The sequence below is a fragment of the Larus michahellis genome, chromosome 1 (genome assembly GCF_964199755.1).
Source record: "Larus michahellis chromosome 1, bLarMic1.1, whole genome shotgun sequence".
NCBI classification, from domain to species: domain Eukaryota; kingdom Metazoa; phylum Chordata; class Aves; order Charadriiformes; family Laridae; genus Larus; species Larus michahellis.
The window spans coordinates 107,117,489-107,384,957 of NC_133896.1; the positions used below are offsets into that span (position 1 = coordinate 107,117,489).

Sequence of the window (267,469 nt, forward strand, 5' to 3'; positions counted from 1 at the left end):
CACTTCAAGATGTTTGGGAGACAAGTAAACAAATCAGAAAATGTTTTACCAGTGGCCTGTGGAATTAGAATAGTTGCTGCAAAATGGCATTTTATTTTTCCCCCCCTCCAGCAAGTGGAATAACCTATCTGCCCAAGGAACGTAGCCCATCCCACATTATGAGCTCCTTAAAGGATTGTGTCATGGAAAAAAAAACATGGGTTTGATTAGATCGAGAGCGAGACCTCAAGACCCCTATGCCACCACTGCTGCCTGCCTCCTCGGCACCTGAGCCTGAGGGGACAGGATGGGGCTCCCTGGGGATCTGGGAGAAAACGTGGCAGCCTTTCTCTTTGGGGATGGTGTGTCTGCCTGCCCTCATCCCCACGGGGCTGGTGGGACCCCTCTGCCACTCTGGATCTGCCTCAGTGTTGTCCCGGCTCCCCATGGGGTCAGTGGCTGCTGGGAGGGGGCACAAGCTGGCCGCTGGTGGGGGGCTAGGGTATAGACAAGGTGAGAGAGCGGGGAAGGCATGGGAAAGGAGAACCATGGGTCTGAAGATGAAAATAAATAAAAAGGACAGGGAGAATGGAAAAGATGCCTTCTCGTACCCATCCCGAGGTGCTGAGGGAGCCAAGCTAACAGACGACAGGAGAGGGTGTGTGCCATCCAGGAGAATTTGTGTGCCATTAGCACTGTCACGCAGGCAACTTAAAACGAGCTTTCTGTTGGGAAGAAAGAGTTAAAACAATTTTGAGCCTTGCAAGACTCTCAATCTCAAACCGTAGCTGTTGAAGACCAGCAGCTGAGGATTATAAAGATAAGAGCAAGGGAAACACGCAAGAAGGAGCTGGTGGAGGGTCAGACCATGGAGTAATAACGACAGCTCCTCCCAGGGTGAAAAAGTAGGAGATAATCCCTAAGCCAAGGAGCATGGAAATCACTCAGAGCCTTTGCTCGGTCAGAGAGCATCATCAGTCTCCTTGCCACCCTGGAGCTATGAGTGTTAGCTGTTGGGATGACACTGGAGCTGGAAGAAGCCCCTTTGGAGCTGCCCTTGAAGGGCTCAGCATGGGGGTGGCAGTGGAGTCCCTGGCTCCACTGGCATTGGGCAAGAGCTCTCCACCGGTATCCCACGGCATGGTGTCTGCCTGCAGTGCCGGCAGCTGGGAGCTGGCAGCCTCTCACGCCCACACGTGCTCCTCCGCTGCTCCCAGTCAGAGCTGTCTCCTCTCGTTTCGGCTGCTTCACTGCACATCGGGCGCGCTGAAGGGCCAGGAAACGAGGGGGTAATCCAGGTTCACCTACTGGCTTCCTACCTCAGATGGTCTCACCAGGTCCTCTTCGGTGAGTGCTCTGCCACATCCCTGACGCTTGTCTGCCCTGGAGCTGCCCAACGGGTCATGATGGCGAGTAGGTCCTCCAAGTGGGCGGTGAAGAGCTGAGGGCACAGGTCAGGTCTGTGTTTGTAAGCAGGAGGTGATTACAAAAAGTGGAGCCCCGGACTTGGTTGTTCCAGGGCAAAGCAACCTTCATGTTCATGCTGGCTTCATACGAAAGTGCCAGCACCGCAGGTGTGTCACTACAGCCTTTCCAGCTCATTTTCCAGTCCTTCAGTTGGACCCTATCTTCACCTTTTCATGGCAGTTTTTGACTCTGTAGGCAACCTGATCTCACTGCAAGGATTTCTGCAAGGAGTCCTGTGGGGTAAACAGGGCTGCGAAATGACTGGCTGCATTTCTCCAGTGTATTTCAGGATCTGATTTCTGCTGTTAAAAGCTAAGGGGTTGCATGGACTTTCACATGGCCCAGCGAGAGAAACCTGTCAGGCTTCTCTCAGGATCTGGACTGACTTTCCGGCACCTCTCAGACACAGCGTTAAAGACTCTATTGCAGAAAGCTCGGAAGATGGCTCTGAGCAAAGGCAAATCTGCAGGTCTAACTAACCTGGCCACCTCCCATGGCTGCAGTAAGGTGGAGTCGCTTCCCATTTCCCCAGGATCTGACAGATTTGTGACTTTGATAGCACCTGGAAAGTAAAGGAAAGCCAAAGCCAGGCCTGTGCTCACAGGCAAAGAAAGAAACCGCCAGAGCTGAGTTTTAGGCAGTTCAAGGACGGAGCAGAAGGGATGAGTGGAATAAGCTGCCCTCTGCTGCAGGCTGGCATGCTCACACATGCTATTCCCTCTCCAAACTTGGCCCCCTTGCTCTCTCACGAGGAGAGACAAGCCCAAAGGGAGTGAGGCTTGCTTGGATGCAAAACGTGGGTTGTGCTGGTGGACCTGTCCTGCTGACTGTGGAGACTTCTGAGATGTGCCAAGTGGCCAGGAAGAGCTCAGGTACCCCAGCAAGAGGGTGCTTCATCCCTGCAAAGTACACCAGGAACATTGTGGGATTTGTGCTCTAGCCCTGGAGCCTCCGAGGTCTGGAGCTTTCAACAAAGCTGACAGTAACAGGCATTTGCCCCTCTGTTGCCTACTAGGTACTAGTGCAGATAGAATATGTCAAAATCATGGGGCAATCCCCTGGATTTCTGACTCCATCGCTTCTTGTTGGGAGCATTTTTTTTGCTCTAGTGACGAGTCAGGCTACATCCAGAAATGCATGTCGTGTAGGTGAGTCAGGGGCATGGTAAATCCTGGAAGGGGCAATGTGGCTGTGTTTGGGAAAAGCTGGAAAGGCCAGAACTGTGGACATAGCTGGGATGCTTTGATCCAGGTGCTTAGTGGAACAGCCCTCAGGGGCCATCACACAAAACAGCACAGAGCACGGATGCATATCAAGAGCCTTTTCCAGCAATCCCTTTGTGGAAAGGCTAAAACCATAAAATACTTCCCCGTGACTGTTACCTTGCAGCAAGCATTTGCTCTACACCACTTCCCTTTTGCAATGTGCTTTTTTTGTCTTCACAAAAGGCTTCTTTGGCAAAAGGGAGCTGCCAGCTGGCCAGATCTGGCCAAGGGGCTAACGGAAGTATTCAGCTCTACGCAGTTGCACCAGCAAAAATGTCTATTCAAAGAAAAGTCATAGTTTTGACTCTGGTTTTTCATCAGGGCTTATTACTCTAGGACCACTGCCAATATAATTTTTTTTTTAAGCTAAAATGAAAAAAAATCCTAGTGTGTTCAAGTCATATATTTTGAAAGCATCCCTTGTCCTGGCTGGTATCACTGCTGATTCCCCTCCCTTCACTCTTTTTGGTCCAAGTGGTCACCATCATCTCAGTGTCACTTTCCTCCTGTCATCCCAGGAGCGGAAAGAAATGGTGACCTACCCATTTCATTGATTTCTTATTTTTAAATGATGAAAGCATTTTAATTCCTTATGGCTTTAATACTATCCCTGCCTCCTTCCTCTTTCCTTTTTTAAACCACCTCTAAACCTTGGGGATGGAACTGGCTGACAGGATTCCTTTAATTATCCTCGCTCCCAACACTCATCTCTTCCATGGTGCCTTCAAGGGACACCACTATGAAAGGTGCTATACACACAAACAGTACGCCCAAATTGAAGCAGAGAACAAAAACAAAATGTCAAAAAATCCACCCTTAAAGAAATTAATAACAAATACAACCAGGCGCATTTCCTACGCCCCATTAGTCAGTAGTGCTCAGATACCATGGTGATGAGCCTCCTATAAATATTTCCACAGCAGCAAAACTGTCTTAAAGGGACCACACGGCAGCTCACATGCACCTGGACTGAGCGAGTCTCCAGAGGCATCTCTTGTCCTGTCCAGACTGCATGGCTGGCACCGGAGCCACGCGCCTAAGGAAGAAGCCAGCACCATCTGCTTTTCTTTTGCCTGTCACAAGCACCGAGAGCAGCACAGCCCTGGCGTTATGCCCGTAATTCTGCGGTTTGACCCCAACACATTCCTGGGGGACAAGGGCAGTCCACGCCTTACTGTTCAACAACAGCCTCTCAACGCCAAGGAGCCGGGCGAATGCCGCGTCCTCAGCATCACCCAACCTGAGCCTTCACACAGCACAACCGCAGACAGCAGCTTGAAGATATGGCTCGTGTGGAGCCAGACATACGCTTGTTTATCTTCCCAGAGGCAAACGTTTGTGGAGCAGAATAGCACCTGATCAGGTCATTAGGCATTTGGGAGCTCCTGTTCACAGATCCTCCTGAATAAAAAGGAACCGAGCAAAAGGGGAGGGGAAAGAAACACACGCTCAGATGTTTAGGTTGCAGCAGCCAACTTCTGCCCACGCTGCAGGAGAGCTTTGAGTTTCTTGCCCTTGATGTAACCACCACCAGAAGTTTGTTTTCACAAACACTTCTTGTCTTGAAAGCTACAACTCACACCTCAGTACCCCATCCGAGAAGACATGCATAACCCTGTTATTAAGCTGTGGGCAGCATCACCTGGAGGGTGATTCTTCACACACCTGCCGCTGTTCAGAAATAGATGGGTAACTTCATATTGCAAAATAATTTTCAAAGGACAGCAGCTCTGATGGAATATGGGGCCTGAAAACGGTAAGAAATGATCCTGTGAAAAAAAGCTGACCTAGCCTTGATCCCGGGGGGCCAAGGCATGGTTGCCCTGAGTGCCTGTATAAAGGAGCTGGAAATCACTTGGAGCTGCTACCTTACAAACGTCCCCAGCAGAAAGGCTAGAGATAGGAAGAAAAAAATGCTATTTCTTGCCTATTTTTAGTGCACCCCTTACAGCAAGGATTGGAAAGGGGTGGGACTCTGAGTTGATTGGCCTTGTACCCTCTTTGTGTGCCCTCCCACAACAGCTGTAGCTACTCACAAGATAAGGCAAAGAAGGGGAATGCAAAGGGTATGTATATGTGCCTTGGTGCCTATGGTGAGTTAGTTTCTGGTATTGTCCTACAGGAGCACTTGGGGTGAAGCTCTTTTGGTGAAAGCATGGCAGTAGCTAGTTGGACTGGCTGTAGGATGGGTGGAGATGAAGAGACCTTCAGCCCTAATCAACCGATTGGGGCTAATCAACAGTGAACTGCTGCTCACTGCCTCCATTGCTGCAGGCAAGTCTTCTCCCTCCCCTCCTGTCTCTCCCACAGTGTCCTGTGCTCTGCCAGGCTTTCTAGCCTGGTGTTGGTTTGTACGGTAGCTCCTGAAGGTGTCCCAGGTGTATTTTGTTTCCCTTAATTACACTTTTTAAATGATATCTTGAGGTCCTCGATAAATGGTGGCTGTCTGGGTGCGCAAGCAGTATGGAAACATAGTGCTAACCCCCAGGTGCCGGGGTATGTTGATAAGTTACTTGTCTGCCCTATTTACATGGAGGCTAATCAGCTCTCGGTGGAGTTTCTTTTTGATCCTTTGGCCTATCTCAGGGGAAGCACAGCACTAACTGACAAAATATGTATATTTTGGCTTTCAAAAACTATTACACTTTGCAACTGTCACCCAGACCTTGAGCTTTTTGGTTGCCAGGGAAACATCACGGGAGATAACCTGATCGCAGCTGCAAACTGCATCCCTTGCTCTTCTGATGCTAAACCTGCACTTCCAGAAATGCCCGCTTTTAGCTTGGGGTATTTCATCTTTAGAAAGCAGGGGCTTGAAAAATAAGGCTGTTTACAGACCGGAAGATATTTCCTATTGAAATTAAACTATCCGGGAAGTCTTGCTCTATGGGTTCGAAGCAAGTGTGAGGCAGAGGGTTTTGTTGTGCTCCGATAATATCAGTGGCTGCTGGACTGGCCATGACCCTATCCAGATAATGTGGGATGGAGTCAATGGGGGTTTTGTACAGTGTCCACTCTGGGTTTGAAATACTTGGGCTCTCTGGAGCCATCAGCTCGGAGGATCACGAGCTTAAGTCAGTGCTGTACACTCCAGATAAGATAGATGGAGCCTCCTCTCTAAGACCCACCATAAAAATGGGTGTGCTGAGTTGTCCCAGAGGGCTGTGGGGGATTGCGTGCCTCTTCTCACTGTGAGAGAAACTTGTGCTGATGTTCTCATCGTAAGAGAACCTCGTGCCGCTGTTCCCATCAGAAACGTTTCTTATTCTCCCCTTACACACTATGCGATGTGAGGCGGAGGTGAGATGTCGGAGACTCTCACTCTGATTTCCCCTCTGTGCCAGCCAGGGCCAAGCTCAGGCAGAAGCTCATGCCACATTGTAAGCGATAATAGCACCAAGCACCCCCTGCCTGCTTCTCCATCCCTTGAAGAGGTGCAGTGCCCCTGGGCGGAGCTGGGGGTGAGCTTTCGGATGGGGTTGGAGCAAGGAGAAACCGAGCAGCAGAGGGGCTGCGGGGGACACAGGCCATGGGTCTGCCACGTACGCTGGCAGCAGCTCCGGTGAGGGAGAAGGGGGGACGGGCACGTGGCCCCAGGGAAGCTGGGTATGTGTCTTCCCCTTCTGGTGTGGCAGAACGGCACTTTAAAGACATGAGATGCAGCTCTCTTCCCTGACACTCAAAGAACAGGTTGACAAGCTGCTGTCAGGGAAATGCTGTCTAACTCCCTTTCCCCCAATAATTTCCCTAGTAAAACTGCAGTGCGGTGGAATCAAATGGTGACGGAAACCAAGGGGGAATAGATATGTTTTCCATTTTCTTTTTTTTTTTTTTTTTTTTCCAAGTGTGCATCTGTATTTGGAGCCATGTGCACACCGGTAAATCTCGCCAGTTCAAAGAAATGTTTTTACCGTTCAAATTCAACCTTTAGTGCTCCCCCCTCTGCTTAAGAAACAACAAAGCCTTGAAGATGCTCCCAGTCTGCGTGGTATGAAAAAGACATCTTGGATGAAGTGGAAAATAGCATCTCATGTTTTCCTTTGGGTTACATGTGCAGAAAGCCCCTTCTTCTACTCTTTTAGGTGGTGCCGTGAAAAGTCCTCTCTGCTGAGGAAAGGTAAACTGTAGGTGGAGGGGATGGGGGGGGAAGCAGGAGGGAGAAGAGAACTAGGATTATAAAACCACCTCACAGGCAGGCAGCTCATGTCCTGAATAATGCCAAAATAACCGGGAGCAAACCTGGGAGTGGGACTGGCAATGATGGAGAGCTGCTGCGCACTTGGGCGTGAGCAGGAAGTCTGGCCCTCGATGTTCGTGTTACCATTGAAACCTCCTGGGAAGTTGTTTGCCCCCAGTCATTTTCCTTAGGTGGTTGACTGAGGTTCATTGATGGTTCCTCACCTCCATAAACAGGAGAGGATTTCCTGGGTGCGCAGGGAGAGGGAAGGGGCAAGAAGGCCGCAGCATCCCATCAGCTCTGCGCTGTGCGGCTGGTGCCTCTCCTCATCACCCGCTGCTGGGAATGGTCGTGTGGCCGCGTGGCTCTTCCCCCTCATACTTGCACTGCCATTCCTCTCTAGGGAAAGTTGTCACGGTTTGATTTTTGTTTGAAACTTTTACTCTAAGAGCCCATGTTTGCCATCCTGACTCCTGCCAGGCTCCAGTGAGGGTCCCAGTAAGGGTTTTTAGATGGGACTTTCCCCACTTCTTCGTCTTTAGTCTAAGCCCAGCAGAGCAGAGGAAGAGCTACTCGCATCCCTCAGAGCTGTGGCCACGCCAGGCTGGTCAGCCCTTTGTTAACATCCAAAGCAGAGTGTTCTACTGTTAGGATGGATGTAAATTGCTTTAAGGCAAATCCTTGGGGTTTCATTTTGCTTTCCAAAATGTAACAGCTGCTCAGGCTACATTTTCTCAAGAGCTGGAAGCCCTGCAAGGGTTTGTCCGTGAGTTCTGGCTTGGGTCATTAGGATTAATCTAAGAAATTGCCTCGCCCTTTACTTCAAAGGGCTTAGGTCCATTTGACTCGGAGATAAATTTGGCCCCAAAATTTATGTATCTACAGGTCTGATATTCTTTTGTACTTCCCATCCTTAAAAGAAATAATCAGATGTCCTTTGGTAGAAGGGCACCAGACTTTCTGCACAGAGGAAATAAGGTAAAGGGACTTAAAATACATGAAATGCAGCTTTTTTCTTTTTCTTTTTTCTTTTTTTTTTTTTTTTTTTTAAATAAGCTACAAACAAATTCCTTATCACTCAGTCCTTAGGATCTGCCTTAGCACAGTGGAAGAATTGATTGCGTAAATGCCAGCTGTAACTCTCTTATTTTTGGTAACAAGGCATTACTAAAGGCAGATTAATTCAGTGCCACGCTCCAATGAGACCAGTGTCCTTTTGTCTGGGACTGGCTTAGGAACCCTCTGCTGCCTAGTGTTTGTTTTCAGTCATGTACGTGGCGAGTCTAGTAGTGGTTCAGAACGCACACCTGTATTGCAGCAAGAAGTCATGAAGGGTGTGCACATATAGGTTAATTGTCAAGGGACACCGACTTCAAGTGCCGTCAGACTGTTTTCAAATGTAATCATGACATCTAAGAGGATGATCTTTGAGAGATCAGAGAGAGGAAATTATTCTCTTGCTTTGCACATCTGAGTGCAGTTTGGCTACAGTCAAATTAGCTGTTTCAGCCTACACTGTCAGTTTGCTCTTATCTCTCTTTCCTCTTGTTGTATTATTAATAATAATAAAAAAACTTAAAGGTGGTGGTAAAGACCTATCTGCGTGGGGCAGGTCTGGAGCCACCGACTGCCTATAGTAATTGTGGATGGTGACCGGCGTTTGAGTGTTCCTCAAAGGGAGGTGACGGCCCCGGGGATGGCAGGAAGCTCTTTGCCACGCTGCCTGGGGGTGTTTGAAAGGCACGGCTGCTGGATTTGAGCTAACTCATTTGCTTCATCTTCCCTGCCTGCCTGCCTGCCTTCCCTCTCTCCCCTTGCACAGCTGCATTTAGTAATGAAGCTGGCAGCAGGAGAAAATCACTAGAAGTAACCCAGCTGCCTCCGTCAGTTCACGGGGAGAACGACTTTGTAGCTGCTCTCAGTCAGTCCATTAATTGCACATAATAAGGCATTTAGTGACAGAAGGATGGCTGATGAGCCTTAGCTGAAATAACAAGGGCCTGCCAAGAGCCGCGTTTCCTTTGTCAGAGGGGAGCGTGGAGGGTCCTAGCGCTGAAGCGTGGAGTTGGAGTCATGCAGGGGCAAGACCAGTGGCCCCCTGATCTGGAGGGCACATGGGTGGCACCGCACTGAGCAGGGAAGCGCAGCCCTGAATGCCGAAGCAGTAGCATGGCTGACCCACGCCGGGGAGAGCGGGTCCCTGCGTTTCCAGCAGTGCTCGCCTGGTGACAGCCATGGGGATATGCCCCTCTGCCAGGGGGGCAACTGGTGGCTGCTGGCTGTCTGGCTGCCTGCGTGGGTCTCGCTTGAGCAAAGTGTCGCCTCCATCCTCACACCGCCAAGTACCTGGTGAAGGAAAAGTCGTTCAGAAAGCGCTGGAAGTGGGACCTCCACTCCTATGTGAAGGAGCAGGGCTGGGTGTATAGAAACCCAGTGGTGGACTGGGAAACTTGGGTTCTCTAATCACCATGCTGGTCCTGTTAGGTTTGATGTGAAAATGAGTAATGGGTTGGAGTGGTCAGTGCTGTCCCCAGCTGTCAGACAGATGGTAGTCCAGAGAGGAGGAGGAGGAGGAGGCAGGGGGATGAACTTGGCGGCTGTTTCTGCAGGGAGGAGGGTGAGGGGTGCCCTTGAGATGCAGGCAGGCTTGAGCGGGGCAGCTCAGCTCCCTCATTAATAAAGCAGCTGTTCCCACAGCAGGAAGCCATCTCACCAACCTCGGCCCCTGGCGTTATGGGGCTCCCAACACCTCATTGCCAGCCCAGCTCTATGGGGAAGCAGGTCAAAGAGCTGTCATGCCAGAGCCACGTGTCTCCTGTAGGTCTCAGTAGGGAAACAGTGACAGCAACCATGCTGGGAGAAACTGGCCTGTGGAGGCAATGAGGAGCCCGGGGCGATCCCCCACAGCTGGGGAGTGGGCAGTGCGTGTCTGAGCACACAGGCTGCTGCCGCAGCGCCTGCCTTGCCCGCGGTGGGGGTCACCCTGCCAGGGAAGGTGTGCGCCTCCTGAAAATAGCCATCCAGACTTGGCGGTGGGCGTGTGCAGGTGGTCCCCGGAGGCCCACAGCTGGAGCATCTGCCTCAGTTTGGGTCCGTGCAGCCAGCCAAGTGGTTGGCATGTCCCTCACCTGTGAGAAGGTCTGTGCTAACAGTTGGCAGGAGGTGTTTCTTTGTCTGAATGAGCACTCAGGAATGTCAACATTTCTCCAGGCTAGTTTACTGTTCTCCTTACCTATTTGTTTTAACGTCTCAGTCCCGAGCAGCCCTACTTCTTCTAGAAGGTCTGGATGTTTCACAAAGGGATGTGAATATTACCCCTGCACAGCGAAACAGAGGTACAGCACAAACGGTCGGTTCGAGCACAGGTTTTCCAGCCCCAAACTCTCGCTCCATCATGCAAGGTCCAGAAGGAGCAGGAGGCAGGTCTGGCACAGAAACCTACCTGCCTCTGGGAGGGAGGGCAGCATGCAGCTGTACAGCAGCGAGGGAAGAGGGGGAACAACAGTTTTCTGGGTCAGGCTACAGAGGTGGATTTTAGCTTGTGTGAAAGGTCCTGGGAAATGCAGAGGATTGGCAGCTCTGCTGGCCGTGAGAGCTGCATGGGTATTTCACACACCCCTTTGCAGCGGTTGAAGAAGGAGAGCTTACCTGTCCCTCTGCCCAGAAGGGTGCATCCTGGGTGGATTGGGGCAGCTGCCCCACAAGCTGAGTGATGCCATCTGCTCTGAGGAGTGGATGTTACTGATGCCAACTTTATTACTATTTTTAATCGTCACCCTCTCATGACTTGGCAACCGTGCAACCTGCACTATGCCTCAGGGCACCTGGCCGAGAGCTGGCTCCCTTCTTTCACAGGGCATCCCTCCCAGGACTTGGAGGCAAACTGCTCCTCCATGCCACACTACCAAAGCACACTGTTAAGAAGCTGCTCCTGCCCGTGCTCGGCTCTGGTGCTGACCTTGTCCCTTCCTGTGTCACTCCACGGAGAGCCTGGGCACAGCTGGCAAGTCACGCTTGTGCTGATGCTTTGGTGGGGAGGAGTGGGGCAGCCTTGCTTTGCTGGTGCGCCTTGCTTGTAAAACTGAAGTGAAGGGGGAGGACATGGGCTGGTGTCAGGTCCTGATCACCTACCTACAGCTTTTATTTTTTGCTTTGCTTGTCTCCATTTGGGAGGAGAGCTGGAAAGGTCTCCCTCTTTCTCTCTCTCTCCTCCTAAAGGCTCCAGCTTCTCTCTTCTACTCATCTAGTCTAGACAGCCTTGTTCTTAGAGGATTTTTGAGGTTTTGCCTTAAGCTTGTCAAAACCTGGAGACCTGAGGCATACACTGCTCATAAGAGTGAGAAGCTCTGTGGCTAGACCCCATGAATTTTGCTTCCTTTCCCGCAGGGAAAACTGCCTGCAAATCACCTCACAGCAGAAGTCTTGAGTAGACCTTAGCAGATCTGTGGTGGGATGCAGGGAAAAGGAATGTTTTTATTCACAGAAAAATGCAACTTCAGCTGACAAATTATTTTGGTTCCTTCCAAAACAAAGTGTTGCATTTGTTTTGGGGTTATTTGTTGTTTTGGCTTTTTTTTAAAGTTTGAGTGAAAGAGGGAGATTTGTCACGCTTCTGCAGGCTACATTTAGAGGGAAAGGTCTTGGCCCCACTTCCAATAGAGGGGGGAGTGGAAAAGAAGCATGAGGGCTGGCTCCTCTTGTTCTCACACCTGACCCCTTTGATGTCCTGCTCTGGCTGGATGCAGCATGTGTAGAGAGACCAGTTGCACTGCACCCATGTGTCTGGAGGCTTTGTGTCAGGAGGTAGCAATCCAACTGGGTTTCTGGGTATGTACTGCCATCCTGGCTTTCCCACCTCTGCTGGGTAGAGGCGGAGCTCCCCCAAACACAGCAGTGGCCGAGTGAAGCTCTCGATCTCTGAGCTTTTACCATGTTCCTCCCAAATGGGAGACCAGACACAACTGCATCGCAGCTACATGGATATAATTACAATAAAAAAAAAAAAAAAAGGCAGTATCCTGCCTTGGAAACTACTCCAAAAGGGCTCTGCCATTCCTGCCCCCAGCAGCACAGACTGATGAGCAAATGGCTGCCCCGGGGCACGCACAAGTAACCTCCTGGCTCTTCCTTGCCGCTCCACCTCCTGCAGCCCAGGAGGCAGGAGATGTGAGCACTGTGCCCCGGGGCTGCCGCAGCTGTACGCAGCATCCTTGTCCCCAGCGTACCGGGGCAACGTGCTCTCCACGCTGCTTTGCACTGCTGTAAAGTCTGAGTTAAAAAAAAGTGAAGAACAACACTCAACGCTCTGGCAATTCAGATCCTAATGCCTGTATTTGGAGCCCAGAGATTCCTGGTGGGAGGCCCCTCGCCGTAGGACAGGCCCATTATGGAGAGCTAGCTCTTGGACAGGGATCGCCGGAGAGAACTCCTCCAGGAAACAGCCTTAATCCAATAAGTAGCTCTTACCTCCCGATCAATGCCGGACCTCTGCCCCCTCGCAGTGTTGCTGGAAATGCCATTATTCGAGCAGAAGGCAACACCGACGCTCTGACAGCTCCAGTCTCAGCCAAGGGGCATGAAAGGGTGAGCGAGCCTCTGGGCTCACAGCAGCCGCACGGCCCCGGTGGCACCGGGCCAGTCTCTGGGCAGGTCTGGGGGTGCCCCCATCAACGTTGGAGGCAGAGACTGCTGACCGAGGCCTTCCTCTCAGTTGCTCGTAGTATTGCTAGACCCGGAGTGTTGCAGCCGAGTATTTCTATGCCAAATGTCTGCCCCAGGCTATTTCATTATTATTTTTTTTCCCTTTAAACAGGAGCTTCAGCAAAATTGGTTCAGTTGTTTCTCCAAGTGAGACTACGGAAAAATATGTTCATAAGATGTCTTGCTATGCTTGAGAAATGCAAGTGCCTCCAGCCCTGGAGGAGACCTGCAGTCAGCCCTGCACCTGCTTCCCACACGGAGTTGTGAAGTGATGCCCAGCCAGCCACCTCTGCTGCGTGCACTGCATGCTCCTCGTGTTTTGGATACTGCGAGATGCTGTGGTCTCCTTCAGAGGAGTATGGAGCTGTCTGAGCGTATCGAGTGTTAGGTAACAAAACTCGTTACCTCGGCATTTTGTATTAGCAGCACTAGTAGATATCTCTGTGTCTTAGTCTCGCCCCTCTCTCCCTCTGCTCTGTTTTACAGGGCTGCAGTGAAAATCAACTCGTTAATATATGATGTAAAGGCAGATGCTGGAAGCATGATCTCAAGAGAATAGCGCACGAAGAGATCATTGAGTCTTTGGGGACACCATTGGGCGGCGTACAGAAGGCAAGGGATATGGCCTCACTCTGTGAACAGCGAGGTTAAACCGATGTTTTATACCTGTGCTTGTCAGGCAGTCCCACCCAGCCCAGCACTAAGTCAGGTAGGAAACCAGTGGGTTTTTTTCCCCCTCCAGTTTCAGTTGCTATTCCTCTAGCGAGTGAGAGGAATTCCACCTATTTGTTCCTGGCTGCCAGACCTTAGCTTCTGGGCTGTTGTTTCTTTTTTGTTTTTAGTTGCCAGGCTCCTCCCCTTTGTCACCAAAGTATTGCATTAGCGTACCCCTGGCTTTCCCGTGCCAAGGTTGTTTAAAAAACACGAAACAAGAAAACCAGCAGACTGAAAGGCGTTTCATCCTGTCCTCCTTCCAACGCTGCCCGCTACCAGCTCCTTTCTAGTTGGGTTGCTACTCATCTTCCAGTGTTTGCACTAATCCTCAGCTTTGCTGGCTTAACTGTTAATTTTCCACTAGCAGACGTTTTCTGTGAAGTCCAGATAGATGAGATCTACTGCCGTGTCTTTGTCTAGGGAAGTATTTCACCAGAGCAGTACCGTCCATGCAGAATAGATTTACCTGCTGTAAAATCCATCTTGCCTCTGATTTTTATTTACCTTTGTCTTCCATCTCGGCCTTCCTTTCACACGAGGTATGCAAGGCTTTAGTGCTTATGGGCTGCCTGTCTGCCCATGTCTGTGTATCCATCACACGTTGCTCTTCAGTCTTCTAGTACCATATGCCTTCCTCCTCCCCTACTTGCTGGATCCTTTAGAAACCTCTGCTACCAGCTCTTTGGTTTATCCTGGCAGCATGCTCTGAATGTTGGTCTGGAACTTCTTTGTCTGTCTCCTTCACCCAGCTGAGCACATCAGCCTTTTGCTGGAAATGTCCACTTCCAGGTTGCCATCCCTTTGCACCTTTCTTCTTTTGCTCCCCATCCTCCTCCTCCTCACTGAGAACTCAACCTGGCATTTGCTTCCCTTGAGGTTAACTCTCAATTTTGTTTTTGAGAAACAAAATATATTCAGTCCTTTACGTGTCTGCTGGAAAGGTTTGTTTTGTTTTATTTTGTTTTCCCCTGGAGCACTGAGGTCATTTGGCTCCTCCTATACCCGATTCTTCCAGCGATTTTATTTTATTTTTTTTTTTTTTTTTTCAGGGTGGTGTCACCGCAGTAGAGGCAGTGAGCTGGGATTCATCTTGCTAACGTGCATCAAGGGTGTATATGACTCGCTTACTCATTATTCCCAGAGCGTACATCCATTGTCACCCTCTTGCCACAGCTTTGTACTGTTAGTTCGTATTCTGTCATGATCGCCAAAATCCTTCGCGGAGCCTCTGCTTTCCAGACATAGCACCCTAGGAGTCTGCCTGGCATTCCTTATTCTGGGAACAACTTTTTGCAGTAAAACGTTGTTTGTTTACGTGGGCTTTGCTCATTGAGCTGTAGAGATTGCTTTGCATGGTTGCCCTGTGCTCCTCATTATTCATCACTTTGAATCTCTTTGTCATTTATGCACTGTAACAGCACTGAGATTTGCATTTTCTTCCCAGTGATGAAAATGCTGGAAAGTGTCAGGCCTCAAGCAGCTCCCCGAAGAACCCTGCTAGAAACACTCCCATCTGAAGATGATTCACCACTCACAATTTCTTGTTGAGATCTGTCAGCCAGTGCTTAATCCAGTTAACGTGTGGTTTATTGATATTATATACTGCTAATTTTTTAATCAGAATGTTGTACAGTCAAATGTCAAATGCCTTACAACAGTCCTCCCTAAAGTTGACTTGGAGTCAGCCTTGGAGTCAAGTGGTAGGTGTGATATGTGTCAAGTAAATGTGTCATCTCATCAGAGAAGGCCCACAAAACTCGCAGTTAAATATATTCCTATCCTCTGATTTGCCATCATTTGAGACCCACTGTGAAACTCTCAGGAACTTCATTCTGGTCTCGCTGGGCTTGTCGCTGCCTCAGCGTGTGCCCCCATGTCTTTCAGTGCAGAAAGAGCTTTGCTGCCCTCTGAATGACGCCGTCCCTTTCTGCAGCTTTCCTCCACGCAGCATTAGCATATGGCCATCTTCAGTCAGGGAGCATACCTGATACGCAAGCCTGAGCAGTCCCTGGGGAAAGCTAGAATAGAATCATAGACTCATAAAATGGTTTGGGTTGGAAGGGACCTTAAAGATCACCTAGTTCCAACCTCCCTGCCATGGCCAGGGACACCTCCCTCTAGACCAGGTTGCTCAAAGCCCCATCCAGCCCGGTCTTGAACACTTCCAGGGAAAGGGCATCCACAATTTCTCTGGGCAACCTGTTCCACAGCGCCTGTGGTCCTCAATATCCTCTGTCTCTAAAGGCAGTTGAATGTGTAGTCATTCAGCAGCAGCATCCCCCTGCTCCTTTTGGTGTGTGCAAGGGGGAAACCTGGGCTCTGGGGCAGCAGAGAGGACACTGAAGAGCACTCAGCCCCACAGGAGATGTTCAGTAATCCCCAGGCTAAACTGATCGTTTCCTCTCTGAACAGACCAGCGATGCCATGTGCTTCTCTGGCCCATGGTGGAGCCTGGAGAGACCTCATGCTGGGGGACTCTGGGAGCGCACAGGCGGGCAAGGGACAGGTGATGCTCTGTGGTCCTGTCCCCTCCTCTCTGCATTGCCACCGACCTCGTCATAGCTACAATGCACTTGGCTTAAGTCAGCTGGTAATAGCATATGGTGGTAAATAGTAAGAGACAGGAGTTCGTCACAAACAAATGAGCCTCAACTAACCTCATTTCCTTTTTTGACAGGATAACAAGCTTAGAGGATAAATTCTCCCCTGCCAGAATTTGCTTCTCTGCTGCCAGCCACCTCAGCAATTAGCAAAACCCCATCCTTCCTCTTTGCTAACATCCAGGCTGCTTAAAGCAAAGGCAGGTTCAGACCATCCTCCTCAAGTTTTGGTTTCAGTCCCACAAACTTTTTCCCTGCAGGTTGGTGAAAGTTGTTCCCTATCCTCCCACCCTCTCCTCTGGAGATGCTCCAGCCTCCCCACCACCCACAGCTGCCAGCAGTGCTGGGCTCCTGTACCCATCCTGTACCCGACAGGTATGTCGGGCTGTCTTGGGCTTGTTACTGGGCTGGCTGGGCGAACTCCAAGGCGGTTTTTGCTAGGCCAGGAGCAGGCAGTTGAATGGTACAGGGCTCCAGGGTCATGTTTCCACTCCTGGCAGCATCTCGCAGGGAGAGCAAGCACAGGGAAGCCCCTCACCACCACGCTAAAACTGAGAAACACTGCCTTAGCAAGCAAAGCTGTTTGGGTTTCAATGGGGAGCCCGGGAGGGCACTGGGGCAACACCAGGGCAGGACAATGTGGGGGCCATGTTTGCCTGAGACCCCATGGCAGAACCGCTGCCTGCTGTGGTGGGGACAGCCAGCTGGATACATCAGCAGCAAGGAGGCTTTGTCTTACGGACACTTGCAAGGTGCCTGAAGAGACTGATCCTGGGGAGCTCAGCAGCACTGTTAAGTAAATCAGCAAGAGAATGATGTTGCTTGGGGTCTTCATGCATCCCTTGGACGTTGTTTGGTTTTGAGCCAGCTTGTTGGTGTTGGACACTGGAGGTGTCTCCTACTCCTCTGGAAGCCACGAAGGCTCTCAGTTGCGTGCTGTGCCTCTAGCTAAAGGAGCTTTCTCTCAGAAGAACTTGGGAGGCTAACAGAAGTTCAAAAATGCCCAGAAATATTTAATGTACTTAGCAAGGGAGGCCAGGTTTGCAGAAAACCGGGAAGACCCCTCAGTGACTAAGGGATCTGGGATACTCTGCCTGCGACTCAGAGAGGTTTTGGAGCACTCTGGCTATCGGGCACCTGTAAAAAATCTGTCTGCAAGGGGCAGAGCAGCAGGTAGGCCAGTGTAACGCTCCAGTGACATGCTGTTTAGCAATAGACCAAAAGGACTGTCTCCTCCAAGCTTCAGGTGCTGGGCATGATGCTCGTCTTCTCTGGTGGCCCTTTTCGCAGTACCTTTGTGCAAGTAGGAGCTTGGACCCTTACCTCCTCTTAGGTGAAAGCACCATGTAAGAGGATGTATTTAAATAATTAAAGAGTGCTTTTCTGCATTTGTTTTCATTGCATAGTGTCCTTGCTGAGCACAGTTACGTGTGAAGCACTAAAGGGAGCCCTTTGCCAATTTCTCCCAGTTGGTCAAGGGCTTGAAGAGTGAAATCAGCAGCATTCGAAATGCAGCAAAACTCTGCCAGCGTTAGGTTTTGTTACAAAGTCAAATTTGCCCATGGTTTATTTGGAGGATTTGTTAAGGTGCGCAACCTGGGCCCAGATCGAAGCGGTGCTGGCAGGACTGAAATCCTCCCTGTGCCACAGAGGCATACATTTCTGGGGCACCATTTGCAATGTGGTGGTCCCTCTGTGTCAGGAAAATAGCTGGCCGTCCCAACGTAGGCTGACCCACGGCCTGCTTAGAGACTTACACGGCCTGCCTGTCCTTCTCCAGAAGTGCTGAGCACGTATGATTCCCGCTGACTCCTTTGTGGGCAAGCTACGGTTTTGACAGCTTAGATCCACAGTTCGGGGGATTTTTTTATCACGGTTAGCGACATCTGAAAAACGGCAGATTAAAATACAGTTCGATCTTAACCCTGTCTGCAGATTAGCATTTTAACCAAGTTCCCGCCGTGCTGGATGAACGGCATCGGAGTGCCTTTCCTTATAAGAAACTACCGCTTGAGTGCAACTCTGATGCAAGAGCAGATCAATCTGCCCCTTTAGATTGCAGTTGCTCTGAAGTTTTGGACTTGTCCTGAATACAGAATTCAAAACAAAGCTTGAGAGCCCGAAAACCTGCGCGGACTGAGAATAAGATTTGTGCAAAAACCCCTGCCAAGCGATAAGGCAGCTCCCCCTGGCTCTGAGAACTGAACTTTTCTCCCCAGCGATGCTCAGATGGTGCCTGTGTGAAAACGTTCGGTCCTGCATCTCTGGGTTAAGCGGAGGCTCTCGCAAAGTGCTGGGCTGAGTGTCTTTCACCTGTGGTTTTCCAGTGGGAGGGGAGGCAAATCAACAATTTGCTCAAGAAAATGTCTTTACAATTCAGCACATTGGTTATCAAGTGCGTAACTAAAAGTCCACTACTTGGCGGGTATCTGGGTTTTGCGTATCTTGGTTTGGATTCTGGCTCCACAGACACAATCTGCTTTTCCCAAAGCTTCTTCCTGCTGTGTGTTTGCCTTGGGCTTAGATGGGTCACTAGGGCTTCAGATTGCAAAAATCAGATCGGATGCTCCTATCTTTTGTTTTCAACAACAGGGACAAACTTTGCCCTTTGCAGTGCCTGCAGGGCAGCAAGTAATGAATGTTTATGGGAATATCGGCTATCTCTGATAATAACCTGCCCAACCTTGCTGGGGAGAGTCCCTTCTGCCCTTGCAAGACAGACTTGAGTCTCCATCTCTGTAGCTGTGAGCCACTTGCCTTCAAGGTCCTTCGCAGCAGAGGGTATGGGAGATGGTGCAGGTGGGGGGAGGCTCTTCCCTGCCTGCCTGCTCCGAGGGCATGGAGATGCAAGCTCTGGCAGATGTGCTTGCTGCTCACAAACTGCTATGAGTATAGGCATGGAAGTCCACAGCCTGGTAGCTACGCAAATGTTTACCTTAAACCAGGTAAATTTCCCTGGACAGCTGGGAAGAAGTTGTGCTCTGCCCTGCTCTACTGCTACCCGAGCTGCCTGCTTTCAAGCATGCTCCTAGCTGGTGCCTGTGTTGTTGCTCCTCCTGCTCCCCTGCTCAGCATAATGCTGCCCCTCTCTTGGCTCCGGCGGTGCAGTCCCTCCAGCAGTGAACAGCCTCTTGTCGTCCCTGCAAATGGGGAACTTGAGGGCCTCAGCCTCTGGGTGCAGGCTCTCCACCGTGGGTCTGAGGGACTGGGGACAGCCCGGCTCCTGCCTCCGTATTCACTGGCATGCTGAGGGCTTTTTCCGCAGGAGGAGCGGAAAAAGCCATAGGTGACTGGCAAAGGTGCTCAGGCCTTCCCAGCATTGGAAGGAGCAGAGCACTTGCTGGGAGAAGAGAAATCTAGCGTGTGCTTCCTATTCTGCTCTCAAGGCAGGGCAGCCATCCCACCACCTCTGCTACCTCTCTGCCTCTTCCATCTTCTGCGTTGAACAATGCCTTTACATTCACAGGATGGGTCCTTCAGAGGCTCTCCACACCTCCAGGGGCTCCCGGAAGGTTTCCATGGAACGAGAGGGGTTTGCACCTGCAGCCCAGTTTCTTGTTCTGAGCTGCTCAAGGTCATCCCATTCACAGGGAAGCCAGGAACTGGTTTCATAGACTGCATGTATTAATTTCCCACTAGTGCCTAGGATTTAATTTTAAGATTCTCTTCAGGTGCCTTGCTTTCCCTGCCCATCTCCACAGGCCAATGCCACTCTGCACCAGTAGCTAAGGCAAGACCTGTGACAACAGGCAACAACAGAGCTGGTGACCTCTCTTGCAGAGTCCCAGCCACTGGGCTATCACAAAGAAGTTAATCAGATAATCAGAGCTGGCACATGAACAAAATATTACCCTCCAAAAATCCTTCCCCTGTCATCTTCCTGCATGTCTTGGTGCTCTTTGTGGTTTTCTGCCATCGAGCACTGCTTGTGCGCAGCTTCTGGTATGGTTTGTCCTCCTCTATTCCTCTTGCTTAGCCTTCCTTTATTGAATCTGATTGACTCTGAGGCCATTGATTATAAATAAGGTCTAGGGGGAAGGTCTGACGGGTTTTGCTCTGTTTTTATGCGGGAGGCTTTGAGTTCTGGTTGGGAGCCATCGAGCATTGCTGCTATATTAAATGACGGTCAGCGATAGGAATGAAGTCACTGCTTAATACCCCAAATTGCTGCTTTTAAGTGGGCAGGCTTTGGCTTTTGGCCAGATCTCCGTGCTCCTGGCAAAATGATTCATTACCTTGTTCTGGCAAATGTATTTTCATCTGCTAGTTTAAATCTGATTTCTAGTACTCTGTGTGGTTCTCACAGCTGAGGAATTTCCTGCCCTTTATCCGCCTGTTTTCTTCCAATCTAGGCTAAAATCAATACACTTAAATAAATAAAGCCATTGGGCTTGCGAGTGCCTCCTGCTGTGTCAGCGGCAGGAGTTAAGCTGAGTGACCAAAGATTAGTTAAGCCATTTTCTTCTTCTTTAAGTAAATTTACTGTTGTTGAGGCACACCAGACATGCCTGGGAGATGGCATTTCTCTGCTTGACCACAGCAGGGAGAGTTTACCGGCTGGCAGATCTGAGAGCATGCCTCGGCTTCCCGTTGGTGACAGCTGCCTCCGTGGGAAAAGGTCCCTGTCCTGGTCTGCTGCCACCCCTGCCCCTTAGGGTTTGTTTTGGGCATGGTTTTCTTGCGTGGGTGCTTTGTGATGGGGATGTTCTGCCACTGAGTTTGAGAGGAGGGAGGCCACAGGGAGCAGACCCTTCCTTAAAGCACTTCCCAGGCGATGCTTTCACTGCTGCTCTTCCCTGGCAGACGCACTTTTCAGGTCTGCTTCTTCTGAGAGGGTTATACAGTGTGTGGCAGAGACTCCTTCCCACAGCTCATGTCTGTCCTGCAGAGGGGGATGCTGGCAGGAGCATCCTTCACCAGCATTCATGCATCCCTTTCTTCTGGGACCAGAAGAAAAGGTGAGGGTGGCATGAAATGAGGTCTTCTCTTTCCTTCCTAATGACAGGAGTTACCCTCCTGAAGTACTTAGTTCAAGAAGCAAGCAACAGATTTGCGATTTCTAGACCAAGACTTAGGGTTTCTGCAGCCCTGCTCTTGTGCATGGGATGTGGAGAAATGGAGAAACTGGGGTCTTGTTGGTGAGCAATGGGGTATATTCCCTGCCCTGGACTCAGTGCACTGCCATGCCCCAGGCAGGGAAGACCTCAGTGTAGAGGAAGATGGATGCTCTCCTGCCTTTCTGGGCAGAGCCCCCAGTTCTCCACAGTGCCCAGTAACTCAGCTTTGCGTTCATATGAAGGAGAGCAGTGGTGCTCTTGGGCCTCTGTCTGGTACCAGCTTCCAAATCACAGTGTAAACTCTGGTCCAAAGGTCACCCCTTGAGTTGGCAGAATTGTTCAGAGATATCTCTATACAGTGTGATAACACATTTAGGGAGGGAAGGAAACTTCTTCTCTACAACTTTTTTGTTCATACTGGGTTTGGGGGGAGTTTGTTGTTTGGAAGAAAGAAAAATTATCTTGAACTAAATTGAAAATGTTAGTGAAAAACATCAATTTTTTTTATTCCTTCCCCCACCATTTGCTGCTTAGTTTTGTGAGGAAAAACTGTTTCATAAAAACACATCCCACCTTTTCTTCCCTTATCGTCTACCCAGCTCTGGTAGCAACTCCCTCCATGGGATCAAGTAGGATATGTTATGACCCAGTGGTTCAGCACAGGCTGTGGAATGAAAGTGCAATGCCTTCCCTCCCTCCTTGCCGATAATTGCAGGGCCTGGAGACGAAAGCGACATCGGGCTCTTGGCACAGAGGCAAGCGGGATGCCACACCGCAGCTGCCATCTCGCAATTCCCTGCCGCGATGGCGGGTGTGACTTCCAGAGCCTGCTGTCCCTCGGTCTCGTTGGGCTGGGCTGGGCTGGGATGCCCTCAGATGCCCGGAGCGGTGAGGGCAGGGTGCAGGGAGGGAGTCGTGCTGTCTTTGGAATGGCTGTCCCGGGAGTTCCTCTGAAGGTGAGTACGGGTATCGCAAGCTGTGCCCCGAGCTGCAGAGACGCAACCGAGTGGAAAGGAGACGGGCTCTGTTTACACACCACAGATACCTGTGCAGCCAGCAGCGTTAGCGAGAGAAAACAGAAAAGGACATGACAGTTACACTGGGTTTTCATTAAATATTAAATGGAGTGAAGTTTTCCAGAGTGTGCCTGGGCTGTTTTCAATTGTCAGTCTGACAGCAAGGGAGAGAAGCCAGGTGGGGTAGCCCTGGGTCTGGAGGCGCAGGGCTTCCCACTCAGGAGCCGTGACGACAGGCATCGTTGTACGCTGGGCTGCCCACATAGCTCTTGTCCCACCTAGAGCAGCAAGCATCTCCACAAGCTGTCCCGCCGCTGGTACGGCCCAAAGGGAAGAGTTAACTCTTGTAGGCATCTCCAGTGAGACATCAGGGGAGGAAGACACCTGAGGTCCTAGGGCCAGAGCATCACTGGCCCAGGCTGGAGCGGCAATTGCAAGCAGTAGACACCTCCCTGGCTGCCAGCTGGGGAATCAGCCGCTCCTGTACCCCTTTCTGCCAGGTTTAAAGCGGAGGAAATTTTTCCTGTGCATAGGAAATACTAAACAAGAGCTGTTGTCCCTTCTGTGTGCTTCCTTTCCTCTGCTTTGCCCCTGCCGCAGGAGCTGTGCCGCTGGGACCCAGCATGGGCACGATCCTCCCTTCCCTCCCCATCCTCACCGCTCCCCCCATGTAGCCTCGTGCTTCCTTGTGCAGGAGCTTAGCGGGGCGGCAAGAGGAATTCTCCTTAACTTGGATTGGGTTAATAAGTTAAAATGCAGAGCCTTAATCCCTGCTGCTAAACCGGAATGTAATTCAGCTTATAACCACAGCCCAATCCATGTGAATTACAATCACTTTAAATACAGCCAGGGCTAGCCGGGATTTAACGTCTTCCCAAGAGACCCTGAAAATGGAAACTGGGACAAAGTGCCGCTCTGGATGAGCCTGCCATCAGAGGGAGACAAGGCAGCGGGGCAGAGGGGTTTTGTTACCTGCCAGCCCCCCTGGAGAGGGGCACCCTTGGGTGCAACCCTCGGTCAGGGCGCACAGCAGCAGAAGGATGCGTGTGTGACTCGGGCAAGAGCTTATCCCCAGGGAGGGGGACGGAGGCCGCCGGCAAACCCACAGCGCTTTTATCTTTAATTTAGGATGTTTATCTCAAGAGATTCTTCGAGCTTTAAAACAAATGTAAGGAGATCTTTGCTTGCCTGGCAGCATCTGGCCTCTGAAAGCAGGCACGTACGGTCCCGGCAGCAGGGCTGGTGTGGCGAGGGCTTGTTCTCTGCATCCTTCTTCCCAACTCTAACCTCTGTCGGGATAAACCTTGCTCTTCCTCTGCCTGCTCCAAGAAAACACTAGAGAAAACGGGTCTTCCCACAGCTTGAAGCAACACTGGGCACCTGACAAGCGGTCCTGTAGGTGCTTAGGAAGATAACTTACTGCAACTAGCTTTTGCAGTTACGTTATGCAGTCCTGGCTTCCGCAGCTTTGTTATTCAGTCCCCATGGGGAAGGAACAAATGTTCCTTGTCTTCTTGTGCCGCCCCAGCCTGGGAAAGCAGAGGTTTGGGAGCCTGCATGGGAGCAGCTGAGTCCTCCTGCCGCCAGTGACCCACAAGCCTTCCCGGGGAGCCTCGGGCAGCGTCTGGGAGCGTGCAGATTCAAAGGCTCCACAGAAATTGAGGGTCTTGATGGATGCTTTTCCAAGCATTGAACTGGAAAGTCCCTGTGGCAACAAGGCATTACTCTTGTGGGCTGCCAGGCACAGATACAGAGTTCAAGGAGTCCCAGTTACTACATTGGTGGGGAGAGGTTAGAAAACAAGATCTTCTTCCCAGACTGTTGCCCATGTTTGGACTTTTTCAGGAAGATTCTGATGTGGTTTTTTCGCGTCACACTTTTGTTTGTGGTTTCATTCTATTTCCTCTTTTTCCAATGGAGAAAGGCTAGTGCTGCTGTGCTAATACCTAGCCAAAATGAGAATTGACGGTAATTTCTCGAAGCCTGGCATGTAAAGTGCCTGGTGTACTGGGCTGGACAGCTCGTGAGTTTTCTGTGGGTGTGATGAGGGAATGGAAACGATCTGAGTTCTTGGGTGCTTTCCCAAACCCAAGCTAGCCAGTTTTCTATGTTTAGATATGGTTTACTTAGCAGCACGGGTAGAGCGGAGAGGAGGGCAGAGAGTTTGCAGGCACTGGCAGAGCGCAGCCCGAGCGTTGTGGGCTGGGATAGGTCAGCAGTGGTACAGCAAGGACCTCGGGGCCTCCTCCCTGGATGGCCGCAGGGGCTTGCTGAGAGGTGAAAGCAGGGATGGAAAAAGCTTTGAATGGCCGCAGGGGGTGCAGCCCTTCCTCCCTAAAGGGAACCAGCATACCCTGAGGACACTGGGAGTCCCCCAGGCCTTTCTTTCAAAGCTCCCAGTGGAAAGCTCCTGAAGACTTTCTTCCATGCCATAAAGGAGGGCAGCCTGCCAGGGGTGACCTGGGCACGGCAGGAGAAAACGCAGAAGTGCTGAGATACCAGGGCAGCTGTATAGACGCCAGAGAGAGGAGTCGTGGGGATCTGGATGATGGAGCAGAGATGAACCTTAGTTCACCTGACCTTCCCAAACAAGCAGTGGTGGGACAGGGACCATAGCACGGGGGTGGCTGGAGCAAAGTGCAGAGCAGGGCAGGTGTGAAGGGCTGCAGTGCCCACCCTCTGGAAAGCATCGTCTCCCAGCAGGAGTTGTCTGCAGCTGCTTGTTGTCTAACTATGCCGTAGCACAGACCCATCCTACACAGGGAAATGTGGATCTAAGGCAAGCTTCCTCCCACGCACTGAGATTTTGGGGTCTTAGGCCACTGATGCTGGAGTAGCCCGAGACTCCTCCCGCCCCAGCTGGGGCTGGAGCAGCCCTAGGGTCCTGGGCTAGAAGAGGGTGAACTTCCCAGCTCCTCAGGCGAGCCACGTGTATGGCTCCCATCTGCACTGCTCTCGGCTGCTAACAGAAATATGTGATCAGCTGATGAATCTCTTGCCAGGCAGCTGGGCTGGCTTGGTCCCACAGCCGTTTTTCTGACATCCTCCCTGCATCCACCAAGATGTCCACGCGCATCACAGCCGTTGCCCCTCTCAGCAGCAGACTTGGAGGTAAGGACTTTTATCTAGCTAAAGCCGTCACAATATTTTGAATTTGTGCAGGGTTTACAAACACATTGTTAGCTTTGCCAGAGCTTTCTGAGAGTGCTGTGAGCAATGCTGCCCCTTCTTTTGCTGGTCTAACTGCAAAAGGAAGAGAGATGCTCATCCAAGCAAGGCCAGGATGGCGCTGCCTTCATTTCCAAGGTGGGGAAATCACACCACTTGCCACCAGCGCTGCCCATCCATGTGCAGTGCATGTCTGTAAGGAAGATCTCATCTTTCTAAGGGTGAACCACCAAATATGCTTTGAAAGGGGGGTGGCCCCAGGACCTCGTGCGGCATGAAGAGGTTAAGCTGACCCTGAAACTGGATATGTTTCTTGGCTTTGGCCCCTGGTGCTCCCTTTTTTACACCGGTCCCATTAGCAGGGATCTGTCTGCGGCAGACAGGGCAGGGAGGTATGACAAAGTCCCAGATGGCAGGCTGATCCCTGCAGCCATCTGCCATCATCGCTCCATGTGACGGCTCGGGGCAGAGGGATGCGCTCTCTGTGCTGGTGCCGGAGCAGGCACTGGGTAGCTTGAACCGACCACGCACACACCCTGCATGCAAGCCATCTGCTGGGCTGGGTGCCCACAGTAATTGGGGTAAAGCATCTCCCCACCTCGGACAAGAGAGGTGTCCTCCCCTGTCCCACCCCAGCATGTGATGTCCCCACAGCCCAGACAAGAAGCGTAGCTGTTTCTACCTTCCAGGGCAGGATGAGAGAGGGCATGCTCAGTCCTCCCAGGGGACTGTGGTATCTCACCTCAATCAAAACATTTGCTTTTAATGGGCACGCTGCCCTGGCTGAAGGTTCACGCTTCCTGGGGAACTCCGCCATACAGGCCCTGGCAATTATTTCCTTATGAGATTGCTGCTTCTATGCATGCCCAAAGACGCCTGGCTGGAGAACCGCCTACAGCAGCCAAAGGGCAGCTTTGGTGGTGTTTGTTGGCTTTTTGTTTTGTTTTGGTTTGGTTTTAATAGGCTGCTTTGCTAGGTTGATCACTTTAAAGTCTCTTCTTATTAGGTTTTCTCTCTGAGTGAATGTTGAAGGGTGCTTTTTCCATCTTGAGGCTGCCCAGCCCCACCAGCAGCAGAACTGGCAGGCTGGCAGTGGGCAGGCTAGCTGTAGAGAGGGCATGGTACAGCATCCCTAGCACACAGTGTGAAATTATCCCTTACCCCACGTGCTGCCATACACAAGTGTGTAATGACAAAATAAGGCTTACAAGTGATTCTAACAGGGAATTACAACATCTATTCCATCCTTCACGCAGGCTGCAATACTGGGAGGACTAAGCAATTTAATGTGAGAGGCTGGCCCCAGCTGCAGTTTCTCCTGTGCTGGCAGAGCATAAAAGGCCACCACAAAGGCTCCAGGCAGATCATCCTAAAAGAGGAGGAGGTTGGAGATAGCAGGACCACTGTGAGCTCATCCCCTCTCCCTACAGTGGAGGGACTGGAGCAGAGTGTAATGCCAGGACAGACTGAACTCCTGCTCTTGCCTTCCCCACAGACCGCCTCAGGACGAGGGCTCTTTCATCAGCAATCACACTCGTCCCTGCTGATGCCAAGTAGGTCCAAGACTGGCACAGGGCTGGCTTTGCCCTCCTCTGCTCTGGATGTACCTCTCAGCTCTGTCACCACTCAGCACTGAGATGCCGTTTGAGAATAACAAATAACCAAAATGCTTTGTCAGCCTGGAAGCCCATCACGCCAGCAGAGGCTGCGTTTGAAATACAGAGGCAGCGCAGTTTTTGCTGAGGAACTCCCCCAGAGACAAGCAGCTCCTGCATTATTAACAACGGTGCTGATGAATCCCCGTTAATGAGACACGCTCGCTCAGCCAGCCAGCCAGCAAAGTGGCCACGGCCCCGCTGCTCTCAGCCCCGCGCTGCAGCGCATGCTTTTGAGAGTGAGAGATGACTGCTCTGGGGAGCAATTGGCAATGCTGTGCTGTAAGATTTGGCTACTTTCCCTAAAATTTGCTCACGTCCTGCCAGACTTGAGCTAGGTAGACGTGGAAATCCAGCATCGGTTCTCTGGTGGCTGTAAAAGGCGAAATAAAGGCTGCCTTCCCAATGATACGGGCTTGTGACTACAGAAAAGATGTGTTCCTTGGCATGGTCCTCGCTGCTCCAGAGAGCAAGGTGGGCTGTGTCCTCTGGTCTGCTCTTAAAAGGCTCAACCAGGGGAGTTCCTTCTTTTATGGCTCAACAGATTTTGCTGTTAGGAAAATCTTTATCCATTTTTTTTTAAACTCAAGTTCATCTTGCTCCACTTATCAGTTCTCCTTTTGGTTTCTGGATGCAATTACTTTCCCACTGTGGACCTACGATACTGTGGTCAGGGTACCTTCTCGGAAACTTGTAGAATAGGATCTTACGCACTCTTAGCTGACATCTGGCCAGGAAAGGCATCTTAAACTCTTTCGGTTTTTGCTCAGTCAAACCTCCTCTGAGCTTTCCTAGCAGTATAATACTTTTCTGACAGTATAGCACATCGGATGGTATTTAGCAGCCTGTGTGGATGCAGAAAGACCGGTCATCCTCCAGTGCATCATATAATGCCTCCACAGCCTGGCATGTCACCACCCGTTGAGCTAACGCGTTGCAAGCAGTGTAATTCCCCCAGTATTACTGCCAAGCTACTTTGCTCTGCACTGCAGACACTCTGATGCTTTCCAGATGTCACAGATGATGTCAAACTTCTGATATCATTGCCTTATGCAGCATGAATCTGATAACCTAACGTGTTCATGCTACAAATTTCCCTCTGTTGGTGGGTTTCCCTAATGTGCCCACCTCCATTGTTTGCCTGTGCAAGCAGAGGGCAAAGCAAACCCTGCAGGAGCTAAGAGGGCTGGTTAAGATTGCATAGGAGTAATTGGAGTAGCTCTTTTTTGTTTGTTTGTTTTTAAAGCAGAACTTCTTGCAAATCTTCTGAGCAGTCTGTGGAGTAAAAAACATAGTCAGGGCAATGAAATGAGAGCAGGAATGCTGGGAGGGCACAAAAGCTCCTGGCAAGGAATTTGCTCCCCCCAAATGACTGGCAAAACACAAAGATTAGAGTTACCTCTGCTATACTTTCAGTTTTTAGGGATGTGATGAGAAGGGATGCTGAGGTAGCCTTTAGGCCCTAGTTTTGTCAGCAGAGTTTTGCAAATGTCCCTCTGAGCTCACATAAAGACCAAGAAACCCTGACAAAACATTGGAGCAGATCCTGGAGATGCCTGCAGTACTAGGGATCAAACCCAGAGGTGTTTAGGACTGAAAGAGTGGAAGGTGAGAGGGTTTGGTTTGGCATCAAGGAAGGCAGAGCTGAACTTTTGGAAGGGATCACACAAGGAGAAATACACAGACCCGGGCTATCTGCCACCTTAGAGGCAAACTCTTATCTGCATGTGAAGTGGTGGGGCCTCAGGTAAAACATTACTAGCGTAGGAGTTGAATAGATCAGAACTTAATGCAGAAATGGTGTTGCTACTGCTCAGACTGCAAGAACAGTGCTGCACAGACCCTCCGATGCTCATCCCCACCATGCTGCGTGTCTCCCAAGCAGCGGTGACTGCATCCTCAGAGCTGCCTTTGGCCAGGCAGGGACAGTCTCCTCACATCACAGGGGGAACAGGGTGTGAAAAGGAGCCGGGAAGTCCCTGAGTATGGAGTGTGGAGATGGGGGGAAGCAGTCTCCACGAGCAGGAGACCAGGTTTCCTCATTGCTTGCAGATGTATGTGTAATGATAGTCCATGCTACAGGTTGAGAATCCTCTGCAGAATGGAAATACCTTGCTAATTGGTGGCAGCAGGTTACGTTATCTAAATTTTGCAAGCCTACTGATTACACATTAATCATCCTAAAAAGGAACGGGTTAAATTAAGATGAGACCTATCACTGATCCCTGTAGCACCCCACCAGGCACCTCCTCCAGTACCCCATCTCTGTAATTACCATCCCACTTCTGCTGTAGTCATCTTGCCAGCTTTTTGTCAGTGTAGGAAAAGTGTCTTGAAAAGCTCCACTAAATTCCTTTTAAAAGAAGTGCCATTTCACCAGAAGGAGCGTGAGCATGGGGCCACGCTCAGGAGAGCTGGGCTCTATTCCCAGCTCGGCTGCTGACCACCTGGGTAACCCCAGGCACGGCCTTCACCTCTGTAATTTAGATATCGGTGCCCACAGCCTTGTGCATCTTGTGCAGTGTCACTGTCCCTCCATCGTCTTCCCCTTATTGTGGCCTTATTCCCCGGGCTTTGCGCTATGATGACCTCCCCATTGGGCTAGGTCATGTTGTGGGCAAGCAACCCTGGTCCCCAGCTTATCATCCCCGAAGGATGCTGTGAGGCCGCCTGGGCAGCAAGGAGGTTTTGGAGCCCATGAGCCCTGCCGGTGCCGGTGCAGCTCTCCGGCGCCTTGCCGGCGAGGACCGCACGCCTGCCGAAGCAAACCTTGAAGTGACAGTGCGGAGCCCCTGTTTTCAATTAGCGTTGCTATTTCGTAAGGGAATATCTGCGGCGCAGAGGTAACCCATGGCAACCATCTGCTGAACCTCCGTTCCCGCTGCCGGGGCTGGTCGGGGAGGGGGAGTGTGGGTGAGATGGGGGCCGGGGGCGATGCGGGGGGGAACCTCGCACGTATTGGGAAGGCAACATCTCCTCCCTTCGGGTTCCTCTCCGGCTGCCACCGGCGCAGGAGCGGCAGGCGGTGTCCGTGAGCCCCTCCGCATCCCACGCAGCTGGATAATTTATGGGCGGCAGCAGCAGCTCACCGTCGCTTTGTTTGCAATTTGCCTCTAAATATAGCTGTGCTTTAAATGAGGAAGGCGAGCTCCCGCCTGCCCGTCTGCCCGCGTCTCCTGCTCGCTAATGAGGGGTCTCTCCTTGCAGAGGAAAGAAGGGGCTGCGCAGACTGTGCCGGCATGGTGGTGCCCACGTGGCACCTTCCCTGTCCCTTGTCCCCAACACGCCCTTCCTTGCTGGAGAAGGGCGGTGATGAGACCCAAGCCTCTCTGGCTGGTGGTTAAACCCCAGCCCAGCCTGATGACAGTCCTGCCCGGGGAGGCTGGTGGCTTGCCTGGGTGTGCTGAGCTCAACCCCTTCCCAGAGAACCAGCTTTTGTGGGAGGATTTTTTTACCCCTCTTTTCTTTTTTCTTTTTTTTTTTTGGCAAAAATTGCACTAATTGCATTAGTCCTCACAGAGGTATAACACCGAAACTGGTGTAAAAGATCGCCTGTGTTCATCACTTCAGCTAGTTAACATGCCAAAGAAAATAAATTGCTCTTGTTTATCCCCCCGCCGCAGATGCCAGCCTTGGCAGGGTGCGCAGCGTGGCCCGGGCCACCCTCTGCGGGCAGGGATACAGGCAGTGGAACATCCCGATGGGGACAACTGGGTGGGCACCTCCCAGCCCTGGGACGGGGCGCCCTGCAGCAGCCATGGGGCCAGGTAAGAAAGCCCAGCCAGGAACCCCTCACCTGCACTCGTGCAGGTAAATGCAGGGCTCACCTTTATGGATTACGAGTTACCCCAGCCCTTGCATTACAGGTGCAGGTGTTGCAAGCCACAATTTTGACCAGGGCTAACACATCTAGGGTTGAACCCAACTCGGAGGCTGATGGGAAAGGAGAGACAGTGAAGTGCTGACGAGGCATTATAATAAGTAGCGAGCAGAAATAAGAACCTACTTATGTTTTAAACATAACATTAATTAATAAAGAAAAGGGTACACTGTAGATACTAAAAGCCTTCAGATACTGAGGAGAAAAAAATCTCTTTTTCTCTTATAATTTAGAAACTGCCAGAACAGTTTCTCTATCCCTAGACCTGGATAAGAGCAGCTGCATGTCACATCTGGGGAGAAGACCCCTCTGCAGTGGCACGCAGACCAGCTCTGCCCCACAGAAGAGGAGCTTTCAGAAAATAGTGTGAGGATAAAAGGAAAAGGTCATTTTCAGACGGCGCCACTCCATCACATCAACATTAATTCATGTTGGTCCGTTACTTGGGATGTAACCGAATGCAATGAAAAATGACTCTGGCCCAATCTGGCAGTACACTTCAGCAAACATATCTAATAGGTTTATTATAGTTTATTGAGCAAGTGCTAGCCCAGAGTAGATCAGAAGAACCGCCAAAATGCTAAATGGCTTCAGGAATGATGGCATTTTGGGAAGAATTATTGTGGCAGGATGGGTAACTCAGTGTCTAGGGCCCCATGCTACCTCCATCCCTGTCAGAAGAAAAAATGGCCAAATTTCCTTCTGAGCCTCATGGCCCATTGGACTAATATATAGGGGCCAGCCTGTCCAGCACACACAGTACCTTCAGCTCCCCCAGCCTGGAGGATCCTTTACAGTCACTTTTTACGAGCATGTTATTCTCAGCATCAGAAACCATGCTCCTGCCAGTCCTGCTACACACGCCAAACGAAATTCCCTTCTCCTGGTGTAGCAATGAATGTTACTGAGCCTAACCCTTGCAGAAAGACGTAAAACTTGTGTCCCAGCTCTTGGGAATGCCACAATTAGCTCTGGCTGAGAAAGACTTGGACGACACTTCACTCTTTCTGAAAAAATATCTCTAAGCCCTGTAAAAAAAAAAATAAAAAGGGACTTGCAAATCTGCATTGTAGAGAGACCACATTTTATTACGAGACAGAGTTAATAGCAAGGTTAGTTTTCTATCCCAAAAGAAGTTAAACATCCAATTACTATCTCTGGAAACAAGGTTAGGGAGAGAGAAAAGAGCAGAAGGCTCCACCAACATCTGCCTGCAATCTTAACTCCATCCTGTCCACTAGATCTAGATTTCTTTCATTCAGTGCCCAAACTGACGGTTTATTCTTGCAACGCTCTCACTGGCAGAGGGAAGTTTCAAGAAGCCACCTCTCCTTGCTTTACAGTCCATTATTTATGTTCCTATCTTTTCAGGAGAGTCGTAGAGTGAAAATAGAGTGCTGAAGGCTATCACTGGGGATTTTACAGGGACTCATGATGTTTCAGTGCAGGCCTCCAGAATCCCCTTATTTTATGCTAATTTAGGGTCTCTCTCTACAGAGCGACATTGCTTCAGTCATCCAGCATTTGTGAGACTACTGATGGAGTACTTGCAAGCTTATTTGAAAACAGGCGGCCCTGCTGAGAAGAGGGACTCTGCGCTCCTGATTCTTCAGCCTCTGCTTCCATCTCTTATCCAAGTCAGTCAGTTGAAGGGTACTCATAAACTTCAATTGCACCCTTCTCCAAATTACTCAGTATATGAGTTCTTCAGCATCCTACAGCAGTCTCTCTTTTGGATCCTCTGTTCCTCAGCAGAATGACGTGCAACATGCTCTCTTAAGTGATTTCATAATAACCTGCAGAAAAACACTGTACTTTTTTACTGATTTCAACCCCTCCCCCCATAATTAATGCACTATTTCTGAGACCCACAACCTGAGTTACCCTACGTCACTCCCACAGAGACCACGCCAGACTTATTAATGATGCCTCTGACTGATTCAGCCCCTGGCATAGGACCATCTCCCCCTGTTGTCAGGTTATAAGGAACAGATGTTTCCCTGACATTGTGTTGACGGACCAGCTGTCAGCATCAGCCTGGAGCAAGCTTTAAACTCACAGTCCACTTCCGCAGCTTCCTCCCTTTCATGAAAGCTCTCTCTAGCATCGTCCCACCTTTCCCCCTCCCCTCAGGGTCTCCTCTTTCTCACAGCCTTTTCACAACTCACAGCCACGCTCCAAGTCCTCTCTGGCAGATCCCAGCATTCAGTTTTCTGAAATCTAGCTGTCATACCCTTCTCCATGCCCCCAACCCAGGGGGCATGAACGCAGCCCCTTTCTACAGCATGCATTGAAACACTGCTGCTCTGCATCACACCCTCCGTTGCATCCCACGGGCTGATACAAAGGTGGCCCCTAACAACGTGCAAATCCACCATGATGCCAAATAGGACCATGTAACATTCACCTTCAACAGGAGACTGGCGTGTGCTGGTCCAGAGGACGGAGACAACGTTGGCACAACAGTGATCTGGATCTTTCACCAACTGAACGCTTGTGCATTTGGGAAATTTCTCCCTGACTCTCCCAGTAGCAGGGACATGGTGTGCATGTGCTACCCAGGAGGATATCTCTCTGCCTCGAGAAGTTTCCACTTGAAATACACCAAGATCAGACATAGATGTGCATTAGAAGAAATGCAGAGGATGGTAGCAGCATATACACAGCCCCACAAAAATCCCAGGTAACGAACTGGCAGGTCAAACTCAAATGAGATTTGTGCTCAATGATGTTTTAAAGGGGCGCTGCTTCTGCTGTTTGCAGAACTGGGTGTGCCAACGAGGGGTGTAACTGAAGTAGAAGTCTCTGCTTGGTGTGCCAGATCTTGGTGAGTTATTCCAGGGAAGCAAGGGAGAGGGAAGAAGGCCAGAAAATGTCAAACGTGACCATACTTTTTCCATATATGAGCATAATCATTAATGCTACTTGAGTGATCTGTTGATAGCACTGGGTCTGATGACTTCTGGTCCAACTTTGCGTTAACAATTAAATTAAAGACCTTCCAGCCTTTTCTCGTTATCCCTCATGTTAGCAGCTAAGGTCCTCCTTCCCCTCATCCCCATTTTTTTTTTCCTCTGGGTAAGCAGAGGAATTGCCTTTTTACCCTGTTTTAATTACAGGAGCCACGTGACCCTTTCTGGAGCAGCTGTCAGAGGCCATACAACTGGAATATCATCAGGCTCACAGAAAATATGTAAGTAGGTTACATGGGGGTGGGGGAGACCATTAAACACAGCAGGACCCACTTAACAGAGCACCTGTTAGAGGAACAGAAAGTGGTAAGAGGATGAATCGGGTGGAGAGAGCAATAACCGTGCGACTTTACTCTTTCTAACAAACCCTGGCTAGGCTCAAAGAGGAGTGCACGAAGCTGGGCGGTGAGTGAGGTGGGGAGAGAAGGAGCCGAGGGTGTTTTGAAGCTTGCTGAGGCTAGCGCTGCTAATGACTGCTTACCAAATAAATAAATCAGAGAGCTCAAATATGCTCCTACAGTCATTGCTCTGGTCTGGCTGGTTGGAGGGCTCACACAGCTAATGCCTTTTCTACTGTCTGGTGGAAAGCCTTCGGTCTGCTCCAGGAGAGCGTGGAGCAGCTTGCTCCTGACCCTGTCTCTTCTGTGTGCAGAGAGGTGCTGTGCCTAGCTGTCTCTCATACCCCCAAGGATGCTGGGGTGGAGGAACCCTGCCTGCACATCCTGCTTCTGCAGATACAGGGTGGCGGTGGGTGTTGGTCCACATGGCCCATCCATTCCTGGCTGGACCTGGTCCTTGCAGCCCTGACCACCCGCTGTGCTCTGCACTGTCTCAGTGTTTCCATTGCTGTGGCCAAACCAACCCATTTCTTCAAACCGGCCCGCCTGTGCACTGTGTCCAGGAACACCGCCTACTCTGTCCCTCACTGCAGACATGGCAGGGGCCAGGGTTACATATCCACCAGCCCTCCTCCCCCAAAGCCCACCAAGAGCACCCCTCCAGGCAGAGGTTTTCCTGGTGGCCAAACAAGCCTCATGCTGCTGCCAAAACCCACCTGACTTTCATCTGACCTGCTTAGGGCTTTAATCTAGCAGATAAAGATCCCTCAAAAAGCAAGTGGACGTGTTCCTGGGGATTTCTTGTAGTGAAACAGAATCAAGGTCAGCTCAAGGCAGGAGCCAAAGATGTGCTCCTGCCAGGCAGGCTTGGGGGACCTGGACGTGCAACACGCAGGGGGGCTTGGGCTGTTGCATGTGTGTATGCCAGGAACTGCAGCTGCTGCTGGTGGCACGCGGGTGACAACAGATTCGGGTTTTATCCATGTCGTTGTGCCCACTTGGAGGAGAGTGTCCCCAGGGCAGGGGACAGTGGCAGCGAGGGAGGAACAAAACACTGGTTTTAGATGTAGTCTCCTTTGCGAAGGCTTTCGCAGAGCTCAGGCGGATTTAATCTTGCCTCACAAAATATATTTAAATTCTAAGTTCTTATGGGTGGTGTTTTGACATTGCCCTAAATAGATTAAGGATTGTCTAATCTTTGGAGAGAGATCCCTCTGGCCACCTGGAGAGCATCTCTGGCATTTTACTAGATGGGCAACATTTTCCTTTTCTTGACCAGGGGTAAAACTGCACTTGGTTATATTTTAGTATGACGATTTTTTCAGCAAACCTTGTATTTATATAATCTGTCTGCTGACAGATATACCCAAATCAAACATCTAATTAGGATTAATGCAGGCAGCTTATTATTGGCTCTCAAGGAGGACCAGGAATTACAGTTATCAACCATAACAATGAAGTTAGGGTGCCTGACCCCTACAACTTATCCTTAAAAAATACTACACAAATAGCTTCTGAACCAGTGAAAAGTCATTTCATATTCACTGAATAATAGAGAAAAGCTCAAACTAAAATAGCCAGATCTGAATATCAGAATGTATTTTGGGTTTTTTCTTGGTAACAGGAGGATGAACGAAACCGTAAGTGAAATAAGTGCCGAGCCATATTTAACCCTCTCAGCAGTCCAGCAAGACCAAACATAACCGTTTCAAGGTTTACAAACATAAAAAAAAATGCCTCACCACAGAAGACAGTCCACTCTACATCCCCTATTGCAAGAGAAATATTCAGTGGCGTCTCCTGCCCTTGGATGGGATTTACATGCAAAGCACAGTGAAACCTGTGCACAAGCTGCCTGGATGCCTCCTCTTTCCAAAGAGGCAGGTGGGGTGGCGTGTCAGGACTCTCCAGATCAGGCTTGTGGCTGGATGTGATGGCCCTGTACAATTTTATTCCAGGGAACGCAGTGCACAAGGGCATGGTAATGGATATACATTGTTCCACTCCAGATGGCTAATTCACCTTAATCCTATGGAGGCAGTGACTGAAAGTACAGTTTTTACCTCCTGGTGGTTACCAGCAGCCTGTTTGAACAGTGTTGATGAGTCCCAGTGGTGTTCTTGATGGGCAGTGTCTCCAGCTTTTAAAATCATCCTTACAGACAGGTGATTAGTTCCCTTATTGGCACTTTCACCTACGGAAATGAGAACTGAATGGGCTAGAGGATCATTTTGCACAGTAATTTATGCACATATTCCAATATAGCTCACATTGAGGATCTATTCCTCTCTGATAATTGGGGCAAATTCCATCTCTAGAAGCTCTTCTTCCAAGAGAGGATGAATTATCTAAGCCGTCACCTGTCTAACACCATTCAGCTGCTATTTATTTCTGACATGTTCATGTCAGTAGAAGGCTTTCCAACCTTGCAGAGATATTGGGAGATTTCATTTATACAATACTGTGAGATTGTCTGATCAAAGGCATACAAGTGGAAATCATTACTGTTATTTTCAGACATGTCTTTAATCACAGACTCTCCCTATTCATCGCAATCATCGCAATTGTTAATCAGAAGTGGGCTCCCTCACCACCTGGCCACTTGGTGCTCTTCTAATCTCTGCCTGTTGCCTGTACAGTGAGATTTCTCCTGCGTCTCCCCTCCACCTCGCCGTGACGCAAACATGTTCACTAAAATTTGCTATGATAGCTTCACTTTATGTGGATTTGTTTCTGCAAACAGAGATGATATTGAACTTTCTGAATCTCTCCCGCTAAGAAATGAGGAAAATACTTGGAGCTGTCAATGCAGGGACCATTCATGGTGCCTGACAACCTTGCTGAAATGACTGAATTATATTCCTATCAATCAGCAGAAAGTATGAAATGAGTTACAGCTATTTAAACAAGGCAATAGAGGAATTTGCACTTCTAACTACAGGGAGGACTAAGCTTGTTAATGCTCTATCTTCTTCACAATGTACATCCTTTTTGTCTGATCATGCACTGGGTCCCACTGCTGCAGTATCTTCAGGTCAGAAGAACTGAGGTGTCTGCTTTCTGTTTCTACAGGATTTGGGCACCTGATATCATAGAATCATAGAATCACAGGGTTGGAAGGGACCTCTGGAGATCATCTAGTCCAACCCCCCTGCCAGAGCAGGGTCACCTAGAGCAGGTTGCACAGGAACGCGTCCAGGCGGGTTTTGAATGTCTCCAGAGTTGGAGACTCCACCACCTCTCTGGGCAGCCTGTGCCAGTGCTCTGCCACCCTCAAAGTAAAGAAGTTCCTCCTCATGTTTAGGTGGAACTTCCTATGCTCAAGTTTGTGCCCATTACCTCTTGTCCTGTTGCTGGGCACCACTGAGAAGATCCTGTCCCCATCCTCCTGCCACCCACCCTTTAAGTATTTATGTGTTGATAAGATCCCCCCTCAGCTGTCTTTTTTCCAGACTGAAGAGACCCAAATCCCTCAGCCTTTCTTCATAAGAGAGATGTTCCAGTCCCCTAATCATCTTGGTAGCCCTTTGCTGCACCCTCTCCAGCAGTTCCCTGTCCCTCTTGATCTGGGGAGCCCAGAACTGGACACAGTACTCCAGGTGCGGCCTCACCAAGGCAGAGTAGAGGGGGAGGATGACCTCCCTTGACCTGCTGGCCACGCTCTTCTTGATGCACCCCAGGATGCCATTGCCCTTTTTGACCAAAAAGGGCTGGCTCATGGTCATCCTGTTGTCCACCAGGACGCCCAGGTCTCTTTCAGCTGAGCTGCTCTCCAGCAGGTCAGCCCCCAACCTGTGCTGGTGCATGGGGTTATTCCTCCCCAGGTGCAGCACCCTACACTTGCCGTCATTTAATTTCATAAGGTTCCTCTTTGCCCAGATCTCCAACCTGTCCAGGTCTCTCTGTATGGTGGCACAGCCTTCCAGTGTGTCAGCCACCCCCCCAGCTTTGCGTCATCAGCAAACTTGCTGAGGATGACATGACAGAGCCGGTCTATAGTTTCTCCCAAAACTAATGCACGTGCACTTCTTTTTTCTCCCATCTCTCTTTCATCTGTAAAGATTTGGGGAAATGTGGTGGGTGAGGGTGGAGCACCCGCAGAAAGGCCTATGTGAAGGAGGCCCACTAGATTAGTTTGAGATCTCTGCTGGAATCCTAGATCCACTAGCACCAAGGAAGCACATCCACTGCGCTCCTGGGTCTTGTTTCAGAGGATGGATCTTTTATTCCCAAAAGGTTACAAGCACACAGGATGGGGTGGCTCTGCCCAGTAGTTCAGGTCAATCCAGCTTGAAAATGGCAATGGAAATCTGGTTTGGTTTAGAGCTTAGTGATTTGGGGTGCTGGAAACCATGAGAGTGCCGAGAAGATGTTGACAACTGCCTCAAGTGACAGCAAGTCTCATACACTCCGACCAAGGAAATGCCTTCATTCCAGCAGCTCCAGGTATTGACTCTGTTTCTACAAGTTTGTCCCATTTGGCTTAAATCCCCTGTGTAGTAGCTGTTGCTGCTTTTATAAAGGCTAAGGTGTTTCCCAGTTCCCATGCTGGGGGATCAGTAGCTCGGGAGGACAGGAATAGGAGGTGGAGCCTTCCCATCTGAAATCACAAATTCTAGTCTGAGCCCAGGTCATCTGAAAGTTGCCATCACCTAGAATTTCAATCTACTTATATTTGCCCTGCATGATTAAATATTCATGCCAGGATATTCTGCCATGCACGATGAGAATATTCAATGTAACCTCACTGGGAAGTCTGCGTTGCAGATGTATTCAATGTCTTTCTGAAACAAATTCTGCATTTGTCTTCCAGCTTCCCTCTGATGGACATCAGACTAGTCCCAGATGCCCACATGATCATCTCATTCCCAGAGAACGATTTTTACACACACACACACACACACACACACACACAAAGCCATTCTGATAAGGCAAAGGGCGTAACATGGTAAATAGCCTTCTCACTCCAAGAGGTGGGTGATCCATCTGAGAACCAAGAGACTGCTGGGGAGCAAATGCTTTGCTAAGGATCACAGCAGACCAGCTTCTAGTGCAACAGGCTGCTGGCTAATTTGCTTGGGGCTGGCAGCCTGGTGCTTTCAACTGCCTGAACTTCGCTTAAAAAAATTATAGTGATTAAGTAAACACAGCTATAATGGAAATCTTTACTCTGCATATTACAAACCAAAATGGCCATGAAGGGAGCAATTATGAAATCTCAGGACTGTGGTGAGGGGAGGAATCATTTGAGCTGTGCTGTTGTTTGTTTTTGTTCATCATTTATTTCCCTGGGGAAGCTTGGCTCTGAAGCAGTCTCTGCTGCATTGAGAGATTCTTTACATTTTTGTTAACCCAGTATTCCATCCAGTCTTGCACAAGATGGGAGGAAATATAAGGGTTTTACATAAAGTCACAAGACATGATAGACTGTCTTGGGGAAGAATTCCTAGATCCAGTTTCCGATTCCCATTATAAGCCCACAACACAAGTTGCGCATCGATTACTCTCTCTCTGTTAGTCTTCAGTGACATGACTGATTTTACAAAGACTTGAGAGAGTGCTGAAGGTAATGCAGGAGTGGCAATGTTAAAGCTGTACTAAAGCTGCACTAAAGGGAACTACAGTGGTGGTTCAGAGACAGTGGTCTTCCTCCCTTTCTGGAGATATACGATTGGTCCTAGTGGGTCTTTCAGACTTGCCTGATTCAGGAAAATTATAGTGTAAAGCAGCACCAGGCTTTCAGCTTCAGCTGATTTTTGCTGATGCTTGTTCAAGACCAGAGGGAAATTAACTGGTAGACTAGTCAGCTGTTAGCAGAAAATTGACTGAGAAATGGAGAACACAGCAGAGAAACAGTTGGTGAATGATGGGATGAGTGGTAATTCCTAGGTAGCAAAAAGACTGATGGAATCCAAGAACCCAATATACTTCCCAAATGTATATAATAATGCAAGCTCAGGAACTGTTTCAAGGGCAGAAACCAACTTGGAGACCTTTTCCTTGACTGAACAGGATTAACCAAAGAAAGAGGGTCTAGCTTTTCCTTTTGAGGCCAGCTAAAGTTGCAGATCTATCAGCACAGGTGCCCAATGCTAGAGCCAAGTGATGTACAGACACGATAGCTAAGCGAAGCGACTGGCTACCAAATGATGATTGTGCAAGATCTCCATATGAGGACAAACATTTCTGTCGATTGCTTAGCGTGTTTCAGGGATGGAGAGCAACCCACATAGACTTGAAAGAAGAGAACGGAAATGTTTGGCAATTCCTATCATATGGCTGTATGTCAGCTAAGGAAGAAAACTGCCCTGGCAACTACCCAGACTTTCCCCTGGTGCCACGGTGCGCACACCCCAGAGAGATGTTGTGTGATAGAGAGGATAAAGTTTCTCCTTCCCAGGCAAAACACGCTCAGTTCAGGTACAAGGCCTCGGAGCCAAGCTAGCTGGGTGGTGTCTAGGGAAGAAGGGACCAAGTTTGGAGGAAGAGACACTGAGGGCTGAAAGAAAGGACTGCGTTTGGAAGGACAGGAATAAGTACGGCAGGGTTTTGACAGCAGGCTACAGCTATTGCCTCGGCAAGCCAACCGAAGCAAGGGAACCTCAGCACACACACACAAAAGGAATCGTTACTATTGCTCCTATTCCCAGGTGATAATCAAACACATACCTGCAGGTTGGTCTGAAACCACCTCCCCTGTTCATCCTCAGTTCTTCCAGAAGCCAATTAAGTCCTTCCCAAAGAGATGCTACATGGAACAGAGGCTTTCTGAGATTGGTAATGGCTGTCACCCCAGCAATAATCATAATGAATCACATTCGGGCTCCTGTTGAGCTCATATTTTCAAAGAGTTGTTGGTTCTCAATCCATTCATTAATATTAATTAGCATGGAGTCACGTTTCATTTCCCACTTGTGTGTCCAACCTGCAGCATCCTTGTGTGTCCTGTGCTAACGAACCAGATGCCATTTATGCCTGGCACAAAATAATTAGCTAATAGTTGAGGAATATGTATCTCAAGTTAGTTAAATATTTATGCCAGACTTTTTCCATTTTGGCTCCCAGCCCTTGTCTGGGGGTTGCAGTGCAATTTAGGGAGGATATGAGAAAGTTTTCACAGTTGTATGCAGCAAGCTTTAATTATACATTCTCCGTATGGATGCAAATGTTTGATGTTATACAGATGTTGACAACGAATTGACCATCAGGTACCAGAGTAGAAATAGCAAACTTCAGCAAGCAGATCAAAATTTAATTCCCTTGTTGTGACTGGATGCTGCATAATCCAACAGTCACTCTTTTGCTTCTGATTCAGCCTCTTTTGCTCAGTCAGAGACCTCTGCTGCAAAATACTTCCAGGCAAATGAATTGAAAAATGGCTAGGGCTGCAGAGAGGGCACAAGTGGCTTGGAAGTAACTGCAAGTCACATCCTGTGTCTTCCCTAGGGCTGATTTCTGGCAGTGGGAGAGGTGTCTGCCTTTCTGAGTCTTCAGATTTTGTTTATAACGTCCCCAGATCCCCAGGGGTCCCCAGATCTTTTACTTTGTCTCCTGGGAGCCCTCTCACACAGCTCCGTACTGTAACACGCAGGAGCCAGGAATATGAGCCAGGACCATGTTATGAAAAGCAGGATAGCCATGCTGTGGGATGAGATGGTAACTCTGAGCTGTTGCGTGGTGTGTTTCTGCCAAGCAGCTCCCGTCCGGTAGCTGTTTGGTACTGTGCTGCATGAAGCTGCTGGGCAGAGAAGCATGCGGCACTGAAAATTATCTCCAGCAGAGGCATTCACCACCCTGCTCCTGCTGGCCGCCGAAGGAGGCTGGGACCACAGAGGTGCTATCACAAAGAGCGAGGACATCCGGCGTTCCTCTGAGTGGTACGGGAGCTGGGACTCCTGGTGCTGCGCGAAATCGAGGAGCACTTCTGACTCCCGGTGTCGTGCTGAGATGTATTATTGTGTGTAATCCCAGCGAAGGAGCAGAGAATGAAGGCGGCAGGCAGTGACGGCGCAGCGCTGTTAGCTGGATTTCTCCTTGAGGATATGCACAGAACATCTCCTCTATTTACTACGGTATACGTGACTGACATTGATGTATGAGGTTCCGCTGAAGGCTGGGTTTTGCTTAACTAACCTACCTCTCCCGTGTCCTGACCTTCCACTCTTACCAGTGTAGAGAGGGTTTGCTTTTGCCTGCTCAGAAGCTCAGAACCCCCAAATTATCTGTAATGTCTTGAGCACATAATTATATTGAGCTAATCATTGTGATAACTAGGCACTTTCACCTTAGTGTGCTCCCAGTCAGGTGCAGTCCCTGAACCAGCACCAGTGAGGATACAGTTCTGCTGAAGCTTTCATATTCTGGAGCAGGTTTGGGCAGGGAAATGGTTGGGGGGGAAGGGGTAGTATTGGCTAACGCCTATGTTAGAAATAATACCAGGAAAAAAAAAGTGCTTGTGATCAGTTCTCACATGAGTATCACGCCCTCTAATCAGGAAAGATGAGATGGCTGCCTTGTGAGCTGCATCTGGGTCATGCGAAGGAGCAGCAACCCACACCTTTTCTATTTCACCTGCAACCCTCATGCTCCTGCCTTTGAGCTTGCCCAGCTTCAAGAGTAAGCAGAAATGGGCTTACTCACTAGGTAGATGAAAAGGCTTCTAAGAAATATGTGGGTGCTATAGTAGATAGTGTTGTACTTCACTAAACAGAGCCCTTCCCTTTGAGTCAGCCCTTGCTTTGGCGATCCAGTCCTTACAGGCAGGTTTTTTTTTCTTTGGGCTAAATTATGAAAACCGTGAAGGATTTCTCAAGGTTCCAGTTAAATTGCAGTTTTCGCCATTCCAATCTGCTGTTCCATCTCTGCAGGCAAAAACAACTGCATTTTCCCTGCCACTCCTTCTGTGCTGTGAAATAGCTGTCATGCTCTACCCAGAGTTAGCTGCATTGTTGCGGGGGAAGAAATGTTTTTTCTGTCCATGCACAAAAGTGAATAGATAAATCTCTTGAGATGAAGAGGCAGTTATTTTGTCCTAAAGAGTGGGAAGTGGATGGAGGAAAGAGAAGTCTGCGGTGAGCTACAGCTTAAGAATGAGTGCAAGATATTTATTCCTTGCAGAGGCAAAAGAGAGCAGTCCCACCATTTTTCTTCTTCTAGGTCAGGAACACAGGAGTGACACCACAGTAACTCACTTCTTCCCTCTTGAGAGATGGCTGTAAAAGCAGCGGTTTTAACTTATTGTATTTAATAAGGAGGTGAGAGACAATAAAGCAACAAAATGAAACTTCTGCCCACAACATAGCAAGAAGGCGAAAGAGGTTAGACAGAAGTCCAAATGCCAAGTCTGAAAAGTGGAAAGCAGGAGTGTACTGGTTACAAAGCACTTATTCCACAGAGCTGGTCCTGAACACGGCGGATGGACTCTCTCTTTGGTTACCTACAGCTAACATCTCTCCCACTAAAGTTTTATGTCATGGCAAAAGAGCTTTGCTCTTGGCATTGCAATGTAGAACTGCTGTCACTGGGCAGGAGGAAACCAAAGTAGCCTTGGCTCGGGGGTGAGATTGCCCTGCAGGGTTTAGTTCTTCAGGACCTGGTTTGTATACTTTAACATGTCCATCAGTAATTTGCAGGGCCGTGCTCGAAAGGATGCTTGTGCTGGAGCACTCACCAGGGCAGGGAAGCGATGCACAGGAAGGGCTCCTTGAGCCTCAAGAGCTATTCTCTGGATAAGGAGGTAGTTAAAGAGCAGGGAGTGGAAAAAACTAGGAATGCTGATAAGGCAGCTACTTGCTTTTCCATTGATCTATAAACTTCGGTAAAGGTGCAATATAGGTGTTAGCCACACTGCTCATGGCATAAGGGGCCGGGTTCTCATTTGCGCTGAGGTTGAGTGGAGGCCTGTGCATGTTTCTGCTATCAATGCTCTGCGCTCAAGGGCAGAATAGCTGATCCGCAGTCCCAGGATGCTAACGAACAGCTAGGAGGAGGGTTTCAGTGGGGTATGTGCTTTCCCTTCTCTTCTGGAGAGTGTTTCCTCTGTTCTTTGTTAAGTTGGAAAGAAGAAAGCACGGAGGGCCAAAAAAAGGAGGTGAGCAAGCAGCTCTGTAGCTAAAGTTCCTAAGCAAAGGAAAAATCCTCTCTCACAGTCTGGTGAGAATAACACACGGTGCTCTAGTTACTGGGGGCACGGGTGAAGGGAGCTAGTGAGGATGCCAGAAAAAGAGTGCAGCAGGCGTCATTGCATGGTGGTGATCTACTTTTAAGTGATACCAGAAAAACCTATTAAATATATAACCTCAGCGCCCAGAAAAATGTGTTAAGAGGTTTATTCGTGTAGGAAAAGCTTCATCTTATAAATATAGATAAGGGCTTCTTTTTTTCCTCCTTCTTCTTTTGGATTTCCTATACAGAAAACATATTTTGGACTGTAATTTCCCTTCTGGGAAGCTATACCTAGTTACGCTGCTTTCTGCCTGGCAGAACTGTGAGGTTTGTGCTGCAAATGGGATAGCTCAGTGTGATGAGCCCTTCCTAACACGTATCCCACTACATCCTGTTCCAAGCCCCATCCTGCAAAACTTTATGCATGTGCTGCCCTGCAAGAGGGCTGGTGGTTTCACCGAGCAGATGTAGGACCGCTGTGTGCTGAAGGTGAAGGATAGCTGTTGTTCTTTTCAGGATGTACCTGCTGCGGAACTGCAAGGGAGGGAAAGATACACAAAATATGGAGCCACGGATCCCATTCTTTTAGTTTTTCCTTCTCTCTCTCAACATAGGCACTTTCATTTCAAGACCTGCAAAGCACCTCAGTGTTGAGACTAAGCAAATCTGCTATCCTTCAGGTTGCCACCTTTCTTCCTCAATGACTCTCTTGCCTCTTTGAGAGGGTAGAACAGGACCTGTCTCAGCTCCCCAGCCTCATCTACCAACAAAAGTCCAGCCACTGCCTTTATGCTGAACACAAGTCAACTTGTGTCTCATGTTTACATCCATCTTCTTCAGTCAAAATTAAAATTTAATTCTGTTTCTTTGTTGTTTCTTTATGGATGGCTGTTAAAAGCTCAAGCTCAGCAATGCTAACACCAGCCTGTTCTTGCCCACAGTCCTCCCCACTGATGCTTTCATGTTCTCCCCACACGACATGGCCTGCACTCAGGGCCACCAGGCACCTGATCCCTCCACCCTGGCTGCCTTGCTGTCTTCCCATCCACACAGCCTTGTCTTGCATTATGTTGTTGATGTACAGTCTTCCCTAGCCATTTGCATGCTGAACCACTCATCCAGACTTGACATGTCATAACGGCCAGTGCCCTTTCCTCTGGCCTCATCTGGAAAGCTCTGAAGACACCCCTCGGAATGATGCTGCACTGGGTCATCCCCCTCGTGCTTGGCTTTTTGGCTCCCCCCTCACTTGCTTTGACTTCCCATGCCTTCACAGTTCTTCCGCTGTTCCGGGGCTGCCCTTTTCCAAATGACTTGGGAGGCATTAAGGTCTGTGCCGGTCTTCCCTTCACAGTTCTTCACACAAATATTGTTGGGTTGTACCTGTATGACCATTCTTGCTGGGGAGGAGACTTCTGTGGACATCCACAATAGTCTGTTGTCATCCCTTTTCACATCTCCTCTAAGTTCCTGGTGTGTGTGTCTGCAAACAAGTAAACTAAATAACTGCAAATGTAGACACTCTTGTGGCTTAATCACGATGACTAACGTTGTCTCATGGCTTCTTTATGCTCCTCTATCCACATCCATCTGCTGTTGCTCTGCTTACCAATCGATAGCTGTGAATCAGGGCATTTCTTCTTCCCTTCTCCACCCCGCCAGCATGGGGGCCCCAAGTCTATGCCTGTTGCTCCCGGGGGCTATTACAGCTTCCAAAATCACCCTATTCCCCAGAGACAGGGTGACTCATGTCCCAGTGGTACAAGGAAGCTTCCTCTTATGAATGTTAAGGACCTTCCCATCCGTGCGAATTGTGAAATAACATGATGACAGTATGCTTGTGCTATAATGCTGTTGTATGTGACTGCTGAGGTGAAAGTGGAGCTAGCTTCTAACCAGGTTGCAAAACTCCTGCTTTGCTCCTTCTCGGGCGCTGTCGCCGGTCTGTGACACACTTGCAAAAATCCCATCATGCTGTATTTCTACCGGAGTGCTTTAGGTATTTTTTCTCATTGGTGTTGATCTTGGGAGTATGATGACATCAAATCTGGTCTTTCTCGGCTTTGTCGAGACCTCTCAGGTGAGATCTGTCTCTGTATCCATGCACGTCTGTGTGTCCTAGCCTGGTCTAAGTGCTAGGGCAGGTACTGGCAGCTCTTCCTCTTGTGGCTGGGGCACTTGCCAGAAAATTCTTGAAACACTGCAGCGAGCATTACTTTTTCCTCCTGGGGTGGAAACCAAGGCAAAGAGGGGTGCAGCAGCCAGCTGATTATCCTAAAGCAAGCCCCGAGGAAAGACGAGGTTACAGCCCCGGGGTTGGGCTCTGTTCCCTGCTGCTGGGGCTGGCTGCTGCCATTCCTGTTGTCCCCCCTGGGGTGGGGGCTGGTGGTGGTGGACAGGCAGCAGATGACACTCCTTTCTCAGCTCTGGCGGCCCATTGCAGCTCCAGCTTGGAACGTGTGTCTGCAGAGGAATTCAAACAGTACTTGAAAGAAAACAAAGAGCCAACGGCTCTTCTTGAAAAGCAGCTGGTGAACTCCACTGCCTGGAGCCAGATGCCTTTTTAGGGCAAGTGACGGTTCCCCTTTTCCACTGCAGAAGAAGGCTCTGCTACAGCTTATCTGTCACGGGAGGTTAGCAAAGGAACCTGGCATATGTTTTACCAGACCAACGTTTCAAATTTTCAGTTTGCAGCCCTGCTCTAAATCACATTTCCACATGGGCGGGATGATGTGGATGCCTTCAGCGCTGCAGACGAAAACCTGTCCACACTGGCTGGCCAAGGTGATTTGGCCGACAGCCTGTCCAAGCCAACATCCCTTGGGTGTTAGTGAGGGGACCACGACTGGGTCCTGCCTCAGGGGACTCCATGACCTCAGCTTGCTCCCGCTCTCTCCCTTGAGCTGTCTTTTCCGTTGGGGTAAAGTGGGAGTAAGATAATATCCCTAGGATTTGGTAACCATCTGTATCAGGGCCAGCTTTAGTCACAGCAGTTGCTTTCAAACAGCAAATTGCTGAGGACAGCAAATCAGCCTGGCAATAAGCATCCTGCAGACCTTTTGCCTCTTCTCCCAGCTTTGCCCTGTGCCTGCTTTGTCTCCAGCAATGCTGCTGGGGCAGGTGGCAGAGCACGGTGAGGGCAGCAGCAGAAGGCTGCCTGGGCTCCCTCCTCCCCACTGCCAGGGCCTCTGAAGAAGTGACAGGATACGGGGGGGGGGGGGGGGGGGAGTGACACCAAGCAAGCTTTTGGGAAGTTATTTCTTCCTTATTCTTGAGCAGCAAATATCACATCACCCGTGTGGTGGAGGAGCTCTTCTCAGCATGCCAGCGAATGGCATTGGGAAGGGAAGAATCAGCACGAAACCGATTCAGCCGGCTGTAGATGATTCAATGGCACGTTGCCAGCAGGCTCAGCCAAGGGGGCTGAGGAAGCCCTGGAGCAGGATGGTCCCTTCGCCTCCGCCCAGCATGATGCCTCTAGGGATGCAAGATATTGTCAGGTGGGCAAGACGGAAAGTGGTGAACCAAGGTCACCCCTGCTCCATACTGAAACCTGTAGCTTTGTCCCCAACACAGTTTCTCATTTGCACAGAATTTAAGGGGGTGATGCTAAAGAGGAGGGGGAAAGAGGTATTCCAGGTTCTCCGGAAAGGACTTTTGACTCCATTTTGTTCTGGGGGTGTAGGTTTGGTTTCCATCTGCAGGCCTGCCTGCTCTATTGTTGTAAGGGCGGTGCAGGGATGCTTGGGCAAGCTCCTACCCATAGATCACCGCAAGGAGAAGGGGCAGTATTTGCTCTGCCAGTGCACTAATGCAAAATACCTGGCTGCAGCGCTAATGCACAAAACCTGTTGCCTCCCTCGGGAGACTCTGGGAGCTGAAAAGTCGGAGGTGATGAGTCATTTGCAGTGTAGTAGAGAAGCCATTCATTGCCTGCTTGTGTTGTAGGCAGGTATCTGGCTGCCTGTACTGTGTGCTTTCAGTGCGGGTTGGAAGTGAGATAGCAAAGCCTGCAGTGTTTGGGAATGGTGATCCCATGGAATTGTGCTCCTCAGAGTGAGAGATGAAATGCTGAGGGAGAAAGAGAACAAGCTGGTGGAGGGGATGAACAGGGGAGCGAGTCTCATAATGTAACATTCAGGAACCTCAGTAGAAGGTGAGACTCCTGGGCTTTCATTCCTGCTGTCATGAATATTTTAGGGTTTATATAATGATTCTTAAATGTAAAATGCAAAACAATCCTGGGAGTAAAGGCATGGTGTCCTAGACTTCTCCCTCCCAGATGAGTCCCAAATCATTTAGTTATTACATAAAGGTGACCAACGCCCACAGCAAAACGCAAGCAGAATTGCTGTTATCATCCAATATCAGCTGCTATCTTGCTATCACGCCAATGTTGAGAGAGGTATGAACCGGCTTCAACCAGAGAAATTAAGGTGTGGACTCTGGAACCTAATGATTACATATTTCTTCCAGAGTAACAATCAAAGTGCTTATCGTAGCTAACTGGATGAAAGAAATGTTTTAAGATAAATGACAGCTGAGAGACTGCTTTTCTTTTCCTTTTGTTGTACAGTTGCCCAGGACTGTTTAGAAAGAATTCAGACACACCCAGAGAGTCTCACATTGTTAGATCAGCCCAGCAAATAGATTTTCTTTCCTCAAAATGATTCTGTGGAAAAATGTGAAGTGCAACCAGGAGCTGAAAGTCTTGTGGGATGGGAGGCTAAAAGTGTATTTGGCAAAGATGATTTTTTTTTTCTTTTTACTGATGAAACACCCATTTTTTTGCTGGTTGCAATGGAAAAAAGTCGATTATGGAAAACTCCATTTGCCCGTTTTTCTATGTCACTTTTCTTATCATAGAATCATGGAATGGTTTGGGCTGAAGGGGACCTTAAAGATCATCTAGTTCCAACCCCCCTGCCATGGCCAGGGACACCTCCCACTAGACCAGGCTGCTCAAATCCCCATCCAGCCCGGCCTTGAACACTTCCAGGGATGGGGCATCCACAACTTCTCTGGGCAACCTGTTCCAGTGTCTCACCACCCTCACAGTAAAGAAATTCTTCCTAATATCTAATCTAAATCTCCCCTCTTTCAGTTTAAAAACATTACCCCTTGTCCTATCATTACTCTCCCTGATAAAGAGTCCCTCCCCATCTCTCCTGTAGGCCCCTTTAAGTACTGGAAGGATGCTGTAAGGTCTCCCTGGAGCCTTCTCTTCTCCAGGCTGAACCCGGAGCTGGATGCAGTACTCCAGGTGGGGTCTCACCAGAGGGGAGTAGAGGGGCAGAATCACCTCCCTTGCCCTGCTGGCCATGCTGCTTTTGATGCCGCCCAGGATATGGTTGGCTTTCTGGGCTGCGAGTGCACATTGCCAGCTGATGTTGAGCTTCTCATCAGCCAACACCCCCAAGTCCTTCTCCTCAGGGCTGTTCTCAATCTATCCCCTCTCAGCCTGTGCTTGTGCTTGGGATTGCCCCAACCCATGTACAGGACCTTGCACTTGGCCTTGCTGAACTTCATGAGGTTCGCACGGGCCCACCTCTCAAGCTTGTCCGGGTTCCTCTGGATGGCATCTCTTCCCTCCAGTGTGTCAACCGCACCACACAGCTTGGTATTGCTGGCAAGCTTGCTGAGGGTGCACTCAATCCCACTGTCCATTAACAAAGATGTTAAACAGCACTGATCTGAATACCAACCCCTGAGGGACGCCACTCATCACTGGTCTCCACTTGGACATTGAGTCGTTGACCACATGTCTTTGAGAGTGGCCATACAGACAATTACTTATCCACTGAGTGGTCCATCAGTCAAATCCATGTCTCTCCAATTTAAAGGATGTTGTGTGGGAAAGTGTCAAATGTTTTGCACAGGTCCCGGTAGATGATGTCAGTTGCTCTTCCCTTATCCACCAAAACTGTAGCGCCGTCGTTAGAAGGCCAACAAATTTGTGAGGCCTTAGTGAAGCCATGTTGGCTGTCACCAATCATCTTTTAATTTTCCATGTGCCTTAGCAGAGTTTCCAGGAGGATCTGCTCCATGATCTGGGCAGGCACAGAGGTGAGACTGACTGGCTTGTAGTTCCCCAGTCTTCCTTTTTTCCCTTTTTAAAAATGGGGGTTATGTTTCCCCTTTTCCGGTCAGTGGGAACTTCGCTGGACTGCCACCTCTTCTCAAATACGATGGACAGTGGCTTGGCAACTTCAGCTGCCAGTTCCCTTAGGACCCGTGAATGGATCTCATCAAGTGCCATGGACTTGTGCACCTTCAGGTTCCTTAGATGGTCTCACACCTGACCTTCTTCCACAGTAGGTGGTTCTTCATTCTCCCAGTCCCTGCCTTTGCCTTCTGCGTCTTGGGTGGTGTGGATAGAGTGCTTGCCCGGGAAGACTGAAGCAAAAACGTCATTGAGTATCTCAGCCTTCTCCATATCCTGGGTAACCAGGTCTCCCATTTCCTTCCCAGTAAGGAAAGAAAACAAAGATAAACTGCTGCTCCATCAGTAATCCTGAGGCTTGGAGTCAACCTTTTACTTACTTGCCTTATTTTGGCACATGTTCAAAGTGTGGGGAGGTCTGAATTAACTACCAAAACATCACAAAACTGGGACTTGAGCTTGATTTTGGAAGGTAGGATTAGAAAGCAGAAACACAATGTGTTCATTCCTGCGTGTACTTCAGACAGAGCCTACAGAAGCTTGGAAGGTCCCAGCACCAGCTGCAGGTCTGGCTGGCCACAGAGCAGAGCCTACAACAGCTTGCCAAGGAGTACCTGGGGCCTTGACTGTGTCATCCGTGCTTAATGAGCCCAGTCTTCCTGGCACCAAAGGGCTCTCTGCCCCTGTAATTTATGCGTGCCCGTGTCAGGACCAAGCCATTTTACTACTGCAGTATAGAAGAATAGTCTTATGGACTGCTTTCTGCCTGCCCTTAGCCAATGAACGATGCAACTGCTGAACTCCACAAAACACAGCGTGTGAGAACTAAATTGGGAACAAGTGAAGCTTTGCATTATTGTACCTCTTTGCCCTTGCAGAACCTGAAGTGCACACCAAGTTGCACTGCTGTTCCAGCTGTGTCTGGAGGGGTTGTACGGGAGGACTTCTGCACGCTCTCCAGCAGGGGTTTGAAGCCACAGCTGACCAGCAGCCCAGCCCAGCAGCACTAGCCCTCTCCCGTCCACCGGCTTTGCCCAACCCAGAAGCCAGCTGGTAGCCATCATCAGGGGTGTCAGAGAAGGTGGGAGCACTGCGGTAGCTGTGCTGGTCGGTAGCTGCCTCGCCTCTGGCCTTCTTCAACGTCTTTTGGTCTTGCACACACTCCAAAGCTTGAAGCTGCTGCATGTTTCTCAGCGAGATGTTTCCCGAATGTCATTTCCCAAACTGGTAGTGTAATGTTTTTCCTCACAGATAGATCATAACCTCAGGCGGAGCACAATTTCAGACATGGGGACGTTTATGAAAAAATTAGCATACTCTTCTGTCAAGCAACAGTTAAAAGAAAATCTGCAAAGGGATTAGCTGCCATACACTCTGGGCTTGCTGGCAGATGTCCTGAAAATCTGGAAATGTGTCGATCTATCTTTACACAGGGGTTTTTTTTGTTCTATTTCCTTCTCCCTCTCGTTATCCCTCTGCCCAGGGCTCACAAACGGGGATTCCTTCACATCCACAGGGCTGCCTGGGAACTGCCTTGGTGCCACCCATGGACCAGCATACTGGTCCTGGGGTGCAATCTAGGCTGAGCTAGCCCCAAAACCTCAGCCAAGTTACAGATGCCAGCTTCCCTGCAATGGCAGCGCTGCTGCTTTGGGGCAGAGCAGTTAGGATTTTCTCTCTGTTCCAACTGCAACCTCTCAGCTCATTTTTAAAGGAGCTTAAATGTTGGCCATTAAATATAAATATCTTCTTTTTCCTCTGGGTGAAACTGATGTTCAAAACTTCGCAGTGTAAATAAGGTCTGGAGAAAATGTTTTAGGCAATGTTTCAGTCAAACTAAATTGCTCTGGCCATTCCTCCCCGCTTTAGCCCCGAGCTCTAGGTGTGTCTCCTCTCCCTTTCACCATGTGGCAGAGGAGCTTTGACCTGATTGTGACTTTCCCCAAAGCACATCTTCAGACCCTGAGTTCTGTGGATTGTATTGCGTGATCTTGGGCAAATCACATAGGACAAGTTTTTTTAAAAAGTGCTTTCTCTTTCTGGATGGTTTGATTTCTGATTGCTCAATTTGAAACACTCAGGTGGCCTCTGAGAGGAGGGAGATGCGAATGCACACACCCCCTCTCCAAGCGATACAGCCTTTTTAAACTATTCTCCAGCTCTGGACGGAGTTGCTGCCCTCGGGGAGGGAGTCACTCCTGCAACTGCAGTTAAATCCCCCCCCCTCCTCTTTTTCCCCCATATCTATTTTCCTCCAGTACAAGAAGGAAATCACTCCTCCTGACTTGTGGAGGAGTCAGGACTCTCCTGCCTTGCTGAAAACAAGACAGGGGCTTGCCTTGCTTGGTTGAGCCCAGTCCCTTTCTGCGGTACCACTAGCCAGGCAAGTTACTGCCTGCTCCAAAATCTAAAGGCTGCAAATCTGTCTTGTGACTTGTTCCCTCCCCTGCCTGCTGATCCAAGGAGTGGGGTAAACACCCACTGGGTCCACTACTTGAGGGTGTGCAGTGTTTTGTCATGAAGAGGGACCGGCATTCTTATTTCATAATGTAAATATGTTGCATTTCTGCCAAAATGCTTTTCTCTGAGGGCTGGACAATAGTCTAACACCACTCTTCATCTGTGGGTCACAGGAAGCCCATGCACATCGGGTGAGCAGCGTGTTCGGAGCCTGGATGTTGACGTCACTTTGCTTCCCTGGGGCAAAGGATGCAGCTCTCGGTCACAGCTGTTGCATTACAGCAGCCTCTGGCAGCCCAGAGGTTTGGGAGACATCTACTCTGATGGCCCTTGGCCACAGGGCAGCCGCCCAGTCTCACCTCTCTCCCAGGCTGCAGGCACCCTTGGTTGTGTCTCTCCCACTAGAAAAGGCAGGGCCGACGGAAAGCGCCTGTGACTGGGTATGAGCACGGAGCAGCTCAGCAAAAGGCAGCATGCAGAACTGTTTCCCTTTCGTCCCAAGCGCGAGCTGCCGCTGCCCGGTCTCTACCCCTGCCTGCCGAGGCGAGGAAAGGGGAAGCAAGCCCGAGCAGACTGCTGGCAATGACCGAGCAACAAGAAAGACAGCGGTGTGGGTTGCGACCTAATGTATATATCATCAGCATCGCTTGAGTCACGCCCGTCTGCCTCCAGCTATTACATGGAGCCCGCTGCCAAAGAGCAACCGCGTGGCCCGACCAAAATGATCCGGCTGCTGCTGAGGACGGCGCTCCTGAATGACTCAGTTGTGCTGGGAGTACAAGGCAGCCCAGATCTGTCTTCCTGGAAAGCTGCTTCGCAGTAACCTTGTGCTTGAAATGGTTTTGTTTTTTGAGGTGACTGTGGCGTTCGTTGCCATTCAGCCATGTGAATAAACCGCACGGATGGACAGACGTCCACAGGGAGTCAGAGCCCAGCCGCGGGAGCTCAAAAAGCCGGAGCCAAGCCCGAGGGAAGGCTGGCTGCCTCCCTAGGTTTGAGAAAGCTGTCCTGCCTGAGCCTCAGTTTCCCCACGGATGCAGGAGCGAGGCCGATGTTTTCCTCAAAAGCCCAGAGAGTGTTTGTGAAGTCCTCTGAAGAAGGGCGCTCTCGCGAACGCCAACCTATTTTTATTATTGGGGTCAGGGAGGAGAACACGCGCAAAGGTGATGAAGCTTTTGAAACACAGGTTCCCATTAACAGTCTTTAGCACACACAGTTCTTATTATAATCTAATTTGACTGGAATTGGATTAATCTTATAATGCTATAATGTCATTTCCATGGTCTTTTTACATTTTTATTGTTACTATACATTTATGCAATACCCTGCAAGAGCTCCGAGAAGAGGATGTGAATGTTTAGTGAATTTCTGATAACATTTTTGCAGGGCATTTTTATGCTCTTGTTAGGCTTGTACACTGTAAAGTCACGCAGTGCCTGGAAATAGCAAGGGTGCACCCAAATTAGTTTTGAATTATCTTGAGACAGGCTCCACTGGTGAAAGCAACGTATTCAGAGCCAAGAAACCAGGGGTCTGCTCCCAGATTGTCCCTGACCTGTGCCAGGAGCTCACTTGAATCATGCCAGTGTTTTCCTCCATGTCTCTTCAGCTGGAGATGGAAATAATTTGTCCCTATAGGAGTGTAGTGAGTCCATGGTCCATCCCCCTTGCCATCTAGGAAAGCTTTCTTGTATCACCAAGCTTTAATGCTTCCTTTTCATCGAGTTTATCCTGACAAAAAATTGCTTTTTCCTGCCTGTGCCCTGTATGTCATAATCTGCCTTTTTGTCTTCTTTTACGATTATTTATTTCTCTAGTTATACATCTTCTGAAGAGTAAACGATCTTTATCCTGCATCCATTTAAAGATACTGGAAGTTTACTTCAAAGTAGCCCCACAGTGCTCGCTCTAAATACTCATGGGCTTGTCTGTGAGGACTTACAATAGGAGACTGCACGTGAAAAATATTGAGCAAGCTGAGCGATATTACACTGGATGACGTTTCAGCCCTCACATCACCTAAGAGAAAAAGGCAAATAGACTGGTATTTTCTATAAACTCTTATCATCACCTCTGTTCCTTTTCCAAGTCTCACTTGAAGGCAGTCTTGATGTAATTAAAGCTTAAGGGCCAAAGCGTGAGTTTCATTTTCAGTGCAAATACAACGCTAACCATTTCTCTCCCGCATGTCTCTGGTTATTCTCTTCTTCAGCTCCTCCGTTCAGAGAGCAATGACAAAGCCGCAAATGAAACCTCCCACTCTGAAAATGGCACAGCTTAACATTAGCCTGCAGAAACAGAATTTGCTGGGTCGCTAGGGGCTGGCTACCAATGCATCTGCCATGACAGCCACGTTGGGCAGTGAAGTCCATATGGCTATACAGACAGCTTCTGACTTCTGCTGGGTACAGTTTCGAAGGACTTGGCATCTTCTGTTAGATGGCTTGGGGTTGTGCTGGTTTCTGCCTTTCTGGACAGAAGGGTTGGGATCCTGCATTGGTGTCCCCACGACTTCACTGGGGACTCTGCACGTAGGCAGAAGGTTCTCCTGCAAAGGGGCCTTGCAGGATTGGAGCGCTAGGAGGGTACCTCACTCTGCTATTGCTGTCACTCCTGGCCTCTTTTCTTGTTTTTGTGAGCAAACAAGCAACTGAGGGTTTTGTTTGCAAGGACATTTGAACATCTGCACCCTTGAGAAGGGCTTTCTCATCCATCTTTTATTTACAAACAACATCAAACCCAGCCCCAAGTGTTGCCATATTTATGCATTTCAGTGTTTCCTGGATGTACTTTTGATGCATTTCTGGCGTTGACACATTGTAGTGTTGATTGCCTGGGCAGCATCCCAAGTGCAGCAGTGCCTGCACATGGGGAGCGCTCACATCTGGCAACCTGGCATTAATACCAGCCCTGGATTCAGGTCTCGGTAACGGCACATCGCAGCGGGACGGTCATGAGTTGGACGAAACTTAGAAAGCCCGGCTGTTATTTTTGGTTTGCCCGGGGACAAAAGGGAGCATTTATGCCACTTCCCAAGAAGCCGGCATTCCGAACAGCGCCCGAGGACTGTATTTTCCCGTAAAACAAAGGAACCCGGTTTATCCCCGCGCTCTTTTACGACCCCGGCTTCACCCCCCGGCCTCCTAACCCCGCGCCACAACCTTACAAAACCCAGGCTCCGGGCCCCCCTCCCCGACTCCCCCCCTGCCCGCCGCCCCGAGAGCTGCCCGCGTCCCTCGCCCGCCGCCGCCGGGGGAGAGCGGGGGGTGGCGGCGGGGGGCGGTAGCGACGGGGCGGGCCGGGGGAGGAGTTTGGCGGCGCGGAGGAAGCGCCGGGCACCCCACGGCGGCGGCGGCAGCGCCGAGCGGGCGGGCAGGTGAGGGCGGCGGGCCCGAGCGGGGCAAGCCGGCGGGGTGTGCGGCGCCCCGCTTATTTTAATAACTTTTTGGGGTGGGGTCTTTTTGTTGTTGCTTCGTGCCCCACCCCCCTGTATTTTTGTTATTTATTTATTTTTTAATTCCGCGCCTTGGACCAGCAGATTTCTCCATCGCCTCCTGCCTGTCCCCAAGGAGCCGTCGGCTCGGAGCGGGGGCGGCGGGGAGCGGAGCGGCGCGGCGGGGAGGGGAGGCGCGGCGGCCGCCCCGCTGCGGGGGCGATGCCCCCGCCTGCCTTGGCGCCTCCCCGTGCCGGCCCCGCCGCCTTCCCTTTGTGCCGCCGGGCCCGGCGCGACGCCTGCCCCGGCAGCCGGTTGCCCGCGGCCACCCGCGGCGGGAGGTAAGGGCGGCCGCCGCCCCGCGCCCCGGCAGCCATGCGGACCCTGCGGCCGCAGCTGGCCTCCCTCCTCCTCCTCGGTAAGTGCCGGCGGGGGCGGGACGGGACGGGACGGGGGTCTCCCGGGCGGGGAGGGACGGGACGGGACCCTCCGGTGGGTCTCCTCCCTGGCAGGGCTGCCGGGAGGGTCAGCCCTGCTGAAAATACCCAGCGCCTTCCCCCAGGAGTTGTCACTGCCCGCGCGGTTCCTGCGGTCGAAGGGGGGGGAAAAAAATTAAAAAACAATTAAAAAAATATAAATGAATCATGGTTTCATCTCCGCCTGCAATACTTCGGTGACCATCCTCGCCGAACCCCGCGTCGCGGGGTCCGGCCGGGGTGTGGGAGCTATAGGAGCGGAGGGGACGGGCACCGGCACCTCCTTCTCCTCCTCCTCCTCCTCTTCCTCCTCCTCTTCGTCCGCGCCGGGCTCCGGCATCAAGTTGGGAAGGCGAGCGGCCGGCCGGGGGCTGCTCCTTGCCGGGGTCGGGGGGTGGAGTCTGGGAGGGGAAGGGAGTTACAGGTCGGTGTCCAGCCTGCACAAAGACGGTAGGGATCTAAGATGCCTGGGGTAAGGTGGGCTGCAGAAACAAAGTCCTCTGCTTGGCTCTGGGAGGGCGAGGTTGAAATGAAGGAAGGCAGTCCCTGCTGTCGTAAAAACGCAATTTGATTGCTTTGTGCTGTCTCTCCAGACTCCTCCTGTAGTCCCTTTTCCCCTGCCTGCGTTTTCTGCCCCGGGAACCGTTAAACGTGTGTTTTTGTCCCATCCCACAAGTGCCTGCCCAGGGGATGAACTGTAGGCAGTTCTGTCAAGTCCTTTGGGACCCCGCTGCTGTGTAGCTGTAGCTGTGCAAGGTCCCTCCCTACAAATTTGGGAAAAGCAGAATACCTGACAATTAAAATGCCCCTTAACGTTTTTTTGAGGCAGCCCCTGTGCCTGGCTCTGAGTACTGATGAGTTGGTAGGAGCATTTGTGGAAAATACCGTACGGCACCCTCACGCTGCTTTCTGCCTGTGTATGTACCGAGCAACCTCGGCGTTGTTTTGATTTGCCTTTTCACTGGTAAGATTTTCTGCTGGCGTTAATGCCATTGAGGGATGAAGCAGCAAGGCTGGCGATTTTACTGTCTTGAGAGTTGTCACATACCTGCTGTGCCAATTTGGAAACAACAGCTTTACTTGAATTGCAGTCGTGCTTCCATGTCTCTAATTTGCGTGTGTGTGTGGTTTTTCATGCTGCCTGTCTGTGTTTAGAAAGAGAAAGAGAGATAACTCTTTGAAATGGTTTTGGCGAAGATTCAAACTTTCCTTAACCAGTAGCTTGCTTCCTTGGATTCCCTGAAAAAAGCCATCTCAAAGCTAGGTTTATCGAGGGTGACTTTGCTCCGCGAGCACAGGCAGTCTGTCGTAGCCCGCAAGATGGGTGTAGCCGAACGGCAATCCCTTGGCTTCGCAGGCTCAGATCTCCCCGGTTGAAGAACAATAACACCATTCTGGATTAAGTCTTCCTAATATGGAGCGAGTGAGCAAGCGAGCAGTGGGTTGCCGGCACGCCGCTCCGAAGCGCGCCCGGCTGATGCGGCGATGTAGCAGCAGAGGGCATCCTCCTTCCGAAGGCTTCCCACGGTGGTACAGAAGTGGGACCCACTATCCCATGCTGTACACCCCGCGTCAGGGCAAACCCGGTGCCTGGCTGGCTGCCGAGGCCACCCTGATTCCTTGCTTGCAGGAACCGGCTTTCTGGGTTTGACCTAAAACTGGCTGTAACCTGCCTGCACCCTCCCCCGGGGACGAGCTGCGAGGTGCCTTCCATCGCCTGGAGAATCAATCGGTTGCTTTTCAGAGGTCCCCAAATCCCATGGACATAACTCGCTTGTAAAAACATTGTATTGGCCTCCTTGCATTAAACGTTGAGGCTGTTTTTAACAGTAGGAAGGCTGCCACGTGCGTGCTTGGAGTTAGTTTTCTCTTGGTGTTTTTCACCTGGATTTCTTTAGACAGTTAATCTGCATTTGCCCAGCTGCTGGTTTTAACAAAGCTGGGGATGTGTGACCGTGCCTCAAAGCCTGGAATTGCAACAGAAGTGCTTTAGGTTGCTGTTTATAAAACTGAGATGTGATTTGATTTAGCGGGGAAGAGGCTGGATTAAAAAGCCTTATTTTGTAACATAAATCTCTGCCTGGCTAGTAAAAGACTCTTGCTTTCCAAACAAGTAATGTTAATGCTCAAATATATGGATAAGGTACTGTGGGTTGAGTATGCAGAAAAAGAAATGCAACTCAGTTTTTCCTGATCCTTTTGCAAACTCATTAGAATTGCTGAAGGAGGAATCGTGGCTATGGAAAGAGCTGGTGGATGATTTAATGTAATATATCAAGCGTTAACTAGCTACCAGAATCCAAATAACTGCAAAAACAGGGTTTGAAAACCCACATCTGGCATGTGGGTGTAACATTTGTACATCTCTGCTGTTTTTTCCCCTCTTGCTGCAGTGTTTGTTACAGGGTTCTTTAAACAAGTGGCACTTCATCACAGCAAGTACAAAATGGGAAAATAGAGCAAGTGCTGTAAATAATCCTCATGCAGCGATGAGACCATTAATACTTGTGCCAGCCAGTGCTAATCCTATGTGTAGTTGCAAGACTTACCTTCTTTTTTTGCAGGGATGCAAAGTCTGATACTCCTCATATTTACAGTGTAATATATAGGAAACACAATAGGCTTCTGGGGAATGCTGAATTCATTCATGTCAGTGACTGGTTTATGAATAGTTCTGCTTTTGAGTCTCCTGCAGTCTCCAGAATACCACCTGTGAATGCAATTTACAGCTCTTTGTGTTCAAACATTGCATATGTATATATGTACATAGACTCATTACCCTCTTCCTCTCTCTATTCATGCATAGTAATTGGTGATTTATTTGCGATTCCTAGTGGGGAGTAGAGCCTTCGTAAGGTCTTGGAACAGCAGCTCACTTGTAAGTGGTATGTTGGAGTGAAATAACAATGCAGAGGTGACTGTTGGAGAAAGAAGGGATGATCTTGAAGGCCCGTCTGCCAGCGGGGAAGGGGTGCCGGCTGGGGAGCAGCAGTGTGCCCTTGAGTTGCTGCTCAAATGCTCTGCTGTCACGTCCTCCTGCTCTTCTGACGCCTGCCTGGGCGCAGGGCTTGAGGGGGGTCAGTGGCTGGAACGCGAGCCTGGATGCAATAGAGCTGAAGGCTGCTTGGCTGGAGGGGAACAGGCGGAGGAAACGGCGGAGTGGGTGTTTGTACACACATGGGGTTTGGGGTTGTTTTTGTTTACCGAAGCTAGCGGCCCAGGGATGTTGCTGGCGCCTCATCTGCTCCTCGATGCATTGTTAGCAGCGGTGGCCAAGATCGTGCTTTCTCCATCTGTGTCTGCCCAGAGTGCTCTGCCGCGAGCTTCGTTTTGCAAGAGGATTGTGCCGCCGTCGCTCCTCTCTTTGCTGCCTCTAGATTACTGCCGTGTGCGGTGCCGGACCTGGACCCATCCCCTGGGCCAGGGTGGGCTGTGTTTGGGGAACGTGTGGGACGGGGGCTCTGCAGGTGGCCCTGGCTGTCACCTCCTTTCTGAGTGAAGTTCAGCTGGCTCTCTGGGTTGCCTGAGTGTGATGGGAGGCTGCCTCGCCATGCCCTGCCAGTGCTGGGCTGGCAGGCTCCACTCTTGCGCATCCCCAAATGTAATTCTTCAGAGGAAGACTCTCTCCCTGCAGTCTTGGCCAGACTGCCCGACATCCTGAGGCTCCTGCAAATCCTGTTTATTTACACAGGAGGTTTTGGTTTATGTGAATTGTCATCTTTTAGTTGACCTTCCGTCAAGTTAGATGTCTTTATTAAAGCAGTTTTTATTGTAAATCGAATGTGTACTTGGAACACTTTTACCAGACCCATTATATAAAGTGAAAGGTAGAATAAACAGCCCTGCAGACCACGGAGAGGGGGGCAGGAGAGACAGGTCATAGAGAGCTTGGGAAGGAAAGCGTCGCTTCTGTCTTGAGAGGCTTATTGAATTTTTTGGACCAGGAAACTGCTGCTTTTTTTTTTTTTTAAATTCTTTTGAAGTTCTTCCTTTTGGTCTCTCTGGGCTTCTTTCTTAGCCCTACAAAATCAATCATGGATTCAGCCATTGTCCTAAAGGTTATACAGTCTAGTATGAAGCCAGAGGTGTTGGTTTAACTCAAATGAATCAGTGTGCTATAACCTGAAAGAGTGCTTTTTGCTGTCTGATAGTTAGCAATCTGCAGACCCTGCCCAGAAACTTAACAGCACCAGGAAAATTGCCTGAAAAGAAGGGGGAAGCTTTTTCGAGCACAGTTGGGTTTTCTTCTTGTGGCTAGGGATCTTCTGCTCGTGATTTGACTTGTCTGCTGGTATCAAGGACGTTTAGGCCCTCCAGCCACTGTCTGGAAAACTGGAGTATTGTGATTTGCCTCTGGCTTTTAAGTTGCTAAATACTCCTTAATGATAACCTGCTAAATTGGTTTCGACTCCGTTCTTATATTGGCATCTCTTTCCTAGTGGTATAAAATCCTCTTAAGGAATAGTTCTCTGGTTAAATGTTAGGAGACGTTTAGCATCTGTTTCTTATCAGCTATGAAGAGGCTAGAATGCAGCCATTCTCGGCAAAGTGGGGTTTGATCAAATTGCAAGACAAAGAAATTAAGTCTGCAGCTACCTTTGGCGGGTCTAGGATGTCTGTGGGCGTCTATGTCACTTCCAGCTCTAAGCCTGTTGCTCACCCTGTCTCCATCAGCGTACTAAGAACATGTTTCCAATGATGCATTTTAGTAAGCTTTTTGTCGTTAGGAGGTTTAATTAGCAAATGGCAATGAGACAAGAGGAAATCTTGCCTTTCTAGCTGCTGCTGAAGTCACATTTCAGTAAGTAATTGAACATGAGCGCAAAAACAAACCATCTCAGCTAAGTGATGGGGAGCTTTTCTTGAAAAGGGAGAGGCTTTGCCGCTCTGGACTTGTAGTGTTGCTGCACAGTACTCGCACAAATGCTAAAAAGCAGCGCTGCTCCTGAAATGAGTTGTTCCAGGCTGGTTTCTGCCCAGCATGGGGAGGGAAGGGTGCAGGCCAGGGGGCTCACGTGAGGAACTGGTTGGAGGGACTTGCTCGTACTGAAAACTATCTCAGCAAAACCAGTAAATACAGAGAGGATTGGGCAGCTTGTGTGAGTTCAAAGTAGATCTGTTTTTCATACGGTGCCGCAGATGTTTATGGGGGGGCCCAAGGCAAGGGGTGTTGCTGGGGAGGCAGGTGGCCGGGGAGCATGCTGGGTTCATTTGGCTGGGCTACCCCAGTTTGCTGTTCATGCACCAGGGCCTCGGTACCGTGGGTCTGGGGTGTGTGGCCAGTAACTCAGCCCTGCCGAACGGGAGAGGTGAGACCAGTGTCTGACTGTAGTTGTTCTCTTGGCTGTTGCCAGCTCCTGGCAGAGGCTGCCTGCACTGCCCTGCGTAGTGTTTAATCTGCAGTGTCTGGCTGAAGCCACTGCCTGTACCCTTCCCATGGCTCCTTCTTTCTGATTTTATTCTGTTGCTGGTGGTTCCTTGGTGTCTCCAGGTTCGTTTCTCTCGCTTGTTGGGTGAGAAGTCCACAGGGAAGGAAGAGGTGGCCCACTGTTAAGTGGAGGAGGGGGAAAAAGATGAGCTGAGGGAAAGCACTAGTAGGAGAAGGAAGGTGAAGAACCTGACTGATAAGAAAGATAGACGAGAACAGGCTCTGTCGGATGGGTCTTTCCAGACGTTGGGGCCTTCAACCACCACACCCATAGCTTTTAGAGTGTCAAAGAAACAGAGATAGTGGGGATTCATCCATATTTGTTCTCTTGTGCCTACCACCCCTCTTGGCTGACTTCTCCTTTCCTACCAAGCTATTGATTCCATTTGGGACTCGAAAAACCATCTAGTGCTTCTCTTGTCTCTTCTGATCTTGGCAGCTGTAAGACTTTGCTAGTCAGGAAGGACTGAGGCTGCTGCTGAAGTGCAGGAATAAGGAGATTCCTGTGCAGTTTCTGGCAACAAAGTTGGCCCCATCGGGATAGCAGAAGCCATCCGGATCCACAGCATATGCCACAAAGCAACTGCATGGCCATTAGCACCGTTGAGCGTTACTCTAATGACGGTTGTTTGGTTTGCTGTTCCGGGTTTTGTTTTTCTGGCCCTTGCAAAACAGCTCATCAGGGTCTGACATGGTTGGAGGTGATTTTGATGTACAGCTGTTGCGGCGTTGCTAAGTTTTGTTTTGTTTTCACTAGTGGCACGAGTGTGGAACTGGTATCGTTCACCCAGTGTTTCCTACTCGGCACACAAAAGCAGATAGCTTTGCTTCCTGGTGAGTGTGTTCCCCTCAGGAGTTGTGATTACAGGGAAATAGAAGGGAATGGGTGATGCATCTGGGTTTTTTGGTGTTTGGTTTTTTTTTGTTTGTTTGTTTGCTTTCTTGGTGGCTGTTTTCCGCCCCCGCTGTGCCCCCGGTCTCTCTGCCTGAGGCACACTGTCACTCCTATTGCTTCTGGGCTTTGTATGGCAGTTGATAAGCTCGTTAAAGGGAGCTGGGAGCATGGGGTGAGGTAGATGCATTTTTCTGGGGACTCCATAGTGCTAAATGTCTGTTCTGTGTTTGAAAGGAGCTCAGTGCTGACCCAGGCTGCTGTGTGAAATGGATGATTTCTGAGACCTTTAGAGAAATGGAGGCTTGAGATACTGAGCCCCAAAAAAGTAAATAGGTTTCTGTTTGCCTCTTGGGGAAGGAAGGGCTCTGCTCTCTTATCACAGTGTGGCTATCAAGATTTGGTTGCTTAGATAAACTGAGATTTTGACTTCTTGGATGAATCTTCCTGTCTCCGTTTAGCAGCATCACCAGGGACATAGGAGCACACGTTCCTCCACATCTCACTGAAAGTGGAGCTGTACCTTGAGTAAGAGCCACAGGAGAGGGCAGGTGCTTGTTGCTAGAAGTCATCCATAAGCTCCTTACGCCGGAAAACCGTACTGCTGGAATCTGGCACTTATTAACTCAAGTTACCCAGTACCTAGGATCTAGCCAAAGGGTTGTGGCTGGCTGCCAGGCTGAAATTACCAACCTGGGTGTCAGGCCTTGTTGGTTCCTTCTTGCTACCTTGAAATAGGAGCTCCCAATGAGTGTGTGTGCCAGCCCTTCTTCTAGTCATGTTTCTTCTTACAGCTTTGTAAAGCGTTCAAGGTAATTATAGTACTTACTAATATTTATTCCCTTCTAAGCAATTATCTGAATGCGTTTATCTCTGGTGTGCTTTCAAAGTACTCTGCCCCTTCTCACCATATCATTTCATCTTCCCGGCTCAGTGCTTTCTGCTCCCTCCCTTCTCATACAGTCCTTGGTCCTCAGCTTCCTCCGCCTCCTGAATAAGCTGTCAAGCTGTGCTTTCCTCTCCTGGAGGTTCCCATACCCTGTCTTCTTACTCTCCTGTCTAATCCTGTTACGGAGGAGGGATGTTTGCTCCGTCTTGCAGGGGATGATGGTTTAACTACCCCACCAGGTGCTAAGGCGCTTTGCAATGAAGGGCATGGATACCGAGAGAAACTGAGCTGGCGCCGTGCCATCTCCCAGCTTTCTGCTGACTGCCTGTGGCCTGCAGACAATATCTTAAGAGCTCCTGCTGAAGGGTCTGACCTTTATGCCTGCAGTGTTATCCGGCGCCTACAGCAGGAGTCACAGCATGAAAATTCCAGTGCTTTCTTCTGACTTGTGATATAATTGTAGGCAAGTCGCTCTGTCTTGGCTCCTTGAAGTAGAGAGAGTGGCTTAAAAGGTGTCATGGGATTTTTTTGGAGGAAAAGTGCAGTGTTAGGGCTGAGGTTTTGCTTACTGTTGTTAAGCAAGTGGGCTGCTTTTTTTTCTTGTACGTGTTGGGAGCATAGCGTGGAACAGATTGTTATGCCCTGATTGATTTCACTCTTGGTGTTAGGAAAAGAAGAAAATTGATTTTTACTTTGAGCTCTATGGTGTTACTTACCTGCACAAGCTCTCTCACTTACCCTACGTGAATGGGACCAGCCTCTCCTCGCCACCCCGTTATGCTCGTGGGGCATAGCCCACGTGACTGTAACTTGGAGCTGCTGTGATTCATTCTAGTTATCAGTGTTACAGCAGCACAGTTAATCTATGGGTCACTGGCATGTAAGGAGCTGTTACATCTAATCAGTCCCATGCCATGAGCTAGTCAGCAGTTAAATCTAATCCAGAATGTGTAGCTGCCAAATGCTTTGAGTCACCACGCACTTGCTCCTTTCTGCTGTAAATAAGGCAGACTTGAACAAGATCAGCTTCAGGTGCCCTGCCTGTGAGCAGGGATCAGAGTTCAGCCTGGGATGCCTGTGCTGCAGAGGCGCAGAGGTTGCCCAGAGTCTGAACGGCTGCAAGGTGGGTGTTAATCTACCTGCTCGTCTTCATATGTAGATATCAAAACACCTTCCCATTTCTCATCTCAAATTGCTCTTTCTCCCACCCCCTTCCGCTTCTCTAGGTGTAAGGAGAGGCATGTGTTCAGAGGTGGCCTCTCATGTACTGCTGTTGTCATTAGAGTACGGAGGGACCCTGTCCCTCTTGGATGTTCTTGGATGTGTTTAAGTCTTGCTTAAGATGCCTAGTTTTGTTTTATTCTTTCCTTGTTTCCACTGCTCTTACACCCCATCCACTCCTCTTGAATTTTCCACTTGTGCCTGCAGGGTCCTTCTGCAGCCCCGGGTTGACTCCGTTCCCCTCCATAGTGAGAGCTCTCCCATGATATGCTTGGAAGTACACCTCCTTCCGCTGCTGAAGAGGGGAGAAGTGAGGCTAAAAAATTGCTTCCACTGCAGATTCCTCTGCCTTTGTGGGGCAAGTCATGGGAGACCATCCCATTTATCTTTTAAATAGAGTAACTTTGCAAAAGTAAAGGATGAAGACTGGCAGTTGCTATGCACACGGTTCTGCCCTCGGTTTGCTTTAGCTTGGGTGCTTCCAGGGAGCTTGACAGGGGACCCTTGCTGCCCTGTGACCACCGCATGAAGGAAGGGCAGCGCTTACTGCAGCAGTTATTTGGATTTGTGCCTGACCCAGGTGCTCAGGCTGACATTTTTTCAGCCCATGCAGGGGAGAAGGTGTCAGTGAATGTGTGGTGGGAAGGAGATTGGTTTCCTCCTGGAGTGGGGAGTTACTGTGTGGCCATGCCATCTGAGACTGCCCTGAGCTGCGTGGGGTGGCGTAGGGCAGGCAAGGGGTCAGGGAGCCATGCCTTGGAGAGGTCTGTCACCTCTTCTCGGAGGCCTGCCTGTGTGGGGCTGGTGCCACCCTGCTTCTCCTGGCTCTCATCTGGATCGCAAAGCTGTGTAGTTTAATCTGTCCCTGTCTTTTGGCTGGCTTGTTTTGGGGGAGGATGTAGGGTTGAGAGGGGTGAGTGTGAGGGAAGATTTACTGTGCGTCCAATACCTAATAGCTGGTCTAGCAGATCCACTGGGATACGTTACTAAAAGCATCCTAATGATCTTGACGTAATGGGTTTAAGCCTCGGAAACCCGCTTGCTGGGAAGGGCAGCCCAGGACTTTGTGCTGAGTTCCTGCAGGAGCAGGGCTGGGCTCCCAGCAGGGTTGGGGCAAGCAGCACAAGCTGGCTTTTCAGGGTGCCAGCAGGTATCCATCCCTCCATGAGAAGGACCCGGAGAGGAGCTGTACGCAGGGCTTTGGCATGGCAGAAGAATGACTTGGGAGGCTTGGCCAAGCACCAACTACCGCTGTTACCTCGGAAATGTAGATTACCAGTGATTGCAGCTGTGTGGAGGCCAACTAAGTCCCTAAAGAGATTTAATCTGAGGAAAGGGTAATTTTCTTTATGGAGACATCTGGGTGTTGGTGGAAGAGAGGGAGATGGCAGAGCAGCATGGCCGCAGCCGAGGCCAGCTGCCCCTAAACCTGGCTGCTGGCAGCTCATGTGGGAGGAGGGGGAGGTGCTGGGGGACACAACTCGCAACTCCCACCCCAGCTGTGGGAGCTGTGCCCAGCTCTGCTGCTCCTACTTCTTCTAACCACTGCTGTTTCCAAGGTGGCAACTCGGGAGCCTCCTCCTCCAGGCACTGGCAGTGGCCTGGAAAAGAGAGATGGGCCGTTTCTTGTCTGCGAAAATGCTGGAAGCAAGAGTTGTGTGAGAAGGGGGGGTTCATCAGTCCTGGAAGTTGCCAGTGGAGCCATGAAGACTCCTGAAATGGGTAGGGGTGATGAGGAAGGGGTAGAAATGACAGTTGGAGACAGCAGGAATCTGGTTTTCTGGTATGTGATCCTAGAAGTGGTGTGGTAGAGCTTCTTTGTAGTTACTGGGGTGATCAGCATCAGTTTCTAAATAGTTCTCCGTATGTGGATGCGAGTCTTGAGTGTGGGTAGGGTGAAGCAAGGCTTCTGGGGAAATATGCTAGCAGGAGGCCAAAAATAAATTATCAAAAGAAAGAATTGAGAAATTAACAAAGCTAAACGGATGTATGCAGCTCTAAGAAAAGGGTGTCATATTTGAAAGTGTATTTTTGAAAATCCATTTGCTTAGTCATCTTACAGATAACTTCGCTATTTTTACCTTCTTGCTCTGATGACACTTTGCTGTCTATATAATGGGTTTAGCATCTGCATTCTTTTCTAGTGTACAGGCAAAACGGATTTGCTAATTTTGAGCTGGCTTTGTAGAATTTCTATACCTCTTGGCTGTGAAATAAGTAAAATAATTAAAACTATTTTAAAGGAGCATTGCTGGCATTATTTCCCTTCTAACCCCTCTTTTTTTAACCCGTCTCCCATGTCTGCAATCAAATTTGAATAGAGAATATATTCTCTTGCTGTTCTAAATGCAATAAAGACCATGCCCTCAGCTCCCCAAAACACAGAAGTAGTAATGTCTGGGTTAAGCATGGTACTCTACTGGGGAATGAATGCAAGATCAAGGGCATTTGCAGATTTTTATTTCTGTGTGTTTGCAGGGACTGTGGCATTGCTAGCAGGTTGCTCACAAATGGTAGCTTAGATTACCTCTCTTGCAGGCAGCAAGATTTGCATCTTGCCATTCCTGTTTGATCTGCAAGTGGTGATGAGAGCTGTATACTTGAATTCAGATTTTCTGAGTAGCAGACTGCAGTCATTAGGGCAGTGCTTAGACCCCAGAGGCTTTTTCTGTGTTTTCATCCTGTTTCAGTAACTGTGTCTCTTGTTATCTTGTTCCTGAATATTTTCTCTTGTAAGAGGAGACTGTTTGTTGCAGCTGTTAAACCTCAAATGTCTTGAATCTCCCTTAGGGAAGAGGAGGAAGAGTTCCTGAGGCTTCTACGTAAGTAGACTATAGAAATACCTACGTGTCTTTCCCAAGTATACAGCCAGAAGGTATTCTTGGTGCTGTCCTAACCAGCTGATGAATTCTGGCTGATTCTGCCCGCGATTCCTCCCTTCTGCTCACTCGCTGTGTTGAAGAGGTTTAGTAAGGGAGCTGGAGTTGTTTTTTCTCTTTGGCATGTGATGGTACTGGATGCCTCTGGTTGCTTTTGTCAGAGCAGTGTAGCTAGGAGGTGTCAGAGGAAATTATGGATGTTTGTTTGGTCTCCTGGCTGGATATAAGGATGCAAGTTTTAGTGAAATGTGCATTGAATAAACATTGGGTAAATCTCCTAGGATAAGAGCTGCCTGGAAGCTGGTGTGAGGAGCCGTGCTTATCTTCATGGCAGGATTTTAAAACAACGTTTGTATGAGAAGAGTTTTGCACCCTGTGTTTGGTTCCCATCGGTTCAGTGCTTTGTAATGTTCCCGCTTATGTTCCCTTTAAAGTCAGCTGGCCAGCCTTAGAAGAGGATTATCACAGTAACATTGTCCAAAGCCTGTATTGCCATCAGGGCTCCTTCTTTCCCCCATTTCCATGGTGCCCGTGGCTAAATCAGGCCCAGGTGTGACCCGTTGCTGTACTAACATGCTGGGGTTGTCCTCCCACCTTGCTGGAGCTCCTTGGTCCCCTTTCCCACAAGGGAAAGGGCTTGTGTCTGATTCACAGCTCTTCAGCAGCTCCGTGGGGCTGGAGCAGCCGCAGCCTGGTCTCCTCTGCACCATTGCTGCTTTGGGTGGTCACTGCTGAAATTTTCTCCTTTTTGGCTCCTGGAAAGCGCTCGTTGGAGGATGCGTTGTAGTGGTATGGGAAACACTCATTTTTAAAAAGAAACCCCAAGCATGCAGCCCCCACCTCCGCGGCAGCAGCAGTCTCAGTGGCTCTGTTTCGTATCATCCTGTGACATGTGTCCTGGTTTGAGCAACACAGGATTAATTTCTCTTTAGTAATTTTACTTTTCAGTAAGGTCTCTTCTATCGCTTGGGAAAACCACATTTTTAGAAGACTCTAGCGCCTGAATTTGTGAAAATATTTACTTTATAGCCAGCTATGGTATATGGGTTTCAAGGTCTCAGTGTTTTTGAGCTAGCCAGGTGCCGGGATGAGGAGGAGTGAGACCCAGGCACTTGACCCAGGCTGGCCAACAGGATTATTTCATACCGTGAACGTCACGCTCAATACAAATTAGAAAGTTTGTTGAGGAGTTCTCTCTCCCCCTTGATGGCTGCGATCCTGAGAACTCCTTGCCCTGCTGCCAAACCCCTGAGCCCTTCCCTTCCTCCCAAAGCCGTAGCGTTCGCAGCGTCCGACATTTGCTGTCCGCTGCTGGGAGTGCACAGCTTCCTGCTGGTATGATTGGCTGAGTATAATCCTGGTGTATTTTATATTGGTATTGGGATCAATACTGGTTCTTTAGTATTATTAATGTTAATTATTTAGTCTTATTCTATTAATTGTGTTTATATTTCAAGCCTCGGGTTTTCTTGTTGGTTTTTTTTTTCCTGATTCCCCTTCCTGGCTGGGGAGGGGTCATCGCGTGATAGAACAATTGTGCAAACGACAATAAATGGTTGTGGGCTCTTTGAACTGTAACAGCCATGCTAGCCCGCTGTGTTCCCAGCAGCCATGCCTGCTTGGACGGACCCTCGCAGGGAGGCTGCCATCTCACAGAGGCACAGATGGGCCTCCAAGGGGCTTCCCACCCTGCTGGATGGCAGCCGCAGCAGCGCAGCCGCCGGCATGTGGCACAGGGCCATGGCCGACCAGGCCGTCATGCCCCATACATTGGGGGGCCCGGCTCACCCTTTCAGCCTGGGCACAGCAGAGCAGACATCTGACTTCATTACGCCATCATGGCTGCAAAATGCGGGCTGCAAAACTTCTTTCAGTGCTGCCATCTCTGGCTGTAAATCACCCCCGCGGCGCCCAGAGGCATTTGGGGAAGGCAGCCCTCGGCACAGGGCAGGGTCTGAGGGAAGGGGCTGTCACTGGCGCGGGGCGCGTGCACGGCTACCCTGCTATGGCTGTGGCCCCCGTCCCGCTTAGATGTGGGCGGTGGTGGCATGCTGTGCCATGTCCCCTCCTGGGCCCAGCCCCTCACCGCAGAAAGGGTAGGAGATGTGTCAGGGCCTCCAGCCCCCCTTACCCTCATGGCGGTAGTGGAGAAAACTGGGTGCCTTCCCCCCATGGCCTGGCCTGAGACAGAAATCTGGGGTGACCTGCGCCATGGTTCCTTCACACCTGCTGCCCCCTTGGGTCGTCCTCCCTCCTCACTGGGAGACCTGGGGGATGTGGTGGTGGCAGGAGGTCCCAGGGGCACCTCCACAGCCTGGGGTGGCTGTAGATTGGGGTGCCAGGGGTAGCTTTCACATGCTTTGGGACATTTACCGGGAGCAGCCACACACCAGCGATGCCCTAGCCTTGCCTCGCGAGCTTGTGCGGGCCATTTAATTATTCCTCTGTGTCTGAAGGTGTCTTTTTTTTTTTTTTTCATAGCTGCCACGGGCAGGCACTCACGAAGCTGTGCTAGTGGGTGCTTAAATATAACCAGTGGCAACCCTCACCACTTGCAGCCTGCTGCAGTAAACTGGGGAGGGTGGATGGCACCAGCAGCTCCTTTGGTCTTGCTCTTCTCTGCTTCCTGGCCCTGTCTCCCGCTCCCTCCTGCCCTTTTCCCCATCTTTGCACTGGTTTCCTTCAGCTCTGTCAGTCCCCGAGAGGTCTGAAGCGTGTGTGGTGTTTTGGTGCGGTTCTGTTCTGTTCAGCTTGTATCAGTTGCTGTTAAGGCTTATAATCAGTGTAAAATCTCTGGGGTGCAGCTATTTACAGAAAAAAAAAAAAACCAAAACACCAAAAAAAACCACCCCACCCTTCCAGACTTGCATCAAACAGGAGTTTTATTCTCATTAATTTAATTCCTCTAGAGTCTGATAACTTGGGCATGTTGAAATCAGATAAATAAAAAGCCTCCCTCCCTGGTAGCTATGTAAGCCTTTCCTTAACTCCCTGATCAGAGGGGACTAGGCTCTGCTAAGTAAGTAGCTGAAGATCAAAACTTCTGCGTATGTCTGCTCATCAGGGAGTGTAGGCAGGAGGATGCTCGGTGTGGTGTATCAGCAGAGGAATGGTTTGTCTCTCCCACACCCCCCTCTTCTCAGTTGATGGGGAAAGATTTTTTTGTTTAATGACAAATGCTGTTTAGTCACCCCCAGACATGTATTCTGTGTCTAGAAACTGGGACTGTGCTTTCTTCCAGACCTTCAGATAAACCTGCAGCCCTACGAAGGGGCAAGTCTGCTCTTGCTGAAGTTGGGGTGTATCGCCTTTGGAGCATCTCTCGGGCTGTGCTGTCCCGTCTCGTCACGTGTGTGCTGAGACGTGTTGCTCTGGGAGGCAGGAGGGTGTTTGGACTGGTGCCAGAGGTGTGGTGTTGCTGAGCTGATGCTGTAATCCTGAAAAAATCCAACTTGCCGCTTTTTCCAGACTCCATACATCAAGCGAGACTTGCGGTCATTAAGGGCACGTCCCTTTCTCCGTCGCATCGCTCATGTGTAGCTCTTGTCGTGCTGCTGGAGGATGAGGCTCCTCTTGTTCAGCAAGTGCTGTTGTTTAGTCCAGGGTCTTTCTTCCCTGTGCCTAGGTCACCCGTGCTGTAACGAGTTACCTGGCTAGCCAGCCAGGCTTTTGCTTGTCTTGATTGTCAGCCAACACCACTCGACCCTTTTGGGGTCCTTCTGTTTTCCTCTCCCCTGATGCCAGCTTTCTACTTGTGCCCTGGACTTGGATTTCCCCCCAGTTCTCTTCTTTTGACAGTGTTTGTGTCCCATAGCTGTTTACACCACCAACGCAGTGGCATCTGCCCCCACCCCCTAGGGCACTTTTTCCACCCTCTCTCCTGGCTCCACCATCTGCTGTGTCTGCTCCTGCTGTCGTGCAGTGGCATGAAGTCGGCATGAGTCCCCTGACCGCACTGACCTCCCTGTCTCAGCACTCAGCTCCTTCCCTCTGCCTTGTTCCTCACAAATGCTTTAACTTCTCCTGCTTTACTGAATGCTGCTAATGATACTTCCCTTCCCCCCCCCCCCCCCCCCCCCGATAGCCCCCTCTCTGCCTTCAGATTTGCTCCTCAAACCTTAGTGACCTTACAAAGAGGACTGGCATACAAATAAGGGCCTGCCTTTACCTGAGGGTTTGCCCTGCACTCCTTTCCTTCTCCATGCTTTTCACAAAAGCATATTTTTCTAACCCTTTTGCATTCCTTAAGGGTCCCAGCTCATTTTTCCCTTGTCTCTGTGGTTTGTTTTGCTACTCATAGCCTCTCTCCCTCAATGCAAAGCTGCTTTATCCCCTCCTCCTTCAGCAGCTTCTCTGTCCTCTGCAAGCCCCATGGGATGCTCTGTCTGGAGCTCTTGCCTCCCAGCTCTCTGCCAGTTTAGTCTGTCTCTGTCTCTGTGATTTACTTTGCAAGGGTTTTCTTAATAGCCCCCACTGCTCTATATCTCAGTTGTGATCCAGTGTTACCTTCCTTGACTTCGCAGTTGCCCTTGCAATAACCAGTTTTGGTCTCTTTGTGGAATGGTTTCCTCCAAGTCCTGTTGTCTTTACCTTCTCCTGCCTGTCTGACAGAGCTTTTCTTACGTCCTCATGAGTATACCCTGTCCAGCTTCAGGGTCTGGTTTTTTTGTGGTTATAAGGGGCTTATTCTGTGACACTGTTCAATTCTTCCTGCAGCCGCTGCCTCTTGGAAATTTTATACACTAATAAAAATTGGACTGGCCTCTCTCTGCTGATGTTACAAGTTCATATTTCTGTTCAAATTAAAATCTTGACCTCTGTCTCTGGTACTTATATGCATGGACGTGCACCTGAGTCTTTCTGCTAAAGAAGCGTAAGCTGCAACACTTCCTGTCCATCTCTGCCTCCGAAATTTGTTCAGGTTTTTTCCTGTCTGCTCCTTCCCCTGAACTCTCAAATTAGTTCCTCCTTCTCTGCCCTGCCAAATAGAAGATGCTTGTCTTCCCTTTAAGAGCCCTTTTTAGCCTTGTTCTACCGTGTCTTTTCTGGTGCTTCTGCCCTCTGCGTGGTTTTTGATTCCCAGCCTCTGCCTCTCGTTGGATTTCCTCAGGCTGGGTTCTCAGAGAAAGATGGCTTATCTGATTGTGCTGCCTCGTCTGCCGCCCCTCCTGGATAACCTGGCAGCCCTTTGGCCAATTTCACACAAATTTGACAGGAGTAGAGAGGTTGGAGATAAACGAGTTCCTGCAAGTCTTGTGAAGAGTAGGTAGCTGTGTGGGGGACTGAAGGAGACCTTTTTCTTCAAGGGCTCTAGTAGTCCCTCCAAATGACTGTGCCAGCTGTACGAGAAGCTCCAGCTGAAGCTTGCAGTCGAATCATTAGTCTCGTAGACAGCCTTATTCCTGAAGGCACAGGAAGCTTGGCTTCATTAAGTCCCCTGCACTTAGGGTTGTATGCTAAAAATGGTGGCTTGGAGCCCTTTTATTCTGTGTGATTGAGAGTAACCTGCAGCAAGCACCTGCAGCACTGCTTCACCTGGTGCCTTGCCACAAGGCCTGTTAGAGACCCATCATCAGGGTCTTCCAGTGGAGAGAGACCATGGTACTCCCTCACGTGCTGCCTCGCTCCCTCCTGCACTTGACCCATCCGCTGCCTGTCTGAAGGTCCCGTTCCACAGCATGGCTGAGCTGGGGGAATATCCCGGCTACTAATGAAAAGGGTTCTTTGCTCCCGTCCCCAAACACCAAAGAAAAAAATGTTCTTGCTGTCTTAGTGAAAACAAATAACTCTTTTCTTGGATCATTTTTCTTACAGCTCGCTATGGGAGTCAAGCACGGGGAGAGTGTGTATGTTGCTAGGAATAAAGCGAGTGAGAAAGCAAGACTGCCTTTTTTTTTTTTTTTCTTTTTCCCATGGCAGCTGGTCCCTAGATCAGCTTAAACTACACTGTGAAACCACATTTCTAAACTGAATTTCCTGGGATGAGGGTGTTTTCTGCTGCTGTTTTTTTCTGTAGGGGAGCTGGCACAGTGAGGCTGCTCTGAGTAGGTGCTGAGTTAAGGTATATAAGAGCATACAGCAGCGGCAAGTGCAATCCTGTTGGAGCGTCCTTCACAGAATGGCTGAAGTTAGAAGGGGCCTCTGGAAGTCATCTGGTCCAAGCACCCTGCTCAAGCAGGGTCACCTGGAGCAGGTTGCTCAGGATCATGTCCAGATGGCTTTTGAATGTCTCCAGGGATAGAGACTCCACAGCCTCTTTGGGCAACCTGTGCCAGTGCTCTGTCATGCTTCACAGTTTATTTAAAAAAAAAAAAAAAAAAAAAAAAAAAAGGTGTTTTGCTTCCCGGCTTGTCAGTCCCCCATGGTGCATGGGGTTGTTCCTCCCCAGAGAGGAGAATTGCATCCAATTGTCCTTTTCACTTGTTGGTAATAGTATTGTGTTATGAATCTGTGTAGGGGGAATGATTGTACCTTTCTCCCTCCCAGACTGAAAGCAATAGTAAATGCTAGTAGTAGTAAATGCTTCTCCATCCTTCTTTTTCTTTTTTTTTTTATTTTTTTTTCTTTACTCCTTTCCAAATACCAGAAAGCACCTGTCCTCCCATTTGAAATGGGAGCCTTGGTAATTTGGTGACAACTGCTGATAGTCTTTGTAGCATGTCAAACTAATAAATTACAGTGTAAGGAGATGAAGAGTTCTGACATCTTAATTAGCACTGAGGCAGCAGGTATCTGGAGAATCTCCCCGGATCTGTGCCTCTTTTTCAGGGACGGTGTCTAACTGAATCACAGAGGTTTTGAGAGGCAGCGTCTTGCTGGTGCTTAGTAAACAGAGAAGAAACCAGAAGAACTGGGGGAGGGTTGGAAATGGAATCTGTCTGTAGTTGTGCGGCTACGCTTTGTATTCTTGTGATCCTTTATGGTGGGGTGGAAAAATTGTTTTGGAGAAATGCAGGCTTTTAGCCAATACACTTGACTTTGGGGACAACTTAATTTGCTGTTTACCTGAAAGCTTTTTCTGCTGAAGATGATGTACAAGATGTCAGCTTTCTTTGCCTTGCAAATTGGATGTTCTCACGTGCTAACGGCCGTGGCTGAGGGGCATAAATGTTGCTTTAGCATGCTGGAAGGAAGCAGGAGAGATTGCTCGTGGCTGCATTCATTTCCAGATATTACACTTCATAACTTTTTGCAATGGCAATTCTACAGAACTGTGTGCTCAAAAGGAGGTGGGGAGCAGGTGGGGAGCCGGTGCCTAGGGATACAGCTGGTGTGCTGGAGGAGCAGTGTGCTTGGGGAGGGAGGGGTGCGCAGCAGTGCAGTTAGTCATCAGTTCTTCAGACCTGTCCATATCTAAACCTGTCCTCTTAAAAAGCAAACGATTTGGGGTTGAACAATTCATAAATGGCTAATTGAGGGGGCCGATTTGGAGTTTGGAAAGGAGATGCTCTGGCCCTAGCCCAGAAGAACAAGTGTACAAGTAAGGGTCCTAGGGAAAGTCAGGGTGCTGAACTCCTAAACGTCATCCTTACCAAAGTACGGGAGAACCTAGAGTCACTCAGAGCAACGGGAGGGGAAGGAAGCCAAATAAGCAACTTCCAGGAGTATGGAAAGATTGACCAAAACACTGGAGTTTCTCTTTGGAGGTCAAGGGAGGCACCTGTGTGTGCTCCCTCCCTCCATTTGTTTCAAATGAAAAGAGCAAGTTGTTTTGCTTTTCTTCAGGAAAAACAAGTTTGAAGGAAGATAAGGCACCAGGCTCTCCATGGATCAGAAGTATTTTGAGAGACCTCTTCATGAAAGAGAGGGAATTTCTTTAATGAAAGACCGGGTAGTAAATGCTATTTCCTTTTGGCAAGGGTAATGGCAAGGTGAGATTTGGAACTCCACACTCTTCTTTCCTCGGAGAGTATTTTAAGCATCTGGGATGTTACGAAGTAAATTAAAGCAATAATAGGAGCATTCAGTTGTTCAATATTGGGAGGGATTGCAGACCATGCAGGAAAATGAAAAAAGAAGTGACATTAAAACATTATTGACTGTGAAACAGAATGAAGTTTCTTATTGTCTGAGAGTGAGTGATTGTGCAGAGAATAATGTTTGACAATTCTAAGAGTGACCCTGGCTGTTGAACATGTAGGACCTGAAGACTAAAGAAGGATAATAAAAAGAAATACAGAGGCTGCAGGGCATAATGAACTATGTCAGAAATTTCCTGCCTAGCTTTGTCGCTCGAACAATTTCCTTTCCACCCCCCTCCCTCTTGATAGGTTGGGAACACATACCAGCTAAGAGTTCAGCAACCTGAAATGTGTGTTGACGCTTCATAGCTTTGGTACTAGCACGACAATGCTGAATCTTTTAGAGGTCTGGGAGCAGTACTAGAGACACCAGGGTAAATGGTGTGTCCTTACATGTATTTTAAGAGCTAAAAGAATAGAAGAAAAAACACACATAGGAACCTTGGGAGACTTCACTTTTTGTGTAGGTCTATACTAAATCTTACAGTGGAGTACCTGTGGTTACAGCTTCAAAGCTCAGGCTGGGAAGGCGGTAATGAAGCCATCGCTGCATTTCATTGGAAAATATAAAAGTAGGCATTGCCTTGGGCATTCCGGCAGGCCACTGTAAATGCTGCTGTGTATTGTGCTTAACCAGACCTGGAACCAGCAGTAGTGATATAAGTCACTAGGACATGTCGTCAGCGGGCTGTAGGAAAGAAGAAACTCCTGCGGATAAGACACACGGAGCAGTGCAAGTCAGAAGTAGTGCGTGGGCAAACCAACACTTCCTGCCTGCATATTCCCAATATAAGCATAATCTGCCAGGGAGCTTCTGCTTGCGTATTTTCCCTGTAATGATAAGGGTAATGATGGCATGGTATATGAAGAACGTGCTGATCTGAGAGTTGGAGTAAGGCTCGGAAGGTTCTGTTCTGACCTTGGAGGAAGAGAAATAAGTTGATTAAACAGATTCACGGAACGAGCTCTACCTTACGTGCAGAAAAGAGCTTATAGTGCTTCAGGAGCTCTCTGCCGTTCTGTGGGGTTAGTCAAAACTGGTATCTCCTTTGGTGAGTACAAGGACTGCAGATTAGAAGGGACTCTTTCTCAGCATTTTTGAAGGAAAATAGTCAAACTATAATAAGCAATAGGTGTCTTGCACAAGGATATTTGAGCCCCCAATGGTTGTTTGCCGTTACGAATCTGAACCAGCAGGACAGTCAGCTCAGTCTTTCCCTTGTACATCAGCATGTATTGTTGTTCACCTTTTACATGAGGTACACCTTGGTCCACCAGCTTCTTCAAAGCCCGTGTGAAGTAAGGAGGCTGAGCATCACAAGCTGCTGAGCTCAGGGACATGTGTGTGGAAAGGCTGCCCTGCCGTCCTCCTTCCTTTTGTTAATATGGGGCATCGCTCTTTTCTCTGACCACAGGCGTGGCTGCCTGGCTTCTGGACGCTTGGCTCTGTCACTTTTCAGAGCTATACTAGATTAAAGAGTAGTTTCAGACTTTAGTGCAGCCAGGTAACTTTAAATGTACATTTTAATGGGATGGTCAAGAATGATAGGACTGTAAAAGCAGGGAGATCTTGTGTTGTGCATCCCCCGGGGCTGGTTCACCTCCACCTGTGGTATTCCTGAAGAAGGTACATGTCTGTCAGACGGAGCTGTAGTGTAAAAGACTTCAGTCTCACATAGCAGTCTCTCTGGTACCTCACTTTTCTTGCTGCTGGGAAGTTAAAAATATACGTAGCCCCATGTCCAACCTGAATCTCTACTGTTTGAGTCTATTGTTGCTTGTCTTCTCGGTGTCCAGCATGGATAATGAATTATTCCTTCCTCCTTCCAGCATTTTTTAGAAGTTCAAAGATTGCAGTAATAGAGATGATCTGTGGCTCAAGAATATGCCATTCTGAGGTGGTGTTAAAACTAGCTTATTTTAACTGGCCTAATTGTAGACGCAGAGAAGGAGCAGTTAAAGGAATGTGACATCCATGTAGTATGAGCTTTGCTTAAAAAAAGGAAAAAATCAGAAGGGCAGATCACATTTAACACTGTGCAGCTGTAGAATACCAATGCTGTACTGGGGAAAGTAAGGAAGTCGTCTGTCAATATAAGGACCAGATCTGAGAAGAACCAAAGGATGAAAAATGGCTCTGATCTTGGCAAGGGGGTTGGATGTCTGACTGGATGCATAATTATAGCAGAGGTACAAGACCTCTTTTGCAGTCAAAACTTGGGAAGCTAGTCACAGGCCAGAACAATCTATGGTGATTAAAAGAAATGTCACCTCTTTCATATTTATTGAAAACATTTTTCTTAAAAGACAGTAAACATATGCTGTGGAAGTGAGCGGCTGTGAGACGGAGCAGCTAGCAGGGATGAGTGAAAAGCAGTTGTGTTGGAAGAACAAAGAGCTTCATTGGCGGCTCCTGTCTCGTTTGCCCGTGCTTTGATATTTCCCCACTGATTGTGATATTTCCATACCAATTATTGTATAAATTGTTCCTGGCTGACCTCCCTACTTAGCCATCCTTAGTTGGCTCAGCAGTGGGAGGAATTTGAATGAGGAATGAATAGCTTTTTGAGTCAGTTTGGGAAGGACGGTCCGCGTGCTGGGAGTGGTGGGATGGTGGCAGGAGTGGAGGAGGAGGATAGAGGATCAGGCACCCTTGGTAGCATGATTTAAACATCAAAGCAAAAGGGTGGAGGATAGGGACAGAGTTGTTCTGCAGGTGGCTCCAGCCAGCCTTTCGGTACAGTGAACTCTCTTGGCATGACAAAAAATACATCAAGCAAAATACAGTATTTTCCCAGAATGAGGCTTTACAGTAATAAGGGGGGGGGGGGGAGATACCACATGTTTTCTTCTGATAGCATTGTTTTTTTCCATCTGGCAGCAGGTTGCAGTGTACAGAGATTGCCCCTGCTGTGACTCATTTATGCAAAAATTAAGCTTGAACCTTATTTTTATTTGTGTGCCGTTAACAGGAGACTTCACAGAATAGCAGGTGTGTGTTACTAGAAGATTGTCTCTGTTTTCGTGTTGCCTGTTGGGGCAGAGTCTCCCTTAGAGATTACATTAGTCTTCAGCCGACGAAAAATAAGACAGCCGCTTGGGGAAGTGTTCTTGGTGGCTTGACAATGGTGAGTTTGGAAGAGTCTTCTTGAAACATAACACCGTTTTATGGATATCAGTCCCTGCTTTTTCTCTGGACTCCACAGCAGGGCTAAGAGGCTGGTCTTGGCAAGAGCCGTCTGCGTCCTCCCCAGGGGACAGAAGGGAGAGAGAAAGGGCCGTCCCCTGGGAAGCATCGTGCCTAAGGGAGACTGAAAAATTAATCTGAATTAAGACGGAATGTGAGCTTGGAGGTTGTTAACTGTCCCTGAGCAACCCACTGGAAGCAAAGGCCTGTGCACGGTACGACGTTCCTGTTTTGGGGTAGGGGAATGGAAACCCTGGGGATGAGTAAGGTGCAGGGGAGCCCTGCTTGCTGGGCTACAATTAACCGTGTGCGCCCTGTTACTTTGTGAAAGTGGCCAACGCACAAACTGCTGCAGCCTGAAGGCTGTTTCTGCCGGCCCAGCTCTTCCCTGTGGCCTGCTGCCCGTGAGCTGCAGGCTGTGGCATCGCCCCGCAGTGCTGCCATCCTTGTTTGGGGTGGGCTGCCAGCGTATGGGAGGCAGGGGGCAAGCAACAAATGAACAACGCCGGCTAATAAACCAACAGCGCCCTTGGACTGGATGAAGATGCTGTTTCCTTGTTGTGGGCATGGCATCCTTTCCTCGCCCTGGGGTTGGAGTGGGGTGCAGCTATGCCTGCTGCCTCCTGTGGCGTTGGGCCAGGGCTGAAGGCGCTGGAGAAAGAGTCTGCTGGCACTTGCCTGGTCTCAAACCATGCCATGCCCCTTGGAGAGCGAGGGCCAGGCGGGTGGCCAGCCTGGTCTCCTGAGCTGCTCTCGCCTGAGCTAGCCCCAGACCTGTGGGAGGGCAGCAGTTGCCACAGCCTGTGATGCTCTTGGCGCTGGCACCTGCTCTTGGGGTTGTGCGTGCCCAGAGCATCTCTCAAGCTAGGAAGCAGGCGCTTGAGCATAACTGCTCTTTAGCACTTGTGCTTGAATTGTCTTCATTACGGAGGACTTTCTGCCAGGTCCTGTGGTCTGCTGCAGATGCTGATTTGTCATAGCCAAATAGGATTTATGCACGCTCCCCTTCCCTTCCCTGCACATGGGCACAGGCTCCTGCTTTAATTCTGAGGGTGCTTTGAGGGAACCAGTTCAGTTGGCCATGTTCAGAGCGGAGATAGACACGCTTCTGGAGGAAAAAGCTAAACTGGTCCCTTTTTTAGCTTCTGTTGTACTATAGCCAAAGTATATTCTGCAGACCAGATGTGACCTGTATGGCTGAAGAGTATAGCCTGCAGTGACACAGGTGGTGAAGGGGCACAAGGACAACAGTACTGGTTCAGACTAAGGGTCCTCCCACCTAGCTCTGTATCACATCTCAAAAAGATGTAGGCAGACAGCTGTGCAGTTGTAGCTTGTTTTGGGAGTCCCCTGAACCTGATATGATCTACCTATTTAGTAGTCCCCTTTCAAGTACTTGTCCCAGCCACATTTCGACCTATGTAAACTTTCCATATCCACAGCTTCCCTCAGCAAGGATGTCCCCAGGTCTGCTATGTGGAGCTGCAAGAACTGCCCCACTTGTTATAAAACTGAATCTGACCAGTTTCGGTTGACAGACCTTGTTTTTTTAAAGTGGAAGAGATGGTAAATGGTGAATTCTAGACTATCCTCTCCGTGGCATGCATATTGGTATAGACCTTTCCTCTTAAAGTCATCTTTTTTTCCAGGCCGGAGTCCTTGCCCGCTCCATTATTTCTTATGTAGAAGCCATTCCCTAGTGTTTATCGTTGTTGTTGCTCTTCTCTTACTTTCTCAGGAGCACCTATAAATTGAACAAACAATATCAGCGACAAAAATCCACAAATGTGCACTGTGTATTTATGCAAGGAACGGGGAGAAGGGATCTCTTTGGAAAAGTTTTCTGCCTAATAACTGTAGTCAAAGGCATAAAGTAATTTTTAAAGGAAATTTAGGATTAGTATTACCAGTTATTGACAAATACTGCTTTAGAGCTTCTAAGTGAAGGAAAACTGCTGTAAAGCTGCAGGGGTAGAAACATCCACTCAAGCTACGTAATCCATTTGGTGTTCAGCACTGTCAGCCCTATGCTTCTGGAAGATATAGAAAAATAGAAAGACTTTTTTTCATTGCTCTCTAATGATTAGAGACCCAGGATAATACTCCTTCTCAGAGCTCAAGTTTCTCTTTTAGATTAAAGGTCTGCTGGCAGTGATTATTGATACCTAAGATACCTTGATGCAACTGGCTGCGGTGCCTTTGGGTGTGGTGCAGGCATAACCCATGCTCTCAGAGATGGCGAGAGTGTTTGTGCAAGAGACTTCTCATCGTTCTGTCCCTAATTTTTATTTATTTTGGTGTGTCAATGCTGTGGTAGAGTTTCTGTGTGCACAGCCATCCTTTCATTCATTATACTCGCCTAACCCTTGCGATAAGCCTTGAATCAATGTTCTCAGATGCAATTTTGCACACCTGTTCTTCTGAAAGGGACCTGAAGGTCCACCTCCTTACCAAAGAGTAAGTGTTTGCCACCTTCTGAAGTGGGGCATCTTCAAAGTTTTTCAAATCAGGCACCTGAAATGACCAGTCGTGTCTGGAAAACCTGAGTTCTGTATGTCTTCCCGTGAAAAGGTCAGATCTTGCCATTGTCAGCTGACATTGCAAAATCTGCGCCTTCCCAGCAAAGACAAAGTGTACTCGGGAGCTGAGCTGCAGCACTTCTGGGTGAGATGCCTGGCTGGCAGGGATGCTCGACGTTCTTTCTTGCCTGTAGATTGAATGGAGGCGTTGAAGTCCTGGCTGTGCTATGACAAGGGACACGGGAATGGCCAAGTGAATCTGAAGTTACGTTTCTCCTTTACCTTATACCTGTGTTTCAGAGCTCTTTCATGTGACATTGGCCGTGGCCCTGGAGCCTGCTGGGCAGGCTGGCGTAGGGGAGGTGCAGGGACTGGGCACCTGCTGGTGCCGGGGTCCCACACAGTCCCCTTGCTGCATGACCTTGAGTCTGATCAACCGGCTGCACCATCCCCTCTTGCCGCTGCCGCCTCCTCTTTCCCCCACGCACCTCCTGTCTCCCAAACAGGGCTGGGAGATGGGTAAGCCAGCGGAAGTCTCGAGAGCTGCCTGGCTGTTGTTTGCCTTGCTTTTAGCTCAAAACGCTGGTGACAATAGCCCTCATCTGTAGGGGATGAGGATCAGGGAACGCTTCCTCCTTATCGTGGGGGATTTGCTGCCTTTTGGAAAAAAACAGATGCACAAACCTATCATTTCTTATTAATTTTAAAGTAGCTCTTGGCTCCCTACCTCCTCCATATCAGCTCTTGCATTGTCAGTAAATTATATTGGATTTGCAATTAAAAGCCAGCTGTGCCAGTGAAGTACCAGCCAAATGCCACCATAACTGTCTCCTGGGCATCCTAGGGGAGGTGTGGAGCACGCAGCTCCTCCTCCAGTGAGCTCTTCTCTCACTTCGAGAGGGAAAGATAAGAGTTTAAAATGGGATCTCGGGCGCATTATTTTTGTTAATCAGAGCACTTGCTCGCTCAGAAATGCAGTTCTTTTCTTGATACTGCGTGTTCATGGATATAGCAATTCCCAGAGCTTGAAAACTGCCAAACACCCTTCACCATGTGAAAAGTTAACTGTTTTTAGGGGAAAATTTGTAGTGGTGGATGTCTGTCTCAGGCTGGCTGTTTTTCTCCTTCCCTTTCTCAGTTAAAATGATTTATTGGAGAAGTATCTCTGCTTTTGCCGTGTGGGGTTTTTTTCAAGTGTTGAAAAGCATTTGTGCCCATCTATGTTTGAGCAGGAGTTTGTGGCCAGGCAGGGGGATGAGCACTGTGGATATGCTGCTCCCTGCCCCTCTGGAGATCCACCCTGTTCAACCCTCTGCTGAGCCTTTGTGTCTTGCCTCTCAGAGGCTGAATGGCAGCTTGCTGCAAGTTGTAGCAGAACCCCAACTGTTTTATCTTCCTTCCACGCTGGAGCTGGGCAGGGCTTTTTCTGCACCGGCTTCTTCTGTCCCTCAGCTGCTTGGGCTCCTGGAGCCAGAATGAGAAGCAAGGAGCTCTTCAGCTCTTACCTCCCTCACTTCTGGCTGAATCACAAAGGTGCAGCAAGCCGGTGAAAGAGGGAATAGGAGAGGAGGAATGTAGAAATTGGGTCTCTTCCAGACCTGGAGCAGGACTCCAAGTTGTAGTGTTACAGGCAAGGTCCCAAAAACCCCTGGCAACAGAAGAAGGAAGCCCACATTGGCGCTGGCCATGAGGGCAGTGGGATTTGAGATCTACCAAAAGACTGCGTGCATCAGGGTGCAGAGATCTGCACCGTGGGTCACCGAGGTTGGGATCTTGCCAGCGAGCTTTGGAAGGGCTGATATGTGCATCTGATAAAGTGATGGTTTTCAACTGGATAGTTGGAAAACTCCTCAAATAATTGTTATGTAAAAAAACCAAAACCACAAACCAGCACAGCACTAAAAACCTGCAAAACAAGGTTGTGCGCTAAGCTGAAAGATATCTGCATGAGTGTTCTGTGTGCAATTTTTAATTCCTACAGCTGCATGTTTGCCTTGTGGTACGATTTTAATTCTGTCATTGCATGCAGGGTATCTGTGTGCTGTAGCAAGGCTACGATGTGCATACAAAAAAATGGTATTATGAGCTGTCTTTAGGTGCGCAATAAAGATCTTACCCTTCCTGCTGCTTTAAAAACAGTTCACTTCAAAGGCTGCAGTATTTGCTTTGTCCTTTGGCCTTTACGGGGTGACAGAAGAGGCTGTCTGCACCTTAGATGTGTTAGTTGTCTCTAGCAGTATCTTTCCCCAGGATGAAGAGATTGGTACAGCAAACAGTGGGGGAGTGTTTGCCTCTGTTGTTCCTCTCCCCATTTGTTTCGAAAGTGCCAGCTTTCCCCATCCTCCCCTTAAATCACATTATTTCATAAAGGGAAAAAGAAACATAATTTGGAGCAGCAGCGAGCTGAGCCCAAGTTAATAGTTTGAATTGCACTCCATCTGTTCAGCTGCATGGCCTGGTGGATGTGCTGAACCTATTTTTCACAATTTGTTTTAAGCTGGTAAAAACCATCTCTCCTGGCACTGGTCCAGGCTGACTGTGGCAAAAAACTTCGTCTCTGGACATCCATGTCCAGAGGGTAGGATTGAGTCAGTAATCCCCGGATGCCGGGCTACCTCTTCCACCTGTGCGTTGCTAGTATTTTGAAAGGTTAAATTCCTCTCTGGACTTGAGCATTGCTGTTGAAAATTAGAGAGGGGGTGGGGAAAAAAACACCAATGTGTATGTGCACACAGAGGATGAAATTTGCAAACGTGATTATGCGGGACTCGCTTTAAATCGGCTTATTGCTGTTTTATGATGGCAAGCAAGCAGTCACAGGAGCCAGGGTGATTGGCCTCGCCATGTGCGCATGCTGCTGGTAACTCAATAACCGATGAACACCCACCGTGGTCTCCAGACCTCCAGCCTTTGATGTAGCAACAAACAAGATAGATTGCTGTAATTTATCTGGCCCCTGGAGGGCTGTGCTGGTAATGTGCCATGAGCCCAAGGGCCAGCCATCCATAATCTGTGTAAAAATACAGCAGATCGCAGTCGCCGTGCTGCGGGATTGTCTTTGTTCCGTGCCGCAAGAGTTTGTGTGTGTACAATGCACAGTACTGGGTCTCGATTTCCAGCAGCCAGGGGCGGTAAGTCTTAGTGTAATATGCCCACTCCCTCCATTAACTTTAATTGTTTTTGTTATGTACTAAATATACTCCTTTCAAATAGACTCGGGAAGACAGTGCCGGAAACGTGGTATTTCCCCATATGCTTTTACAAGCGTAACAGAGAGACTGGAGAAAGCGTGCTGGTTTTGGGAAGGAAAAAGAATAGGATTTTGTACCAGCCAAAGGCTCCGGTGGGTTTGCTGATGGAGGTCAAGTGCTTGTGCCGTTGCTGTTGGGTGGCCTGGAGATGAAAGGCGAGGGACCGTAGCCTCCTGGCTTGCACGTGGGCCCCTCTCCTGGTGGAAGACGGTCCTGGTTGGGCTGTGCCAGGAGAAGAGGGAGTTGCTGCCAAACTGGGAAGTCCCACTAGCGGTACCGGGGTGCTGCAGAGCAGCTGCGTGCCACCTCCTAGTGCCCTCTGTTAGCAACCCGTGCCTGGGTTTACAGGATACTGGGTTTGGAAAATAAGAGTAGTACTGAAAACAAAGCCCTGTCACCTTGAGTTTCTGGTTTGTTGCCATGCGGTGCAGTACCTTTTAGTGCCCGGATTCTTATCACTACCAAAGAAAGCTTTTATGTTATCTCAACACCACTTTTTTTTTCATGGGGCGTTCTAAAAAACACTTCACTTGGGTCAGCAAGAAAGCTTCAGCGTGGCTGGGGGGGTGCTGTGCCAGAGCCCAGCGTGCTTGTTGTACAATGGGGTGCAAGGGCTTGCCTTGCCGAGCCTGGCCATGGAAGGGTTAGGACTGGTACATCTCGGGGGACGCACGGCGGCTGCCTGCCAAGAAGTAACGTTGGGCTCCTCTCTTCCCACAGGCATGGCCTTGGCCCAGCGGCAAGTGGCGGTGCAGGAAGGGCCCCTCTACCGCACGGAGGGCTCCCATGTCACGCTGTGGTGCAAGGTGAGCGGCTACCAGGACCCAGTGGAGCAGAACTTCCAGTGGTCCATCTACCTGCCCTCGGCCCCCGAGCGGGAGGTGCAGATCGTCAGCACCGTCGACCCCTCCTTCCCCTACGCCATCTACACCCAGCGTGTGCGCAGCCGGGGGATCTACGTGGAGCGGGTGCAGGGGGATGCCGTCCTGCTGCACATCACCGAGCTGCAGGACCGGGATGCTGGGGAGTACGAGTGCCACACACCCAACACCGACAAGACGTACTTTGGAAGTTACAGCGCCAAGATGAACCTCGTGGGTAAGCTGTCCTGCTAACGGCATAGCTGGGGGCAATGGGGCATCTCCCAGCCAGCGTGTGGCAGAAACCCATGAACCCCACCATGTGCAATGTAGTCCACATAAGGCATGACAAAAAACACCAGTGAGGAAAACAGGAGCAGAAAGCAAGCAGCATGGTGGTGTGAATTGCAGGAAATCACGGTATAGAGACGAAGGAGAAATCGAGCTTTCTCTAGTAATAAGACCCTTATAAAGAAGAGAAACCAGGCAGTGTAGCCGGAGAGAGGAACGTGTGAAGCTGTGGCTGAAAGCAAGAGGGATGTAGAACTGATTTACGTAGGGAGAGAGGGATAGGGGAGGCTGCTCCAGATGGCACAAGCTGCAGAGGAGAGAGCTGTGTGCCAAAGGTGGTGAAATAGCGGAACGGGGAAGAGAGGAGTGATAATGAACAGCACATAAAGGGAACGGGAGAGACGGTTGTCTTCAGGCTCTGTACAGAGGGCAGTGCTGAATGCGTCCTGAAACCAGCACACCAGTCAAATTGAGCTGTCCGTAGATGAATGTGGGGAAGCTGGTTTGGGTTGTGTATTTTTTTGTCTGTGTTAGAAAAATCAAAAACATGTTCTTTAAAATCTGGAGTATTTCCACAGCACCTCTCTGACTAGCTGATTTGACCTTTTCAAGCTTCAGCTTGCTTTCTGTATCTCAAAATGTGGTTGGGTTTGAAGTCTGTAACTCTGCTAATAGTGGTCAAATAGCTTCCATCAAACTCTTTGGCTGAAAGGACTCCTAAAAGAGCTCCTCTGCAGCAGAGACAGCCCTTTAGCAAATTGAAGCCCACAGACAGCAGGCTTGCTTTCCTTATTCCCTTCGGAGATGCCTGTGAGCCTGCAGGTCTCCGGTTTGGAAACCACTTTGGCATTATCCAGAAGTGCTAGCCCGTCAGGGTGTTGGCGGCTCAGGCAGTGTTGACACAGGAAACCCATTGTGAAAGGAGTGGAGGTGTTTAAATCACAATAGCCCTCCTTCCGGCCGTGCTCCTTGTCTCCCGCTTGTGTGCACGGTGGCTCCTTTCCTTCCAGGGTGCCTGCCCAGCTGCTCTCCCACGCAAAGCCCCATGGCCTGGGTACAGATGCTTACTTAGATGCGAGCTTTCCTATCTGATGTCCACAAGAAGTTGGGAAGTAGACGTCTGAATACTCTTTTCTAAATTTTTTTGGTTTTGTAGTTCTGTGATTTGCTTTAGGTGTCCAGGTTTGCAGTTCCCCCTTTAGTTTAAATAAGTCTGAGTCAGCGCTGCCACTGTAAAGTCACTTCAGGGAGTGAAACCCGTTGAAAACCAACGGTGAAAAAAAAGTGCCTGGAGGCAGGGTGGGGTTGCAGCAGTCTGGGTTTGCAACTGGGTTCCTCTGCCAAGAAGCTGCACCCAGTGGAAACCAGCACAAAGTGGAAACCTTGGGTCCTTACAGGAGAGCTGTTAGAGCAAGTGGGGAGTACCTGCCTTAGCCACTGGCGTAGGGCACAGTGTGGGATGGGGATGTGGGTGATGGCTGGGCAGTGGGGAGCTCCTCTGCTGCTCTCCCTGGGGGCTGGGGAGCCATTGCCCTCCAGGTTTTAACTAGCTCAGCAGCTTCTTCAGTGGGCTTGCTAGGTGAGATGCTTTTTCTCTGTCCCACCCCTTGCCACTGGTACAAGGCACGTAAGATTTGAAACTCCATAGACACCCGTGAATAGTGCTTTGAGGACATTGTCTTTGGGGCTTACCTGTGTCCGGGATGCTCAAGAAAATTGATCTAAGGTAACTTTTAGTGGATTAGTTAAATCGCTTTATTCTGCTTCATGGATGCTTGTGCTCAGAATTTGGGGCCCTAATTTGGTTTAGCTTAATTCATTTCTGAAAATTCACTTCAGAAGTGACTTAGGGTCACTTGCATTTTGAATGTGTATATCTGCATAGGTGTTTTCTGTGGTTTAACCAAACTCTGACAGAAATTGTATTTTCCAGAGTGCCCCCTGTGATGACCTATAGACAGCTGGCCCTTATGGAGGGCCTCCCCTCTGGGTCCCGTTCACATGAACCAGGGCTGACTTCAGCCCCGTTGGACCCTGAAGGAAACGGGCTCCTCTCTGCAGAGCTGGGCAGAGCATGCAGCCTTTTCTTTTTTCCTGTCATTTTAGCTCTCAGCTACAGGTCATGGGTTTTCAGGCTGGCATTGTTTCTGCAGACAGTACACAAGAAGGGGTACACGAGAGCTAAATGAGAGTTATTGTTCTCATTTTCTCAGAAACAGAACAAAACTTTTTTTTTTCTTTCATCTAGTTATGAATTTTTAATTGACTCATTAGATTGAATGGCTCTTTTTTGGCAGCAGCAAAGCCTGGAGGGAGACAGGTTTGTTAGCATCTCTATTCTCTCTGTTTATGTGTGAAATGGATGGCTTTGAAGCAGTGTTGATTTTAGACTTGCTGCTCTGGGACCTTTGAGGAGTTGTGTCCCATGGTTTGAGGGAAGAGCTGAAGGAAAAGTTTCTCCCTTTTTCACCTGGGCAGTACAGCCCTGTGATGGGCGAGCTGGATGGGACACTGGTGCAGCAGCACATGGGGCTGCTGGTTGCACCAGGACATCTCAGCTTGCAGAAGAGCAGCTAGGATGTGTCTTTGCTCCTGCCATCTGAGCAGCGTTGAGGGCTATGTATCTAGAGCTCTGCAGCTGCTAAAAAATAGTCTTGTCAACTTCAGAGATGTGCCAGTGAGACTTGAAAGTGCACTTCTGTCCACTTCACGAAGAGCAAGCATTGTTGGTTGTCCCTCTGCCATTTTTGGTACCTCCACTTGAGGTTCCTTTTCATTCATTGAGATCTTGGCCAGGATCTAGTACCACTCTGAGGACTTAAAATCTTTGATGGCCTGAAGTAAAAAGTGCTCCCCAGGTACTTTGTGGGACTCTTATCTGAATTTAGGCATGCAATGCAAGTGCTAATCTCCCTGAAGCTAGGAATGAAGCCAGTAATGTGGTTCAGGGGCCTTCTGCTCTGGAGAAATGTGTATGAAGGCTTAACCCTTTTCACCAGTCTTCAGTTTACATTAGTTGCTTCAAAAATAAGTCTTTCGTGTCTTGCTACCTCTCTTCTCATGTCCTTCTGAGCTATATCATTGGAAAGAAGAAATTATACCTGGGTTGTGAGATGTGTTAGGAGGAAGAATTTAGGACATCTCAGACTGAGCTGCAGGGGCTGAGGGAGGTGGCAAAAAAAATATATGGGTGCAGCTCTTCAGGATGTTGTGGAACCGTAGCCTTGTGATTGATTTATGAGAAAGGACTATCCCACGTACAAAGTCTGCAACTCCGTTGTTTGCCTTCAGAGTTCAGTTCCCTGAGGCTGACATGAAATTGCTGAGGCTAGTTCACGCTCTCTTACTCAGGGGCTGGGGGGGAAGAATTTTTAGAAGATCGCATGAGTGGCCTCCCACTCATCTAACACCAGGCATGTTGCCTAAGATAGATGTTGAGGCAATATCTGCTATCAGAGGACAGAGAAGGACAAATCTGGAGAGCAACCCATCTTTGCTTAAATTAAATGCATCTTTCTCTAAGTTTACTAAAGAGAGAGCCTAAATGCTAGACTTGAAGTGAATTCTTCCAGTAGTGGCTGAAGACTTGGCTGCTTTTGGAAACTCACCCCACAGGGTTCCTAAGGAACTGATGGAAATTTTGGCTTTGTGGTTGAATTGGGAAGACACTTGGGCATACTGAAGAGGGGAGCTACAAAACTGGATTGATTAAATGGGGGACCTGGGGACCACGCACACCTGACCGGCAATTGTATCAGGGTCCTGGCCTGCTTGTTGCTGGCTGTGGGAAGTACGTGGGCTGCTCCTTCACTTTTTGGAGAAGTTAAGGACAGCAAAGAATTTTCAGGTGAAGAAAAGCAGTGTCCCACAGCCACCACTGGCAGGACAGCAGTGTTTTCCAGATTGTCATTGGAATTATGCCTTGTCTTAATAACTCTGGAAGTGTGGGCAGAAGAGGTTTCTGTGCAGTAATTCAGGTGGTAAAGCTCCAGGGGTGCTGTGCAATCTGAGATGCTGATTTGTGCTCTCAGCTCGTGCTGATGGGTAAATAAACTTGTGTTTTGCTGCGGGGTGGAAGTGAGCACATGGCAGTTACTTCGGAGTGCGTGAGTCACTGCAAATTTGTACTCCACTATATCTCTGCAACGAGTTGTTTGTGTGCCTGTACCCTTACTTAGATAACAGCGAACAGGCCCAGGTCTAACCTCTTCAGAAGCTTCAGACTTTTATCTCAGTGTTTTTTTTAATCTTTGCTCCCAAAAACGTTGAGCTCTTTTTCGGAGTTAGTGATTTGAGGGAAGAAATCAAGCTTTGAGGTTTTTCTTAAACAGGTGGTGACAGAGCAGGAGAAAGGATTTCAAAGCACTTGAGGGGGTTGCAGCTCTTGTACTTTATATTTTGTGGGAAGCAGCTGTACAGCATCAATCCTAAATGAGTTAAAGCAAAAAAATGAAAGGGGTTTGGACGGGAGGAGAGACCACAACCTCCACGGTACCGCAGAGCGGGAAGGAGCAATTCTGGTTCAGACTTGAGAAACAAGCAGTACTCAGACACAGCTGTCTTGGCAGTGGGCATGAGCTGTTGTGGAGCTGGCAGTGCCTGTGGGGATAGTCACCGGTGTCTCCTTCCTGCCAGGTGTAGGTGGAAAGGGGGACAGAGAGGATTCATGCAACCTAGGTGCTATTCAGTGGCTCCCCTGTCCACCCTCTCAGCCCAGCCACGCTTCTGCTCTCTGCTGTTTCTCTCTAGTCTCACCCTGCCGGGTAGGCTCGTGCCTTGATATCTGACCCATTCCGCTGGGTCCTGCCTGGCTGTGGTGGCTCCCAGGGGCTGTGTATGGTTTGTTTTGGGTTGTTGTTTTTTTTGGCTGGCGACTCCATTGTGGTGAAGTTTCAGCATCGTGCCAGGCTTGGGAGTGGTGGTGGGCAAGGGCACTGGTGGGATGAAGTGCCAGTTATCGCTCTGCCTGAGGTCAGTGCTGGCTGCGGCTGTGCTTGGTGGGGTCTCATCTCCAAATGCTGAGCTTCCCGAGTCGCCTGCAGCTCTCTGCAGACCAGAACTCAATCCACGGCTACTTTGACCATGCCTTTGGTAGTGTGCCTTGTAGGGATTCTCTGTACCCTTGAACTGTGGCATGTGACTGTGTGGCCAGCTGCAAGCCCATGGCTGGGATGGGAGGGATAGGTGTAGGGTGTATTAGAGAGGCTTTGGTGGCCTGGGAGGCAGAAGAAAGATTTATGCAGGCTGGACACTTGGCACTGGACAGGAAGGAGCTGCATGTGTCTCAGACAAGTGTTCAAGAGAAGAAAGCAAGTCTCTTCTGCTGAATTTGAAATCAAAAAACTCCAGAATTTCTCTGTGGAGAGCTAATGGGCATATAGCAGGCAAAAACGAAAAAAATGAACTTTTATTAGTATGTGCCAGCTGCTGCTGCTTGTTGCCAGCAGCTTCCCCTCTTCTTCATCAGATGCTGCCATACGTGATCTGTCTGCATGCAGAGCAGAGGGAGAAAGTCATGTTGCAGGTTTGCTGTGTTTGGGGGAGCACCATCTGCTCCCGGGAACCTGGGGGGGACTTAGTGTGAGAGCAGTTGCTTCTGCTCACGTGGGGTGCGTGGACCTTGGTGGCTGCTAGTTTATTCCAGCCATGAACTGGGCTGAAGGTGACTTAGCTTGAAGGAGGTGTCGAAGAAAGAGATGACAGTCTTGTAGACAAGGACCTACTGGTTTTGATAGAAGTCTTTGGGGCTCTTTCTATGCTGCCTTTTTCTTCTGCTGAGAGACAGGGGAAAGTGTTTGTCACTGTACACGTCCTGGGGACTCCAGGCTTTTTGCAGATGAGCAACAACAGGCGAAAATCGAAACAAGAGCAGCTCAGACTGCCACGAGAGGTTGCACAGGCTCCGTCTCCGGAGGGTTTCAAGACCTGACAGGATCAAGCCCTGAGCAGCCTGGTCTGACCTCAGAGCTGACCCTGCTTGACCCTGTAGTCACGCTACAGACCCCCTGAGGTCCCTTCCACCCTGAATTGTCCTGTGATCCTGTGATGAACGGCTTGTCTGCTGTGCAGTAGAAGCCACTGTTAGGCAGCAGTTTGAAGGGAGGGTGTTTAAGGAGACGTGTGAAATGATATGTAGTGGTGATGTCAGTGCTAAATAAGGGCATAACATTGGTGATCTCAACCAGGTGAGAACAGCAAGGACCTATTGAACATCCCCAAATTCTTTTTTCTGGCATATTTTTTGTTTCATATGTTTCTTATTACTTTAGAGAGGTTGCAGGAGTTTGTCTCTATTGCTGTGCTGTGGCGTATGAAGGTAGAATTTGGAGACTCTAAGCTGAGATGTCCTAATCTCTCTGAGGCCATCTCGACGGCTTTGCTACCTCTGTAAGCACGTGCATGTTTTATTTGGCCAAGCTGTCAGTTAACTGAAGTGAGTTCTAGGATTGGTGGTGTTGAAATTCCTCCTTTGTGAGTTACATTCATCTTTGCCTGTTTGGGCTGTGCTTTGCAGTAATTAGCTCCCCAGAGGAGTAAAATGTCCTTCACTTTCAAATTCCCCTTTAGCTGACATTAAAAAAAAAAAAAAAAAAAAAAAAAATCAAATACCTTCTCCTAGGTGGTCCTCTGCAGCTAGACACAGGGTATTTTGTTCTTACTGTCCTCCTTTACATGCCTAAATCTCTCTGTAGAAGCCTTGAAAAAAAATTTGACCTGTGCTGCTCTGCTGCTTCTTTCTGTACCTGCAATGATGGAAAGGGAGCATTTGCCTGTTAACAAGGGAGGGATGTGGAGGGATAAATATATTTACCTCTGGCAGTTCCTATGGGCACAGCCTGGGGACTTGCACCGACACACCACACTGCCTAGTTTCTGATGATGCGGAGCAGTGGGGGGCTGGAGGCATCAGGTCCTATCCTGCATCATGCTGCCAGCACCCTGCGTGTCCCTGGGTACGGCACTGTCTGTCTCCCTCACCATTTTCCAGCTGGTAAAATTAGGGATAATAGCATACAAGCCTTTCACAAAGTCTAAGCTAAATAACTGTGAAGTGCTTTGAGCTCCTCGGATAGCAGGAGTTAGAAACAAAGGCTTGTATTTCAGCTGTGCCTGGTAATGGTGCTGAATAGGATTCAGCTCCAGTCCTGCTTAGTCATTTCTGATGTCTTGAAAGTATAGCTGGTTAAGCTCACCCAATTTTGCCCTTGCAGAAGCTGTGAGGCTAATAGGCGTTGCCAGACTGAGGGGGCCGGTGGTCTGTGGTGCCAGGGAGCCCGGAGCAGGCAACACCACAGCCGGCGGCTCTGGACCTGGCAGGAGGGGCTGCTTCTGTACAGCCCCCTGCAGCGCGGGTGTGCGTGAAGCCAGTCCAGAGGCCTCTGGACTGCCCCTTCCAGATTTAAAACTCCTGCTGGCAGGAGGAAGGTACTAAGACCAGTTTAAATTTCTAGTCTTTTTCTTTTTTTAATCTTGTCTTAGTCATATACATTCTGGCAATGAATTGCATGGACTAGTTCTTCCTTGTGCTTTTTAAAACACGTTTTTGTAGGTACCGTTCAGGTTATAACTGAAAGCTTATAATAGAAATCTCTGTACGTGTCTGTACATTGCTAGATATGGTTCACTCATTATTTTGTGTATCTTTATCTCATCCCCTGTTGTTATAGTTTCCTGCTAAACACTTCCAATTACTCCTGTTTTGTTGCAGTACACCGTCTCCTATTCTTTCCCATTGGAATTGCTTGCCTGATTTTTACTTTTTTATTGTTGTATTGTGTGACATCGCTTCTCCACCTCTATCTGCTCAGGAGAAATGGAACTACTTTTAGGCAGAGCATACCTGAAAAAAATGGATAATCCATTGTATCCACTCTCCCTTATTAACTGTTGGTGGGTTTCCTCCATCGCCTTCCTGCCCTGTCCCTCAAAACTGCAGGCACCTTGGTGGTGTGACATGCTTTGCAGAGGGGGCTCTCAGTTGTGGAACTAATTCTTTTTTTCCCTGTCCACCTACCTGTTTCTCAAAAAAACTAGCATTAGACACATTTGGGGCACATCACTATATTCCATATGTTTTTCCTACATTGTCCCTTTTGAGGTAGAGGTACTTCTTTAAATTTAGCTAGCATGTGGAGAAGGTTTACAATAAGAACGTGTGTCCTTTTTTATGTGTATCTGTACACTTGTACCTATGCATTGTATGAAAAAAACGCATTCTAAAATGCATTTCTAAAAATGTAAATGAATACAGCCTCAGGCAATTGCGCAGCCCTCTGCTCCCAAATCTAGGCTGGTCTTTAAAATGAGCCCTCTTGCTTCCAGACTGTCTCTTACTTGTCAGGAAGGGAGGCGCAGAAGCCCAAATGCCGACTTGCCTTCAGACTGTAAAGAGCTCTAGTGTTTTGCTTGGGTAGGTTTCTGTGCAGCATTGTGAATGGTAAAATCAGACCAGTCAGTTAAAGTGATCTTTGAAAGCTGAAGCAGTTTTTCCTGCAAAAGCCTCCTTTCTGAAGGCTCAGAGTCTTGCCGTCTAGTCTGCTCTCTCACTGGCTCCAGCTGTGCTTGGCTCCACTCAGGCGTCTCTCGGGTTGATGGGACCATGGCACTCGCTCAACTCGGGTGTCTCTGAGGTTGATGGGACCATGGTGCTCGCTCTTCCCCTGAGCCCTGTGCCTCTTCAGTGTCAGTGAGGCCACAAGGCGCGGGGTCCTCTGCTGCCCTGAAAGGAATTGCTGCAAAAGCAACACTGCTCAGCCCACATGCCCCTTCTGCTTGTCCTGACGACTCTTCCCATATGCTTTGCCAGTTCCTGGTAAAATGAGGTATTTTTTAATCCTAAATGTCTTACTGATTTATAGAATGCCTCTCAGTCTGTCCCTCTGAGAAGAGCGATTGGTGGTATAGGGTGTTTGTGTAGATTGCCGTAATGGCGGGTTGTTAAGTACCAATAGGAGGTAAAGGATGCAAAGGTTTTTTAACTAGGATAGAAGAATCTTTAGCCAGAGATCCTGGTGCATTTTCAGGCCAGCTCTACCACAGGTGGATTACTCAGGACCCTGGGTTCAAAGCTTGGGCTCTCCATCCTTTCCAAGAAAGTGAACTTGGCACGCGAGGTAGCTCTTTCAGGTCAGGCTCTTCTTGCTAATCATGGGAAGCAAAAGGTCATCTGGTGTTAGAAATAGTCTGGTACCACCTTCCATCCTGAATTTAACCTTTCTTCCCAACGTGCTCTGGGCAGCCCCCAACCCCACCGCCCCCTGCAAATAATTACTTTTTTACTATATGCACAACTGAGGGAAGCTCTGAAGGATGAAAAAAAAAATTAAGAGGAGAGCCAGAAGGAGCTGGGCTGGGTCAGGCGAGCAGGTGGTGGAGTCAGCGGGCTGTAATGTGGGATGGGCAGAGCCTGGTACCTGCCTTCTACCCCCTGTGCACTCGACCACTTTCCAGGTACTGCCTCCGGCTGTATCGACCACCTCGCTGGAGGGTGGCTGAGGGACACCCATCTCTGTGCCTCCCCGCTTGTGATGGGTACTGGTGGGGCTGAGCAGCCATCACAGCCTGGTGGCTCCCTGGCATGGGGACCTGCTCCCGGACTCACTGGCAGAGCCTGTTGGCATTTCTGGCAGCTTTGCCAGAATACCGGGTGGCGGGGGAGAGGCATGAAGTGGGCAGGTTTCTCTGCTTCTGTGCGTCCAAACAGTCTCTCAGCGTTAAATGGGGAAAGCGATAACTGTGAGCGCAGCTGGTAACATATGGCACCCATCCCCTGCCTTAGCAATTGCTCAGTGAACTCTGAAAGTGGAATACAGTCCCCGTGGCTCCAGCCAGCTGCAACGCTGAGAAATCCTGCGATGGAGCAGCCCGTTATTCGATTACCAGTGAAAATTTCATGTTCCATGTTGCCTATTTTTCATGCTGCCTCCCTGGGGAGGTTTTTGCTATGCTTACTCCTTCCTCCCACTCCTTTTTTTTGTAGCTTTTCTGGGGATTTTTTGTGTTTTAATTTGTTTCCCCTGGAGGACTGCTTTATTTGTTCTCTAGTTCCAGCCCCTTAGACTTTGTTGCTCTACGTTTCTGTGGGTATGCTGCCATGAGAGGCAGGGGCAGCTGTTTCTACTGTTGACACCAATGCCTTTCTCAGGTAGTCTTGGAGAACAAGTAGGTCTGGTGGTGAATGATCGTGTCCCCGTGTAGCAGAAGGGAAGTGCAGTGCCCGTTGCTGAGCCAGTCTGCTTCTGTGCCACAAAGCTGCATGTTCATTGTGGTGTGGATGCCCATCTTTTTGTTGAAGAATTACAAAACAAACAAAGTAAAATCAAACTGGGGACCGGTGCTCAGGCAAAACACAGAGCAGCAACAAACCCAAAAGCCCCTAGCAGCATTACCGATCACCACATCCTTTTTGTCCTATCAGATAGGATAGCACAAAAGTTGAAAGCCTACTGCTTCCATCCTGCCCCCCGGGAGGGCTCAGAAATGTTAAGTGTGGCCACTCTGGTTTGGGCTCCTTATCTGCTAATTTAGAAATGTTGCTGTTGAGCATCCTGTGGGCAAGAGTTCTTCTGGTTTAAAGAGAGAAAAAACTTCTTTACGGTGAGGGTTACAGAGCACTGGAACAGGCTGCCCAGGGAGGTTGTGGAGTCGCCTTCTCCGGAGACTTTCAAGGCCCGCCGGGATGCAGTCCTGAGTGATGTGCTCTAGGCAACCCTGCTTTAGCAGGGGAGTTGGACTAGATCATCTCTAGAGGTCCCTTCCAACTCTGAAGTTCTGTGATTCCGTGAAAGCATCAGGGGGTCTGCCCTGCTTCTGCTGCCTGCAGAGGTGGGGTGGGAAGGGGACAGCAACACTTTGGTGCTCCAGAGGGAGGCTTTGGGTCCCAAGGCCTCCTGCCTCCTCCTTCAGCCTGAAGCCCCAGTAGGACTGGCCTTTCCCACTCCCTCTGGCTCCTGCCCGGCAGTGCAGGGTCCCACGCTGTTGAGCTCCGCAGCACAAGTATTCTGTTTCATGTGTTGAGAAAGAAGCCTGTCACGAACTGGGACAGAGCTGCCCCTCGGTAGGGAGAAGCTGGGAGGAGAAATTTTCCATCTTGATTCTGTGGCTGCCCTGGCAGTTTAGCCCTATAACAGTTTTACAATCTTTATCTGATATAGGTTTAAGAGGATTTCCCTGGGCGCAGTGGGATTATTATAAGTCAGAGAGCAGTCTCCAGCTGATATTCCTTCGGCAAGTATTTATTTTAAGTGGGTTTAACAGTATTTAATTTTTTTTTTGCATGGGTTATAAGTAAATTGTTTACATTATCAGAGAAGTGGAGCCTGGATAAAATGAAGGAATGTAATATTGCTTTCCAGGCTGGGGGTAATGGAAGGAAAGCAGCAGCTGGAGGTGGGAAAGAAAGAAGATAAAATAGTGATGCTGAGGCAAATGTAACATTACTCCATGTGGCACTGATTAGTAATACTGCCAAACAGCTGTTTATAAATAGGAGATGTAACGGAAAGGAGAGCTGCAAGGAACGTGAGAGTGCTGCAGGCAGCACTGGCTCATCATTTGAGGAGAGCGCAGCTTCTGTCAACCCCACAGGGGTACCAGAGGCTGTGCTGCTGCATGTGTGGTGCCCCATGTCCCCTCTCCAGCCCTTGTGGGATGGCACTCAGTCAGGTTTATACTAATATGTTTCCCCCAACTTAAGGTTTTCATGCTGCCTTCAGAAAAGAAGAGCAGTGGTGACCCTTGGCATTGGGAAAGCTGTGCCTGCAGGAGAAGAGTCTCCTTTTGAGCCACGTGTGGACTGTTTCTTTATCCTCTCCCTCCCTCCAGCAGGCTTTGTTGACGGTGGATGGCTCCGGGGCTGGATGTGTGTGCACACATCCAGAAGTCCTGCTGGCTTAGCGAGAGCCGCCTTCTGGCCGCCTGCGCCCAGACACCATCCACAGTCCTTGGAGTATTTCAGAGGATGCTAATGGGATGGGATTAGCCGCCCCACTTGCCCTTGCCATCAACAAGAGACGTTTCTAGAGAGCCTACAAAGAAGAGCAAAGCTAGAGCTAACAGGGTGAACCTGAACAAAGGCGCATTTGAATGCAGAGAGAAGCGTGATTTTACCCTCTGGCCCTACGAGGTGAGAGGTGGGGCTGCTCCATTCCCCCATTTAAATTCTGAATGAGCCTCTGCCCTAAGGGATACGTTGTTTGCTGTGTTGGTACTAATGGGCTGGATGCCCTTCAGTGTCCCTGCTCTGTCCTGCTCTGGTTCCCTGACACTGTGTCTCAACATATTGCACCCTTTAGGCCTTTATTACTTACTGTGTACTAGTTAAAATGGTAACTTAGGGCTCTGCAAAGAAATATTGTAGCTAGGGATGCCTGCCTTGGGGAAGTGTGTCACAGCAAGCAGGGTTTTCTGGACAGGGATGCCTCTGTCCTAGCCACGGTGTGCTCTGAGCGCTTAATTTTCTCAGATTCTGTCCTTCATTTTTAGCTGCCTATTCAAGGGAGCAAGATTTTTATAAAGCCATTCCTTACCAAATGCATTTCATGACTGTAACTTGTAATGCTAAACTTACTGAGGGTGAGAAGATTTAGACAGACCGATTTTTTTTTTTTTTTTTTTTTTTTTTTTTTTTTACGGCATCACGCTGCTGCATGGAAATGAAGAGAAGATCACGAAGCAGCAGGTTACTTATCAGAGGGTTAATGTGAGTTTCTTGAGCCTTGTCTGCTGAAGAATTGCATCAGCATGCCACATGACCACAGGCGCTCTGGCAGTCTGTTGTCCCCTTTTGAGCTCTCTCAGGTGTAGTGATGCCACCTGTCCGCAGATAGGAAACCTTGCAAAACCACAGGTGACGGTCTTGCACGATGGATGGCCCACCTGGCTGGAAGGTGGGAGCGCTGGCCCAGCGATGGTAGCCTACAGGGAATGGTGGAGAGTTGGGGTTGCCAGAGGTATGAGCTGTTCATTTGGAGAGACTCTGTGCTTCAGAGGAGCTCCCTGGCTGTGGGTGCTGGCCAGAAAGGCTGCCTTGAGAGGGACAACCATTCTGTGACAGCGTGGAGATACACTACGGCCACAGGGATGCTTCCAGCCTCTTCCCTTCTGCAGTGATATCCTGGGCCAATGTGTCACCAGCAGGGGATACTGCTCAGGCCACACCTGTAGTACTGTGCCACTACAGGCTTACAAGCACTGCCCATCATCCAAAAAGCCCCACTCAAGCTGTGCAGCAGCCGAAACCACATGAGTGTATGACCCTATCTGGAGGACACAGTGGCTGGTACACGTGGCCCTGGCAGACAAGTGTCCCTTTGCATGAGGGGCTTCTGCCTCCAAGCTGGGTCCTGGGGTACAGGGTAAGCTGAGCCAAAGATGGAGCCCTTTGGCTGCAGCGTGGTCAGGGGGGAATTGAGGGGCTCCTGCCCATGATGGGAAATAGGAAGGTTGTGGTCATCCCAGTGCTGGACTGTGCAACGCGAAGGGGAGCAAACGGAGGTATGCAAGGCAGAGAGGGAGCTGGTTGAGAGAGACTGGAAGTGAGGGAGTTAAAACCAAACAAAAGGTAGGGAGAAAAAAGAGAGCTGAAAAGGGAGCAGGAAGGAAAGCAGGAACAGCCGCACTGGGAAGACAAGAGGGGGAGGGAGTGTGGAAGTGGCAGGTGGGGAGACCTTGGATAGGAAGGACATTTTGTGTCGTGAGGAGCAGCAGGGCGTGTAGGAGGGTGACATCCCAGAGATGCTGGAGCAGGGAGGGGGATGACTGCTGCACGTGGGGATGACTGCTGAGGGACTATGGCTGGGGTGGAAGGAGTGTCCTTGCTTCCTCCTGCAATGGAAGGAAGCCCTGAAGGTGCCAGAGTCGTGGGCCCTGGTCTCCTTCTGTGGGTGCTTCGTGGGGGCTCTTCCCCCACCCTTTCCACACATACTTTGGGTGCCCTCGTTGTTGTTTCAGGCTCTTGACCCCAGAGCAGGTTATGGGGGTTTCAGTGCTGTCTTCCGTCAGGGCTGTTGGGATGTAGTAATTACCTTTGCGCTGCTGCCTCCTACTCTTTCTTCCTCTCTCCTTGCAACTGTGAAGTCGGAGGCAGCGACAGCATGCTTTGAGGAGCTCCTTTTGAAGTGACTTTGTGAGTCACAGGGACTGGCGAGCACTGGGGAATGAGGTGCAGGCGCCTGTCGCTCTCAGATCACTTCTGCTCCCTTGTGTCTGTGGCCAGAGCAATGCGTGCTGTGTGCCTGTCCTCGGAGACACTGGGCAAGTCAGATCTCATCCTCTTTGAGAGGCTCCTGCTGAGGGTCTGATGTCGATGGGGGGAAGGGGAGAGGAGGTACAGGGACACCAGAGACGTGCTGGGCTGGGAGGCAGTGCAGTGGCTTTGGGTCACATCCGTGGGTCGGGCTTAGCCAGAGCCTGTTGCTGTGGATAAGTGCAGTAGGGTGCTGCAATGCCCCATGGCAGCAATGGGATGAGTTTCTGCAGGCAGCCCTGTCACAGACCCTCTGTATAGAAAGATGGACTTGTCATCTTCTGTGGTGTGTTCGGGTCACAGACTTCTCTGATAGGGCCAAGTCAAGCTGGATAACTATGGACAGTTTGCGCTAATAAGATGTTTTAGATGACATGTGTGCCCCAGGAGCCACTCCAGAATACTCTGCTCCTTGGACCCCTCCCCGAAAGGCTAGAAGGTGCTTTCTGTTCTTGCTAAAGTGTAATGGATTTAAGCCAGTCACTGGAGTCACTGTCCTATTACTGGTCCACTGAGCTGGTGCCCAAAGGGCCACCTGAACTATCCCTTGTTATCTACTGGTTGAAGTTGTCAAGACCAAAATGCCGATCCTCCTGTTGACTGCCAGGATGCAGAGCTGCTGTTGAGCGTTCAGGGCCGCTGTCTGGAGCAGGAGTACAGCCAGCCTGACGGTGAAACCCCTGTACACCAGCCAGAGCAGAGCCTGATTAAGCTTATGAAACCTGACAAGATCACAGCCCAAGGTGGTATTGCTGGAGGCTGCTCGACTGGGAACCGTGTTGCTGCCGCAGCAGCACGAGCATTAGGGATGTGTCACTTGAAGCCTGTCATGGCACACATCTAGCCCTTGAGTAGGGAGCACGTGAAAGTCTCTCGTAGTTGTTAGCCTGTCAGCGGCGTGCAGGGAGAGCCTCCTCCCAAAAGAGGCACGGGCTGCATCTGCCTGCAAATGAGGAGCAGCCTTTCCTTCTGCGCCGGGTGATGCCCCATCTCAGCTTTGAATGAGTGGTCCCCTGAAAAAACGAATGCTGACCAGGACACACCTTCTCCACCTCTGCAGGTACAGTATCCTCTCCAGTTTGGCTGGTGTGTGTGTCCCCCCCCAAAGTAATTGGGCTCTGTGACCTGGAAAGGACATCCTCGTAGCCCTGCTGTTCTGTCGGTAGCCTGTATTGCTTTGACCCCCAGCGAGGAGCCATTGCCCATTTGTCAGAGCATGGCAGTTGGTTCCCGAGGATGCTGCGTGCTGTCGGTCTGGCAGCTGGGGCTGGTGCATGGGGCCCTGTGGCTTGCTCACCATCAGCTAAAATAAACTCTGAAGCACCGCATACTATGGTGCGACCTGGGTAGGAGCCTACCTGGCTCACCGCTTCTGCTGTAATAGCTATTGCAGGGATCTTAGTGCTGCTTCTTGAGGAGCTGCATACAATCTGAGGCTTATATTTTCTAGCAATCAGTATTGCTCACGCAGGCGCTGCCCCTTGTTCCTGCTGGTCAGATTTCTGTTCGTCTGGGAGAAGCAGCAGCAGCAGCTTCTTAAACAGACCAGCTCTTATGCCTTTGTTTCCTTCAGTCCCGCAGGGTTAATCTCCTTCTTGGCACCTGATTATTTGCCGCTGCGGGGAATGCACATGGGTTTGCCGGATGCATGTTTGAAATTCTCGTTTTGCTGGCTTTAATCCCCATCTGGGAGCTGTGGCCGGGTCCTGGGGGCGGGTTAGTTAATACCTGAGCCCTCCCGAGAACCTGCTCTTGAGCAGCTCTGTTGCCTCTGCCTCTCCCCGCAGCAGGTGGCTCTCAGGTATCTCCAAGGGAGGTATTGTAGTGAATGGACAACTTCTCCTACACAGTTATTAAGCATTTCATGTTCCCTGCGAGGCCAGTGAGCGTTGGTATTGCTGGCTTAGCAGCAGGGATGGGGGCTCGCAGGACTGCACAATCAGGCGAGGGACAGAGCTCCCCTTCTCCTGCTCCTGCCATGAGCTCCTCTCCTCCACCTCTGAAACGTGCCCCCTGTTGACACAGCTGGCACAAACATTGCTGTACCCCTACAAACCACTGGCTCCTCTCTCCCTTCTGCAGCTCCAGCTTTTCCCAGCGCATCTGCAAGAAACAGTCCCCAAAACTTTCCAGGCCAGTTCTCCATGTTTCTGCCGTCCCCTTCTGCCAGGACCCCTGGCGATGCCCGCAATTGCTTTTTCAGAATTCCTCTGCCACCCCATTGCATTGCTGCCTGGGCAGGGCTGTCACACCGTACCCCTTCGGCTCTTCCAGCACCCTCAGCACACTGTGGGACAAGACCATTCTGGGTGGAGCTCAGGGTGCTCTCTGTCCCCTACCGTGCATTATCCTTTCTCTCCCAGCCCTGTGGGAAGCAGGTCTGGCCTCCCTAGCTCTTGGCCACCCGGTAAGTTATCCATTGTTTGGTTTGTTTTTTTTGTTTTTTTTAGGATGCTCGGTTTCCTCTCTTTTTTATATTTCTCCCCTCCGGGTGCTTTTGTCGGTGTGTAATTAGCTGGCGCGGCACTGAGGCGTCGATCCCCGGAGTGCTCTCTCGCTGACATTAGCAGCAGACGGTGACTAAAACAAAGAGACAGCTCAGCGCGCGCCGCACGCTCGCTTTGTACGACTCGTACTCCTTACTGCTGTTGGGAGCTCAAAAGGGATCGCAGATGTGGAATAAACGGGAGCGCTTTGAACAAGTGGCACCGTAATCCCTCCCTGCCCCCACCCCTCTACCTCCCTTTTTGCAGACATTAGTTTGATTAAAATTGCATGAGCCCGCACACGGGTGTATTTTATTTTATTTATTTATTTCCGCCCAGTGAGAGACTGGTTTGAGGTCTGCCCTGTGGGAAAGCAGCCAGGGGGATGCTGGGGAATTTGGGGTGTTTTCAAAAACTTTCCCTCTGTAGAGCTTCCAGTCAGCTGCTGTGGGGCTGGTTGTACTGGCGAGACCTGCTTTTCCTGCAGGACGTTAAATGTGAGCAACTTTGTGCATGGATGTGTGGTGGGCAGGCGGGGGCCCCTTCCAGCACTGGGGCAACATCATCTGTAGGGGTGTGGTAGGCTTGCTCTAGCAAATCTTCACCCAAGGCTGTCTGGGTTACTGAGGGCATCTCCATGGCTGGGAGCAGGCCAATTTGAAACCTAGGTGAACAGGAATTCAGTCAAGGTGTTGATAAAACAAAAAAAGAAACATTCTGTTTTCTTTTTCAGCCAGGCTTGTGCACCCAGGTTGGTGAGAAGTGAAGTCTTCGCTACCATTTGCAGCAGCCTTCTGTCTCCTCTAGAAATGGGGAGATGGCATGGAGAGTTAGGAGTTGACTTCATAGTCCAGTCCCATTCTTCTTTGCAAACACAGTATTTTTGCTGGTGCTGTGGCAGTGCTATGTCAAAACTTGTCATGCTCCATGGTGGGCATTTATAGTATGTGTTCTGTCTCACTGCTTCACCCAGAGGGCACGTACGATTCAGTTTTTGCACGTTTTTCCCCCATTTTGGGAAAAGGCAGATGCTATTTTCTTCCCTTCAGGAAGACTTGCCTTTAGTGAAATGTTTGCAAAGTGCAGTATGACTCTCCAGCAAGGGCTCTGTTATATGCCAAGTGTGGTTTCCTTGTCTGCATCCTCGCTGTGTGCCAGGCTGGCATGGGCCATGCTTTGTTCTCCTTGTGCCTCTGCATTTTTGGCCAGGAGGAGCAGTGAAAGGGGCTGGCGGCTCCTGCATGTGCTTATCTCCAGGCACAGCGAGCTGGCTGTGGGTTTAGTCTTTCTTCGAATCATAGACTCATTTTGGTTGGAAGAGACCTTTAAGATCATCAAGTCCAATCTTTAACCTAGCACTTCCAAGTTACCACTTAAACCATATCCCTCAGCACCACATCTGCCCTTCTTTTAAATACCTACAGGGATGGTGCCTCAACCGCTTCCCTGGGCAGCCTGTTCCAGTGCTTGATAACCCTTTCAGTGAAGAAATTTTTCCTACTATCCAATCTAATAATTCTTCTCAGGCGACAGCTTGTGACACAGGGCTCTGGGGCGTTGGGCCAGGGGGAGCTGGCATCCCGGGTGCCAGCTGGTGGCTCTGCCCTGAGCTCCTCCAGTTCGGTGGCTCTTCAGGCTGTCAGGTGCAGCTCGCAAGCCCCTGTGCTTTTTGGAGGGTGGAAATCTGGTGGGAGCTGTGCCTTGCCAGCAGGAGATGGCCTCCTGTCCTCCCTCGAGGGTGAAATGGTTGTTCACGCTGTTTGGAGGAAAGCGAGGTGGTGCGCAATAAAGGTGCGAGACCCTGGTGAGTGCTCTGTGCAGGGATTCAAAACCCCAGTGGGTCCCTCCCTAAGGCAAGAGGAGCCCCCCGTGGCCCTTCTCATCAGCTGGTGCACGGTGTGACCATCACCTGATGTCCCCTGGCACTGAGGCTAACCTTTAGTGACACCCCTGTATCTACCTCTCTTTAGGAGGGGTGGCCCCTTGCTCGGCGATGGGACAGGGATGTGCCCTGCAAGAGGCTGCGCTGGTGCCTTCTCCGGCAGGTCTTGCTGCAAGGCGCAGTTCCCCGGGTTTGATGGAAGTGCGGCTGCTTGCCTCCGCCATGGACTGGAAATTTTAGGCCAGCCAGAAGAGGTTAGCATAACAAAGCGGCAGGTGAGAGGCAGGCATTGAATTTCAATAAACCAGCGACTGGGGAATGAAATCTCCTCGCTTATAATTCAAGCCTCCCGGCTCAGGTATCCCTCTCGCTTACCTTGGAGCAAATCTGCAGTAATGCATAGGAAACAGCTCAGCAGCTGCAGTCCTGGCTGCCATCGAGGCGGAGGCTGAGGTTTATTAAAGACCTGCAGAGCTCTGTAAAAAAAAAAAAAAAAAAAAAAATTTATGATCTTCTTGGACTTAATCATTACAAGTCAATATTTGAATAGGTAGGGGCAAGCGTTTTGCTGAAATTGGATGATCCCTTTCATATTTATGCTTGGTTACGCTTGCTCCACGTGTATTTGGATGCTTGGCTGGGGGTGAGAGGGAGGTGAGGGATGAAAGGGACTTAGTATAGAGGGGGGGAAAACGGGAGCAGGGAGAGATTAGAACGGAGAAGAAAGCAAAGGAAACTGCTGAAGGTTAAAAATAATAACAATTAGGCTGGAGGGACCGAGAAGAGGGAGAAAATAAAGCAGGGCCTTTGAAGAAAAAGGGGATAGACAGTGAAGCTTCTTATTAAAATTTAAATGGCCGAGTCTGAAGATAAATGAGGAGCCTGCAAAGAAGCAATGAAAATATTAATAAAAAAAAAAAGAAAAAGTGGAAGGAGGGAAATAATTAAAAGGAAAATGAGAGGTTTTTGCAGGTGTATGCTGTTGAGCATGTCAGCAGAGATGCTCCGTAATCTTCTCTAATAATATGATGGTTACTGGGGGCTTTGTAAAAACAAACAAAGCCCAAACCTTGCAATTATTTTTTCAGTCAGGTGAAGTTTCCTGAGCGTGTAAAGCTGACGGTGTCTTCCTTTTGCAGGTCTCCCCAGCTGCAGGTTACAATCTAGCCTTTCCTTCCCAGGGGACTATATGCCAGGAGCTGCTGCTGCCGATAATAAGCACAGCCTCTCCTGGGGCACCGATGGCTTTCACTCCAGATGCAGGGAGACTGAAGAGGCGAACCCAAGTGGTTCAGTGCTTGCTCGGGGTTGCACAGCCAGCAAGGCCCTCCCCGCCAGGCAGCGAAAGAAAGGAACTTTGATCTTATCTTGGGAAAATGCCACTATTCTCCACCCGAAAGTGTTGGGCTGCGGGGTGCTGTTTGTCATGGTTTGGTCTGTTTTGCTGTGTCCCGATGGAGGTGGTTGGGGGGATTTTGGGAAAGAGGGGATGTGGCACTCTGCTTGCTAAGGAGCCAACCTCCCATTGGGCTACTGGGAGGATTTGTAAGATGGTCACTTCTTCTGTCCCTCGCTAGGTCCTTGGCACTGTAAGGAATTTCTTGGCTTCTTTTGCGGCTCTGATAGATGAAGAAGTCAGACTGCTCTGGGGAGGTGTGATATTGCTTGCACTTGTGGCTGGCCGGGTCTAACCCGTAGGCAGGCAAGTAGAAGAGTGTGGTTGCTCCAAGCCGGCCTTGTGTCTTCAGCACCGACCAACTCCATGAGTAGCTGTGCACAGCAAAATGGGGAAAGACTGAGTTCACTGACCTTGGCTTTCCTCTTCTCCTGAGGGAGGAGTGTCTCTGTGGTGCGCCTGACTCCCACCAGGGACAGTCTTGCTGACATCCATGCTGTGGTGTGTGGATGGGGCTGTGTGTGTCTGTTCCTCCACAGAGAGAACATTTTCAGGAGGAAGCTGGTGCTGCGTGGTTTACTGGAAAGTTCTATTTCAAAACCTACGTGAACAGCGTATTAGTCAATGCCCAGGGTAAGACCACAGCAGTCATGAATTCTAGAGGTGGAAAGCAGATGTATGACTCTCTTCCTTAAAGGAAAAACATTGAGTCACAGTGACCTAATTGACCATAGCTTAAAAAGGAAGTAGGAGACTGGTGGAGGTGCAACTTAGCAAGCCAGTAATTGCTGTTAGCCCCTGTTAGGCTGCACATCCATTGCCCCCAGCTCCGCTGCTGCGCTCAGGGTGAATGTGGTGTGTTGGTAGGGGACGTGGCTGCCTCTTCCTCGCTCTCAGCCTGTGTTTCTGTTGTGGTTTAACCCTGGCCAGCAGCTAGGACCATGGAGCTGCTCACACTGTTCTCCCCCTTCCCCTAGAAAGGCAGGGAGAAAAGGAGGGAAAAGGGAAGAAACTCATGGATTGAGATAAAGACAGTTTAAGAGAACAATAACAGAAAATGAAAATAATAACAATAATAATGATGATGATGATGACACAAGTCACTCCCACCACTCAGTGAATTGGTACCTTCCCGAGCAGCAGTCATGAGTACTCGCCCCCTGGCTAACCCCACTTATATACCGAGCGTGACATCTACGGTACGGAATATTCCATTGGCCATTCCGTTGTTCTGTGGGAAGCTGAAAAAAAGTCCTTGAAAAAAATATAAACATCACCTGGCAACAATTTAAACAATATGCATTATTGACATTCCTTTCATACCAAATCTGAACCACTAGAAACAGAAATTAACTCTGTCCCAGCTGAAACCAGGACTGTTTCTAGGGTACAGATGTCTTGTGGGCCATGGGAAAGGGTTCCTGCGTCAGACTTAACTGAAGCTGATGGGAGGCTACACTCTCAATGTTTTCACACGTGGTGATGTGCACCTCAGAAGCTCTACGCGTAGAGGGGGGGAGCATTTGTCAGCCTCCTAGGAATTTAATCTTCACATTTTTCTCATATTGTTTTTGGGTGCTCTTGGGGATTGAATTTGCCTTGGTGGCATGAAAGGAATTGGCTTTTCACTTGCAAATAGGAGTTTTGCTTTTGGCCTGCGTGTCTTTTCCACAAACTTATTTATACCCCAATATGTGGACACCCTTAAATTCCTTAAAATATCAAAGTAAACTGCATGGATTGAAGTCTGCTGCAAAACCATTTTAACAGACAAGTATAAGAGGCTGCATTAGTTTAACTGAAATCACTTTGCATAGATTTTTCTGGCATAAACCAGTCCTTACTAGATCCAGAATGTCTGAGGATGATCGAGTACTCAAATAAACTTGCAATGAATTTTAAGGGGAAATAGCATTCTGTCTCCTTTATGTTAGTGTTTTTTTTTTTCAGTGATGGGTGGAAGAATGAACATTTTTCTTAAACAAGGTTGTTTGTTTTTTTCTTTTTTTAAACCCCTTCCCTGCTTGTTTATTTTGGGGGAGTAGTGTGCAGTGTTGCTGTGTAATTCATTTTGCTATAGAGTGGTGGCATTTGGAAGAGTGTGCCTGGGAGGGCTGTTTGGAGCCTCAGGTGTGTGCTGGGAGTCTTCTCCCATCTCTGCCAATGGGCTGCAGGTAGCAAGCCTTTTCCAAGGCAATTTTCTCCCAAGTGTGCGTGTTAATAGAACCAGGCTGGGATCTGGGAGCTGTAAGAGTCGGACTGAAGCTCCCTTCCCTTATTGATTTCCCCACTCTCCTTTCTGTGCTGTCGTGACTCCACTAGTTCTTCAGTCACCCTTAAGTCTGCCAGGACACAAGAGACCTGAATACCTAATATGCTCAAGCAAGGGTTTTGGAAAAAAAACAGAATAATTAAGGGGGGGGAAAAAAAAAATCTTTCTTACCATTTTAATGTAACAGAAAAAGGAACAGGTTAAAGATCTTTTCTTCTTCCTTTTTTGAAGGCTGTGTTTACAGGAATTTTGCTGTGATCTGAAATACGATAGCCTTTAAAACTGTCCTATTTTGTATGTCTAGGTTACAGGGATCAAAACACTGATAGGCAAGGAGGGAGGATGTGCCACAAAAAAAGGCTCTTGAGTCTACCTTTGGTGGGTTTTTTTGTTTGAGTGGATGAGTGGGTCCCCTGTTTTAGACTGGATAGCGTGCTGATTCCAGTGCTGAGTTTGGAGAAGTTTTCTTTTATAAAGGAAGAAGAATAAATGTGAGCAGAGGAACTAGTGAAGTTTGGTTTCCTGTGGGTTTTGCTTCATGGCTGAATTCCTAGGTATCTAATAAAGTTCAATCATTGCTTTTTTTCTTGATTGGGGTATCCGCATGGTTGTCTTCCAGGTGGCTACTTCGGTGTCTAAGGGCTGACCAAACATTGCATTGATCCCCATAGAGAAATACTAATATGTGGTGGGTATCTCCTCTGCTTCTCCAGCTATTTCATAAAATCTGTGAAACAACTTCTGAGACCGCTATCCATCTCTCAGTATTTGTTTGAGGGCTTTAGCCACTCTTGAAGTGCTAGCCACTAGCTAAGGTTAGATGGGAGGCAGGCGCACGCACACTCGCACTGTAATTGCGGAGTCTCGTTTCGTTGGTGGGGACAGGCACTGTATCCTGCTCTTCATTCAGCTAAGGCAGAAGGGTACCGCTTCTGCAGAGCGTGCAGCATGAACAGCGAGCCTCATGGCCTGGGTACCAAGCTGTGCACAGGGACTGTGTTACAGCAGACTCCCAGTCCCCACAGTGGTGCTAAGAGGGGATCAGCCAGGCTCCCACACAGGCTCTCTTTTCGTGTGGCAGGAGAAAAGCCATTAAATGGGTTGTGGGTCCATGCACCTGCCGTGAGTTAAATAATTAATCTGCTCTGACCGTTTGCCATTGGTGTGCTCTGCTTTTAGTAATGTGATGATTGCTCACATTGACTAATTGGTCGTAATTCTGCAAATTGACCCATCTTGATTCCCAGTTCTACTTGCTTGTTAAAAAAAGCCACTTGGGCCAGATAGTTATGAGAAGCTTGTTCCCCTCACAGATGGTACAGAGCGAAGGTGATGCAAGAATAAATATCTTATCAGGATCCCAATATGTTCTTAATTTGCGTACCATAGCTCATCTGCATGAGAGATCTCGGGCTTTCAGACTTTACAGATACTTGTGAGACAAGCCATTACGTTTGTGCAGAAGAAGGTGAAACAGGCCCTGAGCAGATTGAGTCTGAGGCGCAGATCAAGCAGAGCTGGTGGCACTTCTGGATGTGAAACACAGGTGTCTGAAGCTATGCAGGAAAATCATTCCTGTTGTTGTCTCCCCTTGAAGCCTAAGTATCTGTAGGAAGAGGTTAACCTGAGGATGCCTGCCAGCCAGAGGCTGATACGAAGGAGGGAGATGCAATAAGATAGTGTCCAAAAATACTTCGGTGATGAGAACCCCATCCTGCAGTCTCCTGTCTTTCAGCAGTGTAGAAGCACTATCTTTGGGTCTTGCTCCCTTATTTTTCATTCATAGGAGTCCAGGACATATAGAGATCCCCTTTTCTTGTTAACTGCTGAGAAGAGCTTCCCTCACTCTCCTCCTGCTCAACAGACTCTTCAGGCTGATGTGAGCTGGCGATATTTCCATTACGCTGTGCGTTCCTCAATCTGCTGAGCAGACAGCGACCAGCAGAGTATCTGCTGCTGTTTGCGGGCATGCCTCTCTTGGTGTCTCAGCCAGTTAAACTCCAGCGCCTACCTCCGCTGAGGGCATTCCCAAAAAGCAGCAGCGCAAGTGAAATGCTTTGTGCTGGTCACTTTGCCGTTTGCCTACAGGGTAGTGAATAGCAGCTGGGAAGCTGGCAGCTTGCAGAGCCTTTTGCATTCAGATGCAACGGTGAAACGAGTACTGACTGGGGAACCTGGAGCTGCCTGGAGACCAGGGGACAGCAGTGTGGCAGCTGTGCTTGGCTCTCACTCAGAGGCTTCACAGGTAGAAGGCTGGAAGTGCTATAAATAAAATCCTGGATTCTGCTGGAGTCGGTGATATTGATCCTGCACTGTAGACATCATGGAAACTTCCTATTTACTAGTTTTTGTGACTTATTTTCTTTACTGTTTTGAGTGGGTTTATTAATGCAGTGCTTTGACACGGTGTGTGCCTTTGAGTTAATGATAGGTGCACCAAAAGCATCTTCTCCTTCTTTTAATGTGAGATTAATTTCCTGAATGCTTATTTTAAAATGCCCACTGGCTCCTGCAGAGGATTTGGGGTATCCTGGAAAACTGTGCCCCAGAAGACTGTGGTGGGTTGACCCTGGCTGGATGCCAGGTCCCCACCAAAGCTGCTCTATCACTCTCCTCCTCATCTGGGCAGGAGACAGAAAAATATAATGAAAGGCTCGTGGGTCTTGATAAAGACAGGGAGCTCACTCAGTAATTACTGTCACAGGCAAAACAGACTTGACTCAGGGAAATTAGTTTAATTTATTGCCAATTAGAAGTCAGAGTAGGGTACTGAGAAACAAAACCTAAATCTTAAAACAGTTCCCCCCCGCCCCCCTTCTTTCCGGGTTCAACTTTACTCACAATTTCTCTACCTCCTCCCCCCGAAGCTGCGTAGGGGGATGGGAAATGAGGGCTGCAGTCAGTTCATCACACGTCTCAGCTGCTCCTTCTTCCTCAGGGAGAGGACTCCTTACAGTCTTCCCCTGCTCCAGTGTGGGGGTCCCTCCCATAGGAGACAGTCCTCCATGAACTTACAATGTAAGTCCTTCCCACAGGCTGCAGTTCTTCACGAGCCACTCCAGTGTGGGTCCCTTCCATGGGGTGCAGTCCTTCAGGAACAGATTGTTCCAGCACGAGTCCCCCACGAGGTCACAAGTCCTCCTAGCAAACCTGCTCCAGCGTGGGATCCTCACTCCGTGGGGCCACAGGTCCTGCCAGGAGCCTGCTCCAGCATGGGTTTCCCACAAGATCACAGCCTCCTTCTGGCATCCACCTGCTCTGGCATGGGGTCCTCCATGAGCTGCAGGTGGATATCTGCTCCACCGTTAACCTCCTTGGGCTGCCCAGGGACAGCCTGCCTCACCATGGTCTTCACCATGTGCTGCAGAGGAATCTCTGCTCCAGTGCCTGGAGCACCTCCTCCCCCTCCTTCTTCACTGACCTTGGTGTCTGCAGAGTTGTCTCACTCTCTCCTGGTTGCTGTTGTGCAGATTTTTTTCCCCTTCTTAAATATGTTATCATAGAGGCTCTACCACCATCACTGATGGGCTTGGCCTTGGCCAGTGGCGAGTCCCTCTTGGAGCCAGCTGGCATTGGCTCTATTGGGGGTGGGGGAAGCTTCTATCACGTTCTCACGGAAGCCACCCCTGTAGAGCCCTCGTACCAAAACCTTGCCACAGAAACCCAATACAAAGACCTATCTGTATTTTGCAAGACTCGGACCTTTCCCTTCTTGACTGTAACTGTCGGGGGGGGTGTATCTGTACTGCTAGCTCTCAGCAGGACATCTTCCTATGGGGCTGCTCACACTGTGGGTGTCACTTGGTGAGCAGAACAAGCAACCAGTGTCTGTAAAGCTGGAGAAAGTGTCCATCTCTTTCCAAAATTACTCTGCCATTCAGCATTTAGCACGTGTCGTGGAAGACCACCTCATGGTTTCGCTGTGGCCAACTCTGCTGTCAGAGGTTGCATGGATCGCTCACTGCTGGGTAGAGCAAAGCTTCCCCTGGGTAGTCATTGTGCCCCCTCCACATAAGAAGAGTCTGAGGGCCATTCCAAAAGCATTTGGAATACAATTTGTATGGCAGGAACTAATTACTGAGGGAATCCTTCCTGCCTGTCTGTCTGGTTTAGGAGCTGCTGCCTTAGGGGTGGTGAACATCAAGGGTTTCTTCACACACCTTGCCAAGGCAGTGCAGAGCTTCGTGATGGAGAGTTGTCATTATTTCCGTCAACTGATCCTTGCTCAGAGCTCTTCCTACTGCCTCAAGAAGCTCTGTCGTCTTCCTCATCTCCTTCAAATATAGCACAATTTGTAGAGAAAAGCGATGGCCCCTTCCGTAGCTGCGTGTGGGGATGCTGCTCAAGGCTTGCAGACAGTGACCTTTTGCAGGGAGAGCGACTTGATGGTGGCCATCTGTCATTGGAGCGATAACCAGACAGGTTCACAGAAATCTGAGAGAAGGTGGAATGGGAGAAGGCGGGGGAAAGGAAGGGCACTGTCTGCTTGAAATGGCCAGATCAATGAATATAAAAATACATTTATTAAAAGATCTCAATGTAAAGATGCCAAGCACTTCCATGCAGAAAGTCAACTGGTTTTGTGCCAGACTAGCTTTTGCAGACTAGCTGATTGCTACACTGGAGCAAGAGAACACGTTTTTGCACAGTCTCAAAAGCCCTTCTAAGTGCAGCATTTCACCTTCCCTCTTCATATTCTCTGTCACCACCACCTTAACTAGAAGAAGCTTGAAGCATGATGAGCTTAAAGACAGATGACTGTAGCCGTGTGCATAAGAGACAAAATTGCAGAAGTACAGTAGAAAAAAACCGCATTAGATCTGCAGAAGTGGATGTTACCTGGTTTTATCTATGATACCTTGATCAGATGGTATAAGTCTGTTGACTGTTTGGCTGTATTTGTATTAATCATCTTAGTTCTGCTTTTCACAGTCTTTAGTGCAGGAGGAGAGCAGGTGGTTGTCGTGGTTGGGGAACTTGGACTCTATCCTGCAAGACTCAGACCATGCCTTTCATTCATCATGGGAGTGCCAGCTTTAGAAAAACTGTTCTGAGCTGCCAAATGCTTGTTGGAGAAAAGTAGCTTGGAAATATCCAAAAGAACCAGGTGGTCAAGAAGGCCAACAGCATCCTGGCCTGTATCAGGAGTAGTGTGGCCAGCAGGACTAGGGAAGTGATTGGCCCCCTGTGCTTGGCACTGGTGAGGCTGGACCTTGAATACTGTGTTCAGGTTTGGGCCTCTCACTACAAGAAAGACATTGAGATTCTGGAGCGAGTCCAGAGAAGGGCAACGAAGCTGGTGAGGGGTCTGGAGAACAGGTCTTATCAGGAGCAGCTGAGGGAGCAGGAACGGAGGCTCACACTGACCTCGTGGCTCAGTAGGTGGTTTTTGTCTGGTGAAGATGTATGTTTGTATAACACACTATGAACAGTTTCCCTGCTTTACACAGGACTGTTAAAGAAAGAAAAGATTTCCACTGTCTTAGTTTGTAAGGGGGATTTTTTTGTTGTTAGATTTCAGAACTTTTTCTCATCTACTTATTAGCCACTCTATGTCTCTCAGTAATCTGCATGTGAAGAAGACGCAATTCTGGTATCTCCTTCCCTGTCCATGTGTCAGGACACCAGCATTTTCACTTTGTCTTCCTGTGGGAACTTAAGACCCAGACCTGGGCTGAACAGAAATTTGTGCTGTAATAGAGAATAAAGGCTAATTCTGTGCTTCCTTCGGTGCTTTGCTTGTGAGGGCTGAAGTATGCTTTTCTTGTGTGTTCAGCAAGAAGGTTGGTTTTGGAGGGGATGGACCCAGGTTCTCCATTTGGGATCCTCTAGAGTTTTTAATTTAAAAGATGCTGCTCGTAAAAATCGTCTCCCAGGCGTGTCTTGGTCTGTGCCATTTTGCCCCAGAGGCAAAAGCAAATTGCTGCTGCTGAGCTTAAGGAGTGACTGGCCAGAAGTTGTTGGAAACTCTGGTGCCAGGCTTTGCAGCTCTCAGGACAGGTCAGGTCCCAGAAGGCAGATGGGAAAAAGGCACTTCCAAGGTCTCAAAACTTTGATTATTGCATAAATGAAGGAAACACACCTCTCATGTACATGCCTTGACCTCCTGTGTGATCTCTACTGAGCTCTTGAAGCAGGGGCACTAATCTCTGAAAGCAGCTCTGCACTCTTATCTCCAGTGCTGCTCCTGCTCTTCCTTGTATAGTTGAAGTAGAGGAGAATCCTCCTTGAAAATTGATTTTTGAGCAGGGCGACTCACCTGACTATAAAGCACCACAAACATTATTATAGTCCAGGGGGAATATGGCCTGAGATGTGTTTTGATTGTTTTGAAACGATCCTACTCTACTCTCTCCCTGTTCGGCTGTTTGTGTTGCCTGCCTGCCTAAGTGCGCTAGGTTGAATGAAATAAGGCTTTTAAAAAATTGCAGAAGAGAGGATTTTGTATACTTCCCATTTCCATAATTCCTTAACTTCAGCTTCGGAAGTGCAAAACACCAAGACGGCGTTGCATGCACAGCTTCAGAGGGGCCCAGGCTGCCTCAGCTCCTCGGCTCCATGTTTGCTGGGTGGTTGGGTTTTGTTTTTTTTTTTGCTTTCCCTGTGGGCTCTGAGAGGCTGTGGCTTAGCAGGTTGCCCTGCGCCGGCTTAAGCCACAGCAAATTCCCACGTCCCTGCTCTTAGCTCACAAGTGCTGTTAAGTAAAACACATCAGCTTAACCCTGGGTGGAAGAGGTACGTGCTGATGGGCTCTGCCCTCGTGTTTGCAGTGGCTTAGGCTTGCGTTAAGCTGCGGTCGCTCGCTGGTGGCGCTCGGGATCAGCTGGAGAGCTAAACCCTCCTAAAGGTGAGATTGTAGAAGAGGGAGGGAGATGGAGAAGGAGAGATCTGTGAGCTGACTCACCTTGGCTCGCTGCCAGAGGTTATTGCCGCTGCCCGTGAGCGGTCAATGCGGAGTGTGGCGGTCTACAGCCCGCTGCTGCCCTCCCCAGCTGTCTCCCCCAGGCTGTGTTTTGGAGGGAGTTGGTGAGGGTGCTCGGCGGTGCCATGCTGCCCGGCTGGGTGCCACCAGTGCTGTGGATGGGGCAGGGGGAGATCCTGTGGCCAGGGACACGCCAGGCAGAGGCCAGCGTGCAAGTGTCACCCTCGCCAGAGCTGCTGGAGCAGAGCAGTGCCGCAGTGTGCCTGAATCTCGTCCAGGTCTGCCTGGGGTGCCTTGCGACCACAGAGCCCAAATACAGAGCCCACCAAGGAACCGCATCACTCATGTCAGGTGCAGGGACATCCAGACTGTCACAAAGCATGAGTTTCCCCGTTGCAGGGAAGTGAAAACCCCTCTCCTTTGGGTTCTCATCTCACCACCTTGTGCCTTTTTTTTTCTCCTTGCAGGCTGGTTTGCACCCTCCTTCTTAACAGAGGGCATCTACCTCGCAGAGCAGGATTGCAAAAAAAGCGTGCATGTGAGAGGGAGTAAAGGTTTTCCTCCCTGCTGTGGCTGGGAGATGAAGGCAGACGTGAGGCCTGTGCTCTCTGTCCCTGCCACACACCTGGCTCGTCATGCTCACCTCTCCGTCCACGCAGTCTCTGCCCCTCGGGCCGCCTGTTGTCAGGGTTTGCTTCACCGATGCTCCAGCTAATTTTTGCTTAATGAACAAATGATGACTCTCCCTGCTGGGTGCTGCCTTGTCCTTTCACACCCCCACCCTTTCTAGTTTCTCTTTTTTTTTTTTTTTTTCCCCTTTTAATGAGGTCGCTTGAACTTCTCCACCTAAATTAGATGTCCTAATAACCAGATGCTCCTTGGGGTGTTTTTGGACGGAGTGGGTGGAGAGACAAGAAAGGAGCTTGTTAGCGAGAGCCTGCCTTCCCCTGCTCCCCAAAGCTGGTTCAGCTGAGAGCAGGGTGGTGATGTGGGACAGCAAAACAGACCATAGGCGTGAACCTGCGTCTGGCATCCGCCACACTGCGTCAGAAACAGTCGAGAGAAGGGGACCAGCAATTTTGGAAGAGCATCCACCACTCCCCGGTGGGACGAGGCTTGAAGACTGCTCTGAACAGCACTGTGCTGGTGGGGCTGGAGCCCCAGAGTAAAGCCTGGAGGGAAAGGGGAGGGCGGATGTCCTTTGTCCTGGAGCTGAAGCTCTCAGGAATCTGCAAGCAGCTGGGAATGCTATAGCTCCTCTGGGTCCATCAAGGACAAGCTGGAGCTGGGGCTGTGCACATCTGTTCCCCTTGCACGCACACAGAGAAGGCGTTGCTGGGGGGGCCAGGGGGTGCCTGCTGCCAACCCCTGTGGGTTCGTGTGGGGTTTGGGAAGCTGCGGGAGAGCATCGCTTTCCCGTATGCCCGGGGTGGGTGCACGGGCTTGCGACTGCACCATCCGTCTTGGGGGTCCCGTGCAGCTCGGGTGCATGGCTTTGGCTGGGAAGCTGCTCTTGCAAGGCACGTCGTGGAGCGGGAGCAGGTTGTGCCATGGGATCCTCTGCTGCGGGCTGGGAAGGAGCACAGTGACAGCCTGGAAGGGGTGCAGGGCAGGCTGGGTGTGCGATTAACAGAGCCCGCGGCAAGCAAGGAGAAGTTCAGGCCCCAAGTCGGAAAGCTGACCTAATTTCCAGTTCTCAGGTCTTTTCTCTGATTCTCTTTTCCCCTTTCTTCCACATTATTTACTTTTTTTTTTCCTGCACCCTTTCCCACTGGCTGCTTGAACTTACCCAGTGGCTTTGGGACATGCATTTCTGTTGGCACAATCGTTCCAGCTAGTCGTTAATGTACAAACAAGGATACTATTGTAATCGGAGGATTTATTACTACTGCTGTGAAACAACTGCCATGCCGTCTTACTTAACTCTTCGGCTGCCCTCTTGTCTTCTGCCAGCAGCTGAATCAGTAACAAACTACCCTTTTAAAAAGCTGCAAGCATGCAAACTGGGGATGCATTATTTTATTTTATTTTATTTTATTTTATTTTATTTTATTTTATTTTATTTTATTTTATTTTATTTTATTTTATTTTATTTTATTTTCCTGCTCTTACCACAGAATGTTGCAGTGATACAATTGGAGTTGACTGAAGTGCTTCACCCTATATTTCTTGATTGTGCAGCAGCTGAAAGTGACTTCCTAGTCCAACTTCTCATTTAAAATAAGGTTTAGATGTTTGCACTAGGATCAAAAGTATGTTCTAACTGCTTTTCTTTAGCCTTAGCCCACAGTGCAAATTCTGCTCAGCCCTTCAGGAGCTTGAAGTGAATTCCTTGACTAATTCAGAAAAGTGTATGACTTCTTACTTAATTTAGTTAAACAATTAGTAGCTGCCTTTCATTTAAACCTCTCTTAAACCATCCTTATTTCTTAATGCAGGTGGGGCGTTACTAAAGCAACGTAATCCCCAGACCAACCAGATTATTAACACTTGCTTTAGGTTTTCCCCGTGGTACCAGGAACCTGTTGCTATGTGTTGGTGGGCGAGGAAGAGAAACCGGAAGGTTTTGCATGGAGACCCCACACACTCAGTCACAGCAAAATTACATCTTGGGGTGGTCGGTTTGCCTTCTCAAATTCGGGTCCCAGGTAGGACCTTGGGCGGTGGGGAAAACTTAAAAGCAGCAATAACAGGAACACAGCTCTGCCTGCCCCAGGCCACCTGCGAGTTTTTAGTTGGGACTTAAAAATAAGGGTAGTGAAGGACACCACCTATTTGCTCAGTTTTGTCCACTTGCAAAGGCGACATTTGAGGGTCTTCATCAGTTTTGCAGCATAACACAGCATGTGTTTTCCTCCATCCTGAAGACATTACATGAGCTTTTGATTGACGAGGAACAGCAGTGTCTGGTGTGCTGCAGCAGGTATGGATCGGCATGTACAGCTAATTGCCAGGCATGAGGGTTTGAGGGGATTACATTGCTAATCTAGATATCTTTCCTGCCTTATCACCACCCCTTCCTCCTGCCACACGCATGCACACGTATTTGCATCCTGTAAGGAAGGGAAATCAATAGTGGTGTGGGGGAGGGATATAAGGAGCGTGGCTCCGTGAGCGCTTGCAGTGGCTGGGAGAGGAGAGGTCTCTTCCAGCTGTTTCTGTGGCATTGTGGTGGCTCTGGTAGCAGACCCTCCTTCCCTGGGATGGCACGGGTGGTTGCAGGAGGGTTAGCAGACTGGTGAGGATAATAACAAAATGCTGCATCCCCAGGCTGCGGTGATGCTGTTCACGGTGCCATTTGGTGCCTGCCAGCGCTCACCTCTGGACCGGTGGCGCTGGCATTGCGGTTCCTCTTGAGCAGCTTGTTTCTGTCTTGCGTGCACAGCCAGAGAGGCTGGGGAAGGAGGTTCATGGTGCTGAGCTGGGACCCCTGTGGGGCAACAAGATGTCGCAGGGCAGATGGGAACATAACTCTTGCTCTAATTCCCTGTAAAATCCAGAGCGCTATTTCTCAGCCAGAAGCAGCTCCCTAGGAGTAGGGAGAACATGTATTTGCTCTTCCTGAGTAGTTCACACGACACTTGGCAAGCTTAGTTCTGCCCAGGTAGTATGAAGTGGGCAGCTGGGAACACAGGGTAGCACCATAGGGTGCCTCTAAAATGTATCAGTGGGTAAAAGCTGTAATGAAATCCAAGGGAAGAAGAGGCTGGTGGGTTTTGCTTGTCCTGCAGTGGCCCTGAGATGGTCCTGCTGTGCTGGGTAGCCTGTGTAAGTTGTTACACTCCTGAAGAGCCTACAGTGTAAGGCTACTGTGGCACTGAGTGATTTTCACAGCATTGTTTTACCAGCTCGAGCTAAGAAGCCTCTGGCTTCCAGCCTGACGCTCCTCCTGCATTGCTTAACAAGGAAACGGCATCTCAGGCAGGTTTGCTGCCTTGCCTGGGAGTAGATGAAATGTTGGTAGCTCTCTGGTTTGTGCCTGGCACGTAAGAGCCACCCCTTGGGGGTGGTTGGGGTTTTGGATACCCAAGGATGAACCAGAGCCAGCCTGGGGAAAAGAGAGATGCCTGTGTTGCCTTTGTCTGCCTGAGGCAGAGTTCAGCATGGCACTGGGAGCTGCTGGAAACGGGGCTGGTCCTGGCCCTCGGAGGAGAGCGCATTGGAGAATTTGAGGTGCTTGCTGAGGCCAGACCTGGGAACTCCAGTCTCTGCTCCCTGCTTTTTTTCTGGGAGACTGTAAGCCAGCTTCTTATCCTAAAGTAAGTGGCCTTAGTTCCCGATCTGTAAATGCTTTGTGTAGCTCATCAAGTGCTCATTGCTTGAAGTGTGTGCGTTTGAGGTAGGCTTGACTGGAGCTGTATGTGCAGGCTTCTTGAGGAGGGATGCCCATAGGCACCACCCTGGGGGAAAGAGGAGTATCTCCAGGCTCCCCCCTCCCCCTCCTCCTTGTCCTGGCAGCAGGGCCCTGGGACTCTCCCTCGCTGTGTCCCTGACACCCTCTAGTGGCAATATTTACATTTACTATTTCAGGAGCTCTCAAAAGCTGGGGATGCTTTTGAGCACCCTTTGCTTAGCAGCCCACTCACTGCTGAGTAGCTATTCCAGTGCCCTCTGCAGTAACCTGCAGCTTGGGAACTAATAGGAAGTGCTGTATTTCTCGCCCTTTTTTTCGGTGCTGTAAGTACAAGCTCAGTGCTGTCAGCTGTGGCCAGGGGAGACTGGCCTGAGGATGGCTGTCGTGCAACAGGTTTGCTCCTGCCAACTGCTTTTCAGCTGCTCATCTCCCTACCCAGGCACTCACTGCCAAAAGTAACCTTGATGTCGGAGAGAGGAGAGCTCTGCTGGCACCTCCAGGGGTCAGAACAGTGGCAGGGGTGCACTTGTGTTGGGGGACAAGGAGGAGGCAAGGCTGGACGCTGGGGGAAGTGCAAGGCAGGCTGCCTGGATGGCATGTTGAAAAGAGGGGAGAAACAGGCAGGAGCTGGGTGAGAAAGAGCAGGCGAGAGGATGTGTCCTGCAGTGCCCACCTCGGCTCTGATTCAGGTGGGGCCCCGCTGCCCATCACACAGCGATGACTCTCATCTAAGCTTACCCTTGCTTGCAGGTGGAGCTCGGCTTGCAGAGTGCCCCCGGAAACCCCGGTGCTTCCCATGGTGGGCAGCTGCAGGATGAATGCGGGCAGCTCGGCAGCGTGATGGCTGCCAGCAGAGCCAGGGCTCCTGGGTGGACACCATGCAAAGAGTTACTCATGTCCTGATACGCAGACTGATGTTCTTGAAGCCTGAGCAGGGTGACTGGCTTGGGAGGAACTTTCCTTCTGATAACACACCTCCCCACGTTCAGTGTCATGTCCTGGCGAGTGCCTTTGTGGCGTTCCCTGCTTGCATTTCTCTCCGTGACTTCCAGGCCTGATCTGCTCCAGCCTGATGGGTTAAGCCATGCCTGTATAGCCCCCTTGTTGGTGCAGGCCAGTGGGGTCTGTGCCTTGGGATGGTGCTTGAGCCCCTGCAGACCTGCAGCCCCGCTGCGGGAGTCCCCGGTGCTCCGCAGCACTCAGAACGAAATGCTCGTTGGGCTTCTGAAATGAGCTGTGGCCCGCTGCCTCTTGAGAACGGCGTTTTCCCCTTTCTCTTACCCGCTTCCCCCCTCCCCAAACCTGGTACCCGAGGCGCATCTCGCCGTGTAAGTGAAACAGTCATTTGTGCATCGCTGGCCAAGCGCGAGAGCGGTGGTGCGGAGCACAGAGCCTTCCCACTGGCCTGGCCAGCTCAGGGTTCTTGTCTGTCCCTCCTGACGTCTGATGCTTCAGAAGCTGGGCTTTCATTTAGCAAGCAGGTCTTCAGTCCTCCTGGTTAGGAAGGTGACACTGACTGAATGTACGTCCATGCCAGGCTGATTTAAGAGAATGGCCTCAAAGCTGCATGCAACCCAAAAGGTCTTACCGATTCCTCTAACTGGGAGGATCTTGGTTGGCCTTTTTAGCCAAAAGAGCAGGAGGAATGCAGCACAGCGTATCAGGTGTTACCACAGTTAAATTACAGCCTTTAACAGCACGCTGCTGCCTCCTGATTTTTCTCCAGGAAGGCATTTTGCAATAGCCTGCCCATGTGGTGTAAAAGATGCTAATCCTCCAGCCAGGTTATGACCTGGAAATATGAAATCACGGTTCCAGCTGGCGTAATGGTGCCTGTGCCAGCCTCTAACCTGCTCAGGGAACGGCGTGGCAAATGCTTGCTTGAGGCCCAGCCTTCGGACAGGCTTCCGGGCGTTACTCCTGGGGAGCGGGCAGCTCCGCGTCTGGCAAGCCAAGCGCCTGTCCCCTACTCGAGCGTGACCCAGCTTGTCCCACAGAGGGGGGAGCAGCTCTCTGCAGCAGGAGCAGCAGGCTCCTGGGGTGAGCAGCTCTCTGCTCGCTGCCTTGTGCTTAGCCAGGGAGGGGCTGCGTTGCTGAGCAGGGCTGGGCGGGGGGGTACACAGGCAACCAGTGGGGTGCGCTGGGCTCTCAAATTGGGGGAAGGAGGACAGGGCACACTTTATTCACAGATACCCGCTTTCACCCCATAAGCTGTCCTGGGGTGGCTGGTGTAGCAGGGAGCTCTGCCTTCAAAGCAGCTCAGCGGGAAAGTAACTCCAGCGAAATGATGATCAGGTTTAATTTATTTAAATAATGTAAGAAAAGTTATAAGAGCCCGTGGCTGCAGGGCAAAGAGAAAGGAGCTGCACAGCTCTGGAAATTATTCAGAAAGGTCTGAAATGAGAAATTTAAATCTTATCGTGCAGGCGGCATGAACTGGCAAGGTTAGTTGCTGCTGTCACTGCTGCTTTGCTGGGAGTCGGAGGGAAGGAGGAAAGGCGAAGCGAGGTGGGCTCCCGACTGCAGTCTGCTGGAGGCTATGGCCAGTGGGCAGGGGACGCACCTTGGGTCCCCAGCGAGGAAGGTGACGAGGAAGATGACGGGAAGGGAGGAAGAAGGAGGTGCGGCTGCAGGGACAGGGGCAATGGCCTGCCATGTAAATGGCCTTACCAGGTACTTTCCATGCCAGGGGCAGTAAATTCCCTGGGTAGTCAATGCGTGGTAAAAGTGAATGCTCCCATCCAGGCTGGAAAATGGGAAGATTTCCCTCTTGTTTACTCCATCTCATGGCTTTTTTTCTTTCCCCTCGTCTGCTTTTGACTTTTCTGCCATAAGTAATCCCAGCGGTTGTCTTCACTGCAGCTCACCGCTTTCTGTAGCCCTGCCTGAATGAAACAGATGCAGCTCAGCTAATTTCATCAAACCTTCCAGTGCTGTCAATGAAACTGAACTGAGATATGTTAATTATCTCAGTATATCACCAGTATATGGTGAAACTGTGGGCATTAGCAGGCTTGCTAACGCTGCCTTGTCTGCAGAGCTGAGGAGAAGGCTTACATTCTTCTTTCCATGTGATGTTTCTTGAGACAATAAAGTCTAGAAAGACTTAGGAAAGCCTTATCTTCTGGTGGTAGAACCTCTTGCTAAAATCAAGATGCTTGCGAAAAGTAAGCAAGGCTAGGGGGCTGCAGTTTCTTTTTCATCCTGATTTTAGCGGCTGTACTTCCTTCCCTCCAGTTAATCAACTGGAAAAGTATCCAGCAGTTTTATTACCAAGTGCCTTGACATGGCTGCGTCCCAGGAGCTGGCGCTGGGTGGGCTGCAATTGCACTACTGCCCTCCGCATGCAGAAACGCCTTCATTTGGCCTGAGGGGGTCTTTAAAATGTGAAATGATATAAACAAAGGAGAGGGGAATTGGATCTCCTGACTTTTTAAGAGGGACGATTAAAGGAACTAAATAAGTTTAGCTTGGCCCCACCGGTAACTGAGGAGTGAAGACCATGCCAGGTCTAAGGAATGGCTGAAGGATGTGGGCAGGAGGGAAGTCACAAAGCATGCTGGGGGGCACACATGAAGAGGAAGCCACCTGTGACAAAATGCCTCGATGGGATGCGGGTGTATTAAACTGTGCTGCACTGCAGCATGATGGAAAACCCAGTGTGGTCACTGGGACCATTGAGGAGGAATTTAAGCACAGCACTGGAGTATGTGCTGCAGGTCACAGTCTTTCCCAGCCAAGGGAAATTCTTTTTGGGGCATAGATGTGAGCCAACAGGGCTTTGCTAGTGATTAATTACAACTGTTAAAAGAAAGCTCTTCTCCCTTTAATGCCTCTGGGCTTTAGAGTCGGCATGTAGGTGTTGCTAACTCTTGGGCTGTGTTTCCCCGTACCCCTTTGCTGCAGTGATCCCGGACTCACTGCGAGTGACGGCAGTCCCGCAGACGCTGAACAAAGTGGAGCATGACTCCCTGGAGCTGAAGTGCGAGGTGTCCAAGAGCACGGCCCAGCACAGCCACGTCTCCATCGCCTGGTACCGGCAGCGAGGCAGCGAGGCGCCCGTGGAGGTCATCTCCCTCAGCCGTGACTTTGTATTGCGGGCCGGTAGTGCCTATGCCCAGCGGCAGGCCACAGGGGACGTTCGCTTGGACAAAGTTGGGGAAACCACCTCGAAGCTCACCATCTACAACCTCCACCCATCGGATCAAGGCGAGTTTTACTGTGAGGCGGCGGAGTGGATCCAGGATCCGGACAAGTCTTGGTATGCCATGACCCGCAAGCGTTCCCAGGGTGCCATCGTCAATGTGCAAGCCACTGGTCAGTGTCTCTTTTGCCTTTTCTTGCTCGGCTGGGTGGTGGGAGGAGGTGGAAAATGGGGCTGCGCCTTGTTAGGCAGCTGGGGCTCATCTGCCTCCTTTGCCGTGTGCCCCACTCGGGAGGCTGCTGGCAGGGGGAGGCAGGGCAAAGGAGATTCCAGCGCTGCCTGTGGGCAGGCTAGATGTCAGCAATTAGCAACCAGGGGACACCAGGACAACAAGGGGGTTTGGGGCTGACACAGGAGCTAAAACATACATCTTACGTACTTGGTGCTAGCACAGGCAATGAGATTTTTGGTGAGGAGATAAGAGTGACACAGCAGAAAATAAAACTAAAACTTTCAGCAAGCACTTCTTTATTGCACAGGGTCCATTAGCAAGTCAAAATCCTTCTCCCAGCCTGCAGCACAGGTTCCTGCTAAGGATCTAAAGACCCAGCTGAGCTTCCTTCCTCTCTGATATCCCCAAAGGCCCTTGCCTCTTGACCCTGGCTGAGCAGGGTGTGAGTAGGACTAGGCTCCAGCTCGCATCCTGCAGTGCCACTGGGTGCTGGTGCCACAGCAGAGCTGCTCCTAAGAGTAAAGGCTGGAGGAAAGGGTTGTGACTGGGAATGCCTTGCAGCTGTTGCGTGCTGGGTAGCAAGCTGCCTCTCCCGCAGCACAGCCCATCTGGGCTCTCATAGTGAAAGCAAGACCCTTGCCCCTCCACCTGCATATGCATGTGTCCGAGGGATGTTGAGCACACAGAGAGTGGCAAGTTGTAGATACCACGCACAAGGTGTGCTGGCTGTCCTGGTGTGCTTTGCCATGCTAACATGAATTGGGCTGTCTCTTCCCAGATAAGGAGTTCAGCGTCCGGCTGGAGACAGAGAAGCGAACATACATTGTGGGTGAGCCGGTGGAGTTTCGGTGCATCCTGGAGGCGCAGAATGTCCCTGACCGCTACTTCTCTATCTCCTGGGCCTTCAACAGCTCCCTCATAGCCAGCCTGGGACCCAACGCTGTGCCGGTGCTCAACAACGAGTTTGCCCAGCGCGAGGCCCTGGGCCAGCTCAAGGTAGCCAAAGAAAGTGACAACGTTTTTGTGCTAAAGATCTACCGCCTTCGCCTTGAGGACAGCGGCAAGTACAACTGCCGAGTGACTGAGCGTGAGAAGACTGTGACAGGGGACTTCATCGACAAGGAGAGCAAGCGGCCAAAGAACATCCCCATCACCGTCCTGCCGCTCAGTAAGTAGAGACTGGCCCGTCCCCTCCTGGGGCCATTGCTCTACTGGGCAGCTTGCTGGTGAGGGTGTGATTTGCCCATACTTTGGCAGTGGGGAAGAGGGAGGATAAGAGTTTGCATGCTCTGGAGGCTTGAAATCCCAACTCAAAAGATTTTATTTTTTTTTGTTGGGAAGAGGACGATAGAGAAGGAGGGACATGTGTCAGGTTCGTAGGTGGGGAAACTTGCCCCCACCTTGATAATGGCCCCAAGCTGGCAGTTTTGGCCTTGAGCTGAAGGTGCGTGTGACTTGCTCTTCACACCTCTTGCCTTGTTCTGCAGGGAGCTGCATGATCGAAAGTACTCATCATGTGTAACGGGGAGACCAGCTTATCCTAAGAGATTTGGTTTATCGTAAGAGCTGCTAGGTTCCTGCAGGCCGTTCAGTGTCTGTTGTTCAGCTGTCTTGCAAAGCAGCTGTACTGGGAGAAACCAGAGTTCATGTGCTCCTCGAGCCCCAGTTTGCTCTTCAGCACGGAGCTCTGTCATGGTCACTGATGAAAACAACCCTGCCAGAGGCTTACCTGAATGCCTTTTATGTTTGTCAGACAAACGTGATAAATACAGAAATAACGGGGTGAAAGGAGAGGGTCCACTGACTCATTCCTTGTTTTGCCCTCTGAAGCTCAGGTAGCTGTGGCATGATGGACCATGCACATGTTGCTCAGGCTACCCTGGCAGTTGGCTTTGACCAAGCAGAGGGTAGCTGCAAGAGAATTTTGTGTGATGTTTGCCTCCTGTCTCTTAGGTTTGTAGGGAAATGCAGCTCTTTCCTCTAGCTTTTTTTCCCTTCCTCATTTCTCCAAAAGAAATTCTTTTTCTTTTCTCTCCTACCAATATTTGATCTCATTTGTTTGGCTTTGAAAATCACTCTAGCTAGAGTGGACTTGCACTGGACAAATGTCTCGAATGTAGTGCTCCTAGGAACAGCCACCTTTCAGACAGATTTCATTCTTGCCGTTTGATAGATCACCAGCTTTAGGAACAAATGTGATGATTTTTCAAGGGTGCTAAGTGTCCATAACTCCAACGGAAGACAGCAGGAGTAACCAGCACTCAGTATCTCTGAAAAAACAGCCATAAAGTCTTACATCTCTGAGAAGCTCAGGATACCAGGTTTTTTTGATGTTACGAAACATTGATAGCTACCTCTAGTGTCACTAGAGGTGGGACTTTGGGAGAGCTTCTCCCAAAAGGTGTTGTAGGGATGGACGTGGCAGGATGGTGATCAGGATTATGTGAATTGAAAAGCCCAGGGAGCTGGAAGCTTTTTTTGGCAGAGCCGGTTGCATGCATTGCATGTTGTAGCAACACAAATTCCCTCAAGTTTTGCTGAGATTCCATCCCGGACCTGCGACCAGAAGATGCAGCAGTGTCTCATGAGCCATAGGCAGAGAGATTTCTCCCAGCTTTGGCCTACACATGCTTTGAGTGTGCAAGTCACCAGGAGCAGCTCGCTGCCCACAAGCTGGTTTTGGATGCGGTCATGCATGAGGTTAAGATGTGCCTGGACCCAAATGCGTGGGCAGTTTCCTGCACCTGGTAGAAAGCCGCTCTGGCCGGCAGCGTCCTTCTTGCAGACCGAGAAGTGGCGAGTGTGTATCATCTCCCCTGTGTGTATGCGTTTCTCTCCTTAGAGACCAGCATCTCCTTGGAGATTATCAACAACGCCAGCAATGTTTTGGAGGGGGAGAGCCTGCGCTTTGGCTGCAACGTGCGCTCAGGCTTTGGGCCCCAAAGCCGCCTCTCCGTCGCCTGGCAGCTGGTGGACAGGCTGAACCGGCGCAGCGACATTGTGCGTCTGGATCGGGAGGGCACCCTGCAGCCGGGTCCCTCCTACGCTGAGCGCAGCAGCTACGGGGGCATCCAGGTGGAGCAGGTCCGGCCCGGCTCCTTCACCCTGGAGATCTTCAACAGCATCAAGGCGGACGAGGGCCACTACGAGTGCCGGGTGGCCGAGTGGACGCGGACGCTGGATGGGGAGTGGCAGATGGTTGGGGAGCGGCACGCGGGCACCCCGGTGTCCATCACTGCTCTGGGTGAGTACTCAAGGCGCGGGGGCTGCAGGACCGTGCTCCCCACGTGCCCGGCCACCAGGAGGTCACCTGCGAATAACTGGGGCTGCTCACAGCACTCCTGCCCTTGCTTGCTGGCAAAATGGAGGTACCCGGCAGCCCAACCGCAGCTGCTGGTAGGTTGGTGCAAAATGCCTGCGTGCCCCGTTGTGTGTGGGGGCAAAGTCTGAGGGGTGGCTGGGGCAGGAGGAAAGCAGGGGGTGGCTAAGGAGAGCGGCAGTGCTTCCAGCATCCTTCCAAGGAAAGAGGCTGCCAGTTTCACACTGTGTTTCCTCAGCATTGGAGCTGGGCTATGGGCAGTGCAGTGGTGGTGGTCCATTGGCAGCCCGTGGGCATCGAAGCTGCCTTGGCTGCCCTGGGTGAACCTTACCTCCACTTGCCAGACCAGGAGAGCAAAATGCTGGGCTTCTGTCGGACCGTCCACCAGAAATGGCAAGCATCTGTGACAGCATCAGAAGCCTGCAGAAGACATGGGTCAGGAACAGTCCTTACTGCCTCGGCAAGGAGGCACTGAGCTGCTGGCCAGGAACCTCAACGTTGTCCATCCACGACTGAGCCAAACTAGGACCTGGGATCACTGCAGCTGGTACTCTGCTCTGCCAAAGGGCTCCTCCGTTTCAAACATGGTGAAACCACATCAGTTTAGGAGAGGGCAGGTAGGGCATTAGGGATTTTGCATGGATCGTGAATTAATTTGGTCCCACTCAGGCCTTGCTATATTAAGTCCTGGACTAGTTCCCAAAGTGCTCCGCAGGTGACTGAAGAAGGGATGACTGCTCCTATGAGGCCACTCATTTGCAGAATGCCAGGGCTATAAACAATTGCAGAACTCTATTGAAAGGTCGAGGTAGGAATTTTTGGGATTTTTTTTTTTGGTTCGCTGCAGTATTAATCTTAAGCTTTGTCAAGATGTGTAAGAGACCAGACTTCAAAGTTGTATCGTGTTCTGATTAAAATCTTGCTTTTTTCCTCCTTTCCTCCCCTTCACTTTTGACCTTCTTTCAGAGGCTGTTCTGTCTGGTGATAGAAATCTTTGCTATATAGCTTCCAAAAACAGGTAGGGACACTAGTTTGTAAAGAACTAAAGGCAGATTCTAATCTGGTTTCAACAGCATCTTCCTCATTAGGTCAGCAGCATTTGGCCTGCTGTAAGTCCACGTAGCAGCCCTTCTCTTTACTCTGCTGCTTGCAGAAGTGTTGAGATTAAGTGCTGAGATTTTAAAATGTATCACTTTTGTCAAAATTTAAGATGTTCGGAATTGCCTATCAGTTCCAGAAGATGTGATGGAAAGGAAGTTTTCCCCTTCACTCCCTGTCCCAGAGAAATTGCCGGCTACTGAGCATGATCTGTCAAGTCCTAAGAAATTCCTAGGTCCTCTTCCTATAACTAGCAAAGCATAAGTAGCTCATGAAAATTTAGTGGAGAAAACATTGAGTATTGTTTCATTGATGCTGAATCTCATATTTTTTGTTCAGTGTAATGCTTTTGAAGCATCCTGAGAAACTCAAATGGAAGGTGCTAAGAAAGAGCAAGAGAGGTTTACAGCTACAGAAATTGCTAGTAAAAAAAAATGCAGTAAATTTAGTGACACTCACATTTCAAGTTAAGGTCTAATCGTTTGCCAGCCTGCCAGGGTAAGAAACTCTTTAGCTGAACCAGCACAGATGATGTTCAAACCCATAAATCTATCTGCAGGGTGGTTCAGCAGCAATAGCCAGAAGAGAGATGTGCTGTCAGATGAGACCAGATGTCCCTGAACTTCTGAGGATCTCGAGTGCCCAGCAGGGACTTCAGTCTCTGGCTGGCTGGGGAAGGAGGGGCAGGCAGGGTGAAGGAGGGCTGCTCTATTCTTTTAGAGAGGTCTTGCAGAAAACCTGCCTGCTTTTATGCGTCACTTCTCTACTTTTGTACCAAGTCCCGAAGGAAGAAGGGCCATTGTGTGTTAACCTAAGTGCCATGAGGCTGATGGTTAAGTTGGGGACCCGAGAAACACACCTGGCTTTCACACAGCAGCGAAGAGAAGTCCCTTCACGAAGCTTCCTTGCCCATGACAACTGGAGATTAAACTTTGTGAAGTCAGCTGATCTTGATGAAATTAAGTTGGCTTTTGAGGGCCATCGCTGGCTCAGCGGTGCTCTGAGCTGCGCCTGGTAACACACTTGCTGGGGCAGGAGGGCTGCTGCAGAGCCTGAAGGTAAGGGCTTCCGTGGGGATGAGATGCAGCAGTCCTGCAGGGGAGACAGCCTGGGTCTCACTCTCCTGTCTGGGTAATCGCTCAACATATTGCAAGAAGCTTTAATCCCAAAGATTGACCTGTTTTCTCAGCAATTACATGTTCCAGAGCTCTGGTACGGTGGTGCCATGGGGCTGTGGAGGCACTTGCTGGAAGTATACAGATACGGCGGTGTCCCTGCTGCGGGTGAGCTCCTGGCTCACCTCTTGAACTGTAATTTCAAGCCGGTGGCGGGCTGAAGCTCTGTACTGATCCAGAAGACATTCCTGTTTCTGCTGGGCGCTGACTGGGCTCTCCCCTGCGACGGTCACTGTGCCAGGTGCCAGGAGGGCCGGTGCTGCAGGGGGAGGGAGGACAGCTGGGAGCCAGCATGGGACACCCCGTGGAGCCTCCCGGGAAGGAAGCGCTTCTTGGGCATGTTGCCGGTAGAAAACAAGGTCCCTGCTAGATCTGCTGGCGCACTGAACTGATTGGAAGAGAAGAAAATATTTCTCTCTGCAACTCGGAACAAATGAGCAATGGAAATACTCTGACCCAAAATGTAAGCCGGTCAACTGGGAATATGTTATCTTCAAATTACTAATAGACTGATGGAAACTCCCGCAAATAAACAAAGTGCTGGGGGTAGACAAGTAAAAATGTTATTGACAGGCTTGCAGAGTAGTGGAAATGTGAGGATAACTGCATAAAGCTGTTCTGGAGCTGTGATCTGGAAGAGAACATAAGCTGTGCTGTGTGAAGAACAGGAGCAACCAGCTTCTCTCTCTTTCCATTGCCTCCATCCTGGGGTTTCGTAACCACTGCCATCTCTCCGATGCATGAACAAAGGCTGCTACTTCTTGCTTTCCTCATCTTTCCCTAGCTGCAGCAACCTGGGGTGGGGGACGGGGTGGGGACCCCCTGCCTGGGAGGTGGATGTGGATCGCGGGGTCTGCGAGTGGTCAGGCTGGCACTGGGCAGCTGCTCTGCCCACCACTGCTCCCTTGCTGCCATGCTGCTGCGTTTCCCTAGGGGGCTTTGGCAGCGTGCAGAGGCTGGATGCTCATCCCCTGGGTCTCGGGGGAGCTTGCTCCTCTGGGCAGAAATTAAGCGTGATCCCGCAGCCAGTGCTGACACTGGCAGTCACTGCTACGCAGACACTGAAGTGTGTCTGTGCTGCTGCTGTTCATGCCACTTCACAATTGCAAACGAGGAGCCGACACAACGCGAGCAGCTGATTATTCCAGGCCCACAGCTGGATGACCACGCTCTAGCTTTTGCATGCTAACAGCAGGGCCTCGTTAGGCAGGTGTCTCTCAAAGCCCTTTTCTCTCTTTCCGCAGAGGCCGGCTTTGCTGTCACGGCTATCTCCCGCACCCCCGGGGTGACCTACAACGAGTCCTTCGACCTCCAGTGCATCATCAAGCCCCACTACCCATCGTGGGTACCGGTGTCAGTGACGTGGCGTTTCCAGCCGGCGGGCAGCACCGAGTTTCACGACCTGGTCACCTTCACACGTGACGGTGGGGTCCAGTGGGGCGACAGGTACGCAGGTTTCCGGACCCGCACTGCCATTGAGAAAGTTGAGTCCAGCAACAACGTGCGCCTGAGCATCAGCAGGGCAAGCGACACAGAGGCCGGCAAGTACCAGTGTGTGGCTGAGCTCTGGAGAAAGAACTACAATAGCAGCTGGACAAGGCTGGCGGACAGGACCTCCAACCTGCTGGAAATCAGGGTCCTGCGGCCAGGTGAGTGCCAAGAGCGTGTGAAAGGGTCTGGGGTGGGCATCATGGGGACGAGGTACATACCAGTGCTGCAGTGGTTTCTCCAGAGCAAGGACCGCTCTTGTGGCTACAACTGACATTTCGCACTTGTGTGTGGCTCAGGTGGGACTGCTCGGCTCTTCGGCTGCGGGTATGTTGGAGACCCTTTATCCACCTCTGGGGAACTGGGTCCTCTCTTTGCTCTCTGTGTGCTGTTCATGGCGTCTTCTTCTGGGAAGAGAGGTGACTGCAGCTGAATCCAGTCTCTAGGCTGTTCTTGTCAGGCTGAGATGGCTTCAGGTTGCCACCTCCATTCTTCAGAGCAGACTAACCTGGGGAAAAGAGGAGAGGGACAGGGCAGACAGGATCATGGAAGAGAGTGATGCTCCCACCAAAGCCTGCATGTGCATACGTGAGGCGCTGGAGCTCTTGTCTTGTAGCTGGCTGCATCTGTCACTCTGCTGGAGGCACGTTCAAAACCAGCTTGTTATCAAAGAGCCCTTTCTAGCTGGAAGTCACCAAGGCCATGGGTGCCGATGCAGAGTGTGCAACACCTAGGCAACAGTCACCTGACTTGGGAGGGAGAGTCAGGAAACCTACAAAGTGCTTATGCTCCATGTACAGCCTTCTGTAGGCCTTGTCACTGATGTTTTGGTGGTGCCTTCTCCATTAAGGGTGAAAAGATACGTGGTCAGGGCAGCTCTTGGCCACCACTGAGCCGAACAGTTTATTGCTGTCTCAGACTTAGGGCTGGAGTTGATGTCTGGAGTGAGGCTTTTTGCACTTTCAGGACTCTTGGCTCAGGTCCTTGCAGCATGGTCATGTTCCTGTGCAGATGGACTCCTTCCTAGGGTCTGTCTTCTGGCTTGGTTTTTGTGCTTTTCACTTCAGTGGCCCTTTTCATACTCTCCTCCGCCTTCCCCAACCCTTAGCATGACTTTGGGAAAGTCAAGGGATGCTACATGCTCCAGGCACCTCATGAGCTCTCCATCCTCTTTCTTCCCTCCCTCCTTCATTGCCCTCATCTCCAGGTTAATCTTCTCCATTTATCTTGATTATCCTGCCTTGTAATACATGTTTTACTGCTCACAAGGTCAGGTTGGTGATGTTCATCATTTTAGCATATTTCCCTAGGAAACAGCGTTGACTGGATATGGTCCCTGGAGTAATATGCTTCTTCATAGCACATCTCTGTGCATGCATATGTGTATGAAACAGGGAAAAAAAGAGAAATCTTTGATAACAGCTTCCAGAAGAGAGCCTCTGTGTCACAGCTCAGAGTGGCCAGAAATTTAAAGGACATTTAAACCATGCTTTGGCAGCTGGTTCTTCTTTACTGGAGCAGTAATCATCAAGTGATTTCTTAACAGAACAAGTTATCTAGGTCTCCGTGTTTTTTACCTCTCGCTGTCTCCCTGCTGCTCAACAAACTACTGCTACACAAATCTTAGCTGTCAGTCCAATGAGCCTTGCATAATGTATGTAGTTTTATGGGCCACAAGAGGATGGAGGAGAAAAGGGGGGCACCTCAGAGCATCCCCAGCTCCATGGTTGTGCTCTCTCTGTGTTTTGTTTCCATGTCCCAGGCAGCCTCTGAGAGCAGGTGGTTGACGTTCTCCACAAATGCAATGCTGGCAGTCATACCAGTGACTGCTGTGGTTTTCTGGTTTTGCAGGCTGCAGAAGGTCATCTCATGTTGTTGTTGGGTCTTTGGCTGGATAATCTTCAGAGAGGATTCAGGATGATGTGGGAAACGCCTTCCTAGGTCACCTCTGAATGAACATCCAAGTGCCCTCACAGTCAGACCTGTGCTGGTGAAGCACGTGCTGGTTTTCAGATTAATATCTAAGGCTTCTTCAAAAGGTGTGTCATTCAGGACCCCTGAAAGACTGAACACCTGAGAGTGCTCAGTCTAAGTCTGTGGCTCTGTAGTCACCTTAATCTGACATAAATTCTGGCTGCTATTGGATGCCTTAGTCCTAGCTTTCTTCTTCCCTTTGCCACTACCTCCTGCCTTGACCCATACGCCAGTGCATTTGGGGTGAACTATCTGCACTACCAATCCACTAAAGGACACCATAAAGAAGATCTTTTGGCAAACTGAGACAATATGTGTTTCCAGATTGGGATTCTAGTTTCCTCTTAAACCCCTGCTCCCTGTTTGTCAGAGTGACCTTTCTATTTGACAGGTTCCAGGTGTAGATGTGGCAATCGGTATATGCCAGCCTTTAAAGTGTGCTCAGGTGAGAAAAGTAAAATAGTGGCTGCCTGATTGCTTCATTAATCTCTTCATTTTGTAAAATCCCACATCCTCAAGGGGCAGGGTGTTGGAACTTCTCCTGGTGCGTCAGTTTGCTGTTGCAGTGCTCAGGGTTTCTCTTCTTGGCACTCTCGCGGTGGTAACTGCAGAGGTGGCAGCACTGGTATTTCTCCTGCTGCTGTCTCGTGGCCAACAGATAGTGTTGAGGAAAAACCAGCAGCTTGAAATACTCAATTCCCTTCCTACTCCTGAGAAGAAACAAGCAGTATTTGAAAAATGAAACACGCAGCTCCTGAAGGAGGGAGCCAATAAGGCAGGCAATGAGAGCATTCAGAACCCAGGTCTGAATACGAGGTCTGTAGGTGGGATGGCACAAGTGTCCTGCATGGCATCTGGAGACAGATTTGGTCTCTGAGTGTGACACTCCTGGCCCCTTGGGCATGAAGCCACTAAGGACTGGCAGTGTGAGGAAAAGCCCTATAAAAGGTGCTGCCCTGCATGTGTGAGACCTTATAGAGAATTTAGGTTTCGCCAGGGTGTGGTGTTCATGACTTGCCGGTGTGTGAAAGCTCACCCGCAGCAGCAGTAGGATCTGAAGCTCCCTTTCATGGCCTGTTCCTTGGTGTCAGGCAAGCCTGCATACCTTGGGTTGCAGAGCAGAGGGATGGTTGTGCACAGGTAGGGGCACGCAGCCCCAGGTAGCTAGTGTGTGCTTGCTGGGAGGTGAGTGCTGGGTTTTAACTTCCGTAGGCTGGGGCAGAAATCCAGGCTGGTGTGGGGGTCTGTCAAGCAGAATTGTGGACTGGGCTGGCTAGATTGCCTGTGGCCATTTTGTGTTCTTAGAGCACAGTGCTCTCCTTGTTACTTCAATCTCTTGAGCTGGCTGTTGTTTCTTTCTCAGTGAGTTCATGTTGCAGCAGAGGGAGAGGAACAATAAAAGGACGACTCAGTTCACGCCAGCTGTTTCGCCAAAGCTGGCAGGAGACCATGCACAGGAGCGTGGGCTGAGCTTGGAGTGAGACCCAAGTGCAGGGGTGGAGATTTCTTCCCACCCACATCCTTGTGTTTGGGGCACCCCTTCTGCTGTGATATCTGGCCTCTGAAACCCCCAGTTCTTTCATCCCTGACAGCTGGGGCTTGCCTCGAGGGCTCACCACCCCTTTCCCCTCTTCTAGACCTTCTTCACCATCCCTTCTAGAGATGTTTCCTTGCCTTTAGCGCACTTCCCCCTTTCCAGGTGGAGAAAACCATCCTCCATGCAAACTTTATCAGTCAGGACAGATGTGTCCTGTCCTTGGAGGCGACAGCTGTGGTGACTCCCTGGCACTTGCTGATCTCTTGGGTTTTAGGGGAGGCAGAGGTGCCAGCGGTTCTTTTTTGAATCCAGGTGACCCTGGAAGCATTTGGATTTGGGCTGAGCTCTTGGTGTGAGGATGCTGGCCGAGCAGTACCCCCTCGCTGCTCTCTGCCCCCTTCCTCATGCAGCATGGAGAGGGAATGGTGCCCAGGCTCCAGGTCCTGCCCAAGGGAGGAAGGTGGTAGATAGATGCATGGGAGTCAAGGAGAGACCCGAGGGCTGTCAGGCGGGCTCTGTTCCTGGCTCCTGCTTGGATCTTGCTTCTCCCTGCCAGGTTTTCAGGAATGGAGCTGCTGAGATGGGAGGTGCTGTCTGGGAGTGGCGTGTGTCTGTGCGGTCTGTGGGACTCAGACAAGGGCAGCAGACAGTCTCTGGCAGCACAGTGCGTGATGGGGACTGTGCTGCGATCTGGTCAGGCTAGGACATCTGGATAGGACTCTTTTGGCAAGGAGGCTTGATGATATTTGTGCTGTTGTATTAGATTGCCATTGTCCTTGTGTGCATTACCACGCTTATCTTTCACCTACAGCACAAGCAAGGGGGTGATTCGGCAGAGATTTGGGAGAGCCTGGGGTCTGAGCGCTGGGGAGTCTCTCTGGCAACAGCAGAGTGAAAAAGCAGGGCTTTTCATGCAAGCACGAGGTTGTGGCAAATCCTCCCTGAGCATCCTCCTCAACCCTTTCATACTCGGGCACAGACCTGCCATCCTGACCTGCAGGGCACCCACCTTGCCATGCCTCTGTGCTCTTCCCACCCCTCCGTCCTTGCGTCGTCCCTCAGCCAGTTCCTTCGTGACTAATCCTGGAGCAGGCACATGGGGAGAAGCTGCAGTCGCCTCTATAAATCTGCCCTCTTGCTGCCTGGTTTTTGACAGTAATGAACGTGGGAGGAGGGATGAGGAGGGGTGGCGGGGGATGATAACCGAGCAGACGCCAGGGGTGCTGGGCTCCTCGCTGCTTTTTTGCAAGCCAGGCTACGGCAGATTGATTGACCTGGGAGCCGTCGAGCAAACAAGGCAGTCAGGCTCTTCATTAGAGCATTAATTAGCTTCCGGGAACTCTCCAGGGGCTGCTTCGTAAGGTTTAGTTTATTAGGAGCTGTCAAGTTGAAACCATTGTGGAAGGGGAGGGTGGAGGCTCCTCAAGCTGGCCTTGGAGAAGCTGGGAAAGGCTCGTGCCTGAACCTTACTTTGAGAGCGGGGTGAGCCAGAGCGTGAAGCCCTGTGCCCAGGTGGGTGCAGAGCCTTCTGCCGCTCTCCTGCTGTCCACAAGAAACCGCCACTGACGGCAGCCTGGCTGCGTTGGGCTAGCGGTGGTCAGAGAAACCTAAGGAGCAGAGAGCAGAGGACCCTTACCTCTTTGTCCAAGCCCATCCCTGGCAGCTGCAGAGAGACTGCTCAGTAGCTTGTCCTTCCCTCTGAAGACTCTGTGAGCCTTCAAGCAGGGGAGGGTTGTGACAGTGAAGGCTCAGGGTGCTGGGAGGATGAGGATCCGATGAGAGAGGAGAAGTGGAAAAACAGGCAGCTTTATGGCCTGCTTAATGCTGGCAGAGGAGGACTGATTTTCAAACAAATGCCAAGACACTTGTGGAGTATAAGAGGCTTTCCCTAACAAATGAAAATTGCTGTTAATGCCTTTCTTCCATCTCATTTCTTAGTAAAGTCTGCATGCAAGGAATCCTCTCATAGATGGATATGAAAGATGCCTTTTCTATGACGGGTGACCAGACTCTTGAATGGAGGCTCAAACAAGTGTTTTGAAGGGCCACAAAGTGCCTACTTAAAAAACTGACACTTTTTGCTGCTGGCGGCATCCAGCAATAAAGTTAAACAAGGAAAGCTAATGAGCTGGAAACTTCCTTACAGAAGTGAAGTCTGGAAATTTAAGTTTGCTGCTTGCTTGATCGCAGAGTGGCTTCGCTCTGTAAAATAGCACTGCTTCCCCACTTTACAGCCACCTGCTTCATCTGGCAAATAGTTGTACTCTTGCTTGAGTGATGAAGGAGTTCAAGAAGTGCTCAGGAGAGACAGGAGACGGTTCATCAGCAGCTGCAACTGCAGCACAGAGCATTCTCCTCTCCCTTGGGTGCTCAGGGTCTTGCTCTTTTCCCTTCACCACCAGCGAGGTAAGACCTGCTCTTCTGCCTCAGAGCTGTTGCTCTTTCCTGTCAGCTTCCAGCACACTGAACAGACGAAATGAAGGGGGTCAGTGCTGTGTGACAAAGGGCTGTCCCCTTGCATAGATCTGCATTAGCAACCCAACTGGAGCCCTTTTTCTTTTCCAGGTAGCACAGGTGGGTTTGATTCTTCCACCTTGTACCCCTGGTAGTCTCCTACCCCTGCACATTTGCCCTGGGGAGCTCCGTCCCCACTCTTGCCAGTTCCTCTGAGATAGCTTCCCCACTTAGACTTGCTGCCACCTCCTTGGCACAGTTATTTATCCCAGGCTGGCACCCTGGTGCGCTTTTTCTCCACACGTAGCCATCACACCCTGCTCCCAACATCCCTCTCCCCCATCTTCTCCATGTACCGTCTCTGTCACACACACCTGAGAGCCTCCTCTTCTCGTGGGTGCTGTGGTGCATAACCTCTAGTGTTGGGGCACTGGTTTGTAAATACGGTTTTGAGGTAGGGGTTCTCCTGTGGGCACGGATCCACGTGAGGATGCTCTCCCTTTCCAAGCAGGGCGCTTCCTGGCTGGCTTTATCAGGCCAACGGTGGTTTTGCACTTATGGGTATCGGAGAGGTGCTCCGCCACATCACTCAGCTGGGCAAATCTGGCCCAATGCAGGTCACACGTCAGAATGAAGATACACTGATGTCAGCAGAGCCGAAGCACCCAGGGCAAATGCCATCTTGATCCCACCAAAAGACTGCCACGTCGAAATGAGCCCATCAGAGTGAGCAGCAGGGGAGGGAGCTTGTGCCGGATGTGCTGCAGCACTCCCAACCCCATGCTGGGCATGCTGACACTGGCCTTGCAGATTCTGAGATGCATTTCACCTCCCCCTGCTTTTGGTTTCCCATCTGGGAGCAGTGATGCTTGGCTCCTCTGCAGGTTTGCCCGTGAAATGTATCTGTCATAGCCAAGTCTGTTGAGCTGATTGCAGTCAGTTATGTTCAGGGCTTCCCTTGGGGCTTTAGCCTGGAAAATGCACCCAGGGGCATAACCTGAGAAGTTGGATTTTAAATGTGTGAAGCATCTCAGATGTATTTCATGAGGGTGAAGGGAGCGGGATTGCATCCTTGTACCCAGTGGGACCCTACCCTGTCTCAGCCTGCTCTGCGTGTGCCCATTGATCTTACTGCGGGCAGTCTTGCTTTTCAGCCCCCTAACAACACTGACAACGCCAGGAGACCTGGGCTGTGTTCAGAATGTGCTGCTCTGTTCAAATTAACTCTCTTCACGGTTACTTTTTTAGGAGCAATTTTTTCACTTCGATTTCAAAGCACCCTCTGCTCTGTCTTTGATATCTCCTGAGCGGTTTTCCACTCCCATTTGCAGCATGCATATACGGAACCACGGTGTCAGCCTCTTTGCAGTCTGTGCACATGCAACTTCTTTCATCTTGTCTTGAACGTCTTCTCTCCACGCGCTTTAGTTTCTCATCGATTCTCTGTTTGCTCTCCCTGGACTAAAATACTCTGCAGCGAACAGTTCTTAGATGTTATCCAGCTCTAAAGCTTTGTGCATCCCTCATGTCCTTGAGGGCTTCAAAAGCAGAGTCAGCAGGGGCAGCCCTTGGGGGAGAGAGAGCGCTGATGATGAGCGGGTTTCCAGCCAGTTGCTGACCACCGTTCTCCTTCCCCCCTCCACACATGCAGCCCCAGCCCCTCGGCTCCCCCACTGGTCTCCACAGGGTGAGAGGCTCAGTGCTGCAGCAGCACGATTTTTCTCTTGCCGCATTCTCAGCCCTCCAGTCAGAGCGGCACTCAGCCCAGGTGTCCCTCCCAACACGCCCAACAGCTTTGTCTGTCCATCCTTGTGCATGGGACCTCTGTCATTTTTCTAGCTTCTGTATCGTGTGGGATGCTTCTCATCGGATGAGATACTACATGTTCCCCATCAGTCCTTTGCACAGGTAGGCTGTGTCCTGTTTTGAGAAGAGCAGTGCTGAACAGCCAGGCAGAGAAGTGGCCCAGCCCCAAGTACTATAAATCCCCTGCCTCTGACCTTCATGAGCATTGGTTCGAATGATGGTCTGGGGGTGTCTTCTGCTGGTGGGACACAGTTTGCTAGACACAGTGGCTTTGCTCTTCAATGTCACAGTGACCTGCATAATCAGGTGGTGCAGCACTGCCCACGTAAGCGAAGCAACTTCAGTAAAATAAAGTCCGCTGTTTCTTCCCATGGCAATTTTACCTTTTGAAATCAATACCTCCAGGTCAGAATAAACAAGGGCAATTTTTATCTGAATGCTTTTTCTTAAGGGGCTGATTATTTTGGGGTTTCTACCTGTTCTGACATTAGTTAAAGACTAAATTCCTGGGTTCCTGAACCTGCAATCTGCTTCCTTACAGCAATATGGCAGGCTCTGGACATGCTGAGCCTATGGCTCGGGATTTTTTATCTTAACATACATAAAAGTTAACTCCCAGAGGCTTTTTACTTGCTAAAACAGGAATTTTGGGTGCTGTTAAAGAAAATCCCTACAGTTTTCCCTGTCCCATGTAACAGAGAAGCAAGGAGTCCAGATAATTAATGACGGGTCTGTAATACTTCCTCTATCCTTCAGAAGTTCAAGACGACAATTTCTTGAGACATGACAGATGGCTCATTTTGCTTGGTTGTTCTTCCACACAGTAGACGGATTCGCCAGTTAATTTATGGAGGCAGCATCCTCGTGAGCGTTTAGGGTGCAGGTGGAGCTGATCTCGCACTTGGTTGCACAGCAGGAGGTGATCCTCATCATTGATGCGTGCTGCTGGCTGCATCGTCCTGTCCCATTCCTTGTGCCAGCATCAATCCTGCTGTGTGCCAGCTCTGTTTACTAAACCTGCAGAAAATTAACCTGGCAGTAAAGGAATAGTTAAAGGTGAGTGGAGGGAGCGAGCTCTTGGATGGGTTCAATTGGGTCCTTCTCAGGGGACTTTATCTTCACATGGAGGGCAGCACTGACAACCTGGGGCTGGCAGGGCTGGTGCGGGCGGCTCCAAAAGATCTCGTGATCCTGCCTGGGGTCTGTCTGGTGAGCTTGCTCTCTGGATGGCAAGAAAATGGCATTTCATACCACCCTCAGCAGCTCATCTCTCTCTGCTTAGCATCCAACTTTTCAGCAGTAGCCACTGAAAATGCTCAAGTTAAATACAGTGCATGCAAAAGTCAGCCGTGGGCTACAGGGTGCAGTTGTACTCTTAGCGTGCATCTACACAAACTTCTCAAGTATTTCTCTGACACCCTGTTAGGAAATTCAGCCATAAATGGCCAGCTTCCAGAATGGCATGGGATTTTCTGTGTGGTGCTGCCATATGTGTTATAACTTGCTCTTTGTGTACATTTAATTACTTTTTTTCCTAACTGACGGAGTGCTCCTTTGTTTGAAGTCTTTCTGATGAGGGGTTGATTAAATATCTCGGTATGTTATTTTTTTCTTTCTTTACCCTCTGTGGCTGTAACTTGGTACTGAATTTATCTTCCAGTGATCCTATCTCCATATTTTAATTTACAAGTGATCAGTGAGCCGTACATTGTTTTCTGACAGCAGGCACAACTCATGCTGGGAATCTTTTATTCCCCCCTCCCCTCCTCTCTCTCCTGCAGAATTTTCACATTCATTTCAGGGTTTGGGAGGAAGATTTCTGGGTTTAAGTTTGGGGGGCATTTTGCTTTGGGGTATATTTGTTTATTTCTTAAATTGACCTTGAGTCCCTGCTGTCCTTCAGAGAGACTTAGCTTTTGCTTCTCACAGAAGCTCTTGCTTTTCCCAGGCCAGCGGCATGTCCCAGACCCGCGTCTCTGGGTTAGCCATAGCCAGACCTGGGGACTGCGGGCTTCCCAGCTTTCTCCATCCCTGCAGCTATGCACACAGCCTTCTCTCTGTGTGCTCGCAGACGTATGGCTTCTGGGTTTTAATGAGACTTTGTGGGTCACATATGCATGCTTCCCTGAGGCCCTGCTTGGTTACCTGCTAGTTTGTTAGCTGCTCTGCCAGCTCCAGTGTGACATGGCTGGTAGTCCCAGGCTGAGCAGATGTCCTTGTCACCACTTGCAGTCTTCGCGCCACGGCATGTGGTGTGCAGCGATGGACTTGACCCGCAGCCTGTGTGTTTGGTAGGTCAGCAGCCTGACTGTGCTGCTTTTGGGGAGAGGGGGGGCATCGGGCAGCTTGTCAGTAGGTTTGGCTGATGCAGTGCTCACCTTCTGTGAGGCTGAAGCTGGTGTGGGTACCACACCATCTGATGCAGGCAGGTCCACCACAGGGTACAAGGGGAGATGCCCGTTCCGGATTGCCACAGCGCCCTCCGGCAGCATTTTGAATGCGTCAAGCTGCACTTTCCCAAGTTGCAGTACAGTGTGCTTTGGGGCATATGCCAGTGCTTGGGGCTCAGTTTTATGCTGAGGCTTTTGGAATGGGTGACAGTCAGCGTGGATGTGCACAGCTACTGAAGTGCGCGGCTTGTCTTGCTGCGGCAGCAGGCTGTGAGGCAGAGAACGTCTGTGCCTGCTGGGCTATGGACTTTGCAGCAACTTGCTGAACATACTGAAATGCGGATCACTTGGTGGTTTATTCCCGGCCTCTTTCTGTCCCGGAGAGGAGGTGGGTCACAGCCAGCTCCTAGGCTTGCTCCTAGGGCTGGGAGCACCCACCAGTCCGCGCTGCAGGAGGCATTATTTGCGGCATTCATATAAGGCATTGTAAATTTGGGAGAGAAGTGTCATGTAGCTGATTTTTAGCAAAACATGAGCAGTACGTATAGGGAGGATGAGACGAAAGGTAGGCAGGCTGAAGCCTCTCAAACCCCGGAGGAGTGGGGTGGCATTTGGGTGGCACCAGGGTGATGCCAAGGGGCGTAGCCTGGCTGGGTGAAGGCATTACCTGCTCCTTCCCACTCCACGCAGGGGCTCTGCCCAGGCACAGCCCTCTGCAGAAGCACATCCCACCGTCTCTTCAAGGGAGTTGGGCAGGAGAGAGAGCAGGCTGGGATTAACAGCCTGTCTGATTGCAAGCAGACAGTACTGACCCTGCAAGGGGGGAGGGGCAAAAAAGGTGACCCACATCCATCTAGACTAGCAGTCAGTCGGTTTGGTGGCTTGTCCAGGGACCAGTCTTCCCTGTATGAGAAAGAAGCAGCATGCAAAAGCGAGGATTTAGCTTTATGAAGTTAGTAGACTGGAGAGGTTGCAGGAAGACCTGCCAAGATGGGAGAGCTGCAGCTGTGGTTCTTTATTGGTGCTGCAGACAGACATGCATTCTGCTTTTGTTTGCATGTCCATCCCAGAGCAGCCCACCTGCAATCAGGACCTGAGCAGTTTGGGGATCGTAGAAACTTTTGGCATTGCTGAAGGTCAATGGCAGGTTGGTGTTCAAAGTCAAAGCCTCGGCTCTTTTGTCTGCCCGCATGGGAGGGGGCAGCAGCTGAGCCTTCCTCAGGAAGGGGTTAACGTCTCGTCTTCCCATGGAGCTGCTCTCCCAGTAATTCAATCATGTCAGCCTGTTTGCAGGCAATAATTCATTGTTATAGGAACACTACAGTAAAGCGACAAGTTAATAATGGCAGTAATAATGGCAGGCAAAGTCTAATGCTATTTCCCTTTCTCCTGCTCCTGTTGCACCAGCAGCCTCCCATGTTGGCTAATGCAATTTGCAACCTTGCTAATCCAGTTTCAGGAGGAATTGTGTTCTGTTCAAAGAGAATAACAGGAGTCGGGAGCTGTGCTGCCATGTTCCTCCATCTCTGGGGAGGCTGCCCCGGGGCTGGAAGTCTTTGTCTTTGCTTTGCTGTGATTTCTATGCCACGGTTAAGCCTAATGAGCAAGGTCCGCCTAGGAGCGTCTCATCTTCCCCTCTGCAAAAGCCTGCGAATGCCTTTCCCCTGATGCCTCTCCTCTGAAAGGGCTTGCACGTCTTTCCCTTTTGAACACTGGTTTGCTTTTAGCTAACCTAGACGTGAATCACCCACTCCTTGCCATGCTGAGTCAGAAGGCTGGCGTGTACTTGCTTGATTCCCGTTGCCCCAGTTCCCCATGGGCATTAACACGGGTATCCTGGCAATGTGTGTGGAGGTGGAGGAGGCTCTTCAGCCCTGCCTTGTAGAAGGGAGAAGGGCTGGCAAAGGGCTGAGCGTTGGTGCATGTCTAAGCCTGTGGCAGTGACCTGCATGTGGGTCCCTTGAATCCAAGGCAAACATCCCCAGGCAAGAACTTGGGCACCGAGTGCTTTTTGGGCCCTAGCAAGGGAAATCATGAGGCACCTCTGGGTTGTGATCACAGGCTGAGGGGCCGGCTGAGTTTGTACCAAAAGCCTGGCCAGTGCCCTTCAGGATTGTTCCCTGAGGGTGCTGGGGAGAGATGAGTTCCATGCGGGAAGAGTCGCCTTGGGGCCATGCTACTGGAAATGAGTCTGTCCTGATGAGCCTGCAAAACCCCCTGTCTGGTGTTAAACTGGGGCTGGATTTGGGCTGGGTTGGCCTCATTTCTGCTCCCCGCCTGTCCCCACCTCAGCACAGGGAAATCCCGACGGAGGCTTTTAAAAGTAGGACATTCCCCAGGAAGACTTTTTGCAACACTTCGTCAGTTCTCTCCAGGCGAGAAGATCTTCTGGAGGAGCTCTCCCCAGAGGGCATCAGCCTGCAAAGTGGGACACCGCCTCCCCGCTATGGTGACAGGGCTCCCCGGGGACTCTGTGGGCTGGTGGTGGCCACCCTCCTGCCCACCCCTTCTGCGCCATGGCCGCTGGCTCGTGCGGACCTGGCTCCTTCCCCAGCCGGTGGCCCCCTCCTCCTTTGCTGCAGGGCAGCACACTGGGGTTTTGTATGGGGCTTTTTTGGGGGGAGCGTATCTTCAGCTGCATTTTAAACATTGCCATTCCCAGCACTTGGTAATTGTGACTCCCAGGTGGGAAGTAAACTCCTGCTGTTTTATTTTCTTGATGCCTACCAGGGAAGAGGAGGAAAGGAGTCTGAGATAGAGCATCTTTTTAACACAGCATTTTTAGGTACAGATTGCGAAGTGCTTTGGTAAAGGTAGGTGTTGTAAGCCCTGCTTGATGATTAGGAAACAGAGAGGAGGGAGCCAACAAGTGGCTTCGCTATGGCAGCGAGTCAGCAGAAAAGCTGTGAATCACGTCACTGCCTCTGTCCTCCTCCTCCTCTGATGGGTGCTTTCCCTTCCCCCAAATATTTGTATAACTGTGCTTACCACATGCCCAGCTTGAGGAGACTGATTGCCTGCTTGATGGTGTGTAGAAAACCCCTACCATATATATCAGCTTGTAGGCACCTAGCCATGTCGTAGCTTGCTGTGGTTGGAAGGTGTGTCTGAGCTGGCCCCCCAGCCCAGAGGTGCAAACTTTGAGGATCAGAGGCTGCCGCAGGTATCCTGAGACAATGCGTGTCCCTGCAAATGAGTGGGGGTGTTTTCCTCAGCTTTGGAATTAGTGCAAAGGGAGTGCGATGCTGGAAGTCTGTAAAGTGAGGTGTCTAGTAGTGCATGGGCTTGCTGTGAACACCTAGTGTCTTTGCTAGCCTTTCCACCCTAAGAGGCATGTAATGCCCCCCATCTCCTGGCCAGGCTCCAGCACGAGTCATCACCCACTGAATGTCCCAGAGCTCCTCCAGCAGATGTGGTGGGATGCCCTCAGCAGGGCAGGAGAGCGTCTCTCCATGCCATCAGAGAGCTGATGTCTTCTGTCCCGGCGCTGCCTGCGGGGCCCCTGCCCGAGCACCACTGCGGAGTTCAGCGCCTGCACACCTTCTTCACATGGGCTGCTGGCCTTCACAGGGGCTGGGAGACCAGGCTGGCTTAAAAAAAAAATATGGGGATTGTAACCATGACTTGTTGCCAGTGTAAATTGAAAGCTTTAATAGCGTACGTAGGGCCAATTACAGTACATCAGGGTATGATATCCTCTTTACTGGCAGCCTCCAGGGAGCCAGGAGACATTGTGGCAACAGGATTATGGTTTGCAGATGATATGCACGATAACTTCACCTAGACACATGCACCTGTTTCCCTCACTAAGCAGATGTTCGGGAGGCTGTTAAGAGAACATCAGCCCCTTGACAGCACAGCAGAAAATGCCATGTAACCGGTGCCTGTTCACATCGTTGCGCCCACCGCCTCCGCTGCTCGACGGAGGGCTGAGGTAGCCTTGCCCTGGCACACCGAAACCCCAGCCCCTGGGACAGACTGGATCAACTCAGCATTTGAAGGCCGATCCCTTTCCTGGCTCTCTGCCCAGGCAAATCCCCAAGCCAGGAAAGGGAGTTTCCCCCATGTCAGGAGGGCGAGGTTTGGCTGGCTCAGTGCCTGCGGTGTCAGTCTTCTTGCAATCTCACTCACGCACCAGCAGCTACAATCATTTCCCTGTCATCGCAGGCATCTTTAAACATGACCTGGCAAGTGGCATGGGGCACAGAGAGAGCTGCTTAGTGCTGGAGTAGACTTGCCACCAGGATGGAAAGAGATGGACTCCCTGGCGTTGTATTGCACCATTACCATCACCATCACCCGGGCCCACTAACTTCAGGATCTATTTTTTTTACCCCCTTTTAAATTGTTTTTCCCAAATGCAAAACGAGCCTTTTGGATTAGTTTGCATCTCTGTGGCAAACTAATGGCTGATGGTCATCCCTGTGGGAGAGCCGCCCCACAAAGCTTCCCGTGTCTTAACCAGAGTGCGGGCAGAGGGTCTCTGCCCTGCATGAGCAAGCAAACCAGCCTGCAGCCCGAAGGTGAAGCTGCCCCAAGGTAACCTGTGCCCCACAGTGTTTCCAACTCAGCAGTTTTCAGCCTGTGGTCTGTAAAAGCCGTGAATTATTTCTATAGGATCTGCAAAAGATAATGAAGAAGAGGTAGGTGCGCATTTACTGTGCAGGAGCCTGTGCCTGGATGGGGAAGCATTTGGCGTTCACAGATTGGAAAAGGATGAGAATGTCCTCTCTAATTCTGTGGGAGGGAAACAAAACCTGCACTTGCATCTTCCGTGGTGTGCCTCCGGTAGGAAAATAAGTCATGTTAGGTGAGAAGTGCATTGGCAGGGGTGTCATTACGTATCACCGATAGCTCTAATCTAGATGAAACTTTGTGCACGGTGTTATGAACCTGTGCAAGCGCGTGCAGTCCAGCAAAGGGAAGACCTGTAATTCCGGGCCAGGGCCTGGGGCTCCCACTGGTAGCAGCAGTAGAAGCGATCATCTCATCAAGATTTGAGAGACGCTGTGCATGTGTGGGCAAATTCCTGAATGTTGGCTGCAATGGCTGCCAAGGAGGGCTTGGGTGCCTGGAATTTAAGATCTCATTTTTGCCAGAATTAATAAGATTTCTTCCCCATCACCCTCACCCCTACAAAAGAAGGCGTCTTCTCAAATGTCGAAAGGAAGCGGGGAGAGCTCCATGGAGGCCATCCAAGAGCCCTTGGATGACCTCAAGGGTCCGTGCTGTTCGTACAAAGTGAGAATTGCCGTGATTATGGTCCAGGAACAAGCCCTCAGTGCTACAGCGAAATACATCTGTCACGTATGAGGTGCAGGTCTGTTGCCCCAAACGCCAGGCTTAAAATTGCTCAGTGCCCATCCTCCTCATTTTCATCTCCTGGAGGTGCCGCGATGTGGGAAGAGAACAGGGAAGGAATGCTTGCATCTCAGCAGCTCTGGTCTGTGCATACCCTGGCTTTGTCTGTGTGTGTGTTGATACTGAGCAACCCCACCACATGCAGCGTGTGTATATACTGCATTTTAATAGATATAGGGCTACTGACTTAACATACACAGTTGCTATAGTAACAGAGGTTTCCTTAGTAACGGTTGCAGAAAATAATCCAGTACCAATTAAAAATAAACTGTTTGGAAAGGGGGCTGGGGGAGAAAGGAAACTGCTGAGAATCACCTTCCCCTTTGTTGGTTCGTCTCCCAGGGACTCAGAAGATTGATTAATGCTTGAAATAACCTTTCTTAACCAACAGTAGAGCCAAAAAGGTGGGACGAACGTGGGTGCAGTGGCTAAGGCTGCTATCCTGAAGCGAAACAAAGGGGAAGGAGTGTGTCTGGGCTACGGCAGAAATACAACAGGGTCATGCTAAATCTCTCCATTAGGTTGAAGTCCCCAGGGAGGAAAAACAAGGTACTGTTTCGCTCCTTCCCTCCTTCCACTGTCTGCGTGCCATACCCTTAACACAGCCATCGAGTCTTTATTAGCATACTGATTAAAGCCATGGGCAACCCAGGCTCCAGGGGAATGTCTAATGCGTTACCAGGATGCCTATCTCAGATGCTCTGTTAGAGCAGAAAGCGTTGCTGTGATGGGAGTTCCTCCCTCCCATTTGATGTTGTTTGCCTGTGCCCATCCTCTCCCTCTGCGCCGTGGCTCATCGCCTGTGCCGGCAGGCATCCAAGACCCTTGGGGCCCAAGGGAAGCTGTAAGCAAAGCGTGATGTAGAGCGAGGAGCCCGTGTCTCAATGAGAGAGAGGAGACAATATTTCTTCCCTGCAAACACAGGATGCGTGGGACGGGTTTCCAGGGTGCAGATGGGCACAGCTCCCCTGGCTGCCTTCAGTTGTTCGTGCCTGTGGTGCCACACTTCTCTCATGCCACCTGTGCCCAGGGTGCTCGCTAGGTTTTGTTAAAAGATGTACCAGTCGTGAGCAGAATCCCTTCACCTGGCAGCAAGGCAGCATGCCCCCTTTCAGAGGGGAGCTGCCATGCGAGGAGAGGCAAAGGGGGGGAGGTGGTGGCAGAGCTGCTGGGAAGAGTGGTGTGTCTGGCCGGGAGCTGCTCCTCTCCTTGTGTCTATAGCCAGCGGGGCTCCAGGGCACACCAGGCACAAGTGTCACAGGAGGGCGCTTCGTGTCCTTCCCTGCAGATGGGAATGCCCTGGGTCAAGACTTGGGCAGCAGGCACAGCCTGAGCACGCACAGGGGAGGCTTTATCTCCAGCTCCCATAGGGAGAGAGGAATCAGAAACCGGTGTGTGTCTCTCTCCCTGCAGGGACAAGAGTTAATGACACTCCCATGTCATCCTCGACACTGTGTGACCACTTAGCTACCTGCGTGGGAGCCGCAGTCACGCTTGGGAAGCCGAGGGAGGTGACATGCCTGTGGCTTGTCCAGGCTGTGCGGTCCGTGATGGACCTGGTGCCAGAGCTCCTGGTTGCTGGAGCAGAGCTTGCTCCCGCTGATCCTTTCCAGTCTGGTGCTCTTTTTCTTCTCTAGTTGTGCCCGTTTTCTCCCCTAGCTATTACGTGCCTATGGATTATGTGTCAGTGAGATGGCTGGCATGTGACAGCAGTAAAGTCTTGTTTAATTCGCTCTTCCTGGAAACGGTTTTCTCTGGATGTGGTCAACAGCTCATTGCCCTGAGGTGCAAGTGGTGTGATTTCACCATGGAAAAAACCCACTGAGTTTGGGTGTAGCCTTCACGCTAAGTCTGGTGCCTCAGACTACGGTGAATTGAGAAAAGGAACCTTTCAAAGAATAAACTGTGAAAAAGCAGCCTTTTGGTGAGGGCCACGGTGGGAGGATCCAGGCGTAGAGTCAGGGGTGAAAGAAAGAAGATTTGGTAGGAGAACAACTAAATGCCTTTGTCTTAAAGGTCTAGTGCAAGTGGGACCCAGGCAGGAGTAGCCATGCCTGCAGTTGGGGGTGGACTCTCTGGTCCTCCTCAAACCAGGTGAGTTTCTTTTCTCTGTTAATGGCCTAACTCTCCTCATTCTTCTCTGTTCCTCCCTCACAGTGACCAAGCTGCAGGTGAGCAAGTCAAAGCGGAGCATCACTCTGGTGGAGAACAGGCCCATCCCCCTCAACTGCTCGGTGAAATCCCAGACCAGCCCCGACTCACACTTCGCCGTGCTGTGGTATGTCCACAAGCCCTCTGATGCCGACGGCAAGCTCATCCTGAAGACCACTCACAGCTCAGCCTTCGAATATGGCACCTACGCAGAGGAGGAAGGGCTGCGGGGCCGGCTGCAGTTCGAGCGCTCGGCGTCAGGGGGTCTCTTCAGCCTGACGGTGCAGCGGGCAGAGGTCCGAGACAGTGGCAGCTACTACTGCCATGTGGAGGAGTGGCTGCTCAGCCCCAACCACGCTTGGTACAAGCTGGCAGAGGAGGTGTCCGGGCGGACAGAGGTCACCGTCAAGCAGCCAGGTACCACCATGTGCCGCACCGGTGGGGTCCTCTTGGCATTGGCTCTTGTGCACGGCTCGTGAGCTCACCGAGCTTTTCTAGGGCAACAGGGATCCTCTGCTCTTCGTTCTGATACAGCGTTGTCACCCCCTCCTTGCATCCTTACGCCTGCACATCCCTGCATGAAGAGGGATGTTTTCCCCCTTTGATGTGACCCTCTTCCATTTAGGCTAGGTTGGCGTGCATTTCAGTGCCCCCACATGAAGGCTATCCGTCTCCCACGATCTAGAGGGCCGCTGTATCCAGCCAGGTTTCTTTATCCTCAAGAGCATCATGTAGCAAGAGTGTCAACTAACGACCTACTGAGAGAGAACTGATGTGTGCCTGCCTGGGAAAGCATTTTCATGTTTTGCACGCAGTTTAATTTTACTCTGTGCCTGTATCCTGGCAGGCGTGGGGAGCCTTGTCTCTGTTCCCTCTGCGCTGTGCACATGATGCGAGTAACAAGTTTAATGAGGTGGGGAGCTGGCTGCCAGGAGAGGAGAAATCTGCTCTGCTGGTGGTTTCCGTGGCAGCAGAGTTCACTGGTAAAGATGGGCTGATGGAGGAGCTAAAGATGGGCCACCATGATGTGGGGACAGAGCCCTCATTTCATGCGAAGGGGGGAGGCAGGTAGGCAAGCACCGTCTTTGAGAGCAGCCTGGACCCCATGTGTGCTGCTGAAGCAGAGCACCAGTACTTCACAAGGACGCCTGCCTTGTCCCTGCTTGCTCCAGGTGCCTGTTTCTGGAGAAAAAAATCCCTCAGGCAGGAGGGGACGCACTTGGATAACAGGGATGGACTAGGATGCTTAATGCATTTTCTTTGTCAGGATTCAGATGGCTAGACACAGGCTCTGTGGATGGGGGTACGAGAGAGATACTGAGTATGGTCCCCAGCTGGTGTCCCCAGCACAGCTTTGCCTGGTCGCACGGGGAGCACAGCAGGCCACGGCGTGCCACTCGCTGCCGGTCCCAGATCCTCGTTTCTGTCTGCAAAATCCTGAGATGGCTGTGGGACGGTCAGGGAGGGGGGAGCTGTGATGTGCCCCCTCCTTTGCATCGCCTGCCTCTCTCTGGGAAGTACAGTGCCCATCGCTTGCTGCAGCAGCTGTACCCTGCTGCAGCAGGGGAAGTCCAGACTGTGCCCCTGGAAAGAAGTCATGAAGGAATTAGGAGTGTATGACACGTCATTTCACATAAAAGAGCTGATTACAGTCACCTCCCCCCGTGTATCAATGAAATTATGGAGCAAAAACCAGGGACATTCCCAAGGCCACAAAACACCATGTGTGACTTTGCCCTTGTGCCACTTCTCATTTTGCAATGGTGGTTCCCTATAATCAGCTGTCCGTTCTCCGCCTTGATTTTTCCGCACTGCAGGAGGGCTTGCTGATCCGGGTGTGACGGGGCTACTTATGAAGGGAGGTGTGACCTCCCTTCATAAGGTGTCTGTGCACTTAGAACCCCCCAGGTCCTACTGGGACATTATGGGTTTCCAGTTCCCTGTGCTGCATAGGGTGGTGTTGGTGGCTAGCCTGAGATTTTCAGATGACCCTAAAAAACCACAAGTCCTATTTGCTTTTCCCCCTCCTTTCCCTCCCCCCCGCCCTGGCCCCAGTCTTTCTTTTCCTCTCCTTGCTCATTTCTTTCATCACACCCCAGGATTGTAGCCACGCGGAAAGAGCTTGTGGGGAAGACAAAGGACCCTTGCAGCCCTTGTTCACCTTGTATTTCTAATGGCCTTTTCCCATAGATAACCGCCTGAAGGTGAACCAGACCCACAAGAACATCACGGTGCTCGAGAACCAGTGGGTGACCCTGGAGTGCCAGGTCAGCAGCCGGACCAGCCCCTCGTCCCAGCTCTCGGTGGAGTGGTATGTCTGGCGGCCGGGCCACCCGGAGAAGGAGGCAGTGGCCCAGCTGAGCCGGCAGAGCACCCTGCGCTATGGGGACCTGGCGGTGCTGGGCGACCTGCGGAGCCGGCTGCACCTGGAGAGCCCGTCCCCAGGTCTCTACCTCCTCTCCATCCAAAATGCCACCGTGCGGGACAGCGGGGCCTATGACTGCCGTGTGGAGGAGTGGCTCCTTGACCCCAGCGACCGCTGGTACAAGCGGGCAGAGGACCTCTCTGGACTCATCACCCTCACAGTCAAGCAGCCAGGTGAGGAGGATCTCCTGCCAACAGCTTTGAGCAGTGCTTTGCCCTCTTGGACCAAACACGAGTCACCATCTGTCTGTCATCGACAGCGGGTCTGGGCAGAGGGCAGGGCCACTGCTTTCTTGCATGTCTTCTTGGGTGAACCCTTGCTTTTCTGGAAGGAGCATGGAGCAAACCCTGCAAACACAGCTAGATGGACTTGGGATTTTGTCACCACTGCACCTGCAAATTTATTTTACAGCGCTTTTGGCAGATTCAATAGGATAGGCTTCTGATTTTATTCCTATTTTGATTGAGAATGAGATGGGAGAAGCTAGCTGTGCTTCCCAGGCCTGCGCCCCGGGGGCAGGATCCTAACATGAAAAGAGGGCATCAGAGGAGATCGAGACCCTTGCTAGTGTCCAGGCAGTTTCTCACGCTGCTGCTCCCCATTCTGCAGGTGAAGAAGCAGATGCAGGGTGTGCAGCTCCAAGGGTTCATCTGTCAGTTGGGACAAGGGCTCAGGCTTCTTGATGGGGCAGGCATTGGCTATGAAGAGCCTGCCTCTATATGGACAAGGAGGTACTTGACAGGCTTCCTCGCCACCGTCTTGCCAGTGATAGCGTTTCAGGCAGATCTTGCTGCCTAACACCACCCTTTTAGCCATGGCCAGACACAGGGAAGCAGACATCAGGGATCTGCACAGGTGCTTCTTGTTTTTTCCAGGATGTAGTGGGGTAAAAAGGGCTACAGAAGTTCAAACCAAGGAGAAAACTCCAGTTTCAAAGGGTTGTGAATGGAATGGAATGGAATGGAATATTTCAGTTGCAAGGGACCTGCAGTGATCATCTAGTCCAACTGCCTGACCGCTTAGGGCTGACCTAAAGCTAAAGCATGTTCTTAAGGGCGTTGTCCAAATGCCTCCTAAACACTGACAGGGATGGGGCATCGACCACCTCTCTAGGAAGCCTGTGCCAGTGTTGGACCACCCTCTTGGTAAAGAAATGCTTCCTACGTCCAGTCTAAACCTCCCCTGGCGCAGCTTTGAACCATTCCCATGTGTCACTGGGTACCAGGGAGAAGAGCTCAGCACCTCCCTCTCCACGTCCCCTCCTCAGGAAGCTGGAGAGAGTAATGATGTCACCCCTCAGCCTCCTTTTCTCCAAACTAGACAAACCCAAAGTCCTTAGCTGGTCCTCATAGGACATTCCTTCCAGCCCTTTCACCAGCTTTTTTGCCCTCCGCTGGACTCATTCAAGGACCTTAAATTGTGGGGCCCAGAACTGCACACAGTACTCAAGTTGAGGCCGCACCAACGCTGAATAATCAGCGGGATAATCACCTCTCTTGACCGGCTGGTTATGCTGTGTTTGATGCACCCCAGGATGTGGTTTGCCCTCTTGGCTGCCAGGGCACAACTGCTGTTGAGCCTGCTGTTGACCAGCACCCCCAGATCCCTTTCTCCAGGGCCACTCTCCAGCCACTCGTCTCCCAGTTTATACTTGTGCCCAGCATTACTTTGTCCCAGGTGCAGAATCTGGCATTTGGACTTGTTAAATTTCATACCATTAATCATTGCCCAATGCGCCAATCTATCCAGATCCCTCTTGTCCCTCAAGAGAGTCAGCAGCACCTCCCAGTGTGTTCAACTCCTGCATCCAGATCGTTGATAAATATATTGAACAGAACTGGCCCTAGAATTGAGCCCTGAGGAACACCGCTGGTGACCGGACACCAGCCAGATGTAGCTCCATTCACTACAACCCTTTGAGCTCTGCCCTTCAGCCAGTTCTTCACCCAGCGCACCATGAACCTGCTCATCCCACAGCTGGACAACTTGTCCAGAAGGATGCTGTGAGGGATCAAAAAGTACCAAAAGCCTTGCTTAAAATCCAGAAAAACCACATCCACCAGTTTCCCCTCATCCACTGGGCTGGTGACCTTATCGTGGAAGGATATTAAATTAGTTAAACAGGACTTTCCCTTTGTGAACCCATGTTGGCTGTGCCTGATGATTGCATTGTTCCTTAAATGCCTTTCAGTAGTACCCGGTATAATCTTCTCCATAATTCTTCCAGGATCTTAGACTAACAGGTCTGTAGTTCCCTGCGTCTTCCCTCATGCCCTTTTTGTAAACTGGAATAACACTGGCTAGCTTCTGGTCAGCGGGGATCTCCCCAGACTCCTGAGACCTTTGGATGATGATCGAGAGGGATCCTGCCATAACATCCTCTAGTTCCTTCAGTACTGTGGGATGAAGCCCATCAGGCCCCAGGGACTTGGTAACATTCAGCTGATACAGCTGGTCTCTTAAAATATCAACGTCCACAAATGGAAAGTCACTGTTCCCACACTTGTGTTATACTAACACCCAGTATCATTAAAGTAATATTATTTTATTAATCGGTATTATTAAAAACTGAGGCAAAAAAAGCATTGAATACCTCTGCTTTTTAGTGTATTAGTCAGATGGCTATCTTCAACAAGTATTGGTCCAATGTTTTCTTTAGACCTCCTCTTGCTATTAACGTACTTTAAAAAGCCCTTCTTGTTATCTGACAAAACACTGGCCAGTTTCAACTCTTAATTGAGCCTTTCGTGTCTTTTCCCCGCGTATACGAACCAGAGCTCTGTAATCTTCCTGCGGAGCCTGACCTCACTTATAGAGATCATATTTTTTTCCTCTTGAGTTCCCTGTTCAGCCAGGCTGGTCTTCTGCCCCGCTTGCTTGGCTTACGGCTCAGTGGAGTTGCCTGCTCGTGTGCTTCTAAAAGAGGGTTCTGAAAGACTGATCAGCACTCAGGGACTCCTAGGCCCTCAAAAACAGATTCCCAGGGTATTCCGCCAAGTTTCGTCTGTTTTAATAACAGATAAGCTGCAAGGACAATTTACCTTGGAAAATACAGATTCCCTAGTTTTTGAGGCAAATGACTTGAGATTAAATGTCTGTCTTAAAGGCTGTAGGTCAAATAACAGTTACGGTCCTCATTTGCTGGGTACTTTCCAGCACGTAAAGCAACCAACCGCTCTGCAAACACTGCTGTGGTGCTTTATGCCTGCCCGTTCCAGTGAGGTGTCAGCCTCGTAACTCTGCAACGGAGCTGGCAAAAGGGTAAGATTCTGGAAAGATTTTAGCGGTCAGTCATGGCAGAGAAGATCTGTACTGCAAAGGAGGAGCTTGCTTGGGAAAGGTCCTTGCTTGCAGGTCCTTGCTTGGGAAACTGCTGGCCAAGATGGCTTGAGCAGAGACAGGCAATCCCTGTACGCTGCATTTCTGCATGGTTGTAAGTGCAGCTCTTCATCCAGGCTGAGAATTGCCAGCCCTCATGGAGGGGGGAATGAACAGCAGGGGAAATCCTCGAGGCTCATTTTGAATTGTGGAAGGATGTGGAGTGGGAAGAAGAGAGGGAGCTGGGGGTGCGCTAATTCAAGATAATTTTTTTCTACAAGTGCTTTGTTGTTGTTTGTTTTTCTTTCATGGCAGCCAGTAGCTAACAAAATGACTAACCTTAAAAATAGCGTAGCTTGTGACTCATGTCTCATTAATTAGGATCTCCATGCTTTTCTTTCAGGGCTATAATCATGAGCAAGGAGGGGAAAAAACACCCTCTCTGCACCTTCAGACAGCAGTTCTCCTCTTTCTGCTTAGCCTGCTGAGGTGGGGGAGGCTTTCTGTTGGTTTTGACAAGCCATTTCGTTCCCTTCCTCCTTTTTACCTCAGTAGTCTCCAAAATCTCAGGATTTACCTCATTACCTCAGGAGTCTTTCTGGGTGAAGATGTGAACTGAAAACACTCATGTTGCCTATGGCCTGAAGAGCTCTGGCCTTAATGAAGATTTTCCTTACGGGACCACTTAAGAAGTGTAGGGCCGGTGCTGTAACGAGAAGCCCCGCTGGGCAGAGCAGCCCCGCAGGTGATGACAGCTGGGGGACAGCAGGGACCCCCGGAATCTGCACCAGGGAGAGCTTGCCCAGCTGTCTTCACTGGAGGAGAAAGCGCCTCTCTCTTCAGCGAGCTATCGGCTTGCCCTTCCTGCTCAGATCCCGTGTCGGAAGGGGCTTTTTAACCTTTAAATGAAAGCTTAGATCTGGACTGATTGAGATCCCTGGAGTATGCGTTCCCTGGCAAGATGACTAAACCACATGTTAATTGCTCTTGAAGTCAGCCTTTAATCAATTCATCTTAGATTCTGGCCACTGTATCTCAGCTAGGTAAAAACATCTCTAGCCTTGCAGCAAGCACTAGAGTTAAAAAATGAGAGGCAGATTTTGGAAGCATCCTTGCTGTGTCTGTGCTGAGGACATCTCCATGGAAGAACCTCTTACCTAAATAACTTCCCAAATTGCTGGAAAAAATCCTCTCCTCTTGTCATACTGATTTTCAAGTCCTTTGAGTGCTCTCAAAGAAATAAAAAATGAGCATGGGGTGCAATGCTTTTTGTGCTGGTAGCTGGGGAGTAGTAGTACATCGCTCCTCGGCACACACACCAAACCTCAGTATTTCTTGACATATTCTTGTAGTCCCTCTGGATGAGCCGCAGCAGCTTTTTGGTCTCACGCTCATGCCTGTTAGCTGGTGCGAGGGTCTGTGTGGGTAGGGTGGTAGCACAGCGCTTGCAGCCAGCTCCTGTTCGACCCTCTGCCAGGCGGCATGTGGTGAGGTGAGGATGGTGAGCCCTGTAGGGTTGACCACAGAGGCACCTGTAGGACTTGGCAGGCTGCATCAAGACTTTGGGTTTTGCTTCGATCGTGCCCAGCACTGGAGTTGTGACAGTCAGTTTGCACTGGGGCAGGGTGGCTTTGACGGTAGCATTTTGCTCAGCGCTCACCTCTTCCCTTTTGTCATCTCAGATCCCACCTTGCAGGTGGACACGGCCACCGCCAACCTCACGGTGCAGGAGAAGGAGTCCTTCCCGCTGGACTGCAGCATCCTGTCCCGCTCCAGCCCAGAGTCCCACTTTGCGGTGACGTGGTACAACCTGCGAGCCAAAGAGGCGGGCGGCCGCACAGAGGAGGAGGAGGAGGAGGAGGAGGAGGAGAGGGAGGCTGTGCTGAGCGTGGGCCCTGATGCCGTCTTCAGCCCTGAGGCCGGTCGCTGGGAGGGCCGCCTGCGCTTCCAGAGACTCTCGGCGGTGCTGTTCCGGCTGACAGTGCTGCAAGCTGGTGGTGCCGACACAGGCAACTACTCTTGCCGTGTGGAGGAATGGCTGGCAGACCCCAATGGCGTGTGGTACCGGCTGGCAGAGGAGGAGTCGGGGACAGTCGCCGTTCATGTGCAGGATGCAGGTGAGAAGAGGCAACAACCCTGCTGGGGGCACAGCCCTGGCATCCCCTGCATCTTTGGTTCAAGCAAGATAAAAAGGCCAAGGAGTGAGTGGGATGGGGTCTCGCCTGCGCTGGGGCAAATCTGTGGTGCCAGTGCTTTTCCAGTCAGCTCGGTGGCTTGTAGCCCAGCTCTTGGCTGGGTTTGCACATGTGCGCTGCGCTTATCTCTGTGCTAGGGCTGCCCATCCCACTGCACTTACTGCCTGGTGTGTCCGGGTCAGCAGGGGCAGACGTTGCCCCTCACTGGGGTTTAGCCTTTCCCTTTGAGAAACGCATGTGCAATTTGGCTTAGTTTTGCACAACGACACAACCTGTGGCACAAGGGTCTCTTCCTAGCAACTCTTGAAGCCATCAGATGGTTTAGAAGCCCCAGAGAGGTCACGAGAGTTTTGTGGGCCCTTAGGAGAGATACCCTGGGGTGCTGCCTCTGTGTACCACCACGGAGGGAAACAATGATTTGCAAAGCTCCCGGCTTTGTAAGAAAATGCACACAGAAAATCCAGGGGGGGACTCTCTCTAGCACTCATGAAACTCTTGGGGGAAATAAAGCCAAAACATGCCCTGCAATAGCTTTTTCCGGCTGCTCTGTTTACCGATATCGGTGTTTTGCTCAGAGCCTCGCTTCCTGCATTGACACAAATTAATGAGAATCTGCTTTTTATGTTTCTGAAGATGTTTATAGGCCATGCGTTGCAGAGAAGCTGTGAAAGGTAACTGTCCTGTGCTTATTTTCAGGCTCCACCCTGCAGTCTGTCATCTGCTCCAATGACGCCCTCTTCTACTTTGTGTTCTTCTACCCTTTTCCTATCTTCGGCATCTTGATCATCACCATCCTGCTGGTGCGGTTCAAGAGCCGAAACTCCAGCAAGAACTCCGAGGGCAAGAACGGGGTCCCTTTGCTGTGGATCAAAGAGCCTCATCTCAACTACTCCCCCACTTGCCTAGAGCCACCGGTCCTCAGCATCCACCCGGGAACCATAGACTAAAGAGGCAGTGGCACCTGAGGGACATGCAGAGAGAGAGAGAAGCAGAGACACACTGGGATCGCTAAGGAACAGAGTGGGTTTTGTTGTTCTTGTTTCATTTGTTTCGTTATCTGTGCCCCAGCCTGGCGGCTGAGCTCTGTGGAGTGTCCAGCCAGCATGGACGGGAAGATCCGAGGCTTCTTCCAGCGCCTGTGAGAACGCACCCCCTCAGCCCGATGGTTGGAGGGTCCGTGCGCTTGCTGTACATAGCGGATGTTCCCCTCGGATTAATTTTGCTCCTGTCAGTTGCTGTCCTTTGGGCCATTACTTTTTTATTGTCATTTCTTTTTTGGTCACTCCAAGAACTGTTAGGCGTCCCCTGCCCTCCACACAGTGAGGAGATCCCAGGGGGCTTTTGGTCCTGGGACGATCTCTTTGGAAGTAAATGTATATGTTTTCCAAAACAGACTGTGGATTTCCTCCTCAGACTCGGTGCCACGGTGAAGAACGTCTTTTCCCTAGGTGCGCTGAGCTAGCTCTTCCCTCTTGCAAAACAAAGCCAGGTCAGCCTCTGAGGGGTTAGCTGGGCTGTCGGGAGGTCCATCTCAAAAGCTGGCTGTAGCCTCAGTATCTGCTTGCCTCCATCCTACTGTTCTCTCAGGAGGGAGCAGTTCACCTTTTGGGAGCATTCCCCAGTCTTGGAGAGACTGAATATTCAGCGAGCTTGCAATCAGGACAAAAGAAATTTAGTTTGTCTCCGGGAACTGAAGGGGGAGATGGAAGGAGGACACCTGAAAGCCCTGACTATGTTGGTAGCAAAGAGGGTCCTCGTACAGTCCGGCTCACCAGAGTCGTGCTCCTCCCCAGTGTCCATGCTGCCACCTCTGATGAGGCGGGTCCCCTCTGTGCCCCAGTCCCCTGGGGGCAGGTGGCTGGATCCAGTCTCTGAAGGCTTCAACATGACCAAAGTAATGACTCTAGAAAGGGGGAAAGGGGAAGGAAGCTCCACGGTTGGGTTCACAGCCCCTGAATGGTTCAGCCAAGGAGCCCAATTGCAGCCATGCCACGCAGTGGGGACACACAGTTAACCACCACGTGTCACGAGTTTCCCTGCAGCTTGCACTACTTCCCAGCACAAGCTTGGACAAGGCAAGGAGCCTGCACCGCATCGGCGCCCTGGGGGCTTCCGTGTCCCCTTGGGCTGGAAGAAATCTTCCCCTGTTTGCGTGTGTGCATCTGTCATTTTTCGTTCCTGGGGCTTTAGGAGGAGAAACCGATTCTCCATAAGCTCCCCCTCCTGGCAAAGTCCACCTGCTCTTGTCGTAGGCAGTCGCTGTGGCAGGAAATGCTGTTCTTTCTGTGAAAGATATGGCTCTCGAGAACCACACCAGGGCTCTCGCCATGTGGGGCACCGGAGCTCCCATATCCCGTAATGCCAAGTACCCCTGCCCTGTCCTGTGGAGGAAACCGCCTCCTCCCCCATACGCCCTAAGCGTTAACGTCTGGCGGAAGAAAATGTTTGCCAAAAATGGCCTTTCGTTGTCTTCCTTGATGTCTTCCTGGCAAATCTGGCCATTTATTTTTTGCAGCATGGCTGAAGCCAACCGGGGCGGATGGGCGCAGCTGCAAGACACCCCACCCCCCATGCCCCCCGCCTCGTGCGAGAGAGGTGCCATACCCACAGCCTCTGCAGGAGAGTGGGACTGCTCTTTGTGAAGAGAAGGGGACCTCAGCAAATGCTCTGTAGCACTACTTGGTTAGACCCTGATGCCTTGATGATTCAGAGGTGACGAAGCCTCGGGTGGGAGATCTGCACCACGCATCCTCTCTCCCAGCTGGGAGGGGGCCCACGTGGCCGCGGACTGTCCTGTGCCAGGGCATTCGAAGTCAGCCACCTCTGCTCCTCCACCAGAACGGTATTGGTTTCTGCTTCCACTGGGAAGACCAAATTTCACTCATCCCTCTGCGAAGTCTGCCTCCTCGAGACATAACTGCTTACTGGCCCCAGCATATGCATAATATCACACTCATATATATATATATATATTTATATATATATGTATCACACACCCACACACTTGTCTTCCCTTTCTGGATAAGGCGTCTGCAAAGAGAGGAGTGGGATGAAATGAAGAACCGAGGCGCAAACAGCAGCAGCTGCAGCCAGTGGGTATTGTTTCGTAAATGTAGTATCTCCTGTACATACTGCTCCTGGGCAGGAACTGCAACTCATTTCAGCTTTAAAGGAAAAAAAAAAAAAAAGAAAATGGAGTCTGCGGGAGCCGTTCTTCCCTGGGAGAGCACTGTGCTGCACCCAAGCCACGCTCCTCCTCACCAGCCTGTCTGCCCCAGAGCAGGGCTATCCTGGAGGGCTGTCCTGTGGCCCCCTCCCCCTGGCCGAAACGGGTCCCTTCCTATCCCGGCAGTTCCTGCATCGAGCCCAGGCTTTCCTGGGAAGTGGCTCCCATGGTGGTCCCTGAATGTACCTTGCTGGTGACATTTCTCCGTTGCTCTGGCAGTGTGTTGCCTGGTCTCAGACTTCTCTCTGTTTTTATAAGGCAGACTCTTCCTGTAACGAGTTTTAACACGAAGCTTTTCAAACCACTCTCTGCTGTAACTTTCTGTAACGAACCCGAGAAGAAAGAGAGATACCCTATCCATGCATGATGTGGAAAAATGTTTGGGTTTTTGTTTTTTTTTTAGAAAAAAAAAATCAACAAAAACTTTGTACTATGTTGCACTAAAACATGTTTTATACAACACACCCGAGAGCTGTAGTAAACTGTGTTGAAGTTGTGATTCCTATTGCTGCTGTTTTTTGTCAGATTCGGGCTTTCATTATGCCTTTATGCGCACTCCCTGCATAAAGGTGTGCTGAACTCCCCCTTTTAAGGCAGCCTCACCCCCTCCCACCATCCCCCTTCCCCGGTGCATCATCCCTCCTCCTGCCCCGGCACCACATCTCCTCTCTCTTGGAAGCTGGAGCTTGCAGACACCTTGCACCCTCTGGCTCTTCACACTTCTCCCTCCCGTCCCTTAATTCATGCCATGATAGACTATAACATTTAACAGAGGCGTGGCGGGTCTATTTATTGAATGGGATACAGGGGTTTGAAACTGCTCCAAAAAGAGTACTTTGCTGTGTCACAGTCTGGATTTAAAGAAAAAGCCTATTTTTTATAGAGTTATCCATAGTAGATGTTAAGCAGACAATCTTTAGTAACCTTGACGTAAGCAGCATAATGTAGGTCACTACAGAAGTTGCTTAAGTTGGTGTAAAATGCAACCTTTTAATTCTCATTATCCCCTTTGACCTTGGATAAGGGTTTGGTCAGTAGTCTTGAACTCCCCTACTAACCCAATTAGGGAAGTAGCCTGATACCTTCTTACCTGTATAGCAAAAGTGCTGTGAAGTTATGCAAAAAATGCACTGCCAACACAGCTGACAGGTTGGGTTTGGGGTTTTTCCCCACAATCATTTAAAACAAAAAGTGTCGCCTGCTAAAATAATGGTATGAGGAAAAACTCTGTTGTCTTCAGACACAACTGGCTGTTTGCTCCCCCCTGCCACCCCCAGTCGGTTCCCGTGGGCCGTACCTGCTGCAATGGATGAGGAGCAGAGGTTGTAGCTTTACGCATGCTCAGTGCCAGATGGCAAGCGGTGTCCCTGGCACTCCGCATCAGCAGTACAGGGCGGCGAGCTGGGGCTGGCCATCATGGGTTTGCCGGGAGGCATCTCTGCCAGCCCATGTACGCTCCCTGCGACCAGGCGTGCATCCCTGACCCCCTCTGGCATGCTCCTATGGGCAGGACCCTGCTGTGGGGCAGCTTGTGTGGGTTTTGCTGCCTGTCCCGCTGCTGGAGTGTTGCTAGCAGCGCTGCAGTGGCTGCTCCCGCCCCTCTTGAGGAGCAGAGGGTGTGCAGCCGCCATGCTGAGGAGGAGGGACGTCGCAGGGCTGGGCTGCTGGCGGGACAGACGCACTGTTGCGTGCTCCCACCAAACCCCCTTGTAACTGCTTGCCACCGCCCACAAGCCCCAAGCGGCTACCTCCAAAATGGCCTCCCTGCGGAAGCCAACACACACAGAAAAAGCAGGCCTGGCTCTGGCTTACGCTCGCGTGCTTTAATCCAAACGAAGTCTGCAAAACCCTGAGTGAGCGAAGGGAGGCAGTGAGGTAAGCACACCCCTGGGGGGGCCCTGCTCCCCCCCACCTAGGCGAGGCGGTACAAGTCCTTGGCCACCTGCTCCAGGCGGTCCCTGTACTCCAGGTGGGCGTAGAGGGAGGCGCTGGCTCCCCGGAAGCCGTGCATGGCCCCCCACCAGCAGGCCGCGATGGTGGCGGTGGAGTCGCTGTCGCCGCCGTGGAAGAAGGCCCGGTGAGCCAGCTCTGCCCAGGAGTCCCCCGCGCCCAGCAGCGCGTCGTAGGCGATCATGGGGGCGTCGTGCCCGCTGCTGCCCCCCCAGCCGTCGTAGCTGAGGGAGGTGTAGAATGAGTCTCTCTCTTCCACGCCGTACTTGGGGGGGAAGGTGGGCAGTGAGACCCCATCTGATATGCCTCTCTCCGCCAGGTATTTCTCCCATTGCTCTTCAAAGTAATGCCTGCAAAACAGGAGACAAGATGGAGGGGCTGCGAGAGACATCCCGCGGCAGAAGCATATACCCGAGTTCCCTGCGGGCCCTCCCAGCCGCATCAAGAGCCCGGAGCGATGGCTCGGCAAAATGGTAGGCTTCCCCCCGTTTGCCAACCTAGGGACATGATTTACAGTAAGAGGCACAAGGACATGTTTCAGTGAGTTAGATTTCCCCTCCCTCCAGCCACATGGGAGAAGGCAGCCCAGCACCTGCTGCTGTCGCGCTGCACAGGATTCAAAGGCTCAGAGCGAGAACTGAGTCATCCTCCCGAATTCAGAGTACCTCCACCCCTGCCCCTGTGTGCCCCTGCGCACAGAGCCACACCGAATCTGCAGCCGCATTTGGTTATAACTTTCAAACTGAGCTCAGCCCTACGCCTGGTGCTCTTCCCCGGCCTTGCTTCCCATCTTTCATCAGAACACGGTTGCTTGAGATGACAAGTCGAGCTACCTCATACTGGATCCAAAAAATGTCACACTGACATGACCCAAACACGGTCGGACTTTTTTTTTTTTTAAGTAAGTTAGAGGTATTTTTCCCCTGAGGGACTTCGGAGACTTTCTGAATCGATTTGATCCCATGGCAGGCACATGCTGCTCTAGGGGTTCACCACAATGTGATTACTGAAGCTTAAGTATAAACACAGCTCGCCCTCTTCTATGTGAGGATTATTTTAATTTTAACAAAACCCAGTGCTGGGAGCGCAGCTCACCATTGCGCCATGTTCTCCTCCACGAAGAAGCCGCTGTCCCGCACATAGGCTTTTGCCCGTGGCAGCACCTCCATCAGCCCCTTCCCCCAGGCCGGGGGGGGCACGCCATTCACCGCGAAAGACGTGAAGAGAGCCGAAGCCAGGGACCCCAGGTAGCCAGTGGGATGGTGGTGGGTCATCCGGCCACTCTCGATGCTGACTTGCACCAGGGTGTCCAGCTGGGTGGGGTGGCGGAAACGCAGCCCGATGCACATGGAGCGCATGGCGGCCCCGCAGCCTCCCCCCCGGGGGCTGAATGGGATCCTCCAGCCATCCGGCTGCCCCGGATCCAGCTTCAGCGCATTTTCCTGACATGCGTCACCTGGAAAGGAATGGCAGAGCCCAAGAGAGAAAGAAAGAAAGGAAAGAAAAGAGAGAAACAGAAACACGCATCAGTAGGTGACAGGGTCAAACATAGCTGGGGAACCGAGGGAAGACAGGCAGGGTAGCAGGGGAGGAAGCATTACCCTCTGCAAGGGATTCAGGCTTCCCTGTAAAAACATCAGTTGCTTGCTCACACATGTTTCTTGCCTTAAATTCCCGGTGCATCCTGCATATTCCCATGCAGACCTGGTAACTCCTGTTCGTGAAAATAATTTAAAAGTCTAGGGGAGTAAAAAACATTCCACTGCTGATTTATGTAATTTGCATTATTTATATTTACATTTCATGTTATTTATTTAATAATTGATCTAGAAAACATATATACTATATATATTAGGTATATTTTGTACATACATATCTAGATAGACATATATAAAGGAGGTTTGGAGGGCCATCAGATCACACTGATCCCTGATCCAAGGCACGCCTAAGTACCTCTGCCTTTTTTTCCTGACAGTTCTTTAGTCTCTTTACAGGACCCTTTAAAGACAGTGACCACACATGCTCCCCAGGAATCTTTTCTCCCCAGGAACCGCTGCCTCACTGATACGAAATGTTTTCCAGATCTCCCTTGCTGCAGTTTAAGTTTGTCAGAAGGCGATGAGTGTGGTCTCTCCCTCACCACAACATGGTCTGCATAGCTGGCTTTTACTGTACTCCCCTTCAATAAGCTGAAGAACAACTGTACTGGGTCGGACCAAAGGTTTGTCTAGCGCACTAGGTCATCTCCAAACACAGCCACTAACAAATATCTACAGAAACACTATAAAAAATGAGGCAAGTACAGCGTTTCCCCAAGCCACCTGGCGTGCAGCAAACCTGCTTGAGTCAGAAGAGGGATGCAAAATGCTGTGTTCAATAACCCCCCCAGTGTACCTAGCCACCATGAACTGGTCTCCTTAGCTTGAACCCATGCATGCCTTCAGACTCCTTTAGCATCCCACAGTAACCAGAGCCACGATTTTGTTATGCAAAACACTGTGTGTTAACTCCTCCTTGCCCACCTCCATGTCTTTCATAGTTCTGCTATTTACTTTTTAAAGAAATGACTCCGCTTCTTCCAGTGCTGCTTCTTCTGAAACTCACTTGTTAGTCCAGTGCATTCATAGGATAAAGGCATCTGCGCAAACACATCCAAATTTCAGCGCCCAGCCAGCTTCCCCAGCCAAGACGGTGAAACAAGTTTTGAGAGCTAAGCCCAAATGCTCGCGTGCAAGGAAGAGGATACAGGTTTGAAACATGAAATTATCTTTGATTCTCTTCTACCTTGCCTTTTTCTCCTTGTCTTCTCTTCTGGCCAAATCTTAAATACTTCTTTTCCAGCAGAAAGGTAAATCAAGGGCAGGTTTCAAGCAGCTTCATTTAAGTTTTAATGTGTTGGACAACAGCAAAAGCGGACTCAAAAGACTAGTCTTCTCCTAACCACAGTGTGCCTAGTCCTCTCTCAGACACAGAGCAGCAGCAGCAGCAGTTGACATGCTCCTGCACCCAAAATTAGACTGTTGCTGCTATACTTTGCTGCCTAACCGGGATAGGTAGCTGATAAACTTGCAGGTGTTCTGTTACTTTGAAAGTCAAACTAAGTAGAACACAGTAGCAAGGAAAAAGCCTGATCCAGAAACTTCACGTAACTCTACAATTCAATTTCCTTTGGTGCAATTAGATCTGGGAGGTTGCTAATCACAGCTAGGTACTGTGCTAAATACTCTGCAGAGCTGTTCAATTCTGCACTTTCACGTACACGCTTGGCAGTAGGACTTGGCATATGGCAGTCTCTTTTACCCGCACACACTATTTACAGCGCTCTCGTAACCAAAATACCTCCACATCCAAGCGCAGCTTTAAGATTGGCTTCTGGACATGTGCTAAAAATAAATAAGGGCTGGCCGCTGTCAGGAATAAAGTCATATGGATCCTTTTATACTTCTGGTCTAAGTGTCTTTAGCGTATCTCTTTTCCGACAGTATTGTTACACTATAGGCTTACTAGATCAGCTCAGGATACAGCCCTCTGTGCACTATGAACGGGTGGACCAGCTCGCCGCGAAAGGCTGTCTCAAACTGAAAAAGCATCTGGGTCCTGTGGCTGTTGGGCTATTTGCCCTGCAAGCCTGCCAACTGAAGTCAACTTTGAGAATGGAAGTGGCCTGTGCAAGTCTCCCCCACAGGAAAAAATGGGTTTGCTACGCCAGGCCACTTCAGCTCTCATGAATTCCCCTCAAGAGTGACCCAGGCACCAACCAGACCTGCTATTTCACCAGCCGCATCCATGCCTGCTGTGCCGGCACCAGCCTCTCGCGTGATGCCACCGTCACACCCTTCCCAGTAGATAAGAACTGCTGTTTTTGCGGTGCCACACGGCCGGCCAACCCCTGCATCAGGCCAGATGTTCCTCAGACATCCTTCTTCGCGGTGATTTGCAGAGTGAAAATTGCGGGGCCGTATTTCTCTGCTGGAAGAAGCAGAAGGCAGAGCGTTTGGTGTGGGTAGCCCTGGGCTCTGCTGGGACTGATGGCCACCAAACCTCTAACTGGGCATTTGTTTTTGTGGTGTCTCAAAGTGGGAACATGTTCAGGCCTCTAAATCTGCTTTTCATGTAGTTAATTAATTCAGTGCTGGCTGCTATGTATCAAAATCGTTAAGAGCGATATCAGTATAATTTCCAACTTCATGATGATTATCAGGAAATTGAGGCATTTTTTCAAAAATCTAACTGTACTGAGCATTGCACTTATGACCTATAATAGGACATTCAAAAGAACCTGTCAAAGATAGATGCATTTTTAAAAAGCTGTGCCAACTATCCTTTTCATATGTTCCTGGTAAAACAGACCTTTTGCCAGGAAGACAAGGGGAAGGGAAGAGAGCAAAGGGGCTAGGGTAGATTAAAATCAAAATCTGCATAACAAAAACAAAACGAACTCTGTAATCTTGCTGGAACTGTGAGAAAGACATTTCTTCAGGACATGTCTGTGCAGGTTGAGAGCAGGCGACTCAGTCCTTGATAAAAAGTGAGATTGTTCTTGGAAGTGTTATTGCACTAACTGTAGTCAAAAGCAAACGAGGAAGATGACAGGACTTAAACTACAAGGAAAGAGTGGTTATTTTGCAATAACAGCTTACTTACAGCTTTAAACCTGTGTGTGTTACTTCAGGAGATGACTACTGATAACCTGCATATGAAAAAAATTGTGTAAAACAAACCAGTATACAACAGCTCAGACTCTTGTGATTTATGAACTATTACAAGTATTATCCTCACGCTTTTAAACAGTTAAAATATTAAAACATTTGAAAGCCAATTTAGGAAGACTAAGCTGAAATCACATTGTCAGGTCTTTTTTAAAAAACAGGTTTAAAAAAAAAACTGCCGTAGGAGTTTTTGGATCAGGAAATTCTGTTTTGGAAATCCACCAAATCCTGGTTAGGAATCCTTTGTACTAACAATAAGAAACTAAAAGTAACCCGAGGAGGTTACTGGTCTAAGGAAAGAAGAAATACAAGCGAAGAGCAGTGTGTGAAGAAAGACAACCTGAAAAAGTGTCAAGTGCAACTGGATGCTATTTCTGGAATAGGCTTCCATTCCACTTATTTAGACTCCTCACGAGTGCAGACAGCAATAGTTGTTTGGGATTGATCAATACACATAAAAAAGGTGAGTTAAAACAAACACATAGTGGTAAATAATTCCACAGGGAGAGGATTTGGACTGAAAGACAAAGTTTTGAAGCAGTAGATTTCCTGGAGAGATTTCCAGACGTAGTTGTACTACAAAAAAAGAAATATGGCCATGCTTGTGTCACTTCATTCATTGGCTTCATTATCTGCCAAGAACAATGAATTTGTGGCTGTGGCACATCACAAAGAGCAATAACGGATGTAGGGATTGACTTGCCATTGAATTAAGACAGTGAGTTCTAACCTGGGGCTGCATACTCGAGGGACCCTGCTGTAGCCGCCCGGTGACTCATAACTAGTTGTGGGAATCCCTTTGTCACTGCAGTTTTTGGTTCTCAGGTCTGGACTCCCTTGCGTGGGCGAGCAATGTGACTTTCCCCCACAGTTCCGGGGGAATCTCTTCTCTTTTGGGTGAAATTTACAACAGCAACTTTCCATTCTCAGCCTTAAGGGCTGCAATTCCCTGGTGAGCACTTACTTTGGCCAGAACAGCATCACCTTGGGTTACGTTCTCAGTTAAAATCCATTTACTCTGAACTGCCAAAAGAAGTTATCGACATGCAACTTCTATCGTTAGGATTTATCAACATGGCACGGAGAGTCCAGACTGCAGACAGGTTTTCAGGATATAGATTAGGTATTCCTTTTGGTAGTACATCAGTGGGCATTAAACTCTTTTAAGTGTCAGGATTGAAACGCTTGGAGCTGAGCACCTTTCCTGTGGCTGCAGCAAGAGCACTCCAGAATGCTGTTGCAAGAACATTCCCAACAGACTTCCTTTTTTTTCCACGTTGCTTTCCCCACTTTCCCCAAAATTTTACAAGGTTAAGTGTCCACAGACCCACTAAAGAAGTTGCATTTCTTTATTTAGCTAGATAACCTGACCTCTCCTTGTCATTCTGATTAGTGTCCAATGCAAATTAACTTCAAAATCCTTCACTTCCAAATAGGAACTGCTTTTGAGCATACTACAGCTCAGTTACTCACGGGAGTGCAGCAGGTGTGCTATTATCCTTAGCTATTAATTACTAACATTTAAATTTTAGGTTTTTCTCCTTTTCATCTCAGGTTTTAGTCACCAAGCTTAGATATCGGAGGCAAAAATAGCTCCCAGGTGCTGTCTCACTGCCAGCTGCGGTTAGTCCACCTTGGCAGACCCCATCAGCTGGGGGAACTACAAGATGCTCCTTTGCCAAAACAGCAGCGTGTTTTTCAGAAGTTTAACCTGCCGACTCTTGCTATCCTGGCAAGCTTCGTTACCCCTTCCTAAATATTTTATTAATTAGGCTACTCCACCAACTGAGATTATCTGTGTTAAAGAATACCGATAGTTTAATTCTTTACACGATGGTAGGAAGTTACTCCGTAAAGGTAAGCGGAATAAATTCCTGCTCGAGTTTCCAGCCTGGTTTACCTTGGAAATGCACAGCTCCGTCACACTATGCTCAGTGACCCTAAGACAGCAATGATGAAAATCGGCATGTCTAGGCAATTTCTTTTCAATGTATAAACTTTGCATAGCATTGCTAAATTTGAGTGTTTCCAGGATATTTCACGCTGCCTGCACTAGCCAAATTACAGGCCCAGCCTCAGTAGCTCCAATTTAAGTTTAATTCGAGCATTCAGAAGAGGCTGGGCTACGAACCCAGAGAGAGACGGGGTCATCAGGGAAGAGCTGGGTCAGCAGGCACGGGTGAACTAGGAACTAACTACAGAACATGTTGCATATGGTTTGCTACTGCAGCCTGTCAAGGCGCCCTTCCCGAATACTGCCACACACTGCCAGTCCCCACTGCCTGTGCCCCTACCTCGGCACCATTGTGCCTATGCAGAGGAAAAAGAGATGATGGAAGTACAGCATTCAGAAAAGACGACTCTGGCCTGACTGTCCTGGCATAGAAAGTAAACATGCAGAGCTAGCCACAAAGAGACTTTGGGTTTAATAAACTTAATTATTCCAAGCAAGGCTCTTTGTGCCTTTAAATATATTTTATATGTAATTTATTGTGTTTATCATGCTAAGTTTGGTATTAATTCTCTATTTAAATGCATTGCTTTAACACAGCATCTCAGGGTGCACATTATACATGGCTGAACTTGCATTTTTCATCCATTGACACAATCCCATCGCAAAAGCTGGCCTCCTTCCTCTGAGTTCAAGGCCAGGCCGCAAACACGCCTGTAAGAATGTTCTGTAAATGTGGGCAAAACAGTATCTTTTCATCTAGTTCAGAGAAGGCCAAACCACTTCAGCTTGCCTGATTCTGTTCTCTTTAGTTCATCCTGAAACAGGTACTCAGTGTGGAAAACTTTTGCCTTTACATGAAATACAATTAATGCTATAAACAGCTGAAAGCAGAGCCAGGGCCAGCCGCAGCTCTAAGCTAGGGGAAAGGGAGAGATGTTAGTGAGAGGACAGGCCTGCCCAGACACCATTATGGAGGGGTTACCTGGAGCTCTGCCCTTCATGTCATTCATGCACTCTTTGTAGTTCTTTGCAATCAGGGAATAGAGATGCACTAAACTTGTTTTTTTCCCGGCAGCTACCAGGGCTTCAGCTGTGGCCAAGTGCATCACTGTATCATCACTGACTTTCCAACCTTGGATGCTGAGGTTGCCAAGTCCCCCCATCTCTGCCAGCTCTTTGTGGATGGCTGGGCCACTCATCAGGAACTCCCATTTCCCATTGTAATAGCCCAGCGTGTCACCAACTCCGCTCAGCACCATTGCTGCCATGTAGTTTTCCATCATCTTAGGACACAATTTTTCCCCCAGGACTGCTTCAATGCAGAAAACTCTATGAAAAAAGAAAAAAGAATCATAAAATGATACAATCATAGAATGGTTGGGGTTGGAAGGGACCTTAAAGATCATCTAGTTCCAACCCCCCTGCCATGGGCAGGGACACCTCCCAGTAGACCAGGCTGCTCAAATCCCCATCCAGCCCGGCCTTGAACACTGCCAGGGATGGGGCATCCCCAGCTTCTCTGGGCAACCTGTTCCAGTGTCTCACCACCCTCACAGTAAAGAATTTCTTCCTAATATCTAATTTAAATCTTCCCTCTTTCAGTTTAAAACCACTACCCCTCGTCCTATCATTACACTCCCTGATAAAGAGTCCCTCCCCATCTCTCCTGTAGGCCCCCTTTAGGTACTGGAAGGCTGCTATAAGGTCTTCCCAGAGCCTTCTCTTCTCCAGGCTGAACAACCCCAACTCTCTCAGCCTGTCCTCACAGGAGAGGTGCTCCAGCCCTCAGATCATCTTCGTGGCCCTCCTCTGGACCCATTCCAGCAGAGAGGGAGGTTGAAAATAAAATCTCACCCAGTTCAGTAAAAGCCTCGACTGCTAAGCTCCAGCAGGCTGGATACCCAGCCTAGCATCCATGTCTCCCTCAGAGGATATATTCCTTCAAAGCACATGCTTCCCCGCAGGCTGGGGGCAGCCAGCCACCTCCGCCCAGGGTGGCAACGCTGGCAGCCCAGGATGACACTGGGTGTCGTGGCCGGGTCAAAGACCGGAATGCGTGTAGGGTATGTGACTGTGCCCACGTTCGCCACCTCTGCCGAGTGCAGCCCACAACATCAGCATGGTTAAATCAGGCTCACGGCAGCTTTTGCACCCCGGGGATAACACGAGGCTCCGTTTGAGCAGGGCCTGGTGGAAGCCACTAGCACGGGGGTCTCTAGGAGATGCCCGGCCTTGCTCCACAGGCCGGCCACAACAGCAGGCGCTGGCACCGGTGGAGCTCCCTTATCCCAGCGGGAACTTTCAGTCATGCCCACCCTTCCTCCCCCTTCCCCCTCCCAAAACCACGTTCCTCCTCAGGCCCCACGGCGAGGCCCTTTCGCGCGGGAGGAGGCGGGGAAGGATGGCGGAGGCCGAGCCCGGCGATCCACGCGTCCGGCTGAGGCGGCCTCTTGCCGGCCCCGGCCGGGTACTTACGCAGCCAGCCCTGCCAGCACGGCCCGCCGCGGCCCGGCCCGCCGCGGGAGCGCCAGCCGGCTCCCCGAGGACATTCGCAGGCCTCGGCTGTCGCCGCCCGCCCCGGGCGGCTCCGCCCGGCCCGGCCCGGCCCTGCCCCTCCGCGGCACCCCGGGGCAGTGCGACAGGCCCGCCGGCGGAGGAGGCGGGCCCCGGCTCCCCCTAGCTGGCGCTTTGTCGGGGCCGGTCTGTCCCCGTCGCAGGCGGAGGGCTTGCTCCCCGGCTGGTCCCCTTCCCGCAGGTTCGGGACGGAGGGGAGCGGTGTTCCCTTTCATTTTCGGGGCCGCCTCTTGCTTGGCGCTCTCAGAGGCGCCACAGTCAACTTGGGAAACGAAGCTGACACATGGGAATGAAGTCACCGCACGGAAATGAAGTATTTTATTAATTAAAAAGAAAAAAAAAAAGTAAAAATGAAAGGCGCTTTCAGCATTTCTCCTGCTTTTTGTATCTGAACTGATCGCTAGTTGGGTGAGCGCCCCAGCCCCCTCCTGCTGGCTGAGCCTCCTGCGCGGCAGCAGGGCCGCCCTGGGGGCCCGGCTCGGGGTCTGCGCCGGGGGCGGACCTTGTGGGGGGTGTTCCCTCTCCTTTTCCAGCCTCGGTTTCTCTTTCCTCGTCCTTTTTTTCGGCATTTTCATTCACTTCAGCCTGAGCAGAAGCCTCCAGCCTTTACCAGGAGCCTTCGACCTCCCCGCAGCCCCCAGCTCTGCCCAGCTCAGCCCCCAGCTCCGGGTGACCCCAGCCTCCTCCAAACCAGGGCTAGTCCTTGCTATCTCCAGCAGTCCTGCTTTATGCTGCGTCTCGAGGCCCTTGATGAGGCTGTTGCCTTGCGTTATCCTTTCATGATGGTGGTGGTTAGGTGTCTGAGGGCATCCAGTGAGCAGGCAAGGCAAGGGAGAGCAGCAGGCAGCAGGAGCAAGAAACGGGATTGAGCGTGGCTCGGGCTGCGTTTTCTGGAGGCCAAACCTTTTCACTGACCGGGGGGGGGTCAGTTGACGTGCTGCACACCAGCTCTCCAGAGCCCCAGTTCAGCCCGCAAGGTACCAGTGCCTCTTACACGAAGGGAAAAAAAAAATCCCCCCCCCCCCTCGCCTGTGAGAGAAAGCAGTGGTAGTTTTTGAGCTGCAGCCCTGGGGGATTTCAGGGCAATCACGAATGTAGCGCTGGGTCAGAGCAGAGTCCCTGGGGAATTTGGGGGCAAGGGAGAGGGGGGCGCTGGAGCAGGGCCCTGGGATTTTCAGGTAGCTGAGACCATGGGGCTGCGACGGACCGTCTGCCCCAGCGGCTGAGGAGGTTCAGTATGACGTGCCCATTCTGTTATCTGCTCCTCCTTGCACCCTGCTGCAAATGTGGAGTTTGAGAAGCATCTGGCAGAGAAAAGAAAAACAGAAAAGGAAGTGGGAAGAGAAGCTGCCAGTGCCTCGGCACCGCCAGCAGTGCCTGCTGACCTTTTCTGCTTCTCTGCTTTATATAGAACAGCTCTGAGTTTACTCAGGTTGGCGCAGCTCTTCAAAGCAAAGTGGGGTTTTTCTCTCCTAAGGTTTGGGCCTGCGAGAGGGAAATCCCCTCCCGCTTTTGGCTGGCTATCTGGGAGGAAGGGCTTCTGCTGCAGGAAAGTTGCAGGGTTGCTCAAAGGGACAGGAAAATGGGAGAACGCCTCTTCATCAGGACAAGAGATCTCTGCGGCACTGAGATCTTTGGATCTCATTGTTTCTTGGTTCCTGATCTCTTTCAGCTTCCTAAAAAACGAAACCAAGACACGCAATGGAGTTAAGTGACGTCTGAGATGTGTCACAGAAAAACTTTGAGGGCTCCTTGCTGACAGACGATGGACGATGAGCCATCAGCAGGAGCCAGCATAAGGAGCCTGCAAACATGGTGTGGGGAGGGGGGCGGTTTTCAGGCTCAAATGCAAGTATTGATCCCAAAGGAATCTCCTTATATGAGTCCCATGGGATGCCCATGAGGTGGGCGAGGAGAGCGCTCTCCATCAGAGGGCACCTCCAGCTCCGAGATGGTGCAGGGCAGCGTTGCCCTGACTCACCGTGACGTGGAGAGGTGGGCACAACTGCTCCTGCTTGGCAAGGGTGGCCGTCTGGTTCTGAGCCATGCAAAGAGTTAGAGACTCACCATGTTGCACCTTTCTGGGTTTTTTTCTTGTATTTTTTTTTAATGAAAATTTAGGCTGTGGTGGACCAATGGCCAGGATATGCCTTCTGGAAAGTACCACCATGGAGCAGCTCGCTGACATGCCGCTGACATGTGTTGGACACTGTGGTTAGCACTCACTAAGACTCAGAATTTTCCTTCACATTCATCTGGAAAAAAAGGGTAATTCTTTCTGACTAAAAAAAGGTGCCTTTCTAGATGAGCCCAGGGTTGAGGGCTCCTATTCGGAGGGGCTGTGAAGGGTAGCATTGCAGTGCTGGAGCTACGTACTGGTTTAGACCCTGTGGGACATTTCCTCAGAACTACGTGAGGCCTTCAGGCCAAGAGCTGAAGGAAGGTGAACACTAAAAATGTGCAGTGCACCCTCTTAAATGCGGCAGTGCCTCCTGTTCTAGATCCTACAGCTGTCCCTGAAATGGGACTGCAAGGGAACATCTGGAGTTCTCATTTTTCACCTCTTCTCTTTGGCCCCCAGGTTCAAAGGTGACTATCCAAGGGATCTCCTGGGGCCCTCGAGCATGTTCATTTTGGACCAGTGCCAACCCCTTAACAGTCTCTCATTCTTTTAATAGCGCTTTTTTCTCTGTAATGACAGCAGGCATTTTTTTGAGTGGGGAATATTTCTGGGCTTACCCTAATTCTCAGTCCCCAGGTGCATGTCTGTCTTTGTCACTGGCCAGTAAATAATAAGCCACTGCAACAGGGGCATTCAAAACAGGGGCAGCAAATGCCACGTGAGGTCTGCTCGGGACCTGGCTGGCTCGCTGCGGGGAGCTCGGGCAGCAATTGCTGGTGAGGCGGTGGTGCATGACTCCGCATGCACGTGTGAGGGAAGCGTTCGCTGGAGGATGCTCTGGGCTGCTGCGCTCCGTCTGGCTGGATGTTTGCAGCAGGGGATGGGCACCCAGCGGCAGCGAGTGCTTCTGACTCTGCGCTTCCTTTCTAGGCACAGCAGGGCACTTTCTGCCTCAGTTTCTCCAGTTAGCCCTGGTGGGATGGTGAGCCTCACCTGTCGCCTGACTGCCCGTGGTAATGCTGTGGGGCGCCCCCACCTCCCTCCATCCTGTCCAAGGAAGCACAGCTGAAAAAGACAGCAACAGCCTTGGCTGCAAACACAGCCTGTGCCTGGGGGGAAGCCAGGTGCAAAAACTGGCTTTTGACTGGACATGGGATCATGCGTGGGCATATTTGGGGAATAGTGAGAGACACTTTGAAGGGCTTGACTGAAGCAAGTTTTGGAGACGGCAGCTAAGCAGGTGCCTCTGAGTGACCAACGTGGTTTCAGGGAATACTGGACTTAATCCTCTTAATCGAGAAACCAGACTTCACTGCAGAAATATCTGCCTCTTTCTGTCCAGTCTTGCCTCCTTCCACAAACTGTCCAAGAAAGGGTCTGGCTCACTGCCCGGGGCAAAAGGGAGACAGTGGAAAACTAGTGGAATCTATGCATTGTGGCACCTGCCACTCTCCTCAGGATCCTTCCAAAAGCCCTCTTTAACACAGGTTTAAAAAGAAAAAAAAAAATTAAAAAAAACCCCATTGAGTCTGTTTCATAACCATGGTTCTGCAGAGTAGAAGATAAGCAGGTTGCTTTACCACAAAGAGAGGCAGTGCAATGCCGACTTGGGACAACCAGCAAGGTCAGTGATAAAGGGAATATCTCCTGGCTGGACTGAGGGCTCTGATCACCTCTCTCATGTCCACATCTAGCAAAAGGAACTCATCCTTACTGACCTTCCATTAGGTTTATAGTTGGCTTGTTGCTAAACGGGAGTGTGTAGGGACAGGCACCTCCCCAGCAGGCTGCAAGTCCTGCTTCCGAGCCTGGGGATGACAGTGAAGCAATTCCGGCCAGCTCCTGTGGACATGGGGTTTGGCTCAAGCAGTGGATCTGAGGCTCCAGGGCTGTCAGGCCAGTTGCTCCTTGATGTAAATCAAGTGACGTTTTCAGTTTCGGTTGTGTGCCAGCGCTGGCACCGTGCTCCTCACCTGCAGGGTGAAGTCGTCTGCGTTGTTGTCCCTTCTGCCGCTTTCTTTCCATGGGCTGCTGGCAGCTGCGTCCATGTCCTTCCTGAGTGTATTGTGGTAAACCGGGGGAGCCCATCAGAGGGATGTCGTGCCTGGAAGCAGAGGGGTCCATCAAGCCTGCCTTACAGTCACTCTCAATTCACCTTACAGCCACTGGCAGGCTAAATTTTGAGAGTCTTGGCACTTTCCAATGAAGATACGCCCTAGCAGGATGTGGTGAGTTAAATGTGGCCAGCCACTTGGGGATGGGAGGGGAGGAGGTTTCATCATGCTATAGGTTTTGAAACACGATGCTCTTCCTGCATTGCAGAAGCAGCAATGTTTAAAGTGCTGAATGTGCATTCTGCTCTGAGGGCAGGTTTCTCCTTTCTGTGTGAAAAGATACGGTCTGGGGAATATAATTGCAGGCCACACTGTAGAAAAGATGTGTCAGGTGCAAGGAATATGAAGAACAGCCATGGGAGAGGGAGTCCAGCCTTCTGGGAGAGACTGTGATCCCAGTGGTAGCTCTGCTAAGGCTCCTGGCGTTGCAACAGCAGCAGATGTGGCCAAACACGTGTGGTTTGCACAGGCAACATGTGCTTCCACACTACAGCGGAGGCAAATTAACTACTGGATCCCTCCAAAAACTACTGCTCCTCCTCTTTCCCTCCAGCTTTCCCTCCTCCCAGCTGCATGCATCCACCTCCTGCTGTGAGGACCATCCACATCCAGCATAAAGCCCATTTGGCCCTCCGTCCTGGCAAAATAGAGTTAGGTGAAGGTGAGAGAGTGTGTAAAAATAAGGGTGGGAAAGGAGCAAGGCTGGAGAGTTAGGGTCTCTTCTTCTGCCAGCAAGTTGCAAGTGTGTTCAAGCTGTCTAAGGAAACCACAGGTTGTGTACAGGCATGAGAGCTAAACTTGAGTAAGGAAGAGGTGGAGGCACTAGCTGAGGTCTGGGGAAGCAGGCGGATGAGAATGGTGCTCAGAAATTCCCGTTAGCTTATCAGGGAGCGCTTATAGCCCCAGGACCTGCCAGGCTGAAGGGTGACTTTCCTTCAGCTTGAATGACTTAAACCGAGACTAGGCAAAATCCTAGGTATGATAGGTTAGGAAAAGCCCTGTAGCAACTTTGAGTTGTTTTATTGGCTGGTTATTTTCCACCAAAGGGATTTCTCTGATGCTGGGCTGTGACCTGAGCCTTCTCTCCTGCCTTTCTCTTCTGGCTGTTTCTTTACCAGCTCCTTCTAAAACATTGCTGTTCCTCAGAATGACCCTGCTTTTGGCCATGTACCAAAAGAACCAAGGGGCATGAGAATTAGTGGGAAAGGGCTTAGGCACAGCAAAACACGACATTTGAAAGGTTACTTCTGAATTTCATTCTTCATGAATTAGATTTCAGAGAATTGGGAAGTGCTGGTGTGTGACAGAGGAGGAACACATGAACAACACCACTGAATGCTCAGTTTTTATCCATTCGTCTAACAAGGCTTAAAAATATCTGCCTGCTTCCTTTCTGTACTTACGCACTTTGTGTGATGCAATTCAATGGTGACATTGTCTTGATGCATGGAGAATTCCTCCTGGAAGGTGGTGTTGCAAGGACCTCGACTGCTTTGCCCTCACCCCGTGCATGTACCCAAACTTGCAGGGGAATGAAGCCTTTGGAGGAGGCCACCAAAGACACCACTGTGCTATGGTTAGCCCTCTGGTGTGTTCCCACGACGGCCCTGGTCTGGCAGAAAGGAGGGGCAAACTCTTAACAGCAATCACTAGGCAAAGGAAGATGCTAACTGTGAAACCTCTTCCTCTAAAACTGAGATAGCATTTGAGATCGGTGAGGAAATAGCTTGTCACTGATCTGCCAGGTATGTGGCTGCACAAAGCTGCAAGACAGTGTAAGAGGATCTGGTTTGGAGGGAAAAAAACCCAAACATATTTGATTGGAGATATATGTCAGACCATGTGTTGTACGAGGCAGTTGAGAGTTGAGAAAATCACAACTCCGGGAGACAGAGGGAGGTGTGGGAATAAGGATGCTGGCCCTCTTGTAGGTCCAATATTGCTGCAACCCATACCCTGGCAATGCCAGTGGCTCTGCCTCTCCTCCAAGCAGTCACTTCTGCTTGGAGCAGAGGAGAAAATAACACTTGCGCCTTTGTTCTATATTGAAGACCCCTTCGCTATGTTCCACCCCAAACCCTCAGCAGTAGGAGCACAGGACAGCTTCTTTTTTGACAGGGATGTGACAAGAGCGTGAGCTCAGGGGTCAGCCTTCGTGTCAGAGCAGGCGTTTGCTGGGTCTGGGAAATGTGTTGGTTTCTGGTCTGTCAAAGCAGCCGTCGTGCTGGAGTAGCTGCGGGGGCTGTAAGAAGCAGAGGAGTGTGAGATCTTTTTGCATGCTCTTCAGTCATCTGCTTGCACTGGGACTGGTGCTTGGGAAGTGAAATGTTGCTTATCCCATCCTTGGTCTCCAGAGCCTTCTCATTTTTTCCATTGAATATCGCTGTCATGCCAGCCGCTTTGATGTAACCTAGCCATGCGTGGCTTAAGTTGTCTTGGCTGCGATAGGGAAACCTGTGAGACCATGCTTGGACTGACACAAATGTGTCCAGCCATAAACGAGGCTGGTATGAGGAACCCGTAGGCTCCTTGTGCCGTGGCCAGGAGGAGGCAAACCAGAAGAGCTGATTGCATGCCTTGGTGAACAGGGGATGGTTGTATGTGTGGGTGGTGGTAGGGAGAAATGAGGGGCAACATAATCCCCAAGTTCAGGAACTGGTAGTTGAAAACACAGTCTGGTGGTAAGAATTTCTGCCAGTGGAGAGGAGCATAGCAAAGGTCATTGCTATCATTAAGAAACCCAGCCTGGAGTGGTATGTGAGCTGGGATCTCCAAGCAGCCAACTAGCCTGGCCTCAGTAAATGGGAAATGAGATAAAGTGCAAAATGAGTTTACCAAGGCTATCTCATGCCAGGCTATCGTAGTAGGTTTATTTTGATGAGATAATTGACTATGTAGACAGAGGACTTCAGAAAGGCAGTCCTTACAGTGCTACAGGCAAAGCCATTAAGCTGGAGAAACAGGGGATTAATGTGAGCGTTGTAAGGATTTACCTAAAGAAAGGATGTTAGGAGGTTGTGCCTCAAGGGAGGTGAGCAGGATGGAAAGGGGTTATTAATTAACAATGCTCCTCAAAGGGGTGATCTTGTTTACCCAGTAGAAAAATAAGCTTTAATCAGATTCGGTCTGATTCGAAGGGCTAGTCACTGCAGAGATCGCTCAGGCTACAGCACAAGAAGAGCTGATGGTACCGAGGACTGGAATAGGGGAAACGTGATGAAAGTCAGCAGCACAGAGCACAAGCTTGCATGTGCAGAGAGTAACTGTAAGATGTTTTGCTCCCAGCTTGTCCACTGCCATTCAGAAATTACAGAGGAATGGGAGTTTTGATTGATGATGAGTCCTCACTGTAGTAGGTGAGAAAAAGAAGGTGACCACAGATGAGCTCTCCCCAGCTGGTTTAAAGGCACTTTTGTGTGACTATGGAGGCACAGGGCGCCCGCAGTGTTCATGCAGGGTGGCTCCGGGAAGCCCTGCCAGGCTGACAGAGGACATGGCAGAGAGGACCAGGCTGGGGGGAGAGCCCGCTGTGTGGGGAGAGACCAAACCAGCATGGCCAGCGTCCGGAGGTGTGCAGAGGCATGGCTGCTGGGTGGGGGAAGCTCCATGGCAGTGATAGCAGGGTGCTGATGCTGGAAAATGCACGGTGCCAGCATCTCACTAGGGCATGGGGGCAGTGAGTCCGAGCCTGTCCCTCTCCTTGAGCCCACTGCGAAGCCACACTCACCCAACAGGGCGGGCGGTGCCAGGTGTCCACTGTGTGTCGTGTGCCACCTTACCCTGGGGTAGATCTTTCCCATGGTGGCAGGGACAGGGCCAAATGCTTGGGAGCGCTCTTCCAGACATGTTTGCTTCAGGCTGATTTCCAAAGGTGATCCTAGGGTTGCTGGTGGTGCTTGCAGCCTTCCAAAGCTTCTCACTATGGTGCAGCCTTCTTCTGAAGATTGCAAACCTCTGGAAACCAGGGCGCGGCTGTGAGAGAGGGAACATGTGTGTATATGGGCACGGGCGGCACACCTTCTGAACAGACCAAACATGGCACCTGTGCTGTGGGATTTCTTTTTCTGTTCTCGTGGCCTTTCATGAACACGTTTAGGTCTCAGGCCTCCCCTTCTCTTCTTCGCCTTCTCCTAGTGCCCTAAGTAGAAGACAAGATACATTGTCAGGGGAGCTCAGTTCAACAGACTCATCTGAGCCTCACAGCGAGCGGATGGTGCCTCTGAAGGAAGGCACAACGAAGTATAAGGTACCTGTGCCCCAGAGGTCCGAGGGTTTCCATCAATAAAGTGGTGATACCCATGTAAAGGGGGAAGTCCCATGCCTTGCACTTACAGAAAATTACTCTCATTTAGTTTCAAAGGGAAAAGAAACAAACCAAAGCTGGACAACACATTTAAGTTTGAGGTTCAAATGTTTTCAGGTTTGGTTCTTGTTTTAGGTTTTGGGGGCTTTTGCTTTTGTTTGTTTTCTCCTGAACTCCCCCTCCCACCTTCAAATGTCAACCTGGCGGGTTTCTGGAATTGAGTCCTTTTGAGCTTTGCTTCCTGAAAGCCCTGAATTTGCACTTCCCATGTTGCTGTCTGGTTTGCGTGTACACTGGAGTGAGCTATGTCTGCAGACACATCAGGAAGGACAGATACATAGCTGTCGCTAAATAAGCAAATCTGCCAAAAAATATTGCGTTTGGCAAGAAAAATACTCCAACGTGAGGAGTGTCCAGTCTGCAGGTTGCCAGCACAACCTTGCTGCAGATGGAGGTTTTGGAGGCTTTCTGTGCTGATCCCTCTACCGAGCACATGTAAACTGAAACCAGCTAATGCTTTTTAACACACATATGGGCATATTTTTTTCATAGGGTCAGAAAAAGCAGGGTCCCTCACAGTGTTTTTCTGACCAATGAATTCTTTATTCCAACACAGAAACAAGCCAGAGCCCTATAAGGATATACAGGCACAATCTCAGCACAGGGGAAAAAAGCTTCTTATTTTCTTACTGTTAGTCTTAGAAATAGATGTTTCTTTTCTTTTCTTTTTTTTTTTTTGGTGGATTTTTTAAAATAGATTAGTCTAAACCATATCTGGTATATAAAATTTCATCCCGGCAGAGCTAATGCCTTTAAAATGAAGCCTAACCACAACCAAAGCAGAGGATAACAATGCCCAGCAGCGCTGATTACAGGTAGCGCTTTCAGCTCTGCTTTTAACAGAGGGTGTAACTCTGCTCTTCAGGCGTGACTCCTCTTGAAATCAGCATTGCGTTATATATACAAATCTGTGTCAGAATGGCATTCACACTTGCAAACACTGTGCTTGTCCACATGGGGAAATTGCAGGTAGGAAACTGGGCTGCGAGGTAGCGGCATGTTCATCGATTCTCATTAGCTCATTTACATGCTGTTAGTGGGCACGAGGTGTGATTTGCCTTGCTCCACTCTCAAAGACAGGAGAGGTCCAAACACAATGGTTTGGGTGAAATTACATACAACAGTCAGAGTTGATTTAATGCCCAGCGTTTGCCAACAGGGACCTGTCCCTTTTCTCTGCCCTCAGCCCACCAGATCCTGCTGCTGACGCTGGTTCTTGGGCTTGTCTCATGTTCCAGTAAATTGACGCAGCTCACAAAGATGGCCAAGAAAAGCAGGCTGATTTTATTTATTTTCTTTGTTGGGTTAGTGTGTTGAACCAGATTCCAAGCAGGCTCTGAGGGATAAACGTTCCAGAGTGAGATTTGTCCCTCTCTCTGATTGACTGTATGGAAGTAATTCTTGGGATTTTTGCAAGCCGGCATCTAGAAACCAAGCACCGTGTGGATCAGTTGTGGATTGCTAAAATCAAAACAACATTCGGACAAGCAAAACCCACTTACAAGTTGGCAGGACAAATGCCCAACAGATCTCATGTAGAAGGCAGATCTAAAAAGCTGCTTCTCAAACATGCTATTTCACACCTTGATTCATTCATTTTACACATGCATTTTCATATATGCACGTCATCATGTTGACCCACATGCTTAAACATATTCATGCTTACCTTTGCACTGTGTCAGTTTCTCATTGTCACTGCGGTTTTATGATTAGGACAGCTTGAACTTCCGTGGACCTCTGCAAAACCTCTAGGACCGAAGACCTCAGACCTCGCCTCCATGTGGTCCACTGTGAAGCCAACGCAGAGCCTTACACTTTTTTCCCCAGTGAATGCAAGGGCAGGCTCTGTTCCCCGGGTAACACAGAACACAACTGTCCTATCTGGATAGGAATCAGACTGAAAATCATCTTCCCCATGATGCAGTCACTTGTGCCAACTAGCAAAATGCCTGATTAGGCAGGCTTTCCAGGGATCCGGCTGTCCTCAGCTCCACTCCGGCACTGCTAACACCCGGAGCAGGGAGCGCAGGTGCCCTGCCTGCCAGGAGAGGCAGGGCTCCAGCAGCCCTCTGAGGTCAAGCAGGTCCCTTTTCAATGCTTGCTCATTGCTGCATTTAAATATCTTGTGTGTAATAACACAAAAATGGAGAACACAGCCCAGCACGGGCATTTTAGCGGTGTCTACCCGATCACCCACCTGGTGCGGCAGCCGTGTTGTCCCTGCTCTCCCTCCTGGGGCCATGGTGAGGGTAGTCAGGATGAGGCCACCTCAGGCACAGTCATGCTCCCGCAGAGCTACCGTGCCCTGGCAGGCTAAGCTGCTTGTGAAAACAGGACCAAGGCTCTCAGTCCCTTATGAGCCAGCAGAAGCCTACGAAGCCACCGGCACAAATAGTAACTTACAGCACAGTACAGCCGGCGACAGAGTTTGAGCCACCCAGAGTTTGTGCTGAAATAGCTGGTGCTAATATTAAAAAAAAAAACAACCAGCCCATGTCTTCTTCACAGCCTGCAACTGCCGAGGGCTGTGACTCCCTGGCTGGGAGGGCTGGCACAGCCATTGCGACCAGCGCAGCCTGCTTTGTTGAGGAGAACCAGTGTATCTGCTGCTCTATCTTCATGCGCTGGGGTGGAAACCATAGGAGATGCTTGGGTTCTCGTTTAAGAGCACATGAACCACCTCTGCTGCAGGGGAAGAGCTTGCAGGAACTATCCTGAGAGGAGGAGGGGTGGATGAGGGCAACTGTGAGTGCCAGCTTGCATGCCGTGGGGGCAGAGACCTGCCCACTCTTTCCTGTGTGGACCATGTGAGAACGCTGGGCTCTTCTGCGTGGTGTTTTCACAAACAGTGATGCCTCACAATAACAAAGTACAGCAGTTTGCTGTGAGGGTAATTGAAGAAGGTTAATTATAGATTATTAAGGTGACTTTGTTTTTGGCAAGAACCCCTGGTGCTTTGAGCAGTAAAAATCAAATATCCACGCCGTAATCGGGACGATGTTACACTTGCCAAACAATGTGGGTGCATTTTGCATTTAACATATTTGAATTAATTTTCCACATTTCCCCCTCACTGTTCCTGAGTTCAGAAGATTTTTTAAAATTTATTCATCGCTCCTGACTTACCATGGCACAGCAGACATAACTACCTGTGCTTTCTAATGCACCATGTCACCAAAGCATGTTATTTATCGGTGCATGACCGGGCTGGCGCCCAGCATGCTGCCTGCCCTGAGTGTTGCTGGACTCTGGTCCCAGCCATGCACTGTGCTTTTGATACTTGTCCCGTCCCCAGCACACTTTGATAGCAGTGACTCTCTGCCTTGCTCTTATGAGGGCAGAGTTTTTGACCCTTCAGTTTGGCCCTGCTGAGATAAGGAATCTGTGGATGTGGCTAGCTGAGTGATGATGGGAAAGAGAGTCTGTCTGCTAGCTTGGATGTTACCTGATTGCAAAGCTGTTAGCCCTCTGAAAGGCCTGCCACAGCATGCAAACCACTCTTGAAGGCCACAGGACCGCTGGTCTCTGGAGCACGCATCACACCGCACAGGCTGATGAACAGTGGTGCGCTAAGCCCAGAGCACTGTATAGGAGCAAACACTGCCTCTGAGCCCATCGCCCAGGTTTAAAATGGCCTTCACAGGTCCAGCGAGGACTTCCTTGGGCCCAGGATGGTGGAGGAGCACAGTACCTAGGGGACGATGCCAGGGGAGGGATCCCCCACATATGACCTTTGCTGAACACAGGGAGAGGACTGAGCCCAGCAGGGGGACGCTGCCTGAGGTTTCCTCCTTCAGTTGGCCTGAGCACCAGTGCACACTGAACGCCAAACCCCTTGAAGTGGGCCATCACTCAGCAGCATCTTTGGATGAAATTAGTTTTGAGACCTCTTGGTGAAGGGTCTAGGACACGAGAGGGGCAGACTCCCTCGCATGCTTCCAAGGGGTCGGTGCTGTCTTGTCCTGCCATGCTGAAAGTAGGTTGCACAAGTGAAACCTGCCTTTGTTTGCTGAAAGTCCTCTTTTTTTTTCCTTTTTTTTTTTTTTTTTCTTCTGTAAACAAGGCCATACTTGAGCTCTAATCTGTGCTGGGATGAAGCATTTAACTTCTTCAAATCTTGACAGTTTTACAGGCTGAAGGTTGGGGACGGCTAGGGCGAAAAATGAAAACAAGAAATCTCTTGAGCCGTGGAGGTTTTGTTATTGTTATTTTCCTTTCTAAGATGAAGGTGATTTTCTGTAACCCAAAACTGTTGGATTTTTCTCTTTCTCCACAAAGTTTTTTTCATTTGTTATTGACATTGCGTAGGGGAGAGTCTAGCTTTGTGTGAACGGCTTAACTTCTCAGGCCGCTGGGATCTCTTTGGTAAGGCTGCCTTCCTTCTCTTACAGGAAAAGAAAAAAAGGTGTCATTTACTTCCACTGGTGAACAGATGAGTGTTATCAGCTGAATTCGGTTCATTACTCCATATATCTCATATTCCACATGCTGATATTACAGCCATCAAATGCTGAGAAAAAAAACCTCCTAAAAATATTACTCTGCTTTGCAATGGGATCATTTGTCTGACAAAGATGCTTTTAGTGCACGTGCACAATCACTTTTTGGTGATGTACGTCTCTGAGAACACATCTGGGATACTTCCCATTCAGCCTGGACATTCTTGTATTAACAGCACGCACATGTACTTTTAGTTCTCATTAACACAGATGGGAATGTTGATTCACATCAAAACCAATAAAAGGGATGGCAGTTCTGAAGAAAGGAATGTGGCTATGAATCCTCACTGGAGAGTAGGTGCTGTGTTTTGGTTTTCAGTATTTACCCAGTTCTGCCCTTTCTGATATTTCTCTGAGCTGTTGACTGAGAAATAGGGGGAGATTGTTTTTTGTTTGTTTGGGGTTTTTTTACTAAGTGTTCAAAATAATAATGTCTGACTGCACTGGAATTGCATTTCTGCAGTGGTGGCTCTGCCATTCGGAAAAAGTTGGTGATGTCAGTGGGTCTACAGGAGAAATCTAGCAGTGACGTATTTGAACGGCCTTCCCTTTGAGTGCAAAGGGTAACTACCACAAGTGCTGATTAATGAAATTAATTTCCTCTGCATAGCACATACGCTGCAAAATTTCACTTGTCTTTTCTGCTTTTTTCCGCATGGTTTTGTGTGAAAGCAAAGGAAAAATGTGGGGGTGTGAGCTCTCATGTCTTCCTCTTTTCCACAGTAACTATTTTTAGCAGAATTTAAAGGCCTTTCTTATTAAATCCAAGCTTCTCTTTTCAGGCTGCAATACTTGTTCTACCCATTTAAACCTGTTTCTAGGGCACATATAGGTGAAATGCTGAAGGCTTATTAAAGCGCGCGAGAAAGCTTATTCCTATGGGGATTTTGCTGTGAATTAGTGGGCTTATAGTACCTGCTACGGTGCTCATACAAAGGAATTTCTTCTGAACTGTGACTTCAATATGTAGGAGTCCTTCAATTTTGTTAACATCCTAAGGATGCATAATACCTCTCCCCTTGAAGAGATGGCTTCCAAGAATCAAGGATATGTGCTTAGGAAAGCTTTAAGTGATGGAAAAATTATGACTTCTGTCTCTGATCAAGGCAGAACGAAGCACTTGACCGCTACACTCTCTCTGTTATTGCAGCCTCCTTGCAATCAGGGAGTTCTCTGAAGGAGGAGATACCAAGAGCCATGATACATAGAAAAAGAGAAGGAGCTTTGACCGAGAATAGCAACTGTGAGTTCAGCTGTCTATCTAAAATCTAGGCAGCCTTAATGAAGCGATTAGCAATTAGTAAGAAGGGGTATGATGCTTCCTTGCTACAGACTGGCAGCTGATGAGCTCAGTCGCTTTCCCTGGGACTGCTCATCTTAGAGCAGGGTTAAACCGCAAGCAAGAAATGCAGATGTGGATGTAACAGGCTGGAGTTTCATTCTAGTTGCAGTATACTAATGGCAGAAATATTAAAAAAAAAAAAGCTTTAATTTAAAATGAAAGTGAGATAATAAAGTGCACAGCTATAACAGGGTTGCCAGTAACTCTGTAATGATGTGGGATACATGATTAGACTAGGAGAAGAAAGTGCATGGATCCACCTGACGTGCAGAGAGGTAGTCCCTGCCTGAGAGCTAGGACTGTGACTTGGGAAAACAATGTATGAATGAGTACATTAATGGTATTTTTTTCTACTCTGAGTACTGTGAAAACACTTGTTCTTCATGTCATCTGCACTTGCAAACCACAGTGGTCGTCCTGTTAGAAAATGCATGGGTAGAGTACAAATGTACAGGATTTAAATCAGAGCCTAAATCACAAAATACATGCACTAGAAACACTGCAACGGAGAGACACAGAGTACCAGTCTGACACAATAGCAAACTCCTCTCTGCCTTTTCATATAGAATGTTTTTTTTCTCTATAGAAAAGTTGTAACCTCTTCTTGTTCTGGTATTTGATTTCACTGTGAATACCAGCTGGTTAATTGTCAAAATAAAACTCTTGATTTGTATTACGATCCAATAAGGCCAATTCACTTCTACATCCATCCATCTAATCCATCTAATTCAAGGAAGCTATACTGAAGAAAAACTGGGGCAACAGAGTGGAAAATCATTTCTGATAAAAAGAATGAATTTGCTTTAAATCAAAGTCATTTAAATCAGCAAGCCAGAAATCTGCGTTTAAATAAATGATTTTAATCTTTGTTTGCATTTGCACTTTATTTTTTTTCCCTGAAGAAAATCACATTTTCATTAGCGTGTAGCCCTCTCACTGTGACTATTACAGCTAAATATAACCCCTTACACTATGCCGGGGTTTGTTTTATTTTGCAGGAGGGTATGCAATATCTGTACAAATCTACATCGCTTCGCACATGTTTACTCCCTTGGGCTTGTATTTTCTAAGCTAGCGGTTTGTTTTTCTGCTTGGGATTTGCTTCAGACTGGTTCTGTGTGGCCGCCGGGGCTCCTGAGGGCTCTCCCCTTCCAAGCTTTAGAGCAAGGGTGGCCCAAACCTCTCCCCTGCCCTGTCTGGAGCCAGGGAGATCCAAGGAGCGGGAGGAAGGTGCTGGGGGTGGGTACCATGGGTGAGTGGTGGCTGCCTCCTGGGGGCGGAGGACCTGGCGCTGGGAAGAGAAGCACTCCCTCCATCTCTCCCTCCAGGGATGATGGATGCTCTACGGAGCCCCTTTGGTCATGGTGGCACAGACGGTGGCTGCTCCCTGCCCAGGCGCTCAGCCGTGACGGCAGCTTAAGTGGCCTTTCTTAAATTTTCTTTAACTGAACTTGATGGTTAACTTGATCCAGCTGGGCCTGAAATGATGGTGTGGGGTTCTTTTAAATTTCAAATATGATTTTACAGGGTTATTCCCACAGTAGCGTCAGGTGCTTAACTTCGTGCTGCCCGACACCTGCCCTCGATGCCTGCCGGTGGCCGGCAGGTCGCTTTCCTGCCCCCTCACCCCGACACCCTCCTGCCCCCTTGCTGGAGGGGCAGCCAAGCCGGTGGCCATGAGGGGCGAAGGCAGCACCCGTGTCCATCTCCGGTGGCCCGCGGGGCCGCCTCGCGCACGCCCCGGCAAGGAAGCCGTGGGCGGGCATGAGGCAGCTTATGAAGGCGAGCACCCGCCCGCCGGCCGGCCTTCCCCCCGTGCCCTGGCAGGGAGCCAGCCACTCGGCAGCCCTGCGGCAGGAGACGGGTGCCCATGGACTGGCGCTGAGCCCCCCACCTACTCCCTGCCTCAGGGGGTGGCCTCCGGGCCGCTCGCCCAGGGAAGCCACAAGTACCCTCCGGGAGGAAACAGGGCGGGCTGGGCTTCTGCTGGTGTTTTTTTTGGGGCAGGAAGAAGAGGGGTGTGGTGGTGGGTGCTGTGGCTCCTTCAGGCGCCATCCCACCCCCTAACCCTGTCCCCCTCTCCTCCCGGCTCAGGAGCTACAGGAAGATGGCGTGCCTGCCTGCCGCCCCGCCAGCACGGGCCTTGAGGAGGTGGCTGGGGCTCGGGCTCTTCGTGCTACTCTGCCTTCATTTAGGTAAGCAGGAGCGGCCGGTGTGGGAGCGTGGGAGGGGGTGTGCTGGGCCTGAACCCTGTTGCTGGTCAGCAGGGGACGGTGGCCCCCGGGGCACTCGTTCTGGTGTCTTCTGAGAGGGCATCTATTCAATGCTTATCAATATCTAACGGGCGCGTGGGTCAAGAGGGTGGGGCTGGACTTTTTTCAGTGGTGCCCCGCGACAGGACAAGGGGCAACAGGCACAAACTGGAACACAGGAAATTCCGTCTCAACATGAGGAGGAACTTCTTTACTTTGAGGGTGGCAGAGCACTGGCACAGGCTGCCCAGAGAGGTGGTGGAGTCTCCGTCTCTGGAGACATTCAAAACCCGCCTGGACGCGTTCCTGTGCAACCTGCTCTAGGTGACCCTGCTCTGGCAGGGGGTTGGACTAGATGATCTCCAGAGGTCCCTTCCAACCCCTGCCATTCTGTGGTTCTGTGATTCTGCCAGGGCTGAGGCTGGGCCAGGGCTTGCGGTGGCTGGCTCTGCTAGCCATGGCAGTGAGCGCCGAGGACCTGTGAGCTCTCAGCTCCCCAGGCTGGCCACGCCAGGCTGCCAGCTCGCAGAAGGAACCGTGGTCACCCATCCCAGATGAGGGTGTTTTCAGGGCATCTGACAGCTGCAGGAAGTACATGACGCAGCTCCTCCGGCTTCAGCTTTGGTGGTGGGGCAATTTCTGCAGCTTTTTGGATGGCTAAAAGTGAGTGTGTGGTGGGGAAGACAGGGCAGGGCGGCAGGTTGGAGGGGTCTCCAACACCCAGGCAGCACAGTGCACGGCGAATGCTTTCTCCAACAACCCAAGTCCCTGCCGGATGCTGTCCCCCGTCCTGCCCTGTCCCTCCTGACCTCAAGAGGCTTGGGATGAGTCTTCTCAGCTGTGTGAAATGTTAACCTTGAAACCACACAAAATTCACTTCTTAGCTGTGTTTCGTTGTGGATGCAAAATAGGTTGTGCTTATCAGCAATTTTAGTATTTCATTGCAGCTAACGATACTCTAGAGCAAAACTTGGGCTGGACTGAGGCTTTGATTAAAAATCAAGTGGTGTAAAATTAGGAGTTTTTCATGCTGATTTTGTGAAACTGGGAGATATTTGATGCTGAGTTTCAGTTTGAGTTTGTCTCAGAATCTTAAAACAAAACTCAGATAATTTAACAGGGATTGAATCGTGGAGCTTACTTGTAAAGAACAAAAACCACTTCAAATGCCACTCTGCTCTCCTATCTTCCCCCGCACTCCTTCCCCTACCTCTGTGCTTGCCAAGCACGTGTCAAGCGTGGATGTATTTTGTCCGTATTGCAATGGGCAAACAATCTATCATGTGCAGAACTGTTTTTCTCTCTGTACTTTAAGAGCTTGCGGTATGTTATTAATGTAATTAGGCAGCCCAGGGAAATTGTGGATGCCCCATCCCTGTCAGTGTTCCAGGCCAGGCTGGATGGGGCTTTGAGCAGCCTGGGTCTAGTGGGAGGTGTCCCTGCCCATGGCGGGGGGGTTGGAACTAGATGATCTTTAAGGTCCCTTCCAACCCAAACCATTCTGTGATTCTGTGTAATTACGAGCATGTGGTAATTAGCTGGTTGTGTAGTTTCTCTAAAAAGATGCTGATTCCAAGGCCAAAGGTGGGCAATACTTGGATATACAGTCTGATACATGCTAATATCCAGTACTAAAACTAGGAATTTGATAATAGAAAACTAGGTGTTCCTACAGTTGTACTTTTTTCAATATGATTTACTAAGGGAATGATAGTTTATCCTGCTTTCTGTCTCTCCATCTGTGTCTCAGGCCCCTGCTCCTAACTTTCAAATCCCCTGCCCAGTTTCAACCCAATTTGACAGGAAGGCAGAGCTGGCAGAGATGCGGCATCCTTGCCCGCTACATGGAAGATGCTGGCTAGCCACGAGCAGCACCTAACTAGCCAGAGCCCGGGCTGCCCCTCCTCATGCCCAGCTGACAGAAAGGGCAGGAGGCAGCTGCGAGGGGGCTGTAAGGAGCGTGGCAGCACCGAGGGCTTGGGAACGGGCTGGGAGACGTGGGGAGAAGTGCCTGGGCTTGGAAACACAAGGCACAAATCCACAGGCCAGCAGGGTTTGGTCATCCTGTTGCTGAGAAGACTTACTTCTCCAAATCTGATTGATTACAAAATTCTGGGGTTTAATTCTGCAAGAAGCAGAGTGGAAAAAACTCTTTTTTACAAAGCATTATATCAGCTTTGGGGCTGTAATTGTTAGATGTTTCCCACACAATGAGTCTGTGGAAGTCCTGGTGCCTCAGGAGCAGGTTGCTTGGCCGACTGATAAGAACAGCACAGCCAAGGCTCTTCCTTTCTCTCTCTGCATGCACACATACACACCCTGCCACCTTTCTCTCAAAAAAGAGGTATTCCTATGTTAGTCACCCTTAAAAATACATGGTACAGTACCCGCAAATAAGTGGTTTTAAAAGCTTTACTGGCAGTTGTAGGTGATGCCTTCTCTAGGTCGCCCACAGGGACCACAAGGACTGACTTCTGACCTTGTCGTGGCAAAATGGTGAAGCCCTGGAAGCCTGCCATTGCCCTGCCAGTGACTTCCCTCGCGTTGTTAAGTGAGTCACCAAGGCCAGCATTTACAGAACTGACCCCATGTGGGACTGCTCATGACCCCAGGAAGGCACAGACAAAGCTGGCACCCAGAGCCTGTGGCTACATCTTGTACCCTTGGGTTTAGCCCAGGTGTTCTGGTGCTGGCGCAGCTCCGTGCTGAGGTGCTCTGAAAGGTCCACTAGCATGCTAGGGTGAAAGCAGTGCTCTGCGTATGCCCTGTGTGAGTGAAATAGTAATATAGGGAATGCCAGGCTGAATTTTCACATCGTGGCACAAGAAGGCTTTAAGAGGGTCTTAATTAAAAAGGATGATTTGAAGGTTGTATTTCATAGGAATTCATGTATGCCCAAGCTACATAGGTACATTTGTTTCCCCTTGAATTTAATTTTGCCACTCTGGGGTTCACCTGAGGTGACCCACTGAAATGCCAGTGTAATTTAGAGCTGCTTCTGAGATGTCACCTGCTGCTGGAGACACTGATGTGCAACACCCTGCTGCCTCAGCACACTGGAAAAGTGGCAGAACAGCCTTGATTACAGCACAAACTTATTTATTTACGGTTTGAACACATTGCCCCATGGGCTTGTTTTTCTCCTACCACTGCACCTTCATACCTACCTACGAATATCAGGATGTCCTTAGTCACAGTTTGTTGTATTAGGAAAACGTTGATAGGAGTCACCCAGGACGACCTTCCCCTGCCCTGTGTGCAAACGTGGTGTAGCCACTGATTGCAGGGCCCCAGCGAGCCTGGGTTTTGTCCGTGGATTATTCCTTTTAGACTTTTCCGGGGTCTTTTCATTTGACTGGGGACCGTCTAGTGCTTGGTTTCTTCCCAGTGGTGAAATTTTTTGGGAAGTTTTGAGGAAAATCCCTACAGCTTTTCTGAGTTATTGGAGAGTTGGGAGTGTGGGGAATAGCCACTTCCCTCCACATCGCGAGCGAGCGTCGGCTCACTCTGGGAATCCCCTCTCATGTGTTACTGCCGATAAAGAGCTCAGAGTGGAGCTGGGTTTCAGAAAGGGACAAAGAAGACTGAGAACAAGAAAGATTCCTTGTTTCGTGGCCACCCCCAAATATTGAAGTGTCTAGCAATGAGATTTAGGTGCTTGGCGGCTAATTTCCATGCCGGCTCCGGTATGGGTAGTGCCTAGGGTGGATTTCATGGTGGAGATGGCAGAAATTTTTCTTTACGTACCAGATTTTCCCACTTGATCGCTGGATGCAAATTGAGTTTCTGTATTATTGCTTTTGCTGCCTTCAACTGGGTTTTTAATTTCTTTTTTCGGATGAGTTTCTGTCTCCTCCTGTTCCAGACATGCAGAAAGGAAAGGTCTTTGATTCAAAAACAAGAGCAGGGGAACTAAGGAACTCCTTTTTCTGTCTGTCTCTCTGTCTGCCTATCCAGAATGAAACCTGCTGTAACAACTTGTCTGGAGAAATAGAAACCCAACTAAAGGCTCCTGGTTTTGCTTACAGACTCTCTTTTGCTTCTTCTGCTGTGTTTTTTTAAGTGAAAGAGTTCTTTAGAAAAAACACAGAAAATTAAATGCAGACAAGCTACATCCTTACACAGTCAAAACATAGTTATCCGCCTGCATCCTGGGTTTGTAAAGCTACCTCTCAAACGCTCCTTTCATCCACACTGTTTCCTTTTTCCAGTTCGATCAGAACGAACCCAGATAACTCCCGTGAGCTGGCGTTACTCTGAGGGCAACAGCCTTTTTGCATTTCTTGGATCACTGAGACATTTGTAACTTTTTTGCAATATGAAGTCAGACATTCCCACATTTAAACATGCAAAGTTTGGGGCTGAAGTTTTATACGCTGCGGTAGGTTACCAGCAGAAGTTGCCACCCTGTGTGCCCTCACACCTTTCCTGCTTCTCGCTGCCTCGATTCTGAGTTACGAGCGTGGTTTAATGGGCAGAATTAACCTGACAGAAGTGAAGGCTGCCCCTGATGGAGTTATCCCCTTGCCTCACTTGTGATGAGTTAGTTTTCTGTGGGGGTCAGCCCACTGTCTTCAGTGCCAGTCTGCTTTTACACCCAACGCTGTGTACCCCAGAGGGGTTTGCAGACAGGCAGCACAGCTGAGGGGGCCAAAACAAAAGGTGCAATCCTGCTCCTCTCTCCTCTGCTTCTGGCCGCGCGATCCTCCCCTCCTTTGTACTAGTTCTGGTATGTGTCTGATCCATGGATGAGCTAATTCGACTCCCAGTTTAGCAGAAAGTTTCTTTTTTTTCCCCTTGTTTTACACCAAAGGGGCATATTCAACCAGCCTCTGGAGAGCCCGGCAAGGAAAGCAGTGGGAGCACTTGGATTTGGAAGGGAAAGGGGAGCCAGATCACCTCTGCTCGTGTGGGCAAGGCATGAGATCGATGCCAGTTTGTTGTCTGGCTGCACTCGGAGGTTGTGCCGGGCTGGAGAAGAATTTCCACGTTCAGAGAAACTCTCCTTCCTTTTAAACAAGCGTTTCCTACTATAAGCGCTGTGCGCACATAGATGGGGTATTTGTCAGGAGATGGCAAGGCAAATGTGCTGAACGCAGTGAAGGCTGTTTGCTTGGCAAAAGGAGGTCAGTTTTGTTTTTAAAAAGAAAAACTTCATGTTTAATTGTAGATGTTCTGTCCCATAGGAGGGACATCGCCATCAGGAGCCTTAGGAGGTCATTTGAGAATATGTATATATTTCCCAACATGGAAATGCCACAGGCTTTGCTTTTGCTTTTTCACTGTTACGCTTTTAAAATATCATTGGTCCCAGGGGACTCCCTGGCTGAAAATAAAAGTGCTGACTGCTGGCTAATGGTGGCATCTCTATCTATGCTGCACTCAAAAGAAGTTCACCTTTTGGCGAGCCCGGAGTGTTACCGTATCATATAAAAAGTTCTTAGAAAAGACCGTTGAGGCAAGTCCCTCTGCGCACCGCTGCCCTTGGCATAGCAGGTGCCCTCCTGTGTAGTTTTAAATGCCTGGCAAACAAAGATTTCATCCCTGCACCAGGGGAAGTGCTTCAATCTGAACAGACCTCACCATCAGACACTGCTTCCTACCAGCCGAATGAATCCCTTTCCCGAGCCGCCCTGCGTTGCTCCCAGCCGGTGTCTCCAGCGGCCCCTGCCCAAGTCTCTCATTTCACTCTCCCTGTGGCTTTTGTAGCTTTCAGACACCCCTGGACCACTTTGGTCTTGTTTCGTTAGTCATCTTTCAGTTCATTACCATTCGCCATGCTGCACTCTTATATAAGGCTGTTTAATCTCTCCTCCTGACGGTCCTCCAGCTGCAGGGTTAGTGTTAGGGTTGTTGTCTGCAGAGCGTTCGTGAGTTAGTGTCTGCGCAAGGACCGGGTTTTTATAACGAGATAATGGCTGGCAGGCCTGTAGTGTTATTAGCTGCGCTGGTGAATATTGCTGTGGCTGTGGGCAAGTACTTTAGAAGCAGAAAAAAAAAATAATTGTAATTTCTCTAATTTTGAGTGAGTTTATGTGAGAGGTATCTACTTGATTTTCCTGGTTACTGGGCACTTTCACCTTCTATTAGTTTCAAGAGCGGGTTGGCTACTTGGGCAGCCTGCGAAGCAGTGAGATTTAGCAAGCACTGAAGAAAACTGGGGCCTGAAGCAGTGAGGAGGACCTCAACTTCAAGAGCCGCGCTGCGAGGACAGCAGCATGCATGGCAGTGGTTCTGGAGGAATTAGGGAAAATGATCTGAGAACATCTTCATCTGGGAGATAAACATAGAGGAAGTACAAAGTGATCCAGTCAGCGAGGGACAGAGTCTGCAGGGGAGAAAATTAACAAATTTATTTTTGTCTTTGTGTGTGACAAATCTCCCCCAAAGGCCTGTCTTACACAACTTTCACATCTAGTTTCTGCCCCCAAACTGGGGAATCGTAAGAGTGCTGAGCCAGTTGCAGGAATTTGAACTTGAAAGAAACTAAAATATGCAAATCCTCTGAGGACATCCAGATTTTGTGTCCCCTCTACCCTTTTTTATTCTAGCGAGGTCACCCACTGGCATGCTGGGAATGGAGAAGGGGGGAAGGTTCAGAAAGACTCTTCCCTTCGCTCCTTTCCCCAAGTCAAAGACGTCCTTCTGTCCCCATCGCTTCCTTTCCTCCCCAACCAACACCCATGGGGAAGGGTCTGCAGCAAAGAGGAAGATCTTAAGACATGATATAGTCCCCATCCCCAAGTACTTTGGCTCCTTGCTTGGATCTGACCTCCTGGCTAGTGCCAAGATGAGAAATTTGCCAACTGGCTCGCAAAGAGTTGTGATCTTACTCATCTTATAAACAAAGCAGACTGGACATACCCAGGTGGTGGGCTTGTCCCATCGTGGGGCAGTGGTGACTCAGAAAGCAGTAGATCTTTATCTCAAGGCGTACTGAAAGGCGAGCTGGGCACTGCCGGAGCAAGAGGAAAGGGGTACTGGGAGGGGTACTGGGTGGGCTGGAGCTGCCCCAGCGCTGCAGCGAGCCCCTTTACCAAAGTATTTAAGATTCCCTTTCATCTTCTCAGTTGCTGATTGCTGAGTTTGGAACTTTTTCGTGATTAATGGAGTTTCCTTCCCTTTGCAGCCAGGTTTTTTGACAGAGTAGTGACTTAGTAAAGGTGCTTACTTTCATTCCCTGCCTAGTTGGGTTGCCTTGCTGGCCTCGTGGCAAAAAGGCAATCAGGGGCACATGAAATCTGCTTTCTGTTGAGCAGCGACTAACTGGAGAAAACAGTGTTTGGTCTGCAACCTGCAAAGGTAACCACAGTCAGAGGGAGGGCTTCGGTGGGAGTACCGTATGTCTAAAACTGGGACCACATCAGACACCAGCATGTGTTGAGAGCACACTGTGAACCCCTCTAAAACGAGTGCTACCTACCGTATATTGCTGCTTATCAAAGTATGCACAGGGAGACAAATAAGATTGATAATTTCATTTGTCATCAATAGGGCCTCAAGTTAACATGCTGCTGGCAAAAAAAAAATGGGATTAGTGTGTACCCCCAAAGATGGGCTGTCTTTCTGTCTTTCGGCGCAGGAAGGTGTCCTCTGGTTTTCACGGCCGCTTCATGACTTCATGATTTTTTCACTAAAGGCTTTGCATGTGAAACAAAACAGGATTAAAATGGAACAAAAGCTGCTGAAGGAGTCAGGCACCAAACCACCATGACGATATTATAACCATTGCCAAATCACGCGGTATAGAGCTGGGCAAATCTGTTTTGTTTAGGAGGAATGCGGCAATCTGAAGATGGGAAGTGCATAAAGCCATGTAAGGGGTGCCGTACCCTTGCTATACCGCTCTAAGCGGGGCGCCCCGAGGTTATGGTGCAGAAGCAAGCAGAGACGAACTTTTAGAAAAACCTCTTCAAACCATTTCCCCACCTCAGGCCTGCCGTGACATCATCGTAAAGTAGGATTGATCCCATCACTTAATGGCCATGGGCACGCTTGACTAGCGTGAGTGGGTACAGGGAAGCGAGACCGAGTGGAACCGCTGCCGAATGAAGTGCATCACTGTTTTTCTTGTCTTCGGGATGCCTTCTCTTCTGCTCCTCTCTCTCACCGCCTTTGGGATGAGTAAGGGCACATGACCTCGCAAGAGGTCACCCTGGCATGAGCGAAGCAAACTGGGCTTGCAGCTGCTTTGCTTTGCCTTGCCAGAGCAGCCTAGAGCAGCGGAAGGGTAGCAGCAGGCCTGTGGTTTGTGATGCGGAGGTTGGGCTTGGGGTTGTGCAAGGGGAAAGGGCCGCTCCTCCTTTCCCTGCGTGCCAAGACCTCCCTTTGCATGCCTCGACTTGCTGGAGTAGAGTCTGGGTAGAAGGAGCCTTGGAGGCTTGCCGGGCACTCGTGCCCACGTTAATGTGCAGCCACAGACTCCTGAAAGAGGACAGGCAGCAGGGCCTGACAGCACCCACTTTTTTCTGCTTCATCCCATCTTTCTCATTTCGTGGGGTCTTTGCAGCAAAAAGCAGAGGAAGGCAGTGCTTTTATGTGCCACTGAAATGTCACAACGTCTCCACGTAGAAGTCACCTGGGCATCTAATGGGGCCTTTCCTGTGAACACAGGAGTCTGTCACAGCACTGATTTAAATACAAAGTATTTTTTCATGTATTCCCGCGTAGGACAGGATATTTGCTGAATTTTAACTCCATGGAAAGCTTTGAGAGAATCTGATTCCTCACTGGTAAAACCACCTGGGATAAAGAAAAGATCAAGGAGGAGCGTCTAGTCTTTTAAAGACTTAGCTTTTCAAATTTTTTCAATTTTTCAAATGATTATCTGGCTTTCTTGGAAATCCCCATAAAATACTGCGTTGTCCTCAAAGGATAAATCCTGCAAGTTTGGGGCAAATGTGCTATTCACAGAAAACGAGGGGCCTGAGCTGCAGAATTACCCGGGGACTGTTGGGTGTGATTCTTGCACTGACCCCAGGGGATGGCCACCAGTAGAAAAGCCGCAGCTCCACGAGACGTGTTTTCCTCAGCTGGCCCAGTGCCAGTTACCAGAAGTGCCCTTGCCTCGACACGACATGATGTGAACCTCCTCCCAGAGCTGCCCCGAGTCCCTTTTTCCAGCCTATGCACAAGCGGAGGGCAAGAAAGTTGTCAGTGTCCCGGTGGAGCAGGAGTCCTGGCTGCATGGTCCAGGCAGTCGGTGTTGCCAACAATGTAAGAGTAGAGACACTGGCTGCTGTTGCAAAGATGAATAGGGGCCCTTAAGGAAAAAAGAAATGCAAGGCTTCTTTTGATCCTCCTGGTTTGGAGGGCCACCAACAATTTGCCTCAGAGCTTTCTGCAGGACTTTCGGTAGAAAAAAAGTGCAGATCCACTCTCTTACCTGCTGCTTACACAAGGGATGGAGGAAGCAAAGGAATCCAGGCCCACCAGGAAAAACCTTTCCCTCCATGTGTGTTGCTTTGTGGGTTGTGTGTGAAATGAGGTAACACAAGGTCAGATAAAAAAAAAGGCAAAGCAGTTCAGAAGGGCAGAGAAATAGCAGACGGAGGGGAAAGAGAATGGCTTGGGGGTTTCTGTTCACCAGGAATTACCTGAAGGTTTCCAACAGTTCAGCACTGCTTCTCTAAAGCATGGTGTGTTCTTTTACTGCCTTTTACAGTCAAATCTCTCTGCAGGACTTCTGTCCCGGAGGCAATCCCACACCACCTGACTGTATGCGTGGTCAGGAGAGCCAAGCTCTCTGTGGGCAGGGATTTTCTGAAACACAGCTTGGGCAAGGAGTGAAGGAAATAGGGATACAGGCTCAACAGCTCTCCTGCTTACTGACTCTCAGAGCAAACAAGAAAGGACAGGTTTCCTCTAGACTCACCTTTCCATTCTCATGAGCTCTGCCATGTGGGGCAACTGCAGCACAGGCGTAATTTGAACGGAACATGTTTTTCTGACCAGGGAACAGAAAGTCAGTCCTTTCATCGGTTCGGTGTTGCCACATGCCGTGGGCTTCCAGTGATGGAGCAACATGCATGCACAGCAAGGAAGTGGGTGGGCTTCAAGGGCAGGGTGGAAAGAGGAGGGATCTTTTTTTCTAGAAAAGTCATTAAAAGTTATTTCCATGGTGGATACTTCCCCCACAGCCTGATTACAGAGAGCATTCAGCACAGAAATGGGACAAAACTGAATTTTCATTTTTGCTTTGCAGTTCACCTTTAAAGTGAAAGGGGACTTTTGTGGGGCTGAATGACTCCTCGTGGACTTTGGTTCCTTCAGGCTTGCAGCACTCAGGTTGCAGTTTCAAGGGTGCAGAGCCTTTTAAGGGTAGATGTGACATCAGCAGGAGTTTCCAGCCCCTGTACATGTACTGCTGAGGAGGTTTTTGTTCTCCTTTTGGTTGCAAAGGAGACTCTTAGGGGCAAGGGGCGGAGAACCTCATACAACTCATGATGTGGTGTCAACCTGACATTTACTGAACGCCTACTCTTCCCCTGTTGCTGCAAAAGAAAATAGAAAACTGTCTATCAGGCTCCACAATTCCAAAGTTTGACTGGCTGCTCTTGCGAGTCTCTCCAGCAATAGCAAAAGCTGAACTGTGAGCACAAGCAAAGATGTGGTGGAGGGAAAAAACACACGCACACAAATGCATGCAGACAGGCAGGAGGAGGAACTTCAAGAATCACAACCTAAAGTGGTCCGCTTTTAAGGTGAACAGAAGGAAATGCTTTTTCACATAGTGTGTAATCAAACTGGGCGACTCACCATCACAGGATGTTGTGGATGCCAAAAATATATGTGTGTTCCTGAAGGGGCAAGAACTGTTCCCGAAGGGTAGGTCTAACAATAGCGATTAAACTGCTGGTGACAAGAAATCCCTAAATTCCTGGCTGCCAAAGGTTGGCAGGGAATGACAGTTCTTATCCCTGCAGTGGGGAAGAAATGGTTTCTCAACCATTTCTGCTACCAGTTGCTGGCTGACACAGGTCAGCAGGCTGAGTGGGCTCCTAATCTGCCCCAGTCTGGTTGCTCAGAGTCTGCGATGCATTATAAGGGGAAGTACAGGTAGCGGGGTGGGGGGGAAAATGCATTTGAATCTTTTCCCTTTGGAAGACCAATGATGTGGCTCAGTGGAGGCAAAACAGTTAAATGAGAAGCTGCTCATTTAATTACATATTCTATTTTATATAAGTGATATTAAAGCATTCTATAGTGTTGCCAGGACCTCCTCAGTATTTTTCAGTGTGGTTCCTACAGATTTAACGTAAACCATGCAAGTGGGACAGGGGTAGGTGAGCCGCAGGGGAGGGAGGTGAAAACTTATGTTCTGTCCCAGGCTCTCTGTCTGGGCTTAACTTCAGCAAGCAGCCCCCAATGCTGCCCCAAAATCTGCCTGTGCTGGGGCACTGGCTGAGCATCTGCTTGTCTCCCTCCAGTACCAGCAGCTGGAGGACCGCGAAGCACTTCATCAGGATGTGCCACTGGGCACAGGTCAGCGCGCCGCAGGGGTCTCGCTGCCTGCCGGCTGTGTGACGGTGTCCCAAGGGTCTGTGAGTCACTGCTAAGCAAATGATTCCTATCAGGCAACAAGCTTGTGGCCGTTTTGGGCACTTCATCTGAATCTGAATGTCACAGCATCCCAGTCACACCCTGAGCGCTGCGCTCTGTGCCTGAGGACAGCGTGGCTGCAGTTAGACATTAGCCGTGACAATAACGCTTGAGCCAGCATCAGCCAGACTTTGCTGGGGGTGGGTGGCAGTTCTTAGGCTCAGCTTTGTCAAGCGTTCAGTTCACGCGTCAGGCAGAGGCTTTGCACTTGGGGTCTCACCTCCACCGACGGGTGATGCTGCACTCTCCCCATCAGTGACACGCTGCCTGGTCAGGACTTTCCCACTTTCTCACTCAGAGAGGTTTACTGAGATCTATTCTGCAGGGAGGGAAGAGGGAATTTGAATCTTCTCTATCCTGAGGCCAGCTATTTCCTTGTTTTTCCGCTCTCAGTCAATGGGGTGCAACAGATTGGTATCCCCCTTCCACTAGTGGCGGTGGGCGCTAAGGTGGTGAGGCTGGGGCAAGCGGGGCAAGCATAAAGCAACCCAACCTTCTGGACTAACAAAGCAGAGTGCACAGGGATAAGCATCATCCTGAAGGCGGCTTTCACCTGGCACAAACCCTGGTGAAAGCCCAACCATCTGCCCTGGCCTTACCATAGCACAGGATCGCACGTCAGTACTGTGTTGCTCTTCCAGCAACAGCAGGAGCTCCTTGCTAGCCTGCTCCCTCTTGTTTCAGGTCCTGGCCACTCTGAGCACCTACGCCCTGGAAAGAGGACGGGGATGGGGGAAGCAGGGCTGATCACAGGAGCAGCACGCATAGAAGTCATAGTGCGAAGCAAGGGGATTACTGCCAACCTGGTCAAAGTTGTACCTAATTTCCCCCTGGCAAAAGCCTCAGTTTATTATTGTAGGCACATGCCTGTGTCCTAGGTATGGCACCAACACAGTCGCTGGGCAGGAGTTGGGGAATGCCTATACTGGTTTGCAAGTAATCCCAAGGGAGCCCCATGGGCCTTTGCAACTATAAATTTGTTTTAGCTAGACTTCGTAAAATTGTTCATTTGCTAGTACTAGGAGGCTGACGATCGTGTGGCTGTAACCTTTGTTTATCATTGTAGGGTTGCTTCTAGCTTCTGGGGTCTTGCAAGGTTCGGGTTTTTTTCTGTTAGAAAAAAACCCAAACCTTCCAAAAAAACCCCCAAGCCCCCAAACTAATAGTCCACTGGGGTCCTGTTTGGCATGCAGGGAACCCACTGGAGGGTGACACAGACTTTCCAAACACTGGGCTCTGAAAAGGGAGAGCAGAGGAGACCGCAGTTTGGGCATGTATGTTTTTATCCCTTTACATGAATAATGGCAATTCTTTACTCTGAGGTGTGGGTTTTTTAAGGGGCCAGCAAAATTTCTGTTCAGGCAGATAACTCTTCTGCCTTTGCCTTCAGTAACCCATGCAGATATCGTGTGCCCGCTAGCTCAGCATCCTAAGTAGGACTGGAACATCATGTAAAAGGCATTGCCAAGGTAGCCCTCCCCTCAGTGCAGAGCTGAACTTGTAAACAGCTCGGTGGATGATGAGGTATATCAGTGGGCGCGGACAAAGCCCAAAGAGGTGAGCTCTATGCAGCAGAGACCTGGCACAAGGCTATATCACCGGCTCACTGACTTTTGTTTGCCCCCCACCCACAGGCTATGCACTAGAGAAGAAAGTCAAAAGCAAACTCGGGGAAAAAGTTGGCCTGCCTTGTTGTCATGAAATTGAAAGCTCGGATAGCCTGCATAATTACCGTGTCTACTGGCAGAAGAACACCATGGAGGTAGTACTTGCTTACGCAGAGGGGAAGGAGATCTCCAAGGACAAGCGGTACATGAACCGGACAGAGATGGATGACAGAAACTTCACCCTGTGGATCTCCCCCGTGGAAATCCTGGACAATGGCCCTTACCAGTGCGTAGTTCAGCACCTCAGATCTTCGCAGAACCCATCTGTTGTGTGTGATGAGACTGTCACCCTCTTTGTTACAGGTAGGTGGATTACCTCCCGACACCTGAGGCTTTCCCATGCTGGCTTCTGGGGGTAAAAGACCCTCCTCCAAGCTTTAGTCATAGTGTAGCAGTTAGACTTTCATCAGGAAGCCTAAAAGAATGCTGGAAGGTGTGCTAAGGCCCCTGTATTTCCATTCTAGCAGCTTCCTTCCTTGTCTTTCAAAAGCTACCCCAGGTACAGAAAATTCACCTTTCCCACCACCAGCCCAGCATGCTCCCCTTGATGCCTCCCTCTTGGGCAAGGACCTCTCCCAGGAAACCTCGCCAGGTACCACTGCAGAGGCCACCTCTGCCCCCTGCTGTCTTTTGGGCAAAGCAGAGGCCAAGCCCCTGGTGCACGGGAAGCGTCCAAGCCGAAAGAGGAATGGGGTGACATTGCTTCTCTGCGGCCACAGCAGCATCCCAGCCCTGCAGCCAACTCCTCGGGAGCCCAGGGTCTCCTGGGGGGCTGGCCAGCTCGCAGGCTACACTGCAGCTCCACAACCAAAGACTGAACTCAGCTGGAGATTTGAGACGTTTTACCTTAAAGAAACAACCCGAGTTCTTTTGCTCAAAACGAATCTGAATCTTTTCTTGGAGGCTACAAAAAGTTCCGTAGACATTATTTTCCATTTCCACCACTGTTTGTGTGGCGGTTGGTTTCAACTAAAGGCAGAGATACTGTTAACATATATAAATATATATATACATTTGAATACTTTCAGCAGCAGAGAGTTCCAGGAGTCTTCCAGACAAGCCAGTGAATGAGCATTCCCCATTTGGAATGAGATTTCTTGGCAAATAAAACCAAGCTCCTGAAGTTGGCCATTGCCTGCCTGTCTGAGGGCATGGTGGGCATATGCGCAAGGAGACAAATTTAGTGATCTTTCTGGGAACCAATATGAAAAAAGGGAAGTGCACTGCCAGCACCCTCTCTAGCCATGAGGGCTGAGTCATCAACTGCATGAAAAACATGAAACAACGGATCTCTTTTCCTCCCCGCAAATACTCCAGTTTCTTTACTTCCAAAAATCCCCTTGCTGTCTTAATAGGCCAGTTGTAATAATTGTGGTAGACTTCTGCTCCCTTTGGAAAAGTGGGATTAGTTATTGTGTGGATCAGGAAAGAGAAAGGTCCCCTTGCCCCTGCTGGAATCCAGCTACCCTGAGAGAGGTGGAAAGGTGTTACTCCCTGGTGACTGATCAAGGAACCATCTGGGAGGTTTGAAGGGCCTTTCCAGACTGGATGTCAGTGCTGTATTGCTCAACAGATGGTGGGCCTGGAAGGAAATCCAGGTCTCTCCTTGTCCGCCACTGGTCGGCTGTGCAACGTTGAGCAAGTTTATTTCACTAGTTGCTAGTTACTTGGTAGCCTAGACCATGGGTTTGTGGTCAGCTACAACCGCGAGGCCACCTACCTTGCACAGATCCCAGCAGTCATGCGGTCAAATGGTGAGTCAGGCAGGGAGCAATCGCAGACAAACCTCTTAGCAGCTCCAAAAAGAGTCGTTTTGCAGTGAGTTGAGCAAGCTGCTACAGCTCTCTGCCTGGCCTTGCCATGGCTGGGGCTAGCACCTGAGGGGGCGTGCAGGCTACGGACACACAGCTGGCAGGGGTGGGAGGGAGAATTTGGTGCCTTTGACAGCAATGGTGTTGGTGTGACTTACGCCCACCAGGAAGCCACGTGCTGAGTTTCTTTTTCTGACCGTGCCTCTCTTGCTAAAGATGTGGTCCCATGGAGATTTTTCCAGTGGAAGAGTTGCTTTAAATAGTTCCTCTGCCACCCCTTGCCTCCTCCTCCTCACCCGGGGCTGTTTATTGCAACCCGTGGGCATCCTCAGTTGTAGCAATGCAACTGTTTACAGTAACATGGTGAACCAGACTGGCAAAGGGAAGCGGGCTAAAAATGACATCACCTTTCTTCTCCGTCTTCACTTATATTAGTCCTCTCATCCGTTTCACCATGCAGCCTCGCAGACACAGCAATACATTCGACAGGGCGGGAAGGCATGAAACAAGCTGTGTGAGTGGGAAACCTCTGAAAATAAGCTTTGGCAATGAGAAAAAAGTCCAGTGAGAACATTGTCTGGGAGGACCTGTGTATTGCTATGCATTTCTGCAAAAACTTGTGTGACTGGGTCTTGCTCCCAGGTGGGCTTTCTGGAGGGGCTCTCATGCAGAAAATGTAATTCAGTCCCTTGCTGGCCATCCTGTCTGAAAGACCAACATGAGACTCATCTCCTTTCCCATGAGAGATGGACCCTTTGTGAGCTTCTGGCTGGGAAGGGACTAATGAGGGAGGGAAAAGGAAATTGTATACCATTGTCCGTAGTACGGATTTTTTTATTCAATCCTATATTTTTCCTACCTGTTTTATGATTCCTTCTGTTGTTCCGCAAACAGCCGTATGTACAGAGAAACAGTGGCATTGGAGAGGTGGGGTTTTGAAGTCTGTGTACTGCCCAGGGAGGGGAAGAAGCAAAGGCCAAGGCCGTATCCAGTCAAGGCTGTGGGGAGAATGCTAAGGAACAAGAAAGACCAAACAGATTATGACAGAGGAAGAATGCCCCATGGGGGAGTCTTTGCTTTGACCGTGGGTGACCAGGACCGCAGCTGTCTCTGTAATCTGACAGAATAGTAACTAAATCTTTCTTGTTTCAGCTGATTTCAGTAAGCCAAACATAACAGCAAACGTATCCCGTAATTCTTGTGAATCAACTGAGATGGTGGTAAGATGTTCTTCTTACGGAGGTTTCCCCAAACCTGAAATCACTGGGATCCTCAACAACGAGTCTGTGGTGTGGAATGTCAGCTGGGTGTCTGAGTCCAGCCTCAGCCCGTACAGTGTCACTGGCATACTGCACCTCAACGTGACCAAAGATGTCAGCTTCACTTGCTCCGTTGGATCCAATGGCTTTACCAAGTCCACCAGTTTGCTTCTGAGTAGGTTTTGTTAATAGTTTGTGTTACAAAACTGTTCTGTTGAACCTGCTGAGTTGCCTCTCTGAGAAAGTGGTAGATTTTGGGAATCTGTTCATGCAAGGATGACCCAATGATGCCACCTGCGAGCTGCACACCGAAATTTTTCAAAGGCTGTAAGACAGCAAGGATGGGAGAGGAGAGTTACAGCAGTGACTGACAAGCAGAGATGGCTCTGGCTTCCTGCCGCTCTACCGTGAGTCACAGCTGGGCTGACAGGGCAGATGGATCTTGTTGCGATCTGGTGATGTCAGCCTTGGTGGCCACCATTCAGTGCCCCTCTGTACCAGCACAGTCTTGCTGCCAGTTGTGTGACACAGACCTGGTATTCGAATGGAGGCACTTGAGAAACGTGTGTGCCTTAAAAGCCACAGGTTGCATTTAAAAATAATTTCCTTGTTTAACAAGCACGTTTGTTTCTGCTTCAGTGACAGAAACTGTCAGCTGGGGTCTAGACAAAATTCTGCTTTCATACACATATTTAATATAGGGTTAACTCATACAGAAAAGATTCCATCACTGTGCATGGCTTAAAAGTGATAACAGATAAGTCTGTGCTTTGAAAAGCTTGAGGCACAAATGGAAAGAGCATGAGGGAAGGCAGCACACTACAGTGCAGATGTTTTGCAGTAGAAGGTGATTTGCAAGAAAATTCTTAAAGCCAAAAGGGTTTATTTTTTTTTTAATGTTACTGAAAAAGTATTCTGAAATGTCTCTGGGTCTGATGTTTTCACTGTAGAGATAAGGGCACCTCCAAGGGAAGCTAAAGAAGTGCTACTTTTTTAGGGAACAGTGCCTTATTCATCAATCTTACTATAATCAAAGGGGCTTGTGAGGAGAGGCATCATTCAGCTTTAGGACGCATGCCAGAAACTAGTGCTACATGAATATTGGTTATTGCTGGATGTAGTCCATGAATATTGGTTATTACTGGATAATGCCCCTAGAGATGGTAATGGAAGAAGGTTATGAATATCATACTACATAGAAAAGGAGAGCAACAAAAAAAGGTAATAATAGTCATAGATTGTTATCACACAGATTCTCAGAGGAGGGTGTAATCAACAGTGCCAACCGCTCTCACAACCCTCCCCCCCACCCCTTTTTGATTTTTAAGATGTGAACCACTCCCATCTTGGTATGATGGAAACGGTCCTCCTAACAAGTCTTTCATGAACATGGAGTTCCAGACAGAATACAGCCTCTGGTAAATGTAGGAGGCAAGCCCTACAGCGGAGGGGAAGATCGTACAGCGGATCAGACTAGTGTCTTAGAAGTTGAATGTTGCTTAGTTGTGCCAGATGCAGATGATGAAATCTGTAGACCTATGAACATGCACCAAGTCTGTCCCTCCTGTTGAACTGGGGTTGTCCTGTACTGTACAAAACCAGCCCATTATCTACACTAATGTCCAAGTGGCAGAATGGTCATTTCCAGGGGTGAAAAGCCAAAGGCTCCAGATCCACTGAAACTGAACTCTGCCACAATACTCTCCCTACCATGCAGAAAAAGTCTATTCTAGTCTCTTTAATGCATCATACTCCATCACCTGGGAATTCAGAGGGAAAAAATTAGGCATAAATCTGGTGAAAACAGTAAGAAAAACTGCAGAGTACCTTTGAGAATGGAAGTTTTCTAGATATGGATTCAGACTTTTCCACCAAGCCTAACAGTTTGTTTAAAAACAGCTTATATGTTTTTAAATATTGCTTGTCTCAGTCCTGTTCTGGACAAAGATCCCGCATTTCAGATTCCGTGGATGTGTTAAAAACTTCAGCACATAGCAAAGGTGGGGGAATGGAAGAAATTTAGGTGCCAGCTTTGTCTATTTGTTTATTGAATAGGTACATTTTCAGGCTGAATATCTGAGTGAGAATTTGGCCAGAACTATCAAAATTCAGGCACCTGCTCTTACCTGAAAATGCCGATATGTTGTTGGGCTCTTTATTTATGTTTTATTTCTTCTGTCTCAGAAAAAACAAATGACTGCGTTGTCCCTACTGTGCCTCCATCTTATAATGTCATTACTGCTTCAAGTATCATCATTATCATCTTCCTTTTGGCTATCACCCTAGCAGCAAGATACCTCTCAAGGCATGGTAAGTGTAGCTGCTTTTTCAAGAAACAGTCTCTTACTGCTTATGGAGTTTCTATGTAAAATACGCATTTATAGAAACTATACTGACACACTAGGTATTTTTGTACCCTCTTCTCGTTTCCTTTTTTTTTTTTTTTTTTTTTTTTACATGCAGCATCTACTGTCACAAAATCTAAGTCCAGCTCAGGACTTTCCTACATTTTGTGTGCGGGCAGCACTAGGGTTCAGGTTTGAGTGAAGGGGTGATGGGGAGTTTTGGCAGCAGATCAGAATTTTTCCAAAATCAGAGGTATACAGAATTTAAGAGATACAAAAAGGTCCATTTTTTATGTATTAAGATGCTTCAAGATGCCAAGAATCTTGATGATCATCACAGATACAGCTGAGAATCGACAGTTTCAAAATGGGATATCTCTACACACCCTGCTTAGACAATCCCTCAGAAAAGTCACAGAGCCAAAGGTACAAAAAAAATATAGTGCTAGGACCAGAAAAATGGTTAAGCATAGCAAGGTTCCACTTTTAGGAGAACCCCAATCAGGAGAAATGTATTTGTCTTCTTTATGTGGCCAAAACCAGCACAGGTGAGGTGCCCTATCCTACCCTATGAAGTCTTCAGTAACTCCAGACATGTCTCCACAAGTTTTCAATTGCAAAGAGGACCTCCAGCATCTCAGGGTTAGCTGGCAGGTATTTTTTTTGTGGCTCAAAAAAAACCTCATCTGTTTGCTGTTGCTCCTAATCATGTCTATGCTGACCTAGCCAGAAAGCCCCTGAAGATGTGGGTAGACATCTAATGGATTTATAAAGGCAGCTAGACATCCAGCCAGTTTTGAAAGTCAACAACAGCAGATGTCCTATCCACACCCTGTTAGCAGCTTTGAAAAGCAGTCCTGGAGAAAGACAGCAGGCCTTGCAACACGTTATAAATATCACCCAATCAAGTTCTGTCAGGTCACTGGGGAAGTCAGTTCTGGAGACAGGAACTCCACACTGAGAGCACTCTTTGTTCAGCTGTCTTAAACCAGAAGCCACCAGTCTGAGCGTCTTCGCTCATCATGGTCACAGTGGAAAGAGGCTGGAAAGAGGTTATTTGCTAGGCAACGGGGACTCAGTTCACTTAGAGACACATGTAAGTTTGTCGTGCTTGTGTCTTCTGCTTACCCCTATTTCAACTTCAGACAAGTTCACTCCCAAGTCAGAGGTGTGGAGGTAGCATTACTATTTTTCTTTTCCCCTCCTCAACAATCACATCTATTCAAAAACCAATGAGTCAGGCTGGGCTAATTTTCTTTTTGTTGCTTTACCACAAATTAAGGAAGCTTCTGTAAAGCAGTGACTCTTGGCAACACCTGTGCATGTACTCATTTTCTACTCATGTGCCCCTGTGATACCAGTGCTGGTTCTCCCCTGCTGTTCCCTGGGGCTATGTCAATGGGAAAGTGGCAAGCAGGTTGAAACCAAGAAAATCACAGCTGATCACAGCCTGTGCCATTAGCTGCATGGATAATGAACTTCTAATTATAGGAGAAAATGAACTGGAATTGGAAGATTTGGCTCTAAACAAATATAGGCTGGAAATTAAAAGGTTCCTTACCATTAAATTAGTAAGATTCTGGAGCATTCTGAAATAGCCTTTTATATTGAAACCAAATTGCTTTTAAAGTAGATGTAAAAAGCATACCAATGAGGTAGAATGCGATCACCTGCAACAGCATGGGACGTAGCTGCATAAACTGGAATTTCCCTTTCGGTCCCATTTTCCTAATATGCACAGGGAGTAGATTTGCCAAGTCAGGTGGTGCTATTTTGTACAGTTATTTTCCAGACCAGGCATATATTGTAAGAAACTGAAGCTAGAGTTTCTATCCAACTTCACAGTTTGTACAGTTGTCACATTTCAGTGCTGCTGTGCATTGCCACTTGGCTGGGGAGGGAAATATCTGTCCTAAGAGGGCTTCCTGCTGGTGTTGCTACAGGTCACCTGTCAAGAGCTATTGTGGGTACTCAGAATAGGTCTGAGAGTACCTCTGTTGTGCTGGTATATGGAAAGCTGAGTCTGGAGCGGCCTTGATGCTAAGAGTGGTTTCTGAGCTCAAAAAGCCATGCTTCAAAGAACTGAAGTGTGGGAGGGAAGAATAGAAAGATAGAGCAAAACGGAAATAAGAATTCTCAGATGTGTGATTGTGGTGGTGACCAAAACATGTAGATGCTTTGTTGAGGTTCATAGCCCCCTGCTTGGAGGAGCTCACAGCCTAACTTGCTTATTTTTGCAGTAATTTAAGAATGAAAACTCCCTAGATTTTTTGTAACGGCTCTTCAATTAATTTAATACAAAGCACCAAGATTAGAGGTCACTTAAAGAATAGCTTAGGGTCCGTGTTGTAAAGTTTGCGCAAGCACAGTTTGATGTAATAGTACAGAGACATTCAGCTTGAATTGTTACAACAAAATTAATTCATAGATGCTGAGATACTAAGGGGACCTGTTTAATCTGAAGTCCTTTTAAAGCACTGAAAGAGTTGGCTGGCTGGTTCTAACACCAGCGTTCTTTCACTTGCTTGGTCAAGTGCATTTAGTGACACGTAACTTTTACTATTGTTTCCCTCCTGACGTTATCTTAGTATGTAGCAACATGTCTTTGTGCCAGGCTGAGGCCCTAGCCCTGTGCTAATAAGAACTGTTTTATCTACGTGAATCTATATAGATAACATTATATATAACGGAGCTTTCTATCAGATCAGACTATGGCTACGGGCCAGCCATATTCAGATGTACTGCAGGGATGAATCCTGCCGAGGAAAAATAGAAGTAGCAAGACCTAAAAGATTTCTTTTTCTTTAATTACTTCTCTCTCCCCACGCTCAGTAATACTTTACTTTGTTGAAGACAACATTTGGATTCAGCACTTTTATGTCTTCTGGAATTCCAAATACTAATGAGGGATCTTCTCTTTCAGTCTGTTCTCACTGTTGTAAGCCTCAAGATTCAGTGGAAGAGGGTGTGAAAGAATGTACGAAGACACCCATGAATGTACGAAGACACCCATCTGAAACATCATCTGTATGACCAGATTGCATTTGCAGGTAGTTTTCTTCACCATTCTTCTCTTGGCAAAATAGCTTCTCAAATACAATTAGATTCTTGTGCAATGTTAGCTCACAAAACCACGTATGACTTTTAATATGACTGTGTGCTGTCCTTTAGGGTAAATAAAAGCCGTAGGGCCCTATTGCTGACTCAGACACATGCTGTGTCCCGGTCAGGTAACTAGAGGAATGGTGCTTGTGTTGCTTGTGGGGCACTGCTTTGGGTTATTTCCAATTTCTAGACATGAATCTAGTGAAAAATGTCAGAGGACCACATTTCCTGGGCTGCTAAGCTGCTTTCTCCATAGAATGGGCCCTGCGTGGATGATGTGAGGCATGTGCCTTGTCTGATGCATAAACATGGGAACATCACTGATGACAGAAACGAAGGACTGATCAAATGGTGGTGAGGGAGAGGTGAACGATGAGAGAATGACTCCGGTTTCCCAGTAAAATTAGCAATGCCAGTCCACTTCTGAGATACCTCCATGCCCTCCAGCAGATGGAGGAATGGAGAAGGAAAAGTTTCCCCTCTAAGACTTGCCCAGGAAACACTCATATTTTAAAAGGAATTACTTTCGATAATGAGATGTTGTGAAGGATGGGCCGGGGAAAAGTCTGGCTTACCACGGTTTTATGACTACAAAGCATTATATTCATTTTGGCTTGAAAGCTCACCTGTGTTCAGGGCTGTGTCCTCCAAAAAGACACTTTTTCGAGTCAAGAGACTTAAGGAAAGATTAGCAGCTAACTGTTCTTATTCGCATCATTATCCAGGTGACTGCATTTCCTGCTTTCACCACCACATGCTGAATTGCCAGGGTAATGCCATAGAGTAACAGCTGTAGAGTCCTAGAAGTCATGAATTTGTCGCGCTGTGTGTTGCGTTAATCTAAAAGCTTAATGTTTTTGAGACGGAAAGGAGGGGAAACTATCATTCAGGCCACTCGTCTCATTTCCAAACTAGACCACCCACTCATGTTTTCCTCTGGGGAAGGCCCTATCTGGAACAGATACTAGAGCCTTGGTTAGCATGAATTCTGGGGGGTTTTGTGATGGGAGTGGTGGGAGTTCACCTGCTGAATAAATCCATTCTGCCACATTCCTCTTTTGTTATAAAAGTTTGCCAGGCTCCTTCTGTAAGTGGCTGGTGTTTACCAACTCCAGTGCCCGGAACAGCTGCTGCCTGTGGACAGGGATGGAAGCCGTGAGTTGGGACAACGTATTGCTTCCTTAGTGGCTGACCGTCACCTCGTAACTGTGCGATGCGCTGAGCCATGTCCCTGTTGCTGCTTAAATAGGGTAGTGCATTCGTTAGTCATCCTCGCATCGCAGAGGGATGGCACCACTGCGTGTTCCAAAGGTTTTCACAGGCAGCCTTGAGCCAGGCTGCAGCTCGGCGTCGTGCCTGTCTTGATCTGTCTAGCTCTGTGAACAGCTCTGGCTTTACTGTAGTAGGAGCCCTCTTGTGGAGGGCTATCGCAAGTGACCCCTGTTTTGTCTCAGCTCTGCAACATTCTGGTTTACATTTAGGATTAAGAAGAAGGGGAAGAAAAATCAGTAAAATCTTTTCTTTGTGTCCCTCAGGTTTCTTATCCTGTGTACTCCGCACTGCAGTCCCCACTGTTCGTTGCACAGCAATGCTTATTGCGTTGACCCTTTGGCTCCCTGGAAAGGGATGACAGCAGTAGAAAACTCTGCTCAAGATGACTGACAACATAATCTTGTGTGAATGAATACAAAACCCCACCTACGCCACAGCAGTTGTGGGGTGGTCTCCTTACGATGGGGTCGCTGGAATTCCAACTGGGAGGACTCTCCATGTTCCTGCAACGGGGCAGAAGAAAGTCGTCGGCATCGTGCTGCTCTCGCACACCCGTTCGAGAGTTTGGGATCCTCTGGCTGTGATACTGCCTCTGTGAAAATGAGGGGGCCTGCAGAGCTCTAGCTGGTAGCCCACACCCACCTACCCCTTCAGGAACGTAGAGCTGGCCTTTGGGAGACCCCAGACCCCGACACAATCTCATGTCAAGCTGTGCTTCCATGTTGCGACTGGGAGCACCTAAAACTTCTTTTATATTCAGCCTCACACAGGTATCTGCCAGTACTCTTCTTTGTGCTGGAGGACTTGATTTGGACTTGACCATTACAGATACCTGTCCCTTCTCCCCTAAAGAGGCAATAACACACTTTCTATGAAAAAGCACCTTGAGGTGGGACTATATGCCTCGTGCTTATATTCTGTGCTAATGAGACTTTTTAGGAAATGATACGTACTGATGGCACGCCCAACAGCTAACTAATATTGCTTACCTACAGCAGTAGCAGAAGTTCTCATAACCTTTCTCTCCTGAAACGATGGCCTCGCCAACCCAGGTACCAAGGTACAGCTCCTCTATTAAATAACTCAGTCATCCAGGAGCACATCTGAGAGAGCGCAGCCCGCTGGTGGTGGTGGTGGTGCACGAGAGTGCACACCTTTGCACATACACACGTACAAGCTTTTACACGCATTCCTTCCTACCCACATTTGTAAAGCCCCATTTAAATTTCTGTAGGATTCAGTGGTTATCTCTCACGTGTATCTACTGGAATGAAATGTAACTCAGGGCCTCGCTTCTTAAATACAGGTCTGCTGTTGTTTATAGCTTTGCCTAGGAACACTTGTTAGCGTAGGCTCTCCAGATTCTTGGGAGTCTCTCACAGCAACATAGGGATTTACTTTGCATTGAAGACTGCTGCTTTCCGCCAGCGCTTTCTCTACCTTGCCAGGACTTGAAGGAAGCTCCCTACGGGGTGCTAACACTGGACTCATCTGCTCTGGGTGATATTCTTGCCTACTGTGTAGGAAAAGTGGTTTCTCAATTTGAGGGGAAAAAGAGGACGAAGCCCCAGGCCCCAACAAGCTTCCTAAGCAACTCTGCATACTAACCTAACGCAACCCTGCCCTGAGTTTGACAGGTTTGGTTTTCTCTTTTGCTCTGTCCCACTGCAAGCTGTTCCTGTTCCCTTACTGCTCTGTCCATGCGTGTAGTTCAAAGGGCAGACCAAAGTCTGAAAGCACCACGCTGTCTTCTTTCTGGGATGTTTTGTTGCTTGAGCTGTTTATCTTGCCAGGACACAGCAAAGAAATATTTCATCCCTTTCACTTTTTTTTTTAGCAGGTACATATTGAGAGAGAAACTGCTGGGGGAAATAGGAGCACTAAAAGCAGTTTATAGAGGATTGAGCTATGAGAGGCTAAGGGATCAAGTCGCTAGTGAAAAATAAGACACCGCTCCCCTTCTGCTCCTGCAGAGTCATGCTGCCCCATCAGCTTTTTTACTGCTTTTCCATTGTATGAAGTGAAATGGGAACTTCAGAACATTCTTGCAGAGCGTTTTTTGACAGAGAAAACAAAGTAAGGTGAGCGATAAGGAAACAATACTCTTTGCACTTGCACATTCTGGTTGCAAGCAGAACACAGGTGACGCAGAAAGCAGTTTTACCAAAAGGCAGCCTGACGTTACTGCAGGACTTGGTGTACGGGCAACGGTGCCTTATACTTTTCACGTTTCCTTTTCTTTCAGCCTATGCTTGTTCTTTCCGGCACAAACTACTGGCTTCTTGCAGGCTGAACACCCTCTTTTTGTATTTAATTTGCTCATTTTCAATACTGTGCTTCATTTCTTGCTATACCCATGATGCATTTCCACCTTATCAACCACAGCACAGCTCTGACAGTTGTACCTGCACGTTTTCCCCTCTATCCCACGCTCTACTTCTGCTCCTGACTGGTGATTGCTCAGCATCCTGGAGGAGAGTTTGTCTTTTGCACTGTGCCAAACTTTTCTACCACAGACTCCTGTGACACTTTAAGTAAGTCCTTCTAAAGGAAACAAGATATGTTTAGCCTCAGTTTGTTTTTATATTCTCGATGGGCGGTTATTTGATTTATTTTTTCCTTAAGCACTTATACTATGAATTATGTTTTCTATTGCCTTATGCTGTATTCAGTGAATTGCACACAAATGGTTTCTGTGAGACCTTTTCAGCTTAATATCTGGGTCTTTGTACCAGGTGAGTTGCTCTGTTTATCGCAGGTATTTTGTACATAACATTTTTTTCCTGGGGTTCCTCACGTAATTGTATTAAAAAATAAAGGGTAAACTCAGTTTCCTTTCCTCAGTAATAAAAGATGTCTGATCTATATGCTGGGAAGTGGTAAAGCCTTTCAATCATTCACGACGCTCAGCCACCATTTTGTAGCTGCTAAGAATGTAGGCTGTATAGCACCAAGGTAGGTGACGCAGCTGGTTGGTACAGCTGAAGAGGTAGAGTTGTCATCAAGACGCAGCTCCGTATGGCGAACTCTACAGCAATGACAACACGGCACTCAGGTACCCAACTTGTAACTCCCACATCTCTTGTGCCTGTTGATGTGTCAGGAATTAACCAAGCAGTGTAGCTATGGTGCTCGACAACTCCGTTTGCAACAGGTCTTCCTTCGCCCTCCCAAAAAGGGAGGTTTTCTGCAAAAGCAAAATCCAGTGTAAGACGGTCTCGCTGTATCTCTGCTACTTGTGTTACCTGCTCTGGAAGTGGGGACCGATAACTTCAGTGCTGAGCTTTTGCTGGGGGCGGGGGGTGGGGCGGGGAGAGTGGGGGTGTGAAGAATCCCTTACATTTGTATTTAAAAAATAAGCTCTGAACCAACTCTTCACTCCCCGTTTGGAGGGTGACTTTGAAGACAAGAAATGAGGAAGTGCAGGGGACTAAATTCAGCGGGAAACGGAGCAAAAAATGGCTGCTAATCTTGAGCTGCATGTAGATGGAAGTCTCTGCTTCCCCTTGCTAACGTGCAGCATAAGGACATCTAGCAGCCTAGCAGCTCTTCCTTCCTTACATGGAGAGAAAATCCACACAGCTGCTACACCTTGGCTCTGCCTACTCTGCCACTGAAGAACACCCCTCCCTCAATGGTCATAGACACACGAAAATCAGTATTCTTTAGGCATCACACCAAATACCACTAAAATAGGAATAGAGAGAGACTGAGAAATGACATGGCTAAATGTCATCAGAACTGCTGGTCAGATAACAGTGTGGGATATTGGGTGGGGATGTAACAGCAAAAAATTAAAAAAAAAAAAAAAGGAAAATAATAATAATAAAAAAAAAAAGATAAAACATTGCTGTGTAACCACAATGGCAAAAATGCAACTCAGAAAGGCCTTCTATTTTGTTTTTTGAGAGGGCAGAGGACAGTAACACTACTGTCACCAATGAATGCAGAGTTCAAAACAGGAAGAGGGAGAAACATATCCATATCTCTACTTATTCGGATCCTTCACTTACACATAGAAAAGGAAAATCAAAGCTGGTTGATGACAACCCTGAAACACACGTATTTCTTCAATGGAAAAATGAACTACACTGAGGTGTTTAAAAAAATAAAATGCTCTTTTCAGAAGTCAAGAAAACACACCACCTTCTTGGAAGCAAGCTGTGCCAAAAATCTGCTTTGGGTGGGTGGAATATGCTCTGTTCATATTTCAATCAACAGTCATCAGCTGTATCAGAGGAAAGAATTCCACCAGAACAGACTGACTACTCTTTTCTTGTGGGAAGGAGGCCGGAAGCCCCTGCCTGGCTATAATTCCCTTTAATAGGAGAAAAGCCCCAACAAAGAGAGGGGACCAGAATTCCAACCCTCCACTTTGAGGGAAATGGTGATGGGCCAGCTGGCCCCACTGGGTACGGACCATTATGACATTAACTTCAGCCCTACCCATAGGTAACAGCTACGAGTTAAGAGTTGATCTCTGGTACAGAACAATAAACAGAGCCAGCACTCTCCTGGCTCTTGTCTTTGTTACTTCCCGGACAGAGGAATGTCTGACTCTGACACTGCCACCAGACTTCACTGCTCACTGGTGGGATCTTGGATAGAGCTCTTCTCAGGGGATATCCCTCAAGTACGTTTCCCTAACACAAATACTGTCAAGTACATACTGTACTAACACAAAGAGCTTATGGACACAATCACCACTGCTAGATGGCTTTATTGAGTGGCTCGAACCTCATTTCCCCCAAAGGTAATCCCCCAATTTCCAACCTTCAAATGAAATTATTGTTGTTAAAACTGCCCACAGTGCCAGTTGTTCTACCACCACCCACCAGAAAGAAGCCAACCTTTCTGTGGCCCCCTCAGCCACACTCCTACTGAGGAACCCAAAACGTGTCCTTTCCAGGGCATTTCCGTACCATCCCCAGCTCCTCCACCCTTCCTCAACATTGACTGCAAAATACGCCAAGCACTGTAGAACCAAGTGTCTTTTTTTCTGCAAGAAACCACTGTGAGCAGAACAGCATTGGTCCCAGACAGGGCAGGTCATGCTGTGGGAGGGGCATGGCGAGAGGAGGAGAAGCGCTCGCTCTGGTGCTGCCCATCTTGGGCTCCGATAGCACATTCTTCAGGCCCTGTCTGAAGAGCAGCTTTCACCAGAGCGTAATTAGCTTTTGGAATGAGGGTACCTTCAGCATCCAAACTATTCATAGGCTCCTTTTACCTTGAATATTTCTACACCTCCCGTGGTTTGGACATTTTCAGCAGTGAAATGGGTTCTAGAAGAGGCTCTAGGGCTGCTTTCACCCCCTGCCAAACCTGGATGACACTTCCCAGTCTGCAGAGTGTGCATTTCCACCTTCTCAGGTGGAACAGGTTTGGCCCTTCCAAGCTCTTGTGCAGTGATATGCATCCATGAACAATGCTTTCAGCAAAATGCTTTTTCACAGCATATAACTGTGTTCACAGAAGACTTCCGTGACCCCTTGATTGAAACCTTTTATGATCGAAACTCTTTTATGAGAGAGATTGAAACCTTTTATGCTCATAATAACTACAAATATTTTGTAGCTGCTTACAACAGAGATCTGGGGAAGACTCAGTAGCTCCTAGATTCTCTTGCTCCCTCTGTCTCCGGTCCTTCCTGGGTGTTGCCTTCCATTTCACCTAAGACGTTCATCACACTGAGCCTGGATTGCCTAACAAGAGAAGAGAGAGTGCAAAGTAATTTTATGCCTGTATCCTCCTGAAAAAGGCATCACTGCAGAATCCCAACTCTTATAAAGCTTCTTTAGAACAGGCCCTATTTCTGAGTTTTATTATGTCACGCAACCAGTGTCATAGCCTTTTCTCCCCAAAGCCTCCGGCTGTCGTCCTTCTTTCCTCTCTTTAACAGGGAGGGAAAGAAGGCAAAAATGAAGAGAAAGACAGAGTTCTGGTCTCTCTCAATTTTGGTAAAGAAATACTCATGTGCTTGTCCTGCTTGTCGTCTTGGCCACTGCAAAAGTGAAAAACTGATGCAGTTACTGGGCTCGGGGAGTGGGGCATGAATTTTTAACAAAATACCTTGTTACAAAACAAGCGGCAACACCTAAGGCTGGGAAGACTAAATCAGCAGTTCTCAGACTGGCATGTGAAACACACCAAAAACTGAAGAGCGGAAGAACCAAGGTTTAGAAAACATAGTGTGTTGTGGTTTCTTTAAATGTTTGAACCACGCAGACCTATATGTACTTCTAGTCCAAGACTCGAACAGCAGAGCTGTTCCTTACCACTCTGCTAACTTCTGTTCATACAGCTCCCTGCGCTCACGATTTCTCTTCTCCTGCAACGTCTCGCCGGCAAGCTTCTGCATCATCATTAGGAGGCCCCCTGCAGGGATCCTAAAGGAGGAAGCAGAAAAGTCACAAGTCACCCAGGGGACACGCAACAGTAATAACTTACTGGCATCACCAAAAGGAGCATGCGGGGGCCAGCCACCAGATCAGTGGAGCATAACATTCCCCAATACTCACATCGCACAGACTAAGATACTCTATTCTACTGCCAGCCTGTCTTCAGCTGTGACTCAGTGTAGCCCCTTCAATAACGTATTTTGAATTTACTCATTGACAGGCACACACAGGGCAAAGGGTTGGAAAGATTTAAGGAGCCCAAACAACCCCTGTAGATCAGCTAACCCATAATTTAGACAGTCACACCCCTGCTTAGCTTCTGTCAAGCTCTGGAGGTACTTGTGTTTTCATCTGTAAAGGTCCCTAGGCTGCTTCCAGGCATGCCCACAGCGGACACCACCCTGACAGTGCTAAGTAGTACCTACAAAACTCATGCTCTTGTCCAGGCAGGATCCCCAAATTCACTTCTGATGATATTCACAAGTCAGTACCTTGAGAAGAAATACCAGCTCTGCTTAAAAAGTCAGACTTCTCCTGAGCTAAGAGGTCATTGTCCTGACAGACAGAGGCCCCGAGAGAGAACCCTGGGTTCCTCCATGCTCCTGGGAGCTTTAGAAGATACATGACTGCAAGACACACACGAAGAGATGTGCCACCTCACAGCCTTGGGTTGTGCGGCCCAACCATGCAGCTTCTTCCTCAGCATTTCCTAATGGCTGCTGCTCCACATTTTGGCTTTGATGGAGCATATTTTGTAAAAAAATGCTTTTTACACAGATTCCTAACTGGTGCCCTAGAAGTTCCCAGGGTGCCCCCTTCTTCAAAAGGTGTCATCATGACATCCGACACCCCTTGTGTGCCATCTGGATTCTGGGCTGCTACAGGAGCAGTTGCTGATGAAGCTGAGAAGGGAGCCCAGAAGCTGTGTCTTACACTCCTGACTTTACCCACAGACAACACCGTTCCTTAAAACAGATGTCCAACGGTTCTGCGCACAACCATTGGGCTCATCAGTGACCACACCCAGGACGGGAGACAGGAGACACGCCTATAACCTATCCTGGTAATTCCCTATTTAACAGGAGTTAGTCTCTTCTCTAACAAGCAAATAGCAGCAAGTCAGATGCTCTACTGAGAGCACCGAGTTCTTATTGCCAACGAAGCAGCAAAACACAAATCAAGAAAAAAGAAGGAGAAAAAACAGTTTAAAGGTTGGAAGAAAAGTCATCATCATGAGGTCCCAAGAGAGATACAGAAAATCCCTCAAGGCAAGAGAGGAAGGGAAGCTTGTGTAGCCACACCTATGATTCACGGCTTGGTGTGTGAGGCCACCGTCTAACAAGCACCCTTAAAGAGCAGCCGTGTCTTGACCGCTCATCGGCAGCAGTCGCAACTCACCCAAACGCTGTTCCGAACACGAAGCCGCCTGCCAGTCCCTGCAGGCCCAAGTGCATTCTAAAAAGGGCTCCTGTGAAGGCTAGAGGAAAAAAAAAAAAAACCCACAAACACACTGAAACCACAAACAGCCCCCCACCCGCCATCACATACAGACGGAGGGAGCTGCTTTACTGCATTTCTCCTCTCCGTGAGCTGACATTTACTTTTAACAGAGCAGAAACCAAGTGCCGTGGCCAGCGGGAGGGACCCTCACCACGGTCTCTGCACCAAAACACCGCACAAAGCTCCCTCTGCTTCAGGAAAACTCCCCAAGAAATGCTAAGAAGTAAAAGTATCTAGGAAAGTACAACTCTCTCCAGGCTGGAGCATGATCCCTCCCCCCCCCCCCCTTTTTTTTGGCTCAACAGCAGCTAATAATAGTAGCTGCCATGTACGGCAGAAGAGATCTGTAAAACGCGTATCCAACTGCAAAGGCAATAAAGGCTGTAAAACTGAACAAGCAGACGACTTACCCGGAGCCCTGTTGCCAAAAGCGGACATGCAAAACTTAGCATGAAAAGGGTAGTTTATAAACAGCCACTGAACTGTTATGAAGAGTGGAAATAAGAAATGCTTTCCCTGCTAAGTAGGTGGTTATGAGAGCACTAAGTGTATGCACTAAGTGTTGCCTTTACCCTACACAAGCATTTTTCACCCAAAAAACTCCAGCAAGTATTTTGAAGGTGAACTGATAACCACAAAACTCCCCAATGGTTTCAGAAGCGCATTGATATTTCTGTGTTACAAATAAAGGCAGGCAGCAGTTAAACAAGGGAGCGAAGTCCCAATAGCAGCCTGTAGAACAGGAAAGAAAACCCAGGAGCACAGAAGCTATAGAGACCCACTCAAATCCAAAGAACAGGGATTTCTGCTTATGCTTTTCCGTTTACGACCCTTGCTCATAAAGAGGAAAGTACACGGAGACACAGCAGTCTTACCTCCTGCCGAAGCGAAATTACCGATGGTGGTTTTATTGCGGTACACAGACAGACCGGTGCTCACCGTGCTGCAAAGATAAGGCAGAGAAGAAGACAGCGGTTGCACATGGGAAAAAAGACAGGTAGCAAAACACAGCCTGAAATAAAGCTGGGTTTCATTAAGCCAGCCCTCAGGCTGCCTCTAACTGCCTTGTTGCCCATCTGTCCGGAGCGCACACGGGCCAGCCACAAGCGCCCTGATTTCTGTGACTTTACCGCAGGCAGCCGTGCAGCCAGAGGCCAGGGAATACCAGGATTCTGGGGTATTCTTTCTTTTTCTTTTTAATCATGAATATTTATTTTTTTCCATTGTATATTCAACGACAAAAGGAATCGAGCAATGCAAAGGTCCTGCCAGTCACGTCAGTCCTGATGTAGGACCTTTACTCCCAGAAGCTGAATCCATGTGTGGGGAAGGTCTTGCCTGACAGACAGTCCCCACCCCTAGAGGTAAGTCGCACTCGTGACATCAGCAGGGTCACCAACTCTTGCGGCATGAGATCTCCCACCAGGGGGGGTACACCATCTCCTCCAAAAACATCAGTTAAGCCCCAAAACACTCTCTGTTCTCACTTCGGCAGCCACATCCTCCCCAGCACGTTAGCCAGCCTCCTGCCATGACACTTACGAGTCAGCAGTGACCTTCCTCTCCTTCCCAGCACCGTCACCTCACCCCAGCTTTTGCGCAGGGTCAAACTGAAAAATTTGCTTTTAAACAGCAAAACTCAAAATTTGCACAACCACAGGACAAAATTCTTCAACCCGAACTTTACAGAAACAATGAACAGGGAGCGGCAAATATCTTCTTTCAAAGCCTTTTTTACAAAGAGGTGGTGGAAAAGGGCAACGATCTGACGGCAGGGGAGACATCTGGTGGAAGACGACGAGGTTACACGCCAAGCCCAGGAAAATCTGAAGAAACCCAAAGCTCCAGGAGAGAAAGCAAACGGTACGCTAACTAAACCCAAGAACAGACGCTAAACCAAAAGGAGCCAAAGAAACCAAGAGAGATCGAGGAAGAAGCCCAGAAAGGAACAAAAAAAATTAGGAGATGGAAATACAAAACAATGCTAGTCAATATCTTAACCTTAAAAGCAGAATGGGAATTTAGACAGAACATACCTGCAGATACAGTCAATGCAGGTTTAGGACTACACATAAATTTACCATTTTGAACATTGGGGAAGGAGATATTCGTAGTTTAAAAGGGCTTTACTTGGAAGAGCGTGCCGAGTTTGATGCTACATTGTGAGAAATGCATTGACACATCTGAGGGAGAAAATCAAGGAAGCGGAACACTATCTCTGCGTTGGGTGGGTGTGCAGGAAAAATGTGAAGGCCTAAAGCGGTATATACAACCGGTAGGTCTGATGTTCATAAGAAGATGACCATCTGCAAGCATTGAGGACTAGAACAAAGAACTGTGAGTAACGCTAGCGTGTACAAACTAGGAGTAATGAGACATAACAAAAAAGAGAAAAATTAGGGTGGGATAGAAAGCTCTTCCAGAAACAGCCAACACACTGTAACACCCTTCCAGAGAGAAAAATGAAAAAAAAAAAAAAAAAAAAGAGAGATGAGGCAAAAGCAGAAAGAAGCTGTCAAGTACAGGGAAGAACAGTATTCACGCCAATAACAGCACGGATTAGATGTAAGGAACAGGGCTTTTCCAGTTTTAGTTTTGCGTTGTTTCATTAGAAGATCTGACACCTGGGATAATTTAAAAAAGGTTAAATCCTCTTCACATTCACCCCTTATCACTGTTAACACAACTCCTTGAGTCTCAATTGGTCACCAGCAGTCCCTCAAGGAGCACACTGGTGGCAGGAAGGGCTCCTTGCCCCTCGTCCTTCAGCGTAAGCCAGCGCTTCTCCCACCAGCCCCCAGGGAAATGCTTACTTGAATATTGTCACAAAAGCGGCGACTCTCCAGCTCCAGCGCCAGCCGTAGCGGATGAAACTCCTGAGACCGGCCCGATGCGCCGATTGCTGGGGGGAGAGAGGAGAGGGGTTACAGGTCCCACAGACCCGCTCCCCCTCGCCAGCACCACCCACCCGGGGTATTCCCGATGGGTCACTTGGGAACGACGCCCTGACCCTCAGGGATCACGCTGCTTGTCTCTGGAGGAACAGCCACTGACGTTTGCCCCAGCCGCCAACAGGAAAAGCAAGAATTAATTCCAGTTCGTAATGTCAACTGTTCTTTACCAATCCTGGTGCTGGAACACTCCCGGGGGGACGGGGAGAGCCCTCTGAGGACAGCACAGGAGAGCAGCAGAGAAGGAAGGGGGGACGAACCAGAAACTAATTCTTTGTTATTATGAGTTCACCTCATAATAATAACCACCTACTTTAAACACTAAGAGACCACCGAGCTCTGCAGGTTAGCACTGGCGCTTACAAGTTTGGCAACCAGCAGCTTTTAAAAAGCTGTCATCAACAGAAGCTTCATGAAAATTAAAAATCTTCCAGTTAATATCGTGAGAGAAAATAAACTCCCTCCTCCCGTGCCTGTGGTGTAAGGGGTTTAGCTCAGGTGCAGACACACACAAGAGTCAGCAGGAGGTCAGAGTGTAGCCAGGCGCCCACACTTTGCAGGCCGCTCTAAATAGTGAATTACATAAAATAAGGCAGATTTTTAAAGTGTTTAGTTGAGGTTTTTTTTCCTAATAATCCAGGTAATCAACATTTTGACTGACTAGCAACCCCCTAAAAGTTCAAACATATTCATAAAATGCCACAAATTTTCTTTGCTGTGAGGTGTCAAGTGATAAGCTAAAAGAATTTTAAATGGTCTTAAAATAACTCACATTAATAAGGTAAGAGGACAACACCGGTCTCCACTATGGAGCGACGCCTCTTGCCAAACCCACTAAAATGTAAAAGCCAAGAGACTTTCCAATATGTGTTAACTAGCTGTGTAACAGAACCAACTTACCAACTTTTTCTCTAAGGACAACTTCTTTTAAGCTAACCCTGCAGAACTTGGGTGACAGGGCGCAGGTGACTCCGGCAGCAGCCGGTGCATCATTTACACACGTGCAGCAAACACATGGCCCTTAATTTTGCCCCAAAGGGTATTAAAACCAGACACACACACACACACCCCCCAACACCACCTCAGGGCTACGCGCCTCCCGAGGGCTCCCGGAGCCACCACAAACTGCGGGCCCCAAACGCCACCTTCCACCGCCCGACCGGGGCCTGTGCGGGGCTCGGCGACGCCTCGCCGCCCGCCCCCGGCGGCAGCCCCGGCCGCTTCCCCACCGCCCCCTCCCCTGGGCGGGCTCGTACCACGGCATCGGCGCGGTTCTGGAAGAGCTCTCCCTGGCTGCCCTCGATGAAGGCCCTGCGGGCCTGGTAGAAGGCCGGCAGCCCGCCGTACACCCAGCCCACCACTCCCCCGGTGAAGGCCGACTTGGCGATGTTCACCGTCTCCTCCGGGTAGCGCTGCCGCTCGCTGCAAGGGAAAGAAAGGGAAGGGCAGTGCTGAGGCGCGGGGCCCGGCCCGCCCCAGCCCGCCCCGCTGCTCACTCTCGCCGCCAGAGCTCGCTGAGCCGCTCCCAGCCCGTCTGCGGCGGCGGCACCGGGCGGCCGAACTGCGGCGGAGCGCCCACAGCCGCCGCCATAGCCCTACGGCCAGCGGCGGGAGCTCCAGCGCCACCTGCCCCCCCGGCGGGGCACGGCAGGGACGGGCCGCGCTGCCCCTCCGGCAGCGGCCTCCCCTCTGAGTGGGGGCGGGCGGGCGGGGACTCGTCCGGAGGGCGGGGACTCGGACACGGAGGGAAAAGGTCCCCGGTTCAGGCAGGACACTGACCGAAGGAAAGTTCCCGCCACCGCCACCCCCGAGCGGAATGGAGGCACCCCGAATACCTCTCTGACAGACCAAAAACTGGGCGCTCTCCCCCTCTTTTATTTGTTACAGTACTGTCTAAGCGACGAGGCGCACAACAAAATTGCGTTTTCCTTTGTTTTATTCCAAAAAGCACTTCATTAAAAACGGTTTAAAAATACTATACATTGCTGCTTCAGTTTCTCAGAGCGCTGCGTCCCCACTGACTAATAATAAAAAAAAAAAAAAAAAAAAAAAAAAATCAGAAAACCCCTTCCATTCAGCCCTTTTCCTCAGAAACCAGCCTATCTTAACACCCTGCTTGGTTTCCCTGGCAGGCCGGGATAACCCAGGCACCGAACTGGGGCACTGCTCCAGCAGCTGGCAGTTGAGGAGTAGGTCCGGCTGTCACCTCCCTGTGGCTGGGGCTTGGCAGCGTCACCAGGCTCCCGCCTGCACACATAACTTTGCATTATTGCTCCTTGTAGTGTTTGCTTCTCAAGAAGACTTCCAAATCCGATCCAAACTGAACTGCAGAGGAGACCGGGAGCTGCTGGGATCCTTCTCTGCCACTAACGTGCTGCTTCCTACGCCTTGAAGCCACTTTACCACCAAGGGTGCTCCCCTGGGAGGCAGGGGCTCCCCTGGGATCCCACGCTCTTCTGAGCACCTGCCTGGATGCCTGGGAAGACACTGCTTCCTACCAGGCCTTCTGTCAACTCGGGGGACACAGAGCGTTTTGGAAATTGCACTCCCTCTGGGCTGAGCAGCCTGTAGCGGGCACAAATACAGTGAGCACAAGCAACCCGTGACTGAACTTGAGACGAGTAACGTGAGGAGTAGCTGCCACTGTGGAGCTGGAGACGGTCCCTCAACCAGGCCGAAAGAGATGAGAAAAGGAGTGTAACGGCAGTGGGAAAGAAAAGCAAATACTGAAGTGAGCAGACGTGCTACCAGCCTCAAAAAAAAAAACCAAACCCAAAAAACAACCCTAGAAAGATTACAGAAGGGGATCAGAGCAGAGAATCTGGAACATCTGGAAAAAAGAAGAGCTGACTCTACCTCTGCGTATACTTTCTCTGGGTTGTTAAGGGTGCCCAGCCAGCCGACTGGGGACAGCTTGTTAACAGGGGCTCAGTTCTGCATGGCCATGCGGGCACCCAGCTCATCTGCTGGAGGATGAACTGTCTTCATCTCGGTTGCCAACTGCTTGAGTGTCTGCTACTCTGGCTTAGCACCATGGCAACATCATCATCATCATCATCACTGGCCACTCCCCCATGAGGTAGGTAGTTTAACTGTGCAATGATCGACCATTTGTCCTTTTGGTGGCACATCACAGCCATACCATCAACCCCTTTAAAAAAACCTGACACAAACATCAGAAAACTAAGCTCTAAGCTATCTAAAAAGGTTACCCCAAATCCCAGTACCTGCTTCTGTCAGGGAACACCTAATATCCCAAGTGCTGTCACACAGGTGAGAAACCATTGACCATTTGCCAAAAAAGGGGGCAAATATCTCCCAGCTGAGCGTAGCTGACAGTCTGTGTCCCTTGCCCACGAGTATGAAGGACTCGGTAAAAAGTCCAGTAACATTAACAGAAAGGCTTCCCACTGACTGCACGGGATTTAGGATCATTCTGAGACAGGTACTAAGTCCCAAATGCTAACAACCCTCTTCCAGACATGAGCATAACCACCCCATTAAATAGCCATAATCCAACATTCTACTTAACATTCTTATGGCGACAGTATAACCGGTTCCCGCTGTATGGGAACAATTTCAAAGTCAGCCTATTGCTGTTCTCTGTAGTTCTAGCGTAAAGGGTAAGAAGTCTGAGAGAACAAGAAAGAAGATACGCTGATCTTCAGGTTTCTACTGAGATCAGTTTGAGCTGAAGAGAAAAACAGAGAAGTCTCTACAGTTCTGTTTTCAGCCATTCTGAAGTGATCTCGCTGTAGCTCTTCCTCCTTTTCACTTTGTAAGTCAAGGCTTGGGAATATTCAGACAGCAGATGCTCCCAGTAGCAAGAGACATCCTCCATCTGCAAGTGCTCGGTGATGAATTGGCGTCCCCTAGAGACACACAAGGCACAGTCAGAACCAATTTCCAGTTCCTACAAGAGTCTTTGGTTTTGTTTTATATGTGTATCAACTTTCACTCTTCTGTGTTTCAAATGAGAAACAACACACACTGCTCCGTACTGTCTATTTTAATTTCACAATTTTCATTCACGCTTACAGCTCTGACAGTTGCAGTGCTTTTGTTATCCTCAAGATGGTATTTGTTATCTAGGATAATAAACATCAGATTTCACATACCAGACACAGCCTGAGCAGCACCGACACGTGCTGCTTCAGAAGCCAGTCGCTGCCAGCCTGGATACGTAACGCTTGTAACGCAGACACGGTTCCCAGGGGCCAACTCACCTCATACTGAGACGAAAGCTCCCAACTTCTGATAGCTCTCAGTGGGGTTCCTGACACGGGTCACATCTGAACCAGAGACCTGAGCATATACTCCTGTTCTCTGGTTCCCTCAGCTTGGTACAACTTCCCCAACCCTCCTGCTGCTACTGCAGAAGATCAGTTATACCGCACCCTATCAATACTAGGTTGTCTTTGATGGGTAACCCCTTCAAAAGCTGTGTTAGAAAATGCCTTGGAAGAAGAATGCCTGGTAGCCAGAAAGGACACACAACTTACCTCTCTGAAATTTCTTGTGCTATGGCATCATTTTCCTTTACAAATTGCAACAGCTCCCTAAAATGAAAAAAAAATGCTATGAAACGGCTAATGCAACAGAGAACACTGTCCCTTAGCTATACTATTTCGGAGGATGAGATTAAGGATCTACAACTGAGCGAGAGACAGGTGCTCCTCATTTCAGAGCACAGAAGAAACCTGCCATTCTCAGTTATTCTGTATTGGTTCTGGACAGCATGCTGAAATCGAGGAGCTAACACATTTCTGGCCCAGTTCCTCTTCCCCTCATCTGTGCTGCAAATTTAAGTGCCTAGTGCCTGCTGCTTTCAGTGAGGGTGACAGACCTCCATACCCCGGTGAAACTGTACTCTCTAAGTAATAAGAGCAAAGGATTCCTTGGGGGCAGTAACAAAGACAAAAGAACACAACCACCCTGAGCCTTTGTCTAGTGCCTAGAAGTGGAGGCCCTTCTTAGCATAACACAAAACAAACTGCCTCCCCAAACACAACAGTGTTCTCCGTGGCATGCAATGCTCCGCTGAGCACATCTGAGGTCTCACACCTGATGTTAGAGAGGTCTGATGGGACTGGGATGTAGTGGACCCACGGCTTCAGCTGGGGGTAGAAGAACTCCAGCCACTCTTCTCCAACATGAAAGACGAGTGAACCGCATAAGAAAAGGTGTTTCAACCGGAAACTGGCAGCCACTCCCCGGAAATTAAACAGATACCTTTAAAAGGAGAAGCAAAGAGAGGGACCTGATTACACCTGGCATTTTATGAGGAAATGCACTAAGAAAATGGGCTCCGAGTAGCAGCCAGCCTCCTCACAGGTAGCAACTGTCTCCCTCATGCTAAGCCAAGCACCTGTGGCTGAAACAAGGGGAAGACATTTATTTGAAGCTCCTCACAGGAAACGTGAGTTAAGTTAAGGATGTGCTCGGCAAGTTTCTGCTGCCTGTCAAAACTGAGGTTGAAAATCAAGGGGTGGTGCTTTACCTCTGCTAAAGACACCTGCCCGTGACAAACCAAGAGAGGCCTCACAGACAATGGCTGACAAGGCACGGAAGGTCACAATGTGGAGGCTGATCCTGTGACTCTTCACTTCTTAGACTCTGTTACCACAAGGAGCTTTTTCCCAATTCTCTGTTGTCTTGCAGTGAGCTTTTTTGTTCATTGTTCCGCTTTGCCACATCTATTTCAGTTGTGGTTTTGGTTTGTTTTTTTTTCTTTTTTTTTTTTTCCTCCGGGATTCTGCTTTAATCTGAATCTAATTGTTTCATATTAACTTGGGAATGCAACCCTAGGAGGCTAAACAGGCTAGCACACAACAGATGGACTCTGCAGATAACAAAGAATCCACAATTTTGTTTTCACTATTTTCTGCCAAGTTAGTAAAGCGGGCTTGACTGGGGGAGGATTTCTCTTAGCAAACTGTATCTCAGAGGGATGTTTGTTTGCTTACTTGCTTGCTTTTTAAACCCACATTTCTCCAATTATATGGAAAGCTGTTTTTCCTGTGGGCAAAACCCCTCAGTACATATAACTAATCTTTGAAGTCAAACATTTTGGGCTAGGGGAAGGGAGTTCTTCCTAATGAAGCTATTCTGGGTGAGATGGGGATTATATATTATATATATTTGGGCTGAAATGGCTATTTTAGCTAAATTTAGTTCAGCAGTAAGTGACAAGGAGTAATTCTGAAATTACTTTGCATTCTTTGTGTTAACTACGAGCTCAAGGCCAGGATGAGGAGCTCGTCATATTAGGAACTGAACAAATACATGCAAAGATGTAGCAAAAACAGTGGCCTGGAAGCGAGGAAGTGCCTTGGTCCAATTCCAGACACAGCTCCCACAATCCGTGACCTCAGCCAAGTCGCTGAGGGTGGCTCTGAGGCAGCCTGCCATAGCACCTACACTGAAGGAAGCAGCAAGAAGTTCGCGTTGACCCTCCCAGACCCCGGGCTACAACAAAAACGTGTGAGAACGTCTCAGCCCATACTCTACAAGGGGCTTAGGAGGCATCAGGAGTTGGGAAGTCTATGTGTAACAGAAGGGAGAAATATCTGGGCAACAGTTCAGTGAAATATAAAATGAAACAAGCCAATCGCATTTGCAGAAAAACACAGATCCAGCCAAATGACAGAGTTCTTACATCAGCAGATTCTAGATGGTAGAATCATAACTAGGTAATTTTAAAGCAAAACAAAAAGCAAAACATCAGACATACAAGTGCATACACACTAAGAGTTTATATTTTTTACACAGAAACCTGGAAGAATATTACATGGAAAAAACCCTCCCTGAAGTAGTTAAAAAATAAAATCTTTTGTAAATCAAAGCCACATTCTCCCAAACAACATACAAATTATGAATCAATACCATATCTGCTCAATCATATTTCAGATTCTCTCTTTTACTATACACATCCAGTGGCAACACTTGATCCAGTTTGCATATGAAGACATGATTCCTTAGTTCTTTATGTCTTTGAAGACAGTAATGCTATCACTGTAACACTGAAAAAATAATTTTGAACACACAGCTTGGTACAGGAATATAAAGAAAAAATGATAGAAAGCCTTTCTCATTAAGAAAATAAAATAAGATTTCAATCTATACATTTATTAGTGATCTAAGACCTTTACTTTCCCCAAAACACTATTTCTCCTGACGTGACAGGGGAAAGCTGACACTGAAAGAGGCCATGCTAAGCTCCCAAATTTTCAACCGCCTTATGTCTGTTCTCAAGCTTTCCTGTCTGCATGGAGCTGATTGCTGGAATCAGGTCTTAAAATAAAATGAGACCTTCCACCATGCAAGGAAAGAAATAACCCACAGCCCTTGAACAGCTTTACTAATCAAAACTCTTACTTGTATTTGCAGTGATCAACCAGTGGAATTTCCTTTGCAGGAGGCTTCCCTAAGGTGTCCTTAAAATAAAAAGAATAATAAAAAAAAAAAAAAATCAAGTTTTATAGAGCAGTTTCATATTTGTTTTCCTTCTCAGTTAGAAACAAAGCTGAAGTCTCAAAACCCTCCATTCCCACTTCTGAGGAAACCTTCTCTGGTGGGCTTTTAGAAGTATTATGAAGAACTCCCAGCCCTTCAAACAAGAAAAAAAGTTCAGTAAATTACACACTGCCTGTAAGCAAATGCCAGCACAAACACATTAAATGATAATGTTTAGTTGGCAGCTACAGAGTGGAAAACAGCTTGGGACAATGGACTATGGGAAGCCAAGTGTAACTGGATTAGCCAAGACTGTCTGGAGCGAGCTGGACTGTGGACTCAGTATGGAACTAAAAAGTTATCAGCAACAGTTATCAGAAAGTTACCAAGAACAAGACCAAGCAATTGAGATGACAGAAAAAGGTTCAAAAAGACTGACAATGAGACACAGACAGCCCAGGGCTAGAAGGAGAAGAGTTGGCTACTTTTGTAGTAACGGAAGAGGAGACGATTGGCATAGGTTCATTTTCTTATGTGTGCTGGTTTCCTTGAACAAAAAGTGTAAACGGAAGAAAAATGTTTGGCCTGCCAGGCTGTAGAGAATCCTTCCTTTCATCTGTCAGATGCAGCCATCAAGGGAACTACAAGCCTCCCCCACTCTAGAGGATCACCCACAACTCTCCAACAAGATGCTTCTCAATCATCAAAGCCATCTTGCAATGCCACCCTTTCTGACCTTCACATTCGGGACACAAGACAACACCCACGCACCTTCTCAGATTTCCAAGCCTGGTTTTTAGTGTACTCAGCATCCACAAGTTCTGGGTTTTCTCGGGACAGCAGAATGAGGGGATCTCTCTCAGGACTCGTTCTGCAAAAGAAATGCTATCAGTCATTGCCAATCCACCTCACCCAACACAGCTAACAAACTACAGGACTCAAGACCCTGCCTCTTTATGAGGCTGACCTCCTTATGTGCCCCAAAACCACTATTAAGTGCCTACCATACAGTGTATTTCTGTCCAAGGGTATATTAGCAGAAGAGAATGTTAATGTGTACCAAAATGATCTGAGGCCCTTTTTTCTTTATTTCACTTACTAAATATTTAATAGTATTATTTAAGCAATTCCCAGGACAGATCAGCGGAGATGTTGTTTCCTTCAGGCCTTACCCTGATGGGTGCCAAATATTTAACTCCCTTTTAAGTCAGAGAGAGCCAAGAGATGCTAAGCATCTTCAGCACTTGATGCTTCTGACACCAATTTAGAACACTGCTGATAAACAAGGTTACAACATCCCTGAGACTCACTCCTTCATCGTCTCCTGAGACTACCTACAAAGACATTATATCCACCCCTATTGGGGATGAAGAAGGAATGAAGTGTTGGAGGAGCGAAAAAGAATGGGGCTAACACTGTTCTCAAACTGCCACTGGAGAGAGGGCAAAAATAATCTACTCTCTTATCCCCCACCAATCAGGTTAACTTACTCCAAGAATACTTGTTGATTCGCTGTCGAGCACTTGCATAGCGAATAAAGTACTCACACTGGCAAGAAGCATGCACATCAATATAAAATCTTCAAATTTGTATCAAGCACCTGCAGTTCCCTTCACAGACCAAAACAAGCTGGTTCTGAGTGTGACAGTCTTACTCATTAAGAAATAACATAGCAAATCCATCGCAACTTCTGTTTCCAATATTAGCCTTATTATAACAAACTAGTTGTAAATGGCAATTCTTATGGAGAATCACTAATGGTGAAATGTTGCTGTACAAAATGTCTCGCTTTCCTTCCTTTTAAAAAATACCTTCTGGGTTACACTTGTTTAGGTCTTGGAGATGCAGAAACTTCTGCATGCAGACAGCTGTCACGGCATATGTTGGTACAATCTCCTACTATAGGAAAATATGCTCACCTGGATCCTCGGAAATATCCTTTAGAGATTTTTTTCATCCATGGCCATTTTTCTGCAGATCTGAAAATATTGTTTATACAAGCAATAAATGATTTACTAAAACCATGAAATAGCGCTCTCAGTTTTCACAGCATGATCTCTTTTTACTATTCTTCATTTTTGATGGAAATCACTTTCTTCATTATAGCAGAAAACACCTCTCAGCCAGGTCCAATGAAACAGGTTTTCCTGTGAATATTGTGTTTAAGGCAATGTGATATAGGCTACTTTTCAGAATACCCTTCAGTCAAAACAATGAATTACACAGAACTCCCTCACCAAAACTTTAAGGGTATTAAAATTTACATAAAATTTGAATCCAGTTTTTGCATTGTTGCTTTATTTTTCTGTACTTCACTGAATATGGATAGTGCAAAGTAACTAGAGAGTTTCTTTTCCCATTAAAAAAAAAAGAAAAACCTAACAGCAACAAAAAAGCCTGCCTGGTGTTTTGCGTTTAAAGCACAGGGGTTCACTGTTTTCCCAAATAACTTTCATTTTAAATCTAAGCAAGTCCTTCAAAATAGCTGTTCGCGTGTTTTATTTCTGTCAGTGCAGTGACCTGCCTCCCTCCCTCTGGGGAACTCTTTGTTGTACTTTTTTGTTGCAGCTGGCTTGACATGTAGGTCCTGATCCCTAAACTGATCTGCGCAGGTCAAGCTTTGCATCTGCTTGTAACCCAATGACACAACTGGGGTTCACTGGGAAAGCACGGGTAAGTGAATGCTTTGGACCTTGATTATATAATCTCACATTAGGCTTCTGCTATGATTAGTCCCATCGATCTTCAGATTTTGAAGAGGGAAACATTCAACCTTGCATTCTGACAAGTGATTGACATGAAGGTGTTTTCTTTCCTGTTATGTTTCTATGTTCACTCACTGTTGCATACTTTGTTTGTCACTCTCCATGGGAAACAGCCCCTTATTCTGCTAATAGTCAAAGATCCTGCCAAAAGAAAGACTCCCAGTCAGAAACGCCTTCTGCCTTACTCTCAGCCCAGTAATGACTCTTGATTCTTGGGAACGATTCCAGGTTTCTCTATTGCTCAATACCCAAGTAAAAGCAGATCTAAAGAAGGCTTTTCTTTACCCTTGCAGAAGTTTATACAAACATCCTGGATCATCCCTGCAGTGAAGAAACTACAGCTCTTAGAGAAGTAGTTGGAAACAAAGGAAAATATTTCTATGTGTCAAGGGAGATTTCTGCAGGCAAAAGATAACTGCTGCTTTATTGACAAACCCTATCCCAGCAAAAATGATAGTTATCTGGCCCTGACAGCATGAAGAATGTGTATACTTCGTCCTCTGCGTTCCTTACTAAAATGCTGGAAACAGAGAAGATAATTATAACTTCTAGTTACGTCATCTACGGTTTCCATGGAGAATTCTTATACAGCAGTTAGGCTGTGTAGTTAACAAGAGGTACCAGGACAGAGCACAGGCCAACAGACCTATGGTCTTAGACTTCAACGTTGCCCTAATGCTGTCCAGTGCTAGATGGTTTTTACTGTAAGTCTTCCATTAAACCTCCCCCTCTACATATCCATTTCCAAAACATACCTTCTGAGGTCCTCTCTCATGAGGTCCCAGCGCCCTAAACCTGTTGGGTAAATTGGCCAAACAGCTGGTCCTCCTTCCCAAAACGTCCAGGCAGGATACATGATATCATTGTATTCAGGTGTCTTAAGAAAAAGGAGAGTAACATTAGAATAAGAGTAGTATCTACTTCAGTTTACTGACTGAGCCCACCAGTAATCAATGTCCCTTCTGGGAGTTCTACCGTCTTTCTCCATTACAAAGAGAAGCAGCCACGAGAGCTCTGCGGTCACCACAGTGTTGCTGGAGTTTATATGAAGACAACCCAATATTGAAACATTTCTATGATTTAAAAAAGGCTATCTCTTGCTGCATGACAACACGGGACTTTCATGTTGGAAAATAACAAAAAAAGAGACCCATGATATAACTGATTAGTAAATAGTGGAAGACCTGAGCTCCAGTCACGTTTCTAAAGACTTGTGCCTATGCCAAATAAATGTTTTCTACTGATCATAAGTTAAGAGGCATTATTATCTCCTCAGAGATAGAGGCACTTATAGACACTTTGATATATAGGCTTCCAACACTTTGGTTCATCCCAGCCTTCCTAGAGATCACTTAACAATTCACTATAACAAATATCCAGGGCATGTAAGAATTTCAGTTCCTCACTCCTGTTTGGATGCTTAAATCCCCATTTAATCAGAGGGAAAACCAGCACTTAAGTAAGACTAAATCCTTTCATGAAACCAGACTGTAGGCCACTTCCTTGCACTAGTAATAAACTTCCTATACAATCATCCGTCTGTCAGCTGGAGATACTGGAGAGTCCAAGGCCACCAAGGTAGTTAGGAGGCGTGTGCACATAACGTATAAACAGGGGCTGAGGAATGGGTTTCTTCATGCATGGGAAAAAGAGGCTTGGGGGAATCTAAATGCTGTCTCCTACCACCTAATTAACGAGTTCAGAGAAGATGGAGGCAGACTCTTTTCAAGAGCAGAGAGAGAATGAGAGGCAACAAGCTTTGGTTACGAGAAGGGAAATTCCAATTAGATATTGGGAAACATGGTTTCGTTCTGAGGGAGGTCAAATGCTGGCTGTGGACACCCTGTCCTCGGGGATGCTCAGAACTGCACAGGACATAGCCTGGAGCACCCTGAACTAGTTGGTCCTGCTCTGAGTGAGGTGCTGGACTGGGTAACCTCCTGAGATCCCTTCAACTTAATGAGTGTGTGCTTCTATGATCTGCTCCTTATCAGTCTTGCAATCAGGCATTGAAAATGAACCACGACAGCTCCACCACCACCCCAGGGTCGGCCTCCAAAGATGCAGGATAGGACAATCCTGCAAACCCTTATGTTTTCAGCCTTAGAGAGCACCCTGGACCAGCATCCTGGAGCCTTCCCAACAATGGCTGGTTAAACGTGAGCTGTGCCTGGGTCACTGGCTTTCACTTAAGGATAAGACTGAGGTTACAGTTGAGATATTGGACAACAGTGACCAGAGAACTCAATTTCTTGCGGGATGCTGTGAGGCACCCAGGGGCAGGATGATGAATACGCTGCAAAAAATTAAACTCCTGTAACCTCCTCTGCATCAATTTGGGCTCTGCTGGCTAGAGTTAAGGCTGTGTAATGGTCAAGGGGCAGGACAGCTAACTTTACTACTACATTTGGGAGCCAACATGGTTACTGAATGACAGTGCTTGCAATGCTGTACTGAAATTCTAGAGAAAGCTTAAGGGTGGCTGGGGAGTAGGCAATAGTTATGGATCATATTATGGTTGAAACTGCATGAGCTGAAGCCTTGGGTTCAGAGTAAGATGTTACAAGTGAGCAGAAACAGAACGGGGCCTGAACTAGCAAGAGCAAATGGTTTATTGCTTCTTTTTGCATCTTACTGTCTGCTGGGCTTCAGCCAAGGACAGGATTGTGATCAGAGTTAGGTAGCAAGGGTGCAGGATTTGGGAATATTGGGTATATGCTAAGGCAAAGCATGATTGGCAGAAGCTTGAGGTGTACCAATATTTTGTTGGAAAGGATGCAACACTATGCTACAGTCAGGTTTAACAATGAGAGAGGTAGGAAAACACACGGGAGGGCTCTGGAGTCTGGGAACAGAAGCAGAGAGCGAATTTCTCTATGCGTGTGTGCGCCTCTGCACATGTGTGCACGTTTGCAGATGGAAAAGGGAATCCAGGGGAAAATGGTTCACAGGAGACAGCATATTATAGAAGAGAAGATAAGAAATACTTATCTATGGTACCAAAAAAGAGGACTAAAATATTAATATTAAATGAGATTTAACTGTATGGCAACTAACTTATGATCAAAAGTCCTTAAGAATGCTGATAAACTATGACTACAATTTTAACAGAAGTGTTGTAGCAAATGACAGCAATGCTGGCACATATCCCATCCAGCTGTGCATCATTCCACTGTGCCAGAAGTACATTTTTTTGACCTGGAAGAGGAGCTAATATGGGAAAAAACTGTCCTGTTGAATAAATCTGCAAGTCTGGCTGCCAGAAAACTGGAAGCAAAAGGAAACATAAAGAGCAAAAAAGAGCAAGCAATATTAACACAGAAAAACCGTGGGGAACGATCCTGAAAATCATGTTCCCAAGAGAAAGGAAGACATGCGTGTCTCAGAAATGCTCAGCTTTTAAAGGTGTGCACACCTTACTGAAGGAGAAGACTGGGATAATGGGTTTCATCCACTTGGGGACCTGGGGGTAGTCTCGCACATTGATCACCATTTCCATGTCAGGGAGGCGTTTTATGATCCCCAGAAGGAAGTGCTCAACTCCACTGCATCTGTTGACAAACAACATATGGCAAAGAGCTATAAGGAGAAGGCAGAATCCTGCAGTCTCTTGCTGGCCTTTCTCTCTGCACAGGAGCAGAAGAGATGGCGAGCCTGAGCCATACCACGATGCACTCTGGAAACTTCCCGTGGCAGCCTCTAAGCCACAACGCAGTACAGGCACCAATGAAGCAAGCCATCCTGTTGTATCTGGTCTGATCTGCAGCGTTCTCTGGGATCCCACTACCAACCAACCCTTTGTACACAGAAGCGCAACGACACTTACCCCTTGCTGTATTTAAGCCTCATACATAATTTTCTAGGCTCCTGCTCTTATAAGGAATTCAGACCTCTGAAATATCGTTGTGCTCAGAGACTTTCAACTTGGCAGGTTTGGAAGTACTCCTGTGTCCCAGCTAGGGAGATGAGATCTTCTGCACAGCTCTTACCTTGCAGGAAACAAGCAGTCCTGCTCGCGGTACAATTTGTTCTTAATGATTTGGTAGTGTGTCCCAAGCTTCCGGCTCACCATATCCGATATAATCTCCTTGGAAATGCCACCTCGAAAAGGAGCCAGGTCCTGCTTCCAGACACTGAAACAAAACAACCATTATTGTTGTTTTATTATGTACAACAGGGAGGACACTGTGCATTAAATTACTGCAGTATACAGAACAGACTTCTAGCTAAAACAAGCTCTGTGTAGCTTCCAGGAGCTCTGCTACTTGTGGCATAATGGAGAATTTAATTTAAGTTACTTGGAATAGCTATTACTCAGAGATTCAAAGGTCCAAGCTTCACCCTTTGGCCTATCTACGTGCTGTTTGCCTGAACAGAAAGCCCAGCACACGGCTCTGTGGTTAAATCAACATGGACAACACTAGTTAATCTCCCAGAAAGCACCCTGCATACCCTGTCAGGTTATGGGTAAAAGCCTTCAGTTCACTTCACCTTTGAGTTGCGAAGCTTGTGTTCTGGCCTTCCATGAACGATGGGCCACACCAAGACCAAATTCCTCACACAATGTCATGCTATTTAGACACTAAAAAAGAAGGCAAGAGTCTAGTCTCAAGGAGCAGCATTGCCAAGTAATGCTGCGTGCAGTGAAAGCCAGACCAGGAGAAGAGGCCTATGTAGCATGTGTTCTGTGACATCTGCACGTCACCAGTGAGCTCTAGGAATGCAGTATGAAAACATAAACTTCGCATATGTAAGAAAATGCGGAAGGAGGATGCAGTTTATAATGAATTTAGTCTAAAGGTCCTCAGATCTAACTGCTTGGAGCAGATAACGAACACTGTCAGATTGTAACAGCCATGCAGATGTCCTCCCCACTTTTTGCTAGACACTGCATCAATGCCTTTGTTTAATAAAACACTGTAGGGGTGATCCCACCATGAGCGGGGTCAAACGCTGGCACAGGTTGCCCAGAGAGGCGGTGGAGTCTCTATTCTTTGAGATACTGAAAAGCAGTCCTGGCAACCCTGCTTGAGCAGAGGTGTTGGACTTAATGACCTCAAGAGGTCCTTTGTAACCTCTAAGATTCTGCTATTTTGTAATCCAGTGGAAAACAGTTAAACTACATAAAGGGTTGCCACTGAAATGACAGGCTGACCACAGGATAATCAGTCTGTCAGGGATGCAAATGTAGCGAGCTTGGGAACAGGAAGAAAGTTGCAGTTTTATGGCACATCCATGTCATTGTAACCTAGAGTGACAACTGAAAGGTAGTGACAGCATTCTGCAGCATATCTACATACCTCCAAATCAGCTATCGAAACAGCCCAAGTTTCTTAAGTGTCACACAGCATACATGCTGTATCATCTTCCTGGATTTTTTTGTAATGCCCGTCACTACAGAGTGCTCCTTAACAACCATTAAACAAACTACTGCTGTAGTGAAAACTAGGTTTGGAGAACCACAGTAACTGTAACCTCATGTTACTACTGCCTATCATGTTCCGAAGCAGGTTTGGAGGTCGTAACCACTTGGGAAGGTGTTCTTCCCAAAGGTGAGCAGGAGATGGTGGAGCGTATGTTTAAAGATGAGGAGATGTATTTAAGGCTGTATCTGAACTGTAACTGAGGAAAAAGACTGGAAGGCTAAACTAGAAGAGACTTTGCCTCATCAGCATTTCAAGAGCAACGAAGATCAAAAACTCCAGAGCCTAGAAACAGTTGCCCAGTATGACTCAACTGATATTAAAAGCCGATACAGCACACTTCTCACCTCCAAAATGAATAAGCACATCTGGTATTTTTTTAAATAGGAGGCTTAAAGTCGGGCATCTGTGTTTCTGCATTTGGAATCCAAATCCTAAGGACAAAATGATATTTTGACTCTTTTCTGTATTCCCTCTTCCTCTTTAAATAAAAACATTGCTTAAAGACATCAGAAAAACCCAGTCGTACAGTGATGACCTACACACCTGTAATATTCTCCATGCTGAAATCATGCTCTACCAGTGGGAACAGAAGGGAAGTTTGGTTTGGCTGTGTCTACACTTGTATTGCCTACAGTGGTCTTGCATTTACATGTAAGTCTCTAGCTCTCTGCACTAAATCGCTCTAGGAAGATTAGGCAGAGTACTGCCATTTTGCATAATGCTCCATAGTTATAAAAAAATAAACAGGACTTGTGTATTCCTGAATGAGCTCCTCTTGGATCATACTTTAGTCATGTGAAAATCAGGTAGTTAAATATCTGCTGGCACTCCAGTTTTCACAAGCAGTGAGCTAAACTCTCTAGAAGGAGCACTCCAATTCTCCCCTCCCCTCTTCCACTGGAAGCCTTGTCCAAGCACAGGGGGTGAGCAAAGTATAACACACTATCACACCAAATTAATCTGTGTTCTGTAACAACCTGTCTTAATATAGCTATTTTAAAACATTTTGCATATACTTGATTTCTTCCACTTTTAAAAGCCCACGAGAAAAACTTGTGAGCAACACTGCACTGAGAGAGAAGGCAGAAGTGGACTGTCAACACAGAAATATCACCAAGTGTGTATGGGTTTATTGTGTGATCATACATGAAATGTTGACATAGTGTATGTTGTTCAATCACAGAGGACAACAGGTGGACACACTCTCTATTGGAACCACAGAAGTCAACCTGTTTCACACAGCGGCATTAATCATAGAATACCAGGTTGGAAGGGACCTCAAGGATCATCTGGTTGAACCTTTTTCAGCAAAAGCACGGTCTAGACAAGATGGCCCAGCACCCTGTCCAGCTGAATCTTAAAAGTGTTCAATGACGGGGAATCCACCACTTCCCTGGGGAGATTATTCCAATGGCTGATTGTTCTCATTGCGAAAATTTTCCCTCTTGGGTCCAAAAGAAAATCCTATTGAATAACCTCCCTCTTGCAAGCACCATGATCTATGGTGGCTGCAGATGTGACGCTTTAGAGCCCAAATATTCTATAGCTAATTCCCATCCATCAGTGCTGGCAAAAGTATTCCCTCTGACGGCCAGAGGCCGGCGCATCCAAAAGCGAAACCAGTCTCTCACCTTTGGTGGCAGCTGCAATTCTCCTTTACACATGGCTCATAGGCTTCCACAGCTTTCTTAATTTGCTCCGTTATTTTTTTCCATTTGGCATCTAAAACAGGCGGGAAGGAAAAGCCGAAGGGATGAATGAATCCATAACGTTATCAGAGCAACTAGCGGGGGTGGGTGTGTGGGTGTGTGTGTGTGTGCTAAAAAGGACTTCTTCTGGTCCAGCCGGCCACCGCAATGCACTAGGGTCCCACAACACACCACGGCCAAGGAGAGGGGCCACACAGCTGAGGGGGGACCGGGGAAGGGACATCAACCCGGGCACCCCGCCACGGTCCCCGGGTGAGCTGCTCGGCGGGGCTGAGGGGAAGGTGGAGGCGAGACCCCCTCAGCGCCCTCACAGGCTCCCGCCCGGGCCACCGAACCTCCCCGCCGGCCGCGAAGCCGCGTCCCGCTCTCCTCCCCCCAGCAACTCCCTCACGCCCGGGCCCCTCACCTGCCGCCGTCTGCCACACGGCGACCGCCACCACCAGAGCCCACAGGGCCACCGCCGCCCGCCCCATTGTCGCCGCCGCCGCCGGCACCGGCCCTGCGCATGCGCGACCCGCTCGCGCCGGTGGAGCCCCAAGCAAAGATGGCGGCCGCCGCCACCAGCCCTGCACAAAGATGGCGGCGCTGGATGGGCGCTGTAGTTCCCGCGGCGGCTCAGTGGTGGCGGTGTCCCTCCCCGCTCAAGGGGATACCCCCGTAGCGGGCCACGTCGTTACAGCAGGCGGCTTTTGTAGCTTAGGGAAATAAAGGCATTGGCGTTTGGGGTGTGTGTCCTACAGTAGATGAGGCCTGTGCTGCAAAAATACCCACTGCCCAGAGCAGGTCTGAGTATGCATCTGTGATATTTCCACCAAATAACATCCTAGCTCCACTCATGTGCCTCCCACAAACCTTACGCAGATCTTGTGTGCCTGGTGGCACTCGCTCCCTTTGGGGTTTTTGGGGGGAACTTCCCTGGACACCTGAATTCATCAAACTGTTTGCCCAACCTGTAAGAGGCCCCTTCTCCTGGCTCAACCTCTTGCTGTCACCGAGGCCTGATTCAATTTGATCAGTTAGGATTAAGTCACGAGTCTCATTGTTAACGGTATAAAGGTTTAGATTGCCTTGTATAAACTCCTCAGCAGCTTCAGCGATGTAGACTGCAAGAAAGGAAAGAAACCGCGGAATTGAGAACTGGTGGTTGAGGGCCATCGATGTAACGCACAGGACCTTCTCTTTTACAAAATGGTTTCTGAGAATACAGTCTTCAAAACTACCCTCCACTTAGTGGGCTCCTTAACCCAGTGCTGGGTGTAATAACCATGCCCATAAACAGCCAAATTAACGTAGGTAGAAAAGGATGGGGCTAAGCAAACACTGGCCTAACATGAATCCAGATCAGCTGATTGGTGTTTCTTACTCAGGTTAAGTGTGGGAAGGCCTGTCTCCTCTTCATGGGGTCGATGTATTCGAACCTCAACACCAAACCTTCGTCTTCCCCAGCTCAAATCCAGCTTGGTGGTTTTGGGTTCCAGAAGGAGGTGCTGTGGCTGCTCTTTAAGAAGAAGGAGACACATTTACATTACGTTTGTGCCCACAACATGCAGGCTGAGTGATTAGCCCCAAAAGCCACCAAATCAACTTGTCATAAAGGCCTCACGTGTGTGAAACTGAATTGGTCCTGTAGGTATCCATAGATTTGGATGGAGAAATAGTTACCAGAAAACAGACCAAAGTGGAAAAGCCTGTGCTGAGAAGGAGTGTGAAGGTTTCCTGAGGACTGATAAATTCTGGAGACTGGAAGTCCTGCTGAATCTGCAAGAGCTGATAAACTCTGGGCACGAAGTGTCTGCTCAATCTGTGCAAGGCCACAAGTGAATGTTGCTATCAGCTGTGGGTTGTGGGACTGTAGGGCAGGGGCTCCTATGTGCAGACAAAGATTATGTGTACATCCATTGAAAGAAATTACTTTGAGGGACTTTCTGAACTCCTGCTTGGAAGCTGCTAGTGTGTCAGCGCAACCCTCTAGGGAGTATACAGCTGGGGTTGTCCTCCAACTGGGTACCTGGGTGATTGTATGAGTGAACGATGAGGGAATAGGTGAATGTTGTGTGTATTATCTGCTATTAGTAGTAACAGCTTCCTAGGGTGAAAAATTTGAGTACTTCTGGCTGTCTCATCCTAAACTCCTTTGTACAGCCAAGGAATTTTTAGCAAATTGGGAGAATTAATCCCTTCTTTCCATCTTCTCCTAGAGTCCCTCTGTCTTCCTTTTGGTTTCTTCAGGTCTGCTTTCTTCCTTTTCTTCTACAGTCTCTTTCACAGCTGTGGTAGTCATACATCTAAAACTGGAGGCTGGTCTGAAGACTCCCCCAAAAGTGTGAACCTTAAGTAAGGTAAAAGCAAAAATTGCTGATACTCTTATATATCTATATTTGCCTCCAATGGGCTCCCTCACTCTTAGCCATCTCTACATGGCTAATCTATCCATTATTCCTCGCACGGTTTTCTGTCTTCCCTCTCAGGTTCCAGACCAGATTTTCATGCTTCTTTCCTGGCTGACTGAATAGAGACATCAGCACGCTGTTCCAACACCGTTTCTGGTTGTTTCTCACAGCTCCCCACTAGTCTCCTACACAGCCGGTAGAGCTGTAGTAGTTCGCTCTGTAGCAAAGGTTATTTCGGGTGCTTTCTCTGAGGCAAAGAGTAGGAGTGGTAGTCAGCATAAATGTTTAATAGGCCCTGAGAGCTAAGACTTTAAGATGAAGCTCCTTTTGAAGCTACATTTACAGCCCCTGCTCTCCCAGGCTTTGTATAATGAAAGCACCCCGGGCCACTGTGGTGTGGTTTTGGCATGCACTGTATTTCCCCCCAAGCACCTTGGATGGTTGTAAGCTTCAGAACCCCTTGACTCTCACTTCAAACACAGCCTTTGCCTCACCTTCTCTACCTTCTTAATTTCCTGCAAATCCAGAGCTCTGTGCAAGAGCATCTGGCTCTGATCTTTGATACCCTCCCTCAAATGCAGTCCCTCCCTCATTTTTTTTCTCTGCCAAATCAAGCACAAACACCCACAAATTTACTTTCATCATGTTCCATGTGCCTGGAGTGGAAAATCACTTGGCTGTAAGTCTGGTGTCCTTGCTTTACATATTCAACATAGGTTAGAAGAAGGGTGCTTGGGAAAGAGTTTGGTTCTCTAAGCTGGTTATAAGACTGAGCTAATGAAAACATGCTTTCAAGATCTTGCGTTTCTCTCAGAGCTGTGTTCTGGCGTTTCTAATGGCTACCGTCTGCTTGTGCAGGGGTGCCGGTAGGGGCTTTTCTCCTTTAATTCATCCTTTTGTGCTAAATGAAAGTCCTAGGTTTTCTGAACTCCTCAAAGAATGGTGAATTTTTCATATGAAGAATGGCCATCCTACCTTCACTGAAGTTCTCCAGAAGTATGGACAGCTAGAGAAGGTTTATGTGCAGCTGGAAAAGGTGGTGCTAGTAAAAGGGGAAATATCCAGACATTGCAAATGAAGCTTCCAGTAGTTGTGAGGTGGCTGATGTGTGGCTCTTCATATAGCTTTCATGCTTGATTGTCAGTGGGGCTAGACTGAGGCAAAAGGCGCAGGTAGTCTCAAAGCTCAGAGGAGGGAAGAAAGAAGCTACACGGGCTGCTGAGGTTCAAAACCTGTGATTGACATTACCAGGGCTTCTGGGACTGAGCCCAGTCTTTCCCATAAGAAGCCGCATGGCTTCTAGAGAGTCAAGATTGTTTCCTGTTGGTGAGCTCCTTGCGGAGCTTCTTTTCCCTTTGGCTCTGAGCTGTGTCCTGTAACACACGGCCCTGTGGGGGTGTTGGACTGTGACTGGCAGGATTCAGGAAAGCTGGCCACGTCTTCAGTGCCTGGCTTGGGGCTGTTTGGTATTGAATATTCAATTATTTTATGCAAAGGAGGCTAATTATGGAACTGTTACAGCAATTGGAGCACTGCATGAGAAGTGAGGTACCAGAGTATGACACACATTAAGGGCTGGGGTCATGAACTCAAAATAAGACTCTGCAGGACCTGCAGAACTACCGAGTTGGACTGGGCGAAACAAGTGCAGGAGATCCCAGAGTTCAGTCTTGATGAAACCCCATCTGAGTCTGCCAGCGAAGGAAGTCAGTAACCCAGTTCTCAGCCCAGCCTGAAGGTTTGTGAAGGTAATAGAAACGATGGAGGATCCAAGAAAAAGTGGTCAAAGCATCTGTAGCTCAAGCCCGAGGTCAAAGTTGAAGTACTTGTGCATGCTGTGGGAGCAGCACAGACCAACTTTGTCTGGTGCCTGAGAGAAGCTGCAAGAACTGCAGTGGTTTCATCCCTTGAGGAATTTGTATGTGCCAGGGGATGCCTGTGTTCATGACAGTGATTACAGTATTATAAAGGTTTTTTCATACTGACAACAGAGCGTAGCAGCCCCAAAAAGGAAGAGGGGCACCTGTTTATTGTGAACCGTGTATGTAAGTGCACATATAAACATGTGGCGAGGATTATATTTAAGCCTTTTTATTTGTGCCCTTAAAAACAGGAACAGGCAAATCCACCTTTCTTGGAGGAGTTAAGAAAATGTGGGACTCTTGCACGGAAGGATGAACTGAATAATTAAAAGTCATCGATACCCCTGCACAAACAACAAACTGGAAAAGGTACAGATCTGCAATGGTGGAGCGTGGGAGGATCTGGTAGATTCGGAAGGTAAAAAGCCCTTTGTCTCATCAGGAGGATGTGTTCAATATTTGTACCCATTTGCCTTTGCATTTGAGTTGCAGGGCACCAACGCAAGCTAAAACTGAGTGTATTCCTATAGAAGAGGCCTTGGCGTTAGGCCATGGCTGTAAAGACTTTTTAAAATCTGTTTGAGAGGCCATGTTAACTAAAACTGATCATAAATCACTTTTTGCCATTGCCAGTGGGGATCTGGCAAACACCTTCCCGCAAACAGAATGTCTTTTTCTTTAGCTACAGTTGTATAACTTGCAAATTGAATGCGAACCTGAGAAAGATTTAGTAGTTGCAGGCATGCTCTCTAGTGCCTTTGACAAAAATGCTGTGCAACAAAGTCCCAGGCTAGATTATGTATATGTCAATTGGGGAAAACAAAACAGAAAAACCTAGCCCTGTCGGTTCTCAAATGAAATGCAGACTTTTATTGCTAGTGGTTTGCTGAGGACGAGACACTGCAGGATGTAATTAAGGTTCTAGAAAATGATTTGCACAGCTTATTCTGTCCCTGTTTCAGTTTAAAACGATTTAGATACCACTTCTCTGAGGCATGAAGAAAACCGATCCTTGAAGTGTTGCAGGAAAATAAAGATACAGAAAGGCATTTAGAGCCTGAAGGCAGCGCGAGACATCTCTGCCTCCCTCTATAGTCAGGAATACAAGTGATGTTAAATGGAGGAGTGCGTGCTGGTGGGAAACACTCACCCTCTAGAAGGAAGTTAACGAAGTAGGCTTGCATCAGCTTGATGTGGGAGCCCTGAGCAGCCATTTTCATATCACCGGCTAGTCTTTACTGGAAGCATTGTAACTTGTACCTGCTAACAGTGGATTTCATATACATAACAATAATGTCTGTGAATGAACTGCAGTTTCGTACAAGCTTACGTGTATCTCAGCTAATCCCCAGTGCCTAAGCCTACCAATGCCGGTGGAAAGTGATGTCGAAATACTGCCAGAAAGGGGGCAGTGTCAATCTGTTGCACTTCTGGCACTACTTAGTTGCAGTGGATTGTCACATCTGTGCTAGCAGAAACCGGTATCATATACGGGTGGGTTGATTGAGATAAGTAAACAGAAAAAGTGGAACAAAAACGTGGTATGATTTTGTAGCCTGGGACTGGCAGTGTTTCACAAGTGATATAGATGCATAGTAACAGCAAGAAACAACAATTACAGATGGGCTGTGCTCTGTGGAGAATTCATGATCGTGTGAAGTGGTTGTTGTAGACAGTGCATGCTGTGGAGAAATAGATTCACGTTTCCCGAATTCCAGAAGGCAGCGGGAGGGCGTAAATTGCTGCCTTTCACGGTGGTGGTGTCAGGTTAGAGTGGCTGTAGTCCAGAAAGGCGAGAAGCTAGAAGTACTGGGCTTTGTGCTAACTAACCGTGGTATATGGGTTTTCCAGAGGACACAGGTGACAACATGGGACACCTGGGACAACGAGACATTTATTAGGGAGCAGACAGCTTGTATATACTTGCCATTGTCCGTTAGTTGAACTCGACTCCCCAAGGAAGCTCTGGGGACCTATACCTCTCAGAAGCTCTCTGAGGAGGTGCCATTGCGCAGAGGCTCACGCTGAACAGCACCGATCAGCTAGAGCTCAGACAGTGATTAATGCAAACTCTTTGAGGTTCCTGGTTAGGAGTAATTCCTGAACAATGTGGAATATGGGAACTCTTATGTGCTAATTCAACTGGCAGCAAATGGCATGTTTGTGTACAAATGAACGAGTTTTGAGAAGGCTCTCGTTCCTCCAAAGGTCTCAGAACTTGTCACTACCAATGTCATTGCTTCAAGTACTTTGTTTCCTGAAGACCATCATTGCTGGAGAATTCCTAGATGTTTGTGACCCCTTAGATGTTAAGTCATTCAAGTTGTTAAATCATTGAAGCATTGAACTGTAATTGTGAGCAGCTTTGTTCCAACAATTTTTTTTTTGCAGAGCTACACAAAAATTGTGCTTTTCTGTATCTTAACATTGCTTGAATGTAATAGAATTTTCTTCTGCTAATAAACTGAGGCATTAAGATTCTAATTTAGGGACGGGATAAAATGAGTTGTGCTGTGATTTCTAATGATGGGAGAACTCTTCTAATGTGCACACGTTCAGTGTTTGTCTTATAAAAATGGTTTCTTAACAATGCCCATTGCAGCTAATTTGTAAGTACATAGTGTAAACATTGATTTCTAAAGTTTTTTTAATAGATCCCCAAGCTACTTAATTATCACTTACTGACCCTTGTTTTCTAATGGTGATTAGTTTACTTTCCTCAAACTTTATAAGAGCTGGGTCTCAAGTGGCAGTAAGATGGACAACTTCTTATTCCATATCTAATAGGATAGGAAGGTCTCCAAAGCATTACTAGTTTATGTCTTCCCAGGAGTAGGATTTTATCTTGATGGTAATACCTCTCTTAGCTGGACATCCAGAATGTTCTTTCTGGTTCAGCTAAAGAGTGTATTAAAAACAGGGAGAAGCAAATTCAAATCAGAACTTCTCCAGGGTTTTAAAAATCCTTTCTCTCACTAAGCCTCTTGCTTGTGGTAGGCTTCTTTCAGGTCTGGCACACCTTTTGGTCTATGAACCAGCTGGATTTTTCAGTACTCACGTCTATATGAGTTGAGGGGAGAGAACAACCTACTTTCTGAGAACAATTTGCCATGAGGAAAATCTTTAGGCTAACTTAATCCCTATTGCTGTTCCGTTGACTTGAACAGTTATCAGAGCTGGAGTTCTCTTTTAGAGATTGAGTCTTCCACTCCAACTTTGCATCCCACTACGCTATTTAAATGAATAGCACGTTGGCAGTAACGTCAGAGCATCACATCTTTCCCTGATGTTCTTGTAGAGCAGATGGTTAGAGAGCAGTTCAGGGACTTGGCCGCCTTGAACGAGCTATCACCAACAGGAAAGGGGATGGTTGTAGAAAATGTTGATCGGTCTCTATCTTCATTTGGAAAAATAAAAGGTAAGACGCACAGAGGGACACTGGGAAAGGATAAGCAAATCATAGAAGGGCCATCAGAGATGAGACATTTCAAAAGTTTTCAAGGGCATTGCAGACCATAAGCTACATTCCTTGTTGTCTTTGTTTTGCTGTAGACTAATCCTCAGTCTGTAGCAGGTCCTAAGCAACTCGAACACATGACCTCAGAGTGCCCCCTGCACTGCCTGTGCTACAAAAGTAATAGTGGTACCTCACCTGTCAGGTAAACCCTACAGTTTATAAAGGGTGAATCATTACCAGCTATTGAAGATCTGAGGAGCAAGAGATGCATGCATCCAGAAGGGATTTGAAACAGTTGGCACAGAATTCAACAGATGGCTTGTACAACAACCTGGGACATCTTCTTGTAACAGGACTGAAAAGAATATCCTGGGGCTAGGAATCCAGGCCCTTGGACCATGTGCTGCAAGCAGCTGTGTTGTGTAGAGTACCCACAAGGCTAAAAGCACTTGGCTTACTCAGTCCTCAAAGTGAGGTAAATCCTGAGCCTGATAGCTGGTTACTGAAATATATTGAGAAGACTAGAAGAGAAGTAGGAAGCTTGGGGGGAAATTCTAATTAAAGTAAAGGCATAAAAAGAGAAAAGGTAGAAACTGATCTTGACTCTGTTTAGGTAGAAAATTTGAGAAAGGCTTTTACTGATCAGAGCAGAGCTTCTGGAAGAGACTTCCGAAAAAAGTAGTTACTATTGGTTGTCTTGTTACCTCCTATTGTCATAGCGCTAGATCTATCGTAAAAGGGATACTGAGACGGTCTGTCAGTTGTGATAGGGCATGGCTCAGAAGCACCCACCAGTCTGAAACAAGCACTGAAACTTTTCTTCTTGTCAAATACTGTATCACTGAAAACTCAGAAAATAGGACTGAAAGATGCATTGTGATGCCTTCTAGTCCATCTGATAGCATGGCTAGCTGTATATGTCATTCTTGACCAACATTTGCCCTTTTCTTAAAGACATGCAGTGATGGAGTCTGCTCAGACTAATAGGAACTTTTGGCTTCATTTTGGTCTTGCCTCCACGGTAAGTCCAAATCCCGTCTTCCAGTGCTGGCATTGTAGCCCCCCTATAGCTAGTCCTACCCCTGTCTACTACATTTGAATAGCTGATTTTTCTGAAGTAACTGTAGAATTTTGCATGTCTTTTTTGAATATCATCTTTTTTTTTCCCCCAGACTTTCTCAGATAATCAAAGCTGTTTTGAATACTAAGTCTGTTTTCCAGCATATTTGCAGCCCCTCCCAGCAAGGTGCCATCTGAAAGTTTAATAAGATCAGCCTCTGTTCCTTCATTCTTGTCATTAATGAAAATATTGAATAATAAAAGTTCTGGGAGAGTTCTCTACAAAAATCTAGCTTGATGCATCTCTCCAGTTTGATGGAGAAGTAGCAATAACGTCACTGGGTATGAAATTTCCCCCTCCCCCAACTGACAGTCAAGAACAATTTGCTGTCACAGATTGTGAAATGTTCCAAGTGTAAAATCTGTTACGAAGAAAAGTCTCCAAAGGCTGGGGACATGTAGAATACGCCTAACAGCAGAATTTACTCATAGGTTGTAGAATTTCCATGCTCTAGCTGTAAAATCCATAAACATTTAAAGGGAGACGATCTGCTCAAGGAAATTCTTTAAGTATTTATGGCACCCTGCCAGACAGCTACCAGGCCAAGACACCTCCTGGCCTTAAAGCTGGAGTATTACAGAAATAGTCTCAGCAGATTGTTGAAAAAAAAACTATGGATTTAAGTCTTTTGGAACAGGTATGACCTCTGTAGAAAGCCTGGCAACTCCTTAAAGGTTTTATTTCTTTGAAAAAGCTCTCCTGATTTGCTACTTTTGACTTTTGAGTCATACAGTGATCTCATAGTGATGGTACATTGATCTGCATGTAGCTAAGTACTTCTCAGACATACTTCTTAAGGGTGCTTAGACATTCAAATGACCAAGAAGAGTGCTTGAATTTTTCAAGGTAATGATGCTTTGTACTTTCAAGATTTAAGCCAGCCTCTAACTTTTTGGTATCGGTCAGAGCTCTCTGCAGAAGGCAGATTATTCCAAATGGTTGTGCTGCCATTCCAAGGGATCGCAACAGGCTGGAGAAATGGGCCAAAGGGAGTCTCATGAAGTTCAACAAAAGGAAATGCCAAGCTCTGTCCCTGGGCAGGAATAACCCCATGCCACCAGTACAAGCCAGGGGCTGAGAGGCTGGAAAACAGCTTTGCGGAGAAGGACCTGTGGAGCCCTCCTGGGCTGCATTAGGAAGAGCATCACCAGCAGGTCAAGGGAGGTGATCCTTCCCCTTTGCTCAGCGCTGGTAAGACACATCTGGAGTGGTGTCCAGTTCTGGGCTTCCCAATAAAAGACAGACATGGGCTACTGGAACAAGTCCAGCAAAGGGACAGAAAGATGATTAAGGGCTTGGAGTGTTTCTTACATAGGCAAAGGCTGAGAGGGCTGGGACTGTCCAGCCTGGAGAAGGGAAGGCTCAGGGCGATCTTATTAATGCATGTAAATGCCTGATGCGGGGGAGGGAGCAGTAAAGAAGACAGAGCCAGACTCTTCTCCACGGTATGTAGTGAAAGGACAAGAGGCAACAGGCACAAGCTAAAACACAGGAAGTCCTGTCTGAACATAAGAAAACACTTCTTTTTCCCTTTTTTTTTTTTTTTCTGTGATGAGGGGTTGAACAGGTTGTCCAAAGAGGTTGAGGAGCCTTTGTCAATTAAGATATTAAAAAATCTGACTGGATGCAGTCCTAAGCAACCTGCTCTAGTTGACCCTGCTTTGACCAGGGTTGGACTAGACAATTTTCAGAGATGACTTCCCACCTCAATGATTTTATGATTCTTGGAGACGCTCTTACATGTTCCTCCGAAGCATCCTTGTGTGGCACCATCATAAACAGAGTACTGACTTGAGTCCCGGTTTGCACAGAAGTCCAAAGGAGAAATTTGCATTTTGATGTAAGGGAATGAGAGAAAGGTGTCTGTTCCCTGTGTCTCTCACACTTAGCGGAGACACCTCTACGTGTGCCAACTGATGCCAAGTTATCATTTTAGACATAACTAACTCTGGGAAGGCAAAAGGAGGCAGTGAAAATAGCCCTGTGTGATGTAAGCGTAGACCTTTGTATACATACATCATTAAGAATGCTCTAACTCCGTTATATAACACTAATGTTTTCTGATCATTACCTGTTTTTAATTACAGGCATAGATGGATATGTAAATCATCCCCAGACTGACCTAATGACAGAGCAATTGCATTTGCTTTCCTATAGTGGGAGAGGACACAGGTGAAGCCAGTGCCCCAAGCCACAGCCCTGAGCACAAGGTCCCATTAGTTTCAAACGACCTGTTTGGAAAACAGGGGACAGGGAGCTGGGGAGCTGCTGCCAGGAAGTGCGGTGGGAAGAGCTGGGAGCATGGCCTCGTGAGGGACAAGAGACAGCGCTTGCTACAAAGGCAGACTCCAATTTCTGCACAGGGAAACCGCCTGTCTTTGTGCCTTTCCACAGCATGTAGGGAAACAGGACTGGAACAAAAGACAGGGGCTGCGTAGCAAGAAATGCTTTGCTGATGCAACTGATTTCTTCTCCACATAGAAACAACCCAGCAGAGCCTCAAAAGCTAGGCAATGAGCAAACAGCATATAGAATTTTCCTGTACAGGTATATTAACAGCGTGTATTTTTTTCTCATCTTCTCAGACAGACCTTTTCCTGTTCTATTTCTTATTTCAACATCCTTTTTTGCCAAGTTGTACAGTCTTTGTGTGCTCTGCAGAGACACTTCTGTGAATATAGTCTGTCTGATAGGCCCCCGGTATGTAGTTAAATGCTGCTTTCTGAAGGCATCTACAGCATCCTGAGAAAAAAATAATTCCTTAGTTTTCAAGAAGGTCAGAGGGCATTGCCTATTGCTCAAATGTAGGATTCCTCTCTTACTTTAGGGTGCAGAACTTGGAGCTCTGCAGGTTGTGCTGTGGCAGAGCTGCTTGGGTTATCCTATGGCAAAAGTAAGGCAAACTTCGTAAGGGACATTTTGACCTATACATAAAGCCTGATCAGTATTTCCATACCGCTTCTCTGTATCACAGAGCAGTAGTGATCCAACCTTTCTATATTAATGTCCAATAATTCAATGAATTTGAGGGCAGGCCCATTACTGGGATGTAACTGGTGCTGTGTGAGGTAAAAGCAGCGAAAGAGGCCATTATATTACCGCATCTGGGTGCCATATAAATTTTCTGGATGACCTGTCATCAACAGCTGTCCTACATAACCAGATGGTTTGAATTGGAATTGCAAAGTGCTGCCGTGATGCTGGTCCCAGCGAGCTCTGTCTGCAGAGGCATCAGCCTCTGAGTGCCACCGTCTGTGGAGATGAACCAGCTTTCTGTGAGGGCTTTTCCAACAGACTCCAGGATGCTGTGACAGCATCTGCTGGATGTGTCAACATCCAACAACAGCTATCTGCCACTGTGACACCCAGGCAATGTAGCATACTCTCTGTACAACTAGCTGCTGAGCTCTCCGAATCCCAGCCCTGCCATCCTCGTAGGACGTCTGCAGTAAAATAAAATGGTCTGCAGGTCTGGGGTGATGCTTCTGGAGCTTCTCCTGTGATCCCAGATCTGAGACTCCAGGAAGAAGGAAGAATTTCTCCTTCTCAGAACAGCGTTTCTCATTAGCCTTAGTTTCAGACAGACACTTTTTGGATGAACTGGTATCCTTCAGCAAGACAACAGTACCTTAAATGTGCTCCTTTAAGAGCTGTGTGCTTTGTGCATTAGTCCCTCCCGCCTTGGAAGAAGAGATGTCTGTATTTACAGGTTTATCTAAACAGTGTTGTCGTATCCGTGTAGAGTACACTGAAACTTTAAAATGTGCCAGATTCCCTGCCTTTTTTTCCTTTAAGCTGCAGGGTGTTTCAGATTTTTTGTCTTTACTGTGCCCTCCTTGAAAGGAGGGAGTGCTGTGTTGCTCGAGTGGCAGCCTTGGGCAAGATGTGGTATGTGATTTCTCTTGCCAGCTTTGCGGTTAAGTGCCAGCATTGGGGTAATTTGTCTTGCTCTCCCCTCCTGCCCTTGCCCTTCCTTCCCTCCCAAGAGGCAGGGAGAAAATGCTGCCCCTGTCGTTAACCTGTATCCGCTTGGGACAAGGGGGGCTTCTGCCTCTGCGTGCAGGAGAAGTGGAAGCAGCTCCTGCTGCTGAGTGTCTTCAGCTGCAGCCCTGCTGAGGTGCCCCTCCTGCTGCTGAAGTGTAAATCCCCAGTAGCTCTTTTAACCACCCTTCTCATACTACTTGAAAAATAACTTTCTCTTGTCATTAACGCTGATCTATAGCCGCATTAATGTGTGAAATCACTGGGTGTGAAAATAGTGTACTAACCGCTACTTAATGTAATATTACCACAGTAATGTCTCTAAAAATATCTTGTCCACTTGATTGCTTTCATTGTGAACTAGAGATAATGTACCACTTACAGCTGATGATTAAAATTCATAAAGCTTTGGTTCTTAATTACAGCAACTTGCAATCAAAGTGAAATGTCAGATCCTGAATGTTGTTTATCTGTATACAAATTCACAAAAACAAGAAAATATAAGGATCGTCTACACAACAAAGCTGAGCTGCTTTGCTTTAAGGTTAAGTAAAATAAATACCCATGTAAGTGTTTATTGAGACAGGTTGGAATCGGTGAGCGTGAGATCGTTCACGTGGCAGAACTCATCTCATATGAAATGCACATCTTTGGGAATATTCAAATATTTGAACTATGCAAGAGATTTGGAAAATATATTGATGAAGATGGGAATGTAAACTTCATAGAAAACTGTTGTGGGTGGGTGGAAGTAACTATTTGATGTGCTACGAATAGAAATTTTGCAATTCAGGTTCAAGGTTAAAGCAAAGATGGAGGCATCTGAAAGTGCAGAGACAGATTCCCACTGCCACAGGGAATCACCATGGTGGCTTGCAGGACAGGGCAGGGTCCTTTGTTTTAAACATCAAAATGACATAACTATAATCATGCTTTTGGTCAACAGTGGCACTGTACAACAAAATCACATTTTTTGAGTGCCCTTCGCTCTGCATTTCCAGAGCTACAGTATTTCTTTGTTTTTGTTTCTTTGTTTGGTTTTTTTTTCCCAAGTTAATGCTAAGCTCTGAGGGTTTACACTGCTCTGGGTTGTATCTTACCCTAAATTTACTAATACATACTCTCCGCCCTAACTCCATGTCAACATAGCTCCCTCCCTTACCTTTTTTTCTTTTTTTCTGTTTTGGTGTGTGAGGTACAGGCATAACTAACTGTAGAAACTACAGTTCTATTCCATTTATAGTCCTACTGGTATTCTTCAATTGTTGTATCTGTCCTGTGCCAGTCTGGAAAAATCCAAACCAGAGGGAGCCAATTCCTCATAACATTAGTAAAACAGAATAACATTAGAACAATAGGATCACTTCCTTACTAATTCTGAGTAGCTCCATTTCTTTCTTCTGATTAAATGTCATTTTGAAGGAGAACTGGACCATTGTTTGGAAACTTCTTTAGAAAAGCTAAGGTTTTTTCCACAGGATATTCCCACTGTCTACACACTGATTATTTTTGTTGCATCTGTTTTGCCAGTAGATTAAAAAATAAACCATCCAGAAGACATGCTTGGCCACAAGTAGAGCAGAAGCCTCTGAGAAATGCAGAGGCAAAGTCAGTCACCTTCCCACCCCACTCCTGCCCGCTCACTACTTCAGCCTAACCCCTCTGCCTGGGACATGGTATGAGCTTGCTGGGATGTGAGCTCTTTGTAGCAGCTTCAAAAGGTCTCTCACCAAGTCCTGCTCAGAGCTTACCCCTACTGAGTACCTGATCCCTGTTTCAGTGTATAAGGTATATGTGGCACAGTCCAGGCCAAAAAAGGAAGATTCCCATAACAAAAAAATAATGTCTCGTTCCTCCTCTTGTCGTCTCAGCCATAAAACTAGTAGGAAATTCAATGCAAAGGTTCTGTTCGTCTTTGTGTTGCAGATAGCTTGGCCCCTCACATCTCAAGCAGTGGCTTTCCAATACATCCTGAAAAATCTGTAAGACAGTTACCCATCCTTTTTAGTGCCGACTGCATCACGTTTTGTGTCAAGTGGCTTGCAGCTGCAAGCGGCATCTGTATGTACCTCCTGGTCTGCTTCCAGAGCTCCTAGTCTGCTTCCAGAGCCTGAGCAAGCTCATTTGCAGTAACTCGGGTATCCCTCCCCTCCACGGCAGTGTGCACTCTGGCCATACCCCCTCTCAGCTTACTTTTCAGTCTCATTCTCAGGGCCGTTCATGGTCCCTGGGAGGTTTAGATGCTTCTCTTGGGAGTCAGCAACTGTGGTGTGAAAGGAGATGCATGTAGCTAAGCTGTGTCCACGTGGAGCACAGAGGTGCAGAGAAATGTCCCATTTTTCACGGTGCAGTTGCAGCGGGCAGAACCTGGCACAGGGGCGCAGAGATGGATAACTGGGAGATGCCTGGCCTGGGGGAGGAATCCAGGATTTTCTGAGCAGCCCCAGCCCACTGAGGAATGTGTCCTCAAGAGGCAACGTCTGACAGCTATCCCACTCGCACGGAACACCACATGTCGAGGAATTTAATGTGAGCACAGCGGGCCAGGTTTGCATTTCTCCTGTTGCCTCCTCACACTTCCCGAATGCTGCAAGAAGGGCCAAGCGTCAAAGGGAAGGCAGCCCCTAGCAGTTGTGCTCCGTGCCCCTGGAAACCCTGTAGGCTCCCGCTGCCATATGCTGCAGGTCGCTCAGGGAGGGAAGGCTCTCCTGTGCCTCTCACGTTAGCCTTTTATTCCACCTGACAGGCTCGGGGCTGGTGATGACAGCTTTGCACCTTGGGGTGAGACAGTTAATTTAGATTGGGCACCTGTTGCTCCCATGTCCTTCTCTGGCTGAGGATAGATCTCCCTTAAACATGGTATTCGGTGCCTACTTCACGAGCAAGAAATCAGACTGTGCAAAGGAGGCAAGGAGGTACAACATGTAAAAAACATGTCCTCCCACTCTCCCTTTTCCACAGGATAGGCGATGTTTGACTTCACACTTGAGGAAGCAGCTGAGAAACCCTTCAGATGGTTAAACATTTCAAACGGTTTGGAAGGGTAAATGTCCTAGATTTTAAAAATTTAGCAGAAGTACTTGAGCTGCAAAGTGGACCACAAGCTGTTCGTGGGGACGTTCTTACCCCCCTGCTACTGACATCAGAACAAATAACGGGGTAAGGGAGGGGAGGTGGGAATTTTAGGATAACGGGAAAGTAGATGGGTGATGCTAGGTTTCAAAATAAATTTCTCATCCTTAGAAAGGGCATGCTACACTTGCCTGTTTTTTTGGTTTCCCTTGTTCCAGAGAATATTTCGTTTCTGTGAAAATTTGCCATTTTGGTTTAACAGCATTTATGTTTCGAGTGATGCTTTCCATCTCAGAGGGCTGTAGTTCTGGTGACCCCGGGCTGAGGCTTGGGCTAACCAGCGGTCACCAGGGAATGCGAAAGGGAAAATTGCCAGCGCTGGTGAATTACTGCTTATTAAGAGGAAAACATGTATTCTGGAATACATAATACTGCTCCTCAGCCATGCTCGGCTTCAGCTTCTCATTCAGCAGCACAGACACGAGCGATTTTTCTTTCACTCTGCAGTGAATATGATGCTGGTGAAAGGTCCTGGCTTGACCACCCTGGGAATTGAGCCCTGTGGAAGCCCTCGGCAGAGAGGCAAAGGATCCTGGCTACAGGCTGTTCTTCTCATCCGGTTTCAATGATGGAAGAGGAAACAGAGTTTATACAAAACCTAGCCCAACCCCCAGAAACATCTTGCTTTGTTTATGTTCCAAGCTAAGCCTGTGCGACTCTCACTCTTTGGAAGAGCTATCCAGACATTTCTCCATCTGACTGACTTTGCATCTATTGCTTGATCTCATCCAGAGATCTGGCTTTTCGCTCCTGCTTGTGACGTCCCACTTTTCTCTCTCTCTCTCTCTCTCACTCGGCTCTCCAGCGTCTGAAAGATCCCTGTATAACGTGATTATGCAACCATGCAAATGGACACGGTTCTTTTCTTTGACTGCAAACCCCGCTTTGGGTCCCCTGTTATGAAAAGAAAAGCATCAGTGAGAGACACGCTGTAGAAGGCAGCAGGAAGGGAGTTTTGCGCGGCTGGGTTTGAATGCTTGAAGGTGGTATTAGAGATGGAAACAGACTATTTGAAGTAAACCGGTGTGCCACCATCTCTCCACAGGAACCAGCATCAGTTAATAGACTCAGACAGTTCTCCTCTGAATCCTTTCCCCCTAGGAAATGGCAGATACTCGCCTTCCTGCTTGTTTTCCTCAGCTGGAGGTCTCCCAGAACCCTGAGCTGCAGGGAAATTAGCGGGGCGGCTCTCCCCAAAGGCTAATTTACACCCTCTCACTGCAAACAGGCAGTTGCCTTCTTCACTTGGCACCCGGGTGGGAGGGCCTGGGGAGGCAGTTACCCACCCTGTGCTGCTCCTGCTGCTGCTGTGCCCGGTGCTCAGCACAAGGGCTACCAACACCTGGCCGAGGGCAGCCGTGGAGGAGGAGGAGGAGTGAGGGAGTCCCTTACACAGGGAAGAAAAAAAGATATATATATGCACAAAGCTGGGTTAATGATTCAAGACACCATGGTCACCTTATGTTATCCCTGTAATGAAGATGCCCCTCTCCATGGCGGTAGGAGTTAGACCTGTCCACTTCTGGTGGCCTTTCTCGTCACAATGTCCAAGTCCCTTTGCTGGGGCTTTCACGGCCCTTATCCCACAGGATGACCCCATGGATCGTCCTTGCGTTACCGTATGCTAGGAGCAAAGGTACGGGGCAGGCTGAGGTCTGCCACTGCTGTGGGCTGCGAGCTTGTGTCCGTCTTCCTCAGGCAACGCCTTCCTTTCTCTCTGGTGGTGGTGCTAAGTTGCCTGCATAGTGACAGGGATGCATTCGCTATCTCCAAATCTGTTTTTCCATTTCACTGCCCTTGAGGAGGGTGTTACCTAGCCAAAAAGTTCCCCTTGCTGGGTAACAGGGACTCCGGTACCCATCCAGTTCCGCTTACTGGGTAACCAGGGCTCCTCATACTTCCAAGATTTGGGCACCACTTTTCAGCCACCGTGTTCCGACAGAGCAGCAGGCGGTGGTCGCCCAGTGGCAGGTGCCGCAGGAGGGGAGATGCCAGCCCTCGGCCGACAGAAGCCATAAGACGCCGGCGGGGGGACACAACAGCGGCAGGACAAGCCATGGGGCGAGAGGGCAGAAAGCAGCAGAGCCCCTCACCACGGCTTCCCCGCCGCCGGGGGGGGGTCGGTGGGTGCTCCCCGGGCCGGTAGGGGGCGCCCTCTCCCTCCGCTCGGGGCCGGCGGGGGGCCGGCAGCGTCCCGCCTCCATCGCGGTGGCGGGGCTGGGGCGGGATGCAGGCACCGGGCTTCCCCCTTCACACACACCCCCTTTTTTCCTCCCTTTTTTTCTCCTTCCCCCCTTTTTCCCTCCTTTTTTTTTCTTTCTTTTTATTTTTTTTCCCTTCCCATTTTCCCCTTTCTTCTTTGGGGGGGGGTGGGGGTGGGGGTGGTATTTTGGGGGGCGTCGTCTGCCTCTCCCCTGGAGCTGCTGTTCGGTCCCTGGCTGCCCTCCCCGCCCGCCTCTCCATTTCCTCCCCGCTCCCTCCGTCGGCTCTGTGTAGCCTGGCGTGTTCCTGTGTTTCTCTCCCCGCCACGCAGCCCTCCCTCTGCGCCGCTCTCGCCGCGAAATGGAGCTGAACAATTGCACCCGAGCAGCTTTTTCTCTTGCTGCCATATGTCCCCGCGCCGAGGCACCATTTCTCTTGTGGTGTTTTGAACGCATTCGTGCTGGAAATGCTGGGACAATAAAACCGCGAATTTCTGCCTGTGCCTTTTTTTTTTTTTTTTTTTGGACCGTAATGAGATTTGAAATCCAGCGTGAATGAGATTTGATGGATGGTTGTACTGATATTTTGAGCTGGTTTAGTTCAGAGTCATGTGAGATACCCAGGCCGAATACTGGCGGGAGGACCTTTTAGGAGGAAAGGAGAGCCCTCAATGTCACCTGCCATCTCAGCATCAAAAGGATATATCGAGTGGCATCCTCCTTTCTTTTTTTACTTTTTTTTTTCCTTTTCTTTTGGAGATAGATATGGTTCTGCAATGAAAGAACCTCTAGTAATTGCTCAGTTCCTTAAATATGAGAAGATGATGCCTGCCTATGTCTGCAGGGTACCTGAAACAACAGTAGCTGTGATCGGTGTACGCTGCCCCGTTCACCTTAATATGGCATTAGCTGAGGCTGCCTCTGTAGCACAGGACTCTCTCCTCTCGCCCCCTGATCTGCGCCCTTGAAATCCATCCTGGAGCACCCTCCTGGTCCGACCCCCCTCACTCCGGGGGATGCACAGCCCTGTGTCCCGCCTCCTGGTAAAAAAAGGAGCTTTGAGACTGGGAGCTGCACTGCCCTGTAATTAATGTACACTCAGCCTCAAATACGCAGTGACAACAACTTAAATGTCAACATTCCTAGTTAATCCCTTGCTAACAAAATATGCCTGGAAAGAAATGGCTCTGCATAATCTCCAGCGAACAAGATCTTATTTTAGCAGTACAAGCGCTTGGGAGATTTCCTCAGTTTGGCCAATGAAACCGAAAGATTGGCTTTGATAATCGCAGCTGTAAATGATGCGTTTGATCCCCTCAGTGAGGGAACCCACTGCATGTGGCAGAGCATACAAACCCTCCCCTGCCCAAGCCCTCCTCCAGAGCAGCAGCAGGCTGGTCTGCCTGGGTGGTGTCTGTATGACAAGGGATGTGATTTCTGCTCTCTGTTGTTGGCTGCTCTCCTCTCTGCTCAGCGAGATGTCCGCAGGCTCCTCCCGAGTCACGTTTTCCAGCCCAAGCAGCTAGCAATATTGAAAAGGAAGTTATAGGGGGAAACTGATCTTAGTATACCTTCTTAGGAGCATTGAGGCAGGGACCATAGATGTGTGGTGCTTGGATTCCTCTCTTTATGTGTTGAGGCTCCCCTTATCCTGGGGAGCCCAGGCAGACCCTGAGTGGTGTCCATGTCATCTCATCTCCCTGCGGCTGGTTTAAGCCTTCAGCGGAGGCGAAAGGCAGAGCACCCAGGGCGAGGAGATGAAGATTCTTGCTATTCAAAGCAGTCCAACATCTTCAGCATCCTGGCTCCCCACAGGCAGGACAGCTGCTCTTTCAAGGCTGGCAGCCACAGCTGCAGGGCAGCGGCATCCCCCCCAGCAGGATGCGGGGCCAGGGGGACACTGACACAGGGTTTCGTGCTTGGGGTGGGCCCGTGCCTCAGCTGCAGGCCCAGCACAAAAACACGGAGGAAAGATGGTGGGCCATGTTTCTGGGGACTGCCCCGATTTAACATGCAGTTCTTGCACCCCCTGGTTATTTGTGTCTGTGGTGTGCAATCACGCGTTGGGGAATTTCGCTGTTCTGCCTGTGGTTTTCAGTCACTGGGTTCTTGCACACCAGCATCACCTTACACTCAATGATAAAACAATATCCACTTTTTTCCCTTGTGTTTTATGGGGATTTTTTCATTTTTTTCTCTTTGTCACTTCCTTTCTGAAGGCTGTCTGAGGGGTGCTCTCCCCACCGTTATTTCAGCCTCTCATTTCAGCCTGACTCCCTTCATGCTCTCTTTCTTATGCCGCCTCTCTTTTATTCTGCTTTGCTCTTCCACCACCACCTTTCATCAAAGCCTCTTCCTTCTCTACCACGTTATCTTCTAGAGACCTATCGATCTCCTTTTTCTCCATTCCTCACCTTCCCCTTCCATTATTTCCAAAAACATCTTCTCCGTCTCCCTCTTCCCAGCCACCCAACACCGGCCCGTGCCTTAGCCATCCCTCCCCAGCTCCCCACCATGGAAACCCCCCTCCATCCCGACCTCGCAGTCACTCCATGCCTGTCGTACCCCACGACTGTGCAGCAGCCCTGCCTTTCACAGCACTTCAGCCCTGCTCGTGTTCACCAGGTGCCCTGCGTGACCGGGCTCCACACGCGCTGCCGCCCCAGGTTGCAGACAGACAGCCAGGGCTCAGGCTGGGAGGACAGGCAGTGGGATGGCTGCTCGCCCAGCCCTGCGCTTGCTTCTCCTCCAGCATCTCCTGCTCTCATCAGTCGGTGGCAGGTGACCGGGCTGCCCTGACCTTTGACTTGGCCCACCACAGCTGGGCTTACAGGTGGAGCTGCCCCCTTCTCTGAGTGTCCCTCTTGCAGCCTCTCATCCCCCCCGAGGATGTATTTGCCCCAGCATTCCCCCTCCCTCCTCCACAGAGGCTCTCGGGGACTGCAGTTGTTGCCCCCTCTCCACCAGCTGCCTTCCTCTACCTGGCGTGTCCCTCACCGCTGGGACCCTGGGCCCCGCTAGAGACCCCACGTTGCTGGATCTCTGGACCCCAGTGGGACAGAAATGGCAAGGGGCCTGTTCAGCTTAAGTCCACGTGGAAAAATGTGACTTCTGGGGAGGGATGGGCTCCCTAATTATTTAGAAATGAGTCTAAGGTGCTTGGATCCAAATAACTGTTAGAGATGGCTTCATGTAGCCCTGAGCCATCCTCTTTGCCGTCTTGATGTGCCGAAACAAGCGTGCAGCACACTCAGGCTCTGGAAATAACTGGAGATTTTCGAAGCCTCCATTCTTCTACAGAACTTGTAGTGGTCCCATCTTCCCTGCCCTCACCTTATTCCTGACTCTCTTCCCATCTACTGTGACTGTTTTCTATTTTTACTCTTGACAAAGGGTTGTGGGCTTAGAAGCTGCTCTTGTAGCCGTAGATGTAAAATGCCTGCTGTGTGGTGTTTGTAATGAAAGAACCGCTCCTGGAAATTAACTAATTCACAGACCTAACTAATTAACTCTGCAGCCGCACGGAGCTGTGGAGGAGTGTCAGTGTGGTTTCATTGCCGAGGGCGCTGGGCTGGGGGGGGAGAAGGAGGGAAAGGAGGCGTGGAGACCCCTGTCCATGATCTCACCTCTTCCCCTGGACCCTGCCACCGTAAGCAAGTCTATTCCCATCCCTGTCCCCCTTCTCCATGCCCTCGCTCACTTCTTCAGTCGAGACGCTCAGGGCAGGAGCTGCTTCTCATTACGCCTATTCAGTGCCTTGTACAGGGAGGCCTTGACATTGGTGGGGGCACTAATCGCTGCTGTTGTACAAACAATGAATACTGGAGAGGCAAAGAATTATGGAGCCAGATAGATCCAGATGTCAATTTGCCCCTTTTTGGATTTTCTTCCTTTGCTGTCTCTGCCTCCAGAATGGCCACACGGCTTTGACGAGGGCAGGTTGATTCCTCCATGACAGCACTGCATCCTCTCTCTTCTCCTTCCCTCCCCAACGCAGTCCTCCCTGGAGCCAGTGAAGAGATTCCTGCGGAAATACATTGGAAGTGGACCAGGCTCTTCCACCCTAAGCAGCATAGTTTTGACATCAACCCGCCAGTGTTTAGAGTACACTGGGAGCCAGATGAGGTCACCCATAGTATATCAAGGCTAGATGTTTGACGGGAGAGGTTTGCCTCCATGCATGCTCCCACAGAGGTTCGGTATGTCCACACCACCCGCCCTGGCTCACTCTCCCCTCCACGTGTGCCTCTGAGGAGCTCCACTGGGCATCTGTGTGACCCATGGATGGGGTGAGCCCTCTGCCCAGGAGCCTGCTGAGAGGCTGCCAGGAGCTTCCCTGACCCATGGGAGGGTGACTCCTTCCTTCTGCCTGCTGCTTGCCCCCAAGCAGGCAGCACAGCAACCGTGGTTTGTCCTTGCTGGGATGGTGGTTAGGACTGGGACTTGCTGAGTAATGCACGGCTCAGATGGGTTTCTGAGGCTGGGGGTGGCCAGAACGCGTGAACTAGAAAAATCCCATTCCACCGGGTTCCAGCGGGTCAAGGTGGTGACAGCTGGTGCTGTTTGGGATCAGGGATCATGCCTGATGTTGCGGCTGCGTGCACTCCCAGATGACACGCAGGGCTGAGCACTGCTGGGACCGCATCCAGAGTGTGAGGAGGCAGAGGCACTCAGGCTGGGGACATAGAATGAGGAGAGGAAGCAAAATAATTGCTGGATGAGGGAGGAGATACATTCATCTCCTCAACTTAAGCGTGCCTTCCTGCAGGATTGCTGGCCTCTGCTTGCTGAATGTGAGTTCTGGCCATGAGGGACAACAGAGCAGGAGCTTTGCTGGCGGTTGATGGAAACTCGAGGAGAAGGCTCAGAGCTGGGCAGTGCTCACTATGGGGACGCGTGACGATTGACTGCCAGGCTGGGAGTATGTGTGTGTGTGTGCTGAGGCATACCTGGCACGGGGGCAGGTGACAAAGCATACCCGAGATCACTTTGGGATGAGCCCTCTGGATTGCCCCATCAGAAACAAATCTCCTGAGGTCACTCATTCCTCCTTTTGGTCCCCCTGGATATTGCAAACATCTTGACACTGTGACACAAAAGGTGGTGCAAGGATGTCTGTGCCAGTGAAGACACAAGTCACTATGCTCGTGCAGCACCATGAAGCCCTGTAGACTTCAAAGCTCTGGCCTTGATCCCATGGAGCCATGGCACTCTTTTGAAGCTGTGCACAAATAAGGGTGAGGCTTGTTACAGAAGGTGCACTGCTGAACTGAGAAAGCAGAACTAGTTCTGGACCCATGACAACTCAAGTCCCACCAGCTCCGTTATGCTTGTATGGTCTGGTACAGAGTTAGCAGCAGCAGAGCTAACTCTCTGTACCGCATAGGTGTCAGTGTCACCAGGGTGGCAAACACTGCGGGACCATGCAGATTGGCTCTTCAGGGCATTGGCTGGCCTGCCAAATGTGTGAGGTGTAGCTTTCATAAGGGTTGCCTTGACATCGGCTGTCATCCCCACCACTGTAGAGATGTATCTAGCTGTGATTCCCAGCTGCCTTTGGACCCGCCCCTGGTTTGGCAACCCTGCTTTGCTTCATAATGATCACTCCCGTTATTGCTGTGGTTGGTGTCTGTGAACCTGTAGAGAACCCAAAGACAAATGGAAATAGCTGGAGTGTTGAAAGCCTCCTTTTTGTAATTTCATCCTGCAGGACTTTACGTGTTTCTCAGAGCAGATGGTCAGAGGTCAACGATGAGGGCAGAGCCAGAGCTGAGGAGAGGTAAGGATTAACCTAGCAAAACCACTATCTGTGGTTCAAGACCACTTGTGCTTTCAAGCTCTGCCAGGCTACCAAGGCTGGAGGTGATGTCAGTCTCCTGTACCTGGCTCGCACATGACTTAGAGTCTCAGCTCCTTTTCACATCAGATGTGCCACAAGTCTGGAGAACCAGCTACTGCTCTGGTCCTTACTATGCCCACACAGGTAGGCTCCCTCTTTTGACGTGGCAGTGCTCAGCACCGTGCATTATGCCAGTCTGGCCTTGCCCCCCCCGGTACCTCTGCAGTCACCTGGATGGTCTAGATACCAGCTCGTGCCGAATCTGGAGCAGGTAGCTCAGGCTAATGACAGCAGAGAGCCATTACTGCAGCAGAGATTTTTTTTCCAGCAACTGCGGTTGTTAATTTGCCTGATAATAGCAACAGATATTTGGGCAGGAAAAAATCAGCAATTAAACACCAGTTAGCAGCTTGAAGTTTTAATTCCCCTACTGTCCCCACTTGTGGCACCCAGCTTCTGTGCCTTCTTACTCTGGGTCCTAGCTGTATGCCCCAGCTTTGCTAACTTTCTTTGGACCTTCACGCATAGAGGTACATGCCATTCCTCTAACTCATCCCAGTCCCTGATCTGTTGTCCTGGCCTGATGCGAGCCCTGAGCTCACCCTGCCGCAATGTATCATCTCAGGGGCTCCTGGGTGAAAGTTTGGGCTGGGCAACACTGGGGCTGGGGAGAAGGGACGTGAGGGACCCTCCTACAGCACAAACCGTTCACTCCCAGGTGACTTTGGAGCACTCTGCCCCGGCTCTGAGGGTGACTTGGCAGTTGGCTTAGCACTGGAGCACGACTGCTGGAAAACTCGTCTCTGGTTACCAGCTGCAATCTAGGCTCATCCACCTGGACCTAAGTGCTGACCTCTGCCCATCCTGTAACTGCTGCCGGTGGGATAAGCATCCGCCACGCTGCGAGCACCCAGGCACTGCGCCCACAACACACACAGCCCTGCCTGAGTCCCTGGAATCCCTCCTGGAGCCCGGCAGCGGTGTCGGTGCTGGTTGCCCACTGCAAGTGCTGGTCGCAGGCAGGGGGGAAGGTGGCTGGCGGTCCCCGCCGAGCTGAGAGCTGGAAGCAGGAGGACTGTCAGCCCCAGCCCCAGCCCCGGCGGCAGAGGGGAGAAAGGGGTGTGCGTGCAGCTGCAGCGTTGGGCAAGAGATGCTAATGGAAACCAGAAGCTATTCAAACTGCACGGTGGTGGGGGAAACGCTAACAACGTTATGAGCTTGGAGCTTGTAACAGTCCTGCTAGTGAAACAACTGCCGGTGAAATAATTTTTTTTTTTCCCTTTTCTTTTTTTCATTAGGACACAGAAGTCTTCCAGCTTGTTATACCGGGGCCAACAATATTCTTCAGTGTCAAGAGGGTCTTGGGTGAGCCAACATTTTTCCTGCTAAGCACTGCCAGAGAAAGAAGAGCAGCACGTTGTATCCCCTTCCCATGCACTAGTCACTAGGAGCATCGCCTGTCTCCTCGGTCTGTGAGCAGGTAGAGGGTGCAGGGGGGTCCCTGGCAGGGCAGCAGTGGCTCTCGGGAGCGTGCGGTCCTTTTTTCGCAGCAGAAATCCACAGGGAAAGTGCGCTGCAAATGGCACCCTTCGGAAAGAGAGTCTGGGAGGGTTGGAGCAAGTCTTTTTTTTCCTCTGGGAAGTAGCAGAGCACATTCTGGATAATCATTTCATGCTGCTTGGGAGTGGTGCGTAGTTTGGTTTCCCTTTGGTTGTGTTAATTGTGTGGTAAGGTGCCTAGAGCCTTCTATTGGCATCTTTATTTATTTAAATACAAATTAAGAAGGCATTAAATCAATTGTTCCATTTTCTTCGCTCTCTCTTGTCTTATCATTGTTTCTATCACGTACTCTTAGCTGTACTGGGCTTTTGCTTTTTTCAGCTAAATCAAGTACACTAAGTGACAGTCCCAAGCTGAATTTCCTGCAGACTCCAGGAGGCTGTGCTGAGGAAGCACACCTTACATTGCTTGTTTTCTACTGCTATTTCTACTGCCATTTCACTTACATTTCAGGGATCTTCCTAGCCTTATTTGCTGGCCAAGGCTTCAGTTTGTGACCCTTTGCATGCCTAACCTTCCTGCAATGCAAAAATAAAGAACGAAGCTGCACGGTATGGCATTCTTTGAGCTTAGAATACAGTTATCTTACCCCTTCAGCTATTCTGCCTTTCATCTGGATGGGCTAAATCTATGTGACTCGGTTGGCCCCTCTGCTATTTTAGCATCTGGGTCCTATAGCTAGGAGCAGAACCCAGGATTCCCGGGTTTGATCATTCTCCTGCTATTTAGCAAATAGTTTGTAACCAAATGGCAAACTATGAGTCGAGGCCCTCTCTCCTCGCCAAACTCCATAAAAGATAATTACTCCTGGAGTTCAAGTGGTGGCATGTTTTGCGAGAGATCTGGAAGCCTAGTATGCAGCTTTCAGATAGATGTTGTAATTGTGTCTATAATTACCCCCCCTTCCTTTTTTGTTCCCAACGATTTATTAAATTCGCACATTGAAAACTTTCTGGAAAACTACGATGTCCGTCAACAATCTGCTCACTGTGGTGTGCCAGAGATCAAAATACCTGTTATGCTGATTTGGGGGCATTTTTTACACATATGGACTGGTGAAATCAGAAAGCGCGTGGTCCTGAGGGCTGAGGACTCTGCGTCTATCGTTACGTGGCAGTAGCAGGATGAAGACAGACTTGGTCCTTCCCAGAGGCTGTGTGTCTTTGCCATGCAGAGGTCAGAGCAAGGGACGCTCTTCATCAGGGACTGGGTTCCCTCTGTTTGGAGTCTATACATTTTCTTTTAAACTTTGACTCTTCTTTGTCTGTGGCGATATCTCCTGCAGATGGATGCTGGCCTCTTTGCTTGCCCTAAATTCTCTTGTACTTACCTCATTACTCTCCTAATGATGAGCTGACAAATGCTTTCGCCTGATTTACTGGCGGTGTTACAGGTGTGTGGAACACTTGTCAGTACCTTGCTACTACATGCCTAATTTTTCAAACGTCTGGGTGTGCTAGCTTCCTTTGCAAAACGTCCCTGCACATTTACCTGGTATTATTCCCCTGCTGTTGGCTTCATCACATTCCCCTACTCAAAGCTTCCAGAGCTATGCCCTAGGATTTCCCCCCGCATCAAAAAACCCCCAATCAAACTCTATGTGCAGCTGTTGATGCAACTGGCCTTCAGATAAGAAGTGGGTAGAGAAACGACACGATCACAGAATCACAGAATGGTAGGGGTTGGAAGGGACCTTTGGAGATCATCTAGCTCAACCCCCTGCCAAAGCAGGTTCACCTAGAGCAGGTTGGACAGGAACACATCCAGACAGGCTTTGAATATCTCCAGTGGAGACTCCACAACCTCTCTGGGCACCTCTTCCAGTGCTCTGTCACCCTCAAATGATGGAACAGCCCTCTGTCTGTCTTGGGTATTCCAGACCAAGGATGGTCCGGCACCTACCCTGGGACAGGCAGCAGGGCGCTCTGTGCATCCTTGCTCCTCCTACCCCTTGTGAGGACCTCCCGGCTGCCGCAGCCCACGATGCAGGTTTGCACGCCACCATTCTCCTCTCATCTGTTTGTCTTTTTAAACAAGAAAAGGACATTTTCACTGATCAAACCCCAGAAAACAAACCTTGCCACCACCTGCAGGAGTGCATCACTACTATCAAAGAGAGGTTTTGGAGCAAGGGAGCGGGGCAGGTATGAGGTCTCCAGGCATCACACAGCGATGGAGAGGAAACTGCTCGGAAAGGGAGGAACATCAACATTTTGCGCACACATTTCTTCACCAGTTGGGCAGAGCTCTTCTGCTCTTCTTCTGCTTGTGTTGCTAGGAGAGGAGTGCTCTGCCCTCTTCATGGCTATGAATAGCTCACTCTTGTTTATTCAGCTCAGCTCCGCCTGCTGGTTACAACCACAACCGGCACCAACTCATTGCATGACACCACCATACAACAATGCAACTGGAAGAACAGTCCCCCCTCCGGCTGAGAAGACTTCAGGATACCTCTCCAGTGCAGCGCTCCAGAGCCATCCTTATCCTCCGCTCACCACGCTCCATGGCGCATCCTCTGCCTCCAGCAGAAAGGTCTAAAGCCGGCCAAATGGCCAACTGTCACCCCCAGAAAGCAACACTGAGAGTCAGGACCAGCAAATCAGGGCATGAGCTCAGGAATTGGGCTTGAAAATAAATGCATCATCACTTCGGGGTCCTTTTCTCCTAGTGCAGTGTTGGAGCCTTTCACGAGCTAGAAAAGTGACTTTTCCTTTTTTAGTGATGGCTGAGATTCTTACATAACCCCACAAATCCAAGATCAGGGACTTTAAGAAAAGTAACAGATGTCTTCAGAATTGGCAATAATGGGATT

At 49.2% G+C, this 267,469-nt stretch overlaps 5 protein-coding genes and 1 long non-coding RNA gene across 20 annotated transcripts; 2 read left to right on the top strand and 4 right to left on the bottom strand.

Annotated features, from left to right (window-relative positions):
* The first annotated feature begins 56,107 nt into the window (after positions 1-56,107).
* IGSF3 (immunoglobulin superfamily member 3) lies at positions 56,108-158,132 on the top strand. 4 transcript variants are annotated; one of them, XM_074598450.1, is made up of 10 exons: positions 56,108-56,151; positions 85,692-86,069; positions 123,586-123,996; positions 124,834-125,223; positions 126,898-127,299; positions 130,892-131,296; positions 148,815-149,225; positions 150,999-151,406; positions 156,234-156,668; positions 157,443-158,132. In XM_074598450.1, exons 2-10 carry the CDS (start codon positions 85,694-85,696, stop codon positions 157,691-157,693), a joined length of 3,489 nt encoding a protein of 1,162 aa, XP_074454551.1. In that variant the 5' UTR covers positions 56,108-56,151; positions 85,692-85,693; the 3' UTR covers positions 157,694-158,132. The 4 variants fall into 4 exon arrangements, with proteins under 4 accessions (XP_074454551.1, XP_074454534.1, XP_074454561.1 ...); XM_074598433.1 differs by lacking the exon at positions 56,108-56,151 and adding an exon at positions 56,430-56,626; XM_074598441.1 differs by lacking the exon at positions 56,108-56,151 and adding an exon at positions 69,212-69,328.
* A 3,642-nt stretch (positions 158,133-161,774) lies between these two features.
* Positions 161,775-171,756, bottom strand: ADPRH (ADP-ribosylarginine hydrolase). Of its 10 annotated transcripts, XM_074598499.1 has the most exons (5): positions 171,061-171,183; positions 169,568-169,914; positions 163,524-163,636; positions 163,018-163,378; positions 161,775-162,272 (listed from the first exon to the last, which is right to left on the bottom strand). In XM_074598499.1, the coding sequence occupies exons 3-5, from the start codon at positions 163,618-163,620 to the stop codon at positions 161,885-161,887; spliced, it is 846 nt and encodes a 281-aa protein (XP_074454600.1). In that variant the 5' UTR covers positions 163,621-163,636; positions 169,568-169,914; positions 171,061-171,183; the 3' UTR covers positions 161,775-161,884. The 10 variants fall into 10 exon arrangements, with proteins under 10 accessions (XP_074454600.1, XP_074454574.1, XP_074454651.1 ...); XM_074598473.1 differs by lacking the exon at positions 163,524-163,636 and having other exon boundaries at positions 171,061-171,756; XM_074598550.1 differs by lacking the exons at positions 169,568-169,914; positions 171,061-171,183 and adding an exon at positions 166,567-166,612.
* A 6,488-nt stretch (positions 171,757-178,244) lies between these two features.
* On the bottom strand, positions 178,245-182,068 carry LOC141737857 (uncharacterized). The gene is made up of 3 exons (XR_012585253.1): positions 181,956-182,068; positions 181,425-181,546; positions 178,245-179,533 (listed from the first exon to the last, which is right to left on the bottom strand). It is a non-coding gene; the product is annotated as an uncharacterized LOC141737857 (long non-coding RNA).
* A 5,291-nt stretch (positions 182,069-187,359) lies between these two features.
* On the top strand, positions 187,360-213,776 carry LOC141747804 (T-lymphocyte activation antigen CD80-like). 2 transcript variants are annotated; one of them, XM_074598574.1, is made up of 6 exons: positions 187,360-187,794; positions 201,087-201,422; positions 204,083-204,364; positions 206,374-206,499; positions 209,458-209,584; positions 211,175-213,776. In XM_074598574.1, exons 1-5 carry the CDS (start codon positions 187,707-187,709, stop codon positions 209,565-209,567), a joined length of 942 nt encoding a protein of 313 aa, XP_074454675.1. In that variant the 5' UTR covers positions 187,360-187,706; the 3' UTR covers positions 209,568-209,584; positions 211,175-213,776. The 2 variants fall into 2 exon arrangements, with proteins under 2 accessions (XP_074454675.1, XP_074454683.1); XM_074598582.1 differs by lacking the exon at positions 211,175-213,776 and having other exon boundaries at positions 187,575-187,794; positions 209,458-209,592.
* TIMMDC1 (translocase of inner mitochondrial membrane domain containing 1) lies at positions 213,478-223,450 on the bottom strand. Of its 2 annotated transcripts, XM_074598606.1 has the most exons (8): positions 223,257-223,446; positions 223,017-223,182; positions 221,623-221,711; positions 219,685-219,752; positions 218,708-218,786; positions 217,187-217,297; positions 216,494-216,613; positions 213,478-214,098 (listed from the first exon to the last, which is right to left on the bottom strand). In XM_074598606.1, exons 1-7 carry the CDS (start codon positions 223,349-223,351, stop codon positions 216,514-216,516), a joined length of 708 nt encoding a protein of 235 aa, XP_074454707.1. In that variant the 5' UTR covers positions 223,352-223,446; the 3' UTR covers positions 213,478-214,098; positions 216,494-216,513. The 2 variants fall into 2 exon arrangements, with proteins under 2 accessions (XP_074454707.1, XP_074454696.1); XM_074598595.1 differs by lacking the exon at positions 213,478-214,098 and having other exon boundaries at positions 215,614-216,613; positions 223,257-223,450.
* A 347-nt stretch (positions 223,451-223,797) lies between these two features.
* On the bottom strand, positions 223,798-239,640 carry POGLUT1 (protein O-glucosyltransferase 1). The gene is made up of 11 exons (XM_074598564.1): positions 239,522-239,640; positions 239,038-239,128; positions 235,970-236,113; positions 235,396-235,531; positions 232,736-232,857; positions 231,135-231,194; positions 229,987-230,086; positions 229,138-229,196; positions 226,825-226,992; positions 226,263-226,319; positions 223,798-225,632 (listed from the first exon to the last, which is right to left on the bottom strand). Exons 1-11 carry the CDS (start codon positions 239,586-239,588, stop codon positions 225,476-225,478), a joined length of 1,161 nt encoding a protein of 386 aa, XP_074454665.1. The 5' UTR covers positions 239,589-239,640; the 3' UTR covers positions 223,798-225,475.
* Positions 239,641-267,469: the final 27,829 nt, after the last annotated feature.

Bases quoted from the DNA above. Each gene is read 5' to 3' on its own strand.
- IGSF3 (XM_074598433.1), top strand. From the start codon at position 56,584: ATGCGGACCCTGCGGCCGCAGCTGGCCTCCCTCCTCCTCCTCG. The intron at 131,297-148,814 runs GTGAGTGCCAAG...CCTCCCTCACAG, and splicing joins AATCAGGGTCCTGCGGCCAG to TGACCAAGCTGCAGGTGAGC. The intron at 149,226-150,998 runs GTACCACCATGT...CTTTTCCCATAG, and splicing joins GGTCACCGTCAAGCAGCCAG to ATAACCGCCTGAAGGTGAAC.
- TIMMDC1 (XM_074598606.1), bottom strand. From the start codon at position 223,351: ATGGCGGCGGCTGTGGGCGCTCCGCCGCAGTTCGGCCGCCCGGTGCCG. The intron at 219,753-221,622 runs GTAAGCATTTCC...TTATCTTTGCAG, and splicing joins GCTTTTGTGACAATATTCAA to CACGGTGAGCACCGGTCTGT. The intron at 218,787-219,684 runs GTAAGACTGCTG...TTTTTCCTCTAG, and splicing joins TAATTTCGCTTCGGCAGGAG to CCTTCACAGGAGCCCTTTTT.
- POGLUT1 (XM_074598564.1), bottom strand. From the start codon at position 239,588: ATGGGGCGGGCGGCGGTGGCCCTGTGGGCTCTGGTGGTGGCGGTCGCC. The intron at 239,129-239,521 runs GTGAGGGGCCCG...CGCCTGTTTTAG, and splicing joins CGTGTGGCAGACGGCGGCAG to ATGCCAAATGGAAAAAAATA. The intron at 236,114-239,037 runs GTGAGAGACTGG...GTTTTGTTTCAG, and splicing joins AATTGCAGCTGCCACCAAAG to TGTCTGGAAGCAGGACCTGG.
- LOC141747804 (XM_074598574.1), top strand. From the start codon at position 187,707: ATGGCGTGCCTGCCTGCCGCCCCGCCAGCACGGGCCTTGAGGAGGTGG. The intron at 201,423-204,082 runs GTAGGTGGATTA...TTCTTGTTTCAG, and splicing joins TGTCACCCTCTTTGTTACAG to CTGATTTCAGTAAGCCAAAC. The intron at 206,500-209,457 runs GTAAGTGTAGCT...CTTCTCTTTCAG, and splicing joins AAGATACCTCTCAAGGCATG to TCTGTTCTCACTGTTGTAAG.
- ADPRH (XM_074598473.1), bottom strand. From the start codon at position 171,734: ATGAAAATGCCGAAAAAAAGGACGAGGAAAGAGAAACCGAGGCTGGAA. The intron at 169,915-171,060 runs GTAAGTACCCGG...CTTTTTTCATAG, and splicing joins GTGCTGGCAGGGCTGGCTGC to AGTTTTCTGCATTGAAGCAG. The intron at 162,273-163,017 runs GTGAGCTGCGCT...CCTGTTTTGCAG, and splicing joins GAGGAGAACATGGCGCAATG to GCATTACTTTGAAGAGCAAT.